Genomic DNA, 288,358 nt, shown 5'->3' with positions numbered 1-288,358 from the left:
CTGAGTAGGAGAAAAAGCCTTTAAAAATGGCAATTTTGAGTACATTGAGGCTTTAAAAAGTAGTTATTCAACATGAGGCACAATCCAAATGACATTTTGAATCATTTTTTCTACAATCCAAAAGTCCATTTTCTGATGAAAAGCGATAATCCGTGACCTCTCGAACTTTCTCCAGATGGTCAGAAATGGTAATTTTTTCATGTTACATTTTTTCACTGTAAATGACTATTGCATGTGAATTATCACTTTTGGAACTAAAATAAGTGTGTTTAGAGTCATTTTAATGCCTGAAATTGGTCGAAATAGAAGCTTCTGAGTAAGAGAAAAAGTCTGTAAAAATGGCAATTTTGGTCACATTGAGGCTATAAAAAGTAGTTATTCAACATGAGGCACAATCCAAATGACATTTTGAATCATTTTTTCTAAAGTCCAAAAAATCTATTTTCTGATGAAAAATGAGGACCCCTGACCTGCCAAATTTTTTCCAGACGGTCAGAAATGGTAACTTTTTAATGTTTAGTTTTTTGACTATAAATGACTATTGTATGTGAATTATCACTTTTGGAACTAAAATGAGTGTGTTTAGAGTCATTTTAATGACTGAAATTGGTTGGAAAAGAAGTTTCTGAGTAGGAGAAAGTCAATAAAATGGCAATTTTGATTACATTGAGGCTTTAAAAAGTAGTTATTCAACATGAGGCACAATCCAAAAGACATTTTGAATCATTTTTCTACAGTCCAAAAAATCTATTTTCTGATAAAAAGCGATAATCCGTGACCTGTCGAACTTTCTCCAGACGATCAGACATGGTAATTTTTTTAATGTTACATTTTTTGACTGTAAATGACTATTGCATGTGAATTATCACTTTTGGAACCAAAATAAGTGTGTTTAGAGTCATTTTAATGCCTGAAATTGGTCGAAATAGAAGCTTCTGTGTAGGAGAAAAAGTCTGTAAAAATGGCAATTTTGAGTACATTGAGGCTTTAAAAAGTAGTTATTCAACATGAGGCACAATCCAAATGACATTTTGAATAATTTTTTCTACAGTCCAAAAAATCCATTTTCTGATGAAAAGCGATAATCCGTGACCTCTCGAACTTTCTCCGGATGGTCAGAAATGGTAATTTTTTCATGTTACATTTTTTGACTGTAAATGACTATTGCATGTGAATGATCACTTTTGGAACTAAAATAAGTGTGTTTAGAGTCATTTTAATGACTGAAATTGGTCGAAAAAGAAGCTTCTGAGTAGGAGAAAGTCTATAAAAATGGCAATTTTGATTACATTGAGGCTTTAAAAAGTAGTTATTCAACATGAGGCACACTCCAAAAGACATTTTGAATCATTTTTCTACAGTCCAAAAAATCAATTTTCTAATGAAAATCGATGACCCGTGACCTGTCGAACTTTCTCTAGACGGTCAGAAATGGTAACTTTTAAATTTTACATTTTTTGACTGTAAATGACTATTGCATGTGAATGATCACTTTTGGAACTAAAATAAGTGTGTTTAGATACATTTTGAATCCTGAAATTGGTCGAAATAGAAGCTTCTGAGTAGGAGAAAAAGTCTGTAAAAATGGCAATTTAGAGTACATTGAGGCTTTAAAAAGTAGTTATTCAATATGAGGCACAATCCAAATGACATTTTGAATCATTTTTTCTACAGTCCAAAAAATCCATTTTCTGATGAAAAACGATGACCCGTGACCTGTCGGACTTTCTCCAGACGGTCAGAAATGGTAATTTTTTAATGTTACATTTCTTGACTATAAATGACTATTGCATGTGAGTTATCACTTTTGGAACTAAAATAAGTGTGTTTAGATTCATTTTAATGCCTGAAATTGGTCGAAATAGAAGCTTCTAAGTAGGAGAAAGTCTGTAAAAATGGCAACTTTGAGTACATTGAGGCTTTAAAAAGTAGTTATTCAACATGAGGCCCAATCCAAAAGACATTTTGAATCATTTTTCTACAGTCCAAAAAATCAATTTTCTAATGAAAAACGATGACCCGTGACCTGTCGAACTTTCTCTAGACGATCAGAAATGGTAACTTTTAATTTTACATTTTTTGACTGTAAATGACTATTGCATGTGAATCATCACTTTTGGAACTAAAATAAGTCTGTTTAGAGTCATTTTAATGCCTGAAATTGGTTGAAATAGAAGTTTCTGAGTAAGAGAAAAAGTCTGTAACAATGGCAATTTTGAGTACATTGAGGCTTTAAAAAGTAGTTATTCAACATGAGGCACAATCCAAATGACATTTTGAATCATTTTTTCTACAGTCCAAAAAATCAATTTTCTGATGAAAAGCGATAATCCGTGACCTCTCGAACTTTCTCCAGATGGTCAGAAATGGTAATTTTTTCATGTTACATTTTTTCACTGTAAATGACTATTGCATGTGAATGATCACTTATGGAACTAAAATAAGTGTGTTTAGAGTCATTTTAATGCCTAAAATTGGTCGAAATAGAAGCTTCTGAGTAGGAGAAAGTCTTTAAAAATGGCAATTTTGATTACATTGAGGCTTTAAAAAGTAGTTATTCAACATGAGGCACAATCCAAAAGATATTTTGAATAATTTTTTCTACAGTCCGAAAAATCAATTTTCTGATGAAAAGCGATGATCTGTGACCTGTCGAACTTTCTCCAGACGGTCAGACATGGTAATTTTTTTAATGTTACATTTTTTGACTGTAAATGACTATTGCATGTGAATTATCACTTTTGGAACCAAAATAAGTGTGTTTAGAGTCATTTTAATGCCTGAAATTGGTCGAAATAGAAGCTTCTGTGTAGGAGAAAAAGTCTGTAAAAATGGCAATTTTGAGTACATTGAGGCTTTAAAAAGTAGTTATTCAACATGAGGCACAATCCAAATGACATTTTGAATCATTTTTTCTACAGTCCAAAAAATCCATTTTTTGATGAAAAGCGATAATCCGTGACCTCTCGAACTTTCTCCGGATGGTCAGAAATGGTAATTTTTTCATGTTACATTTTTTGACTGTAAATGACTATTGCATGTGAATGATCACTTTTGGAACTAAAATAAGTCTGTTTAGAGTCATTTTAATGCCTGAAATTGGTCGAAATAGAAGTTTCTGAGTAAGACAAAAAGTCTGTAGAAATGGCAATTTTGGTCACATTGATGCTTTAAAAAGTAGTTATTCAACATGAGGCCCAATCCAAATGACATTTTGAATCATTTATTCTACAGTCAAAAAAATCAATTTTCTGATGAAAAACGATAATCCGTGACCTCTCGAACTTTCTCCAGATGGTCAGAAATGGTAATTTTTTCATGATACATTTTTTGACTGTAAATGACTATTGCATGTGAATTATCACTTTTGGAACTAAAAGAATTGTGTTTAGAGTCATTTTAATGCCTGAAATTGGTCGAAATAGAAGCTTCTGCGTAGGAGAAAAAGTCTGTAAAAATTGCAATTTTGGTCACATTGAGGCTTTAAAAAGTAGTTATTCAACATGAGGCACAATCCAAATGACATTTTGAATCATTTTTTCTACAGTCCAAAAAATCAATTTTCTGATGAAAATCGATGATCCGTGACCTGTCGAACTTTCTCCAGACGATCAGAAATGGTAATTTTTAAATGTTTAATTTTTTGACTGTAAATGACTATTGCATGTGAATTATCACTTTTGGAACCAAAATAAGTGTGTTTAGAGTCATTTTAATGCCTGAAATTGGTCGAAATAGAAGCTTCTGTGTAGGAGAAAAAGTCTGTAAAAATGGCAATTTTGAGTACATTGAGGCTTTAAAAAGTAGTTATTCAACATGAGGCACAATCCAAATGACATTTTGAATCATTTTTTCTACAGTCCAAAAAATCCATTTTTTGATGAAAAGCGATAATCCGTGACCTCTCGAACTTTCTCCGGATGGTCAGAAATGGTAATTTTTTCATGTTACATTTTTTGACTGTAAATGACTATTGCATGTGAATTATCACTTTTGGAACTAAAATAAGTGTGTTTAGAGTCATTTTAATGACTGAAATTGGTCGAAAAAGAAGCTTCTGAGTAGGAGAAAGTCTATAAAAATGGCAATTTTGGTCACATTGAGGCTTTAAAAAGTAGTTATTCAACATGAGGCACAATCCAAATGACATTTTGAATCATTTTTTCTACAGTCCAAAAAATCCATTTTCTGATGAAAAGCGATAATCCGTGACCTCCCGAACTTTCTCCGGATGGTCAGAAATGGTAATTTTTTCATGTTACATTTTTTGACTGTAAATGACTATTGCATGTGAATGATCACTTTTGGAACTAAAATAAGTCTGTTTAGAGTCATTTTAATGCCTGAAATTGGTCGAAATAGAAGTTTTTGAGTAGGAGGAAAAGTCTATAAAAATGGCAATTTTGAGTACATTGAGGCTTTAAAAAGTAGTTTTTCAACATGAGGCACAATCCAAATGACATTTTGAATCATATTTTCTACTGTCCAAAAAATCAATTTTCTGATGAAAAACGATGATCCGTGACCTGTCGAACTTTCTCCAGACGATCAGAAATGGTCATTTTTCAATCTTTAATTTTTTGACTGTAAATGACTATTGCATGTGAATTATTACTTTTGGAACTAAAATAAGTGTGTTTAGAGTTATTTTAATGACTGAAATTGGTTGAAAAAGAAGCATCTGAGTAGGAGAAAAAGTCTGTAAAAATGGCAATTTTGGTCGCATTGAGACTTTAAAAAAGTAGTTATTCAACATGAGGCACAATCCAAATGACATTTTGAATCATTTTTTCTAGAGTCCAAAAAATCCATTTTCTGATGAAAAACAATGACCTGTGACCTGTCGAACTTTCTCCAGACGGTCAGAAATGGTAATTTTTTCATGTTTAAGTTTTTTTACTATAAATGACTATTGCATGTGAATTATCACTTTTGGAACTAAAAGAAGTGTGTTTAGAGTCATTTTAATGCATGAAATTGGTCGAAATAGAAGGTTCTGAGTAGGAGAAAAAGTCTGTAAAAATGGCAATTTTGGTCACATTGAGGCTTTAAAAAGTAGTTATTCAACATGAGGCCCAATCCAATGGCATTTTGAATCATTTATTCTACAGTCCAAAAAATCAATATTCTGATGAAAAGCGATAATCCGTGACCTCTCGAACTTTCTCGAGATGGTCAGAAATGGTAATTTTTTCATGTTACATTTTTTGACTGTAAATGACTATTGCATGTGAATTATCACTTTTGGAACTAAAATAAGTGTGTTTAGAGCCCTTTTAATGCCTGAAATTGGTCGAAATAGAAGTTTCTGAGTAAGAGAAAAAGTCTGTAAAAATGGCAATTTTGGTTACATTGAGGCTTTAAAAAGTAGTTATTCAACATGAGGCACAATCCAAATGACATTTTGAATAATTTTTTCTACAGTCCAAAAAATCAATTATCGGGTGAAAAGCGATGATCCGTGACCTGTCGAACTTTCTCCAGACGGTCTGAAACGGTACCTTTTTTAATGTTACATTTTTTGACTGTAAGTGACTATTGCATGTGAATTATCACTTTTGGAACTAAAATAAGTGTGTTTAGAGTCATTTTAATGCCTGAAATTGGTTGAAATAGAAGCTTCTGAGTAAGAGAAAAAGTCTAAAAAATGGCAATTTTGGTCACATTGAGGCTTTAAAAAGTAGTTATTCAACATGAGGCACAATCCAAATGACATTTTGAATCATTTTTTCTAAAGTCCAAAAAATCTATTTTCTGATGAAAAACGAGGACCCGTGACCTGCCGAATTTTCTCCAGACGGTCAGAAATGGTAATTTTGTAATTTTTAATTTTTTGACTATAAATGACTATTGCGTGTGAATTATCACTTTTGGAACTAAAATAATTGTGTTTAGATTCATTTTAATGCCTGAAATTGGTCGAAATAGAAGCTTCTGAGTAGGAGAAAAAGTCTGTAAAAATGGCAATTTTGAGTACATTGAGGCATTGAAAAGTAATTATTCAACATGAGACACAATCCAAATGACACTTTGAATCATTTTTTCTACAGTCCAAAAAATCAATTTTCTGATGAAAAGCGATGATCCGTGACGTGTCGAACTTTCTCCAGACGATCAGAAATGGTAATTTTTCAATGTTTCATTTTTTGACTGTAAATGACTATTGCATGTGAATTATCACTTTTGGAACTAAAATAAGTGTGTTTAGAGTCATTTTAATGCCTGAAATTGGTCGAAATAGAAGCTTCTGAGTAGTACAAAGTATGTAAGAATGGCAATTTTGATTACATTGATGCTTTAAAAAGTAGTTATTCAACATGAGGCCCAATCCAAATGACATTTTGAATCATTTATTCTACAGTCCAAAAAATCAATTTTCTGATGAAAAGCGATAATCCGTGACCTCTCGAACTTTCTCCAGATGGTCAGAAATGGTAATTTTTTCATGTTACATTTTTTGACTGTAAATGACTATTGCATGTGAATTATCACTTTTGGAACTAAAATAAGTGTGTTTAGAGCCATTTTAATGCCTGAAATTGGTCGAAATAGAAGCTTCTGAGTAAGAGAAAAAGTCTGTAAAAATGGCAATTTTGGTCACATTGAGGCTTTAGAAAGTAGTTATTCAACATGAGGCACAATCCAAATGACATTTTGAATAATTTTTTCTACAGTCCAAAAAATCAATTTACGGGTGAAAAGCGATGATCCGTGACCTGTCGAACTTTCTCCAGACGGTCAGACATGGTACCTTTTTTAATGTTACATTTTTTGACTGTAAGTGACTATTGCATGTGAATTATCACTTTTGGAACCAAAATAAGTGTGTTTAGAGTCATTTTAATGACTGAAATTGGTTGAAAAAGAAGCTTCTGAGTAGGAGAAAAAGTCTGTAAAAATGGCAATTTTGGTCGCATTGAGACTTTAAAAAAGTAGTTATTCAACATGAGGCACAATCCAAATGACATTTTGAATCATTTTTTCTAGAGTCCAAAAAATCCATTTTCTGATGAAAAACAATGACCTGTGACCTGTCGAACTTTCTCCAGACGGTCAGTAATGGTAATTTTTTCATGTTTAAGTTTTTTGACTATAAATGACTATTGCATGTGAATTATCACTTTTGGATCTAAAAGAAGAGTAATTAGAGTCATTTTAATGCATGAAATTGGTCGAAATAGAAGGTTCTGAGAAGGAGAAAAAGTCTGTAAAAATGGCAATTTTGGTCACATTGAGGCTTTAAAAAGTAGTTATTCAACATGAGGCCCAATCCAATGGCATTTTGAATCATTTATTCTACAGTCCAAAAAATCAATATTCTGATGAAAAGCGATAATCCGTGACCTCTCAAACTTTCTCCAGATGGTCAGAAATGGTAATTTTTTCATGTTACATTTTTTGACTGTAAATGACTATTGCATGTGAGTTATCACTTTTGGAACTAAAATAAGTGTGTTTAGAGCCCTTTTAATGCCTGAAATTGGTCGAAATAGAAGTTTCTGAGTAAGAGAAAAAGTCTGTAAAAATGGCAATTTTGGTCACATTGAGGCTTTAAAAAGTTGTTATTCAACATGAGGCACAATCCAAATGACATTTTGAATAATTTTTTCTACAGTCCAAAAAATCAATTTTCTAATGAAAAACGATGACCCTTGACCTGTCGAACTTTCTCTAGACGGTCAGAAATGGTAATTTTTAAATTTTACATTTTTTGACTGTAAATGACTATTGCATGTGAATGATCACTTTTGGAACTAAAATAAATCTGTTTAGAGTCCTTTTAATGCCTGAAATTGGTTGAAAAAGAAGCTTCTGAGTAGGAGAAAAAGTCTGTAAAAATTGCAATTTTGGTCGCATTGAGACTTTAAAAAAGTAGTTATTCAACATGAGGCACAATCCAAATGACATTCTGAATCATTTTTTCTAGAGTCCAAAAAATCCATTTTCTGATGAAAAACAATGACCTGTGACCTGTCGAACTTTCTCCAGACGGTCAGAAATGGTAATTTTTTCATATTTAAGTTTTTTGACTATAAATGACTATTGCATGTGAATTATCACTTTTGGAACTAAAAGAAGTGTGTTTAGAGTCATTTTAATGCATGAAATTGGTCGAAATAGAAGTTTCTGAGTAGGAGAAAGTCTATAAAAATGGCAATTTTGATTACATTGAGGCTTTAAAAAGTAGTTATTCAACATGAGGCACAATCCAAAAGACATTTTAAATAATTTTTTCTACAGTCCGAAAAATCAATTTTCTGATGAAAAGCGATGATCCGTGACCTGTCGAACTTTCTCCAGATGGTCAGAAATGGTAATTTTTTAACATTACATTTTTTGACTATAGATGACTATTGCATGTGAGTTATCACTTTTGGAACTAAAATAAGTGTGTTTAGATACATTTTAATGCCTGAAATTGGTCGAAATAGAAGCTTCTGAGTAGGAGAAAAAGTCTGTAAAAATGGCAATTTAGAGTACATTGAGGCTTTAAAAAGTAGTTATTTAACATGAGGCACAATCCAAATGACATTTTGAATCATTTTTTCTACAGTCCAAAAAATCAATTTTCTGATGAAAAGCGATAATTCGTAACCTCTCGAACTTTCTCCAGATGGTCAGAAATGGTAATTTTTTCATGTTACATTTTTTGACTGTAAATGACTATTGCATGTGAATGATCACTTTTGGAACTACAATAAGTGTGTTTAGAGTCATTTTAATGCCTGAAATTGGTCGAAATAGAAGCTTCTGAGTAAGAGAAAAAGTCTAAAAAATGGCAATTTTGGTCACATTGAGGCTTTAAAAAGTAGTTATTCAACATGAGGCACAATCCAAAAGACATTTTGAATCATTTCGCTACAGTCCAAAAAATCAATTTTCTAATGAAAAACGATGACCCGTGACCTGTCGAACTTTCTCTAGACGGTCAGAAATGGTAAGTTTTTTAATTTGACATTTTTTGACTGTAAATGACTATTGCATGTGAATGATCACTTTTGGAACTAAAATAAGTGTGTTTAGATTCATTTTAATGCCTGAAACTGGTCGAAATAGAAGCTTCTGAGTAGGAGAAAAAGTCTGTAAAAATGGCAATTGAGAGTACATTGAGGCTTTAAAAAGTAGTTATTCAACATGAGGCACAATCCAAATGACATTTTGAATCATTTTTTCTAAAGTCCAAAAAATCTATTTTCTGATGAAAAACGAGGACTCGTGACCTGCCGAATTTTCTCCAGACGGTCAGAAATGGTAATTTTGTAATTTTTAATTTTTTGACTATAAATGACTATTGCGTGTGAATTATCACTTTTGGAACTAAAATAATTGTGTTTAGATTCATTTTAATGCCTGAAATTGGTCGAAATAGAAGCTTCTGAGTATTAGAAAAAGTCTGTAAAAATGGCAATTTTGAGTACATTGAGGCTTTGAAAAGTAATTATTCAACATGAGACACAATCCAAATGACACTTTGAATCATTTTTTCTACAGTCCAAAAAATCAATTTTCTGATGAAAAGCGATGATCCGTGACGTGTCGAACTTTCTCCAGACGATCAGAAATGGTAATTTTTCAATGTTTCATTTTTTGACTGTAAATGACTATTGCATGTGAATTATCACTTTTGGAACTAAAATAAGTGTGTTTAGAGTCATTTTAATGCCTGAAATTGGTCGAAATAGAAGCTTCTGAGTAGTACAAAGTATGTAAGAATGGCAATTTTGATTACATTGATGCTTTAAAAAGTAGTTATTCAACATGAGGCCCAATCCAAATGACATTTTGAATAATTTATTCTACAGTCCAAAAAATCAATTTTCTGATGAAAAGCGATAATCCGTGACCTCTCGAACTTTCTCCAGATGGTCAGAAATGGTAATTTTTTCATGTTACATTTTTTGACTGTAAATGACTATTGCATGTGAATTATCACTTTTGGAACTAAAATAAGTGTGTTTAGAGCCATTTTAATGCCTGAAATTGGTCGAAATAGAAGCTTCTGAGTAAGAGAAAAAGTCTGTAAAAATGGCAATTTTGGTCACATTGAGGCTTTAAAAAGTAGTTATTCAACATGAGGCCCAATCCAATGGCATTTTGAATTATTTATTCTACAGTCCAAAAAATCAATATTCTGATGAAAAGCGATAATCCGTGACCTCTCAAACTTTCTCCAGATGGTCAGAAATGGTAATTTTTTCATGTTACATTTTTTGACTGTAAATGACTATTGCATGTGAGTTATCACTTTTGGAACTAAAATAAGTGTGTTTAGAGCCCTTTTAATGACTGAAATTGGTTGAAAAAGAAGCTTCTGAGTAGGAGAAAAAGTCTGTAAAAATGGCAATTTTGGTCGCATTGAGACTTTAAAAAAGTAGTTATTCAACATGAGGCACAATCCAAATGACATTTTGAATCATTTTTTCTAGAGTCCAAAAAATCCATTTTCTGATGAAAAACAATGACCTGTGACCTGTCGAACTTTCTCCAGACGGTCAGAAATGGTAATTTTTTCATGTTTTTTGACTATAAATGACTATTGCATGTGAATTATCACTTTTGGATCTAAAAGAAGTGTGTTTAGAGTCATTTTAATGCATGAAATTGGTCGAAATAGAAGGTTCTGAGAAGGAGAAAAAGTCTGTAAAAATGGCAATTTTGGTCACATTGAGGCTTTAAAAAGTAGTTATTCAACATGAGGCCCAATCCAATGGCATTTTGAATCATTTATTCTACAGTCCAAAAAATCAATTTTCTAATGAAAAACGATGACCCTTGACCTGTCGAACTTTCTCTAGACGGTCAGAAATGGTAATTTTTAAATTTTACATTTTTTGACTGTAAATGACTATTGCATGTGAATGATCACTTTTGGAACTAAAATAAGTCTGTTTAGAGTCCTTTTAATGCCTGAAATTGGTTGAAAAAGAAGCTTCTGAGTAGGAGAAAAAGTCTGTAAAAATGGCAATTTTGAGTACATTGAGGCTTTGAAAATTAGTTATTCAACATGAGGCACAATCCAAATGACACTTTGAATCATTTTTTCTACAGTCCAAAAAATCAATTTTCTGATGAAAAGCGATGATCCGTGACGTGTCGAACTTTCTCCAGACGATCAGAAATGGTAATTTTTCGATGCTTAATTTTTTGACTGTAAATGACTATTGCATGTGAATTATCATTTTTGGAACTAAAATAAGTGTGTTTACAGTCATTTTAATGCCTGAAATTGGTCGAAATAGAAGCTTCTGTGTAGTAGAAAGTCTGTAAAAATGGCAATTTTGGTCGCATTGACACTTTAAAAAAGTAGTTATTCAACATGAGGCACAATCCAAATGACATTTTGAATCATTTTTTCTAGAATACAAAAAATCAATTTTCTGATGAAAAACAATGACCTGTGACCTATCGAACTTTCTCCAGACGGTCAGAAATGGTAATTTTTTCATGTTTAAGTTTTTTGACTATAAATGACTATTGCATGTGAATTATCACTTTTGGAACTAAAAGAAGTGTGTTTAGAGTCATTTTAATGCATGAAATTGGTCGAAATAGAAGTTTCTGAGTAGGAGAAAGTCTATAAAAATGGCAATTTTGATTACATTGATGCTTTAAAAAGTAGTTATTCAACATGAGGCACAATCCAAAAGACATTTTGAATAATTTTTTCTACAGTCCGAAAAATCAATTTTCTGATGAAAAGCGATGATCCGTGACCTGTCGAACTTTCTCCAGACGGTCAGAAATGGTAATTTTTTAACATTACATTTTTTGACTATAAATGAATATTGCATGTGAGTTATCACTTTTGGAACTAAAATAAGTGTGTTTAGATACATTTTAATGCCTGAAATTGGTCGAAATAGAAGCTTCTGAGTAGGAGAAAAAGTCTGTAAAAATGGCAATTTAGAGTACATTGAGGCTTTAAAAAGTAGTTATTCAACATGAGGCACAATCCAAATGACATTTTGAATCATTTTTTATACAGTCCAAAAAATCCATTTTCTGATGAAAAGCGATAATTCGTGACCTCTCGAACTTTCTCCAGATAGTCCGAAATGGTAATTTTTTTCATGTTACATTTTTTGACTGTAAATGACTATTGCATGTGAATGATCACTTTTGGAACTAAAATAAGTGTGTTTAGAGTCATTTTAATGCCTGAAATTGGTCGAAATAGAAGCTTCTGAGTAAGAGAAAAAGTCTAAAAAATGGCAATTTTGGTCACATTGAGGCTTTAAAAAGTAGTTATTCAACATGAGGCACAATCCAAAAGACATTTTGAATCATTTTTCTACAGTCCAAAAAATCAATTTTCTAATGAAAAACGATGACCCGTGACCTGTCGAACTTTCTCTAGACGGTCAGAAATGGTAATTTTTTAATGTTACATTTTTTGCATGTGAATGATAACTTTTGGAACTAAAATAAGTGTGTTTAGAGTCATTTTAATGCCTGAAATTGGTTGAAATAGAAGCTTCTGAGTAAGAGAAAAAGTCTAAAAAATGGCAATTTTGGTCACATTGAGGCTTTAAAAAGTAGTTATTCAACATGAGCCACAATCCAAATGACATTTTGAATCATTTTTTCTAAAGTCCAAAAAATCTATTTTCTGATGAAAAACGAGGACCCGTGACCTGCCGAATTTTCTCCAGACGGTCAGAAATGGTAATTTTGTAATTTTTAATTTTTTGACTATAAATGACTATTGCGTGTGAATTATCACTTTTGGAACTAAAATAATTGTGTTTAGATTCATTTTAATGCCTGAAATTGGTCGAAATAGAAGCTTCTGAGTAGGAGAAAAAGTCTGTAAAAATGGCAATTTTGAGTACATTGAGGTTTTGAAAAGTAGTTATTCAACATGAGACACAATCCAAATGACACTTTGAATAATTTTTTCTACAGTCCAAAAAATCAATTTTCTGATGAAAAGCGATGATCCGTGACGTGTCGAACTTTCTCCAGACGATCAGAAATGGTAATTTTTCAATGTTTCATTTTTTGACTGTAAATGACTATTGCATGTGAATTATCACTTTTGGAACTAAAATAAGTGTGTTTAGAGTCATTTTAATGCCTGAAATTGGTTGAAATAAAAGCTTCTGAGTAGTACAAAGTCTGTAAGAATGGCAATTTTGATTACATTGATGCTTCAAAAAGTAGTTATTCAACATGAGGCCCAATCCAAATGACATTTTGAATCATTTATTCTACAGTCCAAAAAATCAATTTTCTGATGAAAAGCGATAATCCGTGACCTCTCGAACTTTCTCCAGACGGTCAGACATGGTACCTTTTTTAATGTTACATTTTTTGACTGTAAGTGACTATTGCATGTGAATTATCACTTTTGGAACCAAAATAAGTGTGTTTAGAGTCATTTTAATGACTGAAATTGGATGAAAAAGAAGCTTCTGAGTAGGAGAAAAAGTCTGTAAAAATGGCAATTTTGGTCGCATTGAGACTTTAAAAAAGTAGTTATTCAACATGAGGCACAATCCAAATGACATTTTGAATCATTTTTTCTAGAGTCCAAAAAATCCATTTTCTGATGAAAAACAATGACCTGTGACCTGTCGAACTTTCTCCAGACGGTCAGAAATGGTAATTTTTTCATGTTTTTTGACTATAAATGACTATTGCATGTGAATTATCACTTTTGGATCTAAAAGAAGTGTGTTTAGAGTCATTTTAATGCATGAAATTGGTCGAAATAGAAGGTTCTGAGAAGGAGAAAAAGTCTGTTAAAATGGCAATTTTGGTCACATTGAGGCTTTAAAAAGTAGTTATTCAACATGAGGCCCAATCCAATGGCATTTTGAATCATTTATTCTACAGTCCAAAAAATCAATTTTCTAATGAAAAACGATGACCCTTGACCTGTCGAACTTTCTCTAGACGGTCAGAAATGGTAATTTTTAAATTTTACATTTTTTGACTGTAAATGACTATTGCATGTGAATGATCACTTTTGGAACTAAAATATGTCTGTTTAGAGTCCTTTTAATGCCTGAAATTGGTTGAAAAAGAAGCTTCTGAGTAGGAGAAAAAGTCTGTAAAAATGGCAATTTTGGTCGCATTGAGACTTTAAAAAAGTAGTTATTCAACATGAGGCACAATCCAAATGACATTCTGAATCATTTTTTCTAGAGTCCAAAAAATCCATTTTTTGATGAAAAACAATGACCTGTGACCTGTCGAACTTTCTCCAGACGGTCAGAAATGGTAATTTTTTCATGTTTAAGTTTTTTGACTATAAATGACTATTGCATGTGAATTATCACTTTTGGAACTAAAAGAAGTGTGTTTAGAGTCATTTTAATGAATGAAATTGGTCGAAATAGAAGTTTCTGAGTAGGAGAAAGTCTATAAAAATGGCAATTTTGATTACATTGAGGCTTTAAAAAGTAGTTATTCAACATGAGGCACAATCCAAAAGACATTTTGAATAATTTTTTCTACAGTCCGAAAAATCAATTTTCTGATGAAAAGCGATGATCCGTGACCTGTCGAACTTTCTCCAGACGGTCAGAAATGGTAATTTTTTAACATTACATTTTTTGACTATAAATGACTATTGCATGTGAGTTATCACTTTTGGAACTAAAATAAGTGTGTTTAGATACATTTTAATGCCTGAAATTGGTCGAAATAGAAGCTTCTGAGTAGGAGAAAAAGTCTGTAAAAATGGCAATTTAGAGTACATTGAGGCTTTAAAAAGTAGTTATTCAACATGAGGCACAATCCAAATGACATTTTGAATCATTTTTTCTACAGTCCAAAAAATCAATTTTCTGATGAAAAACGATGACCCGTGACCTGTCGGACTTTCTCCAGACGGTCAGACATGGTAATTTTTTTAATGTTACATTTTTTGACTGTAAATGACTATTGCATGTGAATTATCACTTTTGGTATTTTGTTCATGTTACATTTTTTGACTGTAAAGGACTATTGCATGTGAATGACCACTTTTGGAACTAAAATAAGTGTGTTTAGATTCATTTTAATGCCTGAAATTGGTCGAAATAGAAGCTTCTGAGTAGGAGAAAAAGCCTGTAAAAATGGCAATTTTGAGTACATTGAGGCTTTAAAAAGTAGTTATTCAACATGAGGCACAATCCAAATGACAGTTTGAATCATTTTTTCTACAGTCCAAAAAACCAATTTTCTGATGAAAAACGATGACCCGTGACCTGTCGAACTTGATCCAGATGGTCAGACATGGTAATTTTTTTGATGTTACATTTTTTGACTGTAAATGACTATTGCATGTGAATGATCACTTTTGGAACTAAAATAAGTGTGTTAAGAGTCATTTTAATGCCTGAAATTTGTCGATATAGAAGCTTCTGAGTAAGAGAAAAAGTCTGTAATAATGGCAATTTTGGTCACATTGAGGCTTTAAAAGGTAGTAATTCAACATGAGGCACAATCCAAATGACATTTTGAATAATTTTTTCTACAGTCCAAAAAATCCATTTTCTATTGAAAAAAGATGACCCGTGACCTGTCGAACTTTCTCCAGACGATCAGAAATGGTAATTTTTTAATGTTTAATTTTTTGACTATAAATGACTATTGCATGTAAATTATCAATTTTGGAACTAAAATAAGTGTGTTTAGATTCATTTTAATGCCTGAAATTGGTCGAAATAGAAGCTTCTGAGTAGGAGAAAAAGTCTGTAAAAATGGCAATTTTGAGTACATTGAGGCTTTGAAAAGTAGTTATTCAACATGAGGCACAATCCAAATGACACTTTGAATCATTTTTTCTACAGTCCAAAAAATCAATTTTCTGATGAAAAGCGATGATCCGTGACGTGTCGAACTTTCTCCAGACGATCAGAAATGGTAATTTTTCGATGCTTAATTTTTTGACTGTAAATGACTATTGCATGTGAATTATCACTTTTGGAACTAAAATAAGTGTGTTTAGAGTCATTTTAATGCCTGAAATTGGTCGAAATAGAAGCTTCTGTGTAGTAGAAAGTCTGTAAAAATGGCAATTTTGGTCGCATTGACATTTTAAAAAAGTAGTTATTCAACATGAGGCACAATCCAAATGACATTTTGAATCATTTTTTCTAGAATACAAAAAATCAATTTTCTGATGAAAAAAATGACCTGTGACCTGTCGAACTTTCTCCAGACGGTCAGAAATGGTAATTTTTTCATGTTTAAGTTTTTTGACTATAAATGACTATTGCATGTGAATTATCACTTTTGGAACTAAAAGAAGTGTGTTTAGAGTCATTTTAATGCATGAAATTGGTCGAAATAGAAGTTTCTGAGTAGGAGAAAGTCTATAAAAATGGCAATTTTGATTACATTGAGGCTTTAAAAAGTAGTTATTCAACATGAGGCACAATCCAAAAGACATTTTGAATAATTTTTTCTACAGTCCGAAAAATCAATTTTCTGATGAAAAGCGATGATCCGTGACCTGTCGAACTTTCTCCAGACGGTCAGAAATGGTAATTTTGTAACATTACATTTTTTGACTATAAATGAATATTGCATGTGAGTTATCACTTTTGGAACTAAAATAAGTGTGTTTAGATACATTTTAATGCCTGAAATTGGTCGAAATAGAAGCTTCTGAGTAGGAGAAAAAGTCTGTAAAAATGGCAATTTAGAGTACATTGAGGCTTTAAAAAGTAGTTATTCAACATGAGGCACAATCCAAATGACATTTTGAATCATTTTTTCTACAGTCCAAAAAATCCATTTTCTGATGAAAAACGATGACCCGTGACCTGTCGGACTTTCTGCAGACGGTCAGAAATGGTAATTTTTTTAATGTTACATTTTTTGACTGTAAATGACTATTGCATGTGAATTATCACTTTTGGAACTAAAATAAGTGTGTTTAGAGTCATTTTAATGCCTGAAATTGGTCGAAATAGAAGCTTCTGTGTAGGAGAATAAGTCTGTAAAAATGGCAATTTTGAGTACATTGAGGCTTTAAAAAGTAGTTATTCAACATGAGGCACAATCCAAATGACATTTTGAATCATTTTTTCTACAGTCCAAAAAATTAATTTTCTGATGAAAAGCGTTGATCCGTGACGTGTCGAACTTTCTCCAGACGGTCAGACATGGTACCTTTTTTAATGTTACATTTTTTGACTGTAAGTGACTATTGCATGTGAATTATCACTTTTGGAACTAAAATAAGTGTGTTTAGATTCATTTTAATGCCTGAAATTGGTCGAAATAGAAGCTTCTGAGTAGGAGGAAGTCTATAAAAATGGCAATTTTGATTACATTGAGGCTTTAAAAAGTAGTTATTCAACATGAGGCACAATCCAAATCACACTTTGAATCATTTTTTCTACAGTCCAAAAAATCAATTTTCTGATGAAAAGCGATGATCCGTGACGTGTTGAACTTTCTCCAGACGATCAGAAATGGTAATTTTTCAATGTTTAATTTTTTTACTGTAAATGACTATTGCATGTGAATTATCACTTTTGGAACTAAAATAAGTGTGCTTAGAGTCATTTTAATGCCTTAAATTGGTCGAAATAGAAACTTCTGAGTAGTAGAAACTCTGTAAAAATGGCAATTTAGATTACATTGAGGCTTTAAAAAGTAGTTATTCAACATGAGGCACAATCCAAATGACATTTTGAATCATATTTTCTACAGTCCCAAAAACCTATTTTCTGATGAAAAGCGATGATCCGTGACCTGTCGAACTTTCTCCAGACGATCAGAAATGGTAATTTTTCAATGTTTAATTTTTTCACAGTAAATGACTATTGCATGTGAATGATCACTTTTGTAAATAAAATACGTGTGTTTAGAGCCATTTTAATGCCTGAAATTGGTCGAAATAGAAGCTTCTGAGTAGGAGAAAGTCTATAAAAATGGCAATTTTGATTACATTGAGGCTTTAAAAAGTAGTTATTCAACATGAGGCACAATCCAAAAGACTTTTTGAATCATTTTTCTACAGTCCAAAAAATCAATTTTCTAATGAAAAACGATGACCCGTGAACTGTTGAACTTTCTCTAGACGGTCAGAAATGGCAATTTTTTAATTTGACATTTTTTGACTGTAAATGACTATTGCATGTGAATGATCACTTTTGGAACTAAAATAAGTGTGTTTAGATTCATTTTAATGCCTGAAATTGGTCGAAATAGAAGCTTCTGAGTAGGAGAAAAAGTCTGTAAAAATGGCAATTTTGAGTACATTGAGGCTTTGAAAAGTAGTTATTCAACATGAGGCACAATCCAAATGACACTTTGAATCATTTTTTCTACAGTCCAAAAAATCAATTTTCTGATGAAAGCGATGATCCGTGACATGTCGAACTTTCTCCAGACGATCAGAAATGGTAATTTTTCAATGTTTCATTTTTTGACTGTAAATGACTATTGCATGTGAATGATCACTTTTGGAACTAAAATAAGTGTGTTTAGAGTCATTTTAATGCCTGAAATTGGTCGAAATAGAAGCTTCTGAGTAGTACAAAGTCTGTAAGAATGGCAATTTTGATTACATTGATGCTTTAAAAAGTAGTTATTCAACATGAGGCCTAATCCAAATGACATTTTGAATCATTTATTCTACAGTCCAAAAAATCAATTTTCTGATAAAAAGCGATAATCCGTGACCTCTCGAACTTTCTCCAGATGGTCAGAAATGGTAATTTTTTCATGTTACATTTTTTGACTGTAAATGACTATTGCATGTGAATTATCACTTTTGGAACTAAAATAAGTGTGTTTAGAGCCATTTTAATGCCTGAAATTGGTCGAAATAGAAGCTTCTGAGTAAGAGAAAAAGTCTGTAAAAATGGCAATTTTGGTCACATTGAGGCTTTAAAAAGTAGTTATTCAACATGAGGCACAATCCAAATGACATTTTGAATAATTTTTTCTACAGTCCAAAAAATCAATTTTCGGGTGAAAAGCGATGATCCATGACCTGTCGAACTTTCTCCGGACGGTCAGACATGGTACCTTTTTTAATGTTACATTTTTTGACTGTAAGTGACTATTGCATGTGAATTATCACTTTTGGAACTAAAATAAGTGTGTTTAGATTCATTTTAATGCCTGAAATTGGTCGAAATAGAAGCTTCTGTGTAGGAGAAAGTCTGTAAAAATGGCAATTTTGAGTACATTGAGGCTTTAAAAAGTAGTTATTCAACATGAGGCACAATCCAAATGACATTTTGAATCATTTTTTCTACAGTCCAAAAAATCCATTTTCTGATGAAAAGCGATAATCCGTGACCTCCCGAACTTTCTCCAGATGGTCAGAAATGGTAATTTTTTCATGTTACATTTTTTGACTGTAAATGACTATTGCATGTGAATGATCAATTTTGGAACTAAAATAAGTGTGTTTAGATTCATTTTAATGCCTGAAATTGGTCGAAATTGAAGCTTCTGAGTAGCAGAAAAAGTCTGTATAAATGGCAATTTTGGTCACATTGAGGATTTAAAAAGTAGTTATTCAACATGAGGCACAATCCAAATGACACTTTGAATAATTTTTTCTACAGTCCAAAAAATCAATTTTCTGATGAAAAGCGATGATCCGTGACGTGTTGAACTTTCTCCAGACGATCAGAAATGGTAATTTTTCAATGTTTAATTTTTTTACTGTAAATGACTATTGCATGTGAATGATCACTTTTGGAACTAAAATAAGTGTGTTTAGATTCATTTTAATGCCTGAAACTGGTCGAAATAGAAGCTTCTGAGTAGGAGAAAAAGTCTGTAAAAATGGCAATTGAGAGTACATTGAGGCTTTAAAAAGTAGTTATTCAACGAGGCACACTCCAAAAGACATTTTGAATCATTTTTTCTACAGTCCGAAAAATCATTTTTCTGATGAAAAGCGATGATCCGTGACCTGTCGAACTTTCTTCAGACGGTCAGACATGGTACCTTTTTTAATGTTACATTTTTTGACTGTAAATGACTATTGCATGTGAATGATCTCTTTTGGAACTAAAATAAGTGTGTTTAGAGTCATTTTATTGCCTGAAATTGGTTGAAATAGAAGCTTCTGAGTAAGAGAAAAAGTCTAAAAAATGGCAATTTTGGTCACATTGAGGCTTTAAAAAGTAGTTATTCAACATGAGGCACAATCCAAATGACATTTTGAATCATTTTTTCTACAGTCCGAAAAATCAATTTTCTGATGAAAAGCGATGATCCGTGACCTGTCGAACTTTCTCCAGACGGTCAGAAATGGTAATTTTTTAACATTACATTTTTTGACTATAAATGACTATTGCATGTGAATTATCACTTTTGGAACTAAAATAAGTGTGTTTAGAGTCATTTTAATGACTGAAATTGGTCGAAAAAGAAGCTTCTGAGTAGGAGAAAGTCTATAAAAATGGCAATTTTGATTACATTGAGGCTTTAAAAAGTAGTTATTCAACATGAGGCACACTCCAAAAGACATTTTGAATCATTTTTCTACAGTCCAAAAAATCAATTTTCTAATGAAAATCGATGACCCGTGACCTGTCGAACTTTCTCTAGACGGTCAGAAATGGTAACTTTTAAATTTTACATTTTTTGACTGTAAATGACTATTGCATGTGAATGATCACTTTTGGAACTAAAATAAGTCTGTTTAGAGTCATTTTAATGCCTGAAATTGGTTGAAATAGAAGTTTCTGAGTAAGAGAAAAAGTCTGTAGAAATGGCAATTTTGGTCACATTGAGGCTTTAAAAAGTAGTTATTCAACATGAGGCACAATCCAAATGACATTTTGAATAATTTTTTCTACACTCCAAAAAATCAATTTTCTGGTGAAAAGCGATGATCTGTGACCTGTCGAACTTTCTCCAGACGGTCAGAAATGGTAATTTTTTAATGTTACATTTTTTGACTCTAAATGACTATTGCATGTGAGTTATCAGTTTTGGAACTAAAATAAGTGTGTTTAGATACATTTTAAATCCTGAAATTGGTCGAAATAGAAGCTTCTGAGTAGGAGAAAAAGTCTGTAAAAATGGCAATTTAGAGTACATTGAGGCTTTAAAAAGTAGTTATTCAATATGAGGCACAATCCAAATGACATTTTGAATCATTTTTTCTACAGTCCAAAAAATCCATTTTCTGATGAAAAACGATGACCCGTGACCTGTCGGACTTTCTCCAGACGGTCAGAAATGGTAATTTTTTAATGTTACATTTCTTGACTATAAATGACTATTGCATGTGAGTTATCACTTTTGGAACTAAAATAAGTGTGTTTAGATTCATTTTAATGCCTGAAATTGGTCGAAATAGAAGCTTCTAAGTAGGAGAAAGTCTGTAAAAATGGCAACTTTGAGTACATTGAGGCTTTAAAAAGTAGTTATTCAACATGAGGCCCAATCCAAAAGACATTTTGAATCATTTTTCTACAGTCCAAAAAATCAATTTTCTAATGAAAAACGATGACCCGTGACCTGTCGAACTTTCTCTAGACGATCAGAAATGGTAACTTTTAATTTTACATTTTTTGACTGTAAATGACTATTGCATGTGAATCATCACTTTTGGAACTAAAATAAGTCTGTTTAGAGTCATTTTAATGCCTGAAATTGGTTGAAATAGAAGTTTCTGAGTAAGAGAAAAAGTCTGTAACAATGGCAATTTTGAGTACATTGAGGCTTTAAAAAGTAGTTATTCAACATGAGGCACAATCCAAATGACATTTTGAATCATTTTTTCTACAGTCCAAAAAATCAATTTTCTGATGAAAAGCGATAATCCGTGACCTCTCGAACTTTCTCCAGATGGTCAGAAATGGTAATTTTTTCATGTTACATTTTTTCACTGTAAATGACTATTGCATGTGAATGATCACTTATGGAACTAAAATAAGTGTGTTTAGAGTCATTTTAATGCCTAAAATTGGTCGAAATAGAAGCTTCTGAGTAGGAGAAAGTCTTTAAAAATGGCAATTTTGATTACATTGAGGCTTTAAAAAGTAGTTATTCAACATGAGGCACAATCCAAAAGATATTTTGAATAATTTTTTCTACAGTCCAAAAAATCAATTTTCTGATGAAAAGCGATGATCCGTGACGTGTCGAACTTTCTCCAGACGATCAGAAATGGTAATTTTTCAATGTTTCATTTTTTGACTGTAAATAACTATTGCATGTGAATTATCACTTTTGGAACTAAAATAAGTGTGTTTAGAGTCATTTTAATGCCTGAAATTGGTCGAAATAGAAGCTTCTGAGTAGTACAAAGTATGTAAGAATGGCAATTTTGATTACATTGATGCTTTAAAAAGTAGTTATTCAACATGAGGCCCAATCCAAATGACATTTTGAATCATTTATTCTACAGTCCAAAAAATCAATTTTCTGATGAAAAGCGATAATCCGTGACCTCTCGAACTTTCTCCAGATGGTCAGAAATGGTAATTTTTTCATGTTACATTTTTTGACTGTAAATGACTATTGCATGTGAATTATCACTTTTGGAACTAAAATAAGTGTGTTTAGAGCCATTTTAATGCCTGAAATTGGTCGAAATAGAAGCTTCTGAGTAAGAGAAAAAGTCTGTAAAAATGGCAATTTTGGTCACATTGAGGCTTTAGAAAGTAGTTATTCAACATGAGGCACAATCCAAATGACATTTTGAATAATTTTTTCTACAGTCCAAAAAATCAATTTACGGGTGAAAAGCGATGATCCGTGACCTGTCGAACTTTCTCCAGACGGTCAGACATGGTACCTTTTTTAATGTTACATTTTTTGACTGTAAGTGACTATTGCATGTGAATTATCACTTTTGGAACCAAAATAAGTGTGTTTAGAGTCATTTTAATGACTGAAATTGGTTGAAAAAGAAGCTTCTGAGTAGGAGAAAAAGTCTGTAAAAATGGCAATTTTGGTCGCATTGAGACTTTAAAAAAGTAGTTATTCAACATGAGGCACAATCCAAATGACATTTTGAATCATTTTTTCTAGAGTCCAAAAAATCCATTTTCTGATGAAAAACAATGACCTGTGACCTGTCGAACTTTCTCCAGACGGTCAGTAATGGTAATTTTTTCATGTTTAAGTTTTTTGACTATAAATGACTATTGCATGTGAATTATCACTTTTGGATCTAAAAGAAGAGTAATTAGAGTCATTTTAATGCATGAAATTGGTCGAAATAGAAGGTTCTGAGAAGGAGAAAAAGTCTGTAAAAATGGCAATTTTGGTCACATTGAGGCTTTAAAAAGTAGTTATTCAACATGAGGCCCAATCCAATGGCATTTTGAATCATTTATTCTACAGTCCAAAAAATCAATATTCTGATAAAAAGCGATAATCCGTGACCTCTCAAACTTTCTCCAGATGGTCAGAAATGGTAATTTTTTCATGTTACATTTTTTGACTGTAAATGACTATTGCATGTGAGTTATCACTTTTGGAACTAAAATAAGTGTGTTTAGAGCCCTTTTAATGCCTGAAATTGGTCGAAATAGAAGTTTCTGAGTAAGAGAAAAAGTCTGTAAAAATGGCAATTTTGGTCACATTGAGGCTTTAAAAAGTTGTTATTCAACATGAGGCACAATCCAAATGACATTTTGAATAATTTTTTCTACAGTCCAAAAAATCAATTTTCTAATGAAAAACGATGACCCTTGACCTGTCGAACTTTCTCTAGACGGTCAGAAATGGTAATTTTTAAATTTTACATTTTTTGACTGTAAATGACTATTGCATGTGAATGATCACTTTTGGAACTAAAATAAGTCTGTTTAGAGTCCTTTTAATGCCTGAAATTGGTTGAAAAAGAAGCTTCTGAGTAGGAGAAAAAGTCTGTAAAAATGGCAATTTTGGTCGCATTGAGACTTTAAAAAAGTAGTTATTCAACATGAGGCACAATCCAAATGACATTCTGAATCATTTTTTCTAGAGTCCAAAAAATCCATTTTCTTATGAAAAACAATGACCTGTGACCTGTCGAACTTTCTCCAGACGGTCAGAAATGGTAATTTTTTCATGTTTAAGTTTTTTGACTATAAATGACTATTGCATGTGAATTATCACTTTTGGAACTAAAAGAAGTGTGTTTAGAGTCATTTTAATGCATGAAATTGGTCGAAATAGAAGTTTCTGAGTAGGAGAAAGTCTATAAAAATGGCAATTTTGATTACATTGAGGCTTTAAAAAGTAGTTATTCAACATGAGGCACAATCCAAAAGACATTTTAAATAATTTTTTCTACAGTCCGAAAAATCAATTTTCTGATGAAAAGCGATGATCCGTGACCTGTCGAACTTTCTCCAGATGGTCAGAAATGGTAATTTTTTAACATTACATTTTTTGACTATAGATGACTATTGCATGTGAGTTATCACTTTTGGAACTAAAATAAGTGTGTTTAGATACATTTTAATGCCTGAAATTGGTCGAAATAGAAGCTTCTGAGTAGGAGAAAAAGTCTGTAAAAATGGCAATTTAGAGTACATTGAGGCTTTAAAAAGTAGTTATTTAACATGAGGCACAATCCAAATGACATTTTGAATCATTTTTTCTACAGTCCAAAAAATCAATTTTCTGATGAAAAGCGATAATTCGTAACCTCTCGAACTTTCTCCAGATGGTCAGAAATGGTAATTTTTTCATGTTACATTTTTTGACTGTAAATGACTATTGCATGTGAATGATCACTTTTGGAACTAAAATAAGTGTGTTTAGAGTCATTTTAATGCCTGAAATTGGTCGAAATAGAAGCTTCTGAGTAAGAGAAAAAGTCTAAAAAATGGCAATTTTGGTCACATTGAGGCTTTAAAAAGTAGTTATTCAACATGAGGCACAATCCAAAAGACATTTTGAATCATTTCGCTACAGTCCAAAAAATCAATTTTCTAATGAAAAACGATGACCCGTGACCTGTCGAACTTTCTCTAGACGGTCAGAAATGGTAAGTTTTTTAATTTGACATTTTTTGACTGTAAATGACTATTGCATGTGAATGATCACTTTTGGAACTAAAATAAGTGTGTTTAGATTCATTTTAATGCCTGAAACTGGTCGAAATAGAAGCTTCTGAGTAGGAGAAAAAGTCTGTAAAAATGGCAATTGAGAGTACATTGAGGCTTTAAAAAGTAGTTATTCAACATGAGGCACAATCCAAATGACATTTTGAATCATTTTTTCTAAAGTCCAAAAAATCTATTTTCTGATGAAAAACGAGGACCCGTGACCTGCCGAATTTTCTCCAGACGGTCAGAAATGGTAATTTTGTAATTTTTAATTTTTTGACTGTAAATGACTATTGCATGTGAGTTATCACTTTTGGAACTGAAATAAGTCTGTTTAGAGTCATTTTAATGCCTGAAATTGGTTGAAATAGAAGTTTCTGAGTAAGAGAAATAGTCTGTAGAAATGGCAATTTTGGTCACATTGAGGCTTTAAAAAGTAGTTATTCAACATGAGGCACAATCCAAATGACATTTTGAATAATTTTTTCTACAGTCCAACAAATCCATCTTCTGATGAAAAACGATGACCCGTGACCTGTCGAACTTTCTCCAGATGGTCAGAATTGGTAAGTTTTTTAATGTTACCTTTTTTGACTGTAAATGACTATTGCATGTGAATGATCACTTTTGTAACAAAAATAGGTGTGTTTAGAGTCATTTTAATGCCTGAAATTGGTTGAAATAGAAGTTTCTGAGTAAGAGAAAAAGTCTGTAGAAATGGCAATTTTCGTCACTTTGAGGCTTTAAAAAGTAGTTATTCAACATGAGGCACAATCCAAATGACATTTTGAATAATTTTTTCTACACTCCCAAAAATCAATTTTCTAGTGAAAAGCGATGATCCGTGACCTGTCGAACTTTCTCCAGACGGTCAGAAATGGTAATTTTTTAATGTTACATTTTTTTACTCTAAATGACTATTGCATGTGAGTTATCACTTTTGGAACTAAAATAAGTGTGTTTAGATACATTTTAATGCCTGAAATTGGTCGAAATAGAAGCTTCTGAGTAGGAGAAAAAGCCTTTAAAAATGGCAATTTTGAGTACATTGAGGCTTTAAAAAGTAGTTATTCAACATGAGGCACAATCCAAATGACATTTTGAATCATTTTTTCTACAATCCAAAAGTCCATTTTCTGATGAAAAGCGATAATCCGTGACCTCTCGAACTTTCTCCAGATGGTCAGAAATGGTAATTTTTTCATGTTACATTTTTTCACTGTAAATGACTATTGCATGTGAATTATCACTTTTGGAACTAAAATAAGTGTGTTTAGAGTCATTTTAATGCCTGAAATTGGTCGAAATAGAAGCTTCTGAGTAAGAGAAAAAGTCTGTAAAAATGGCAATTTTGGTCACATTGAGGCTATAAAAAGTAGTTATTCAACATGAGGCACAATCCAAATGACATTTTGAATCATTTTTTCTAAAGTCCAAAAAATCTATTTTCTGATGAAAAATGAGGACCCCTGACCTGCCAAATTTTTTCCAGACGGTCAGAAATGGTAACTTTTTAATGTTTAGTTTTTTGACTATAAATGACTATTGTATGTGAATTATCACTTTTGGAACTAAAATGAGTGTGTTTAGAGTCATTTTAATGACTGAAATTGGTTGGAAAAGAAGTTTCTGAGTAGGAGAAAGTCAATAAAATGGCAATTTTGATTACATTGAGGCTTTAAAAAGTAGTTATTCAACATGAGGCACAATCCAAAAGACATTTTGAATCATTTTTCTACAGTCCAAAAAATCTATTTTCTGATAAAAAGCGATAATCCGTGACCTGTCGAACTTTCTCCAGACGATCAGACATGGTAATTTTTTTAATGTTACATTTTTTGACTGTAAATGACTATTGCATGTGAATTATCACTTTTGGAACCAAAATAAGTGTGTTTAGAGTCATTTTAATGCCTGAAATTGGTCGAAATAGAAGCTTCTGTGTAGGAGAAAAAGTCTGTAAAAATGGCAATTTTGAGTACATTGAGGCTTTAAAAAGTAGTTATTCAACATGAGGCACAATCCAAATGACATTTTGAATAATTTTTTCTACAGTCCAAAAAATCCATTTTCTGATGAAAAGCGATAATCCGTGACCTCTCGAACTTTCTCCGGATGGTCAGAAATGGTAATTTTTTCATGTTACATTTTTTGACTGTAAATGACTATTGCATGTGAATTATCACTTTTGGAACTAAAATAAGTGTGTTTAGAGTCATTTTAATGACTGAAATTGGTCGAAAAAGAAGCTTCTGAGTAGGAGAAAGTCTATAAAAATGGCAATTTTGATTACATTGAGGCTTTAAAAAGTAGTTATTCAACATGAGGCACACTCCAAAAGACATTTTGAATCATTTTTCTACAGTCCAAAAAATCAATTTTCTAATGAAAATCGATGACCCGTGACCTGTCGAACTTTCTCTAGACGGTCAGAAATGGTAACTTTTAAATTTTACATTTTTTGACTGTAAATGACTATTGTATGTGAATGATCACTTTTGGAACTAAAATAAGTCTGTTTAGAGTCATTTTAATGCCTGAAATTGGTCGAAATAGAAGCTTCTGAGTAGGAGAAAAAGTCTGTAAAAATGGCAATTTAGAGTACATTGAGGCTTTAAAAAGTAGTTATTCAACATGAGGCACAATCCAAATGACATTTTGAATAATTTTTTCTACAGTCCAAAAAATCCATTTTCTGATGAAAAGCGATAATCCGTGACCTCTCGAACTTTCTCCGGATGGTCAGAAATGGTAATTTTTTCATGTTACATTTTTTGACTGTAAATGACTATTGCATGTGAATTATCACTTTTGGAACTAAAATAAGTGTGTTTAGAGTCATTTTAATGACTGAAATTGGTCGAAAAAGAAGCTTCTGAGTAGGAGAAAGTCTATAAAAATGGCAATTTTGATTACATTGAGGCTTTAAAAAGTAGTTATTCAACATGAGGCACACTCCAAAAGACATTTTGAATCATTTTTCTACAGTCCAAAAAATCAATTTTCTAATGAAAATCGATGACCCGTGACCTGTCGAACTTTCTCTAGACGGTCAGAAATGGTAACTTTTAAATTTTACATTTTTTGACTGTAAATGACTATTGCATGTGAATGATCACTTTTGGAACTAAAATAAGTCTGTTTAGAGTCATTTTAATGCCTGAAATTGGTTGAAATAGAAGTTTCTGAGTAAGAGAAAAAGTCTGTAGAAATGGCAATTTTGGTCACATTGAGGCTTTAAAAAGTAGTTATTCAACATGAGGCACAATCCAAATGACATTTTGAATAATTTTTTCTACACTCCAAAAAATCAATTTTCTGGTGAAAAGCGATGATCTGTGACCTGTCGAACTTTCTCCAGACGGTCAGAAATGGTAATTTTTTAATGTTACATTTTTTGACTCTAAATGACTATTGCATGTGAGTTATCAGTTTTGGAACTAAAATAAGTGTGTTTAGATACATTTTAAATCCTGAAATTGGTCGAAATAGAAGCTTCTGAGTAGGAGAAAAAGTCTGTAAAAATGGCAATTTAGAGTACATTGAGGCTTTAAAAAGTAGTTATTCAATATGAGGCACAATCCAAATGACATTTTGAATCATTTTTTCTACAGTCCAAAAAATCCATTTTCTGATGAAAAACGATGACCCGTGACCTGTCGGACTTTCTCCAGACGGTCAGAAATGGTAATTTTTTAATGTTACATTTCTTGACTATAAATGACTATTGCATGTGAGTTATCACTTTTGGAACTAAAATAAGTGTGTTTAGATTCATTTTAATGCCTGAAATTGGTCGAAATAGAAGCTTCTAAGTAGGAGAAAGTCTGTAAAAATGGCAACTTTGAGTACATTGAGGCTTTAAAAAGTAGTTATTCAACATGAGGCCCAATCCAAAAGACATTTTGAATCATTTTTCTACAGTCCAAAAAATCAATTTTCTAATGAAAAACGATGACCCGTGACCTGTCGAACTTTCTCTAGACGATCAGAAATGGTAACTTTTAATTTTACATTTTTTGACTGTAAATGACTATTGCATGTGAATCATCACTTTTGGAACTAAAATAAGTCTGTTTAGAGTCATTTTAATGCCTGAAATTGGTTGAAATAGAAGTTTCTGAGTAAGAGAAAAAGTCTGTAACAATGGCAATTTTGAGTACATTGAGGCTTTAAAAAGTAGTTATTCAACATGAGGCACAATCCAAATGACATTTTGAATCATTTTTTCTACAGTCCAAAAAATCAATTTTCTGATGAAAAGCGATAATCCGTGACCTCTCGAACTTTCTCCAGATGGTCAGAAATGGTTATTTTTTCATGTTACATTTTTTCACTGTAAATGACTATTGCATGTGAATGATCACTTATGGAACTAAAATAAGTGTGTTTAGAGTCATTTTAATGCCTAAAATTGGTCGAAATAGAAGCTTCTGAGTAGGAGAAAGTCTTTAAAAATGGCAATTTTGATTACATTGAGGCTTTAAAAAGTAGTTATTCAACATGAGGCACAATCCAAAAGATATTTTGAATAATTTTTTCTACAGTCCAAAAAATCAATTTTCTGATGAAAAGCGATGATCCGTGACGTGTCGAACTTTCTCCAGACGATCAGAAATGGTAATTTTTCAATGTTTCATTTTTTGACTGTAAATGACTATTGCATGTGAATTATCACTTTTGGAACTAAAATAAGTGTGTTTAGAGTCATTTTAATGCCTGAAATTGGTCGAAATAGAAGCTTCTGAGTAGTACAAAGTATGTAAAAATGGCAATTTTGATTACATTGAGGCTTTAGAAAGTAGTTATTCAACATGAGGCACAATCCAAATGACATTTTGAATAATTTTTTCTACAGTCCAAAAAATCAATTTACGGGTGAAAAGCGATGATCCGTGACCTGTCGAACTTTCTCCAGACGGTCAGACATGGTACCTTTTTTAATGTTACATTTTTTGACTGTAAGTGACTATTGCATGTGAATTATCACTTTTGGAACCAAAATAAGTGTGTTTAGAGTCATTTTAATGACTGAAATTGGTTGAAAAAGAAGCTTCTTAGTAGGAGAAAAAGTCTGTAAAAATGGCAATTTTGGTCGCATTGAGACTTTAAAAAAGTAGTTATTCAACATGAGGCACAATCCAAATGACATTTTGAATCATTTTTTCTACAGTCCAAAAAATCCATTTTCTGATGAAAAACAATGACCTGTGACCTGTCGAACTTTCTCCAGACGGTCAGTAATGGTAATTTTTTCATGTTTAAGTTTTTTGACTATAAATGACTATTGCATGTGAATTATCACTTTTGGATCTAAAAGAAGAGTAATTAGAGTCATTTTAATGCATGAAATTGGTCGAAATAGAAGGTTCTGAGAAGGAGAAAAAGTCTGTAAAAATGGCAATTTTGGTCACATTGAGGCTTTAAAAAGTAGTTATTCAACATGAGGCCCAATCCAATGGCATTTTGAATCATTTATTCTACAGTCCAAAAAATCAATATTCTGATGAAAAGCGATAATCCGTGACCTCTCAAACTTTCTCCAGATGGTCAGAAATGGTAATTTTTTCATGTTACATTTTTTGACTGTAAATGACTATTGCATGTGAGTTATCACTTTTGGAACTAAAATAAGTGTGTTTAGAGCCCTTTTAATGCCTGAAATTGGTCGAAATAGAAGTTTCTGAGTAAGAGAAAAAGTCTGTAAAAATGGCAATTTTGGTCACATTGAGGCTTTAAAAAGTTGTTATTCAACATGAGGCACAATCCAAATGACATTTTGAATAATTTTTTCTACAGTCCAAAAAATCAATTTTCTAATGAAAAACGATGACCCTTGACCTGTCGAACTTTCTCCAGACGGTCAGAAATGGTAATTTTTTCATGTTTAAGTTTTTTGACTATAAATGACTATTGCATGTGAATTATCACTTTTGGAACTAAAAGAAGTGTGTTTAGAGTCATTTTAATGCATGAAATTGGTCGAAATAGAAGTTTCTGAGTAGGAGAAAGTCTATAAAAATGGCAATTTTGATTACATTGAGGCTTTAAAAAGTAGTTATTCAACATGAGGCACAATCCAAAAGACATTTTAAATAATTTTTTCTACAGTCCGAAAAATCAATTTTCTGATGAAAAGCGATGATCCATGACCTGTCGAACTTTCTCCAGATGGTCAGAAATGGTAATTTTTTAACATTACATTTTTTGACTATAGATGACTATTGCATGTGAGTTATCACTTTTGGAACTAAAATAAGTGTGTTTAGATACATTTTAATGCCTGAAATTGGTCGAAATAGAAGCTTCTGAGTAGGAGAAAAAGTCTGTAAAAATGGCAATTTAGAGTACATTGAGGCTTTAAAAAGTAGTTATTTAACATGAGGCACAATCCAAATGACATTTTGAATCATTTTTTCTACAGTCCAAAAAATCAATTTTCTGATGAAAAGCGATAATTCGTAACCTCTCGAACTTTCTCCAGATGGTCAGAAATGGTAATTTTTTCATGTTACATTTTTTGACTGTAAATGACTATTGCATGTGAATGATCACTTTTGGAACTAAAATAAGTGTGTTTAGAGTCATTTTAATGCCTGAAATTGGTCGAAATAGAAGCTTCTGAGTAAGAGAAAAAGTCTAAAAAATGGCAATTTTGGTCACATTGAGGCTTTAAAAAGTAGTTATTCAACATGAGGCACAATCCAAAAGACATTTTGAATCATTTCGCTACAGTCCAAAAAATCAATTTTCTAATGAAAAACGATGACCCGTGACCTGTCGAACTTTCTCTAGACGGTCAGAAATGGTAAGTTTTTTAATTTGACATTTTTTGACTGTAAATGACTATTGCATGTGAATGATCACTTTTGGAACTAAAATAAGTGTGTTTAGATTCATTTTAATGCCTGAAACTGGTCGAAATAGAAGCTTCTGAGTAGGAGAAAAAGTCTGTAAAAATGGCAATTGAGAGTACATTGAGGCTTTAAAAAGTAGTTATTCAACATGAGGCACAATCCAAATGACATTTTGAATCATTTTTTCTAAAGTCCAAAAAATCTATTTTCTGATGAAAAACGAGGACCCGTGACCTGCCGAATTTTCTCCAGACGGTCAGAAATGGTAATTTTGTAATTTTTAATTTTTTGACTGTAAATGACTATTGCATGTGAGTTATCACTTTTGGAACTGAAATAAGTCTGTTTAGAGTCATTTTAATGCCTGAAATTGGTTGAAATAGAAGTTTCTGAGTAAGAGAAATAGTCTGTAGAAATGGCAATTTTGGTCACATTGAGGCTTTAAAAAGTAGTTATTCAACATGAGGCACAATCCAAATGACATTTTGAATAATTTTTTCTACAGTCCAACAAATCCATCTTCTGATGAAAAACGATGACCCGTGACCTGTCGAACTTTCTCCAGATGGTCAGAATTGGTAAGTTTTTTAATGTTACCTTTTTTGACTGTAAATGACTATTGCATGTGAATGATCACTTTTGTAACAAAAATAGGTGTGTTTAGAGTCATTTTAATGCCTGAAATTGGTTGAAATAGAAGTTTCTGAGTAAGAGAAAAAGTCTGTAGAAATGGCAATTTTCGTCACATTGAGGCTTTAAAAAGTAGTTATTCAACATGAGGCACAATCCAAATGACATTTTGAATAATTTTTTCTACACTCCCAAAAATCAATTTTCTAGTGAAAAGCGATGATCCGTGACCTGTCGAACTTTCTCCAGACGGTCAGAAATGGTAATTTTTTAATGTTACATTTTTTTACTCTAAATGACTATTGCATGTGAGTTATCACTTTTGGAACTAAAATAAGTGTGTTTAGATACATTTTAATGCCTGAAATTGGTCGAAATAGAAGCTTCTGAGTAGGAGAAAAAGCCTTTAAAAATGGCAATTTTGAGTACATTGAGGCTTTAAAAAGTAGTTATTCAACATGAGGCACAATCCAAATGACATTTTGAATCATTTTTTCTACAATCCAAAAGTCCATTTTCTGATGAAAAGCGATAATCCGTGACCTCTCGAACTTTCTCCAGATGGTCAGAAATGGTAATTTTTTCATGTTACATTTTTTCACTGTAAATGACTATTGCATGTGAATTATCACTTTTGGAACTAAAATAAGTGTGTTTAGAGTCATTTTAATGCCTGAAATTGGTCGAAATAGAAGCTTCTGAGTAAGAGAAAAAGTCTGTAAAAATGGCAATTTTGGTCACTTTGAGGCTATAAAAAGTAGTTATTCAACATGAGGCACAATCCAAATGACATTTTGAATCATTTTTTCTAAAGTCCAAAAAATCTATTTTCTGATGAAAAATGAGGACCCCTGACCTGCCAAATTTTTTCCAAACGGTCAGAAATGGTAACTTTTTAATGTTTAGTTTTTTGACTATAAATGACTATTGTATGTGAATTATCACTTTTGGAACTAAAATGAGTGTGTTTAGAGTCATTTTAATGACTGAAATTGGTTGGAAAAGAAGTTTCTGAGTAGGAGAAAGTCAATAAAATGGCAATTTTGATTACATTGAGGCTTTAAAAAGTAGTTATTCAACATGAGGCACAATCCAAAAGACATTTTGAATCATTTTTCTACAGTCCAAAAAATCTATTTTCTGATAAAAAGCGATAATCCGTGACCTGTCGAACTTTCTCCAGACGATCAGACATGGTAATTTTTTTAATGTTACATTTTTTGACTGTAAATGACTATTGCATGTGAATTATCACTTTTGGAACCAAAATAAGTGTGTTTAGAGTCATTTTAATGCCTGAAATTGGTCGAAATAGAAGCTTCTGTGTAGGAGAAAAAGTCTGTAAAAATGGCAATTTTGAGTACATTGAGGCTTTAAAAAGTAGTTATTCAACATGAGGCACAATCCAAATGACATTTTGAATAATTTTTTCTACAGTCCAAAAAATCCATTTTCTGATGAAAAGCGATAATCCGTGACCTCTCGAACTTTCTCCGGATGGTCAGAAATGGTAATTTTTTCATGTTACATTTTTTGACTGTAAATGACTATTGCATGTGAATTATCACTTTTGGAACTAAAATAAGTGTGTTTAGAGTCATTTTAATGACTGAAATTGGTCGAAAAAGAAGCTTCTGAGTAGGAGAAAGTCTATAAAAATGGCAATTTTGATTACATTGAGGCTTTAAAAAGTAGTTATTCAACATGAGGCACACTCCAAAAGACATTTTGAATCATTTTTCTACAGTCCAAAAAATCAATTTTCTAATGAAAATCGATGACCCGTGACCTGTCGAACTTTCTCTAGACGGTCAGAAATGGTAACTTTTAAATTTTACATTTTTTGACTGTAAATGACTATTGCATGTGAATGATCACTTTTGGAACTAAAATAAGTCTGTTTAGAGTCATTTTAATGCCTGAAATTGGTTGAAATAGAAGTTTCTGAGTAAGAGAAAAAGTCTGTAGAAATGGCAATTTTGGTCACATTGAGGCTTTAAAAAGTAGTTATTCAACATGAGGCACAATCCAAATGACATTTTGAATAATTTTTTCTACACTCCAAAAAATCAATTTTCTGGTGAAAAGCGATGATCCGTGACCTGTCGAACTTTCTCCAGACGGTCAGAAATGGTAATTTTTTAATGTTACATTTTTTGACTCTAAATGACTATTGCATGTGAGTTATCAGTTTTGGAACTAAAATAAGTGTGTTTAGATACATTTTAAATCCTGAAATTGGTCGAAATAGAAGCTTCTGAGTAGGAGAAAAAGTCTGTAAAAATGGCAATTTAGAGTACATTGAGGCTTTAAAAAGTAGTTATTCAATATGAGGCACAATCCAAATGACATTTTGAATCATTTTTTCTACAGTCCCAAAAATCCATTTTCTGATGAAAAACGATGACCCGTGACCTGTCGGACTTTCTCCAGACGGTCAGAAATGGTAATTTTTTAATGTTACATTTCTTGACTATAAATGACTATTGCATGTGAGTTATCACTTTTGGAACTAAAATAAGTGTGTTTAGATTCATTTTAATGCCTGAAATTGGTCGAAATAGAAGCTTCTAAGTAGGAGAAAGTCTGTAAAAATGGCAACTTTGAGTACATTGAGGCTTTAAAAAGTAGTTATTCAACATGAGGCCCAATCCAAAAGACATTTTGAATCATTTTTCTACAGTCCAAAAAATCAATTTTCTAATGAAAAACGATGACCCGTGACCTGTCGAACTTTCTCTAGACGATCAGAAATGGTAACTTTTAATTTTACATTTTTTGACTGTAAATGACTATTGCATGTGAATCATCACTTTTGGAACTAAAATAAGTCTGTTTAGAGTCATTTTAATGCCTGAAATTGGTTGAAATAGAAGTTTCTGAGTAAGAGAAAAAGTCTGTAACAATGGCAATTTTGAGTACATTGAGGCTTTAAAAAGTAGTTATTCAACATGAGGCACAATCCAAATGACATTTTGAATCATTTTTTCTACAGTCCAAAAAATCAATTTTCTGATGAAAAGCGATAATCCGTGACCTCTCGAACTTTCTCCAGATGGTCAGAAATGGTAATTTTTTCATGTTACATTTTTTCACTGTAAATGACTATTGCATGTGAATGATCACTTATGGAACTAAAATAAGTGTGTTTAGAGTCATTTTAATGCCTAAAATTGGTCGAAATAGAAGCTTCTGAGTAGGAGAAAGTCTTTAAAAATGGCAATTTTGATTACATTGAGGCTTTAAAAAGTAGTTATTCAACATGAGGCACAATCCAAAAGATATTTTGAATAATTTTTTCTACAGTCCGAAAAATCAATTTTCTGATGAAAAGCGATGATCTGTGACCTGTCGAACTTTCTCCAGACGGTCAGACATGGTAATTTTTTTAATGTTACATTTTTTGACTGTAAATGACTATTGCATGTGAATTATCACTTTTGGAACCAAAATAAGTGTGTTTAGAGTCATTTTAATGCCTGAAATTGGTCGAAATAGAAGCTTCTGTGTAGGAGAAAAAGTCTGTAAAAATGGCAATTTTGAGTACATTGAGGCTTTAAAAAGTAGTTATTCAACATGAGGCACAATCCAAATGACATTTTGAATCATTTTTTCTACAGTCCAAAAAATCCATTTTTTGATGAAAAGCGATAATCCGTGACCTCTCGAACTTTCTCCGGATGGTCAGAAATGGTAATTTTTTCATGTTACATTTTTTGACTGTAAATGACTATTGCATGTGAATGATCACTTTTGGAACTAAAATAAGTCTGTTTAGAGTCATTTTAATGCCTGAAATTGGTCGAAATAGAAGTTTCTGAGTAAGACAAAAAGTCTGTAGAAATGGCAATTTTGGTCACATTGATGCTTTAAAAAGTAGTTATTCAACATGAGGCCCAATCCAAATGACATTTTGAATCATTTATTCTACAGTCAAAAAAATCAATTTTCTGATGAAAAACGATAATCCGTGACCTCTCGAACTTTCTCCAGATGGTCAGAAATGGTAATTTTTTCATGATACATTTTTTGACTGTAAATGACTATTGCATGTGAATTATCACTTTTGGAACTAAAAGAAGTGTGTTTAGAGTCATTTTAATGCCTGAAATTGGTCGAAATAGAAGCTTCTGCGTAGGAGAAAAAGTCTGTAAAAATTGCAATTTTGGTCACATTGAGGCTTTAAAAAGTAGTTATTCAACATGAGGCACAATCCAAATGACATTTTGAATCATTTTTTCTACAGTCCAAAAAATCAATTTTCTGATGAAAATCGATGATCCGTGACCTGTCGAACTTTCTCCAGACGATCAGAAATGGTAATTTTTAAATGTTTAATTTTTTGACTGTAAATGACTATTGCATGTGAATTATCACTTTTGGAACCAAAATAAGTGTGTTTAGAGTCATTTTAATGCCTGAAATTGGTCGAAATAGAAGCTTCTGTGTAGGAGAAAAAGTCTGTAAAAATGGCAATTTTGAGTACATTGAGGCTTTAAAAAGTAGTTATTCAACATGAGGCACAATCCAAATGACATTTTGAATCATTTTTTCTACAGTCCAAAAAATCCATTTTTTGATGAAAAGCGATAATCCGTGACCTCTCGAACTTTCTCCGGATGGTCAGAAATGGTAATTTTTTCATGTTACATTTTTTGACTGTAAATGACTATTGCATGTGAATTATCACTTTTGGAACTAAAATAAGTGTGTTTAGAGTCATTTTAATGACTGAAATTGGTCGAAAAAGAAGCTTCTGAGTAGGAGAAAGTCTATAAAAATGGCAATTTTGGTCACATTGAGGCTTTAAAAAGTAGTTATTCAACATGAGGCACAATCCAAATGACATTTTGAATCATTTTTTCTACAGTCCAAAAAATCCATTTTCTGATGAAAAGCGATAATCCGTGACCTCCCGAACTTTCTCCGGATGGTCAGAAATGGTAATTTTTTCATGTTACATTTTTTGACTGTAAATGACTATTGCATGTGAATGATCACTTTTGGAACTAAAATAAGTCTGTTTAGAGTCATTTTAATGCCTGAAATTGGTCGAAATAGAAGTTTTTGAGTAGGAGGAAAAGTCTATAAAAATGGCAATTTTGAGTACATTGAGGCTTTAAAAAGTAGTTTTTCAACATGAGGCACAATCCAAATGACATTTTGAATCATATTTTCTACTGTCCAAAAAATCAATTTTCTGATGAAAAACGATGATCCGTGACCTGTCGAACTTTCTCCAGACGATCAGAAATGGTCATTTTTCAATCTTTAATTTTTTGACTGTAAATGACTATTGCATGTGAATTATTACTTTTGGAACTAAAATAAGTGTGTTTAGAGTTATTTTAATGACTGAAATTGGTTGAAAAAGAAGCATCTGAGTAGGAGAAAAAGTCTGTAAAAATGGCAATTTTGGTCGCATTGAGACTTTAAAAAAGTAGTTATTCAACATGAGGCACAATCCAAATGACATTTTGAATCATTTTTTCTAGAGTCCAAAAAATCCATTTTCTGATGAAAAACAATGACCTGTGACCTGTCGAACTTTCTCCAGACGGTCAGAAATGGTAATTTTTTCATGTTTAAGTTTTTTTACTATAAATGACTATTGCATGTGAATTATCACTTTTGGAACTAAAAGAAGTGTGTTTAGAGTCATTTTAATGCATGAAATTGGTCGAAATAGAAGGTTCTGAGTAGGAGAAAAAGTCTGTAAAAATGGCAATTTTGGTCACATTGAGGCTTTAAAAAGTAGTTATTCAACATGAGGCCCAATCCAATGGCATTTTGAATCATTTATTCTACAGTCCAAAAAATCAATATTCTGATGAAAAGCGATAATCCGTGACCTCTCGAACTTTCTCGAGATGGTCAGAAATGGTAATTTTTTCATGTTACATTTTTTGACTGTAAATGACTATTGCATGTGAATTATCACTTTTGGAACTAAAATAAGTCTGTTTAGAGTCATTTTAATGCCTGAAATTGGTTGAAATAGAAGTTTCTGAGTAAGAGAAAAAGTCTGTAGAAATGGCAATTTTGGTCACATTGAGGCTTTAAAAAGTAGTTATTCAACATGAGGCACAATCCAAATGACATTTTGAATAATTTTTTCTACACTCCAAAAAATCCATTTTTTGATGAAAAGCGATAATCCGTGACCTCTCGAACTTTCTCCGGATGGTCAGAAATGGTAATTTTTTCATGTTACATTTTTTGACTGTAAATGACTATTGCATGTGAATTATCACTTTTGGAACTAAAATAAGTGTGTTTAAAGTCATTTTAATGACTGAAATTGGTCGAAAAAGAAGCTTCTGAGTAGGAGAAAGTCTATAAAAATGGCAATTTTGGTCACATTGAGGCTTTAAAAAGTAGTTATTCAACATGAGGCACAATCCAAATGACATTTTGAATCATTTTTTCTACAGTCCAAAAAATCCATTTTCTGATGAAAAGCGATAATCCGTGACCTCCCGAACTTTCTCCGGATGGTCAGAAATGGTAATTTTTTCATGTTACATTTTTTGACTGTAAATGACTATTGCATGTGAATGATCACTTTTGGAACTAAAATAAGTCTGTTTAGAGTCATTTTAATGCCTGAAATTGGTCGAAATAGAAGTTTTTGAGTAGGAGGAAAAGTCTATAAAAATGGCAATTTTGAGTACATTGAGGCTTTAAAAAGTAGTTTTTCAACATGAGGCACAATCCAAATGACATTTTGAATCATATTTTCTACTGTCCAAAAAATCAATTTTCTGATGAAAAACGATGATCCGTGACCTGTCGAACTTTCTCCAGACGATCAGAAATGGTCATTTTTCAATCTTTAATTTTTTGACTGTAAATGACTATTGCATGTGAATTATTACTTTTGGAACTAAAATAAGTGTGTTTAGAGTTATTTTAATGACTGAAATTGGTTGAAAAAGAAGCATCTGAGTAGGAGAAAAAGTCTGTAAAAATGGCAATTTTGGTCGCATTGAGACTTTAAAAAAGTAGTTATTCAACATGAGGCACAATCCAAATGACATTTTGAATCATTTTTTCTAGAGTCCAAAAAATCCATTTTCTGATGAAAAACAATGACCTGTGACCTGTCGAACTTTCTCCAGACGGTCAGAAATGGTAATTTTTTCATGTTTAAGTTTTTTTACTATAAATGACTATTGCATGTGAATTATCACTTTTGGAACTAAAAGAAGTGTGTTTAGAGTCATTTTAATGCATGAAATTGGTCGAAATAGAAGGTTCTGAGTAGGAGAAAAAGTCTGTAAAAATGGCAATTTTGGTCACATTGAGGCTTTAAAAAGTAGTTATTCAACATGAGGCCCAATCCAATGGCATTTTGAATCATTTATTCTACAGTCCAAAAAATCAATATTCTGATGAAAAGCGATAATCCGTGACCTCTCGAACTTTCTCGAGATGGTCAGAAATGGTAATTTTTTCATGTTACATTTTTTGACTGTAAATGACTATTGCATGTGAATTATCACTTTTGGAACTAAAATAAGTGTGTTTAGAGCCCTTTTAATGCCTGAAATTGGTCGAAATAGAAGTTTCTGAGTAAGAGAAAAAGTCTGTAAAAATGGCAATTTTGGTTACATTGAGGCTTTAAAAAGTAGTTATTCAACATGAGGCACAATCCAAATGACATTTTGAATAATTTTTTCTACAGTCCAAAAAATCAATTATCGGGTGAAAAGCGATGATCCGTGACCTGTCGAACTTTCTCCAGACGGTCTGAAACGGTACCTTTTTTAATGTTACATTTTTTGACTGTAAGTGACTATTGCATGTGAATTATCACTTTTGGAACCAAAATAAGTGTGTTTAGAGTCATTTTAATGACTGAAATTGGTCGAAATAGAAGCTTCTGAGTAGGAGAAAAAGTCTGTAAAAATGAAAATTTTGGTCACATTGAGGCTTTAAAAAGTAGTTATTCAACATGAGGCCCAATCCAAATGACATTTTGAATCATTTATTCTACAGTCCAAAAAATCAATTTTCTGATGAAAAGCGATGATTCGTGACCTGTCGAACTTACTCCAGACGATCAGAAATGGTAATTTTTTAATGTTTAATTTTTTGACTATAAATGACTATTGCATGTAAATTATCAATTTTGGAACTAAAATAAGTGTGTTTAGATTCATTTTAATGCCTGAAATTGGTCGAAATAGAAGCTTCTGAGTAGGAGAAAAAGTCTGTAAAAATGGCAATTTTGAGTACATTGAGGCTTTGAAAAGTAGTTATTCAACATGAGGCACAATCCAAATGACACTTTGATTTTTTGGACTGTAGAAAAAATGATTCAATTTTCTGATGAAAAGCGATGATCCGTGACGAACTTTCTCCAGACGATCAGAAATGGTAATTTTTCGATGCTTAATTTTTTGACTGTAAATGACTATTGCATGTGAATGATCACTTTTGGAACTAAAATAAGTGTGTTTAGATTCATTTTAATGCTTGAAACTGGTCGAAATAGAAGCTTCTGAGTAGGAGAAAAAGTCTGTAAAAATGGCAATTGAGAGTACATTGAGGCTTTAAAAAGTAGTTATTCAACGAGGCACACTCCAAAAGACATTTTGAATCATTTTTTCTACAGTCCGAAAAATCATTTTTCTGATGAAAAGCGATGATCCGTGACCTGTCGAACTTTCTCCAGACGGTCAGACATGGTACCTTTTTTAATGTTACATTTTTTGACTGTAAATGACTATTGCATGTGAATGATCACTTTTGGAACTAAAATAAGTGTGTTTAGAGTCATTTTAATGCCTGAAATTGGTTGAAATAGAAGCTTCTGAGTAAGAGAAAAAGTCTAAAAAATGGCAATTTTGGTCACATTGAGGCTTTAAAAAGTAGTTATTCAACATGAGGCACAATCCAAATGACATTTTGAATCATTTTTTCTAAAGTCCAAAAAATCTATTTTCTGATGAAAAACGAGGACCCGTGACCTGCCGAATTTTCTCCAGACGGTCAGAAATGGTAATTTTGTAATTTTTAATTTTTTGACTATAAATGACTATTGCGTGTGAATTATCACTTTTGGAACTAAAATAATTGTGTTTAGATTCATTTTAATGCCTGAAATTGGTCGAAATAGAAGCTTCTGAGTAGGAGAAAAAGTCTGTAAAAATGGCAATTTTGAGTACATTGAGGCTTTGAAAAGTAATTATTCAACATGAGACACAATCCAAATGACACTTTGAATCATTTTTTCTACAGTCCAAAAAATCAATTTTCTGATGAAAAGCGATGATCCGTGACGTGTCGAACTTTCTCCAGACGATCAGAAATGGTAATTTTTCAATGTTTCATTTTTTGACTGTAAATGACTATTGCATGTGAATTATCACTTTTGGAACTAAAATAAGTGTGTTTAGAGTCATTTTAATGCCTGAAATTGGTCGAAATAGAAGCTTCTGAGTAGTACAAAGTATGTAAGAATGGCAATTTTGATTACATTGATGCTTTAAAAAGTAGTTATTCAACATGAGGCCCAATCCAAATGACATTTTGAATCATTTATTCTACAGTCCAAAAAATCAATTTTCTGATGAAAAGCGATAATCCGTGACCTCTCGAACTTTCTCCAGATGGTCAGAAATGGTACCTTTTTTAATGTTACATTTTTTGACTGTAAGTGACTATTGCATGTGAATTATCACTTTTGGAACTAAAATAAGTGTGTTTAGAGCCATTTTAATGCCTGAAATTGGTCGAAATAGAAGCTTCTGAGTAAGAGAAAAAGTCTGTAAAAATGGCAATTTTGGTCGCATTGAGACTTTAAAAAAGTAGTTATTCAACATGAGGCACAATCCAAATGACATTTTGAATCATTTTTTCTAGAGTCCAAAAAATCCATTTTCTGATGAAAAACAATGACCTGTGACCTGTCGAACTTTCTCCAGACGGTCAGTAATGGTAATTTTTTCATGTTTAAGTTTTTTGACTATAAATGACTATTGCATGTGAATTATCACTTTTGGATCTAAAAGAAGAGTAATTAGAGTCATTTTAATGCATGAAATTGGTCGAAATAGAAGGTTCTGAGAAGGAGAAAAAGTCTGTAAAAATGGCAATTTTGGTCACATTGAGGCTTTAAAAAGTAGTTATTCAACATGAGGCCCAATCCAATGGCATTTTGAATCATTTATTCTACAGTCCAAAAAATCAATATTCTGATGAAAAGCGATAATCCGTGACCTCTCAAACTTTCTCCAGATGGTCAGAAATGATAATTTTTTCATGTTACATTTTTTGACTGTAAATGACTATTGCATGTGAGTTATCACTTTTGGAACTAAAATAAGTGTGTTTAGAGCCCTTTTAATGCCTGAAATTGGTCGAAATAGAAGTTTCTGAGTAAGAGAAAAAGTCTGTAAAAATGGCAATTTTGGTCACATTGAGGCTTTAAAAAGTTGTTATTCAACATGAGGCACAATCCAAATGACATTTTGAATAATTTTTTCTACAGTCCAAAAAATCAATTTTCTAATGAAAAACGATGACCCTTGACCTGTCGAACTTTCTCTAGACGGTCAGAAATGGTAATTTTTAAATTTTACATTTTTTGACTGTAAATGACTATTGCATGTGAATGATCACTTTTGGAACTAAAATAAGTCTGTTTAGAGTCCTTTTAATGCCTGAAATTGGTTGAAAAAGAAGCTTCTGAGTAGGAGAAAAAGTCTGTAAAAATGGCAATTTTGGTCGCATTGAGACTTTAAAAAAGTAGTTATTCAACATGAGGCACAATCCAAATGACATTCTGAATCATTTTTTCTAGAGTCCAAAAAATCCATTTTCTGATGAAAAACAATGACCTGTGACCTGTCGAACTTTCTCCAGACGGTCAGAAATGGTAATTTTTTTATATTTAAGTTTTTTGACTATAAATGACTATTGCATGTGAATTATCACTTTTGGAACTAAAAGAAGTGTGTTTAGAGTCATTTTAATGCATGAAATTGGTCGAAATAGAAGTTTCTGAGTAGGAGAAAGTCTATAAAAATGGCAATTTTGATTACATTGAGGCTTTAAAAAGTAGTTATTCAACATGAGGCACAATCCAAAAGACATTTTAAATAATTTTTTCTACAGTCCGAAAAATCAATTTTCTGATGAAAAGCGATGATCCGTGACCTGTCGAACTTTCTCCAGATGGTCAGAAATGGTAATTTTTTAACATTACATTTTTTGACTATAGATGACTATTGCATGTGAGTTATCACTTTTGGAACTAAAATAAGTGTGTTTAGATACATTTTAATGCCTGAAATTGGTCGAAATAGAAGCTTCTGAGTAGGAGAAAAAGTCTGTAAAAATGGCAATTTAGAGTACATTGAGGCTTTAAAAAGTAGTTATTTAACATGAGGCACAATCCAAATGACATTTTGAATCATTTTTTCTACAGTCCAAAAAATCAATTTTCTGATGAAAAGCGATAATTCGTAACCTCTCGAACTTTCTCCAGATGGTCAGAAATGGTAATTTTTTCATGTTACATTTTTTGACTGTAAATGACTATTGCATGTGAATGATCACTTTTGGAACTAAAATAAGTGTGTTTAGATTCATTTTAATGCCTGAAACTGGTCGAAATAGAAGCTTCTGAGTAGGAGAAAAAGTCTGTAAAAATGGCAATTGAGAGTACATTGAGGCTTTAAAAAGTAGTTATTCAACATGAGGCACAATCCAAATGACATTTTGAATCATTTTTTCTAAAGTCCAAAAAATCTATTTTCTGATGAAAAACGAGGACCCGTGACCTGCCGAATTTTCTCCAGACGGTCAGAAATGGTAATTTTGTAATTTTTAATTTTTTGACTATAAATGACTATTGCTTGTGAATTATCACTTTTGGAACTAAAATAATTGTGTTTAGATTCATTTTAATGCCTGAAATTGGTCGAAATAGAAGCTTCTGAGTATTAGAAAAAGTCTGTAAAAATGGCAATTTTGAGTACATTGAGGCTTTGAAAAGTAATTATTCAACATGAGACACAATCCAAATGACACTTTGAATCATTTTTTCTACAGTCCAAAAAATCAATTTTCTGATGAAAAGCGATGATCCGTGACGTGTCGAACTTTCTCCAGACGATCAGAAATGGTAATTTTTCAATGTTTCATTTTTTGACTGTAAATGACTATTGCATGTGAATTATCACTTTTGGAACTAAAATAAGTGTGTTTAGAGTCATTTTAATGCCTGAAATTGGTCGAAATAGAAGCTTCTGAGTAGTACAAAGTATGTAAGAATGGCAATTTTGATTACATTGATGCTTTAAAAAGTAGTTATTCAACATGAGGCCCAATCCAAATGACATTTTGAATAATTTATTCTACAGTCCAAAAAAATCAATTTTCTGATGAAAAGCGATAATCCGTGACCTCTCGAACTTTCTCCAGATGGTCAGAAATGGTAATTTTTTCATGTTACATTTTTTGACTGTAAATGACTATTGCATGTGAATTATCACTTTTGGAACTAAAATAAGTGTGTTTAGAGCCATTTTAATGCCTGAAATTGGTCGAAATAGAAGCTTCTGAGTAAGAGAAAAAGTCTGTAAAAATGGCAATTTTGGTCACATTGAGGCTTTAAAAAGTAGTTATTCAACATGAGGCCCAATCCAATGGCATTTTGAATTATTTATTCTACAGTCCAAAAAATCAATATTCTGATGAAAAGCGATAATCCGTGACCTCTCAAACTTTCTCCAGATGGTCAGAAATGGTAATTTTTTCATGTTACATTTTTTGACTGTAAATGACTATTGCATGTGAGTTATCACTTTTGGAACTAAAATAAGTGTGTTTAGAGCCCTTTTAATGACTGAAATTGGTTGAAAAAGAAGCTTCTGAGTAGGAGAAAAAGTCTGTAAAAATGGCAATTTTGGTCGCATTGAGACTTTAAAAAAGTAGTTATTCAACATGAGGCACAATCCAAATGACATTTTGAATCATTTTTTCTAGAGTCCAAAAAATCCATTTTCTGATGAAAAACAATGACCTGTGACCTGTCGAACTTTCTCCAGACGGTCAGAAATGGTAATTTTTTCATGTTTTTTGACTGTAAATGACTATTGCATGTGAATTATCATTTTTGGAACTAAAATAAGTGTGTTTACAGTCATTTTAATGCCTGAAATTGGTCGAAATAGAAGCTTCTGTGTAGTAGAAAGTCTGTAAAAATGGCAATTTTGGTCGCATTGACACTTTAAAAAAGTAGTTATTCAACATGAGGCACAATCCAAATGACATTTTGAATCATTTTTTCTAGAATACAAAAAATCAATTTTCTGATGAAAAACAATGACCTGTGACCTATCGAACTTTCTCCAGACGGTCAGAAATCGTAATTTTTTCATGTTTAAGTTTTTTGACTATAAATGACTATTGCATGTGAATTATCACTTTTGGAACTAAAAGAAGTGTGTTTAGAGTCATTTTAATGCATGAAATTGGTCGAAATAGAAGTTTCTGAGTAGGAGAAAGTCTATAAAAATGGCAATTTTGATTACATTGATGCTTTAAAAAGTAGTTATTCAACATGAGGCACAATCCAAAAGACATTTTGAATAATTTTTTCTACAGTCCGAAAAATCAATTTTCTGATGAAAAGCGATGATCCGTGACCTGTCGAACTTTCTCCAGACGGTCAGAAATGGTAATTTTTTAACATTACATTTTTTGACTATAAATGAATATTGCATGTGAGTTATCACTTTTGGAACTAAAATAAGTGTGTTTAGATACATTTTAATGCCTGAAATTGGTCGAAATAGAAGCTTCTGAGTAGGAGAAAAAGTCTGTAAAAATGGCAATTTAGAGTACATTGAGGCTTTAAGAAGTAGTTATTCAACATGAGGCACAATCCAAATGACATTTTGAATCATTTTTTATACAGTCCAAAAAATCCATTTTCTGATGAAAAGCGATAATTCGTGACCTCTCGAACTTTCTCCAGATAGTCCGAAATGGTAATTTTTTTCATGTTACATTTTTTGACTGTAAATGACTATTGCATGTGAATGATCACTTTTGGAACTAAAATAAGTGTGTTTAGAGTCATTTTAATGCCTGAAATTGGTCGAAATAGAAGCTTCTGAGTATGAGAAAAAGTCTAAAAAATGGCAATTTTGGTCACATTGAGGCTTTAAAAAGTAGTTATTCAACATGAGGCACAATCCAAAAGACATTTTGAATCATTTTTCTACAGTCCAAAAAATCAATTTTCTAATGAAAAACGATGACCCGTGACCTGTCGAACTTTCTCTAGACGGTCAGAAATGGTAATTTTTTAATGTTACATTTTTTGGAACTAAAATAAGTGTGTTTAGAGTCATTTTAATGCCTGAAATTGGTTGAAATAGAAGCTTCTGAGTAAGAGAAAAAGTCTAAAAAATGGCAATTTTGGTCACATTGAGGCTTTAAAAAGTAGTTATTCAACATGAGCCACAATCCAAATGACATTTTGAATCATTTTTTCTAAAGTCCAAAAAATCTATTTTCTGATGAAAAACGAGGACCCGTGACCTGCCGAATTTTCTCCAGACGGTCAGAAATGGTAATTTTGTAATTTTTAATTTTTTGACTATAAATGACTATTGCGTGTGAATTATCACTTTTGGAACTAAAATAATTGTGTTTAGATTCATTTTAATGCCTGAAATTGGTCGAAATAGAAGCTTCTGAGTAGGAGAAAAAGTCTGTAAAAATGGCAATTTTGAGTACATTGAGGTTTTGAAAAGTAGTTATTCAACATGAGACACAATCCAAATGACACTTTGAATAATTTTTTCTACAGTCCAAAAAATCAATTTTCTGATGAAAAGCGATGATCCGTGACGTGTCGAACTTTCTCCAGACGATCAGAAATGGTAATTTTTCAATGTTTCATTTTTTGACTGTAAATGACTATTGCATGTGAATTATCACTTTTGGAACTAAAATAAGTGTGTTTAGAGTCATTTTAATGCCTGAAATTGGTTGAAATAAAAGCTTCTGAGTAGTACAAAGTCTGTAAGAATGGCAATTTTGATTACATTGATGCTTCAAAAAGTAGTTATTCAACATGAGGCCCAATCCAAATGACATTTTGAATCATTTATTCTACAGTCCAAAAAATCAATTTTCTGATGAAAAGCGATAATCCGTGACCTCTCGAACTTTCTCCAGACGGTCAGACATGGTACCTTTTTTAATGTTACATTTTTTGACTGTAAGTGACTATTGCATGTGAATTATCACTTTTGGAACCAAAATAAGTGTGTTTAGAGTCATTTTAATGACTGAAATTGGATGAAAAAGAAGCTTCTGAGTAGGAGAAAAAGTCTGTAAAAATGGCAATTTTGGTCGCATTGAGACTTTAAAAAAGTAGTTATTCAACATGAGGCACAATCCAAATGACATTTTGAATCATTTTTTCTAGAGTCCAAAAAATCCATTTTCTGATGAAAAACAATGACCTGTGACCTGTCGAACTTTCTCCAGACGGTCAGAAATGGTAATTTTTTCATGTTTTTTGACTATAAATGACTATTGCATGTGAATTATCACTTTTGGATCTAAAAGAAGTGTGTTTAGAGTCATTTTAATGCATGAAATTGGTCGAAATAGAAGGTTCTGAGAAGGAGAAAAAGTCTGTTAAAATGGCAATTTTGGTCACATTGAGGCTTTAAAAAGTAGTTATTCAACATGAGGCCCAATCCAATGGCATTTTGAATCATTTATTCTACAGTCCAAAAAATCAATTTTCTAATGAAAAACGATGACCCTTGACCTGTCGAACTTTCTCTAGACGGTCAGAAATGGTAATTTTTAAATTTTACATTTTTTGACTGTAAATGACTATTGCATGTGAATGATCACTTTTGGAACTAAAATACGTCTGTTTAGAGTCCTTTTAATGCCTGAAATTGGTTGAAAAAGAAGCTTCTGAGTAGGAGAAAAAGTCTGTAAAAATGGCAATTTTGGTCGCATTGAGACTTTAAAAAAGTAGTTATTCAACATGAGGCACAATCCAAATGACATTCTGAATCATTTTTTCTAGAGTCCAAAAAATCCATTTTTTGATGAAAAACAATGACCTGTGACCTGTCGAACTTTCTCCAGAAGGTCAGAAATGGTAATTTTTTCATGTTTAAGTTTTTTGACTATAAATGACTATTGCATGTGAATTATCACTTTTGGAACTAAAAGAAGTGTGTTTAGAGTCATTTTAATGAATGAAATTGGTCGAAATAGAAGTTTCTGAGTAGGAGAAAGTCTATAAAAATGGCAATTTTGATTACATTGAGGCTTTAAAAAGTAGTTATTCAACATGAGGCACAATCCAAAAGACATTTTGAATAATTTTTTCTACAGTCCGAAAAATCAATTTTCTGATGAAAAGCGATGATCCGTGACCTGTCGAACTTTCTCCAGACGGTCAGAAATGGTAATTTTTTAACATTACATTTTTTGACTGTAAATGACTATTGCATGTGAATTATCACTTTTGGTATTTTGTTCATGTTACATTTTTTGACTGTAAAGGACTATTGCATGTGAATGATCACTTTTGGAACTAAAATAAGTGTGTTAAGAGTCATTTTAATGCCTGAAATTTGTCGATATAGAAGCTTCTGAGTAAGAGAAAAAGTCTGTAATAATGGCAATTTTGGTCACATTGAGGCTTTAAAAGGTAGTAATTCAACATGAGGCACAATCCAAATGACATTTTGAATAATTTTTTCTACAGTCCAAAAAATCCATTTTCTATTGAAAAAAGATGACCCGTGACCTGTCGAACTTTCTCCAGACGATCAGAAATGGTAATTTTTTAATGTTTAATTTTTTGACTATAAATGACTATTGCATGTAAATTATCAATTTTGGAACTAAAATAAGTGTGTTTAGATTCATTTTAATGCCTGAAATTGGTCGAAATAGAAGCTTCTGAGTAGGAGAAAAAGTCTGTAAAAATGGCAATTTTGAGTACATTGAGGCTTTGAAAAGTAGTTATTCAACATGAGGCACAATCCAAATGACACTTTGAATCATTTTTTCTACAGTCCAAAAAATCAATTTTCTGATGAAAAGCGATGATCCGTGACGTGTCGAACTTTCTCCAGACGATCAGAAATGGTAATTTTTCGATGCTTAATTTTTTGACTGTAAATGACTATTGCATGTGAATTATCACTTTTGGAACTAAAATAAGTGTGTTTAGAGTCATTTTAATGCCTGAAATTGGTCGAAATAGAAGCTTCTGTGTAGTAGAAAGTCTGTAAAAATGGCAATTTTGGTCGCATTGACATTTTAAAAAAGTAGTTATTCAACATGAGGCACAATCCAAATGACATTTTGAATCATTTTTTCTAGAATACAAAAAATCAATTTTCTGATGAAAAAAATGACCTGTGACCTGTCGAACTTTCTCCAGACGGTCAGAAATGGTAATTTTTTCATGTTTAAGTTTTTTGACTATAAATGACTATTGCATGTGAATTATCACTTTTGGAACTAAAAGAAGTGTGTTTAGAGTCATTTTAATGCATGAAATTGGTCGAAATAGAAGTTTCTGAGTAGGAGAAAGTCTATAAAAATGGCAATTTTGATTACATTGAGGCTTTAAAAAGTAGTTATTCAACATGAGGCACAATCCAAAAGACATTTTGAATAATTTTTTCTACAGTCCGAAAAATCAATTTTCTGATGAAAAGCGATGATCCGTGACCTGTCGAACTTTCTCCAGACGGTCAGAAATGGTAATTTTGTAACATTACATTTTTTGACTATAAATGAATATTGCATGTGAGTTATCACTTTTGGAACTAAAATAAGTGTGTTTAGATACATTTTAATGCCTGAAATTGGTCGAAATAGAAGCTTCTGAGTAGGAGAAAAAGTCTGTAAAAATGGCAATTTAGAGTACATTGAGGCTTTAAAAAGTAGTTATTCAACATGAGGCACAATCCAAATGACATTTTGAATCATTTTTTCTACAGTCCAAAAAATCCATTTTCTGATGAAAAACGATGACCCGTGACCTGTCGGACTTTCTGCAGACGGTCAGAAATGGTAATTTTTTTAATGTTACATTTTTTGACTGTAAATGACTATTGCATGTGAATTATCACTTTTGGAACTAAAATAAGTGTGTTTAGAGTCATTTTAATGCCTGAAATTGGTCGAAATAGAAGCTTCTGTGTAGGAGAATAAGTCTGTAAAAATGGCAATTTTGAGTACATTGAGGCTTTAAAAAGTAGTTATTCAACATGAGGCACAATCCAAATGACATTTTGAATCATTTTTTCTACAGTCCAAAAAATTAATTTTCTGATGAAAAGCGTTGATCCGTGACGTGTCGAACTTTCTCCAGACGGTCAGACATGGTACCTTTTTTAATGTTACATTTTTTGACTGTAAGTGACTATTGCATGTGAATTATCACTTTTGGAACTAAAATAAGTGTGTTTAGATTCATTTTAATGCCTGAAATTGGTCGAAATAGAAGCTTCTGAGTAGGAGGAAGTCTATAAAAATGGCAATTTTGATTACATTGAGGCTTTAAAAAGTAGTTATTCAACATGAGGCACAATCCAAATCACACTTTGAATCATTTTTTCTACAGTCCAAAAAATCAATTTTCTGATGAAAAGCGATGATCCGTGACGTGTTGAACTTTCTCCAGACGATCAGAAATGGTAATTTTTCAATGTTTAATTTTTTTACTGTAAATGACTATTGCATGTGAATTATCACTTTTGGAACTAAAATAAGTGTGCTTAGAGTCATTTTAATGCCTTAAATTGGTCGAAATAGAAACTTCTGAGTAGTAGAAACTCTGTAAAAATGGCAATTTAGATTACATTGAGGCTTTAAAAAGTAGTTATTCAACATGAGGCACAATCCAAATGACATTTTGAATCATATTTTCTACAGTCCCAAAAACCTATTTTCTGATGAAAAGCGATGATCCGTGACCTCTCGAACTTTCTCCAGACGATCAGAAATGGTAATTTTTCAATGTTTAATTTTTTCACAGTAAATGACTATTGCATGTGAATGATCACTTTTGTAAATAAAATACGTGTGTTTAGAGCCATTTTAATGCCTGAAATTGGTCGAAATAGAAGCTTCTGAGTAGGAGAAAAAGTCTGTAAAAATGGCAATTTAGAGTACATTGAGGCTTTAAAAAGTAGTTATTCAACATGAGGCACAATCCAAATGACATTTTGAATCATTTTTTCTACAGTCCAAAAAATCCATTTTCTGATGAAAAACGATGACCCGTGACCTGTCGGACTTTCTGCAGACGGTCAGAAATGGTAATTTTTTTAATGTTACATTTTTTGACTGTAAATGACTATTGCATGTGAATTATCACTTTTGGAACTAAAATAAGTGTGTTTAGAGTCATTTTAATGCCTGAAATTGGTCGAAATAGAAGCTTCTGTGTAGGAGAATAAGTCTGTAAAAATGGCAATTTTGAGTACATTGAGGCTTTAAAAAGTAGTTATTCAACATGAGGCACAATCCAAATGACATTTTGAATCATTTTTTCTACAGTCCAAAAAATTAATTTTCTGATGAAAAGCGTTGATCCGTGACGTGTCGAACTTTCTCCAGACGGTCAGACATGGTACCTTTTTTAATGTTACATTTTTTGACTGTAAGTGACTATTGCATGTGAATTATCACTTTTGGAACTAAAATAAGTGTGTTTAGATTCATTTTAATGCCTGAAATTGGTCGAAATAGAAGCTTCTGAGTAGGAGGAAGTCTATAAAAATGGCAATTTTGATTACATTGAGGCTTTAAAAAGTAGTTATTCAACATGAGGCACAATCCAAATCACACTTTGAATCATTTTTTCTACAGTCCAAAAAATCAATTTTCTGATGAAAAGCGATGATCCGTGACGTGTTGAACTTTCTCCAGACGATCAGAAATGGTAATTTTTCAATGTTTAATTTTTTTACTGTAAATGACTATTGCATGTGAATTATCACTTTTGGAACTAAAATAAGTGTGCTTAGAGTCATTTTAATGCCTTAAATTGGTCGAAATAGAAACTTCTGAGTAGTAGAAACTCTGTAAAAATGGCAATTTAGATTACATTGAGGCTTTAAAAAGTAGTTATTCAACATGAGGCACAATCCAAATGACATTTTGAATCATATTTTCTACAGTCCCAAAAACCTATTTTCTGATGAAAAGCGATGATCCGTGACCTCTCGAACTTTCTCCAGACGATCAGAAATGGTAATTTTTCAATGTTTAATTTTTTCACAGTAAATGACTATTGCATGTGAATGATCACTTTTGTAAATAAAATACGTGTGTTTAGAGCCATTTTAATGCCTGAAATTGGTCGAAATAGAAGCTTCTGAGTAGGAGAAAGTCTATAAAAATGGCAATTTTGATTACATTGAGGCTTTAAAAAGTAGTTATTCAACATGAGGCACAATCCAAAAGACTTTTTGAATCATTTTTCTACAGTCCAAAAAATCAATTTTCTAATGAAAAACGATGACCCGTGAACTGTTGAACTTTCTCTAGACGGTCAGAAATGGCAATTTTTTAATTTGACATTTTTTGACTGTAAATGACTATTGCATGTGAATGATCACTTTTGGAACTAAAATAAGTGTGTTTAGATTCATTTTAATGCCTGAAATTGGTCGAAATAGAAGCTTCTGAGTAGGAGAAAAAGTCTGTAAAAATGGCAATTTTGAGTACATTGAGGCTTTGAAAAGTAGTTATTCAACATGAGGCACAATCCAAATGACACTTTGAATCATTTTTTCTACAGTCCAAAAAATCAATTTTCTGATGAAAGCGATGATCCGTGACATGTCGAACTTTCTCCAGACGATCAGAAATGGTAATTTTTCAATGTTTCATTTTTTGACTGTAAATGACTATTGCATGTGAATGATCACTTTTGGAACTAAAATAAGTGTGTTTAGAGTCATTTTAATGCCTGAAATTGGTCGAAATAGAAGCTTCTGAGTAGTACAAAGTCTGTAAGAATGGCAATTTTGATTACATTGATGCTTTAAAAAGTAGTTATTCAACATGAGGCCTAATCCAAATGACATTTTGAATCATTTATTCTACAGTCCAAAAAATCAATTTTCTGATAAAAAGCGATAATCCGTGACCTCTCGAACTTTCTCCAGATGGTCAGAAATGGTAATTTTTTCATGTTACATTTTTTGACTGTAAATGACTATTGCATGTGAATTATCACTTTTGGAACTAAAATAAGTGTGTTTAGAGCCATTTTAATGCCTGAAATTGGTCGAAATAGAAGCTTCTGAGTAAGAGAAAAAGTCTGTAAAAATGGCAATTTTGGTCACATTGAGGCTTTAAAAAGTAGTTATTCAACATGAGGCACAATCCAAATGACATTTTGAATAATTTTTTCTACAGTCCAAAAAATCAATTTTCGGGTGAAAAGCGATGATCCGTGACCTGTCGAACTTTCTCCAGATGGTCAGAATTGGTAAGGTGTTTAATGTTACATTTTTTGACTGTAAGTGACTATTGCATGTGAATTATCACTTTTGTAACAAAAATACGTGTATTTAGAGTCATTTTAATGCCTGAAATTGGTCGAAATAGAAGCTTCTGAGTAAGAGAAAAAGTCTGAAAAAATGGCAATTTTGGTCACATGGAGGCTTTAAAAAGTAGGTATTCAACATGAGGCACAATCCAAATGACATTTTGAATCTTTTCTACAGTCCAAAAAATCAATTTTCTGGTGAAAAGCGATGATCCATGACCTGTCGAACTTTCTCCGGACGGTCAGACATGGTACCTTTTTTAATGTTACATTTTTTGACTGTAAGTGACTATTGCATGTGAATTATCACTTTTGGAACTAAAATAAGTGTGTTTAGATTCATTTTAATGCCTGAAATTGGTCGAAATAGAAGCTTCTGTGTAGGAGAAAGTCTGTAAAAATGGCAATTTTGAGTACATTGAGGCTTTAAAAAGTAGTTATTCAACATGAGGCACAATCCAAATGACATTTTGAATCATTTTTTCTACAGTCCAAAAAATCCATTTTCTGATGAAAAGCGATAATCCGTGACCTCCCGAACTTTCTCCAGATGGTCAGAAATGGTAATTTTTTCATGTTACATTTTTTGACTGTAAATGACTATTGCATGTGAATGATCACTTTTGGAACTAAAATAAGTGTGTTTAGATTCATTTTAATGCCTGAAACTGGTCGAAATAGAAGCTTCTGAGTAGGAGAAAAAGTCTGTAAAAATGGCAATTGAGAGTACATTGAGGCTTTAAAAAGTAGTTATTCAACGAGGCACACTCCAAAAGACATTTTGAATCATTTTTTCTACAGTCCGAAAAATCATTTTTCTGATGAAAAGCGATGATCCGTGACCTGTCGAACTTTCTTCAGACGGTCAGACATGGTACCTTTTTTAATGTTACATTTTTTGACTGTAAATGACTATTGCATGTGAATGATCTCTTTTGGAACTAAAATAAGTGTGTTTAGAGTCATTTTATTGCCTGAAATTGGTTGAAATAGAAGCTTCTGAGTAAGAGAAAAAGTCTAAAAAATGGCAATTTTGGTCACATTGAGGCTTTAAAAAGTAGTTATTCAACATGAGGCACAATCCAAATGACATTTTGAATCATTTTTTCTACAGTCCGAAAAATCAATTTTCTGATGAAAAGCGATGATCCGTGACCTGTCGAACTTTCTCCAGACGGTCAGAAATGGTAATTTTTTAACATTACATTTTTTGACTATAAATGACTATTGCATGTGAGTTATCACTTTTGGAACTAAAATAAGTGTGTTTAGATACATTTTAATGCCTGAAATTGGTCGAAATAGAAGCTTCTGAGTAGGAGAAAAAGTCTGTAAAAATGGCAATTTAGAGTACATTGAGGCTTTAAAAAGTAGTTATTCAACATGAGGCACAATCCAAATGACATTTTGAATCATTTTTTCTACAGTCCGAAAAATCATTATTCTGATGAAAAGCGATGATCCGTGACCTGTCGAACTTTCTCCAGACGGTCAGACATGGTACCTTTTTTAATGTTACATTTTTTGACTGTAAATGACTATTGCATGTGAATGATCACTTTTGGAACTAAAATAAGTGTGTTTAGAGTCATTTTAATGCCTGAAATTGGTTGAAATAGAAGCTTCTGAGTAAGAGAAAAAGTCTAAAAAATTGCAATTTTGGTCACATTGAGGCTTTAAAAAGTAGTTATTCAACATGAGGCACAATCCAAATGACATTTTGAATAATTTTTTCTAAAGTCCAAAAAATCTATTTTCTGATGAAAAACGAGGACCCGTGACCTGCCGAATTTTCTCCAGACGGTCAGAAATGGTAATTTTGTAATTTTAAATTTTTTGACTATAAATGACTATTGCATGTGAATTATCACTTTTGGAACTAAAATAATTGTGTTTAGATTAATTTTAATGCCTGAAATTGGTCGAAATAGAAGCTTCTGAGTAGGAGAAAAAGCCTGTAAAAATGGCAATTTTGAGTACATTGAGGCTTTAAAAAGTAGTTATTCAACATGAGGCACAATCCAAATGACAGTTTGAATCATTTTTTCTACAGTCCAAAAAACCAATTTTCTGATGAAAAATGATGACCTGTCGAACTTGATCCAGATGGTCAGACATGGTAATTTTTTTGATGTTACATTTTTTGACTGTAAATGACTATTGCATGTGAATGATCACTTTTGGAACTAAAATAAGTGTGTTAAGAGTCATTTTAATGCCTGAAATTTGTCGATATAGAAGCTTCTGAGTAAGAGAAAAAGTCTGTAATAATGGCAATTTTGGTCACATTGAGGCTTTAAAAGGTAGTAATTCAACATGAGGCACAATCCAAATGACATTTTGAATAATTTTTTCTACAGTCCAAAAAATCCATTTTCTGATGAAAAAAGATGACCCGTGACCTGTCGAACTTTCTCCAGACGATCAGAAATGGTAATTTTTTAATGTTTAATTTTTTGACTATAAATGACTATTGCATGTAAATTATCAATTTTGGAACTAAAATAAGTGTGTTTAGATTCATTTTAATGCCTGAAATTGGTCGAAATAGAAGCTTCTGAGTAGGAGAAAAAGTCTGTAAAAATGGCAATTTTGAGTACATTGAGGCTTTGAAAAGTAGTTATTCAACATGAGGCACAATCCAAATGACACTTTGAATCATTTTTTCTACAGTCCAAAAAATCAATTTTCTGATGAAAAGCGATGATCCGTGACGTGTCGAACTTTCTCCAGACGATCAGAAATGGTAATTTTTCGATGCTTAATTTTTTGACTGTAAATGACTATTGCATGTGAATTATCACTTTTGGAACTAAAATAAGTGTGTTTAGAGTCATTTTAATGCCTGAAATTGGTCGAAATAGAAGCTTCTGTGTAGTAGAAAGTCTGTAAAAATGGCAATTTTGGTCGCATTGACACTTTAAACAAGTAGTTATTCAACATGAGGCACAATCCAAATGACATTTTGAATCATTTTTTCTAGAATACAAAAAATCAATTTTCTGATGAAAAACAATGACCTGTGACCTGTCGAACTTTCTCCAGACGGTCAGAAATGGTAATTTTTTCATGTTACATTTTTTGACTATAAATGAATATTGCATGTGAGTTATCACTTTTGGAACTAAAATAAGTGTGTTTAGATACATTTTAATGCCTGAAATTGGTCGAAATAGAAGCTTCTGAGTAGGAGAAAAAGTCTGTAAAAATGGCAATTTAGAGTACATTGAGGCTTTAAAAAGTAGTTATTCAACATGAGGCACAATCCAAATGACATTTTGAATCATTTTTTCTACAGTCCCAAAAATCCATTTTCTGATGAAAAACGATGACCCGTGACCTGTCGGACTTTCTGCAGACGGTCAGAAATGGTAATTTTTTTAATGTTACATTTTTTGACTGTAAATGACTATTGCATGTGAATTATCACTTTTGGAACTAAAATAAGTGTGTTTAGAGTCATTTTAATGCCTGAAATTGGTCGAAATAGAAGCTTCTGTGTAGGAGAAAAAGTCTGTAAAAATGGCAATTTTGAGTACATTGAGGCTTTAAAAAGTAGTTATTCAACATGAGGCACAATCCAAATGACATTTTGAATCATTTTTTCTACAGTCCAAAAAATTAATTTTCTGATGAAAAGCGTTGATCCGTGACGTGTCGAACTTTCTCCAGACGGTCAGACATGGTACCTTTTTTAATGTTACATTTTTTGACTGTAAGTGACTATTGCATGTGAATTATCACTTTTGGAACTAAAATAAGTGTGTTTAGATTCATTTTAATGCCTGAAATTGGTCGAAATAGAAGCTTCTGAGTAGGAAGAAGTCTATAAAAATGGCAATTTTGATTACATTGAGGCTTTAAAAAGTAGTTATTCAACATGAGGCACAATCCAAATCACACTTTGAATCATTTTTTCTACAGTCCAAAAAATCAATTTTCTGATGAAAAGCGATGATCCGTGACGTGTTGAACTTTCTCCAGACGATCAGAAATGGTAATTTTTCAATGTTTAATTTTTTTACTGTAAATGACTATTGCATGTGAATTATCACTTTTGGAACTAAAATAAGTGTGCTTAGAGTCATTTTAATGCCTTAAATTGGTCGAAATAGAAACTTCTGAGTAGTAGAAACTCTGTAAAAATGGCAATTTAGATTACATTGAGGCTTTAAAAAGTAGTTATTCAACATGAGGCACAATCCAAATGACATTTTGAATCATATTTTCTACAGTCCCAAAAACCTATTTTCTGATGAAAAGCGATGATCCGTGACCTGTCGAACTTTCTCCAGACGATCAGAAATGGTAATTTTTCAATGTTTAATTTTTTCACAGTAAATGACTATTGCATGTGAATGATCACTTTTGTAAATAAAATACGTGTGTTTAGAGCCATTTTAATGCCTGAAATTGGTCGAAATAGAAGCTTCTGAGTAGGAGAAAGTCTATAAAAATGGCAATTTTGATTACATTGAGGCTTTAAAAAGTAGTTATTCAACATGAGGCACAATCCAAAAGACTTTTTGAATCATTTTTCTACAGTCCAAAAAATCAATTTTCTAATGAAAAACGATGACCCGTGAACTGTTGAACTTTCTCTAGACGGTCAGAAATGGTAATTTTTTAATTTGACATTTTTTGACTGTAAATGACTATTGCATGTGAATGATCACTTTTGGAACTAAAATAAGTGTGTTTAGATTCATTTTAATGCCTGAAACTGGTCGAAATAGAAGCTTCTGAGTAGGAGAAAAAGTCTGTAAAAATGGCAATTGAGAGTACATTGAGGCTTTAAAAAGTAGTTATTCAACGAGGCACACTCCAAAAGACATTTTGAATCATTTTTTCTACAGTCCGAAAAATCATTATTCTGATGAAAAGCGATGATCCGTGACCTGTCGAACTTTCTCCAGACGGTCAGACATGGTACCTTTTTTAATGTTACATTTTTTGACTGTAAATGACTATTGCATGTGAATGATCACTTTTGGAACTAAAATAAGTGTGTTTAGAGTCATTTTAATGCCTGAAATTGGTTGAAATAGAAGCTTCTGAGTAAGAGAAAAAGTCTGTAATAATGGCAATTTTGGTCACATCGAGGCTTTAAAAGGTAGTAATTCAACATGAGGCACAATCCAAATGACATTTTGAATAATTTTTTCTACAGTCCAAAAAATCCATTTTCTGATTAAAAAAGATGACCCGTGACCTGTCGAACTTTCTCCAGACGATCAGAAATGGTAATTTTTTAATGTTTAATTTTTTGACTATAAATGACTATTGCATGTAAATTATCAATTTTGGAACTAAAATAAGTGTGTTTAGATTCATTTTAATGCCTGAAATTGGTCGAAATAGAAGCTTCTGAGTAGGAGAAAGTCTGTAAAAATGGCAATTTTGGTCGCATTGACACTTTAAAAAAGTAGTTATTCAACATGAGGCACAATCCAAATGACATTTTGAATCATTTTTTCTAGAATACAAAAAATCAATTTTCTGATGAAAAACAATGACCTGTGACCTGTCGAACTTTCTCCAGACGGTCAGAAATGGTAATTTTTTCATGTTTAAGTTTTTTGACTATAAATGACTATTGCATGTGAATTATCACTTTTGGAACTAAAAGAAGTGTGTTTAGAGTCATTTTAATGCATGAAATTGGTCGAAATAGAAGTTTCTGAGTAGGAGAAAGTCTATAAAAATGGCAATTTTGATTACATTGAGGCTTTAAAAAGTAGTTATTCAACATGAGGCACAATCCAAAAGACATTTTGAATAATTTTTTCTACAGTCCGAAAAATCAATTTTCTGATGAAAAGCGATGATCCGTGACCTGTCGAACTTTCTCCAGACGGTCAGAAATGGTAATTTTGTAACATTACATTTTTTGACTATAAATGAATATTGCATGTGAGTTATCACTTTTGGAACTAAAATAAGTGTGTTTAGATACATTTTAATGCCTGAAATTGGTCGAAATAGAAGCTTCTGAGTAGGAGAAAAAGTCTGTAAAAATGGCAATTTAGAGTACATTGAGGCTTTAAAAAGTAGTTATTCAACATGAGGCACAATCCAAATGACATTTTGAATCATTTTTTCTACAGTCCAAAAAATCAATTTTCTGATGAAAAACGATGACCCGTGACCTGTCGGACTTTCTGCAGACGGTCAGAAATGGTAATTTTTTTAATGTTACATTTTTTGACTGTAAATGACTATTGCATGTGAATTATCACTTTTGGAACCAAAATAAGTGTGTTTAGGGTCATTTTAATGCCTGAAATTGGTCGAAATAGAAGCTTCTGTGTAGGAGAAAAAGTCTGTAAAAATGGCAATTTTGAGTACATTGAGGCTTTAAAAAGTAGTTATTCAACATGAGGCACAATCCAAATGACATTTTGAATCATTTTTTCTACAGTCCAAAAAATCCATTTTCTGATGAAAAGCGATAATTCGTGACCTCTCGAACTTTCTCCAGATAGTCCGAAATGGTAATTTTTTCATGTTACATTTTTTGACTGTAAATGACTATTGCATGTGAATGATACCTTTTGGAACTAAAATAAGTGTGTTTAGAGTCATTTTAATGCCTGAAATTGGTCGAAATAGAAGCTTCTGAGTAAGAGAAAAAGTCTAAAAAATGGCAATTTTGGTCACATTGAGGCTTTAAAAAGTACTTATTCAACATGAGGCACAATCCAAAAGACATTTTGAATCATTTTTCTACAGTCCAAAAAATCAATTTTCTAATGAAAAACGATGACCCGTGACCTGTCGAACTTTCTCTAGACGGTCAGAAATGGTAATTTTTTAATGTTATATTTTTTGCATGTGAATGATCACTTTTGGAACTAAAATAAGTGTGTTTAGAGTCATTTTAATGCCTGAAATTGGTTGAAATAGAAGCTTCTGAGTAAGAGAAAAAGTCTAAAAAATGGCAATTTTGGTCACATTGAGGCTTTAAAAAGTAGTTATTCAACATGAGGCACAATCCAAATGACATTTTGAATCATTTTTTCTAAAGTCCAAAAAATCTATTTTCTGATGAAAAACGAGGACCCGTGACCTGCCGAATTTTCTCCAGACGGTCAGAAATGGTAATTTTGTAATTTTTAATTTTTTGACTATAAATGACTATTGCGTGTGAATTATCACTTTTGGAACTAAAATAATTGTGTTTAGATTCATTTTAATGCCTGAAATTGGTCGAAATAGAAGCTTCTGAGTAGGAGAAAAAGTCTGTAAAAATGGCAATTTTGAGTACATTGAGGTTTTGAAAAGTAGTTATTCAACATGAGACACAATCCAAATGACACTTTGAATCATTTTTTCTACAGTCCAAAAAATCAATTTTCTGATGAAAAGCGATGATCCGTGACGTGTCGAACTTTCTCCAGACGATCAGAAATGGTAATTTTTCAATGTTTCATTTTTTGACTGTAAATGACTATTGCATGTGAATTATCACTTTTGGAACTAAAATAAGTGTGTTTAGAGTCATTTTAATGCCTGAAATTGGTCGAAAAAGAAGCTTCTGAGTAGGAAAAAAAGTCTGTAAAAATGGCAATTTTGGTCGCATTGAGACTTTAAAAAAGTAGTTATTCAACATGAGGCACAATCCAAATGACATTTTGAATCATTTTTTCTAGAGTCCAAAAAATCCATTTTCTGATGAAAAACAATGACCTGTGACCTGTCGAACTTTCTCCAGACGGTCAGAAATGGTAATTTTTTCATGTTTTTTAACTATAAATGACTATTGCATGTGAATTATCACTTTTGGATCTAAAAGAAGTGTGTTTAGAGTCATTTTAATGCATGAAATTGGTCGAAATAGAAGGTTCTGAGAAGGAGAAAAAGTCTGTAAAAATGGCAATTTTGGTCACATTGAGGCTTTAAAAAGTAGTTATTCAACATGAGGCCCAATCCAATGGCATTTTGAATCATTTATTCTACAGTCCAAAAAATCAATTTTCTAATGAAAAACGATGACCCTTGACCTGTCGAACTTTCTCTAGACGGTCAGAAATGGTAATTTTTAAATTTTACATTTTTTGACTGTAAAGACTATTGCATGTGAATGATCACTTTTGAAACTAAAATACGTCTGTTTAGAGTCCTTTTAATGCCTGAAATTGGTTGAAAAAGAAGCTTCTGAGTAGGAGAAAAAGTCTGTAAAAACGGCAATTGAGAGTACATTGAGGCTTTAAAAAGTAGTTATTCAACGAGGCACACTCCAAAAGACATTTTGAATCATTTTTTCTACAGTCCGAAAAATCATTATTCTGATGAAAAGCGATGATCCGTGACCTGTCGAACTTTCTCCAGACGGTCAGACATGGTACCTTTTTTAATGTTACATTTTTTGACTGTAAATGACTATTGCATGTGAATGATCACTTTTGGAACTAAAATAAGTGTGTTTAGAGTCATTTTAATGCCTGAAATTGGTTGAAATAGAAGCTTCTGAGTAAGAGAAAAAGTCTAAAAAATGGCAATTTTGGTCACATTGAGGCTTTAAAAAGTAGTTATTCAACATGAGGCACAATCCAAATGACATTTTGAATAATTTTTTCTGAAGTCCAAAAAATCTATTTTCTGATGAAAAACGAGGACCCGTGACCTGCCGAATCTTCTCCAGACGGTCAGAAATGGTAATTTTGTAATTTTTAATTTTTTGACTATAAATGACTATTGCATGTGAATTATCACTTTTGGAACTAAAATAATTGTGTTTAGATTCATTTTAATGCCTGAAATTGGTCGAAATAGAAGCTTCTGAGTAGTACAAAGTCTGTAAGATTGGCAATTTTGATTACATTGATGCTTTAAAAAGTAGTTATTCAACATGAGGCCCAATCCAAATGACATTTTGAATCATTTATTCTACAGTCCAAAAAATCAATTTTCTGATAAAAAGCGATAATCCGTGACCTCTCGAACTTTCTCCAGATGGTCAGAAATGGTAATTTTTTCATGTTACATTTTTTGACTGTAAATGACTATTGCATGTGAATTATCACTTTTGGAACTAAAATAAGTGTGTTTAGAGCCATTTTAATGCCTGAAATTGGTCGAAATAGAAGCTTCTGAGTAAGAGAAAAAGTCTGTAAAAATGGCAATTTTGGTCACATTGAGGCTTTAAAAAGTAGTTATTCAACATGAGGCACAATCCAAATGACATTTTGAATAATTTTTTCTACAGTCCAAAAAATCAATTTTCTGGTGAAAAGCGATGATCCGTGACCTGTCGAACTTTCTCCAGATGGTCAGAATTGGTAAGGTGTTTAATGTTACATTTTTTGACTGTAAGTGACTATTGCATGTGAATTATCACTTTTGTAACAAAAATACGTGTATTTAGAGTCATTTTAATGCCTGAAATTGGTCGAAATAGAAGCTTCTGTGTAGGAGAAAGTCTGTAAAAATGGCAATTTTGAGTACATTGAGGCTTTAAAAAGTAGTTATTCAACATGAGGCACAATCCAAATGACATTTTGAATCATTTTTTCTACAGTCCAAAAAATCCATTTTCTGATGAAAAGCGATAATCCGTGACCTCCCGAACTTTCTCCAGATGGTCAGAAATGGTAATTTTTTCATGTTACATTTTTTGACTGTAAATGACTATTGCATGTGAATGATCAATTTTGGAACTAAAATAAGTGTGTTTAGATTCATTTTAATGCCTGAAATTGGTCGAAATAGAAGCTTCTGAGTAGGAGGAAGTCTATAAAAATGGCAATTTTGATTACATTGAGGCTTTAAAAAGTAGTTATTCAACATGAGGCACAATCCAAATCACACTTTGAATCATTTTTTCTACAGTCCAAAAAATCAATTTTCTGATGAAAAGCGATGATCCGTGACGTGTTGAACTTTCTCCAGATGATCAGAAATGGTAATTTTTCAATGTTTAATTTTTTTACTGTAAATGACTATTGCATGTGAATTATCACTTTTGGAACTAAAATAAGTGTGCTTAGAGTCATTTTAATGCCTTAAATTGGTCGAAATAGAAACTTCTGAGTAGTAGAAACTCTGTAAAAATGGCAATTTTGATTACATTGAGGCTTTAAAAAGTAGTTATTCAACATGAGGCACAATCCAAATGACATTTTGAATCATTTTTCTACAGTCCAAAAAATCAATTTTCTAATGAAAAACGATGACCCGTGAACTGTTGAACTTTCTCTAGACGGTCAGAAATGGTAATTTTTTAATTTGACATTTTTTGACTGTAAATGACTATTGCATGTGAATGATCACTTTTGGAACTAAAATAAGTGTGTTTAGATTCATTTTAATGCCTGAAACTGGTCGAAATAGAAGCTTCTGAGTAGGAGAAAAAGTCTGTAAAAATGGCAATTGAGAGTACATTGAGGCTTTAAAAAGTAGTTATTCAACGAGGCACACTCCAAAAGACATTTTGAATCATTTTTTCTACAGTCCGAAAAATCATTATTCTGATGAAAAGCGATGATCCGTGACCTGTCGAACTTTCTCCAGACGGTCAGACATGGTACCTTTTTTAATGTTACATTTTTTGACTGTAAATGACTATTGCATGTGAATGATCACTTTTGGAACTAAAATAAGTGTGTTTAGAGTCATTTTAATGCCTGAAATTGGTTGAAATAGAAGCTTCTGAGTAAGAGAAAAAGTCTGTAATAATGGCAATTTTGGTCACATCGAGGCTTTAAAAGGTAGTAATTCAACATGAGGCACAATCCAAATGACATTTTGAATAATTTTTTCTACAGTCCAAAAAATCTATTTTCTGATGAAAAACGAGGACCCGTGACCTGCCGAATTTTCTCCAGACGGTCAGAAATGGTAATTTTGTAATTTTTAATTTTTTGACTATAAATGACTATTGCATGTGAATTATCACTTTTGGAACTAAAATAATTGTGTTTAGATTCATTTTAATGCCTGAAATTGGTCGAAATAGAAGCTTCTGAGTAGGAGAAAAAGTCTGTAAAAATGGCAATTTTGAGTACATTGAGGCTTTGAAAAGTAGTTATTCAACATGAGGCACAATCCAAATGACACTTTGAATCATTTTTTCTACAGTCCAAAAAATCAATTTTCTGATGAAAGCGATGATCCGTGACATGTCGAACTTTCTCCAGACGATCAGAAATGGTAATTTTTCAATGTTTCATTTTTTGACTGTAAATGACTATTGCATGTGAATGATCACTTTTGGAACTAAAATAAGTGTGTTTAGAGTCATTTTAATGCCTGAAATTGGTCGAAATAGAAGCTTCTGAGTAGTACAAAGTCTGTAAGATTGGCAATTTTGATTACATTGATGCTTTAAAAAGTAGTTATTCAACATGAGGCCCAATCCAAATGACATTTTGAATCATTTATTCTACAGTCCAAAAAATCAATTTTCTGATAAAAAGCGATAATCCGTGACCTCTCGAACTTTCTCCAGATGGTCAGAAATGGTAATTTTTTCATGTTACATTTTTTGACTGTAAATGACTATTGCATGTGAATTATCACTTTTGGAACTAAAATAAGTGTGTTTAGAGCCATTTTAATGCCTGAAATTGGTCGAAATAGAAGCTTCTGAGTAAGAGAAAAAGTCTGTAAAAATGGCAATTTTGGTCACATTGAGGCTTTAAAAAGTAGTTATTCAACATGAAGCACAATCCAAATGACATTTTGAATAATTTTTTCTACAGTCCAAAAAATCAATTTTCGGGTGAAAAGCGATGATCCGTGACCTGTCGAATTTTCTCCAGATGGTCAGAATTGGTAAGGTGTTTAATGTTACATTTTTTGACTGTAAGTGACTATTGCATGTGAATTATCACTTTTGTAACAAAAATACGTGTATTTAGAGTCATTTTAATGCCTGACATTGGTCGAAATAGAAGCTTCTGTGTAGGAGAAAGTCTGTAAAAATGGCAATTTTGAGTACATTGAGGCTTTAAAAAGTAGTTATTCAACATGAGGCACAATCCAAATGACATTTTGAATCATTTTTTCTACAGTCCAAAAAATCCATTTTCTGATGAAAAGCGATAATCCGTGACCTCCCGAACTTTCTCCAGATGGTCAGAAATGGTAATTTTTTCATGTTACATTTTTTGACTGTAAATGACTATTGCATGTGAATGATCAATTTTGGAACTAAAATAAGTGTGTTTAGATTCATTTGAATGCCTGAAATTGGTCGAAATAGAAGCTTCTGAGTAGGAGGAAGTCTATAAAAATGGCAATTTTGATTACATTGAGGCTTTAAAAAGTAGTTATTCAACATGAGGCACAATCCAAATCACACTTTGAATCATTTTTTCTACAGTCCAAAAAATCAATTTTCTGATGAAAAGCGATGATCCGTGACGTGTTGAACTTTCTCCAGACGATCAGAAATGGTAATTTTTCAATGTTTAATTTTTTTACTGTAAATGACTATTGCATGTGAATTATCACTTTTGGAACTAAAATAAGTGTGCTTAGAGTCATTTTAATGCCTTAAATTGGTCGAAATAGAAACTTCTGAGTAGTAGAAACTCTGTAAAAATGGCAATTTTGATTACATTGAGGCTTTAAAAAGTAGTTATTCAACATGAGGCACAATCCAAATGACATTTTGAATCATTTTTCTACAGTCCAAAAAATCAATTTTCTAATGAAAAACGATGACCCGTGAACTGTTGAACTTTCTCTAGACGGTCAGAAATGGTAATTTTTTAATTTGACATTTTTTGACTGTAAATGACTATTGCATGTGAATGATCACTTTTGGAACTAAAATAAGTGTGTTTAGATTCATTTTAATGCCTGAAACTGGTCGAAATAGAAGCTTCTGAGTAGGAGAAAAAGTCTGTAAAAATGGCAATTGAGAGTACATTGAGGCTTTAAAAAGTAGTTATTCAACGAGGCACACTCCAAAAGACATTTTGAATCATTTTTTCTACAGTCCGAAAAATCATTATTCTGATGAAAAGCGATGATCCGTGACCTGTCGAACTTTCTCCAGACGGTCAGACATGGTACCTTTTTTAATGTTACATTTTTTGACTGTAAATGACTATTGCATGTGAATGATCACTTTTGGAACTAAAATAAGTGTGTTTAGAGTCATTTTAATGCCTGAAATTGGTTGAAATAGAAGCTTCTGAGTAAGAGAAAAAGTCTGTAATAATGGCAATTTTGGTCACATCGAGGCTTTAAAAGGTAGTAATTCAACATGAGGCACAATCCAAATGACATTTTGAATAATTTTTTCTACAGTCCAAAAAATCTATTTTCTGATGAAAAACGAGGACCCGTGACCTGCCGAATTTTCTCCAGACGGTCAGAAATGGTAATTTTGTAATTTTTAATTTTTTGACTATAAATGACTATTGCGTGTGAATTATCACTTTTGGAACTAAAATAATTGTGTTTAGATTCATTTTAATGCCTGAAATTGGTCGAAATAGAAGCTTCTGAGTAGGAGAAAAAGTCTGTAAAAATGGCAATTTTGAGTACATTGAGGTTTTGAAAAGTAGTTATTCAACATGAGACACAATCCAAATGACACTTTGAATCATTTTTTCTACAGTCCAAAAAATCAATTTTCTGATGAAAAGCGATGATCCGTGACGTGTCGAACTTTCTCCAGACGATCAGAAATGGTAATTTTTCAATGTTTCATTTTTTGACTGTAAATGACTATTGCATGTGAATTATCACTTTTGGAACTAAAATAAGTGTGTTTAGAGTCATTTTAATGCCTGAAATTGGTCGAAATAGAAGCTTCTGAGTAGTACAAAGTCTGTAAGAATGGCAATTTTGATTACATTGATGCTTTAAAAAGTAGTTATTCAACATGAGGCCCAATCCAAATGACATTTTGAATCATTTATTCTACAGTCCAAAAAATCAATTTTCTGATGAAAAGCGATAATCCGTGACCTCTCGAACTTTCTCCAGACGGTCAGACATGGTACCTTTTTTAATGTTACATTTTTTGACTGTAAGTGACTATTGCATGTGAATTATCACTTTTGGAACCAAAATAAGTGTGTTTAGAGTCATTTTAATGACTGAAATTGGTTGAAAAAGAAGCTTCTGAGTAGGAGAAAAAGTCTGTAAAAATGGCAATTTTGGTCGCATTGAGACTTTAAAAAAGTAGTTATTCAACATGAGGCACAATCCAAATGACATTTTGAATCATTTTTTCTAGAGTCCAAAAAATCCATTTTCTGATGAAAAACAATGACCTGTGACCTGTCGAACTTTCTCCAGACGGTCAGAAATGGTAATTTTTTCATGTTTTTTGACTATAAATGACTATTGCATGTGAATTATCACTTTTGGATCTAAAAGAAGTGTGTTTAGAGTCATTTTAATGCATGAAATTGGTCGAAATAGAAGGTTCTGAGAAGGAGAAAAAGTCTGTAAAAATGGCAATTTTGGTCACATTGAGGCTTTAAAAAGTAGTTATTCAACATGAGGCCCAATCCAATGGCATTTTGAATCATTTATTCTACAGTCCAAAAAATCAATTTTCTAATGAAAAACGATGACCCTTGACCTGTCGAACTTTCTCTAGACGGTCAGAAATGGTAATTTTTAAATTTTACATTTTTTGACTGTAAATGACTATTGCATGTGAATGATCACTTTTGAAACTAAAATACGTCTGTTTAGAGTCCTTTTAATGCCTGAAATTGGTTGAAAAAGAAGCTTCTGAGTAGGAGAAAAAGTCTGTAAAAACGGCAATTGAGAGTACATTGAGGCTTTAAAAAGTAGTTATTCAACGAGGCACACTCCAAAAGACATTTTGAATCATTTTTTCTACAGTCCGAAAAATCATTATTCTGATGAAAAGCGATGATCCGTGACCTGTCGAACTTTCTCCAGACGGTCAGACATGGTACCTTTTTTAATGTTACATTTTTTGACTGTAAATGACTATTGCATGTGAATGATCACTTTTGGAACTAAAATAAGTGTGTTTAGAGTCATTTTAATGCCTGAAATTGGTTGAAATAGAAGCTTCTGAGTAAGAGAAAAAGTCTAAAAAATGGCAATTTTGGTCACATTGAGGCTTTAAAAAGTAGTTATTCAACATGAGGCACAATCCAAATGACATTTTGAATAATTTTTTCTAAAGTCCAAAAAATCTATTTTCTGATGAAAAACGAGGACCCGTGACCTGCCGAATTTTCTCCAGACGGTCAGAAATGGTAATTTTGTAATTTTTAATTTTTTGACTATAAATGACTATTGCATGTGAATTATCACTTTTGGAACTAAAATAATTGTGTTTAGATTCATTTTAATGCCTGAAATTGGTCGAAATAGAAGCTTCTGAGTAGGAGAAAAAGTCTGTAAAAATGGCAATTTTGAGTACATTGAGGCTTTGAAAAGTAGTTATTCAACATGAGGCACAATCCAAATGACACTTTGAATCATTTTTTCTACAGTCCAAAAAATCAATTTTCTGATGAAAGCGATGATCCGTGACATGTCGAACTTTCTCCAGACGATCAGAAATGGTAATTTTTCAATGTTTCATTTTTTGACTGTAAATGACTATTGCATGTGAATGATCACTTTTGGAACTAAAATAAGTGTGTTTAGAGTCATTTTAATGCCTGAAATTGGTCGAAATAGAAGCTTCTGAGTAGTACAAAGTCTGTAAGATTGGCAATTTTGATTACATTGATGCTTTAAAAAGTAGTTATTCAACATGAGGCCCAATCCAAATGACATTTTGAATCATTTATTCTACAGTCCAAAAAATCAATTTTCTGATAAAAAGCGATAATCCGTGACCTCTCGAACTTTCTCCAGATGGTCAGAAATGGTAATTTTTTCATGTTACATTTTTTGACTGTAAATGACTATTGCATGTGAATTATCACTTTTGGAACTAAAATAAGTGTGTTTAGAGCCATTTTAATGCCTGAAATTGGTCGAAATAGAAGCTTCTGAGTAAGAGAAAAAGTCTGTAAAAATGGCAATTTTGGTCACATTGAGGCTTTAAAAAGTAGTTATTCAACATGAGGCACAATCGAAATGACATTTTGAATAATTTTTTCTACAGTCCAAAAAATCAATTTTCGGGTGAAAAGCGATGATCCGTGACCTGTCGAACTTTCTCCAGATGGTCAGAATTGGTAAGGTGTTTAATGTTACATTTTTTGACTGTAAGTGACTATTGCATGTGAATTATCACTTTTGTATCAAAAATACGTGTATTTAGAGTCATTTTAATGCCTGAAATTGGTCGAAATAGAAGCTTCTGTGTAGGAGAAAGTCTGTAAAAATGGCAATTTTGAGTACATTGAGGCTTTAAAAAGTAGTTATTCAACATGAGGCACAATCCAAATGACATTTTGAATCATTTTTTCTACAGTCCAAAAAATCCATTTTCTGATGAAAAGCGATAATCCGTGACCTCCCGAACTTTCTCCAGATGGTCAGAAATGGTAATTTTTTCATGTTACATTTTTTGACTGTAAATGACTATTGCATGTGAATGATCAATTTTGGAACTAAAATAAGTGTGTTTAGATTCATTTTAATGCCTGAAATTGGTCGAAATAGAAGCTTCTGAGTAGGAGGAAGTCTATAAAAATGGCAATTTTGATTACATTGAGGCTTTAAAAAGTAGTTATTCAACATGAGGCACAATCCAAATCACACTTTGAATCATTTTTTCTACAGTCCAAAAAATCAATTTTCTGATGAAAAGCGATGATCCGTGACGTGTTGAACTTTCTCCAGACGATCAGAAATGGTAATTTTTCAATGTTTAATTTTTTCACAGTAAATGACTATTGCATGTGAATTATCACTTTTGGAACTAAAATACGTGTGTTTAGAGCCATTTTAATGCCTGAAATTGGTCGAAATAGAAGCTTCTGAGTAGGAGAAAGTCTATAAAAATGGCAATTTTGATTACATTGAGGCTTTAAAAAGTAGTTATTCAACATGAGGCACAATCCAAAAGACTTTTTGAATCATTTTTCCTACAGTCCAAAAAATCCATTTTCTGATGAAAAAAGATGACCCGTGACCTGTCGAACTTTCTCCAGACGATCAGAAATGGTAATTTTTTAATGTTTAATTTTTTGACTATAAATGACTATTGCATGTAAATTATCAATTTTGGAACTAAAATAAGTGTGTTTAGATTCATTTTAATGCCTGAAATTGGTTGAAATAGAAGCTTCTGAGTAGGAGAAAAAGTCTGTAAAAATGGCAATTTTGAGTACATTGAGGCTTTGAAAAGTAGTTATTCAACATGAGGCACAATCCAAATGACACTTTGAATCATTTTTTCTACAGTCCAAAAAATCAATTTTCTGATGAAAAGCGATGATCCGTGACGTGTCGAACTTTCTCCAGACGATCAGAAATGGTAATTTTTCGATGCTTAATTTTTTGACTGTAAATGACTATTGCATGTGAATTATCACTTTTGGAACTAAAATAAGTGTGTTTAGAGTCATTTTAATGCCTGAAATTGGTCGAAATAGAAGCTTCTGTGTAGTAGAAAGTCTGTAAAAATGGCAATTTTGGTCGCATTGACACTTTAAAAAAGTAGTTATTCAACATGAGGCACAATCCAAATGACATTTTGAATCATTTTTTCTAGAATACAAAAAATCAATTTTCTGATGAAAAACAATGACCTGTGACCTGTCGAACTTTCTCCAGACGGTCAGAAATGGTAATTTTTTCATGTTTAAGTTTTTTGACTATAAATGACTATTGCATGTGAATTATCACTTTTGGAACTAAAAGAAGTGTGTTTAGAGTCATTTTAATGCATGAAATTGGTCGAAATAGAAGTTTCTGAGTAGGAGAAAGTCTATAAAAATGGCAATTTTGATTACATTGAGGCTTTAAAAAGTAGTTATTCAACATGAGGCACAATCCAAAAGACATTTTGAATAATTTTTTCTACAGTCCGAAAAATCAATTTTCTGATGAAAAGCGATGATCCGTGACCTGTCGAACTTTCTCCAGACGGTCAGAAATGGTAATTTTGTAACATTACATTTTTTGACTATAAATGAATATTGCATGTGAGTTATCACTTTTGGAACTAAAATAAGTGTGTTTAGATACATTTTAATGCCTGAAATTGTTCGAAATAGAAGCTTCTGAGTAGGAGAAAAAGTCTGTAAAAATGGCAATTTAGAGTACATTGAGGCTTTAAAAAGTAGTTATTCAACATGAGGCACAATCCAAATGACATTTTGAATCATTTTTTCTACAGTCCAAAAAATCCATTTTCTGATGAAAAACGATGACCCGTGACCTGTCGGACTTTCTGCAGACGGTCAGAAATGGTAATTTTTTTAATGTTACATTTTTTGACTGTAAATGACTATTGCATGTGAATTATCACTTTTGGAACCAAAATAAGTGTGTTTAGGGTCATTTTAATGCCTGAAATTGGTCGAAATAGAAGCTTCTGTGTAGGAGAAAAAGTCTGTAAAAATGGCAATTTTGAGTACATTGAGGCTTTAAAAAGTAGTTATTCAACATGAGGCACAATCCAAAAGACATTTTGAATCATTTTTCTACAGTCCAAAAAATCAATTTTCTAATGAAAAACGATGACCCGTGACCTGTCGAACTTTCTCTAGATGGTCAGAAATGGTAATTTTTTAATGTTACATTTTTTGCATGTGAATGATCACATTTGGAACTAAAATAAGTGTGTTTAGAGTCATTTTAATGCCTGAAATTGGTTGAAATAGAAGCTTCTGAGTAAGAGAAAAAGTCTAAAAAATGGCAATTTTGGTCACATTGAGGCTTTAAAAAGTAGTTATTCAACATGAGGCACAATCCAAATGACATTTTGAATCATTTTTTCTAAAGTCCAAAAAATCTATTTTCTGATGAAAAACGAGGACCCGTGACCTGCCGAATTTTCTCCAGACGGTCAGAAATGGTAATTTTGTAATTTTTAATTTTTTGACTATAAATGACTATTGCGTGTGAATTATCACTTTTGGAACTAAAATAATTGTGTTTAGATTCATTTTAATGCCTGAAATTGGTCGAAATAGAAGCTTCTGAGTAGGAGAAAAAGTCTGTAAAAATGGCAATTTTGAGTACATTGAGGTTTTGAAAAGTAGTTATTCAACATGAGACACAATCCAAATGACACTTTGAATCATTTTTTCTACAGTCCAAAAAATCAATTTTCTGATGAAAAGCGATGATCCGTGACGTGTCGAACTTTCTCCAGACGATCAGAAATGGTAATTTTTCAATGTTTCATTTTTTGACTGTAAATGACTATTGCATGTGAATTATCACTTTTGGAACTAAAATAAGTGTGTTTAGAGTCATTTTAATGCCTGAAATTGGTCGAAATAGAAGCTTCTGAGTAGTACAAAGTCTGTAAGAATGGCAATTTTGATTACATTGATGCTTTAAAAAGTAGTTATTCAACATGAGGCCCAATCCAAATGACATTTTGAATCATTTATTCTACAGTCCAAAAAATCAATTTTCTGATGAAAAGCGATAATCCGTGACCTCTCGAACTTTCTCCAGACGGTCAGACATGGTACCTTTTTTAATGTTACATTTTTTGACTGTAAGTGACTATTGCATGTGAATTATCACTTTTGGAACCAAAATAAGTGTGTTTAGAGTCATTTTAATGACTGAAATTGGTTGAAAAAGAAGCTTCTGAGTAGGAGAAAAAGTCTGTAAAAATGGCAATTTTGGTCGCATTGAGACTTTAAAAAAGTAGTTATTCAACATGAGGCACAATCCAAATGACATCTTGAATCATTTTTTCTAGAGTCCAAAAAATCCATTTTCTGATGAAAAACAATGACCTGTGACCTGTCGAACTTTCTCCAGACGGTCAGAAATGGTAATTTTTTCATGTTTTTTGACTATAAATGACTATTGCATGTGAATTATCACTTTTGGATCTAAAAGAAGTGTGTTTAGAGTCATTTTAATGCATGAAATTGGTCGAAATAGAAGGTTCTGAGAAGGAGAAAAAGTCTGTAAAAATGGCAATTTTGGTCACATTGAGGCTTTAAAAAGTAGTTATTCAACATGAGGCCCAATCCAATGGCATTTTGAATCATTTATTCTACAGTCCAAAAAATCAATTTTCTGATGAAAAGCGATGATCCGTGACGTGTCGAACTTTCTCCAGACGATCAGAAATGGTAATTTTTCGATGCTTAATTTTTTGACTGTAAATGACTATTGCATGTGAATTATCACTTTTGGAACTAAAATAAGTGTGTTTAGAGTCATTTTAATGCCTGAAATTGGTCGAAATAGAAGCTTCTGTGTAGTAGAAAGTCTGTAAAAATGGCAATTTTGGTCGCATTGACACTTTAAAAAAGTAGTTATTCAACATGAGGCACAATCCAAATGACATTTTGAATCATTTTTTCTAGAATACAAAAAATCAATTTTCTGATGAAAAACAATGACCTGTGACCTGTCGAACTTTCTCCAGACGGTCAGAAATGGTAATTTTTTCATGTTTAAGTTTTTTGACTATAAATGACTATTGCATGTGAATTATCACTTTTGGAACTAAAAGAAGTGTGTTTAGAGTCATTTTAATGCATGAAATTGGTCGAAATAGAAGTTTCTGAGTAGGAGAAAGTCTATAAAAATGGCAATTTTGATTACATTGAGGCTTTAAAAAGTAGTTATTCAACATGAGGCACAATCCAAAAGACATTTTGAATAATTTTTTCTACAGTCCGAAAAATCAATTTTCTGATGAAAAGCGATGATCCGTGACCTGTCGAACTTTCTCCAGACGGTCAGAAATGGTAATTTTGTAACATTACATTTTTTGACTATAAATGAATATTGCATGTGAGTTATCACTTTTGGAACTAAAATAAGTGTGTTTAGATACATTTTAATGCCTGAAATTGTTCGAAATAGAAGCTTCTGAGTAGGAGAAAAAGTCTGTAAAAATGGCAATTTAGAGTACATTGAGGCTTTAAAAAGTAGTTATTCAACATGAGGCACAATCCAAATGACATTTTGAATCATTTTTTCTACAGTCCAAAAAATCCATTTTCTGATGAAAAACGATGACCCGTGACCTGTCGGACTTTCTGCAGACGGTCAGAAATGGTAATTTTTTTAATGTTACATTTTTTGACTGTAAATGACTATTGCATGTGAATTATCACTTTTGGAACCAAAATAAGTGTGTTTAGGGTCATTTTAATGCCTGAAATTGGTCGAAATAGAAGCTTCTGTGTAGGAGAAAAAGTCTGTAAAAATGGCAATTTTGAGTACATTGAGGCTTTAAAAAGTAGTTATTCAACATGAGGCACAATCCAAAAGACATTTTGAATCATTTTTCTACAGTCCAAAAAATCAATTTTCTAATGAAAAACGATGACCCGTGACCTGTCGAACTTTCTCTAGATGGTCAGAAATGGTAATTTTTTAATGTTACATTTTTTGCATGTGAATGATCACATTTGGAACTAAAATAAGTGTGTTTAGAGTCATTTTAATGCCTGAAATTGGTTGAAATAGAAGCTTCTGAGTAAGAGAAAAAGTCTAAAAAATGGCAATTTTGGTCACATTGAGGCTTTAAAAAGTAGTTATTCAACATGAGGCACAATCCAAATGACATTTTGAATCATTTTTTCTAAAGTCCAAAAAATCTATTTTCTGATGAAAAACGAGGACCCGTGACCTGCCGAATTTTCTCCAGACGGTCAGAAATGGTAATTTTGTAATTTTTAATTTTTTGACTATAAATGACTATTGCGTGTGAATTATCACTTTTGGAACTAAAATAATTGTGTTTAGATTCATTTTAATGCCTGAAATTGGTCGAAATAGAAGCTTCTGAGTAGGAGAAAAAGTCTGTAAAAATGGCAATTTTGAGTACATTGAGGTTTTGAAAAGTAGTTATTCAACATGAGACACAATCCAAATGACACTTTGAATCATTTTTTCTACAGTCCAAAAAATCAATTTTCTGATGAAAAGCGATGATCCGTGACGTGTCGAACTTTCTCCAGACGATCAGAAATGGTAATTTTTCAATGTTTCATTTTTTGACTGTAAATGACTATTGCATGTGAATTATCACTTTTGGAACTAAAATAAGTGTGTTTAGAGTCATTTTAATGCCTGAAATTGGTCGAAATAGAAGCTTCTGAGTAGTACAAAGTCTGTAAGAATGGCAATTTTGATTACATTGATGCTTTAAAAAGTAGTTATTCAACATGAGGCCCAATCCAAATGACATTTTGAATCATTTATTCTACAGTCCAAAAAAATCAATTTTCTGATGAAAAGCGATAATCCGTGACCTCTCGAACTTTCTCCAGACGGTCAGACATGGTACCTTTTTTAATGTTACATTTTTTGACTGTAAGTGACTATTGCATGTGAATTATCACTTTTGGAACCAAAATAAGTGTGTTTAGAGTCATTTTAATGACTGAAATTGGTTGAAAAAGAAGCTTCTGAGTAGGAGAAAAAGTCTGTAAAAATGGCAATTTTGGTCGCATTGAGACTTTAAAAAAGTAGTTATTCAACATGAGGCACAATCCAAATGACATCTTGAATCATTTTTTCTAGAGTCCAAAAAATCAATTTTCTGATGAAAAACAATGACCTGTGACCTGTCGAACTTTCTCCAGACGGTCAGAAATGGTAATTTTTTCATGTTTTTTGACTATAAATGACTATTGCATGTGAATTATCACTTTTGGATCTAAAAGAAGTGTGTTTAGAGTCATTTTAATGCATGAAATTGGTCGAAATAGAAGGTTCTGAGAAGGAGAAAAAGTCTGTAAAAATGGCAATTTTGGTCACATTGAGGCTTTAAAAAGTAGTTATTCAACATGAGGCCCAATCCAATGGCATTTTGAATCATTTATTCTACAGTCCAAAAAATCAATTTTCTAATGAAAAACGATGACCCTTGACCTGTCGAACTTTCTCTAGACGGTCAGAAATGGTAATTTTTAAATTTTACATTTTTTGACTGTAAATGACTATTGCATGTGAATGATCACTTTTGAAACTAAAATACGTCTGTTTAGAGTCCTTTTAATGCCTGAAATTGGTTGAAAAAGAAGCTTCTGAGTAGGAGAAAAAGTCTGTAAAAACGGCAATTGAGAGTACATTGAGGCTTTAAAAAGTAGTTATTCAACGAGGCACACTCCAAAAGACATTTTGAATCATTTTTTCTACAGTCCGAAAAATCATTATTCTGATGAAAAGCGATGATCCGTGACCTGTCGAACTTTCTCCAGACGGTCAGACATGGTACCTTTTTTAATGTTACATTTTTTGACTGTAAATGACTATTGCATGTGAATGATCACTTTTGGAACTAAAATAAGTGTGTTTAGAGTCATTTTAATGCCTGAAATTGGTTGAAATAGAAGCTTCTGAGTAAGAGAAAAAGTCTAAAAAATGGCAATTTTGGTCACATTGAGGCTTTAAAAAGTAGTTATTCAACATGAGGCACAATCCAAATGACATTTTGAATAATTTTTTCTAAAGTCCAAAAAATCTATTTTCTGATGAAAAACGAGGACCCGTGACCTGCCGAATTTTCTCCAGACGGTCAGAAATGGTAATTTTGTAATTTTTAATTTTTTGACTATAAATGACTATTGCATGTGAATTATCACTTTTGGAACTAAAATAATTGTGTTTAGATTCATTTTAATGCCTGAAATTGGTCGAAATAGAAGCTTCAGAGTAGGAGAAAAAGTCTGTAAAAATGGCAATTTTGAGTACATTGAGGCTTTGAAAAGTAGTTATTCAACATGAGGCACAATCCAAATGACACTTTGAATCATTTATTCTACAGTCCAAAAAATCAATTTTCTGATGAAAAGCGATAATCCGTGACCTCTCGAACTTTCTCCAGATGGTCAGAAATGGTAATTTTTTCATGTTACATTTTTTTAATGTAAATGACTATTGCATGTGAATAATCACTTTTGGAACTAAAATAAGTGTGTTTAGAGTGATTTTAATGCCTGAAATTGGTCGAAATAGAAGCTTCTGAGTAAGAGAAAAAGTCTGAAAAAATGGCAATTTTGGTCACATTGAGGCTTTAAAAAGTAGTTATTCAACATGAGGCACAATCCAAATGACATTTTGAATAATCTTTTCTACAGTCCAAAAAATCAATTTTCTGGTGAAAAGCGATGATCCATGACCTGTCGAACTTTCTCCAGACGGTCAGACATGGTACCTTTTTTAATGTTACATTTTTTGACTGTAAGTGACTATTGCATGTGAATTATCACTTTTGGAACTAAAATAAGTGTGTTTAGATTCATTTTAATGCCTGAAATTGGTCGAAATAGAAGCTTCTGAGTAGGAGAAAGTCTATAAAAATGGCAATTTTGATTACATTGAGGCTTTAAAAAGTAGTTATTCAACATGAGGCACAATCCAAAAGATATTTTGAATCATTTTTTCTACAGTCCGAAAAATCAATTTTCTGATGAAAAGCGATGATCCGTGACCTGTCGAACTTTCTCCAGACGGTCAGACATGGTAATTTTTTTAATGTTACATTTTTTGACTGTAAATGACTATTGCATGTGAATTATCACTTTTGGAACTAAAATAAGTGTGTTTAGAGTCATTTTAATGTCTGAAATTGTTCGAAATAGAAGCTTCTGAGCAGGAGAAAAGGTCTGTAAAAATGGCAATTTTGGTCACATTAAGGCTTTAAAAAGTAGTTAATCAACATGAGGCACAATCCAAATGACAATTTGAATCATTTTTACTACAGTCCAAAAAATCAATTTTCTCATGAAAAGCGATGATCCGTGACCTGTCGAACTTTCTCCAGACTGTCAGAAATGGTAATTTGTTCATGTTACATTTTTTGACTGTAAAGGACTATTGCATGTGAATGACCACTTTTGGAACTAAAATAAGTGTGTTTAGATTCATTTTAATGCCTGAAATTGGTCGAAATAGAAGCTTCTGAGAAGGAGAAAAAGCCTGTAAAAATGGCAATTTTGAGTACATTGAGGCTTTAAAAAGTCATTATTCAACATGAGGCACAATCCAAATGACAGGGTGAATCATTTTTTCTACAGTCCAAAAAATCAATTTTCTGATGAAAAACGATGACCCGTGACCTGTCAAAATTTCTCCAGACGGTCAGACATGGTAATTTTTTTAATGTTACATTTTTTGTTTGTAAATGACTATTGCTTGTGAGTTATCACTTTTAGAACTAAAATAAGTTTGTTTAGATTCATTTTAATGCCTGAAATTGGTCGAAATAGAAGCTTCTGAGTAGGAGAAAAAGCCTGTAAAAATGGCAATTTTGAGTACATTGAGGCTTTAAAAAGTAGTTATTCAAAATGAGGCACAATCCAAATGACATTTTGAATCATTTTTTCTACAGTCCAAAAAATCCATTTTCTGATGAAAAACGATGACCCGTGACCTGTCGAACTTGATCCAGATGGTCAGACATGGTAATTTTTTTGATGTTACATTTTTTGACTGTAAATGACTATTGCATGTGAATGATCACTTTTGGAACTAAAATAAGTGTGTTTAGATTCATTTTAATGCCTGAAACTGGTCGAAATAGAAGCTTCTGAGTAGGAGAAAAAGTCTGTAAAAATGGCAATTGAGAGTACATTGAGGCTTTAAAAAGTAGTTATTCAACGAGGCACACTCCAAAAGACATTTTGAATCATTTTTTCTACAGTCCGAAAAATCATTTTTCTGATGAAAAGCGATGATCCGTGACCTGTCGAACTTTCTCCAGACGGTCAGACATGGTACCTTTTTTAATGTTACATTTTTTGACTGTAAATGACGATTGCAGGTGAATTATCACTTTTGGAACTAAAATAATTGTGTTTAGATTCATTTTAATGCCTGAAATTGGTCGAAATAGAAGCTTCAGAGTAGGAGAAAAAGTCTGTAAAAATGGCAATTTTGAGTACATTGAGGCTTTGAAAAGTAGTTATTCAACACGAGGCACAATCCAAATGACACTTTGAATCATTTTTTCTATAGTCCAAAAAATCAATTTTCTGATGAAAGCGATGATCCGTGACGTGTCGAACTTTCTCCAGATGATCAGAAATGGTAAATTTTCAATGTTTCATTTTTTGACTGTAAATGACTATTGCATGTGAATTATCACTTTTGGAACTAAAATAAGTGTGTTTAGAGTGATTTTAATGCCTGAAATTGGTCGAAATAGAAGCTTCTGAGTAAAAGAAAAAGTCTGAAAAAATGGCAATTTTGGTCACATTGAGGCTTCAAAAAGTAGTTATTCAACATGAGGCACAATCCAAATGACATTTTGAATAATCTTTTCTACAGTCCAAAAAATCAATTTTCTGGTGAAAAGCGATGATCCATGACCTGTCGAACTTTCTCCAGACGGTCAGACATGGTACCTTTTTTAATGTTACATTTTTTGACTGTAAGTGACTATTGCATGTGAATTATCACTTTTGGAACTAAAATAAGTGTGTTTAGATTCATTTTAATGCCTGAAATTGGTCGAAATAGAAGCTTCTGAGTAGGAGAAAGTCTATAAAAATGGCAATTTTGATTACATTGAGGCTTTAAAAAGTAGTTATTCAACATGAGGCACAATCCAAAAGATATTTTGAATCATTTTTTCTACAGTCCGAAAAATCAATTTTCTGATGAAAAGCGATGATCCGTGACCTGTCGAACTTTCTCCAGACGGTCAGACATGGTAATTTTTTTAATGTTACATTTTTTGACTGTAAATGACTATTGCATGTGAATTATCACTTTTGGAACTAAAATAAGTGTGTTTAGAGTCATTTTAATGTCTGAAATTGTTCGAAATAGAAGCTTCTGAGTAGGAGAAAAGGTCTGTAAAAATGGCAATTTTGGTCACATTAAGGCTTTAAAAAGTAGTTATTCAACATGAGGCACAATCCAAATGACAATTTGAATCATTTTTACTACAGTCCAAAAAATCAATTTTCTCATGAAAAACGATGACCCGTGACATGTCGAACTTTCTCCAGACTGTCAGAAATGGTAATTTGTTCATGTTACATTTTTTGACTGTAAAGGACTATTGCATGTGAATGACCACTTTTGGAACTAAAATAAGTGTGTTTAGATTCATTTTAATGCCTGAAATTGGTCGAAATAGAAGCTTCTGAGTAGGAGAAAAAGCCTGTAAAAATGGCAATTTTGAGTACATTGAGGCTTTAAAAAGTAATTATTCAACATTAGGCACAATCCAAATGACAGTTTGAATCATTTTTTCTACAGTCCAAAAAATCAATTTTCTGATGAAAAACGATGACCCGTGACCTGTCAAACTTTCTCCAGACGGTCAGACATGGTAATTTTTTTAATGTTACATTTTTTGACTGTAAATGACTATTGCTTGTGAGTTATCACTTTTAGAACTAAAATAAGTTTGTTTAGATTCATTTTAATGCCTGAAATTGGTCGAAATAGAAGCTTCTGAGTAGGAGAAAAAGCCTGTAAAAATGGCAATTTTGAGTACATTGAGGCTTTAAAAAGTAGTTATTCAAAATGAGGCACAATCCAAATGACATTTTGAATCATTTTTTCTACAGTCCAAAAAATCCATTTTCTGATGAAAAACGATGACCCGTGACCTGTCGAACTTGATCCAGATGGTCAGACATGGTAATTTTTTTGATGTTACATTTTTTGACTGTAAATGACTATTGCATGTGAATGATCACTTTTGGAACTAAAATAAGTGTGTTTAGATTCATTTTAATGCCTGAAACTGGTCGAAATAGAAGCTTCTGAGTAGGAGAAAAAGTCTGTAAAAATGGCAATTGAGAGTACATTGAGGCTTTAAAAAGTAGTTATTCAACGAGGCACACTCCAAAAGACATTTTGAATCATTTTTTCTACAGTCCGAAAAATCATTTTTCTGATGAAAAGCGATGATCCGTTGTTAGAACCGGCGGTCTCTATTTGGCAGAGGTATACACTTCTGACAAATAGGGACCAACCAACTCTAGTCAGGGAAAGGGGATTACACACTCAGATAACCCCTGCTACCCCCTTGGTAGCTTGGCAGAGCAGACAGGCTTATCTCAGAGGCAGTGTGTTAAGCATTTATGACCACATGCAGTAATAAAGTGAATACACTACAGATGGACACGACACAGAAGTTATTATAAAAATAGGATTTTTATATAAGGCTTAGCACAAGACCAAATAACGACAAAAATATACCACAGTCTTAATAAATACTCTTTGGAAGGAAAAATACTAGTTCAAGTAAGGTTTCTTCTTGGCAAATAGTTCTTTAGCAAAGTATTCTTCTGAGCACAGTTCTTTGGCAACAATGTAACCCCCACAGGAGTCACACGACGTCGAGTCTACAAGATTCCCAAGGTTCGGCGTCGACCGCGAGGAGCGCTACGTCGAGCCTGGAGTTGCAACAGACCCCACAAGTACAGTACCTTGAGAAATGAAGAAAACGATGATCCACGGCGTCGAGATGTCGGCGTCGATCGTGCCTCGGATTCGGGTCGATCTGCAGCGGCGTCGAGGGATGTCGGGCCGGAGCAGCGCTCACGGCGTCGAGAAGGGCGTCGAGTCGATGCGATCAGCAGCGGCGTCGGGACGGGGTCGCTTGGAGGTGGAGCCGATACTCACTCCTCACTGGCGTCGATACCGGCGTCGAGACAGGGTCACTTGGAGCCGGGGCCGATACCCACTGCTCACTGGCGTTGCTGCTGGCGTCGAGACTGCAGATTTTCCCTTGTGTACTGGAAACAACACTTTCCAGCAATTCAGCAAATGGTGAAGTCCTTTGGCCCTGTGACTTCAGCAGGAGACTGGCACTCTTCCAGCCCTTGGAGATTTCCTAGCAAGTGTTCAGAGAGTACACACCAAGTTCCTCTCTCCTGGTTCCTTGGCAAAAATAAAGAAGCAGCTTTCAGGTTCCTCCACAGCAAAACAGCACTCTGGCAGAAAGGGGAGGCAAGTCCTTAGATCAGCAGGCTTCTTGTCCTTGGTACAGGTTTCCTTGTCAGAAGTGATCTGAGTTCTTGGTTCAGGGGTCCTTCTCTTATACCCCTTTTCTCCTTTGTTCCCTTTGTCCAAGCAGGGAAATTCCCCCCATCTCAGGTTCGTTGTGGGTGTTGCCAGGCAGAGGCACCTGGCCTATTCACTGAGCAGGGCAGAGTCCTCAGCCGCCCAGCAGGAGGCGGGGCCAGTATTGTCACTGGCAGGAGCAGGGCTATCAGTCGCCCAGCAGGAGGTGGAGCCAGAATTGTGTCAGGCAGGGCAGGCTACTCTTCCCTCACTCTATGTGTAAATGCCTCATTCACCCCACACTGACTCATTCAGACCTCTGGAGCCACCCAGCCCCTGACACACACACCAAACCAGCAGAGACCGGTGGATAGTTGGACAAGAAAATAGACACTTTCTAAAAGGGCTATTTTCAAACATAGAATTTAAAAACCATCCATCCTAAAGGGTGTGTTATTAAATTCTGAGTTCAGGGATACTAAACTCGACCTGCTACCATGCTCCCTGAGTCAGATAGATTATAATGGAGTTAATAATCCGTCTGCCCATTCTGGCCTATGGGAGGCAGGTAGCCCTTCAATAGTGAAAAACGAAAATGGCTGTAATTCACTATTAGGTCATGCCACACACATCAGGGCATGACCTACCTTTTACCCACAATGCACCCTGCCCTAGGGCCTACCATAGAGGTGTCTGAAATGTGGCAAAGTGAAGGTTTAGAGACTGGCAAGTAGGTTTCCTTGCCAAGTCGACATGGCAGTCGGGGACTGCACGCAGGCGCCGCGGTGGCAGGCCTGAGACATATTTTACACGCTGCTTCCGTGGGTGGCACAACCAGTGCTGCAAGCCCACCAGCAGCAGTTAACTTACACGCCCTTGGCACCCGCAGTGCACTAGACTAGGGTCTGAACAGTAAGTCAACCAAGCCAATCATGGTAACACCAATCAATGTAATAATTTAACATAGGGAGCACTTGCACTGTGGCACTGATCAGCAGTGGCACAGTGCCCAAAGCAATAAACCAGCAAAAACATCGTAAACAGTGGAGGCAAACAGAAAAAAATGGAGGAGAGACTCATGCCAATGATGCCAGGTCTAACACGTGTCCCCTCCAGCTGAAATGTGGGGAGAACTACCCTTCACCCAGGGAGTCCTAATCACTAAGGCGGAAAAATCTGGACAGACCATCAGCATTGGCGTGATCTGTACCAGGGCGGTGTTCCACCGTAAAGTCCATCCCCTGTAGGGAAATGGACCACCTCAACAGCTTTGGGTTCTCACCCCTCATCTGCATTAGCCATCTGAGGGGCCTGTGGTCTGTCTGAACCCGGAAGTGAGTCCCAAACAGGTAGGGTCTTAGCTTCTTCAGCGCCCAGACCACAGCAAATGCCTCACGCTCTATCGCACTCCACCTTTGTTCCCTGGGAAGTAACCTCCGGCTGATGAAGGCTACAGGTAAGTCTCGGCCCTCCTCATTCATCTGTGCTAGAACAGCCCCCACACCATGCTCTGAAGCGTCTGTCTGGACAATGAATTCTTTTGAAAAGTCGGGTGCCTGGAGGACCGGTGCCGTACACATTGCAGTTTTCAGGGTGTCAAAGGCGTTCTGACAGGCGTCAGTCCAGATCACAAGTCTCGGCTGCTTCCTGGAAGTCAGCGAGGTCAAGGGGTGCACAATGTTGCCATACCCCTTGACAAACCTCCTGTAGTAACCCGTGAGACCCAAGAAGGCTCTCACCTGAGTCTGGGTTTTGGGCGGTTCCCAAGCCAGGATGGTATCTATCTTGGGTTGCAGGGGGGCCACCTTGCCGCTCCCTACTTGGTGCCCCAAGTACACCACTGAACCCTGCCCAATCTGGCACTTACTAGCCTTGATTGTGAGGCCTGCTCTGCGCAGGGCCAACAACACTTCCTGGAGGTGGCGCAAGTGTTCCTCCCAGCTGGCGCTGAACACTGCTATATCGTCCAGGTAGGCGGCGCTGAAATTTTCCAGCCCGGCCAATACCTGGTTAACCAACCTCTGGAATGTGGCAGGGGCATTCTTCATCCCAAAGGGCATCACACGGAACTGGTAGTGCCCATCTGGTGTGGAGAATGCAGACCTCTCTTTTGCCCCATCAGTCAAGGCGATCTGCCAGTACCCAGACGTTAGATCAAACGTACTAAGGTACCGGGCAGCCCCCAACCGATCGATGAGCTCATCAGCTCTGGGGATGGGGTGCGCGTCAGTCTTGGTGACCGAATTGAGTCCTCGGTAATCCACACAGAACCGAAGTTCTGGTGAAGCACCAGGCGCTGCAGCCTTTGGGACCAAGACCACTGGGCTGGCCCAAGGACTGCTAGAGGACTCAACCACCCCTAAGGCAAACATCTTGGAGACCTCCTCCTTGATGTATGCTCTGACCTTGTCAGTCACCCTGTAGGCCTTGTGCCTCACAGGAGTGCTGTCCCCAGTGTCCACATCATGGACACACCACTGAGTGACACCAGGGATTAAGGAGAACAGATCAGGGAATTGTACCAACAGATGGCGACAATCTTGCTGCTGCTCAGGGGTCAGTGTGTCAGAGAGGACAACACCATCCACTGACCCATCTTTTTCTTTTGCACACAGGAGGTCAGGAAGCGGCTCACTCTCCTCCTCCATCCCAGCATCTGTGGCAAGGAGCATGCCCACTTCGGACCTTTCTAAGTGGGGCTTTAACCGGTTGACATGCAGGACCCTTAAGGGGTTCCTGGGAGACTTCAAGTCCACCAAGTAGGTGACATCGCTCTTTTTCTCCACAACCTCGAATGGTCCAGTCCACCTGTCCTTGAGCGCACAAGGTTCCACAGGGGCCATGACCCAAACTTTCTGACCAGGTTGAAGCTCAACCAGAGTGGCATTCTGATCGTACCACCGCTTCATCTCTTCCTGGCTGGCCTCCAGATTTGCCTGAGCAAGATCTCTGAAGCGCCGAGTCTGGTTCCTAAAGGCCAGCATGTAACTATATACATCCTGGGGAGGTTTCCTGGGAGATTGCTCCCAGCCTTCTTTAACCAGACTCAAAGGTCCTCTTACCGGGTGACCATACAAAAGCTCAAATGGGCTGAACCCTAGAGACTTCTGTGGCACCTCACGGTAAGCAAACAGCAGGCATGGCAAGAGGACGTCCCATTTACGCCTCATTGGTTCTTCAAGACCCATGATCATGCCTTTTAGGGTCCGGTTGAATCTCTCAACCAGCCCATTACCTTGAGGGTGGTAAGGAGTGGTAAACTTGTAGGTTACCCCACACTCCTTCCACAGAGACTTCATATAATTCGAAATGAAGTTGGTGCCCCGGTCTGACACCACCTCTCTGGGGAACCCCATGCGGGAGAAAACACCCATCAGTGCCCGTCCCACCACGGGGGCCGTCACTGTTCGGAGAGGGATGGCTTCCGGGTACCGGGTGGCATGGTCCACCAAGACCAGGATAAACCTGTTGCCCATGGCTGTCTTGGGGTCCAGTGGCCCCACAATGTCAATTCCCACTCGCTCAAAGGGGGTACTGACGACGGGAAAAGGTTGGAGGGGAGCCTTCTGCTTCCGCCCACTTTTCCCACTTGCCTGGCAAGTTTGACAGGTCCTACAATGGATATCTGAATCCCTTCTCATCTGGGGCCAATAAAAATGGGTGACAAGCCTGTCATAGGTCTTGTCCTGCCCCAGATGTCCAGCTAACGGAACGTCATGAGCCAACCCCAGTAGGAAGGCTCTGAAGCGCTGGGGTACCACCAGCACACGGGCTGACCCAGGCTCAGCAGCCTTAGGCTCGCTATACAGGAGGTCGTTCTCCCAGTAGACCCAATGTGACCCTGACTGATCACCTGTCGTTTGGGCTGAGGCCTGCTGCCTCATACCCACAAGAGAAGGGCACACTTTCTGCTCAGCACAAAATTCCTCCCTGGAGGGACCACCATCCTGCTGCCAATGGGTCAGCTCGGGCAGGTCTCCCAGTTCGGCCACTTGTTCTCCTGTCGGTTCCAGGGCATCCCCCTCAGGGTCTGCTCCCTCCTGGGCCGCGGGAACGATGGGGGACGGTTTCCCGCGCCCCCTGCCTCTTCTCTTCACGGTTGGGACCTGGGCCGTACTTTCAGGCTCCAGGGCCCCATCAACACCCTTACTGACTGACATGGACCGGGTGGTCGCACACACCCACTCAGGCAGACCCAACATTTCCAGATGCGCTTTTCTCTCCACCTTAGCCCAAGGGGAGTCCTCCAAATCATTGCCCAGGAGACAATCAACAGGCATGGCGGGCCTCACAGCAACCTGAAGAGTACCTGAGACCCCCCCCCACTCAAAAGGAACTTGAGCTACCTCACACTTACTCTGTGAGTTGTCAGCAGCTACAACGGGGTAGAATGCATGAGGGACCACCTGCTCTCTGGACACCAAGTGACACTTGACAGCTGTCACACTCGCTCCGGTGTCTCTGAGAGCTTCCACCCTATGGCCATTAATGGTCACCCACTGCCTATATTTCTTAGTGTTACTAGGCAGAGGGGTTGGAGGGACCATTTCCACGTCTCCTAAAGAGACCAGGGACATTTCTGCGGGACCCCACCCACCGGGGGCACCCATCTCATCCCCTCCCAGGGCTACACTCGCTACCTGACGAGGGGGTGCACGCGGCGGTGCATTCGAATCCTTCATGGGACACTGGGGATCATAATAACGGTGTCCCACCTGCTTACAAGCGTAGCAGGTCATGGGGCCCCTGTGAACAGGTTTACCTGTCGGGGCCTCTGGCTTCTTTACAGGGGGAGGCTGGGAACCCTTCCCTTGGTTCCCTTGGGGACTACTTTGGGGCCCTTTCTGAAACTCCCTCTGTTTACCCCTGTCCCCCCCACTCTTCTGCTGGGGACCCTGCCCACCTTTGGCTGAGTCTCCCACTGGACCCTTGTGGACCCTGGTACTGACCCAGCGGTCCGCCTCCTCAGCAAGTTTTCTAGGGTTAGATATCTTGCTATCAACAAGGTGCTGGCGTAGCTCTGGAAAACAGTTATTAGACAAGTGCTCCCAAGCAAATAAATCATAAAGAGCATCATAACTATCAACCTTGCTACCCTTTATCCAACCATCCATGGTTCTGCAGAAAAAAGACACATATTCAACCCATGTAGTACCAGGCAACTTCTTACATTCTCTAAAGGTTTGTCTGTACTTTTCTGGAGTTAAGCCATATCTCAGCATTAAAGCATCTTTCATATGAGTATAAGACATCCTATCCTCCGCAGGAAGGCTCAACAAGGTATCTCTCCCTTCATTTGTAAAGCGGCTCCACAACCCCGTTCCCCAATCTTTCTCAGGGACCCGGTGGGCCAACAATGCTAACTCATACGCTTTAAACCATTGGCTAATATCTTCATTCTTACTGTAATCTTTGATCACATCCTTAGGAAAATAAAACCTACTTTCTGCAGGCACAGATGGAGTGCTGCCACCAGAGGGATTCAATTCTAAACTCTTAGTTTTAAGCTCCATCTCCCTCACCATCTTCTCACGTTCAAACGCTAATTTCTCTCTCTCAAAATCTAATCTTTTGCTCTCCATTTCAGCTTCTCTCTTGCTTCTTGCATTCTCTAATTCCAACTGCCCTCCTAATTTAAGTTTTGCCATTTCTAACTTGTGCCCCCTCTCCCTCTCCCTGTCTTCTAATTCTTCAGGGGAAAGGCTCCTAGAGGAAGCACTACTGCCGGGAGATGACACTGGCCCATCTGCGGGCTCTTCCTCCTCTTCTTCCTCTTCCGGTACCACCACCGGATCAGAGGGGTTTCTGGCCTCTAACCAGGCCTTCAGCGCTTTGAGGAAGTCGTCTTTCCTTGTGAGACCTGTGGTGGGAACTTTAAACTGCTTGCAAAATCCTTTTAGATCCTTTAGCACGTAGGAATCTATCTTCTCCTTATCAAATTCCCCCACAACAATCTCCACAGGTGTAGCAGCTCTGGCGTTCTCCATGGTCAAAACTGGCAGTGTTTAAAAAAATAAGCTCCAGGAAAGCGGAGAACAAAAATAGAATATCCTACCAAAACAGATTGTGGCTGCGTTATGGTCTGCTTTCACTACGTAGCGTACACTAATCACTGCACATGAGTCATAAATGCAAAGTTCAATCCTCACCGCTGACCACCAATGTTAGAACCGGCGGTCTCTAGTTGGCAGAGGTATACACTTCTGACAAATAGGGACCAACCAACTCTAGTCAGGGAAAGGGGATTACACACTCAGATAACCCCTGCTACCCCCTTGGTAGCTTGGCAGAGCAGACAGGCTTATCTCAGAGGCAGTGTGTTAAGCATTTATGACCACATGCAGTAATAAAGTGAATACACTACAGATGGACACGACACAGAAGTTATTATAAAAATAGGATTTTTATATAAGGCTTAGCACAAGACCAAATAACGACAAAAATATACCACAGTCTTAATAAATACTCTTTGGAAGGAAAAATACTAGTTCAAGTAAGGTTTCTTCTTGGCAAATAGTTCTTTAGCAAAGTATTCTTCTGAGCACAGTTCTTTGGCAACAATGTAACCCCCACAGGAGTCACACGACGTCGAGTCTACAAGATTCCCAAGGTTCGGCGTCGACCGCGAGGAGCGCTACGTCGAGCCTGGAGTTGCAACAGACCCCACAAGTACAGTACCTTGAGAAATGAAGAAAACGATGATCCACGGCGTCGAGATGTCGGCGTCGATCGTGCCTCGGATTCGGGTCGATCTGCAGCGGCGTCGAGGGATGTCGGGCCGGAGCAGCGCTCACGGCGTCGAGAAGGGCGTCGAGTCGATGCGATCAGCAGCGGCGTCGGGACGGGGTCGCTTGGAGGTGGAGCCGATACTCACTCCTCACTGGCGTCGATACCGGCGTCGAGACGGGGTCACTTGGAGCCGGGGCCGATACCCACTGCTCACTGGCGTTGCTGCTGGCGTCGAGACTGCAGATTTTCCCTTGTGTACTGGAAACAACACTTTCCAGCAATTCAGCAAATGGTGAAGTCCTTTGGCCCTGTGACTTCAGCAGGAGACTGGCACTCTTCCAGCCCTTGGAGATTTCCTAGCAAGTGTTCAGAGAGTACACACCAAGTTCCTCTCTCCTGGTTCCTTGGCAAAAATAAAGAAGCAGCTTTCAGGTTCCTCCACAGCAAAACAGCACTCTGGCAGAAAGGGGAGGCAAGTCCTTAGATCAGCAGGCTTCTTGTCCTTGGTACAGGTTTCCTTGTCAGAAGTGATCTGAGTTCTTGGTTCAGGGGTCCTTCTCTTATACCCCTTTTCTCCTTTGTTCCCTTTGTCCAAGCAGGGAAATTCCCCCCATCTCAGGTTCGTTGTGGGTGTTGCCAGGCAGAGGCACCTGGCCTATTCACTGAGCAGGGCAGAGTCCTCAGCCGCCCAGCAGGAGGCGGGGCCAGTATTGTCACTGGCAGGAGCAGGGCTATCAGTCGCCCAGCAGGAGGTGGAGCCAGAATTGTGTCAGGCAGGGCAGGCTACTCTTCCCTCACTCTATGTGTAAATGGCTCATTCACCCCACACTGACTCATTCAGACCTCTGGAGCCACCCAGCCCCTGACACACACACCAAACCAGCAGAGACCGGTGGATAGTTGGACAAGAAAATAGACACTTTCTAAAAGGGCTATTTTCAAACATAGAATTTAAAAACCATCCATCCTAAAGGGTGTGTTATTAAATTCTGAGTTCAGGGATACTAAACTCGACCTGCTACCATGCTCCCTGAGTCAGATAGATTATAATGGAGTTAATAATCCGTCTGCCCATTCTGGCCTATGGGAGGCAGGTAGCCCTTCAATAGTGAAAAACGAAAATGGCTGTAATTCACTATTAGGTCATGCCACACACATCAGGGCATGACCTACCTTTTACCCACAATGCACCCTGCCCTAGGGCCTACCATAGAGGTGTCTGAAATGTGGCAAAGTGAAGGTTTAGAGACTGGCAAGTAGGTTTCCTTGCCAAGTCGACATGGCAGTCGGGGACTGCACGCAGGCGCCGCGGTGGCAGGCCTGAGACATATTTTACACGCTGCTTCCGTGGGTGGCACAACCAGTGCTGCAAGCCCACCAGCAGCAGTTAACTTACACGCCCTTGGCACCCGCAGTGCACTAGACTAGGGTCTGAACAGTAAGTCAACCAAGCCAATCATGGTAACACCAATCAATGTAATAATTTAACATAGGGAGCACTTGCACTGTGGCACTGATCAGCAGTGGCACAGTGCCCAAAGCAATAAACCAGCAAAAACATCGTAAACAGTGGAGGCAAACAGAAAAAAATGGAGGAGAGACTCATGCCAATGATGCCAGGTCTAACATCCGTGACCTGTCGAACTTTCTCCAGACGGTCAGACATGGTACCTTTTTTAATGTTACATTTTTTGACTGTAAATGACGATTGCAGGTGAATTATCACTTTTGGAACTAAAATAATTGTGTTTAGATTCATTTTAATGCCTGAAATTGGTCGAAATAGAAGCTTCAGAGTAGGAGAAAAAGTCTGTAAAAATGGCAATTTTGAGTACATTGAGGCTTTGAAAAGTAGTTATTCAACATGAGGCACAATCCAAATGACACTTTGAATCATTTTTTCTATAGTCCAAAAAATCAATTTTCTGATGAAAGCGATGATCCGTGACGTGTCGAACTTTCTCCAGATGATCAGAAATGGTAAATTTTCAATGTTTCATTTTTTGACTGTAAATGACTATTGCATGTGAATTATCACTTTTGGAACTAAAATAAGTGTGTTTAGAGTGATTTTAATGCCTGAAATTGGTCGAAATAGAAGCTTCTGAGTAAAAGAAAAAGTCTGAAAAAATGGCAATTTTGGTCACATTGAGGCTTCAAAAAGTAGTTATTCAACATGAGGCACAATCCAAATGACATTTTGAATAATCTTTTCTACAGTCCAAAAAATCAATTTTCTGGTGAAAAGCGATGATCCATGACCTGTCGAACTTTCTCCAGACGGTCAGACATGGTACCTTTTTTAATGTTACATTTTTTGACTGTAAGTGACTATTGCATGTGAATTATCACTTTTGGAACTAAAATAAGTGTGTTTAGATTCATTTTAATGCCTGAAATTGGTCGAAATAGAAGCTTCTGAGTAGGAGAAAGTCTATAAAAATGGCAATTTTGATTACATTGAGGCTTTAAAAAGTAGTTATTCAACATGAGGCACAATCCAAAAGATATTTTGAATCATTTTTTCTACAGTCCGAAAAATCAATTTTCTGATGAAAAGCGATGATCCGTGACCTGTCGAACTTTCTCCAGACGGTCAGACATGGTAATTTTTTTAATGTTACATTTTTTGACTGTAAATGACTATTGCATGTGAATTATCACTTTTGGAACTAAAATAAGTGTGTTTAGAGTCATTTTAATGTCTGAAATTGTTCGAAATAGAAGCTTCTGAGTAGGAGAAAAGGTCTGTAAAAATGGCAATTTTGGTCACATTAAGGCTTTAAAAAGTAGTTATTCAACATGAGGCACAATCCAAATGACAATTTGAATCATTTTTACTACAGTCCAAAAAATCAATTTTCTCATGAAAAACGATGACCCGTGACATGTCGAACTTTCTCCAGACTGTCAGAAATGGTAATTTGTTCATGTTACATTTTTTGACTGTAAAGGACTATTGCATGTGAATGACCACTTTTGGAACTAAAATAAGTGTGTTTAGATTCATTTTAATGCCTGAAATTGGTCGAAATAGAAGCTTCTGAGTAGGAGAAAAAGCCTGTAAAAATGGCAATTTTGAGTACATTGAGGCTTTAAAAAGTAATTATTCAACATTAGGCACAATCCAAATGACAGTTTGAATCATTTTTTCTACAGTCCAAAAAATCAATTTTCTGATGAAAAACGATGACCCGTGACCTGTCAAACTTTCTCCAGACGGTCAGACATGGTAATTTTTTTAATGTTACATTTTTTGACTGTAAATGACTATTGCTTGTGAGTTATCACTTTTAGAACTAAAATAAGTTTGTTTAGATTCATTTTAATGCCTGAAATTGGTCGAAATAGAAGCTTCTGAGTAGGAGAAAAAGCCTGTAAAAATGGCAATTTTGAGTACATTGAGGCTTTAAAAAGTAGTTATTCAAAATGAGGCACAATCCAAATGACATTTTGAATCATTTTTTCTACAGTCCAAAAAATCCATTTTCTGATGAAAAACGATGACCCGTGACCTGTCGAACTTGATCCAGATGGTCAGACATGGTAATTTTTTTGATGTTACATTTTTTGACTGTAAATGACTATTGCATGTGAATGATCACTTTTGGAACTAAAATAAGTGTGTTTAGATTCATTTTAATGCCTGAAACTGGTCGAAATAGAAGCTTCTGAGTAGGAGAAAAAGTCTGTAAAAATGGCAATTGAGAGTACATTGAGGCTTTAAAAAGTAGTTATTCAACGAGGCACACTCCAAAAGACATTTTGAATCATTTTTTCTACAGTCCGAAAAATCATTTTTCTGATGAAAAGCGATGATCCGTGACCTGTCGAACTTTCTCCAGACGGTCAGACATGGTACCTTTTTTAATGTTACATTTTTTGACTGTAAATGACGATTGCAGGTGAATTATCACTTTTGGAACTAAAATAATTGTGTTTAGATTCATTTTAATGCCTGAAATTGGTCGAAATAGAAGCTTCAGAGTAGGAGAAAAAGTCTGTAAAAATGGCAATTTTGAGTACATTGAGGCTTTGAAAAGTAGTTATTCAACATGAGGCACAATCCAAATGACACTTTGAATCATTTTTTCTATAGTCCAAAAAATCAATTTTCTGATGAAAGCGATGATCCGTGACGTGTCGAACTTTCTCCAGATGATCAGAAATGGTAAATTTTCAATGTTTCATTTTTTGACTGTAAATGACTATTGCATGTGAATTATCACTTTTGGAACTAAAATAAGTGTGTTTAGAGTGATTTTAATGCCTGAAATTGGTCGAAATAGAAGCTTCTGAGTAAAAGAAAAAGTCTGAAAAAATGGCAATTTTGGTCACATTGAGGCTTCAAAAAGTAGTTATTCAACATGAGGCACAATCCAAATGACATTTTGAATAATCTTTTCTACAGTCCAAAAAATCAATTTTCTGGTGAAAAGCGATGATCCATGACCTGTCGAACTTTCTCCAGACGGTCAGACATGGTACCTTTTTTAATGTTACATTTTTTGACTGTAAGTGACTATTGCATGTGAATTATCACTTTTGGAACTAAAATAAGTGTGTTTAGATTCATTTTAATGCCTGAAATTGGTCGAAATAGAAGCTTCTGAGTAGGAGAAAGTCTATAAAAATGGCAATTTTGATTACATTGAGGCTTTAAAAAGTAGTTATTCAACATGAGGCACAATCCAAAAGATATTTTGAATCATTTTTTCTACAGTCCGAAAAATCAATTTTCTGATGAAAAGCGATGATCCGTGACCTGTCGAACTTTCTCCAGACGGTCAGACATGGTAATTTTTTTAATGTTACATTTTTTGACTGTAAATGACTATTGCATGTGAATTATCACTTTTGGAACTAAAATAAGTGTGTTTAGAGTCATTTTAATGTCTGAAATTGTTCAAAATAGAAGCTTCTGAGTAGGAGAAAAGGTCTGTAAAAATGGCAATTTTGGTCACATTAAGGCTTTAAAAAGTAGTTATTCAACATGAGGCACAATCCAAATGACAATTTGAATCATTTTTACTACAGTCCAAAAAATCAATTTTCTCATGAAAAACGATGACCCGTGACATGTCGAACTTTCTCCAGACTGTCAGAAATGGTAATTTGTTCATGTTACATTTTTTGACTGTAAAGGACTATTGCATGTGAATGACCACTTTTGGAACTAAAATAAGTGTGTTTAGATTCATTTTAATGCCTGAAATTGGTCGAAATAGAAGCTTCTGAGTAGGAGAAAAAGCCTGTAAAAATGGCAATTTTGAGTACATTGAGGCTTTAAAAAGTAATTATTCAACATTAGGCACAATCCAAATGACAGTTTGAATCATTTTTTCTACAGTCCAAAAAATCAATTTTCTGATGAAAAACGATGACCCGTGACCTGTCAAACTTTCTCCAGACGGTCAGACATGGTAATTTTTTTAATGTTACATTTTTTGACTGTAAATGACTATTGCTTGTGAGTTATCACTTTTAGAACTAAAATAAGTTTGTTTAGATTCATTTTAATGCCTGAAATTGGTCGAAATAGAAGCTTCTGAGTAGGAGAAAAAGCCTGTAAAAATGGCAATTTTGAGTACATTGAGGCTTTAAAAAGTAGTTATTCAAAATGAGGCACAATCCAAATGACATTTTGAATCATTTTTTCTACAGTCCAAAAAATCCATTTTCTGATGAAAAACGATGACCCGTGACCTGTCGAACTTGATCCAGATGGTCAGACATGGTAATTTTTTGGATGTTACATTTTTTGACTGTAAATGACTATTGCATGTGAATGATCACTTTTGGAACTAAAATAAGTATGTTAAGAGTCATTTTAATGCCTGAAATTGGTCGAAATAGAAGCTTCTGAGTAAGAGAAAAAGTCTGTAAAAATGGCAATTTTGGTCACATTGAGGGTTTAAAAAGTAGTTATTCAACATGAGGCACAATCCAAATGACATTTTGAATAATTTTTTCTACAGTCCAAAAAATAAATTTTCGGGTGAAAAGCGATGATCCGTGACCTGTCGAACTTTCTCCAGACGGTCAGACATGGTACCTTTTTTAATGTTACATTTTTTGACTGTAAGTGACTATTGCATGTGAATTATCACTTTTGGAACCAAAATAAGTGTGTTTAGAGTCATTTTAATGCCTGAAATTGGTCGAAATAGAAGCTTCTGAGTAGGAGAAAAAGTCTGTAAAAATGGCAATTGAGAGTACATTGAGGCTTTAAAAAGTAGTTATTCAACGAGGCACACTCCAAAAGACATTTTGAATCATTTTTTCTACAGTCCGAAAAATCATTTTTCTGATGAAAAGCGATGATCCGTGACCTGTCGAACTTTCTCCAGACGGTCAGACATGGTACCTTTTTTAATGTTACATTTTTTGACTGTAAATGACTATTGCATGTGAATGATCACTTTTGGAACTAAAATAAGTGTGTTTAGAGTCATTTTATTGCCTGAAATTGGTTGAAATAGAAGCTTCTGAGTAAGAGAAAAAGTCTAAAAAATGGCAATTTTGGTCACATTGAGGCTTTAAAAAGTAGTTATTCAACATGAGGCACAATCCAAATGACATTTTGAATCATTTTTTCTAAAGTCCAAAAAATCTATTTTCTGATGAAAAACGAGGACCCGTGACCTGCCGAATTTTCTCCAGACGGTCAGAAATGGTAATTTTGTAATTTTTAATTTTTTGACTATAAATGACTATTGCATGTGAATTATCACTTTTGGAACTAAAATAATTGTGTTTAGATTCATTTTAATGCCTGAAATTGGTCGAAATAGAAGCTTCAGAGTAGGAGAAAAAGTCTGTAAAAATGGCAATTTTGAGTACATTGAGTCTTTGAAAAGTAGTTATTTAACATGAGGCACAATCCAAATGACACTTTGAATCATTTTTTCTACAGTCCAAAAAATCTATTTTCTGATGAAAGCGATGATCCGTGACGTGTCAAACTTTCTCCAGATGATCAGAAATGGTAATTTTTTAATGTTTCATTTTTTGACTGTAACTGACTATTGCATGTGAATTATCACTTTTGGAACTAAAATAAGTGTGTTTAGAGTCATTTTAATGCCTGAAATTGGTCGAAATAGAAGCCTCTGAGTAGTACAAAGTCTGTAAGAATGGCAATTTTGATTACATTGATGCTTTAAAAAGTAGTTATTCAACATGAGGCCCAATCCAAATGACATTTTGAATCATTTATTCTACAGTCCAAAAAATCAATTTTCTGATGAAAAGCGATAATCCGTGACCTCTCGAACTTTCTCCAGATGGTCAGAAATGGTAATTTTTTCATGTTACATTTTTTGAATGTAAATGATTATTGCATGTGAATAATCACTTTTGGAACTAAAATAAGTGTGTTTAGAGTGATTTTAATGCCTGAAATTGGTCGAAATAGAAGCTTCTGTGTAGGAGAAAGTCTATAAAAATGGCAATTTTGATTACATTGAGGCTTTAAAAAGTAGTTATTCAACATGAGGCACAATCCAAAAGATATTTTGAATCATTTTTTCTACAGTCCGAAAAATCAATTTTCTGATGAAAAGCGATGATCCGTGACCTGTCGAACTTTCTCCAGATGGTCAGACATGGGAATTTTTTTAATGTTACATTTTTTGACTGTAAATGACTATTGCATGTGAATTATCACATTTGGAACTAAAATAAGTGTGTTTAGAGTCATTTTAATGTCTGAAATTGTTCGAAATAGAAGCTTCTGAGCAGGAGAAAAGGTCTGTAAAAATGGCAATTTTGGTCACATTAAGGCTTTAAAAAGTAGTTATTCAACATGAGGCACAATCCAAATGACAATTTGAATCATTTTTACTACAGTCCAAAAAATCAATTTTCTCATGAAAAGCGATGATCTGTGACCTGTCGAACTTTCTCCAGACTGTCAGAAATGGTAATTTGTTCATGTTACATTTTTTGACTGTAAAGGACTATTGCATGTGAATGACCACTTTTGGAACTAAAATAAGTGTGTTTAGATTCATTTTAATGCCTGAAATTGGTCGAAATAGAAGCTTCTGAGAAGGAGATAAAGCCTGTAAAAATGGCAATTTTGAGTACATTGAGGCTTTAAAAAGTAATTATTCAACATGAGGCACAATCCAAATGACAGTTTGAATCATTTTTTCTACAGTCCAAAAAATCCATTTTCTGATGAAAAACGATGACCCGTGACCTGTCGAACTTGATCCAGATGGTCAGACATGGTAATTTTTTTGATGTTACATTTTTTGACTGTAAATGACTATTGCATGTGAATGATCACTTTTGGAACTAAAATAAAGTGTGTTAAGAGTCATTTTAATGCCTGAAATTGGTCGAAATAGAAGCTTCTGAGTAAGAGAAAAAGTCTGTAAAAATGGCAATTTTGGTCACATTGAGGCTTTAAAAAGTAGTTATTCAACATGAGGCACAATCCAAATGACATTTTGAATAATTTTTTCTACAGTCCAAAAAATCAATTTTCGGGTGAAAAGCGATGATCCGTGACCTGTCGAACTTTCTCCAGACGGTCAGACATGGTACCTTTTTTAATGTTACATTTTTTGACTGTAAGTGACTATTGCATGTGAATTATCACTTTTGGAACCAAAATAAGTGTGTTTAGAGTCATTTTAATGACTGAAATTGGTTGAAAAAGAAGCTTCTGAGTAGGAGAAAAAGTCTGTAAAAATGGCAATTTTGGTCGCATTGAGACTTTAAAAAAGTAGTTATTCAACATGAGGCACAATCCAAATGACATTTTGAATCATTTTTTCTAGAGTCCAAAAAATCCATTTACTGATGAAAAACAATGACCTGTGACCTGTCGAACTTTCTCCAGACGGTCAGAAATGGTAATTTTTTCATGTTTAAGTTTTTTGACTATAAATGACTATTGCATGTGAATTATCACTTTTGGATCTAAAAGAAGTGTGTTCAGAGTCATTTTAATGCATGAAATTGGTCGAAATAGAAGGTTCTGAGTAGGAGAAAAAGTCTGTAAAAATGGCAATTTTGGTCACATTGAGGCTTTAAAAAGTAGTTATTCAACATGAGGCCCAATCCAATGGCATTTTGAATCATTTATTCTACAGTCCAAAAAATCAATATTCTGATGAAAAGCGATAATCCGTGACCTCTCGAACTTTCTCCAGATGGTCAGAAATGGTAATTTTTTCATGTTACATTTTTTGACTGTAAATGACTATTGCATGTGAATTATCACTTTTGGAACTAAAATAAGTGTGTTTAGAGCCCTTTTAATGCCTGAAATTGGTCGAAATAGAAGTTTCTGAGTAAGAGAAAAAGTCTGTAAAAATGGCAATTTTGGTCACATTGAGGCTTTAAAAAGTAGTTATTCAACATGAGGCACAATCCAAATGACATTTTGAATAATTTTTTCTACAGTCCAAAAAATCAATTATCGGGTGAAAAGCGATGATTCGTGACCTGTCGAACTTACTCCCGACGATCAGAAATGGTAATTTTTTAATGTTTAATTTTTTGACTATAAATGACTATTGCATGTAAATTATCAATTTTGGAACTAAAATAAGTGTGTTTAGATTCATTTTAATGCCTGAAATTGGTCGAAATAGAAGCTTCTGAGTAGGAGAAAAAGTCTGTAAAAATGGCAATTTTGAGTACATTGAGGCTTTGAAAAGTAGTTATTCAACATGAGGCACAATCCAAATGACACTTTGAATCATTTTTTCTACAGTCCAAAAAATCAATTTTCTGATGAAAAGCGATGATCCGTGACGTGTCGAACTTTCTCCAGACGATCAGAAATGGTCATTTTTCGATGCTTAATTTTTTGACTGTAAATGACTATTGCATGTGAATTATCACTTTTGGAACTAAAATAAGTGTGTTTAGAGTCATTTTAATGCCTGAAATTGGTCGAAATAGAAGCTTCTGTGTAGTAGAAAGTCTGTAAAAATGGCAATTTTGGTCGCATTGACACTTTAAAAAAGTAGTTATTCAACATGAGGCACAATCCAAATGACATTTTGAATCATTTTTTCTAGAATACAAAAAATCAATGTTCTGATGAAAAACAATGACCTGTGACCTGTCGAACTTTCTCCAGACGGTCAGAAATGGTAATTTTTTCATGTTTAAGTTTTTTGACTATAAATGACTATTGCATGTGAATTATCACTTTTGGAACTAAAAGAAGTGTGTTTAGAGTCATTTTAATTCATGAAATTGGTCGAAATAGAAGTTTCTGAGTAGGAGAAAGTCTATAAAAATGGCAATTTTGATTACATTGAGGCTTTAAAAAGTAGTTATTCAACATGAGGCACAATCCAAAAGACATTTTGAATAAGTTTTTCTACAGTCCGAAAAATCAATTTTCTGATGAAAAGCGATGATCCGTGACCTGTCGAACTTTCTCCAGACGGTCAGAAATGGTAATTTTTTAACATTACATTTTTTGACTATAAATGACTATTGCATGTGAGTTATCACTTTTGGAACTAAAATAAGTGTGTTTAGATACATTTTAATGCCTGAAATTGGTCGAAATAGAAGCTTCTGAGTAGGAGAAAAAGTCTGTAAAAATGGCAATTTAGAGTACATTGAGGCTTTAAAAAGTAGTTATTCAACAAGAGGCACAATCCAAATGACATTTTGAATCATTTTTTCTACAGTCCAAAAAATCCATTTTCTGATGAAAAACGATGACCCGTGACCTGTCGGACTTTCTCCAGACGGTCAGACATGGTAAGTTTTTTTAATGTTACATTTTTTGACTGTAAATGACTATTGCATGTGAATTATCACTTTTGGATCCAAAATAAGTGTGTTTAGAGTCATTTTAATGCCTGAAATTGGTCGCAATAGAAGCTTCTGTGTAGGAGAAAAAGTCTGTAAAAATGGCAATTTTGAGTACATTGAGGCTTTAAAAAGTAGTTATTCAACATGAGGCACAATCCAAATGATATTTTGAATCATTTTTTCTACAGTCCAAAAAATCAATTTTCTGATGAAAAGCGATAATTCGTGACCTCTCGAACTTTCTCCAGATGGTCAGAAATGGTAATTTTTTCATGTTACATTTTTTGACTGTAAATGACTATTGCATGTGAATGATCACTTTTGGAACTAAAATAAGTGTGTTTAGAGTCATTTTAATGCCTGAAATTGGTCGAAATAGAGACTTCTGAGTAGTAGAAACTCTGTAAAAATGGCAATTTAGATTACATTGAGGCTTTAAAAAGTAGTTATTCAACATGAGTCACAATCCAAATGACATTTTGAATCATATTTTCTACAGTCACAAAAATCAATTTTCTGATGAAAAGCGATGATCCCTGACCTGTCGAACTTTCTCCAGACGATCAGAAATGGTAATTTGGCAATGTTTAATTTTTTGACTGTAAATGACTATTGCATGTGAATGATCACTTTTGGAACTAAAATAAGTGTGTTTAGAGTCATTTTAATGCCTGAAATTGGTCGAAATAGAAGCTTCTGAGTAGGAGAAAGTCTATAAAAATATCAATTTTGATTACATTGAGGCTTTAAAAAGTAGTTATTCAACATGAGGCACAATCCAAAAGACATTTTGAATCATTTTTCTACAGTTCAAAAAGTCAATTTTCTAATGAAAAACGATGACCCGTGACCTGTCGAACTTTCTCTAGACGGTCAGAAATGGTAATTTTTTTATTTGACATTTTTTGACTGTAAATGACTATTGCATGTGAATGATCACTTTTGGAACTAAAATAAGTGTGTTTAGATTCATTTAAATGCCTGAAACTGGTTGAAATAGAAGCTTCTGAGTAGGAGAAAAAGTCTGTAAAAATGGCAATTGAGAGTACATTGAGGCTTTAAAAAGTAGTTATTCAACGAGGCACACTCCAAAAGACATTTTGAATCATTTTTTCTACAGTCCGAAAAATCATTTTTCTGATGAAAAGCGATGATCCGTGACCTGTCGAACTTTCTCCAGACGGTCAGACATGGTACCTTTTTTATTGTTACATTTTTTGACTGTAAATGACTATTGCATGTGAATTATCACTTTTGGAACTAAAATAAGTGTGTTTAGAGTCATTTTAATGCCTGAAATTGGTCGAAATAGAAGCTTCTGAGTAGTACAAAGTCTGTAAGAATGGCAATTATGATTACATTGATGCTTTAAAAAGTAGTTATTCAACATGAGGCCCAATCCAAATGACATTTTGAATCATTTAGTCTACAGTCCAAAAAAATCAATTTTCTGATGAAAAGCGATAATCCGTGACCTCTCGAACTTTCTCCAGATGGTCAGAAATGGTAATTTTTTCATGTTACATTTTTTGAATGTAAATGACTATTGCATGTGAATAATCACTTTTGGAACTAAAATAAGTGTGTTTAGAGTGATTTTAATGCCTGAAATTGGTCGAAATAGAAGCTTCTGAGTAAGAGAAAAAGTCTGAAAAAATGGCAATTTTGGTCACATTGAGGCTTTAAAAAGTAGGTATTCAACATGAGGCACAATCCAAATGACATTTTGAATAATCTTTTCTACAGTCCAAAAAATCAATTTTCTGGTGAAAAGCGATGATCCATGACCTATCGAACTTTCTCCAGACGGTCAGACATGGTACCTTTTTTAATGTTACATTTTTTGACTGTAAGTGACTATTGCATGTGAATTATCACTTTTGGAACTAAAATAAGTGTGTTTAGAGCCCTTTTAATGCCTGAAATTGGTCGAAATAGAAGTTTCTGAGTAAGAGAAAAAGTCTGTAAAAATGGCAATTTTGGTCACATTGAGGCTTTAAAAAGTAGTTATTCAACATGAGGCACAATCCAAATGACATTTTGAATAATTTTTTCTACAGTCCAAAAAATCAATTATCGGGTGAAAAGCGATGATCCGTGACCTGTCGAACTTTCTCCAGACGGTCAGACACGGTACCTTTTTTAATGTTACATTTTTTGACTGTAAGTGACTATTGCATGTGAATTATCACTTTTGGAACCAAAATAAGTGTGTTTAGAGTCATTTTAATGACTGAAATTGGTTAAAAAAGAAGCTTCTGAGTAGGAGAAAAAGTCTGTAAAAATGGCAATTTTGGTCGCATTGAGACTTTAAAAAAGTAGTTATTCAACATGAGGCACAATCCAAATGACATTTTGAATCATTTTTTCTAGAGTCCAAAAAATCCATTTTCTGATGAAAAACAATGACCAGTGACCTGTCGAACTTTCTCCAGACGGTCAGAAATGGTAATTTTTTCATGTTTAAGTTTTTTGACTATAAATGACTATTGCATGTGAATTATCACTTTTGGAACTAAAAGAAGTGTGTTTAGAGTCATTTTAATGCATGAAATTGGTCGAAATAGAAGGTTCTGAGTAGGAGAAAAAGTCTGTAAAAATGGCAATTTTGAGTACATTGAGGCTTTGAAAAGTAGTTATTCAACATGAGGCCCAATCCAAATGACATTTTGAATCATTTATTCTACAGTCCAAAAAATCAATTTTCTGATGAAAAGCGATGATTCGTGACCTGTCGAACTTACTCCCGACGATCAGAAATGGTAATTTTTTAATGTTTAATTTTTTGACTATAAATGACTATTGCATGTAAATTATCAATTTTGGAACTAAAATAAGTGTGTTTAGATTCATTTTAATGCCTGAAATTGGTCGAAATAGAAGCTTCTGAGTAGGAGAAAAAGTCTGTAAAAATGGCAATTTTGAGTACATTGAGGCTTTGAAAAGTAGTTATTCAACATGAGGCACAATCCAAATGACACTTTGAATCATTTTTTCTTCAGTCCAAAAAATCAATTTTCTGATGAAAAGCGATGATCCGTGACGTGTCGAACTTTCTCCAGACGATCAGAAATGGTCATTTTTCGATGCTTAATTTTTTGACTGTAAATGACTATTGCATGTGAATTATCACTTTTGGAACTAAAATAAGTGTGTTTAGAGTCATTTTAATGCCTGAAATTGGTCGAAATAGAAGCTTCTGTGTAGTAGAAAGTCTGTAAAAATGGCAATTTTGGTCGCATTGACACTTTAAAAAAGTAGTTATTCAACATGAGGCACAATCCAAATGACATTTTGAATCATTTTTTCTAGAATACAAAAAATCAATGTTCTGATGAAAAACAATGACCTGTGACCTGTCGAACTTTCTCCAGACGGTCAGAAATGGTAATTTTTTCATGTTTAAGTTTTTTGACTATAAATGACTATTGCATGTGAATTATCACTTTTGGAACTAAAAGAAGTGTGTTTAGAGTCATTTTAATTCATGAAATTGGTCGAAATAGAAGTTTCTGAGTAGGAGAAAGTCTATAAAAATGGCAATTTTGATTACATTGAGGCTTTAAAAAGTAGTTATTCAACATGAGGCACAATCCAAAAGACATTTTGAATAATTTTTTCTACAGTCCGAAAAATCAATTTTCTGATGAAAAGCGATGATCCGTGACCTGTCGAACTTTCTCCAGACGGTCAGAAATGGTAATTTTTTAACATTACATTTTTTGACTATAAATGACTATTGCATGTGAGTTATCACTTTTGGAACTAAAATAAGTGTGTTTAGATACATTTTAATGCCTGAAATTGGTCGAAATAGAAGCTTCTGAGCAGGAGAAAAAGTCTGTAAAAATGGCAATTTAGAGTACATTGAGGCTTTAAAAAGTAGTTATTCAACAAGAGGCACAATCCAAATGATATTTTGAATCATTTTTTCTACAGTCCAAAAAATCCATTTTCTGATGAAAAACGATGACCCGTGACCTGTCGGACTTTCTCCAGACGGTCAGACATGGTAAGTTTTTTTAATGTTTCATTTTTTGACTGTAAATGACTATTGCATGTGAATTATCACTTTTGGATCCAAAATAAGTGTGTTTAGAGTCATTTTAATGCCTGAAATTGGTCGCAATAGAAGCTTCTGTGTAGGAGAAAAAGTCTGTAAAAATGGCAATTTTGAGTACATTGAGGCTTTAAAAAGTAGTTATTCAACATGAGGCACAATCCAAATGATATTTTGAATCATTTTTTCTACAGTCCAAAAAATCCATTTTCTGATGAAAAGCGATAATTCGTGACCTCTCGAACTTTCTCCAGATGGTCAGAAATGGTAATTTTTTCATGTTACATTTTTTGACTGTAAATGACTATTGCATGTGAATGATCACTTTTGGAACTAAAATAAGTGTGTTTAGAGTCATTTTAATGCCTGAAATTGGTCGAAATAGAGACTTCTGAGTAGTAGAAACTCTGTAAAAATGGCAATTTAGATTACATTGAGGCTTTAAAAAGTAGTTATTCAACATGAGTCACAATCCAAATGACATTTTGAATCATATTTTCTACAGTCACAAAAATCAATTTTCTGATGAAAAGCGATGATCCCTGACCTGTCGAACTTTCTCCAGACGATCAGAAATGGTAATTTGTCAATGTTGAATTTTTTGACTGTAAATGACTATTGCATGTGAATGATCACTTTTGGAACTAAAATAAGTGTGTTTAGAGTCATTTTAATGCCTGAAATTGGTCGAAATAGAAGCTTCTGAGTAGGAGAAAGTCTATAAAAATGTCAATTTTGATTACATTGAGGCTTTAAAAAGTAGTTATTCAACATGAGGCACAATCCAAAAGACATTTTGAATCATTTTTCTACAGTTCAAAAAGTCAATTTTCTAATGAAAAACGATGACCCGTGACCTGTCGAACTTTCTCTAGACGGTCAGAAATGGTAATTTTTTTATTTGACATTTTTTGACTGTAAATGACTATTGCATGTGAATGATCACTTTTGGAACTAAAATAAGTGTGTTTAGATTCATTTAAATGCCTGAAACTGGTCGAAATAGAAGCTTCTGAGTAGGAGAAAAAGTCTGTAAAAATGGCAATTGAGAGTACATTGAGGCTTTAAAAAGTAGTTATTCAACGAGGCACACTCCAAAAGACATTTTGAATCATTTTTTCTACAGTCCGAAAAATCATTTTTCTGATGAAAAGTGATGATCCGTGACCTGTCGAACTTTCTCCAGACGGTCAGACATGGTACCTTTTTTAATGTTACATTTTTTGACTGTAAATGACTATTGCATGTGAATGATCACTTTTGGAACTAAAATAAGTGTGTTTAGAGTCATTTTAATGTCTGAAATTGTTCGAAATAGAAGCTTCTGAGTAGGAGAAAAGGTCTGTAAAAATGGCAATTTTGGTCACATTAAGGCTTTAAAAAGTAGTTATTCAACATGAGGCACAATCCAAATGACAATTTGAATCATTTTTACTACAGTCCAAAAAATCAATTTTCTCATGAAAAACGATGACCCGTGACATGTCGAACTTTCTCCAGACTGTCAGAAATGGTAATTTGTTCATGTTACATTTTTTGACTGTAAAGGACTATTGCATGTGAATGACCACTTTTGGAACTAAAATAAGTGTGTTTAGATTCATTTTAATGCCTGAAATTGGTCGAAATAGAAGCTTCTGAGTAGGAGAAAAAGCCTGTAAAAATGGCAATTTTGAGTACATTGAGGCTTTAAAAAGTAGTTATTCAAAATGAGGCACAATCCAAATGACATTTTGAATCATTTTTTCTACAGTCCAAAAAATCAATATTCTGATGAAAAGCGATAATCCGTGACCTCTCGAACTTTCTCCAGATGGTCAGAAATGGTAATTTTTTCATGTTACATTTTTTGACTGTAAATGACTATTGCATGTGAATTATCACTTTTGGAACTAAAATAAGTGTGTTTAGAGCCCTTTTAATGCCTGAAATTTGTCGAAATAGAAGTTTCTGAGTAAGAGAAAAAGTCTGTAAAAATGGCAATTTTGGTCACATTGAGGCTTTAAAAAGTAGTTATTCAACATGAGGCACAATCCAAATGACATTTTGAATAATTTTTTCTACAGTCCAAAAAATCAATTATCGGGTGAAAAGCGATGATTCGTGACCTGTCGAACTTACTCCCGACGATCAGAAATGGTAATTTTTTAATGTTTAATTTTTTGACTATAAATGACTATTGCATGTAAATTATCAATTTTGGAACTAAAATAAGTGTGTTTAGATTCATTTTAATGCCTGAAATTGGTCGAAATAGAAGCTTCTGAGTAGGAGAAAAAGTCTGTAAAAATGGCAATTTTGAGTACATTGAGGCTTTGAAAAGTAGTTATTCAACATGAGGCACAATCCAAATGACACTTTGAATCATTTTTTCTACAGTCCAAAAAATCAATTTTCTGATGAAAAGCGATGATCCGTGACGTGTCGAACTTTCTCCAGACGATCAGAAATGGTCATTTTTCGATGCTTAATTTTTTGACTGTAAATGACTATTGCATGTGAATTATCACTTTTGGAACTAAAATAAGTGTGTTTAGAGTCATTTTAATGCCTGAAATTGGTCGAAATAGAAGCTTCTGTGTAGTAGAAAGTCTGTAAAAATGGCAATTTTGGTCGCATTGACACTTTAAAAAAGTAGTTATTCAACATGAGGCACAATCCAAATGACATTTTGAATCATTTTTTCTAGAATACAAAAAATCAATGTTCTGATGAAAAACAATGACCTGTGACCTGTCGAACTTTCTCCAGACGGTCAGAAATGGTAATTTTTTCATGTTTAAGTTTTTTGACTATAAATGACTATTGCATGTGAATTATCACTTTTGGAACTAAAAGAAGTGTGTTTAGAGTCATTTTAATTCATGAAATTGGTCGAAATAGAAGTTTCTGAGTAGGAGAAAGTCTATAAAAATGGCAATTTTGATTACATTGAGGCTTTAAAAAGTAGTTATTCAACATGAGGCACAATCCAAAAGACATTTTGAATAAGTTTTTCTACAGTCCGAAAAATCAATTTTCTGATGAAAAGCGATGATCCGTGACCTGTCGAACTTTCTCCAGACGGTCAGAAATGGTAATTTTTTAACATTACATTTTTTGACTATAAATGACTATTGCATGTGAGTTATCACTTTTGGAACTAAAATAAGTGTGTTTAGATACATTTTAATGCCTGAAATTGGTCGAAATAGAAGCTTCTGAGTAGGAGAAAAAGTCTGTAAAAATGGCAATTTAGAGTACATTGAGGCTTTAAAAAGTAGTTATTCAACAAGAGGCACAATCCAAATGACATTTTGAATCATTTTTTCTACAGTCCAAAAAATCCATTTTCTGATGAAAAACGATGACCCGTGACCTGTCGGACTTTCTCCAGACGGTCAGACATGGTAAGTTTTTTTAATGTTACATTTTTTGACTGTAAATGACTATTGCATGTGAATTATCACTTTTGGATCCAAAATAAGTGTGTTTAGAGTCATTTTAATGCCTGAAATTGGTCGCAATAGAAGCTTCTGTGTAGGAGAAAAAGTCTGTAAAAATGGCAATTTTGAGTACATTGAGGCTTTAAAAAGTAGTTATTCAACATGAGGCACAATCCAAATGATATTTTGAATCATTTTTTCTACAGTCCAAAAAATCAATTTTCTGATGAAAAGCGATAATTCGTGACCTCTCGAACTTTCTCCAGATGGTCAAAAATGGTAATTTTTTCATGTTACATTTTTTGACTGTAAATGACTATTGCATGTGAATGATCACTTTTGGAACTAAAATAAGTGTGTTTAGAGTCATTTTAATGCCTGAAATTGGTCGAAATAGAGACTTCTGAGTAGTAGAAACTCTGTAAAAATGGCAATTTAGATTACATTGAGGCTTTAAAAAGTAGTTATTCAACATGAGTCACAATCCAAATGACATTTTGAATCATATTTTCTACAGTCACAAAAATCAATTTTCTGATGAAAAGCGATGATCCCTGACCTGTCGAACTTTCTCCAGACGATCAGAAATGGTAATTTGGCAATGTTTAATTTTTTGACTGTAAATGACTATTGCATGTGAATGATCACTTTTGGAACTAAAATAAGTGTGTTTAGAGTCATTTTAATGCCTGAAATTGGTCGAAATAGAAGCTTCTGAGTAGGAGAAAGTCTATAAAAATGTCAATTTTGATTACATTGAGGCTTTAAAAAGTAGTTATTCAACATGAGGCACAATCCAAAAGACATTTTGAATCATTTTTCTACAGTTCAAAAAGTCAATTTTCTAATGAAAAACGATGACCCGTGACCTGTCGAACTTTCTCTAGACGGTCAGAAATGGTAATTTTTTTATTTGACATTTTTTGACTGTAAATGACTATTGCATGTGAATGATCACTTTTGGAACTAAAATAAGTGTGTTTAGATTCATTTAAATGCCTGAAACTGGTCGAAATAGAAGCTTCTGAGTAGGAGAAAAAGTCTGTAAAAATGGCAATTGAGAGTACATTGAGGCTTTAAAAAGTAGTTATTCAACATGAGGCACAATCCAAATGACATTTTGAATCATTTTTTCTACAGTCCAAAAAATCATTTTTCTGATGAAAAACGAGGACCCGTGACCTGCCAAATTTTCTCCAGACGGTCAGAAATGGTAATTTTGTAAATTTTAAATTTTTTGACTATAAATGACTATTGCATGTGAATTATCACTTTTGGAACTAAAATAATTGTGTTTAGATTCATTTTAATGCCTGATATTGGTCGAAATAGAAGCTTCTGAGTAGGAGAAAAAGTCTGTAAAAATGGCAATTTTGAGTACATTGAGGCTTTAAAAAGTAGGTATTCAACATGAGACACAATCCAAATGACACTTTGAATCATTTTTTCTACAGTCCAAAAAATCAATTTTCTGATGAAAAGCGATGATCCGTGACGTGTCGAACTTTCTCCAGAAGGTCAGACATGGTTCCTTTTTTAATGTTACATTTTTTGACTGTAAGTGACTATTGCATGTGAATTATCACTTTTGGAACTAAAATAAGTATGTTTAGATTCATTTCAATGCCTGAAATTGGTCGAAATAGAAGCTTCTGAGTAGGAGAAAGTCTATAAAAATGGCAATTTTGATTACATTGAGGCTTTAAAAAGTAGTTATTCAACATGAGGCACAATCCAAGTGACATTTTGAATCATTTTTTCTACAGTCCAAAAAATCCATTTTCTGATGAAAAGCGATAATCCGTGACCTCTCGAACTTTCTCCGGATGGTCAGACATGGTAAGTTTTTTAATGTTACATTTTTTGACTGTAAATGACTATTGCATGTGAATTATCACATTTGGAACCAAAATAAGTGTGTTTAGAGTCATTTTAATGCCTGAAATTGGTCGAAATAGAAGCTTCTGTGTAGGAGAAAGTCTCTAAAAATGGCAATTTTGAGTTTATTGAGGCTTTAAAAAGTAGTTATTCAACATGAGGCACAATCCAAATGACACTTTGAATCATTTTTTCTACAGTCCAAAAAATCTATTTTCTGATGAAAAGCGATGATCCGTGACGTGTTGAACTTTCTCCAGACGAACAGAAATGGTAATTTTTCAATGTTTAATTTTTTTACTGTAAATGACTACTGCATGTGAATTATCACTTTTGGAACTAAAATAAGTGTGCTTAGAGTCATTTTAATGCCTTAAATTGGTCGAAATAGAAACTTCTGAGTAGTAGAAACTCTGTAAAAATGGCAATTTAGATTACATTGAGGCTTTAAAAAGTAGTTATTCAACATGAGGCACAATCCAAATGACATTTTGAATCATATTTTCTACAATCCCAAAAATCAATTTTCTGATGAAAAGCGATGATCCGTGACCTGTCAAACTTTCTCCAGACGATCAGAAATGGTAATTTTTCAATGTTTAATTTTTTGACTGTAAATGACTATTGCATGTGAATGATCACTTTTGGAACTAAAATAAGTGTGTTTAGAGTCATTTTAATGCCTGAAATTGGTTGAAATAGAAGCTTCTGAGTAAGAGAAAAAGTCTAAAAAATGGCAATTTTGGTCACATTGAGGCTTTAAAAAGTAGTTATTCAACATGAGGCACAATCCAAATGACATTTTGAATCATTTTTTCTACAGTCCAAAAAATCTATTTTCTGATGAAAAACGAGGACCCGTGACCTGCCGAATTTTCTCCAGACGGTCAGAAATGGTAATTTTGTAATTTTTAATTTTTTGACTATAAATGACTATTGCATGTGAATTATCACTTTTGGAACTAAAATAAGTGTGTTTAGAGTCATTTTAATGCCTGAAATTGGTCGAAATAGAAGCTTCTGAGTAGTACAAAGTCTGTAAGAATGGCAATTTTGATTACATTGATGCTTTAAAAAGTAGTTATTCAACATGAGGCCCAATCCAAATGACATTTTGAATCATTTATTCTACAGTCCAAAAAATCAATTTTCTGATGAAAAGCGATAATCCGTGACCTCTCGAACTTTCTCCAGATGGTCAGAAATGGTAATTTTTTCATGTTACATTTTTTGACTGTAAATGACTATTGCATGTGAATTATCACTTTTGGAACTAAAATAAGTGTGTTTAGAGCCATTTTAATGCCTGAAATTGGTCGAAATAGAAGCTTCTGAGTAAGAGAAAAAGTCTGTAAAAATGGCAATTTTGGTCACATTGAGGCTTTAAAAAGTAGTTATTCAACATGAGGCACAATCCAAATGACATTTTGAATAATTTTTTCTACAGTCCAAAAAATCAATTTTCGGGTGAAAAGCGATGATCTGTGACCTGTCGAACTTTCTCCAGATGGTCAGAATTGGTAAGTTGTTTAATGTTACATTTTTTGACTGTAAGTGACTATTGCATGTAAATTATCACTTTTGTAACAAAAATATGTGTATTTAGAGTCATTTTAATGCCTGAAATTGGTCGAAAATAGAAGCTTCTGAGTAAGAGAAAAAGTCTGAAAAAATGGCAATTTTGGTCACATTGAGGCTTTAAAAAGTAGGTATTCAACATGAGGCACAATCCAAATGACATTTTGAATAATCTTTTCTACAGTCCAAAAAATCAATTTTCTGGTGAAAAGCGATGATCCATGACCTGTCGAACTTTCTCCAGACGGTCAGACATGGTACCTTTTTTAATGTTACATTTTTTGACTGTAAGTGACTATTGCATGTGAATTATCACTTTTGGAACTAAAATAAGTGTGTTTAGATTCATTTTAATGCCTGAAATTGGTCAAAATAGAAGCTTCTGAGTAGGAGAAAGTCTATAAAAATGGCAATTTTGATTACATTGAGGCTTTAAAAAGTAGTTATTCAACATGAGGCACAATCCAAAAGCTATTTTGAATCATTTTTTCTACAGTCCGAAAAATCAATTTTCTGATGAAAAGCGATGATCCGTAACCTGTCGAACTTTCTCCAGACGGTCAAACATGGTAATTTTTTTAATGTTACATTTTTTGACTGTAAATGACTATTGCATGTGAATGATCACTTTTGGAACTAAAATAAGTGTGTTTAGATTCATTTTATTGCCTGAAATTGGTCGAAATTGAAGCTTCTGAGTAGGAGAAAAAGTCTGTATAAATGGCAATTTTGGTCACATTGAGGCTTTAAAAAGTAGTTATTCAACATGAGGCACAATCCAAATGACACTTTGAATCATTTTTTTTACAGTCCAAAAAATCAATTTTCTTATGAAAAGCGATGATCGGTGACGTGTTGAACTTTCTCCAGACGATCAGAAATGGTAATTTTTCAATGTTTAATTTTTTTACTGTAAATGACTATTGCATGTGAATTATCACTTTTGGAACTAAAATAAGTGTGTTTAGAGTCATTTTAATGCCTTAAATTGGTCGAAATAGAAACTTCTGAGTAGTAGAAACTCTGTAAAAATGGCACTTTAGATTACATTGAGGCTTTAAAAAGTAGTTATTCAACATGAGGCACAATCCAAATGACATTTTGAATCATATTTTCTACATTCCCAAAAAATTTTCTGATGAAAAGCAATGATCCATGACCTGTCGAACTTTCTCCAGACGATCAGAAATGGTAATTTTTCAATGTTTAATTTTTTGACTGTAAATGACTATTGCATGTGAATGATCACTTTTGTAAATAAAATACGTGTGTTTAGAGTCATTTTAATGCCTGAAATTGGTCGAAATAGAAGCTTCTGAGTAGGAGAAAGTCTATAAAAATGGCAATTTTGATTACGTTGAGGCTTTAAAAAGTAGTTATTCAACATGAGGCACAATCCAAAAGACATTTTGAATCATTTTTCTACAGTCCAAAAAATCAATTTTCTAATGAAAAACCATGACCTGTGACCTGTTGAACTTTCTCTAGACGGTCAGAAATGGTAATTTTTTAATTTGACATTTTTTGACTGTAAATGACTATTGCATGTGAATGATCACTTTTGGAACTAAAATAAGTGTGTTTAGATTCATTTTAATGCCTGAAACTTGTCGAAATAGAAGCTTCTGAGTAGGAGAAAAAGTCTGTAAAAATGGCAATTGAGAGTACATTGAGGCTTTAAAAAGTAGTTATTCAACGAGGCACACTCCAAAAGACATTTTGAATCATTTTTTCTACAGTCCGAAAAATCATTTTTCTGATGAAAAGCGATGATCCGTGACCTGTCGAACTTTCTCCAGACGGTCAGACATGGTACCTTTTTTAATGTTACATTTTTTGACTGTAGATGACTATTGCATGTGAATGATCACTTTTGGAACTAAAATAAGTGTGTTTAGAGTCATTTTATTGCCTGAAATTGGTTGAAATAGAAGCTTCTGAGTAAGAGAAAAAGTCTAAAAAATGGCAATTTTGGTCACATTGAGGCTTTAAAAAGTAGTTATTGAACATGAGGCACAATCCAAATGACATTTTGAATCATTTTTTCTAAAGTCCAAAAAATCTATTTTCTGATGAAAAACGAGGACCCGTGACCTGCCGAATTTTCTACAGACGGTCAGAAATGGTAATTTTGTAATTTTTAAATTTTTGACTATAAATGACTATTGCATGTGAATTATCACTTTTGGAACTAAAATAAGTGTGTTTAGAGTCATTTTAATGTCTGAATTTGTTCAAAATACAAGCTTCTGAGTAGGAGAAAAAGTCTCTAAAAATGGCAATTGTGGTCACATTAAGGCTTTAAAAAGTAGTTATTCAACATGAGGCACAATCCAAATGACAATTTGAATCATTTTTACTACAGTCCAAAAAATCCATTTTCTGATGAAAAACGATGACCCGTGACATGTCGAACTTTCTCCAGACTGTCAGAAATGGTAATTTTTTCATGTTACATTTTTTGACTGTAAAGGACTATTGCATGTGAATGACCACTTTTGGAACTAAAATAAGTGTGTTTAGATTCATTTTAATGCCTGAAATTAGTCGAAATAGAAGCTTCTGAGTAGGAGAAAAAGTCTGTAAAAATGGCAATTTTGAGTACATTGAGGATTTCAAAAGTAGTTATTCAACATGAGGCACAATCCAAATGACATTTTGAATCATTTATTCTACAGTCCAAAAAATCAATTTTCTGATGAAAAGCGATAATCCGTGACCTCTCGAACTTTCTCCAGATGCTCAGAAATAGTAATTTTTTCATGTTTAATTTCTTGACTATAAATGACTATTGCATGTGAATTATCACTTTTGGAACTAAAATAAGTGTGTTTAGAGTCATTTGAATGACTGAAATTGGTTGAAAAAGAAGCTTCTGAGTAGGAGAAAAAGTCCGTAAAAATGGGAATTTTGGTCACATTGAGGCTTTAAAAAGTAGTTCTTCAACATGAGGCACAATCCAAATGACAATTTAAATCACTATTATTCTACAGTCCAAAAAATCAATTTTCTGATTAAAAGCGATAATCCGTGACCTCTCGAACTTTCTCTAGATGCTCAGAAATAGTAAGTTTTTTTATGTTTAATTTCTTGACTATAAATGACTATTGCATGGGAATTATCACTTTTGGAACTAAATTAAGTGTGTTTAGAGTCATTTTAATGCCTGAAATTGGTCGAAATAGAAGCTTGTGAGTAAGAGAAAAAGTCTGTAATAATGGAAATTTTGGTCACATTGAGGCTTTAAAAAGCAGTTATTCAACATGAGGCACAATCCAAATGACAATTTAAATCACTATTTTTCTACAGTCCAAAAAATCAATTTTCCGATGAAAAGCGTTGATCCGTGATCTGTCGAACTTTCTCTAGACTGTCAGAAATGGTAATTTTTTAATGTTACATTTTTTGACTGTAAATGACTATTGCATGTGAATGATCACTTTTGGAACTAAAATAAGTGTGTTTAGAGTCATTTTAATGTCTGAAATTGTTCAAAATACAAGCTTCTGAGTAGGAGAAAAAGTCTGTAAAAATGGCAATTTTGGTCACATTAAGGCTTTAAAAAGTAGTTATTCAACATGAGGCACAATCCAAATGACATTTTGAATCATTTTTTCTACAGTCCAAAAAATCAATTTTCTGATGAAAAACGATGACCCGTGACCTGTCGAACTTTCTCCAGAGGGTCAGACATGGTAATTTTTGTAATGTTACATTTTTTGACTGTAGATGACTATTGCATGTGAATTATCACTTTTAGAACTAAAATAAGTGTGTTTAGATTCATTTTAATGCCTGCAATTGGTCGAAATAGAAGCTTCTGAGTAGGAGAAAAAGTCTGTAATAATGGCAATTTTGGTCACATTGAGGCTTTAAAAGGTAGTAATTCAACATGAGGCACAATCCAAATGACATTTTGAATAATTTTTTCTACAGTCCAAAAAATCCATTTTCTGATGAAAAAAGATGACCCGTGACCTGTCGAACTTTCTCCAGACGGTCAGACATGGTAATTTTTTTAATCTTACATTCTTTGACTGTAAATGACTATTGCATGTCAATTATCACTTTTCGAACTAAAATAAGTGTGTTTAGATTCATTTTAATGCCTGCAATTGGTCGAAATAGAAGCTTCTGAGTAGGAGAGAAAGTCTGTAAAAATGGCAATTTTGAGTACATTGAGGCTTTAAAAAGTAGTTATTCAACACGAGGCACAATCCAAATGACATTTTGAATCATTCATTCTACAGTCCAAAAAATAAATTTTCTGATGAAAAGCGATAATCCGTGACCTCTCGAACTTTCTCCAGATGCTCAGAAATAGTAAGTTTTTTTATGTTTAATTTCTTGACTATAAATGACTATTGCATGTGAATTATCACTTTTGGAACTAAATTAAGTGTGTTTAGAGTCATTTTAATGCCTGAAATTGGTGGAAATAGAAGCTTGTGAGTAAGAGAAAAAGTCTGTAATAATGGCAATTTTGGTCACATTGAGGCTTTAAAAAGCAGTTATTCAACATGAGGCACAATCCAAATGACAATTTAAATCACTATTTTTCTACAGTCCAAAAAATCAATTTTCTGATGAAAAGCATTGATCCGTGACCTGTCGAACTTTCTCTAGACTGTCAGAAATGGTAATTTTTTAATGTTACATTTTTTGACTGTAAATGACTATTGCATGTGAATGATCACTTTTGGAACTAAAATAAGTGTGTTTAGAGTCATTTTAATGTCTGAAATTGTTCAAAATACAAGCTTCTGAGTAGGAGAAAAAGTCTGTAAAAATGGCAATTTTGAGTACATAGAGGCTTTAAAAAGTAGTTATTCAACATGAGGCACAATCCAAATGACATTTTGAATCATTTTTTCTACAGTCCAAAAAATCCATTTTCTGATGAAAAACGATGACCCGTGACCTGTCGAACTTTCTCCAGAGGGTCAGACATGGTAATTTTTGTAATGTTACATTTTTTTACTGTAAATGACTATTGCATGTGAATTATCACTTTTAGAACTAAAATAAGTGTGTTTAGATTCATTTTAATGCCTGCAATTGGTCGAAATTGAAGCTTCTGAGTAGGAGAAAAAGCCTGTAAAAATGGCAATTTTGAGTACATTGAGGATTTCAAAAGTAGTTATTCAACATGAGGCACAATCCAAATGACATTTTATATCATTTATTCTACAGTCCAAAAAATCAATTTTCTGATGAAAAGCGATAATCCGTGACCTCTCGAACTTTCTCCAGATGCTCAGAAATAGTAATTTCTTCATGTTTAATTTCTTGACTATAAATGACTATTGCATGTGAATTATCACTTTTGGAACTACATTAAGTGTGTTTAGAGTCATTTTAATGCCTGAAATTGGTCGAAATAGAAGCTTGTGAGTAAGAGAAAAAGTCTGTAATAATTGCAATTTTGGTCACATTGAGGCTTTAAAAAGTAGTTATTCAACATGAGGCACAATCCAAATGAGATTTTGAATAATTTTTTCTACAGTCCAAAAAATCAATTTTCTGATGAAAAAAGATGACCCGTGACCTGTCGAACTTTCTCCAGACGGTCAGAAATGGTTATTTTTTAATGTTACATTTGTTTACTGTAAATGACTATTGCGTGTGAATTATCACTTTTGGAACTAAAATAAGTGTGTTTAGAGTCATTTGAATGACTGAAATTGGTTGAAAAAGAAGCTTCTGAGTAGGAGAAAAAGTCTGTAAAAATGGGAATTTTGGTCACATTGAGGCTTTAAAAAGTAGTTATTCAACATGAGGCACAATCCAAATGACAATTTAAATCACTATTTTTCTACAGTCCAAAAAATCAATTTTCTGATGAAAAGCGATGATCCGTGACCTGTCGAACTTTCTCTAGACTGTCAGAAATGGTAATTTTTTATTGTTACATTTTTTGACTGTAAATGACTATTGCATGTGAATGATCACTTTTGGAACTAAAATAAGTGTGTTTAGAGTCATTTTAATGTCTGAATTTGTTCAAAATACAAGCTTCTGAGTAGGAGAAAAAGTCTGTAAAAATGGCAATTGTGGTCACATTAAGGCTTTAAAAAGTAGTTATTCAACATGAGGCACAATCCAAATGACAATTTGAATCATTTTTACTACAGTCCAAAAAATCCATTTTCTGATGAAAAACGATGACCCGTGACATGTCGAACTTTCTCCAGACTGTCAGAAATGGTAATTTTTTCATGTTACATTTTTTGACTGTAAAGGACTATTGCATGTGAATGACCACTTTTGGAACTAAAATAAGTGTGTTTAGATTCATTTTAATGCCTGAAATTAGTCGAAATAGAAGCTTCTGAGTAGGAGAAAAAGTCTGTAAAAATGGCAATTTTGAGTACATTGAGGATTTCAAAAGTAGTTATTCAACATGAGGCACAATCCAAATGACATTTTGAATCATTTATTCTACAGTCCAAAAAATCAATTTTCTGATGAAAAGCGATAATCCGTGACCTCTCGAACTTTCTCCAGATGCTCAGAAATAGTAATTTTTTCATGTTTAATTTCTTGACTATAAATGACTATTGCATGTGAATGATCACTTTTGGAACTAAAATAAGTGTGTTTAGAGTCATTTTAATGTCTGAAATTGGTCGAAATAGAAGCTTCTGAGTAGGAGAAAAAGCCTGTAAAAATGGCAATTTTGAGTACATTGAGGCTTTAAAAAGTAGTTATTCAACACGAGGCACAATCCAAATGACATTTAGAATCATTCATTCTACAGTCCAAAAAATAAATTTTCTGATGAAAAGCGACAATCCGTGACCTCTCGAACTTTCTCCAGATGCTCAGAAATAGTAATTTTTTCATGTTTAATTTCTTGACTATAAATGACTATTGCATGTGAATTATCACTTTTGGAACTAAAATAAGTGTGTTTAGAGTCATTTGAATGACTGAAATTGGTTGAAAAAGAAGCTTCTGAGTAGGAGAAAAAGTCTGTAAAAATGGGAATTTTGGTCACATTGAGGCTTTAAAAAGTAGTTCTTCAACATGAGGCACAATCCAAATGACAATTTAAATCACTATTATTCTACAGTCCAAAAATCAATTTTCTGATTAAAAGCGATAATCCGTGACCTCTCGAACTTTCTCTAGATGCTCAGAAATAGTAAGTTTTTTTATGTTTAATTTCTTGACTATAAATGACTATTGCATGTGAATTATCACTTTTGGAACTAAATTAAGTGTGTTTAGAGTCATTTTAATGCCTGAAATTGGTCGAAATAGAAGCTTGTGAGTAAGAGAAAAAGTCTGTAATAATGGAAATTTTGGTCACATTGAGGCTTTAAAAAGCAGTTATTCAACATGAGGCACAATCCAAATGACAATTTAAATCACTATTTTTCTACAGTCCAAAAAATCAATTTTCCGATGAAAAGCGTTGATCCGTGACCTGTCGAACTTTCTCTAGACTGTCAGAAATGGTAATTTTTTAATGTTACATTTTTTGACTGTAAATGACTATTGCATGTGAATGATCACTTTTGGAACTAAAATAAGTGTGTTTAGAGTCATTTTAATGTCTGAAATTGTTCAAAATACAAGCTTCTGAGTAGGAGAAAAAGTCTGTAAAAATGGCAATTTAGAGTACATAGAGGCTTTAAAAAGTAGTTATACAACATGAGGCACAATCCAAATGACATTTTGAATCATTTTTTCTACAGTCCAAAAAATCCATTTTCTGATGAAAAACGATGACCCGTGACCTGTCGAACTTTCTCCAGAGGGTCAGACATGGTAATTTTTGTAATGTTACATTTTTTGACTGTAAATGACTATTGCATGTGAATTATCACTTTTAGAACTAAAATAAGTGTGTTTAGATTCATTTTAATGCCTGCAATTGGTCGAAATTGAAGCTTCTGAGTAGGAGAAAAAGCCTGTAAAAATGGCAATTTTGAGTACATTGAGGATTTGAAAAGTAGTTATTCAACATGAGGCACAATCCAAATGACATTTTGAATCATTTATTCTACAGTCCAAAAAATCAATTTTCTGATGAAAAGCGATAATCCGTGACCTCTCGAACTTTCTCCAGATGCTCAGAAATAGTAATTTTTTCATGTTTAATTTCTTGACTATAAATGACTATTGCATGTGAATTATCACTTTTGGAACTAAATTAAGTGTGTTTAGAGTCATTTTAATGCCTGAAATTGGTCGAAATAGAAGCTTGTGAGTAAGAGAAAAAGTCTGTAATAATTGCAATTTTGGTCACATTGAGGCTTTAAAAAGTAGTTATTCAACATGAGGCACAATCCAAATGAGATTTTGAATAATTTTTTCTACAGTCCAAAAAATCCATTTTCTGATGAAAAAAGATGACCCGTGACCTGTCGAACTTTCTCCAGACGGTCAGAAATGGTTATTTTTTAATGTTACATTTTTTTACTGTAAATGACTATTGCGTGTGAATTATCACTTTTGGAACTAAAATAAGTGTGTTTAGAGTCATTTGAATGACTGAAATTGGTTGAAAAAGAAGCTTCTGAGTAGGAGAAAAAGTCTGTAAAAATGGCAATTGTGGTCACATTAAGGCTTTAAAAAGTAGTTATTCAACATGAGGCACAATCCAAATGACCATTTGAATCATTTTTACTACAGTCCAAAAAATCCATTTTCTGATGAAAAACGATGACCCGTGACATGTCGAACTTTCTCCAGACTTTCAGAAATGGTAATTTTTTCATGTTACATTTTTTGACTGGAAAGGACTATTGCATGTGAATGACCACTTTTGGAACTAAAATAGGTGTGTTTAGATTCATTTTAATGCCTGAAATTAGTCGAAATAGAAGCTTCTGAGTAGGAGAAAAAGTCTGTAAAAATGGCAATTTTGAGTACTTGAGGCTTTAAAAAGTAGTTATTCAACATGAGGCACAATCCAAATGACATTTTGAATCATTTATTCTACAGTCCAAAAAATCCATTTTCTGATGAAAAGCTATAATCCGTGACCTCTCGAAATTTCTCCAGATGCTCAGAAATAGTAATTTTTTCATGTTTAATTTCTTGACTATAATGACTATTGCATGTGAATTATCACTTTTGGAACTAAATTAAGTGTGTTTAGAGTCATTTTAATGCCTGAAATTGGTCGAAATAGAAGCTTGTGAGTAAGAGAAAAAGTCTGTAATAATGGCAATTTTGGTCACATTGAGGCTTTAAAAAGTAGTTATTCAACATGAGGCACAATCCAAATGACAATTTGAATCATTTTTACTACAGTCCAAAAAATCAATTTTCTGATGAAAAATGATGACCCGTGACATGTCGAACTTTCTCCAGACTGTCAGAAATGGTAATTTTTTCATGTTACATTTTTTGACTTGTAAAGGACTATTGCATGTGAATGACCACTTTTGGAACTAAAATAAGTGTGTTTAGATTCATTTTAACCCCTTCGGTGCTCATGACGGAACGGTTCCGTCATGAGCCACGGTTGAGCTGTGCTCATGACGGAACCGTTCCGTCATGACCACGCCCGCGCAAGATTCCGTCAGCACAGCGGAAGAATCTGCGCAGCATGGAAGGGGTTAATGCCTGAAATTAGTCGAAATAGAAGATTGTGAGTAGGAGAAAAAGTCTGTAAAAATGGCAATTTTGAGTACATTGAGGCTTTAAAAAGTAGTTATTCAACATGAGGCACAATCCAAATGACATTTTGAATCATTTTTTCTACAGTCCAAAAAATCCATTTTCTGATGAAAAACGATGACCCGTGACCTGTCGAACTTTCTCAAAAGGGTCAGACATGGTAATTTTTGTAATGTTACATCTTTTGACTGTAAATGACTATTGCATGTGAATTATCACTTTTAGAACTAAAATAAGTGTGTTTAGATTCATTTTAATGCCTGCAATTGGTCGAAATAGAAGCTTCTGAGTAGGAGAAAAAGCCTGTAAAAATGGCAATTTTGAGTACATTGAGGATTTCAAAAGTAGTTATTCAACATGAGGCACAATCCAAATGACATTTTGAATCATTTATTCTACAGTCCAAAAAATCAATTTTCTGATGAAAAGCGATAATCCGTGACCTCTCGAACTTTCTCCAGATGCTCAGAAATAGTAATTTTTTCATGTTTAATTTCTTGACTATAAATGACTATTGCATGTGAATGATCACTTTTGGAACTAAAATAAGTGTGTTTAGAGTCATTTTAATGTCTGAAATTGGTTGAAATAGAAGCTTCTGAGTAGGAGAAAAAGCCTGTAAAAATGGCAATTTTGAGTACATTGAGGCTTTAAAAAGTAGTTATTCAACACGAGGCACAATCCAAATGACATTTTGAATCATTCATTCTACAGTCCAAAAAATCAATTTTCTGATGAAAAGCGACAATCCGTGACCTCTCGAACTTTCTCCAGATGCTCAGAAATAGTAATTTTTTCATGTTTAATTTCTTGACTATAAATGACTATTGCATGTGAATTATCACTTTTGGAACTAAAATAAGTGTGTTTAGAGTCATTTGAATGACTGAAATTGGTTGAAAAAGAAGCTTCTGAGTAGGAGAAAAAGTCTGTAAAAATGGGAATTTTGGTCACATTGAGGCTTTAAAAAGTAGTTCTTCAACATGAGGCACAATCCAAATGACAATTTAAATCACTATTATTCTACAGTCCAAAAAATCAATTTTCTGCTTAAAAGCGATAATCCGTGACCTCTCGAACTTTCTCTAGATGCTCAGAAATAGTAAGTTTTTTTATGTTTAATTTCTTGACTATAAATGACTATTGCATGTGAATTATCACTTTTGGAACTACATTAAGTGTGTTTAGAGTCATTTTAATGCCTGAAATTGGTCGAAATAGAAGCTTGTGAGTAAGAGAAAAAGTCTGTAATAATGGAAATTTTGGTCACATTGAGGCTTTAAAAAGCAGTTATTCAACATGAGGCACAATCCAAATGACAATTTAAATCACTATTTTTCTACAGTCCAAAAAATCAATTTTCCGATGAAAAGCGTTGATCCGTGACCTGTCGAACTTTCTCTAGACTGTCAGAAATGGTAATTTTTTAATGTTACATTTTTTGACTGTAAATGACTATTGCATGTGAATGATCACTTTTGGAACTAAAATAAGTGTGTTTAGAGTCATTTTAATGTCTGAAATTGTTCAAAATACAAGCTTCTGAGTAGGAGAAAAAGTCTGTAAAAATGGCAATTTAGAGTACATAGAGGCTTTAAAAAGTAGTTATTCAACATGAGGCACAATCCAAATGACATTTTGAATCATTTTTTCTACAGTCCAAAAAATCCATTTTCTGATGAAAAACGATGACCCGTGACCTGTCGAACTTTCTCCAGAGGGTCAGACATGGTAATTTTTGTAATGTTACATTTTTTGACTGTAAATGACTATTGCATGTGAATTATCACTTTTAGAACTAAAATAAGTGTGTTTAGATTCATTTTAATGCCTGCAATTGGTCGAAATTGAAGCTTCTGAGTAGGAGAAAAAGCCTGTAAAAATGGCAATTTTGAGTACATTGAGGATTTAAAAAGTAGTTATTCAACATGAGGCACAATCCAAATGACATTTTGAATCATTTATTCTACAGTCCAAAAAATCAATTTTCTGATGAAAAGCGATAATCCGTGACCTCTCGAACTTTCTCCAGATGCTCAGAAATAGTAATTTTTTCATGTTTAATTTCTTGACTATAAATGACTATTGCATCTGAATTATCACTTTTGGAACTAAATTAAGTGTGTTTAGAGTCATTTTAATGCCTGAAATTGGTCGAAATAGAAGCTTGTGAGTAAGAGAAAAAGTCTGTAATAATGGCAATTTTGGTCACATTGAGGCTTTAAAAAGTAGTTATTCAACATGAGGCACAATCCAAATGAGATTTTGAATAATTTTTTCTACAGTCCAAAAAATCCATTTTCTGATGAAAAAAGATGACCCCGTGACCTGTCGAACTTTCTCCAGACGGTCAGAAATGGTTATTTTTTAATGTTACATTTTTTTACTGTAAATGACTATTGCGTGTGAATTATCACTTTTGGAACTAAAATAAGTGTGTTTAGAGTCATTTGAATGACTGAAATTGGTTGAAAAAGAAGCTTCTGAGTAGGAGAAAAAGTCTGTAAAAATGGGAATTTTGGTCACATTGAGGCTTTAAAAAGTAGTTATTCAACATGAGGCACAATCCAAATGACAATTTAAATCACTATTTTTCTACAGTCCAAAAAATCAATTTTCTGATGAAAAGCGATTATCCGTGACCTGTCGAACTTTCTCTAGACTGTCAGAAATGGTAATTTTTTATTGTTACATTTTTTGACTGTAAATGACTATTGCATGTGAATGATCACTTTTGGAACTAAAATAAGTGTGTTTAGAGTCATTTTAATGTCTGAATTTGTTCAAAATACAGGCTTCTGAGTAGGAGAAAAAGTCTGTAAAAATGGCAATTGTGGTCACATTAAGGCTTTAAAAAGTAGTTATTCAACATGAGGCACAATCCAAATGACAATTTGAATCATTTTTACTACAGTCCAAAAAATCCATTTTCTGATGAAAAACGATGACCCGTGACATGTCGAACTTTCTCCAGACTGTCAGAAATGGTAATTTTTTCATGTTACATTTTTTGACTGTAAAGGACTACTGCATGTGAATGACCACTTTTGGAACTAAAATAAGTGTGTTTAGATTCATTTTAATGCCTGAAATTAGTCGAAATAGAAGCTTCTGAGTAGGAGAAAAAGTCTGTAAAAATGGCAATTTTGAGTACATTGAGGATTTAACCCCTTGAGTGCCCGCCCCTTTCCCCGCCCTGTGCCGGGCGTTTCATTAGCGGGCGGGGTTTATGACGAGCTGGTCTCGTCATGGGCACAGCGCAACCGCGGCCCATGACGAGACCAGCTCGTCAGGGGCACTCAAGAGGTTAAAAAGTAGTTATTCAACATGAGGCACAATCCAAATGACATTTTGAATCATTTTTTCTACAGTCCAAAAAATCCATTTTCTGATGAAAAACGATGACCCGTGACCTGTCGAACTTTCTCAAAAGGGTCAGACATGGTAATTTTTGTAATGTTACATTTTTTGACTGTAAATGACTATTGCATGTGAATTATCACTTTTAGAACTAAAATAAGTGTGTTTAGATTCATTTTAATGCCTGCAATTGGTCGAAATAGAAGCTTCTGAGTAGGAGAAAAAGCCTGTAAAAATGGCAATTTTGAGTACATTGAGGATTTCAAAAGTAGTTATTCAACATGAGGCACAATCCAAATGACATTTTGAATCATTTATTCTACAGTCCAAAAAATCAATTTTCTGATGAAAAGCGATAATCCGTGACCTCTCGAACTTTCTCCAGATGCTCAGAAATAGTAATTTTTTCATGTTTAATTTCTTGACTATAAATGACTATTGCATGTGAATGATCACTTTTGGAACTAAAATAAGTGTGTTTAGAGTCATTTTAATGTCTGAAATTGGTTGAAATAGAAGCTTCTGAGTAGGAGAAAAAGCCTGTAAAAATGGCAATTTTGAGTACATTGAGGCTTTAAAAAGTAGTTATTCAACACGAGGCACAATCCAAATGACATTTTGAATCATTCATTCTACAGTCCAAAAAATCAATTTTCTGATGAAAAGCGACAATCCGTGACCTCTCGAACTTTCTCCAGATGCTCAGAAATAGTAATTTTTTCATGTTTATTTCTTGACTATAAATGACTATTGCATGTGAATTATCACTTTTGGAACTAAAATAAGTGTGTTTAGAGTCATTTGAATGACTGAAATTGGTTGAAAAAGAAGCTTCTGAGTAGGAGAAAAAGTCTGTAAAAATGGGAATTTTGGTCACATTGAGGCTTTAAAAAGTAGTTCTTCAACATGAGGCACAATCCAAATGACAATTTAAATCACTATTATTCTACAGTCCAAAAAATCAATTTTCTGCTTAAAAGCGATAATCCGTGACCTCTCGAACTTTCTCTAGATGCTCAGAAATAGTAAGTTTTTTTATGTTTAATTTCTTGACTATAAATGACTATTGCATGTGAATTATCACTTTTGGAACTAAATTAAGTGTGTTTAGAGTCATTTTAATGCCTGAAATTGGTCGAAATAGAAGCTTGTGAGTAAGAGAAAAAGTCTGTAATAATGGAAATTTTGGTCACATTGAGGCTTTAAAAAGCAGTTATTCAACATGAGGCACAATCCAAATGACAATTTAAATCACTATTTTTCTACAGTCCAAAAAATCAATTTTCCGATGAAAAGCGTTGATCCGTGACCTGTCGAACTTTCTCTAGACTGTCAGAAATGGTAATTTTTTAATGTTACATTTTTTGACTGTAAATGACTATTGCATGTGAATGATCACTTTTGGAACTAAAATAAGTGTGTTTAGAGTCATTTTAATGTCTGAAATTGTTCAAAATACAAGCTTCTGAGTAGGAGAAAAAGTCTGTAAAAATGGCAATTTAGAGTACATAGAGGCTTTAAAAAGTAGTTATTCAACATGAGGCACAATCCAAATGACATTTTGAATCATTTTTTCTACAGTCCAAAAAATCCATTTTCTGATGAAAAACGTGACCTGTCGAACTTTCTCCAGAGGGTCAGACATGGTAATTTTTGTAATGTTACATTTTTTGACTGTAAATGACTATTGCATGTGAATTATCACTTTTAGAACTAAAATAAGTGTGTTTAGATTCATTTTAATGCCTGCAATTGGTCGAAATTGAAGCTTCTGAGTAGGAGAAAAAGCCTGTAAAAATGGCAATTTTGAGTACATTGAGGATTTAAAAAGTAGTTATTCAACATGAGGCACAATCCAAATGACATTTTGAATCATTTATTCTACAGTCCAAAAAATCAATTTTCTGATGAAAAGCGATAATCCGTGACCTCTCGAACTTTCTCCAGATGCTCAGAAATAGTAATTTTTTCATGTTTAATTTCTTGACTATAAATGACTATTGCATGTGAATTATCACTTTTGGAACTAAATTAAGTGTGTTTAGAGTCATTTTAATGCCTGAAATTGGTCGAAATAGAAGCTTGTGAGTAAGAGAAAAAGTCTGTAATAATTGCAATTTTGGTCACATTGAGGCTTTAAAAAGTAGTTATTCAACATGAGGCACAATCCAAATGAGATTTTGAATAATTTTTTCTACAGTCCAAAAAATCCATTTTCTGATGAAAAAAGATGACCCGTGACCTGTCGAACTTTCTCCAGACGGTCAGAAATGGTTATTTTTTAATGTTACATTTTTTTACTGTAAATGACTATTGCGTGTGAATTATCACTTTTGGAACTAAAATAAGTGTGTTTAGAGTCATTTGAATGACTGAAATTGGTTGAAAAAGAAGCTTCTGAGTAGGAGAAAAAGTCTGTAAAAATGGGAATTTTGGTCACATTGAGGCTTTAAAAAGTAGTTATTCAACATGAGGCACAATCCAAATGACAATTTAAATCACTATTTTTCTACAGTCCAAAAAATCAATTTTCTGATGAAAAGCGATGATCCGTGACCTGTCGAACTTTCTCTAGACTGTCAGAAATGGTAATTTTTTATTGTTACATTTTTTGACTGTAAATGACTATTGCATGTGAATGATCACTTTTGGAACTAAAATAAGTGTGTTTAGAGTCATTTTAATGTCTGAAATTGTTCAAAATACAAGCTTCTGAGTAGGAGAAAAAGTCTGTAAAAATGGCAATTGTGGTCACATTAAGGCTTTAAAAAGTAGTTATTCAACATGAGGCACAATCCAAATGACAATTTGAATCATTTTTACTACAGTCCAAAAAATCTATTTTCTGATGAAAAACGATGACCCGTGACATGTCGAACTTTCTCCAGACTGTCAGAAATGGTAATTTTTTCATGTTACATTTTTTGACTGGAAAGGACTATTGCATGTGAATGACCACTTTTGGAACTAAAATAGGTGTGTTTAGATTCATTTTAATGCCTGAAATTAGTCGAAATAGAAGCTTCTGAGTAGGAGAAAAAGTCTGTAAAAATGGCAATTTTGAGTACTTGAGGCTTTAAAAAGTAGTTATTCAACATGAGGCACAATCCAAATGACATTTTGAATCATTTATTCTACAGTCCAAAAAATCCATTTTCTGATGAAAAGCGATAATCCGTGACCTCTCGAAATTTCTCCAGATGCTCAGAAATAGTAATTTTTTCATGTTTAATTTCTTGACTATAATGACTATTGCATGTGAATTATCACTTTTGGAACTAAATTAAGTGTGTTTAGAGTCATTTTAATGCCTGAAATTGGTCGAAATAGAAGCTTGTGAGTAAGAGAAAAAGTCTGTAATAATGGCAATTTTGGTCACATTGAGGCTTTAAAAAGTAGTTATTCAACATGAGGCACAATCCAAATGAGATTTTGAATAATTTTTTCTACAGTCCAAAAAATCCATTTTCTGATGAAAAGCGATAATCCGTGACCTCTCGAACTTTCTCTAGATGCTCAGAAATAGTAAGTTTTTTTATGTTTAATTTCTTGACTATAAATGACTATTGCATGTGAATTATCACTTTTGGAACTAAATTAAGTGTGTTTAGAGTCATTTTAATGCCTGAAATTGGTCGAAATAGAAGCTTGTGAGTAAGAGAAAAAGTCTGTAATAATGGAAATTTTGGTCACATTGAGGCTTTAAAAAGCAGTTATTCAACATGAGGCACAATCCAAATGACAATTTAAATCACTATTTTTCTACAGTCCAAAAAATCAATTTTCCGATGAAAAGCGTTGATCCGTGACCTGTCGAACTTTCTCTAGACTGTCAGAAATGGTAATTTTTTAATGTTACATTTTTTGACTGTAAATGACTATTGCATGTGAATGATCACTTTTGGAACTAAAATAAGTGTGTTTAGAGTCATTTTAATGTCTGAAATTGTTCAAAATACAAGCTTCTGAGTAGGAGAAAAAGTCTGTAAAAATGGCAATTTAGAGTACATAGAGGCTTTAAAAAGTAGTTATTCAACATGAGGCACAATCCAAATGACATTTTGAATCATTTTTTCTACAGTCCAAAAAATCAATTTTCTGATGAAAAACGATGACCCGTGACCTGTCGAACTTTCTCCAGAGGGTCAGACATGGTAATTTTTGTAATGTTACATTTTTTGACTGTAAATGACTATTGCATGTGAATTATCACTTTTAGAACTAAAATAAGTGTGTTTAGATTCATTTTAATGCCTGCAATTGGTCGAAATAGAAGCTTCTGAGTAGGAGAAAAAGCCTGTAAAAATGGCAATTTTGAGTACATTGAGGATTTCAAAAGTAGTTATTCAACATGAGGCACAATCCAAATGACATTTTGAATCATTTATTCTACAGTCCAAAAAATCAATTTTCTGATGAAAAGCGATAATCCGTGACCTCTCGAACTTTCTCCAGATGCTCAGAAATAGTAATTTTTTCATGTTTAATTTCTTGACTATAAATGACTATTGCATGTGAATGATCACTTTTGGAACTAAAATAAGTGTGTTTAGAGTCATTTTAATGTCTGAAATTGGTCGAAATAGAAGCTTCTGAGTAGGAGAAAAAGCCTGTAAAAATGGCAATTTTGAGTACATTGAGGCTTTAAAAAGTAGTTATTCAACACGAGGCACAATCCAAATGACATTTTGAATCATTCATTCTACAGTCCAAAAAATCAATTTTCTGATGAAAAGCGACAATCCGTGACCTCTCGAACTTTCTCCAGATGCTCAGAAATAGTAATTTTTTCATGTTTAATTTCTTGACTATAAATGACTATTGCATGTGAATTATCACTTTTGGAACTAAAATAAGTGTGTTTAGAGTCATTTGAATGACTGAAATTGGTTGAAAAAGAAGCTTCTGAGTAGGAGAAAAAGTCTGTAAAAATGGGAATTTTGGTCACATTGAGGCTTTAAAAAGTAGTTCTTCAACATGAGGCACAATCCAAATGACAATTTAAATCACTATTATTCTACAGTCCAAAAAATCAATTTTCTGATTAAAAGCGTTGATCCGTGACCTGTCGAACTTTCTCTAGACTGTCAGAAATGGTAATTTTTTAATGTTACATTTTTTGACTGTAAATGACTATTGCATGTGAATGATCACTTTTGGAACTAAAATAAGTGTGTTTAGAGTCATTTTAATGTCTGAAATTGTTCAAAATACAAGCTTCTGAGTAGGAGAAAAAGTCTGTAAAAATGGCAATTTAGAGTACATAGAGGCTTTAAAAAGTAGTTATTCAACATGAGGCACAATCCAAATGACATTTTGAATCATTTTTTCTACAGTCCAAAAAATCCATTTTCTGATGAAAAACGATGACCCGTGACCTGTCGAACTTTCTCCAGAGGGTCAGACATGGTAATTTTTGTAATGTTACATTTTTTGACTGTAAATGACTATTGCATGTGAATTATCACTTTTAGAACTAAAATAAGTGTGTTTAGATTCATTTTAATGCCTGCAATTGGTCGAAATTGAAGCTTCTGAGTAGGAGAAAAAGCCTGTAAAAATGGCAATTTTGAGTACATTGAGGATTTAAAAAGTAGTTATTCAACATGAGGCACAATCCAAATGACATTTTGAATCATTTATTCTACAGTCCAAAAAATCAATTTTCTGATGAAAAGCGATAATCCGTGACCTCTCGAACTTTCTCCAGATGCTCAGAAATAGTAATTTTTTCATGTTTAATTTCTTGACTATAAATGACTATTGCATGTGAATTATCACTTTTGGAACTAAATTAAGTGTGTTTAGAGTCATTTTAATGCCTGAAATTGGTCGAAATAGAAGCTTGTGAGTAAGAGAAAAAGTCTGTAATAATTGCAATTTTGGTCACATTGAGGCTTTAAAAAGTAGTTATTCAACATGAGGCACAATCCAAATGAGATTTTGAATAATTTTTTCTACAGTCCAAAAAATCCATTTTCTGATGAAAAAAGATGACCCGTGACCTGTCGAACTTTCTCCAGACGGTCAGAAATGGTTATTTTTTAATGTTACATTTTTTTACTGTAAATGACTATTGCGTGTGAATTATCACTTTTGGAACTAAAATAAGTGTGTTTAGAGTCATTTGAATGACTGAAATTGGTTGAAAAAGAAGCTTCTGAGTAGGAGAAAAAGTCTGTAAAAATGGGAATTTTGGTCACATTGAGGCTTTAAAAAGTAGTTATTCAACATGAGGCACAATCCAAATGACAATTTAAATCACTATTTTTCTACAGTCCAAAAAATCAATTTTCTGATGAAAAGCGATGATCCGTGACCTGTCGAACTTTCTCTAGACTGTCAGAAATGGTAATTTTTTAATGTTACATTTTTTGACTGTAAATGACTATTGCATGTGAATGATCACTTTTGGAACTAAAATAAGTGTGTTTAGAGTCATTTTAATGTCTGAAATTGTTCAAAATACAAGCTTCTGAGTAGGAGAAAAAGTCTGTAAAAATGGCAATTGTGGTCACATTAAGGCTTTAAAAAGTAGTTATTCAACATGAGGCACAATCCAAATGACAATTTGAATCATTTTTACTACAGTCCAAAAAATCCATTTTCTGATGAAAAACGATGACCCGTGACATGTCGAACTTTCTCCAGACTGTCAGAAATGGTAATTTTTTCATGTTACATTTTTTGACTGGAAAGGACTATTGCATGTGAATGACCACTTTTGGAACTAAAATAGGTGTGTTTAGATTCATTTTAATGCCTGAAATTAGTCGAAATAGAAGCTTCTGAGTAGGAGAAAAAGTCTGTAAAAATGGCAATTTTGAGTACTTGAGGCTTTAAAAAGTAGTTATTCAACATGAGGCACAATCCAAATGACATTTTGAATCATTTATTCTACAGTCCAAAAAATCCATTTTCTGATGAAAAGCGATAATCCGTGACCTCTCGAAATTTCTCCAGATGCTCAGAAATAGTAATTTTTTCATGTTTAATTTCTTGACTATAATGACTATTGCATGTGAATTATCACTTTTGGAACTAAATTAAGTGTGATTAGAGTCATTTTAATGCCTGAAATTGGTCGAAATAGAAGCTTGTGAGTAAGAGAAAAAGTCTGTAATAATGGCCATTTTGGTCACATTGAGGCTTTAAAAAGTAGTTATTCAACATGAGGCACAATCCAAATGAGATTTTGAATAATTTTTTCTACAGTCCAAAAAATCCATTTTCTGATGAAAAACGATGACCCGTGACCTGTCGAACTTTCTCCAGACGGTCAGAAATGGTTATTTTTTAATGTTACATTTTTTTACTGTAAATGACTATTGCGTGTGAATTATCACTTTTGGAACTAAAATAAGTGTGTTTAGAGTCATTTGAATGACTGAAATTGGTTGAAAAAGAAGCTTCTGAGTAGGAGAAAAAGTCTGTAAAAATGGGAATTTTGGTCACATTGAGGCTTTAAAAAGTAGTTATTCATTATGAGGCACAATCCAAATGACAATTTAAATCACTATTTTTCTACAGTCCAAAAAATCAATTTTCTGATGAAAAGCGATGATCCGTGACCTGTCGAACTTTCTCTAGACTGTCAGAAATGGTAATTTTTTAATGTTACATTTTTTGACTGTAAATGACTATTGCATGTGAATGATCACTTTTGGAACTAAAATAAGTGTGTTTAGAGTCATTTTAATGTCTGAAATTGTTCAAAATACAAGCTTCTGAGTAGGAGAAAAAGTCTGTAAAAATGGCAATTGTGGTCACATTAAGGCTTTAAAAAGTAGTTATTCAACATGAGGCACAATCCAAATGACAATTTGAATCATTTTTACTACAGTCCAAAAAATCCATTTTCTGATGAAAAACGATGACCCGTGACATGTCGAACTTTCTCCAGACTGTCAGAAATGGTAATTTTTTCATGTTACATTTTTTGACTGTAAAGGACTATTGCATGTGAATGACCACTTTTGGAACTAAAATAAGTGTGTTTAGATTCATTTTAATGCCTGAAATTAGTCGAAATAGAAGCTTCTGAGTAGGAGAAAAAGTCTGTAAAAATGGCAATTTTGAGTACATTGAGGATTTCAAAAGTAGTTATTCAACATGAGGCACAATCCAAATGACATTTTGAATCATTTATTCTACAGTCCAAAAAATCAATTTTCTGATGAAAAGCGATAATCCGTGACCTCTCGAACTTTCTCCAGATGCTCAGAAATAGTAATTTTTTCATGTTTAATTTCTTGACTATAAATGACTATTGCATGTGAATGATCACTTTTGGAACTAAAATAAGTGTGTTTAGAGTCATTTTAATGTCTGAAATTGGTCGAAATAGAAGCTTCTGAGTAGGAGAAAAAGCCTGTAAAAATGGCAATTTTGAGTACATTGAGGCTTTAAAAAGTAGTTATTCAACACGAGGCACAATCCAAATGACATTTTGAATCATTCATTCTACAGTCCAAAAAATAAATTTTCTGATGAAAAGCGACAATCCGTGACCTCTCGAACTTTCTCCAGATGCTCAGAAATAGTAATTTTTTCATGTTTAATTTCTTGACTATAAATGACTATTGCATGTGAATTATCACTTTTGGAACTAAAATAAGTGTGTTTAGAGTCATTTGAATGACTGAAATTGGTTGAAAAAGAAGCTTCTGAGTAGGAGAAAAAGTCTGTAAAAATGGGAATTTTGGTCACATTGAGGCTTTAAAAAGTAGTTATTCAACATGAGGCACAATCCAAATGACAATTTAAATCACTATTTTTCTACAGTCCAAAAAATCAATTTTCTGATGAAAAGCGATGATCCGTGACCTGTCGAACTTTCTCTAGACTGTCAGAAATGGTAATTTTGTATTGTTACATTTTTTGACTGTAAATGACTATTGCATGTGAATGATCACTTTTGGAACTAAAATAAGTGTGTTTAGAGTCATTTTAATGTCTGAAATTGTTCAAAATACAAGCTTCTGAATAGGAGAAAAAGTCTGTAAAAATGGCAATTGTGGTCACATTAAGGCTTTAAAAAATAGTTATTCAACATGAGGCACAATCCAAATGACAATTTGAATCATTTTTACTACAGTCCAAAAAATCCATTTTCTGATGAAAAACGATGACCCGTGACATGTCGAACTTTCTCCAGACTGTCAGAAATGGTAATTTTTTCATGTTACATTTTTTGACTGGAAAGGACTATTGCATGTGAATGACCACTTTTGGAACTAAAATAGGTGTGTTTAGATTCATTTTAATGCCTGAAATTAGTCGAAATAGAAGATTCTGAGTAGGAGAAAAAGTCTGTAAAAATGGCAATTTTGAGTACATTGAGGCTTTAAAAAGTAGTTATTCAACATGAGGCACAATCCAAATGACATTTTGAATCATTTTTTCTACAGTCCAAAAAATCCATTTTCTGATGAAAAACGATGACCCGTGACCTGTCGAACTTTCTCCAGAGGGTCAGACATGGTAATTTTTGTAATGTTACATTTTTTGACTGTAAATGACTATTGCATGTGAATTATCACCTTTAGAACTAAAAAAAGTGTGTTTAGATTCATTTTAATGCCTGCAATTGGTCGAAATTGAAGCTTCTGAGTAGGAGAAAAAGCCTGTAAAAATGGCAATTTTGAGTACATTGAGGATTTAAAAAGTAGTTATTCAACATGAGGCACAATCCAAATGACATTTTGAATCATTTATTCTACAGTCCAAAAAATCAACTTTCTGATGAAAAGCGATAATCCGTGACCTCTCGAACTTTCTCCAGATGCTCAGAAATAGTAATTTTTTCATGTTTAATTTCTTGACTATAAATGACTATTGCATGTGAATTATCACTTTTGGAACTAAATTAAGTGTGTTTAGAGTCATTTTAATGCCTGAAATTGGTCGAAATAGAAGCTTGTGAGTAAGAGAAAAAGTCTGTAATAATGGCAATTTTGGTCACATTGAGGCTTTAAAAAGTAGTTATTCAAGATGAGGCACAATCCAAATGAGATTTTGAATAATTTTTTCTACAGTCCAAAAAATCCATTTTCTGATGAAAAAAGATGACCCGTGACCTGTCGAACTTTCTCCAGACGGTCAGAAATGGTTATTTTTTTAATGTTACATTTTTTACTGTAAATGACTATTGCGTGTGAATTATCACTTTTGGAACTAAAATAAGTGTGTTTAGAGTCATTTGAATGACTGAAATTGGTTGAAAAAGAAGCTTCTGAGTAGGAGAAAAAGTCTGTAAAAATGGGAATTTTGGTCACATTGAGGCTTTAAAAAGTAGTTATTCAACATGAGGCACAATCCAAATGACAATTTAAATCACTATTTTTCTACAGTCCAAAAAATCAATTTTCTGATGAAAAGCGATGATCCGTGACCTGTCGAACTTTCTCTAGACTGTCAGAAATGGTAATTTTTTATTGTTACATTTTTTGACTGTAAATGACTATTGCATGTGAATGATCACTTTTGGAACTAAAATAAGTGTGTTTAGAGTCATTTTAATGTCTGAATTTGTTCAAAATACAAGCTTCTGAGTAGGAGAAAAAGTCTGTAAAAATGGCAATTGTGGTCACATTAAGGCTTTAAAAAGTAGTTATTCAACATGAGGCACAATCCAAATGACAATTTGAATCATTTTTACTACAGTCCAAAAAATCCATTTTCTGATGAAAAACGATGACCCGTGACATGTCGAACTTTCTCCAGACTGTCAGAAATGGTAATTTTTTCATGTTACATTTTTTGACTGTAAAGGACTATTGCATGTGAATGACCACTTTTGGAACTAAAATAAGTGTGTTTAGATTCATTTTAATGCCTGAAATTAGTCGAAATAGAAGCTTCTGAGTAGGAGAAAAAGTCTGTAAAAATGGCAATTTTGAGTACATTGAGGATTTAACCCCTTGAGTGCCCGCCCCTTTCCCCGCCCTGTGCCGGGCGTTTCATTAGCGGGCGGGGTTTATGACGAGCTGGTCTCGTCATGGGCACAGCGCAACCGCGGCCCATGACGAGACCAGCTCGTCATGGGCACTCAAGAGGTTAAAAAGTAGTTATTCAACATGAGGCACAATCCAAATGACATTTTGAATCATTTTTTCTACAGTCCAAAAAATCCATTTTCTGATGAAAAACGATGACCCGTGACCTGTCGAACTTTCTCCAGAGGGTCAGACATGGTAATTTTTGTAATGTTACATTTTTTGACTGTAAATGACTATTGCATGGGAATTATCACTTTTAGAACTAAAATAAGTGTGTTTAGATTCATTTTAATGCCTGCAATTGGTCGAAATTGAAGCTTCTGAGTAGGAGAAAAAGCCTGTAAAAATGGCAATTTTGAGTACATTGAGGATTTAAAAAGTAGTTATTCAACATGAGGCACAATCCAAATGACATTTTGAATCATTTATTCTACAGTCCAAAAAATCAATTTTCTGATGAAAAGCGATAATCCGTGACCTCTCGAACTTTCTCCAGATGCTCAGAAATAGTAATTTTTTCATGTTTAATTTCTTGACTATAAATGACTATTGCATGTGAATTATCACTTTTGGAACTAAATTAAGTGTGTTTAGAGTCATTTTAATGCCTGAAATTGGTCGAAATAGAAGCTTGTGAGTAAGAGAAAAAGTCTGTAATAATTGCAATTTTGGTCACATTGAGGCTTTAAAAAGTAGTTATTCAACATGAGGCACAATCCAAATGAGATTTTGAATAATTTTTTCTACAGTCCAAAAAATCCATTTTCTGATGAAAAAAGATGACCCGTGACCTGTCGAACTTTCTCCAGACGGTCAGAAATGGTTATTTTTTAATGTTACATTTTTTTACTGTAAAGGACTATTGCGTGTGAATTATCACTTTTGGAACTAAAATAAGTGTGTTTAGAGTCATTTGAATGACTGAAATTGGTTGAAAAAGAAGCTTCTGAGTAGGAGAAAAAGTCTGTAAAAATGGGAATTTTGGTCACATTGAGGCTTTAAAAAGTAGTTATTCAACATGAGGCCCAATCCAAATGACAATTTAAATCACTATTTTTCTACAGTCCAAAAAATCAATTTTCTGATGAAAAGCGATGATCCGTGACCTGTCGAACTTTCTCTAGACTGTCAGAAATGGTAATTTTGTATTGTTACATTTTTTGACTGTAAATGACTATTGCATGTGAATGATCACTTTTGGAACTAAAATAAGTGTGTTTAGAGTCATTTTAATGTCTGAAATTGTTCAAAATACAAGCTTCTGAGTAGGAGAAAAAGTCTGTAAAAATGGCAATTGTGGTCACATTAAGGCTTTAAAAAGTAGTTATTCAACATGAGGCACAATCCAAATGACAATTTGAATCATTTTTACTACAGTCCAAAAAATCCATTTTCTGATGAAAAACGATGACCCGTGACATGTCGAACTTTCTCCAGACTGTCAGAAATGGTAATTTTTTCATGTTACATTTTTTGACTGGAAAGGACTATTGCATGTGAATGACCACTTTTGGAACTAAAATAGGTGTGTTTAGATTCATTTTAATGCCTGAAATTAGTCGAAATAGAAGCTTCTGAGTAGGAGAAAAAGTCTGTAAAAATGGCAATTTTGAGTACTTGAGGCTTTAAAAAGTAGTTATTCAACATGAGGCACAATCCAAATGACATTTTGAATCATTTATTCTACAGTCCAAAAAATCCATTTTCTGATGAAAAGCGATAATCCGTGACCTCTCGAAATTTCTCCAGATGCTCAGAAATAGTAATTTTTTCATGTTTAATTTCTTGACTATAATGACTATTGCATGTGAATTATCACTTTTGGAACTAAATTAAGTGTGATTAGAGTCATTTTAATGCCTGAAATTGGTCGAAATAGAAGCTTGTGAGTAAGAGAAAAAGTCTGTAATAATGGCCATTTTGGTCACATTGAGGCTTTAAAAAGTAGTTATTCAACATGAGGCACAATCCAAATGAGATTTTGAATAATTTTTTCTACAGTCCAAAAAATCCATTTTCTGATGAAAAACGATGACCCGTGACCTGTCGAACTTTCTCCAGACGGTCAGAAATGGTTATTTTTTAATGTTACATTTTTTTACTGTAAATGACTATTGCGTGTGAATTATCACTTTTGGAACTAAAATAAGTGTGTTTAGAGTCATTTGAATGACTGAAATTGGTTGAAAAAGAAGCTTCTGAGTAGGAGAAAAAGTCTGTAAAAATGGGAATTTTGGTCACATTGAGGCTTTAAAAAGTAGTTATTCATTATGAGGCACAATCCAAATGACAATTTAAATCACTATTTTTCTACAGTCCAAAAAATCAATTTTCTGATGAAAAGCGATGATCCGTGACCTGTCGAACTTTCTCTAGACTGTCAGAAATGGTAATTTTTTAATGTTACATTTTTTGACTGTAAATGACTATTGCATGTGAATGATCACTTTTGGAACTAAAATAAGTGTGTTTAGAGTCATTTTAATGTCTGAAATTGTTCAAAATACAAGCTTCTGAGTAGGAGAAAAAGTCTGTAAAAATGGCAATTGTGGTCACATTAAGGCTTTAAAAAGTAGTTATTCAACATGAGGCACAATCCAAATGACAATTTGAATCATTTTTACTACAGTCCAAAAAATCCATTTTCTGATGAAAAACGATGACCCGTGACATGTCGAACTTTCTCCAGACTGTCAGAAATGGTAATTTTTTCATGTTACATTTTTTGACTGTAAAGGACTATTGCATGTGAATGACCACTTTTGGAACTAAAATAAGTGTGTTTAGATTCATTTTAATGCCTGAAATTAGTCGAAATAGAAGCTTCTGAGTAGGAGAAAAAGTCTGTAAAAATGGCAATTTTGAGTACATTGAGGATTTCAAAAGTAGTTATTCAACATGAGGCACAATCCAAATGACATTTTGAATCATTTATTCTACAGTCCAAAAAATCAATTTTCTGATGAAAAGCGATAATCCGTGACCTCTCGAACTTTCTCCAGATGCTCAGAAATAGTAATTTTTTCATGTTTAATTTCTTGACTATAAATGACTATTGCATGTGAATGATCACTTTTGGAACTAAAATAAGTGTGTTTAGAGTCATTTTAATGTCTGAAATTGGTCGAAATAGAAGCTTCTGAGTAGGAGAAAAAGCCTGTAAAAATGGCAATTTTGAGTACATTGAGGCTTTAAAAAGTAGTTCTTCAACAAGAGGCACAATCCAAATGACAATTTAAATCACTATTATTCTACAGTCCAAAAAATCAATTTTCTGATTAAAAGCGATAATCCGTGACCTCTCGAACTTTCTCTAGATGCTCAGAAATAGTAAGTTTTTTTATGTTTAATTTCTTGACTATAAATGACTATTGCATGTGAATTATCACTTTTGGAACTAAATTAAGTGTGTTTAGAGTCATTTTAATGCCTGAAATTGGTCGAAATAGAAGCTTGTGAGTAAGAGAAAAAGTCTGTAATAATGGAAATTTTGGTCACATTGAGGCTTTAAAAAGCAGTTATTCAACATGAGGCACAATCCAAATGACAATTTAAATCACTATTTTTCTACAGTCCAAAAAATCAATTTTCCGATGAAAAGCGTTGATCCGTGACCTGTCGAAATTTCTCTAGACTGTCAGAAATGGTAATTTTTTAATGTTACATTTTTTGACTGTAAATGACTATTGCATGTGAATGATCACTTTTGGAACTAAAATAAGTGTGTTTAGAGTCATTTTAATGTCTGAAATTGTTCAAAATACAAGCTTCTGAGTAGGAGAAAAAGTCTGTAAAAATGGCAATTTAGAGTACATAGAGGCTTTAAAAAGTAGTTATTCAACATGAGGCACAATCCAAATGACATTTTGAATCATTTTTTCTACAGTCCAAAAAATCCATTTTCTGATGAAAAACGATGACCCGTGACCTGTCGAACTTTCTCCAGAGGGTCAGACATGGTAATTTTTGTAATGTTACATTTTTTGACTGTAAATGACTATTGCATGTGAATTATCACTTTTAGAACTAAAATAAGTGTGTTTAGATTCATTTTAATGCCTGCAATTGGTCGAAATTGAAGCTTCTGAGTAGGAGAAAAAGCCTGTAAAAATGGCAATTTTGAGTACATTGAGGATTTAAAAAGTAGTTATTCAACATGAGGCACAATCCAAATGACATTTTGAATCATTTATTCTACAGTCCAAAAAATCAATTTTCTGATGAAAAGCGATAATCCGTGACCTCTCGAACTTTCTCCAGATGCTCAGAAATAGTAATTTTTTCATGTTTAATTTCTTGACTATAAATGACTATTGCATGTGAATTATCACTTTTGGAACTAAATTAAGTGTGTTTAGAGTCATTTTAATGCCTGAAATTGGTCGAAATAGAAGCTTGTGAGTAAGAGAAAAAGTCTGTAATAATTGCAATTTTGGTCACATTGAGGCTTTAAAAAGTAGTTATTCAACATGAGGCACAATCCAAATGAGATTTTGAATAATTTTTTCTACAGTCCAAAAAATCCATTTTCTGATGAAAAAAGATGACCCGTGACCTGTCGAACTTTCTCCAGACGGTCAGAAATGGTTATTTTTTAATGTTACATTTTTTTACTGTAAATGACTATTGCGTGTGAATTATCACTTTTGGAACTAAAATAAGTGTGTTTAGAGTCATTTGAATGACTGAAATTGGTTGAAAAAGAAGCTTCTGAGTAGGAGAAAAAGTCTGTAAAAATAGGAATTTTGGTCACATTGAGGCTTTAAAAAGTAGTTATTCAACATGAGGCACAATCCAAATGACAATTTAAATCACTATTTTTCTACAGTCCAAAAAATCAATTTTCTGATGAAAAGCGATGATCCGTGACCTGTCGAACTTTCTCTAGACTGTCAGAAATGGTAATTTTGTATTGTTACATTTTTTGACTGTAAATGACTATTGCATGTGAATGATCACTTTTGGAACTAAAATAAGTGTGTTTAGAGTCATTTTAATGTCTGAAATTGTTCAAAATACAAGCTTCTGAATAGGAGAAAAAGTCTGTAAAAATGGCAATTGTGGTCACATTAAGGCTTTAAAAAGTAGTTATTCAACATGAGGCACAATCCAAATGACAATTTGAATCATTTTTACTACAGTCCAAAAAATCCATTTTCTGATGAAAAACGATGACCCGTGACATGTCGAACTTTCTCCAGACTGTCAGAAATGGTAATTTTTTCATGTTACATTTTTTGACTGGAAAGGACTATTGCATGTGAATGACCACTTTTGGAACTAAAATAGGTGTGTTTAGATTCATTTTAATGCCTGAAATTAGTCGAAATAGAAGATTCTGAGTAGGAGAAAAAGTCTGTAAAAATGGCAATTTTGAGTACATTGAGGCTTTAAAAAGTAGTTATTCAACATGAGGCACAATCCAAATGACATTTTGAATCATTTTTTCTACAGTCCAAAAAACCCATTTTCTGATGAAAAACGATGACCCGTGACCTGTCGAACTTTCTCCAGAGGGTCAGACATGGTAATTTTTGTAATGTTACATTTTTTGACTGTAAATGACTATTGCATGTGAATTATCACCTTTAGAACTAAAATAAGTGTGTTTAGATTCATTTTAATGCCTGCAATTGGTCGAAATTGAAGCTTCTGAGTAGGAGAAAAAGCCTGTAAAAATGGCAATTTTGAGTACATTGAGGATTTAAAAAGTAGTTATTCAACATGAGGCACAATCCAAATGACATTTTGAATCATTTATTCTACAGTCCAAAAAATCAACTTTCTGATGAAAAGCGATAATCCGTGACCTCTCGAACTTTCTCCAGATGCTCAGAAATAGTAATTTTTTCATGTTTAATTTCTTGACTATAAATGACTATTGCATGTGAATTATCACTTTTGGAACTAAATTAAGTGTGTTTAGAGTCATTTTAATGCCTGAAATTGGTCGAAATAGAAGCTTGTGAGTAAGAGAAAAAGTCTGTAATAATGGCAATTTTGGTCACATTGAGGCTTTAAAAAGTAGTTATTCAACATGAGGCACAATCCAAATGAGATTTTGAATAATTTTTTCTACAGTCCAAAAAATCCATTTTCTGATGAAAAAAGATGACCCGTGACCTGTCGAACTTTCTCCAGACGGTCAGAAATGGTTATTTTTTTAATGTTACATTTTTTTACTGTAAATGACTATTGCGTGTGAATTATCACTTTTGGAACTAAAATAAGTGTGTTTAGAGTCATTTGAATGACTGAAATTGGTTGAAAAAGAAGCTTCTGAGTAGGAGAAAAAGTCTGTAAAAATGGGAATTTTGGTCACATTGAGGCTTTAAAAAGTAGTTATTCAACATGAGGCACAATCCAAATGACAATTTAAATCACTATTTTTCTACAGTCCAAAAAATCAATTTTCTGATGAAAAGCGATGATCCGTGACCTGTCGAACTTTCTCTAGACTGTCAGAAATGGTAATTTTTTCATGTTACATTTTTTGACTGTAAAGGACTATTGCATGTGAATGACCACTTTTGGAACTAAAATAAGTGTGTTTAGATTCATTTTAATGCCTGAAATTAGTCGAAATAGAAGCTTCTGAGTAGGAGAAAAAGTCTGTAAAAATGGCAATTTTGAGTACATTGAGGATTTAACCCCTTGAGTGCCCGCCCCTTTCCCCGCCCTGTGCCGGGCGTTTCATTAGCGGGCGGGGTTTATGACGAGCTGGTCTCGTCATGGGCACAGCGCAACCGCGGCCCATGACGAGACCAGCTCGTCATGGGCACTCAAGAGGTTAAAAAGTAGTTATTCAACATGAGGCACAATCCAAATGACATTTTGAATCATTTTTTCTACAGTCCAAAAAATCCATTTTCTGATGAAAAACGATGACCCGTGACCTGTCGAACTTTCTCCAGAGGGTCAGACATGGTAATTTTTGTAATGTTACATTTTTTGACTGTAAATGACTATTGCATGGGAATTATCACTTTTAGAACTAAAATAAGTGTGTTTAGATTCATTTTAATGCCTGCAATTGGTCGAAATAGAAGCTTCTGAGTAGAAGAAAAAGCCTGTAAAAATGGCAATTTTGAGTACATTGAGGATTTCAAAAGTAGTTATTCAACATGAGGCACAATCCAAATGACATTTTGAATCATTTATTCTACAGTCCAAAAAATCAATTTTCTGATGAAAAGCGATAATCCGTGACCTCTCGAACTTTCTCCAGATGCTCAGAAATAGTAATTTTTTCATGTTTAATTTCTTGACTATAAATTACTATTGCATGTGAATTATCACTTTTGGAACTAAAATAAGTGTGTTTAGAGTCATTTGAATGACTGAAATTGGTTGAAAAAGAAGCTTCTGAGTAGGAGAAAAAGTCTGTAAAAATGGGAATTTTGGTCACATTGAGGCTTTAAAAAGTAGTTCTTCAACATGAGGCACAATCCAAATGACAATTTAAATCACTATTATTCTACAGTCCAAAAAATCAATTTTCTGATGAAAAGCGATAATCCGTGACCTCTCGAACTTTCTCCAGATGCTCAGAAATAGTAAGTTTTTTTATGTTTAATTTCTTAACTATAAATGACTATTGCATGTGAATTATCACTTTTGGAACTAAATTAAGTGTGTTTAGAGTCATTTTAATGCCTGAAATTGGTCGAAATAGAAGCTTGTGAGTAAGAGAAAAAGTCTGTAATAATGGCAATTTTGGTCACATTGAGGCTTTAAAAAGCAGTTATTCAACATGAGGCACAATCCAAATGACAATTTAAATCACTATTTTTCTACAGTCCAAAAAATCAATTTTCTGATGAAAAGCGTTGATCCGTGACCTGTCGAACTTTCTCTAGACTGTCAGAAATAGTAAGTTTTTAATGTTACATTTTTTGACTTTAAATGACTATTGCATGTGAATGATCACTTTTGGAACTAAAATAAGTGTGTTTAGAGTCATTTTATTGTCTGAAATTGTTCAAAATACAAGCTTCTGAGTAGGAGAAAAAGTCTGTAAAAATGGCAATTTTGGTCACCTTAAGGGTTTAAAAAGTAGTTATTCAACATGAGGCACAATCCAAATGACAATTTGAATCATTTTTACTACAGTCCAAAAAATCAATTTTCTGATGAAAAACGATGACCCGTGACATGTCGAACTTTCTCCAGACTGTCAGAAATGGTAATTTTTTCATGTTACATTTTTTGACTGTAAAGGACTATTGCATGTGAATGACCACTTTTGGAACTAAAATAAGTGTGTTTAGATTCATTTTAATGCCTGAAATTAGTCGAAATAGAAGCTTCTGAGTAGGAGAAAAAGTCTGTAAAAATGGCAATTTTGAGTACATCGATGCTTTAAAAAGTAGTTATTCAACATGAGGCACAATCCAAATGACATTTTGAATCATTTTTTCTACAGTCCAAAAAATCCATTTTCTGATGAAAAACGATGACCCGTGACCTGTCGAACTTTCTCCAGAGGGTCAGACATGGTAATTTTTGTAATGTTACATTTTTTGACTGTAAATGACTATTGCATGTGAATTATCACTTTTAGAACTAAAATAAGTGTGTTTAGATTCATTTTAATGCCTGCAATTGGTCGAAATGGAAGCTTCTGAGTAGGAGAAAAAGCCTGTAAAAATGGCAATTTTGAGTACATTGAGGATTTAAAAAGTAGTTATTCAACATGAGGCACAATCCAAATGACATTTTGAATCATTTATTCTACAGTCCAAAAAATCAATTTTCTGATGAAAAGCGATAATCCGTTACCTCTCGAACTTTCTCCAGATGCTCAGAAATAGTAATTTTTTCATGTTTAATTTCTTGACTATAAATGACTATTGCATGTGAATTATCACTTTTGGAACTAAATTAAGTGTGTTTAGAGTCATTTTAATGCCTGAAATTGGTCAAAATAGAAGCTTGTGAGTAAGAGAAAAAGTCTGTAATAATGGCAATTTTGGTCACATTGAGGCTTTAAAAAGAAGTTATTCAACATGAGTGTTGGAAACGGCCCTTTTTGCAGGGTTATCCCCAAACTTTTTGCTTCTTCCTCCTTTATTTTTTCTGACCCGTGGTTGTTGGCAATAGGACTCTGGGCACTTTACCACTGCTGATCAGTGCTAAAGTGCATATGCTCTCCGTATAAATTGTTATATTGATTGGTTATCCATGATTGGTATATTTGTTTCACCTGTTAGCCCCTAGTAAAGTGCACTGCATGTGCCAGGGCTGGTGATTCAAATGCTACTAGTGGGCTGCAGCACTGATTGTGCCACCCACAGGAGTAGCGCTAAAATGATGTCTTAGGCCTGCTTGCAGTGCCTATGTGCAGTCCAGGACTGCCATGTCGACCTGGCCAGTGCACCCACTGACCAGGCCTTATCCTTCCCTTTCTGTACATGTCAGGCATCCCTATGGTGGCCCTAGGTACCCCCCTGGGCTGGGTGCAGTGTATCTGAAAGGTAGGGCATGTACTGAGGTGTGTAACATGCCCTGGTAGTGAATTACAGCCATTTTCGTTTTTCACTGCTGAGAGGCTATCTTGCCCATAGGATAGAATGGGGAAGGCTGTTTACATGCCTATCTTCCCATAGGGGCAAGATAGAAAATCCAAGTTTGGTATCTCTGTGTTCAGAATTTAATTATACATCTTTTTAGCAAGATGGTTTTTAAATTCACTGTGTGGGAATGGCACTTTTTAGAAAGTAGCTATTCTCCTGTTTAACCTTCCTGTGTGCCTGTGTGCTGGTTGGCTGACTGGTGTCAGGTGATGTGCTAGGTGGCTCCAGGAGCCTGGATGAGTCAGCAGCAGGGTGAATAGGCAGATCTGCTTTAGATGGGTGGGAGGAGTAGTCCCTGGGTCTGAATAGGGCTGCCCCTGACAAACACAAAGCTGGCTCCACCCCCTGCTGGCCAGGCTGAGGACTCTGCCTCTGCTGGCACAAAGAAGGCTCCACCTCCTGCTGAGCGTCTAACGACCCTGCCCCTCACTCTGAAAGGAACCAGGTGCTCCAGAGCAGAGCACACCCAGGAACCGGTTTGAGCAGGGGAATCCCCCCACTGGAACAAAGAGAGACAAAGACTTGGAGGGGTATAAGAAGAGGACCCCAGACACCTAAAACTTTAGATCACTTTGGAACTAAGAAGAAACCTCTGCCAAGGAGAAAGCTGGAAGAAACTGAAGAGGAGAAGACTGCCTGCTTGCTGTTTTGCTTTGCTGCCAAGGAGAGGGGAAGGACTTTGCTGTGTCCCCTTCTTTTGATTCTGATCTCCAAGGGCCTGAGAAGAGCTGGCTCCCTGTTAAGAAGTCCCAGGAACAAAAGGACTTCACCACCAGCTCCCCTGGAACTCTGCTGAGAGAGTTCTGACCTGCCTTGGAGTGCTTGCCCAGTCTTGGGGCTTCAGGAGGTCGTTTTGCTGTGTTGAGGGAGCTGGGAAGCAGAAGCGTGAACAAGAGTGACTGGTACCCAACGCATCATCCGATTGCGTGTCGCAAGACGAGAGTGCGTGGAAAATTTCATCGCGGCACCATTGCAACACGCAGGGTCTCCGCATCGCCGAGTGCGTCGAGCATCGTCCCGAAGCGTGAAGCTTCCTGCCATTGCGAGGGTTGTCGCAGAACCAGTTTGCGGGCCGCACCACTGCCGGTGCGTGAAAAGTCTCCAATCGCTGCGTGCGTCGACGCAGAGTCCCGTTCCGTGGCGCATCGAGAGTTGCGGCGCCGGAGGGCAACACTGCGCCACGCATCGCACCACATCGAAGAGTGTCGCATCGAACCTGTGCGTGAAGCTTCCCCCTAAGAAACCTACGCAACGAAAGCCAAAGGTATCGCATCCTCCCCCTACAGATCGGAGCCGGCGCATCCACCTCTGCTGCGTGAAGCAGGGCTGCTGCAAAGCCTCCCCAGGATCTCAGGAGCATCGCATCGCCTTTGCCATCTTCCTTGTTATAGCTTTTGGGAACCTTATCGCAACTACAGGTACTGTTGGGCACGAGAGTGTCGCATTTTGTGCATTGAGAGTCGCATTGTGCAGGACACTGACTTTGACATCCTGGAGTACTTTCTGCAAACTCTTGAACTATCTTTAAAGTAACCTTTTTGAATTATATGTTGGTTTGTCTGTAATATTTGGTCTTGGGAAGTTTTTAGTAAAGATTCCTTATTTTTCTAAAACTGGTGTGGAGTAAATCTGTGGTGTTTTCACTGTGTTACTGTGAGTGTTGGTACAAATACTTTACACATTGCCTTTGATAGCCTAGACTGCTCAGGCCAAGCTACCTAGAGGGTGAGCAGGGGTTATCTTAACAGTGTATCCCCCTTTCCCTGACTAGAAGCAAGGGTCCCTACTTGGACAGTGGTACCTACCCTGCCAACTAGAGACCCCCAGATCTAACATTGGTGGGCAGCGGTGAGGATTGAACTTGTATTTGTACTTGACCCACAGTAATTGGTGTACATCACTAGTTTAAGTGCAGACCAATAGACAACCACATACTATATATTTTTGATTCTATTTTTGAGTAACTCTTCAAGAGCATCATGTCTCAGGTGGCAACAAGTGAGAGGGCAGAATTGGAGTTTTCCATGGAGGATCTGTATTCGTACAAGGTTGAGGAGCTCAAGCAATTCTGCAAAGACCTTGGTTGCCCTGTGAAAAGCGGATCTAGAAGGGATGTGCTACAAAGAGTCTTGAAGGCCTGGTGGGAGGCCCAAGAAGAGGATGATGCAGATGAAGAGGATGGTTTTGCTTCCCAAGCTCTGCCCGTGGTCGGACCAGTCTCAAGGGCTGGCAGCTCCCATTCCAGTAGGAGTCTCACTCCAGAGGAGTTGGAGGAGAATCAAAGGGCTAGAGATCATGAGTTAGAAGTCATGAGGCTTGAGTTGAAGCTGATGGAAATGGAAACCCAAAACAAAATAGAAGAGAGCAAGAAGATGTATGCCTTGGAAGAATTGAAATTGACCTTGGCACATGAATTAAGAATGAGGGAGCTTGATATGGAGCTCGAGAGGCTTGAGGCCATGAGTGGCTCAGCTGAAGAAGAAAGGTTAGCTCAGGAAGTGAGCTTTGCTGAGTTGGAGGTGGAGTCCAGCTCAGATGGTGGCAGCAAGATTGTAGTTTCTAGTGCTGAGAGAAAGGTACAAACACCCAGAGATGTGGCGCCTAACTTGAGGGAGGGGGTTGACATACACCAGGGAGTTCAGGTTTATGATGTAGTTCCAGTGGAGTGCAGTATCCCTGAAGTGGATTGGGGAACTGGCACAGGGGACCATATTCCTAGTGGTGGGAGGGACACTCTACTGACCCTAGATGAGAGGTACAGGGAGAGGGGTTCCCCCATGGTAGAAACCTTGGTGTGTGAGTGTGGAGACCGCCCAGAAGAGTGTGAGTTGTGTGACAGAGACAGTCAGATACTGTCTTGCCAATCTCAGGAGAGTGGTGTGGGGTACGTGTGTGAGGCACTGGAGGGTGAGGCAAACGGTAGCTTGGTTAACAACTGTGGGGGGCTGTGTGATTCATTTGTTGGAGAGCATATTTTAAGTCCCTGTTTTCCAGAGCTATGCCAACACCCGGTGGAGTGTGAGTTCTCTGGTTCCAGAGAGCTTGCGTTGGAGGCAGACCTTTGGTTGGATGTCAAAAGGTCTGGAGAGGCATTGGGGAGTGATCCCAAAAGGAGTGGCCCGGATATCTTCCAGACCTGTGAGGTGGAAGAGGTTCAGTGTAGCCCGGTTAGGTCCCAGTGTAGTGGGAGGGGTGTAGGGGCTCACGTCCTGTCTCAGTGGAGAAGGGGTGAGTGTGGGACTGTGGGTCCCAAGGTGCCCGAAACCCCGTCTCAGGGCCTGGAGGGTTCCTTAAGAGAACGCCAGGTTAGGGGCCTAGACAGTGCTAGTAGGCCATTTGAGGAGGATCTCCTAGTGTCAGGAGAACCTGGAGCCTCTGTAAACAGAGCTCCAGTGGTTCTGGTGTCTGGCGGTACCGCTCCAGTTGGGAGGGTGCAGAAGTCCAGACTGAGGGGTGAGAGGGGGATGTGTTCCCCAGTGGGTGAACCAGTGGGTCAGGGACCAGCCAGAAGGGCTGAGTCCCCTAGGAGTGACCATGGTGACACCACTTCTGTCCTGGGGGATCTTCGCGCACTGTCAGGTGGACAGGGGCCGGGAGATCTGCGCCAGGCAGACTGTCACGAGACACATGAGTCATGTGTCACCCTCGGGGAGATACTGTGTGAGTCCCCAGAAGTCCTGGCATGCCAGGCAGGTGTGCAACCGCAGGGTTTAGTCCCTGGGATGGGAGGCCAGGTTCAGGATCTGCCTGACCTGGGGGGAAGGACATCTGTAAGCTGTGTCCTGACCGGTTTGGCTTCCAGGGGTACCCCTCCAGTGGGGAGGGTGCAGCTCTCTGGAAGGGGGTGCAGAGGGAGGGAGTCCTCGCCTCTGACCCCGGTGCAACCTGAGGGTTTAGACCCTAGGTTGGGAGACCAGTTGCTGGAGAGAGGTCCTGAACTGGAGGGAGGGACATCTGTAAGCAGTGTCTCTACCAGTTTGTCTTTGAGGTGTACCGCTCCGAGTAGGAGGGTGCAGAATTCTGGAAGAGGGTGCAGAGGGAGGGAGTCCTCGCCTCTGACCCCGGTTTACCTGGAGGGTTTAGACCCTAGGTGGGAGGGCCAGGTCCGGGGTGTCCCCCCTGACCTGGAATCCCAGTTGCAGGATAGAACCCCTGAACTGGTGGGTGAATGGTGCAGGACACCTGCCACAGGTGCCCTGACTATTCTAGAAGGGGGTACCGCTCCAGGTGGGAGGGTACAAAGCCCCAAGGAAGAGGAGGACTGGGTATGGAAAAGCCCACCCCAGCCTCCTGTCCAGCCACCGGATACAGGCCCGGGGCTGGTCGGTCAGTGCCAGGTTGTCAGACCCGACCTGACAGGGAAGGGAGTGGACAAAGGGTGCCAAGCACCTGGGGCTACCGCCCCCCACCCTCTGACGCCACAGGGGTTTGAGGGCACTGAGAGGAATAAGTCCTGGGTCTCATCCCTGACCACTGTCAGTGGTCACTGTGGCCTGCGGTATGTCTGTTGGGACACACCTGTGAGCAAGTTAAGGCTAGGTGCTGCACAGGTGGTGTCCACAGGTGAAGAGAAGGGTTCCACCTGGGTTGGCGAGGTGGACCCTGAGAGTATGGATGGAGAGATCCAACCGGGTTCAGGAAGGCATAGAACAGGAATAGTGCCCTGCTGTTTGGGCCAGTTTCCGTGTTCTATCGCCCTAAGCAGGGAATCCCATCGAGGTATCGTTTGGTCTACCCTGGCTTTAGGCTGGAAGGGGGTTGTGTTGGAAACGGCCCTTTTTGCAGGGTTATCCCCAAACTTTTTGCTTCTTCCTCCTTTATTTTTTCTGACCCGTGGTTGTTGGCAATAGGACTCTGGGCACTTTACCACTGCTGATCAGTGCTAAAGTGCATATGCTCTCCGTATAAATTGTTATATTGATTGGTTATCCATGATTGGTATATTTGTTTCACCTGTTAGCCCCTAGTAAAGTGCACTGCATGTGCCAGGGCTGGTGATTCAAATGCTACTAGTGGGCTGCAGCACTGATTGTGCCACCCACAGGAGTAGCGCTAAAATGATGTCTTAGGCCTGCTTGCAGTGCCTATGTGCAGTCCAGGACTGCCATGTCGACCTGGCCAGTGCACCCACTGACCAGGCCTTATCCTTCCCTTTCTGTACATGTCAGGCATCCCTATGGTGGCCCTAGGTACCCCCCTGGGCTGGGTGCAGTGTATCTGAAAGGTAGGGCATGTACTGAGGTGTGTAACATGCCCTGGTAGTGAATTACAGCCATTTTCGTTTTTCACTGCTGAGAGGCTATCTTGCCCATAGGATAGAATGGGGAAGGCTGTTTACATGCCTATCTTCCCATAGGGGCAAGATAGAAAATCCAAGTTTGGTATCTCTGTGTTCAGAATTTAATTATACATCTTTTTAGCAAGATGGTTTTAAAATTCACTGTGTGGGAATGGCACTTTTTAGAAAGTAGCTATTCTCCTGTTTAACCTTCCTGTGTGCCTGTGTGCTGGTTGGCTGACTGGTGTCAGGTGATGTGCTAGGTGGCTCCAGGAGCCTGGATGAGTCAGCAGCAGGGTGAATAGGGAGATCTGCTTTAGATGGGTGGGAGGAGTAGTCCCTGGGTCTGAATAGGGCTGCCCCTGACAAACACAAAGCTGGCTCCACCCCCTGCTGGCCAGGCTGAGGACTCTGCCTCTGCTGGCACAAAGAAGGCTCCACCTCCTGCTGAGCGTCTAACGACCCTGCCCCTCACTCTGAAAGGAACCAGGTGCTCCAGAGCAGAGCACACCCAGGAACCGGTTTGAGCAGGGGAATCCCCCCACTGGAACAAAGAGAGACAAAGACTTGGAGGGGTATAAGAAGAGGACCCCAGACACCTAAAACTTTACATCACTTTGGAACTAAGAAGAAACCTCTGCCAAGGAGAAAGCTGGAAGAAACTGAAGAGGAGAAGACTGCCTGCTTGCTGTTTTGCTTTGCTGCCAAGGAGAGGGGAAGGACTTTGCTGTGTCCCCTTCTTTTGATTCTGATCTCCAAGGGCCTGAGAAGAGCTGGCTCCCTGTTAAGAAGTCCCAGGAACAAAAGGACTTCACCACCAGCTCCCCTGGAACTCTGCTGAGAGAGTTCTGACCTGCCTTGGAGTGCTTGCCCAGTCTTGGGGCTTCAGGAGGTCGTTTTGCTGTGTTGAGGGAGCTGGGAAGCAGAAGCGTGAACAAGAGTGACTGGTACCCAACGCATCATCCGATTGCGTGTCGCAAGACGAGAGTGCGTGGAAAATTTCATCGCGGCACCATCGCAACACGCAGGGTCTCCGCATCGCCGAGTGCGTCGAGCATCGTCCCGAAGCGTGAAGCTTCCTGCCATTGCGAGGGTTGTCGCAGAACCAGTTTGCGGGCCGCACCACTGCCGGTGCGTGAAAAGTCTCCAATCGCTGCGTGCGTCGACGCAGAGTCCCGTTCCGTGGCGCATCGAGAGTTGCGGCGCCGGAGGGCAACGCTGCGCCACGCATCGCACCACATCGAAGAGTGTCGCATCGAACCTGTGCGTGAAGCTTCCCCCTAAGAAACCTACGCAACGAAAGCCAAAGGTATCGCATCCTCCCCCTACAGATCGGAGCCGGCGCATCCACCTCTGCTGCGTGAAGCAGGGCTGCTGCAAAGCCTCCCCAGGATCTCAGGAGCATCGCATCGCCTTTGCCATCTTCCTTGTTATAGCTTTTGGGAACCTTATCGCAACTACAGGTACTGTTGGGCACGAGAGTGTCGCATTTTGTGCATTGAGAGTCGCATTGTGCAGGACACTGACTTTGACATCCTGGAGTACTTTCTGCAAACTCTTGAACTATCTTTAAAGTAACCTTTTTGAATTATATGTTGGTTTGTCTGTAATATTTGGTCTTGGGAAGTTTTTAGTAAAGATTCCTTATTTTTCTAAAACTGGTGTGGAGTAAATCTGTGGTGTTTTCACTGTGTTACTGTGAGTGTTGGTACAAATACTTTACACATTGCCTTTGATAGCCTAGACTGCTCAGGCCAAGCTACCTAGAGGGTGAGCAGGGGTTATCTTAACAGTGTACCCCCCTTTCCCTGACTAGAAGCAAGGGTCCCTACTTGGACAGTGGTACCTACCCTGCCAACTAGAGACCCCCAGATCTAACAATGAGGCACAATCCAAATGAGATTTTGAATAATTTTTTCTACAGTCCAAAAAATCCATTTTCTGATGAAAAAAGATGACCCGTGACCTGTCGAACTTTCTCCAGACGGTCAGAAATGGTTATTTTTTAATGTTACATTTTTTTACTGTAAATGACTATTGCGTGTGAATTATCACTTTTGGAACTAAAATAAGTGTGTTTAGAGTCATTTGAATGACTGAAATTGGTTGAAAAAGAAGCTTCTGAGTAGGAGAAAAAGTCTGTAAAAATGGGAATTTTGGTCACATTGAGGCTTTAAAAAGTAGTTATTCAACCTGAGGCACAATCCAAATGACAATTTAAATCACTATTTTTCTACAGTCCAAAAAATCAATTTTCTGATGAAAAGCGTTGATCCGTGACCTGTCGAACTTTCTCTAGACTGTCAGAAATGGTAATTTTTTATTGTTACATTTTTTGACTGTAAATGACTATTGCATGTGAATGATCACTTTTGGAACTGAAATAAGTGTGTTTAGAGTCATTTTAATGTCTGAATTTGTTCAAAATACAAGCTTCTGAGTAGGAGAAAAAGTCTGTAAAAATGGCAATTGTGGTCACATTAAGGCTTTAAAAAGTAGTTATTCAACATGAGGCACAATCCAAATGACAATTTGAATCATTTTTACTACAGTCCAAAAAATCCATTTTCTGATGAAAAACGATGACCCGTGACATGTCGAACTTTCTCCAGACTGTCAGAAATGGTAATTTTTTCATGTTACATTTTTTGACTGTAAAGGACTGTTGCATGTGAATGACCACTTTTGGAACTAAAATAAGTGTGTTTAGATTCATTTTAATGCCTGAAATTAGTCGAAATGGAAGCTTCTGAGTAGGAGAAAAAGTCTGTAAAAATAGCAATTTTGAGTACATTGAGAATTTAACCCCTTGAGTGCCCGCCCCTTTCCCCGCCCTGTGCCGGGCGTTTCATTAGCGGGCGGGGTTTATGACGAGCTGGTCTCGTCATGGGCACAGCGCAACCGCGGCCCATGATGAGACCAGCTCGTCATGGGCACTCAAGAGGTTAAAAAGTAGTTATTCAACATGAGGCACAATCCAAATGACATTTTGAATCATTTTTTCTACAGTCCAAAAAATCCATTTTCTGATGAAAAACTATGACCCGTGACCTGTCGAACTTTCTCCAGAGGGTCAGACATGGTAATTTTTGTAATGTTACATTTTTTGACTGTAAATGACTATTGCATGTGAATTATCACTTTTAGAACTAAAATAAGTGTGTTTAGATTCATTTTAATGCCTGCAATTGGTCGATATAGAAGCTTCTGAGTAGGAGAAAAAGCCTGTAAAAATGGCAATTTTGAGTACATTGAGGATTTCAAAAGTAGTTATTCAACATGAGGCACAATCCAAATGACATTTTGAATCATTTATTCTACAGTCCAAAAAATCAATTTTCTGATGAAAAGCGATAATCCGTGACCTCTCGAACTTTCTCCAGATGCTCAGAAATAGTAATTTTTTCATGTTTAATTTCTTGACTATAAATGACTATTGCATATGAATTATCACTTTTGGAACTAAAATAAGTGTGTTTAGATTCATTTTAATGCCTGAAATTGGTCGAAAAAGAAGCTTCTGAGTAGGAGAAAAAGTCTGTAAAAATGGCAATTTTGAGTACATTGAGGCTTTAAAAAGTAGTTATTCAACACGAGGCACAATCCAAATGACATTTTGAATCATTCATTCTACAGCCCAAAAAATAAATTTTCTGATGAAAAGCGACAATCCGTGACCTCTCGAACTTTCTCCAGATGCTCAGAAATAGTAATTTTTTCATGTTTAATTTCTTGACTATAAATGACTATTGCATGTGAATTATCACTTTTGGAACTAAAATAAGTGTGTTTAGAGTCATTTTAATGCCTGAAATTGGTCGAAATAGAAGCTTGTGAGTAAGAGAAAAAGTCTGTAATAATGGCAATTTTGGTCACATTGAGGCTTTAAAAAGCAGTTATTCAACATGAGGCACAATCCAAATGACAATTTAAATCACTATTTTTCTACAGTCCAAAAAATCAATTTTCTGATGAAAAGCGTTGATCCGTGACCTGTCGAACTTTCTCTAGACTGTCAGAAATGGTAATTTTTTAATGTTACATTTTTTGACTGTAAATGACTATTGCATGTGAATGATCACTTTTGGAACTAAAATAAGTGTGTTTAGAGTCATTTTAATGTCTGAATTTGTTCAAAATACAAGCTTCTGAGTAGGAGAAAAAGTCTGTAAAAATGGCAATTGTGGTCACATTAAGGCTTTAAAAAGTAGTTATTCAACATGAGGCACAATCCAAATGACAATTTGAATCATTTTTACTACAGTCCAAAAAATCCATTTTCTGATGAAAAACAATGACCCGTGACATGTCGAACTTTCTCCAGACTGTCAGAAATGGTAATTTTTTCATGTTACATTTTTTGACTGTAAAGGACTATTGCATGTGAATGACCACTTTTGGAACTAAAATAAGTGTGTTTAGATTCATTTTAATGCCTGAAATTAGTCGAAATAGAAGCTTCTGAGTAGGAGAAAAAGTCTGTAAAAATGGCAATTTTGAGTACATTGAGAATTTAACCCCTTGAGTGCCCGCCCCTTCCCCCGCCCTGTGCCGGGCGTTTCATTAGCGGGCGGGGTTTATGACGAGCTGGTCTCATCATGGGCACAGCGCAACCGCGGCCCATGACGAGACCAGCTCGTCATGGGCACTCAAAAGGTTAAAAAGTAGTCATTCAACATGAGGCACAATCCAAATGACATTTTGAATCATTTTTTCTACAGTCCAAAAATCCATTTTCTGATGAAAAACGATGACCCATGACCTGTCGAACTTTCTCCAGAGGGTCAGACATGGTAATTTTTGTAATGTTACATTTTTTGACTGTAAATGACTATTGCATGCGAATTATCACTTTTAGAACTAAAATAAGTGTGTTTAGATTAATTTTAATGCCTGCATTTGGTCGAAATAGAAGCTTCTGAGTAGGAGAAAAAGCCTGTAAAAATGGCAATTTTGAGTACATTGAGGATTTAAAAAGTAGTTATTCAACATGAGGCACAATCCAAATGACATTTTGAATCATTTATTCTACAGTCCAAAAAATCAATTTTCTGATGACAAGCGATAATCCGTGACCTCTCGAACTTTCTCCAGATGCTCAGAAATAGTAATTTTTTCATGTTTAATTTCTTGACTATAAATGACTTTTGCATGTGAATTATCACTTTTGGAACTAAATTAAGTGTGTTTAGAGTCACTTTAATGCCTGAAATTGGTTGAAATAGAAGCTTGTGAGTAAGAGTAAAAGTCTGTAATAATGGCAATTTTGGTCACATTGAGGCTTTAAAAAGTAGTTATTCAACATGAGGCACAATCCAAATGACATTTTGAATAATTTTTTCTACAGTCCAAAAAATCCATTTTCTGATGAAAAACGATGACTCGTGACCTGTCAAACTTTCTCCAGATGGTCAGAAATGGTAATTTTTTAATGTTAAATTTTTTGACTGTAAATGACTATTGCATGTGAATGATCACTTTTGGAACTAAAATAGGTGTGTTTAGATTCATTTTAATGCCTGAAATTAGTCGAAATAGAAGCTTCTGAGTAGGAGAAAAAGTCTGTAAAAATGGCAATTTTGAGTACATTGAGGCTTTAAAAAGTAGTTATTCAACATGAGGCACAATCCAAATGACATTTTGAATCATTTATTCTACAGTCCAAAAAATCCATTTTCTGATGAAAAGCGATAATCCGTGACCTCTCGAACTTTCTCCAGATGCTCAGAAATAGTAATTTTTTCATGTTTAATTTCTTGACTATAAATGACTATTGCATGTGAATTATCACTTTTGGAACTAAATTAAGTGTGTTTAGAGTCATTTTAATGCCTGAAATTGGTCGAAATAGAAGCTTGTGAGTAAGAGAAAAAGTCTGTAATAATGGCAATTTTGGTCACATTGAGGCTTTAAAAAGTAGTTATTCAACATGAGGCACAATCCAAATGAGATTTTGAATAATTTTTTCTACAGTCCAAAAAATCCATTTTCTGATGAAAAACGATGACCCGTGACCTGTCAAACTTTCTCCAGACGGTCAGAAATGGTTATTTTTTAATGTTACATTTTTTTACTGTAAATGACTATTGCGTGTGAATTATCACTTTTGGAACTAAAATAAGTGTGTTTAGATTCATTTTAATGCCTGAAATTAGTCGAAATAGAAGCTTCTGAGTAGGAGAAAAAGTCTGTAAAAATGGCAATTTTGAGTACATCGAGGCTTTAACCCCTTGAGTGCCCGCCCCTTTCCCCGCCCTGTGCCGGGCGTTTCATTAGCGGGCGGGGTTTATGACGAGCTGGTCTCATCATGGGCACAGCGCAACCGCGGCCCATGAGGAGACCAGCTCGTCATGGGCACTCAAGAGGTTAAAAAGTAGTTATTCAACATGAGGCACAATCCAATGGACATTTTGAATCATTTTTTCTACAGTCCAAAAAATCAATTTTCTGATGAAAAACGATGACCCGTGACCTGTCGAACTTTCTCCAGAGGGTCAGACATGGTAATTTTTGTAATGTTACATTTTTTGACTGTAGATGACTATTGCATGTGAATTATCACTTTTAGAACTAAAATAAGTGTGTTTAGATTCATTTTAATGCCTGAAATTGGTCGAAATAGAAGCTTCTGAGTAGGAGAAAAAGTCTGTATAAATGGCAATTTTGAGTACATTGAGGCTTTAAAAAGTAGTTATTCAACATGAGGCACAATCCAAATGACATTTTGAATCATTTTTTCTACAGTGCAAAAAATCCATTTTCTGATGAAAAACGATGACCCGTGACCTGTCAAACTTTCTCCAGACGGTCAGACATGGGAATTTTTTTAATGTTACATTTTTTGACTGTAAATGACTATTGCTTGTGAGTTATCACTTTTAGAACTAAAATAAGTTTGTTTAGATTCATTTTAATGCCTGAAATTGGTCGAAATAGAAGCTTCTGAGTAAGAGAAAAAGTCTGTAATAATGGCAATTTTGGTCACATTGAGGCTTTAAAAGGTAGTAATTCAACATGAGGCACAATCCAAATGACATTTTGAATAATTTTTTCTACAGTCCAAAAAATCAATTTTCTGATGAAAAACGATGATCCGTGACCTGTCGAACTTTCTTCAGATGGTCAGAAATGGTTATTTTTTAATGTTACATTTTTTGACTGTAAATGACTATTGCATGTGAATTATCACTTTTGGAACTAAAATAAGTGTGTTTAGAGTCATTTGAATGACTGAAATTGACTGAAAAAGAAGCTTCTGAGTAGGAGAAAAAGTCTGTAAAAATGGGAATTTTGGTCACATTGAAGCTTTAAAAAGTAGTTATTCAACATGAGGCACAATCTAAATGACAATTTGAATCACTATTTATCTACAGTCCAAAAAATCAATTTTCTGATGAAAAGCGATGATCCGTGACCTGTCGAACTTTCTCTAGACTGTCAGAAATGGTAATTTTTTAATGTTACATTTTTTGACTGTAAAGGGCTATTGCATGTGAATGACCACTTTTGGAACTAAAATAAGTGTGTTTAGATTCATTTTAATGCCTGAAATTGGTCGAAATAGAAGCTTCTGAGTAGGAGAAAAGGTCTGTAAAAATGGCAATTTTGAGTACATTGAGGCTTTAAAAAGTAGTTATTCAACATGAGGCACAATCCAAATGACAATTTAAATCACTATTATTCTACAGTCCAAAAAAACAATTTTCTGATGAAAAGCGATAATCCGTGACCTCTCGAACTTTCTCCAGATGCTCAGAAATAGTAATTTTTTCATGTTTAATTTCTTGACTATAAATGACTATTGCATATGAATTATCACTTTTGGAACTAAAATAAGTGTGTTTAGATTCATTTTAATGCCTGAAATTGGTCGAAAAAGAAGCTTCTGAGTAGGAGAAAAAGTCTGTAAAAATGGCAATTTTGAGTACATTGAGGCTTTAAAAAGTAGTTATTCAACATGAGGCACAATCCAAATGACATTTTGAATCATTTATTCTACAGTCCAAAAAATCAATTTTCTGATGAAAAGCGATAATCCGTGACCTCTCAAACTTTCTCCAGATGATCAGAAATAGTAAGTTTTTTCATGTTTAATTTCTTGACTATAAATGACTATTGCATGTGAATGATCACTTTTGGAACTAAATTAGGTGTGTTTAGAGTCATTTTAGTGCCTGAAATTGGTCGAAATAGAAGCTTGTGAGTAAGAGAAAAAGTCTGTAGAAATGGCAATTTTGGTCACATTGAGGCTTTAAGAAGTAGTTATTCAACATGAGGCACAATCCAAATGACATTTTGAATAATTTTTTCTACAGTCCAAAAAATCAATTTTCTGATGAAAAACGATGACCCGTGACCTGTCGAACTTTCTCCAGACGGTCAGAAATGGTTATTTTTTAATGTTACATTTTTTTACTGTAAATGACTATTGCGTGTGAATTATCACTTTTGGAACTAAAATAAGTGTGTTTAGAGTCATTTGAATGACTGAAATTGGTTGAAAAAGAAGCTTCTGAGTAGGAGAAAAAGTCTGTAAAAATGGGAATTTTGGTCACATTGAGGCTTTAAAAAGTAGTTATTCAACATGAGGCACAATCCAAATGACAATTTAAATCACTATTATTCTACTTCCAAAAAAACAATTTTCTGATGAAAAGCGATAATCCGTGACCTCTCGAACTTTCTCCAGATGCTCAGAAATAGTAATTTTTTCATGTTTAATTTCTTGACTATAAATGACTATTGCATATGAATTATCACTTTTGGAACTAAACTAAGTGTGTTTAGATTCATTTTAATGCCTGCAATTGGTCAAAATAGAAGCTTCTGAGTAGGAGAAAAAGCCTGTAAAAATGGCAATTTTGAGTACATTGAGGCTTTAAAAAGTAGTTATTCAACACGAGGCACAATCCAAATGACATTTTGAATCATTCATTCTACAGTCCAAAAAATAAATTTTCTGATGAAAAGCGATAATCCGTGACCTCTCGAACTTTCTCCAGATGCTCAGAAATAGTAATTTTTTCATGTTTAATTTCTTGACTATAAATGACTATTGCATGTGAATTATCACTTTTGGAACTAAAATAAGTGTGTTTAGAGTCATTTGAATGACTGAAATTGGTTGAAAAAGAAGCTTCTGAGTAGGAAAAAAAGTCTGTAAAAATGGGAATTTTGGTCACATTGAGGCTTTAAAAAGTAGTTATTCAACATGAGGCACAATCCAAATGACAATTTAAATCACTATTATTCTACAGTCCAAAAAATCAATTTTCTGATGAAAAGCGATAATCCGTGACCTCTCGAACTTTCTCCAGATGCTCAGAAATAGTACGTTTTTTTATGTTTAATTTCTTGACTATAAATGACTATTGCATGTGAATTATCACTTTTGGAACTAAATTAAGTGTGTTTAGAGTCATTTTAATGCCTGAAATTGGTGGAAATAGAAGCTTGTGAGTAAGAGAAAAAGTCTGTAATAATGGCAATTTTGGTCACATTGAGGCTTTAAAAAGCATTTATTCAACATGAGGCACAATCCAAATGACAATTTAAATCACTATTTTTCTACAGTCCAAAAAATCAATTTTCTGATGAAAAGCGTTGATCCGTGACCTGTCGAACTTTCTCTAGACTGTCAGAAATGGTAATTTTTTAATGTTACATTTTTTGACTGTAAATGACTATTGCATGTGAATGATCACTTTTGGAACTAAAATAAGTGTGTTTAGAGTCATTTTAATGTCTGAAATTGTTCAAAATACAAGCTTCTGAGTAGGAGAAAAAGTCTGTAAAAATGGCAATTTTGGTCACATTAAGGCTATAAAAAGAAGTTATTCAACATGAGGCACAATCCAAATGACAATTTGAATCATTTTTACTACAGTCCAAAAAATCCATTTTCTGATGAAAAACGATGACCCGTGACATGTCGAACTTTCTCCAGACTGTCAGAAATGGTAATTTTTTCATGTTACATGTTTTGACTGTAAATGACTATTGCATGTGAATGATCACTTTTGGAACTAAAATAAGTTTGTTTAGAGTCATTTTAATGTCTGAAATTGTTCAAAATACAAGCTTCTGAGTAGGAGAAAAAGTCTGTAAAAATGGCAATTTTGGTCACATTGAGGCTTTAAAAAGCAGTTATTCAACATGAGGCACAATCCAAATGACAATTTAAATCACTATTTTTCTACAGTCCAAAAAATCAAGTTTCCGATGAAAAGCGATGATACGTGACCTGTCGAACTTTCTCTAGACTGTCAGAATAGGTAATGATCAGAAATAGTAAGTTTTTTCATGTTTAATTTCTTGACTATAAATGACTATTGCATGTGAATGATCACTTTTGGAACTAAATTAGGTGTGTTTAGAGTCATTTTAGTGCCTGAAATTGGTCGAAATAGAAGCTTGTGAGTAAGAGAAAAAGTCTGTAGAAATGGCAATTTTGGTCACATTGAGGCTTTAAGAAGTAGTTATTCAACATGAGGCACAATCCAAATGACATTTTGAATAATTTTTTCTACAGTCCAAAAAATCAATTTTCTGATGAAAAACGATGACCCGTGACCTGTCGAACTTTCTCCAGACGGTCAGAAATGGTTATTTTTTAATGTTACATTTTTTTACTGTAAATGACTATTGCGTGTGAATTATCACTTTTGGAACTAAAATAAGTGTGTTTAGAGTCATTTGAATGACTGAAATTGGTTGAAAAAGAAGCTTCTGAGTAGGAGAAAAAGTCTGTAAAAATGGGAATTTTGGTCACATTGAGGCTTTAAAAAGTAGTTATTCAACATGAGGCACAATCCAAATGACAATTTAAATCACTATTATTCTACAGTCCAAAAAATCCATTTTCTGATGAAAAGCGATAATCCGTGACCTCTCGAACTTTCTCCAGATGCTCAGAAATAGTAATTTTTTCATGTTTAATTTCTTGACTATAAATGACTATTGCATGTGAATTATCACTTTTGGAACTAAATTAAGTGTGTTTAGAGTCATTTTAATGCCTGAAATTGGTCGAAATAGAAGCTTGTGAGTAAGAGAAAAAGTCTGTAATAATGGCAATTTTGGTCACATTGAGGCTTTAAAAAGTAGTTATTCAACATGAGGCACAATCCAAATGAGATTTTGAATAATTTTTTCTACAGTCCAAAAAATCCATTTTCTGATGAAAAACGATGACCCGTGACCTGTCAAACTTTCTCCAGACGGTCAGAAATGGTTATTTTTTAATGTTACATTTTTTTACTGTAAATGACTATTGCGTGTGAATTATCACTTTTGGAACTAAAATAAGTGTGTTTAGATTCATTTTAATGCCTGAAATTAGTCGAAATAGAAGCTTCTGAGTAGGAGAAAAAGTCTGTAAAAATGGCAATTTTGAGTACATCGAGGCTTTAACCCCTTGAGTGCCCGCCCCTTTCCCTGCCCTGTGCCGGGCGTTTCATTAGCGGGCGGGGTTTATGACGAGCTGGTCTCATCATGGGCACAGCGCAACCGCGGCCCATGAGGAGACCAGCTCGTCATGGGCACTCAAGAGGTTAAAAAGTAGTTATTCAACATGAGGCACAATCCAATGGACATTTTGAATCATTTTTTCTACAGTCCAAAAAATCAATTTTCTGATGAAAAACAATGACCCGTGACCTGTCGAACTTTCTCCAGAGGGTCAGACATGGTAATTTTTGTAATGTTACATTTTTTGACTGTAGATGACTATTGCATGTGAATTATCACTTTTAGAACTAAAATAAGTGTGTTTAGATTCATTTTAATGCCTGAAATTGGTCGAAATAGAAGCTTCTGAGTAGGAGAAAAAGTCTGTATAAATGGCAATTTTGAGTACATTGAGGCTTTAAAAAGTAGTTATTCAACATGAGGCACAATCCAAATGACATTTTGAATCATTTTTTCTACAGTGCAAAAAATCCATTTTCTGATGAAAAACGATGACCCGTGACCTGTCAAACTTTCTCCAGACGGTCAGACATGGGAATTTTTTTAATGTTACATTTTTTGACTGTAAATGACTATTGCTTGTGAGTTATCACTTTTAGAACTAAAATAAGTTTGTTTAGATTCATTTTAATGCCTGAAATTGGTCGAAATAGAAGCTTCTGAGTAAGAGAAAAAGTCTGTAATAATGGCAATTTTGGTCACATTGAGGCTTTAAAAGGTAGTAATTCAACATGAGGCACAATCCAAATGACATTTTGAATAATTTTTTCTACAGTCCAAAAAATCAATTTTCTGATGAAAAACGATGATCCGTGACCTGTCGAACTTTCTTCAGATGGTCAGAAATGGTTATTTTTTAATGTTACATTTTTTGACTGTAAATGACTATTGCATGTGAATTATCACTTTTGGAACTAAAATAAGTGTGTTTAGAGTCATTTGAATGACTGAAATTGACTGAAAAAGAAGCTTCTGAGTAGGAGAAAAAGTCTGTAAAAATGGGAATTTTGGTCACATTGAAGCTTTAAAAAGTAGTTATTCAACATGAGGCACAATCTAAATGACAATTTGAATCACTATTTATCTACAGTCCAAAAAATCAATTTTCTGATGAAAAGCGATGATCCGTGACCTGTCGAACTTTCTCTAGACTGTCAGAAATGGTAATTTTTTAATGTTACATTTTTTGACTGTAAAGGGCTATTGCATGTGAATGACCACTTTTGGAACTAAAATAAGTGTGTTTAGATTCATTTTAATGCCTGAAATTGGTCGAAATAGAAGCTTCTGAGTAGGAGAAAAGGTCTGTAAAAATGGCAATTTTGAGTACATTGAGGCTTTAAAAAGTAGTTATTCAACATGAGGCACAATCCAAATGACAATTTAAATCACTATTATTCTACAGTCCAAAAAAACAATTTTCTGATGAAAAGCGATAATCCGTGACCTCTCGAACTTTCTCCAGATGCTCAGAAATAGTAATTTTTTCATGTTTAATTTCTTGACTATAAATGACTATTGCATATGAATTATCACTTTTGGAACTAAAATAAGTGTGTTTAGATTCATTTTAATGCCTGAAATTGGTCGAAAAAGAAGCTTCTGAGTAGGAGAAAAAGTCTGTAAAAATGGCAATTTTGAGTACATTGAGGCTTTAAAAAGTAGTTATTCAACATGAGGCACAATCCAAATGACATTTTGAATCATTTATTCTACAGTCCAAAAAATCAATTTTCTGATGAAAAGCGATAATCCGTGACCTCTCAAACTTTCTCCAGATGATCAGAAATAGTAAGTTTTTTCATGTTTAATTTCTTGACTATAAATGACTATTGCATGTGAATGATCACTTTTGGAACTAAATTAGGTGTGTTTAGAGTCATTTTAGTGCCTGAAATTGGTCGAAATAGAAGCTTGTGAGTAAGAGAAAAAGTCTGTAGAAATGGCAATTTTGGTCACATTGAGGCTTTAAGAAGTAGTTATTCAACATGAGGCACAATCCAAATGACATTTTGAATAATTTTTTCTACAGTCCAAAAAATCAATTTTCTGATGAAAAACGATGACCCGTGACCTGTCGAACTTTCTCCAGACGGTCAGAAATGGTTATTTTTTAATGTTACATTTTTTTACTGTAAATGACTATTGCGTGTGAATTATCACTTTTGGAACTAAAATAAGTGTGTTTATAGTCATTTGAATGACTGAAATTGGTTGAAAAAGAAGCTTCTGAGTAGGAGAAAAAGTCTGTAAAAATGGGAATTTTGGTCACATTGAGGCTTTAAAAAGTAGTTATTCAACATGAGGCACAATCCAAATGACAATTTAAATCACTATTATTCTACTTCCAAAAAAACAATTTTCTGATGAAAAGCGATAATCCGTGACCTCTCGAACTTTCTCCAGATGCTCAGAAATAGTAATTTTTTCATGTTTAATTTCTTGACTATAAATGACTATTGCATATGAATTATCACTTTTGGAACTAAAATAAGTGTGTTTAGATTCATTTTAATGCCTGCAATTGGTCAAAATAGAAGCTTCTGAGTAGGAGAAAAAGCCTGTAAAAATGGCAATTTTGAGTACATTGAGGCTTTAAAAAGTAGTTATTCAACACGAGGCACAATCCAAATGACATTTTGAATCATTCATTCTACAGTCCAAAAAATAAATTTTCTGATGAAAAGCGATAATCCGTGACCTCTCGAACTTTCTCCAGATGCTCAGAAATAGTAATTTTTTCATGTTTAATTTCTTGACTATAAATGACTATTGCATGTGAATTATCACTTTTGGAACTAAAATAAGTGTGTTTAGAGTCATTTGAATGACTGAAATTGGTTGAAAAAGAAGCTTCTGAGTAGGAAAAAAAGTCTGTAAAAATGGGAATTTTGGTCACATTGAGGCTTTAAAAAGTAGTTATTCAACATGAGGCACAATCCAAATGACAATTTAAATCACTATTATTCTACAGTCCAAAAAATCAATTTTCTGATGAAAAGCGATAATCCGTGACCTCTCGAACTTTCTCCAGATGCTCAGAAATAGTACGTTTTTTTATGTTTAATTTCTTGACTATAAATGACTATTGCATGTGAATTATCACTTTTGGAACTAAATTAAGTGTGTTTAGAGTCATTTTAATGCCTGAAATTGGTGGAAATAGAAGCTTGTGAGTAAGAGAAAAAGTCTGTAATAATGGCAATTTTGGTCACATTGAGGCTTTAAAAAGCATTTATTCAACATGAGGCACAATCCAAATGACAATTTAAATCACTATTTTTCTACAGTCCAAAAAATCAATTTTCTGATGAAAAGCGTTGATCCGTGACCTGTCGAACTTTCTCTAGACTGTCAGAAATGGTAATTTTTTAATGTTACATTTTTTGACTGTAAATGACTATTGCATGTGAATGATCACTTTTGGAACTAAAATAAGTGTGTTTAGAGTCATTTTAATGTCTGAAATTGTTCAAAATACAAGCTTCTGAGTAGGAGAAAAAGTCTGTAAAAATGGCAATTTTGGTCACATTAAGGCTATAAAAAGAAGTTATTCAACATGAGGCACAATCCAAATGACAATTTGAATCATTTTTACTACAGTCCAAAAAATCCATTTTCTGATGAAAAACGATGACCCGTGACATGTCGAACTTTCTCCAGACTGTCAGAAATGGTAATTTTTTCATGTTACATGTTTTGACTGTAAATGACTATTGCATGTGAATGATCACTTTTGGAACTAAAATAAGTTTGTTTAGAGTCATTTTAATGTCTGAAATTGTTCAAAATACAAGCTTCTGAGTAGGAGAAAAAGTCTGTAAAAATGGCAATTTTGGTCACATTGAGGCTTTAAGAAGTAGTTATTCAACATGAGGCACAATCCAAATGACATTTTGAATAATTTTTTCTACAGTCCAAAAAATCAATTTTCTGATGAAAAACGATGACCCGTGACCTGTCGAACTTTCTCCAGACGGTCAGAAATGGTTATTTTTTAATGTTACATTTTTTTACTGTAAATGACTATTGCGTGTGAATTATCACTTTTGGAACTAAAATAAGTGTGTTTAGAGTCATTTGAATGACTGAAATTGGTTGAAAAAGAAGCTTCTGAGTAGGAGAAAAAGTCTGTAAAAATGGGAATTTTGGTCACATTGAGGCTTTAAAAAGTAGTTATTCAACATGAGGCACAATCCAAATGACAATTTAAATCACTATTATTCTACAGTCCAAAAAAACAATTTTCTGATGAAAAGCGATAATCCGTGACCTCTCGAACTTTCTCCAGATGCTCAGAAATAGTAATTTTTTCATGTTTAATTTCTTGACTATAAATGACTATTGCATATGAATTATCACTTTTGGAACTAAAATAAGTGTGTTTAGATTCATTTTAATGCCTGCAATTGGTCAAAATAGAAGCTTCTGAGTAGGAGAAAAAGCCTGTAAAAATGGCAATTTTGAGTACATTGAGGCTTTAAAAAGTAGTTATTCAACATGAGGCACAATCCAAATGACATTTTGAATAATTTTTTCTACAGTCCAAAAAATCAATTTTCTGATGAAAAACGATGACCCGTGACCTGTCGAACTTTCTCCAGACGGTCAGAAATGGTTATTTTTTAATGTTACATTTTTTTACTGTAAATGACTATTGCGTGTGAATTATCACTTTTGGAACTAAAATAAGTGTGTTTAGAGTCATTTGAATGACTGAAATTGGTTGAAAAAGAAGCTTCTGAGTAGGAGAAAAAGTCTGTAAAAATGGGAATTTTGGTCACATTGAGGCTTTAAAAAGTAGTTATTCAACATGAGGCACAATCCAAATGACAATTTAAATCACTATTATTCTACAGTCCAAAAAAACAATTTTCTGATGAAAAGCGATAATCCGTGACCTCTCGAACTTTCTCCAGATGCTCAGAAATAGTAATTTTTTCATGTTTAATTTCTTGACTATAAATGACTATTGCATATGAATTATCACTTTTGGAACTAAAATAAGTGTGTTTAGATTCATTTTAATGCCTGCAATTGGTCAAAATAGAAGCTTCTGAGTAGGAGAAAAAGCCTGTAAAAATGGCAATTTTGAGTACATTGAGGCTTTAAAAAGTAGTTATTCAACACGAGGCACAATCCAAATGACATTTTGAATCATTCATTCTACAGTCCAAAAAATAAATTTTCTGATGAAAAGCGATAATCCGTGACCTCTCGAACTTTCTCCAGATGCTCAGAAATAGTAATTTTTTCATGTTTAATTTCTTGACTATAAATGACTATTGCATGTGAATTATCACTTTTGGAACTAAAATAAGTGTGTTTAGAGTCATTTGAATGACTGAAATTGGTTGAAAAAGAAGCTTCTGAGTAGGAGAAAAAGTCTGTAAAAATGGGAATTTTGGTCACATTGAGGCTTTAAAAAGTAGTTATTCAACATGAGGCACAATCCAAATGACAATTTAAATCACTATTATTCTACAGTCCAAAAAATCAATTTTCTGATGAAAAGCGATAATCCGTGACCTCTCGAACTTTCTCCAGATGCTCAGAAATAGTACGTTTTTTTATGTTTAATTTCTTGACTATAAATGACTATTGCATGTGAATTATCACTTTTGGAACTAAATTAAGTGTGTTTAGAGTCATTTTAATGCCTGAAATCGGTGGAAATAGAAGCTTGTGAGTAAGAGAAAAAGTCTGTAATAATGGCAATTTTGGTCACATTGAGGCTTTAAAAAGCATTTATTCAACATGAGGCACAATCCAAATGACAATTTAAATCACTATTTTTCTACAGTCCAAAAAATCAATTTTCTGATGAAAAGCGTTGATCCGTGACCTGTCGAACTTTCTCTAGACTGTCAGAAATGGTAATTTTTTAATGTTACATTTTTTGACTGTAAATGACTATTGCATGTGAATGATCACTTTTGGAACTAAAATAAGTGTGTTTAGAGTCATTTTAATGTCTGAAATTGTTCAAAATACAAGCTTCTGAGTAGGAGAAAAAGTCTGTAAAAATGGCAATTTTGGTCACATTGAGGCTTTAAAAAGCAGTTATTCAACATGAGGCACAATCCAAATGACAATTTAAATCACTATTTTTCTACAGTCCAAAAAATCAAGTTTCCGATGAAAAGCGATGATACGTGACCTGTCGAACTTTCTCTAGACTGTCAGAAATGGTAATTTTTTAATGTTACAGTTTTTTGACTGTAAATGACTATTGCATGTGAATGATCACTTTTGGAACTAAAATAAGTGTGTTTAGAGTCATTTTAATGTCTGAAATTGTTCAAAATACAAGCTTCTGAGTAGGAGAAAAAGTCTGTAAAAATGGCAATTTTGGTCACATTAAGCCTTTAAAAAGTAGTTATTCAACATGAGGCACAATCCAAATGACAATTTGAATCATTTTTACTACAGTCCAAAAAATCCATTTTCTGATGAAAAACGATGACCCGTGACATGTCGAACTTTCTCCAGACTGTCAGAAATGGTAATTTTTTCATGTTACATTTTTTGACTGTAAAGGACTATTGCATGTGAATGACCACTTTTGGAACTAAAAAAAGTGTGCTTAGATTCATTTTAATGCCTGAAATTAGTCGAAATAGAAGCTTCTGAGTAGGAGAAAAAGTCTGTAAAAATGGCAATTTTGAGTACATTGAGGCTTTAAAAAGTAGTTATTCAACATGAGGCACAATCCAAATGACATTTTGAATCATTTTTTCTACAGTCCAAAAAATCCATTTTCTGATGAAAAACGATGACCCATGACCTGTCGAACTTTCTCCAGAGGGTCAGACATGGTAATTTTTGTAATGTTACATTTTTTGACTGTAAATGACTATTGCATGCGAATTATCACTTTTAGAACTAAAATAAGTGTGTTTAGATTCATTTTAATGCCTGCATTTGGTCGAAATAGAAGCTTCTGAGTAGGAGAAAAAGCCTGTAAAAATGGCAATTTTGAGTACATTGAGGATTTAAAAAGTAGTTATTCAACATGAGGCACAATCCAAATGACATTTTGAATAATTTATTCTACAGTCCAAAAAATCAATTTTCTGATGACAAGCGATAATCCGTGACCTCTCGAACTTTCTCCAGATGCTCAGAAATAGTAATTTTTTCATGTTTAATTTCTTGACTATAAATGACTTTTGCATGTGAATTATCACTTTTGGAACTAAATTAAGTGTGTTTAGAGTCACTTTAATGCCTGAAATTGGTTGAAATAGAAGCTTGTGAGTAAGAGTAAAAGTCTGTAATAATGGCAATTTTGGTCACATTGAGGCTTTAAAAAGTAGTTATTCAACATGAGGCACAATCCAAATGACATTTTGAATAATTTTTTCTACAGTCCAAAAAATCCATTTTCTGATGAAAAACGATGACTCGTGACCTGTCAAACTTTCTCCAGATGGTCAGAAATGGTAATTTTTTAATGTTAAATTTTTTGACTGTAAATGACTATTGCATGTGAATGATCACTTTTGGAACTAAAATAATTGTGTTTAGAGTCATTTTAATGTCTGAAATTGTTCGAAATACAAGCTTCTGAGTAGCAGAAAAAGTCTGTAAAAATGGCAATTTTGGTCACATTAAGGCTTTAAAAAGTAGTTATTCAACATGAGGCACAATCCAAATGACAATTTGAATCATTTTTACTACAGTCCAAAAAATCCATTTTCTGATGAAAAACGATGACCCATGACATGTCGAACTTTCTCCAGACTGTCAGAAATGGTAATTTTTTCATGTTACATTTTTTGACTGTAAAGGACTATTGCATGTGAATGACCACTTTTGGAACTAAAATAGGTGTGTTTAGATTCATTTTAATGCCTGAAATTAGTCGAAATAGAAGCTTCTGAGTAGGAGAAAAAGTCTGTAAAAATGGCAATTTTGAGTACATTGAGGCTTTAAAAAGTAGTTATTCAACATGAGGCACAATCCAAATGACATTTTGAATCATTTATTCTACAGTCCAAAAAATCCATTTTCTGATGAAAAGCGATAATCCGTGACCTCTCGAACTTTCTCCAGATGCTCAGAAATAGTAATTTTTTCATGTTTAATTTCTTGACTATAAATGACTATTGCATGTGAATTATCACTTTTGGAACTAAATTAAGTGTGTTTAGAGTCATTTTAATGCCTGAAATTGGTCGAAATAGAAGCTTGTGAGTAAGAGAAAAAGTCTGTAATAATGGCAATTTTGGTCACATTGAGGCTTTAAAAAGTAGTTATTCAACATGAGGCACAATCCAAATGAGATTTTGAATAATTTTTTCTACAGTCCAAAAAATCAATTTTCTGATGAAAAACGATGACCCATGACCTGTCGAACTTTCTCCAGACGGTCAGAAATGGTTATTTTTTAATGTTACATTTTTTTACTGTAAATGACTATTGCGTGTGAATTATCACTTTTGGAACTAAAATAAGTGTGTTTAGAGTCATTTGAATGACTGAAATTGGTTGAAAAAGAAGCTTCTGAGTAGGAGAAAAAGTCTGTAAAAATGGGAATTTTGGTCACATTGAGGCTTTAAAAAGTAGTTATTCAACATGAGGCACAATCCAAATGACATTTTGAATCATTTATTCTACAGTCCAAAAAATCAATTTTCTGATGAAAAGCGATAATCTGTGACCTCTCAAACTTTCTCCAGATGATCAGAAATAGTAAGTTTTTTCATGTTTAATTTCTTGACTATAAATGACTATTGCATGTGAATGATCACTTTTGGAACTAAATTAGGTGTGTTTAGAGTCATTTTAGTGCCTGAAATTGGTCGAAATAGAAGCTTGTGAGTAAGAGAAAAAGTCTGTAGAAATGGCAATTTTGGTCACATTGAGGCTTTAAGAAGTAGTTATTCAACATGAGGCACAATCCAAATGACATTTTGAATAATTTTTTCTACAGTCCAAAAAATCAATTTTCTGATGAAAAACGATGACCCGTGACCTGTCGAACTTTCTCCAGACGGTCAGAAATGGTTATTTTTTAATGTTACATTTTTTTACTGTAAATGACTATTGCGTGTGAATTATCACTTTTGGAACTAAAATAAGTGTGTTTAGAGTCATTTGAATGACTGAAATTGGTTGAAAAAGAAGCTTCTGAGTAGGAGAAAATGTCTGTAAAAATGGGAATTTTGGTCACTTTGAGGCTTTAATATGAGGCACAATCCAAATGACAATTTAAATCACTATTATTCTACAGTCCAAAAAAACAATTTTCTGATGAAAAGCGATAATCCGTGACCTCTCGAACTTTCTCCAGATGCTCAGAAATAGTAATTTTTTCATGTTTAATTTCTTGACTATCAATGACTATTGCATATGAATTATCACTTTTGGAACTAAAATAAGTGTGTTTAGATTCATTTTAATGCCTGAAATTGGTCGAAAAAGAAGCTTCTGAGTAGGAGAAAAAGTCTGTAAAAATGGCAATTTTGAGTACATTGAGGCTTTAAAAAGTAGTTATTCAACATGAGGCACAATCCAAATGACATTTTAAATCATTTATTCTACAGTCCAAAAAATCAATTTTCTGATGAAAAGCGATAATCCGTGACCTCTCAAACTTTCTCCAGATGATCAGAAATAGTAAGTTTTTTCATGTTTAATTTCTTGACTATAAATGACTATTGCATGTGAATGATCACTTTGGGAACTAAATTAGGTGTGTTTAGAGTCATTTTAGTGCCTGAAATTGGTCGAAATAGAAGCTTGTGAGTAAGAGAAAAAGTCTGTAGAAATGGCAATTTTGGTCACATTGAGGCTTTAAGAAGTAGTTATTCAACATGAGGCACAATCCAAATGACATTTTGAATAATTTTTTCTACAGTCCAAAAAATCAATTTTCTGATAAAAACGATGACCCGTGACCTGTTGAACTTTCTCCAGACGGTCAGAAATGGTTATTTTTTAATGTTACATTTTTTTACTGTAAATGACTATTGCGTGTGAATTATCACTTTTGGAACTAAAATAAGTGTGTTTAGAGTCATTTGAATGACTGAAATTGGTTGAAAAAGAAGCTTCTGAGTAGGAGAAAAAGTCTGTAAAAATGGGAATTTTGGTCACATTGAGGCTTTAAAAAGTAGTTATTCAACATGAGGCACAATCCAAATGACATTTTGAATCATTTATTCTACAGTCCAAAAAATCCATTTTCTGATGAAAAGCGATAATCCGTGACCTCTCGAACTTTCTCCAGATGCTCAGAAATAGTAATTTTTTCATGTTTAATTTCTTGACTATAAATGACTATTGCATGTGAATTATCACTTTTGGAACTAAATTAAGTGTGTTTAGAGTCATTTTAATGCCTGAAATTGGTCGAAATAGAAGCTTGTGAGTAAGAGAAAAAGTCTGTAATAATGGCAATTTTGGTCACATTGAGGCTTTAAAAAGTAGTTATTCCACATGAGGCACAATCCAAATGAGATTTTGAATAATTTTTTCTACAGTCCAAAAAATCCATTTTCTGATGAAAAACGATGACCCGTGACCTGTCGAACTTTCTCCAGACGGTCAGAAATGGTTATTTTTTAATGTTACATTTTTTTACTGTAAATGACTATTGCGTGTGAATTATCACTTTTGGAACTAAAATAAGTGTGTTTAGATTCATTTTAGTGCCTGAAATTAGTCGAAATAGAAGCTTCTGAGTAGGAGAAAAAGTCTGTAAAAATGGCAATTTTGAGTACATCGAGGCTTTAACCCCTTGAGTGCCCGCCCCTTTCCCCGCCCTGTGCCGGGCGTTTCATTAGCGGGCGGGGTTTATGACGAGCTGGTCTCATCATGGGCACAGCGCAACCGCGGCCCATGAGGAGACCAGCTCGTCATGGGCACTCAAGAGGTTAAAAAGTAGTTATTCAACATGAGGCACAATCCAAAGGACATTTTGAATCATTTTTTCTACAGTCCAAAAAATCCATTTTCTGATGAAAAACGATGACCCGTGACCTGTCGAACTTTCTCCAGAGGGTCAGACATGGTAATTTTTGTAATGTTACATTTTTTGACTGTAGATGACTATTGCATGTGAATTATCACTTTTAGAACTAAAATAAGTGTGTTTAGAGTCATTTGAATGACTGAAATTGGTTGAAAAAGAAGCTTCTGAGTAGGAGAAAAAGTCTGTAAAAATGGGAATTTTGGTCACATTGAGGCTTTAAAAAGTAGTTATTCAACATGAGGCACAATCCAAATGACAATTTAAATCACTATTATTCTACAGTCCAAAAAAACAATTTTCTGATGGAAAGCGATAATCCGTGACCTCTCGAACTTTCTCCAGATGCTCAGAAATAGTAATTTTTTCATGTTTAATTTCTTGACTATAAATGACTATTGCATATGAATTATCACTTTTGGAACTAAAATAAGTGTGTTTAGATTCATTTTAATGCCTGAAATTGGTCGAAAAAGAAGCTTCTGAGTAGGAGAAAAAGTCTGTAAAAATGGCAATTTTGAGTACATTGAGGCTTTAAAAAGTAGTTATTCAACATGAGGCACAATCCAAATGACATTTTGAATCATTTATTCTACAGTCCAAAAAATCAATTTTCTGATGAAAAGCGATAATCCGTGACCTCTCAAACTTTCTCCAGATGATCAGAAATATTACGTTTTTTCATGTTTAATTTCTTGACTATAAATGACTATTGCATGTGAATGATCACTTTTGGAACTAAATTAGGTGTGTTTAGAGTCATTTTAGTGCCTGAAATTGGTCGAAATAGAAGCTTGTGAGTAAGAGAAAAAGTCTGTAGAAATGGCAATTTTGGTCACATTGAGGCTTTAAGAAGTAGTTATTCAACATGAGGCACAATCCAAATGACATTTTGAATAATTTTTTCTACAGTCCAAAAAATCAATTTTCTGATGAAAAACGATGACCCGTGACCTGTCGAACTTTCTCCAGACGGTCAGAAATGGTTATTTTTTAATGTTACATTTTTTTTACTGTAAATGACTATTGCGTGTGAATTATCACTTTTGGAACTAAAATAAGTGTGTTTAGAGTCATTTGAATGACTGAAATTGGTTGAAAAAGAAGCTTCTGAGTAGGAGAAAAAGTCTGTAAAAATGGGAATTTTGGTCACATTGAGGCTTTAAAAAGTAGTTATTCAACATGAGGCACAATCCAAATGACATTTTGAATCATTTATTCTACAGTCCAAAAAATCCATTTTCTGATGAAAAGCGATAATCCGTGACCTCTCGAACTTTCTCCAGATGCTCAGAAATAGTAATTTTTTCATGTTTAATTTCTTGACTATAAATGACTATTGCATGTGAATTATCACTTTTGGAACTAAATTAAGTGTGTTTAGAGTCATTTTAATGCCTGAAATTGGTCGAAGTAGAAGCTTGTGAGTAAGAGAAAAAGTCTGTAATAATGGCAATTTTGGTCACATTGAGGCTTTAAAAAGTAGTTATTCAACATGAGGCAGAATCCAAATGAGATTTTGAATAATTTTTTCTACAGTCCAAAAAATCCATTTTCTGATGAAAATCGATGACCCGTGACCTGTCGAACTTTCTCCAGACGGTCAGAAATGGTTATTTTTTAATGTTACATTTTTTTACTGTAAATCACTATTGCGTGTGAATTATCACTTTTGGAACTAAAATAAGTGTGTTTAGATTCATTTTAATGCCTGAAATTAGTCGAAATAGAAGCTTCTGAGTAGGAGAAAAAGTCTGTAAAAATGGCAATTTTGAGTACATCGAGGCTTTAACCCCTTGAGTGCCCGCCCCTTTCCCCGCCCTGTGCCGGGCGTTTCATTAGCGGGCGGGGTTTATGACGAGCTGGTCTCATCATGGGCACAGCGCAACCGCGGCCCATGAGGAGACCAGCTCGTCATGGGCACTCAAGAGGTTAAAAAGTAGTTATTCAACATGAGGCACAATCCAAAGGACATTTTGAATCATTTTTTCTACAGTCCAAAAAATCCATTTTCTGATGAAAAACGATGACCCGTGACCTGTCGAACTTTCTCCAGAGGGTCAGACATGGTAATTTTTGTAATGTTACATTTTTTGACTGTAGATGACTATTGCATGTGAATTATCACTTTTAGAACTAAAATAAGTGTGTTTAGAGTCATTTGAATGACTGAAATTGGTTGAAAAAGAAGCTTCTGAGTAGGAGAAAAAGTCTGTAAAAATGGGAATTTTGGTCACATTGAGGCTTTAAAAAGTAGTTATTCAACATGAGGCACAATCCAAATGACAATTTAAATCACTATTATTCTACAGTCCAAAAAAACAATTTTCTGATGAAAAGCGATAATCCGTGACCTCTCGAACTTTCTCCAGATGCTCAGAAATAGTAATTTTTTCATGTTTAATTTCTTGACTATAAATGACTATTGCATATGAATTATCACTTTTGGAACTAAAATAAGTGTGTTTAGATTCATTTTAATGCCTGAAATTGGTCGAAAAAGAAGCTTCTGTTTTGAGTACATTGAGGCTTTAAAAAGTAGTTATTCAACATGAGGCACAATCCAAATGACATTTTGAATCATTTATTCTACAGTCCAAAAAATCAATTTTCTGATGAAAAGCGATAATCCGTGACCTCTCAAACTTTCTCCAGATGATCAGAAATATTAAGTTTTTTCATGTTTAATTTCTTGACTATAAATGACTATTGCATGTGAATGATCACTTTTGGAACTAAATTAGGTGTGTTTAGAGTCATTTTAGTGCCTGAAATTGGTCGAAATAGAAGCTTGTGAGTAAGAGAAAAAGTCTGTAGAAATGGCAATTTTGGTCACATTGAGGCTTTAAGAAGTAGTTATTCAACATGAGGCACAATCCAAATGACATTTTGAATAATTTTTTCTACAGTCCAAAAAATCAATTTTCTGATGAAAAACGATGACCCGTGACCTGTCGAACTTTCTCCAGACGGTCAGAAATGGTTATTTTTTAATGGTACATTTTTTTTACTGTAAATGAATATTGCGTGTGAATTATCACTTTTGGAACTAAAATAAGTGTGTTTAGAGTCATTTGAATGACTGAAATTGGTTGAAAAAGAAGCTTCTGAGTAGGAGAAAAAGTCTGTAAAAATGGGAATTTTGGTCACATTGAGGCTTTAAAAAGTAGTTATTCAACATGAGGCACAATCCAAATGACATTTTGAATCATTTATTCTACAGTCCAAAAAATCCATTTTCTGATGAAAAGCGATAATCCGTGACCTCTCGAACTTTCTCCAGATGCTCAGAAATAGTAATTTTTTCATGTTTAATTTCTTGACTATAAATGACTATTGCATGTGAATTATCACTTTTGGAACTAAATTAAGTGTGTTTAGAGTCATTTTAATGCCTGAAATTGGTCGAAATAGAAGCTTGTGAGTAAGAGAAAAAGTCTGTAATAATGGCAATTTTGGTCACATTGAGGCTTTAAAAAGTAGTTATTCAACATGAGGCACAATCCAAATGAGATTTTGAATAATTTTTTCTACAGTCCAAAAAATCAATTTTCTGATGAAAAACGATGACCCGTGACCTGTCGAACTTTCTCCAGACGGTCAGAAATGGTTATTTTTTAATGTTACATTTTTTTACTGTAAATGACTATTGCGTGTGAATTATCACTTTTGGAACTAAAATAAGTGTGTTTAGAGTCATTTGAATGACTGAAATTGGTTGAAAAAGAAGCTTCTGAGTAGGAGAAAAAGTCTGTAAAAATGGGAATTTTGGTCACATTGAGGCTTTAAAAAGTAGTTATTCAACATGAGGCACAATCCAAATGACATTTTGAATCATTTATTCTACAGTCCAAAAAATCCATTTTCTGATGAAAAGCGATAATCCGTGACCTCTCGAACTTTCTCCAGATGCTCAGAAATAGTAATTTTTTCATGTTTAATTTCTTGACTATAAATGACTATTGCATGTGAATTATCACTTTTGGAACTAAAATAAGTGTGTTTAGAGTCATTTGAATTGACTGAAATTGGTTGAAAAAGAAGCTTCTGAGTAGGAGAAAAAGTCTGTAAAAATGGCAATTTTGGTCACATTGAGGCTTTAAAAAGCAGTTATTCAACATGAAGCACAATTCAAATGACAATTTAAATCACTATTTTTCTACAGTCCAAAAAATCAAGTTTCCGATGAAAAGCGATGATCCGTGACCTGTCGAACTTTCTCTAGACGGTCAGAAATGGTTATTTTTTAATGTTACATTTTTTTACTGTAAATGACTATTGCGTGTGAATTATCACTTTTGGAACTAAAATAAGTGTGTTTAGAGTCATTTGAATGACTGAAATTGGTTGAAAAAGAAGCTTCTGAGTAGGAGAAAAAGTCTGTAAAAATGGGAATTTTGGTCACATTGAGGCTTTAAAAAGTAGTTATTCAACATGAGGCACAATCCAAATGACAATTTAAATCACTATTATTCTACAGTCCAAAAAAAAAATTTCTGATGAAAAGCGATAATCCGTGACCTCTCGAACTTTCTCCAGATGCTCAGAAATAGTAATTTTTTCATGTTTAATTTCTTGACTATCAATGACTATTGCATATGAATTATCACTTTTGGAACTAAAATAAGTGTGTTTAGATTCATTTTAATGCCTGAAATTGGTCGAAAAAGAAGCTTCTGAGTAGGAGAAAAAGTCTGTAAAAATGGCAATTTTGAGTACATTGAGGCTTTAAAAAGTAGTTATTCAACATGAGGCACAATCCAAATGACATTTTAAATCATTTATTCTACAGTCCAAAAAATCAATTTTCTGATGAAAAGCGATAATCCGTGACCTCTCAAACTTTCTCCAGATGATCAGAAATAGTAAGTTTTTTCATGTTTAATTTCTTGACTATAAATGACTATTGCATGTGAATGATCACTTTTGGAACTAAATTAGGTGTGTTTAGAGTCATTTTAGTGCCTGAAATTGGTCGAAATAGAAGCTTGTGAGTAAGAGAAAAAGTCTGTAGAAATGGCAATTTTGGTCACATTGATGCTTTAAGAAGTAGTTATTCAACATGAGGCACAATCCAAATGACATTTTGAATAATTTTTTCTACAGTCCAAAAAATCAATTTTCTGATGAAAAACGATGACCCGTGACCTGTCGAACTTTCTCCAGACGTTCAGAAATGGTTATTTTTTAAATGTTACATTTTTTTTTACTGTAAATGACTATTGCGTGTGAATTATCACTTTTGGAACTAAAATAAGTGTGTTTAGAGTCATTTGAATGACTGAAATTGGTTGGAAAAGAAGCTTCTGAGTAGGAGAAAAAGTCTGTAAAAATGGGAATTTTGGTCACATTGAGGCTTTAAAAAGTAGTTATTCAACATGAGGCACAATCCAAATGACATTTTGAATCATTTATTCTACAGTCCAAAAAATCCATTTTCTGATGAAAAGCGATAATCCGTGACCTCTCGAACTTTCTCCAGATGCTCAGAAATAGTAATTTTTTCATGTTTAATTTCTTGACTATAAATGACTATTGCATGTGAATTATCACTTTTGGAACTAAATTAAGTGTGTTTAGAGTCATTTTAATGCCTGAAATTGGTCGAAATAGAAGCTTGTGAGTAAGAGAAAAAGTCTGTAATAATGGCAATTTTGGTCACATTGAGGCTTTAAAAAGTAGTTATTCAACATGAGGCAGAATCCAAATGAGATTTTGAATAATTTTTTCTACAGTCCAAAAAATCCATTTTCTGATGAAAATCGATGATCCGTGACCTGTCGAACTTTCTCCAGACGGTCAGAAATGGTTATTTTTTAATGTTACATTTTTTTACTGTAAATCACTATTGCGTGTGAATTATCACTTTTGGAACTAAAATAAGTGTGTTTAGATTCATTTTAATGCCTGAAATTAGTCGAAATAGAAGCTTCTGAGTAGGAGAAAAAGTCTGTAAAAATGGCAATTTTGAGTACATCGAGGCTTTAACCCCTTGAGTGCCCGCCCCTTTCCCCGCCCTGTGCCGGGCGTTTCATTAGCGGGCGGGGTTTATGACGAGCTGGTCTCATCATGGGCACAGCGCAACCGCGGCCCATGAGGAGACCAGCTCGTCATGGGCACTCAAGAGGTTAAAAAGTAGTTATTCAACATGAGGCACAATCCAAAGGACATTTTGAATCATTTTTTCTACAGTCCAAAAAATCCATTTTCTGATGAAAAACGATGACCCGTGACCTGTCGAACTTTCTCCAGAGGGTCAGACATGGTAATTTTTGTAATGTTACATTTTTTGACTGTAGATGACTATTGCATGTGAATTATCACTTTTAGAACTAAAATAAGTGTGTTTAGAGTCATTTGAATGACTGAAATTGGTTGAAAAAGAAGCTTCTGAGTAGGAGAAAAAGTCTGTAAAAATGGGAATTTTGGTCACATTGAGGCTTTAAAAAGTAGTTATTCAACATGAGGCACAATCCAAATGACAATTTAAATCACTATTATTCTACAGTCCAAAAAAACAATTTTCTGATGAAAAGCGATAATCCGTGACCTCTCGAACTTTCTCCAGATGCTCAGAAATAGTAATTTTTTCATGTTTAATTTCTTGACTATAAATGACTATTGCATATGAATTATCACTTTTGGAACTAAAATAAGTGTGTTTAGATTCATTTTAATGCCTGAAATTGGTCGAAAAAGAAGCTTCTGAGTAGGAGAAAAAGTCTGTAAAAATTGCAATTTTGAGTACATTGAGGCTTTAAAAAGTAGTTATTCAACATGAGGCACAATCCAAATGACATTTTGAATCATTTATTCTACAGTCCAAAAAATCAATTTTCTGATGAAAAGCGATAATCCGTGACCTCTCAAACTTTCTCCAGATGATCAGAAATATTAAGTTTTTTCATGTTTAATTTCTTGACTATAAATGACTATTGCATGTGAATGATCACTTTTGGAACTAAATTATGTGTGTTTAGAGTCATTTTAGTGCCTGAAATTGGTCGAAATAGAAGCTTGTGAGTAAGAGAAAAAGTCTGTAGAAATGGCAATTTTGGTCACATTGAGGCTTTAAGAAGTAGTTATTCAACATGAGGCACAATCCAAATGACATTTTGAATAATTTTTTCTACAGTCCAAAAAATCAATTTTCTGATGAAAAACGATGACCCGTGACCTGTCGAACTTTCTCCAGACGGTCAGAAATGGTTATTTTTTAATGTTACATTTTTTTTACTGTAAATGACTATTGCGTGTGAATTATCACTTTTGGAACTAAAATAAGTGTGTTTAGAGTCATTTGAATGACTGAAATTGGTTGAAAAAGAAGCTTCTGAGTAGGAGAAAAAGTCTGTAAAAATGGGAATTTTGGTCACATTGAGGCTTTAAAAAGTAGTTATTCAACATGAGGCACAATCCAAATGACATTTTGAATCATTTATTCTACAGTCCAAAAAATCCATTTTCTGATGAAAAGCGATAATCCGTGACCTCTCGAACTTTCTCCAGATGCTCAGAAATAGTAATTTTTTCATGTTTAATTTCTTGACTATAAATGACTATTGCATGTGAATTATCACTTTTGGAACTAAATTAAGTGTGTTTAGAGTCATTTTAATGCCTGAAATTGGTCGAAATAGAAGCTTGTGAGTAAGAGAAAAAGTCTGTAATAATGGCAATTTTGGTCACATTGAGGCTTTAAAAAGTAGTTATTCAACATGAGGCACAATCCAAATGAGATTTTGAATAATTTTTTCTACAGTCCAAAAAATCATTTTCTGATGAAAAACGATGACCCGTGACCTGTCGAACTTTCTCCAGACGGTCAGAAATGGTTATTTTTTAATGTTACATTTTTTTACTGTAAATGACTATTGCGTGTGAATTATCACTTTTGGAACTAAAATAAGTGTGTTTAGAGTCATTCGAATGACTGAAATTGGTTGAAAAAGAAGCTTCTGAGTAGGAGAAAAAGTCTGTAAAAATGGGAATTTTGGTCACATTGAGGCTTTAAAAAGTAGTTATTCAACATGAGGCACAATCCAAATGACATTTTGAATCATTTATTCTACAGTCCAAAAAATCCATTTTCTGATGAAAAGCGATAATCCGTGACCTCTCGAACTTTCTCCAGATGCTCAGAAATAGTAATTTTTTCATGTTTAATTTCTTGACTATAAATGACTATTGCATGTGAATTATCACTTTTGGAACTAAAATAAGTGTGTTTAGAGTCATTTGAATGACTGAAATTGGTTGAAAAAGAAGCTTCTGAGTAGGAGAAAAAGTCTGTAAAAATGGCAATTTTGGTCACATTGAGGCTTTAAAAAGCAGTTATTCAACATGAAGCACAATTCAAATGACAATTTAAATCACTATTTTTCTACAGTCCAAAAAATCAAGTTTCCGATGAAAAGCGATGATCCGTGACCTGTCGAACTTTCTCTAGACGGTCAGAAATGGTTATTTTTTAATGTTACATTTTTTTACTGTAAATGACTATTGCGTGTGAATTATCACTTTTGGAACTAAAATAAGTGTGTTTAGAGTCATTTGAATGACTGAAATTGGTTGAAAAAGAAGCTTCTGAGTAGGAGAAAAAGTCTGTAAAAATGGGAATTTTGGTCACATTGAGGCTTTAAAAAGTAGTTATTCAACATGAGGCACAATCCAAATGACATTTTGAATCATTTATTCTACAGTCCAAAAAATCAATTTTCTGATGAAAAACGATAATCTGTGACCTCTCAAACTTTCTCCAGATGATCAGAAATAGTAAGTTTTTTCATGTTTAATTTCTTGACTATAAATGACTATTGCATGTGAATGATCACTTTTGGAACTAAAATAAGTGTGTTTAGAGTCATTTGAATGACTGAAATTGACTGAAAAAGAAGCTTCTGAGTAGGAGAAAAAGTCTGTAAAAATGGCAATTTTGAGTACATTGAGGCTTTAAAAAGTAGTTATTCAACATGAGGCACAATCCAAATGACATTTTGAATCATTTTTTCTACAGTGCAAAAAATCCATTTTCTGATGAAAAACGATGACCCGTGACCTGTCAAACTTTCTCCAGACGGTCAGACATGGGAATTTTTTTAATGTTACATTTTTTGACTGTAGATGACTATTGCATGTGAATTATCACTTTTAGAACTAAAATAAGTGTGTTTAGAGTCATTTGAATGACTGAAATTGGTTGAAAAAGAAGCTTCTGAGTAGGAGAAAAAGTCTGTAAAAATGGGAATTTTGGTCACATTGAGGCTTTAAAAAGTAGTTATTCAACATGAGGCACAATCCAAATGACAATTTAAATCACTATTATTCTACAGTCCAAAAAAACAATTTTCTGATGAAAAGCGATAATCCGTGACCTCTCGAACTTTCTCCAGATGCTCAGAAATAGTAATTTTTTCATGTTTAATTTCTTGACTATAAATGACTATTGCATATGAATTATCACTTTTGGAACTAAAATAAGTGTGTTTAGATTCATTTTAATGCCTGAAATTGGTCGAAAAAGAAGCTTCTGAGTAGGAGAAAAAGTCTGTAAAAATGGCAATTTTGAGTACATTGAGGCTTTAAAAAGTAGTTATTCAACATGAGGCACAATCCAAATGACATTTTGAATCATTTATTCTACAGTCCAAAAAATCAATTTTCTGATGAAAAGCGATAATCCGTGACCTCTCAAACTTTCTCCAGATGATCAGAAATAGTAAGTTTTTTCATGTTTAATTTCTTGACTATAAATGACTATTGCATGTGAATGATCACTTTTGGAACTAAATTAGGTGTGTTTAGAGTCATTTTAGTGCCTGAAATTGGTCGAAATAGAAGCTTGTGAGTAAGAGAAAAAGTCTGTAGAAATGGCAATTTTGGTCACATTGAGGCTTTAAGAAGTAGTTATTCAACATGAGGCACAATCCAAATGACATTTTGAATAATTTTTTCTACAGTCCAAAAAATCAATTTTCTGATGAAAAACGATGACCCGTGACCTGTCGAACTTTCTCCAGACGGTCAGAAATGGTTATTTTTGAATGTTACATTTTTTTACTGTAAATGACTATTGCGTGTGAATTATCACTTTTGGAACTAAAATAAGTGTGTTTAGAGTCATTTGAATGACTGAAATTGGTTGAAAAAGAAGCTTCTGAGTAGGAGAAAAAGTCTGTAAAAATGGGAATTTTGGTCACATTGAGGCTTTAAAAAGTAGTTATTCAACATGAGGCACAATCCAAATGACAATTTAAATCACTATTATTCTACAGTCCAAAAAAACAATTTTCTGATGAAAAGCGATAATCCGTGACCTCTCGAACTTTCTCCAGATGCTCAGAAATAGTAATTTTTTCATGTTTAATTTCTTGACTATAAATGACTATTGCATATGAATTATCACTTTTGGAACTAAAATAAGTGTGTTTAGATTCATTTTAATGCCTGCAATTGGTCGAAATAGAAGCTTCTGAGTAGGAGAAAAAGCCTGTAAAAATGGCAATTTTGAGTACATTGAGGCTTTAAAAAGTAGTTATTCAACACGAGGCACAATCCAAATGACATTTTGAATCATTCATTCTACAGTCCAAAAAATCCATTTTCTGATGAAAAGCGATAATCCGTGACCTCTCGAACTTTCTCCAGATGCTCAGAAATAGTAATTTTTTCATGTTTAATTTCTTGACTATAAATGACTATTGCATGTGAATTATCACTTTTGGAACTAAATTAAGTGTGTTTAGAGTCATTTTAATGCCTGAAATTGGTCGAAATAGAAGCTTGTGAGTAAGAGAAAAAGTCTGTAATAATGGCAATTTTGGTCACATTGAGGCTTTAAAAAGTAGTTATTCAACATGAGGCAGAATCCAAATGAGATTTTGAATAATTTTTTCTACAGTCCAAAAAATCCATTTTCTGATGAAAATCGATGACCCGTGACCTGTCGAACTTTCTCCAGACGGTCAGAATGGTTATTTTTTAATGTTACATTTTTTTACTGTAAATCACTATTGCGTGTGAATTATCACTTTTGGAACTAAAATAAGTGTGTTTAGATTCATTTTAATGCCTGAAATTAGTCGAAATAGAAGCTTCTGAGTAGGAGAAAAAGTCTGTAAAAATGGCAATTTTGAGTACATCGAGGCTTTAACCCCTTGAGTGCCCGCCCCTTTCCCCGCCCTGTGCCGGGCGTTTCATTAGCGGGCGGGGTTTATGACGAGCTGGTCTCATCATGGGCACAGCGCAACCGCGGCCCATGAGGAGACCAGCTCGTCATGGGCACTCAAGAGGTTAAAAAGTAGTTATTCAACATGAGGCACAATCCAAAGGACATTTTGAATCATTTTTTCTACAGTCCAAAAAATCCATTTTCTGATGAAAAACGATGACCCGTGACCTGTCGAACTTTCTCCAGAGGGTCAGACATGGTAATTTTTGTAATGTTACATTTTTTGACTGTAGATGACTATTGCATGTGAATTATCACTTTTAGAACTAAAATAAGTGTGTTTAGAGTCATTTGAATGACTGAAATTGGTTGAAAAAGAAGCTTCTGAGTAGGAGAAAAAGTCTGTAAAAATGGGAATTTTGGTCACATTGAGGCTTTAAAAAGTAGTTATTCAACATGAGGCACAATCCAAATGACAATTTAAATCACTATTATTCTACAGTCCAAAAAAACAATTTTCTGATGAAAAGCGATAATCCGTGACCTCTCGAACTTTCTCCAGATGCTCAGAAATAGTAATTTTTTCATGTTTAATTTCTTGACTATAAATGACTATTGCATATGAATTATCACTTTTGGAACTAAAATAAGTGTGTTTAGATTCATTTTAATGCCTGAAATTGGTTGAAAAAGAAGCTTCTGAGTAGGAGAAAAAGTCTGTAAAAATGGGAATTTTGGTCACATTGAGGCTTTAAAAAGTAGTTATTCAACATGAGGCACAATCCAAATGACATTTTGAATCATTTATTCTACAGTCCAAAAAATCCATTTTCTGATGAAAAGCAATAATCCGTGACCTCTCGAACTTTCTCCAGATGCTCAGAAATAGTAATTTTTTCATGTTTAATTTCTTGACTATAAATGACTATTGCATGTGAATTATCACTTTTGGAACTAAAATAAGTGTGTTTAGAGTCATTTGAATTGACTGAAATTGGTTGAAAAAGAAGCTTCTGAGTAGGAGAAAAAGTCTGTAAAAATGGCAATTTTGGTCACATTGAGGCTTTAAAAAGCAGTTATTCAACATGAAGCACAATTCAAATGACAATTTAAATCACTATTTTTCTACAGTCCAAAAAATCAAGTTTCCGATGAAAAGCGATGATCCGTGACCTGTCGAACTTTCTCTAGACGGTCAGAAATGGTTATTTTTTAATGTTACATTTTTTTACTGTAAATGACTATTGCGTGTGAATTATCACTTTTGGAACTAAAATAAGTGTGTTTAGAGTCATTTGAATGACTGAAATTGGTTGAAAAAGAAGCTTCTGAGTAGGAGAAAAAGTCTGTAAAAATGGGAATTTTGGTCACATTGAGGCTTTAAAAAGTAGTTATTCAACATGAGGCACAATCCAAATGACATTTTGAATCATTTATTCTACAGTCCAAAAAATCAATTTTCTGATGAAAAACGATAATCTGTGACCTCTCAAACTTTCTCCAGATGATCAGAAATAGTAAGTTTTTTCATGTTTAATTTCTTGACTATAAATGACTATTGCATGTGAATGATCACTTTTGGAACTAAATTAGGTGTGTTTAGAGTCATTTTAGTGCCTGAAATTGGTCGAAATAGAAGCTTGTGAGTAAGAGAAAAAGTCTGTAGAAATGGCAATTTTGGTCACATTGAGGCTTTAAGAAGTAGTTATTCAACATGAGGCACAATCCAAATGACATTTTGAATAATTTTTTCTACAGTCCAAAAAATCAATTTTCTGATGAAAAACGATGACCCGTGACCTGTCGAACTTTCTCCAGACGGTCAGAAATGGTTATTTTTTAATGTTACATTTTTTTACTGTAAATGACTATTGCGTGTGAATTATCACTTTTGGAACTAAAATAAGTGTGTTTAGAGTCATTTGAATGACTGAAATTTGTTGAAAAAGAAGCTTCTGAGTAGGAGAAAAAGTCTGTAAAAATGGGAATTTTGGTCACATTGAGGCTTTAAAAAGTAGTTATTCAACATGAGGCACAATCCAAATGACAATTTAAATCACTATTATTCTACAGTCCAAAAAAAAATTTTCTGATGAAAAGCGATAATCCGTGACCTCTCGAACTTTCTCCAGATGCTCAGAAATAGTAATTTTTTCATGTTTAATTTCTTGACTATAAATGACTATTGCATATGAATTATCACTTTTGGAACTAAAATAAGTGTGTTTAGATTCATTTTAATGCCTGAAATTGGTCGAAAAAGAAGCTTCTGAGTAGGAGAAAAAGTCTGTAAAAATGGCAATTTTGAGTACATTGAGGCTTTAAAAAGTAGTTATTCAACATGAGGCACAATCCAAATGACATTTTGAATCATTTATTCTACAGTCCAAAAAATCAATTTTCTGATGAAAAGCGATAATCCGTGACCTCTCAAACTTTCTCCAGATGATCAGAAATAGTAAGTTTTTTCATGTTTAATTTCTTGACTATAAATGACTATTGCATGTGAATGATCACTTTTGGAACTAAATTAGGTGTGTTTAGAGTCATTTTAGTGCCTGAAATTGGTTGAAATAGAAGCTTGTGAGTAAGAGAAAAAGTCTGTAGAAATGGCAATTTTGGTCACATTGAGGCTTTAAGAAGTAGTTATTCAACATGAGGCACAATCCAAATGACATTTTGAATAATTTTTTCTACAGTCCAAAAAATCAATTTTCTGATGAAAAACGATGACCCGTGACCTGTCGAACTTTCTCCAGATGCTCAGAAATAGTAATTTTTTCATGTTTAATTTCTTGACTATAAATGACTATTGCATGTGAATTATCACTTTTGGAACTAAATTAAGTGTGTTTAGAGTCATTTTAATGCCTGAAATTGGTCGAAATAGAAGCTTGTGAGTAAGAGAAAAAGTCTGTAATAATGGCAATTTTGGTCACATTGAGGCTTTAAAAAGTAGTTATTCAACATGAGGCAGAATCCAAATGAGATTTTGAATAATTTTTTCTACAGTCCAAAAAATCCATTTTCTGATGAAAATCGATGACCCGTGACCTGTCGAACTTTCTCCAGACGGTCAGAAATGGTTATTTTTTAATGTTACATTTTTTTACTGTAAATGACTATTGCGTGTGAATTATCACTTTTGGAACTAAAATAAGTGTGTTTAGATTCATTTTAATGCCTGAAATTAGTCGAAATAGAAGCTTCTGAGTAGGAGAAAAAGTCTGTAAAAATGGCAATTTTGAGTACATCGAGGCTTTAACCCCTTGAGTGCCCGCCCCTTTCCCCGCCCTGTGCCGGGCGTTTCATTAGCGGGCGGGGTTTATGACGAGCTGGTCTCATCATGGGCACAGCGCAACCGCGGCCCATGAGGAGACCAGCTCGTCATGGGCACTCAAGAGGTTAAAAAGTAGTTATTCAACATGAGGCACAATCCAAAGGACATTTTGAATCATTTTTTCTACAATCCAAAAAATCCATTTTCTGATGAAAAACGATGACCCGTGACCTGTCGAACTTTCTCCAGAGGGTCAGACATGGTAATTTTTGTAATGTTACATTTTTTGACTGTAGATGACTATTGCATGTGAATTATCACTTTTAGAACTAAAATAAGTGTGTTTAGAGTCATTTGAATGACTGAAATTGGTTGAAAAAGAAGCTTCTGAGTAGGAGAAAAAGTCTGTAAAAATGGGAATTTTGGTCACATTGAGGCTTTAAAAAGTAGTTATTCAACATGAGGCACAATCCAAATGACATTTTGAATCATTTATTCTACAGTCCAAAAAATCAATTTTCTGATGAAAAACGATAATCCGTGACCTCTCGAACTTTCTCCAGATGCTCAGAAATAGTAATTTTTTCATGTTTAATTTCTTGACTATAAATGACTATTGCATGTGAATTATCACTTTTGGAACTAAATTAAGTGTGTTTAGAGTCATTTTAATGCCTGAAATTGGTCGAAATAGAAGCTTGTGAGTAAGAGAAAAAGTCTGTAATAATGGCAATTTTGGTCACATTGAGGCTTTAAAAAGTAGTTATTCAACATGAGGCAGAATCCAAATGAGATTTTGAATAATTTTTTCTACAGTCCAAAAAATCCATTTTCTGATGAAAATCGATGATCCGTGACCTGTCGAACTTTCTCCAGACGGTCAGAAATGGTTATTTTTTAATGTTACATTTTTTTACTGTAAATCACTATTGCGTGTGAATTATCACTTTTGGAACTAAAATAAGTGTGTTTAGATTCATATTAATGCCTGAAATTAGTCGAAATAGAAGCTTCTGAGTAGGAGAAAAAGTCTGTAAAAATGGCAATTTTGAGTACATCGAGGCTTTAACCCCTTGAGTGCCCGCCCCTTTCCCCGCCCTGTGCCGGGCGTTTCATTAGCGGGCGGGGTTTATGACGAGCTGGTCTCATCATGGGCACAGCGCAACCGCGGCCCATGAGGAGACCAGCTCGTCATGGGCACTCAAGAGGTTAAAAAGTAGTTATTCAACATGAGGCACAATCCAAAGGACATTTTGAATCATTTTTTCTACAGTCCAAAAAATCCATTTTCTGATGAAAAACGATGACCCGTGACCTGTCGAACTTTCTCCAGAGGGTCAGACATGGTAATTTTTGTAATGTTACATTTTTTGACTGTAGATGACTATTGCATGTGAATTATCACTTTTAGAACTAAAATAAGTGTGTTTAGAGTCATTTGAATGACTGAAATTGGTTGAAAAAGAAGCTTCTGAGTAGGAGAAAAAGTCTGTAAAAATGGGAATTTTGGTCACATTGAGGCTTTAAAAAGTAGTTATTCAACATGAGGCACAATCCAAATGACAATTTAAATCACTATTATTCTACAGTCCAAAAAAACAATTTTCTGATGAAAAGCGATAATCCGTGACCTCTCGAACTTTCTCCAGATGCTCAGAAATAGTAATTTTTTCATGTTTAATTTCTTGACTATTAATGACTATTGCATATGAATTATCACTTTTGGAACTAAAATAAGTGTGTTTAGATTCATTTTAATGCCTGAAATTGGTCGAAAAAGAAGCTTCTGAGTAGGAGAAAAAGTCTGTAAAAATTGCAATTTTGAGTACATTGAGGCTTTAAAAAGTAGTTATTCAACATGAGGCACAATCCAAATGACATTTTGAATCATTTATTCTACAGTCCAAAAAATCAATTTTCTGATGAAAAGCGATAATCCGTGACCTCTCAAACTTTCTCCAGATGATCAGAAATATTAAGTTTTTTCATGTTTAATTTCTTGACTATAAATGACTATTGCATGTGAATGATCACTTTTGGAACTAAATTAGGTGTGTTTAGAGTCATTTTAGTGCCTGAAATTGGTCGAAATAGAAGCTTGTGAGTAAGAGAAAAAGTCTGTAGAAATGGCAATTTTGGTCACATTGAGGCTTTAAGAAGTAGTTATTCAACATGAGGCACAATCCAAATGACATTTTGAATAATTTTTTCTACAGTCCAAAAAATCAATTTTCTGATGAAAAACGATGACCCGTGACCTGTCGAACTTTCTCCAGACGGTCAGAAATGGTTATTTTTTAATGTTACATTTTTTTTACTGTAAATGACTATTGCGTGTGAATTATCACTTTTGGAACTAAAATAAGTGTGTTTAGAGTCATTTGAATGACTGAAATTGGTTGAAAAAGAAGCTTCTGAGTAGGAGAAAAAGTCTGTAAAAATGGGAATTTTGGTCACATTGAGGCTTTAAAAAGTAGTTATTCAACATGAGGCACAATCCAAATGACATTTTGAATCATTTATTCTACAGTCCAAAAAATCCATTTTCTGATGAAAAGCGATAATCCGTGACCTCTCGAACTTTCTCCAGATGCTCAGAAATAGTAATTTTTTCATGTTTAATTTCTTGACTATAAATGACTATTGCATGTGAATTATCACTTTTGGAACTAAATTAAGTGTGTTTAGAGTCATTTTAATGCCTGAAATTGGTCGAAATAGAAGCTTGTGAGTAAGAGAAAAAGTCTGTAATAATGGCAATTTTGGTCACATTGAGGCTTTAAAAAGTAGTTATTCAACATGAGGCACAATCCAAATGAGATTTTGAATAATTTTTTCTACAGTCCAAAAAATCAATTTTCTGATGAAAAACGATGACCCGTGACCTGTCGAACTTTCTCCAGACGGTCAGAAATGGTTATTTTTTAATGTTACATTTTTTTACTGTAAATGACTATTGCGTGTGAATTATCACTTTTGGAACTAAAATAAGTGTGTTTAGAGTCATTTGAATGACTGAAATTGGTTGAAAAAGAAGCTTCTGAGTAGGAGAAAAAGTCTGTAAAAATGGGAATTTTGGTCACATTGAGGCTTTAAAAAGTAGTTATTCAACATGAGGCACAATCCAAATGACATTTTGAATCATTTATTCTACAGTCCAAAAAATCCATTTTCTGATGAAAAGCGATAATCCGTGACCTCTCGAACTTTCTCCAGATGCTCAGAAATAGTAATTTTTTCATGTTTAATTTCTTGACTATAAATGACTATTGCATGTGAATTATCACTTTTGGAACTAAAATAAGTGTGTTTAGAGTCATTTGAATGACTGAAATTGGTTGAAAAAGAAGCTTCTGAGTAGGAGAAAAAGTCTGTAAAAATGGCAATTTTGGTCACATTGAGGCTTTAAAAAGCAGTTATTCAACATGAAGCACAATTCAAATGACAATTTAAATCACTATTTTTCTACAGTCCAAAAAATCAAGTTTCCGATGAAAAGCGATGATCCGTGACCTGTCGAACTTTCTCTAGACGGTCAGAAATGGTTATTTTTTAATGTTACATTTTTTTACTGTAAATGACTATTGCGTGTGAATTATCACTTTTGGAACTAAAATAAGTGTGTTTAGAGTCATTTGAATGACTGAAATTGGTTGAAAAAGAAGCTTCTGAGTAGGAGAAAAAGTCTGTAAAAATGGGAATTTTGGTCACATTGAGGCTTTAAAAAGTAGTTATTCAACATGAGGCACAATCCAAATGACATTTTGAATCATTTATTCTACAGTCCAAAAAATCAATTTTCTGATGAAAAACGATAATCTGTGACCTCTCAAACTTTCTCCAGATGATCAGAAATAGTAAGTTTTTTCATGTTTAATTTCTTGACTATAAATGACTATTGCATGTGAATGATCACTTTTGGAACTAAATTAGGTGTGTTTAGAGTCATTTTAGTGCCTGAAATTGGTCGAAATAGAAGCTTGTGAGTAAGAGAAAAAGTCTGTAGAAATGGCAATTTTGGTCACATTGAGGCTTTAAGAAGTAGTTATTCAACATGAGGCACAATCCAAATGACATTTTGAATAATTTTTTCTACAGTCCAAAAAATCAATTTTCTGATGAAAAACGATGACCCGTGACCTGTCGAACTTTCTCCAGACGGTCAGAAATGGTTATTTTTTAATGTTACATTTTTTTACTGTAAATGACTATTGCGTGTGAATTATCACTTTTGGAACTAAAATAAGTGTGTTTAGAGTCATTTGAATGACTGAAATTTGTTGAAAAAGAAGCTTCTGAGTAGGAGAAAAAGTCTGTAAAAATGGGAATTTTGGTCACATTGAGGCTTTAAAAAGTAGTTATTCAACATGAGGCACAATCCAAATGAAATTTTGAATCATTTATTCTACAGTCCAAAAAATCAATTTTCTGATGAAAAGCGATAATCCGTGACCTCTCAAACTTTCTTCAGATGATCAGAAATATTAAGTTTTTTCATGTTTAATTTCTTGACTATAAATGACTATTGCATGTGAATGATCACTTTTGGAACTAAATTAGGTGTGTTTAGAGTCATTTTAGTGCCTGAAATTGGTCGAAATAGAAGCTTGTGAGTAAGAGAAAAAGTCTGTAGAAATGGCAATTTTGGTCACATTGAGGCTTTAAGAAGTAGTTATTCAACATGAGGCACAATCCAAATGACATTTTGAATAATTTTTTCTACAGTCCAAAAAATCAATTTTCTGATGAAAAACGATGACCCGTGACCTGTCGAACTTTCTCCAGACGGTCAGAAATGGTTATTTTTTAATGTTACATTTTTTTTACTGTAAATGACTATTGCGTGTGAATTATCACTTTTGGAACTAAAATAAGTGTGTTTAGAGTCATTTGAATGACTGAAATTGGTTGAAAAAGAAGCTTCTGAGTAGGAGAAAAAGTCTGTAAAAATGGGAATTTTGGTCACATTGAGGCTTTAAAAAGTAGTTATTCAACATGAGGCACAATCCAAATGACATTTTGAATCATTTATTCTACAGTCCAAAAAATCCATTTTCTGATGAAAAGCGATAATCCGTGACCTCTCGAACTTTCTCCAGATGCTCAGAAATAGTAATTTTTTCATGTTTAATTTCTTGACTATAAATGACTATTGCATGTGAATTATCACTTTTGGAACTAAAATAAGTGTGTTTAGAGTCATTTGAATGACTGAAATTGGTTGAAAAAGAAGCTTCTGAGTAGGAGAAAAAGTCTGTAAAAATGGCAATTTTGGTCACATTGAGGCTTTAAAAAGCAGTTATTCAACATGAAGCACAATTCAAATGACAATTTAAATCACTATTTTTCTACAGTCCAAAAAATCAAGTTTCCGATGAAAAGCGATGATCCGTGACCTGTCGAACTTTCTCTAGACGGTCAGAAATGGTTATTTTTTAATGTTACATTTTTTTACTGTAAATGACTATTGCGTGTGAATTATCACTTTTGGAACTAAAATAAGTGTGTTTAGAGTCATTTGAATGACTGAAATTGGTTGAAAAAGAAGCTTCTGAGTAGGAGAAAAAGTCTGTAAAAATGGGAATTTTGGTCACATTGAGGCTTTAAAAAGTAGTTATTCAACATGAGGCACAATCCAAATGACATTTTGAATCATTTATTCTACAGTCCAAAAAATCAATTTTCTGATGAAAAACGATAATCTGTGACCTCTCAAACTTTCTCCAGATGATCAGAAATAGTAAGTTTTTTCATGTTTAATTTCTTGACTATAAATGACTATTGCATGTGAATGATCACTTTTGGAACTAAATTAGGTGTGTTTAGAGTCATTTTAGTGCCTGAAATTGGTCGAAATAGAAGCTTGTGAGTAAGAGAAAAAGTCTGTAGAAATGGCAATTTTGGTCACATTGAGGCTTTAAGAAGTAGTTATTCAACATGAGGCACAATCCAAATGACATTTTGAATAATTTTTTCTACAGTCCAAAAAATCAATTTTCTGATGAAAAACGATGACCCGTGACCTGTCGAACTTTCTCCAGACGGTCAGAAATGGTTATTTTTTAATGTTACATTTTTTTACTGTAAATGACTATTGCGTGTGAATTATCACTTTTGGAACTAAAATAAGTGTGTTTAGAGTCATTTGAATGACTGAAATTTGTTGAAAAAGAAGCTTCTGAGTAGGAGAAAAAGTCTGTAAAAATGGGAATTTTGGTCACATTGAGGCTTTAAAAAGTAGTTATTCAACATGAGGCACAATCCAAATGACAATTTAAATCACTATTATTCTACAGTCCAAAAAAACAATTTTCTGATGAAAAGCGATAATCCGTGACCTCTCGAACTTTCTCCAGATGCTCAGAAATAGTAATTTTTTCATGTTTAATTTCTTGACTATAAATGACTATTGCATATGAATTATCACTTTTGGAACTAAAATAAGTGTGTTTAGATTCATTTTAATGCCTGAAATTGGTCGAAAAAGAAGCTTCTGAGTAGGAGAAAAAGTCTGTAAAAATGGCAATTTTGAGTACATTGAGGCTTTAAAAAGTAGTTATTCAACATGAGGCACAATCCAAATGACATTTTGAATCATTTATTCTACAGTCCAAAAAATCAATTTTCTGATGAAAAGCGATAATCCGTGACCTCTCAAACTTTCTCCAGATGATCAGAAATAGTAAGTTTTTTCATGTTTAATTTCTTGACTATAAATGACTATTGCATGTGAATGATCACTTTTGGAACTAAATTAGGTGTGTTTAGAGTCATTTTAGTGCCTGAAATTGGTCGAAATAGAAGCTTGTGAGTAAGAGAAAAAGTCTGTAGAAATGGCAATTTTGGTCACATTGAGGCTTTAAGAAGTAGTTATTCAACATGAGGCACAATCCAAATGACATTTTGAATAATTTTTTCTACAGTCCAAAAAATCAATTTTCTGATGAAAAACGATGACCCGTGACCTGTCGAACTTTCTCCAGACGGTCAGAAATGGTTATTTTTGAATGTTACATTTTTTTACTGTAAATGACTATTGCGTGTGAATTATCACTTTTGGAACTAAAATAAGTGTGTTTAGAGTCATTTGAATGACTGAAATTGGTTGAAAAAGAAGCTTCTGAGTAGGAGAAAAAGTCTGTAAAAATGGGAATTTTGGTCACATTGAGGCTTTAAAAAGTAGTTATTCAACATGAGGCACAATCCAAATGACAATTTAAATCACTATTATTCTACAGTCCAAAAAAACAATTTTCTGATGAAAAGCGATAATCCGTGACCTCTCGAACTTTCTCCAGATGCTCAGAAATAGTAATTTTTTCATGTTTAATTTCTTGACTATAAATGACTATTGCATATGAATTATCACTTTTGGAACTAAAATAAGTGTGTTTAGATTCATTTTAATGCCTGCAATTGGTCGAAATAGAAGCTTCTGAGTAGGAGAAAAAGCCTGTAAAAATGGCAATTTTGAGTACATTGAGGCTTTAAAAAGTAGTTATTCAACACGAGGCACAATCCAAATGACATTTTGAATCATTCATTCTACAGTCCAAAAAATCCATTTTCTGATGAAAAGCGATAATCCGTGACCTCTCGAACTTTCTCCAGATGCTCAGAAATAGTCATTTTTTCATGTTTAATTTCTTGACTATAAATGACTATTGCATGTGAATTATCACTTTTGGAACTAAATTAAGTGTGTTTAGAGTCATTTTAATGCCTGAAATTGGTCGAAATAGAAGCTTGTGAGTAAGAGAAAAAGTCTGTAATAATGGCAATTTTGGTCACATTGAGGCTTTAAAAAGTAGTTATTCAACATGAGGCAGAATCCAAATGAGATTTTGAATAATTTTTTCTACAGTCCAAAAAATCCATTTTCTGATGAAAATCGATGACCCGTGACCTGTCGAACTTTCTCCAGACGGTCAGAAATGGTTATTTTTTAATGTTACATTTTTTTACTGTAAATCACTATTGCGTGTGAATTATCACTTTTGGAACTAAAATAAGTGTGTTTAGATTCATTTTAATGCCTGAAATTAGTCGAAATAGAAGCTTCTGAGTAGGAGAAAAAGTCTGTAAAAATGGCAATTTTGAGTACATCGAGGCTTTAACCCCTTGAGTGCCCGCCCCTTTCCCCGCCCTGTGCCGGGCGTTTCATTAGCGGGCGGGGTTTATGACGAGCTGGTCTCATCATGGGCACAGCGCAACCGCGGCCCATGAGGAGACCAGCTCGTCATGGGCACTCAAGAGGTTAAAAAGTAGTTATTCAACATGAGGCACAATCCAAAGGACATTTTGAATCATTTTTTCTACAGTCCAAAAAATCCATTTTCTGATGAAAAACGATGACCCGTGACCTGTCGAACTTTCTCCAGAGGGTCAGACATGGTAATTTTTGTAATGTTACATTTTTTGACTGTAGATGACTATTGCATGTGAATTATCACTTTTAGAACTAAAATAAGTGTGTTTAGAGTCATTTGAATGACTGAAATTGGTTGAAAAAGAAGCTTCTGAGTAGGAGAAAAAGTCTGTAAAAATGGGAATTTTGGTCACATTGAGGCTTTAAAAAGTAGTTATTCAACATGAGGCACAATCCAAATGACAATTTAAATCACTATTATTCTACAGTCCAAAAAAACAATTTTCTGATGAAAAGCGATAATCCGTGACCTCTCGAACTTTCTCCAGATGCTCAGAAATAGTAATTTTTTCATGTTTAATTTCTTGACTATAAATGACTATTGCATATGAATTATCACTTTTGGAACTAAAATAAGTGTGTTTAGATTCATTTTAATGCCTGAAATTGGTCGAAAAAGAAGCTTCTGAGTAGGAGAAAAAGTCTGTAAAAATGGCAATTTTGAGTACATTGAGGCTTTAAAAAGTAGTTATTCAACATGAGGCACAATCCAAATGACATTTTGAATCATTTATTCTACAGTCCAAAAAATCAATTTTCTGATGAAAAGCGATAATCCGTGACCTCTCAAACTTTCTCCAGATGATCAGAAATAGTAAGTTTTTTCATGTTTAATTTCTTGACTATAAATGACTATTGCATGTGAATGATCACTTTTGGAACTAAATTAGGTGTGTTTAGAGTCATTTTAGTGCCTGAAATTGGTCGAAATAGAAGCTTGTGAGTAAGAGAAAAAGTCTGTAGAAATAGCAATTTTGGTCACATTGAGGCTTTAAGAAGTAGTTATTCAACATGAGGCACAATCCAAATGACATTTTGAATAATTTTTTCTACAGTCCAAAAAATCAATTTTCTGATGAAAAACGATGACCCGTGACCTGTCGAACTTTCTCCAGACGGTCAGAAATGGTTATTTTTTAATGTTACATTTTTTTACTGTAAATGACTATTGCGTGTGAATTATCACTTTTGGAACTAAAATAAGTGTGTTTAGAGTCATTTGAATGACTGAAATTGGTTGAAAAAGAAGCTTCTGAGTAGGAGAAAAAGTCTGTAAAAATGGGAATTTTGGTCACATTGAGGCTTTAAAAAGTAGTTATTCAACATGAGGCACAATCCAAATGACATTTTGAATCATTTATTCTACAGTCCAAAAAATCCATTTTCTGATGAAAAGCGATAATCCGTGACCTCTCGAACTTTCTCCAGATGCTCAGAAATAGTAATTTTTTCATGTTTAATTTCTTGACTATAAATGACTATTGCATGTGAATTATCACTTTTGGAACTAAATTAAGTGTGTTTAGAGTCATTTTAATGCCTGAAATTGGTCGAAATAGAAGCTTGTGAGTAAGAGAAAAAGTCTGTAATAATGGCAATTTTGGTCACATTGAGGCTTTAAAAAGTAGTTATTCAACATGAGGCACAATCCAAATGAGATTTTGAATAATTTTTTCTACAGTCCAAAAAATCAATTTTCTGATGAAAAACGATGACCCGTGACCTGTCGAACTTTCTCCAGACGGTCAGAAATGGTTATTTTTTAATGTTACATATTTTTACTGTAAATGACTATTGCGTGTGAATTATCACTTTTGGAACTAAAATAAGTGTGTTTAGAGTCATTTGAATGACTGAAATTGGTTGAAAAAGAAGCTTCTGAGTAGGAGAAAAATTCTGTAAAAATGGGAATTTTGGTCACATTGAGGCTTTAAAAAGTAGTTATTCAACATGAGGCACAATCCAAATGACATTTTGAATCATTTATTCTACAGTCCAAAAAATCAATTTTCTGATGAAAAGCGATAATCTGTGACCTCTCAAACTTTCTCCAGATGATCAGAAATAGTAAGTTTTTTCATGTTTAATTTCTTGACTATAAATGACTATTGTATGTGAATGATCACTTTTGGAACTAAATTAGGTGTGTTTAGAGTCATTTTAGTGCCTGAAATTGGTCGAAATAGAAGCTTGTGAGTAAGAGAAAAAGTCTGTAGAAATGGCAATTTTGGTCACATTGAGGCTTTAAGAAGTAGTTATTCAACATGAGGCACAATCCAAATGACATTTTGAATAATTTTTTCTACAGTCCAAAAAATCAATTTTCTGATGAAAAACGATGACCCGTGACCTGTCGAACTTTCTCCAGACGGTCAGAAATGGTTATTTTTTAATGTTACATTTTTTTACTGTAAATGACTATTGCGTGTGAATTATCACTTTTGGAACTAAAATAAGTGTGTTTAGAGTCATTTGAATGACTGAAATTTGTTGAAAAAGAAGCTTCTGAGTAGGAGAAAAAGTCTGTAAAAATGGGAATTTTGGTCACATTGAGGCTTTAAAAAGTAGTTATTCAACATGAGGCACAATCCAAATGACAATTTAAATCACTATTATTCTACAGTCCAAAAAAACAATTTTCTGATGAAAAGCGATAATCCGTGACCTCTCGAACTTTCTCCAGATGCTCAGAAATAGTAATTTTTTCATGTTTAATTTCTTGACTATAAATGACTATTGCATATGAATTATCACTTTTGGAACTAAAATAAGTGTGTTTAGATTCATTTTAATGCCTGAAATTGGTCGAAAAAGAAGCTTCTGAGTAGGAGAAAAAGTCTGTAAAAATGGCAATTTTGAGTACATTGAGGCTTTAAAAAGTAGTTATTCAACATGAGGCACAATCCAAATGACATTTTGAATCATTTATTCTACAGTCCAAAAAATCAATTTTCTGATGAAAAGCGATAATCCGTGACCTCTCAAACTTTCTCCAGATGATCAGAAATAGTAAGTTTTTTCATGTTTAATTTCTTGACTATAAATGACTATTGCATGTGAATGATCACTTTTGGAACTAAATTAGTTGTGTTTAGAGTCATTTTAGTGCCTGAAATTGGTCGAAATAGAAGCTTGTGAGTAAGAGAAAAAGTCTGTAGAAATAGCAATTTTGGTCACATTGAGGCTTTAAGAAGTAGTTATTCAACATGAGGCACAATCCAAATGACATTTTGAATAATTTTTTCTACAGTCCAAAAAATCAATTTTCTGATGAAAAACGATGACCCGTGACCTGTCGAACTTTCTCCAGACGGTCAGAAATGGTTATTTTTTAATGTTACATTTTTTTACTGTAAATGACTATTGCGTGTGAATTATCACTTTTGGAACTAAAATAAGTGTGTTTAGAGTCATTTGAATGACTGAAATTGGTTGAAAAAGAAGCTTCTGAGTAGGAGAAAAAGTCTGTAAAAATGGGAATTTTGGTCACATTGAGGCTTTAAAAAGTAGTTATTCAACATGAGGCACAATCCAAATGACATTTTGAATCATTAATTCTACAGTCCAAAAAATCAATTTTCTGATGAAAAGCGATAATCTGTGACCTCTCAAACTTTCTCCAGATGATCAGAAATAGTAAGTTTTTTCATGTTTAATTTCTTGACTATAAATGACTATTGTATGTGAATGATCACTTTTGGAACTAAATTAGGTGTGTTTAGAGTCATTTTAGTGCCTGAAATTGGTCGAAATAGAAGCTTGTGAGTAAGAGAAAAAGTCTGTAGAAATGGCAATTTTGGTCACATTGAGGCTTTAAGAAGTAGTTATTCAACATGAGGCACAATCCAAATGACATTTTGAATAATTTTTTCTACAGTCCAAAAAATCAATTTTCTGATGAAAAACGATGACCCGTGACCTGTCGAACTTTCTCCAGACGGTCAGAAATGGTTATTTTTTAATGTTACATTTTTTTACTGTAAATGACTATTGCGTGTGAATTATCACTTTTGGAACTAAAATAAGTGTGTTTAGAGTCATTTGAATGACTGAAATTTGTTGAAAAAGAAGCTTCTGAGTAGGAGAAAAAGTCTGTAAAAATGGGAATTTTGGTCACATTGAGGCTTTAAAAAGTAGTTATTCAACATGAGGCACAATCCAAATGACAATTTAAATCACTATTATTCTACAGTCCAAAAAAACAATTTTCTGATGAAAAGCGATAATCCGTGACTTCTCGAACTTTCTCCAGATGCTCAGAAATAGTAATTTTTTCATGTTTAATTTCTTGACTATAAATGACTATTGCATATGAATTATCACTTTTGGAACTAAAATAAGTGTGTTTAGATTCATATTAATGCCTGAAATTGGTCGAAAAAGAAGCTTCTGAGTAGGAGAAAAAGTCTGTAAAAATGGCAATTTTGAGTACATTGAGGCTTTAAAAAGTAGTTATTCAACATGAGGCACAATCCAAATGACATTTTGAATCATTTATTCTACAGTCCAAAAAATCAATTTTCTGATGAAAAGCGATAATCCGTGACCTCTCAAACTTTCTCCAGATGATCAGAAATAGTAAGTTTTTTCATGTTTAATTTCTTGACTATAAATGACTATTGCATGTGAATGATCACTTTTGGAACTAAATTAGGTGTGTTTAGAGTCATTTTAGTGCCTGAAATTGGTCGAAATAGAAGCTTGTGAGTAAGAGAAAAAGTCTGTAGAAATGGCAATTTTGGTCACATTGAGGCTTTAAGAAGTAGTTATTCAACATGAGGCACAATCCAAATGACATTTTGAATAATTTTTTCTACAGTCCAAAAAATCAATTTTCTGATGAAAAACGATGACCCGTGACCTGTCGAACTTTCTCCAGACGGTCAGAAATGGTTATTTTTGAATGTTACATTTTTTTACTGTAAATGACTATTGCGTGTGAATTATCACTTTTGGAACTAAAATAAGTGTGTTTAGAGTCATTTGAATGACTGAAATTGGTTGAAAAAGAAGCTTCTGAGTAGGAGAAAAAGTCTGTAAAAATGGGAATTTTGGTCACATTGAGGCTTTAAAAAGTAGTTATTCAACATGAGGCACAATCCAAATGACAATTTAAATCACTATTATTCTACAGTCCAAAAAAACAATTTTCTGATGAAAAGCGATAATCCGTGACCTCTCGAACTTTCTCCAGATGCTCAGAAATAGTAATTTTTTCAAGTTTAATTTCTTGACTATAAATGACTATTGCATATGAATTATCACTTTTGGAACTAAAATAAGTGTGTTTAGATTCATTTTAATGCCTGCAATTGGTCGAAATAGAAGCTTCTGAGTAGGAGAAAAAGCCTGTAAAAATGGCAATTTTGAGTACATTGAGGCTTTAAAAAGTAGTTATTCAACACGAGGCACAATCCAAATGACATTTTGAATCATTCATTCTACAGTCCAAAAAATAAATTTTCTGATGAAAAGCGATAATCCGTGACCTCTCGAACTTTCTCCAGATGCTCAGAAATAGTAATTTTTTCATGTTTAATTTCTTGACTATAAATGACTATTGCATGTGAATTATCACTTTTGGAACTAAAATAAGTGTGTTTAGAGTCATTTGAATGACTGAAATTGGTTGAAAAAGAAGCTTCTGAGTAGGAGAAAAAGTCTGTAAAAATGGCAATTTTGGTCACATTGAGGCTTTAAAAAGCAGTTATTCAACATGAAGCACAATTCAAATGACAATTTAAATCACTATTTTTCTACAGTCCAAAAAATCAAGTTTCCGATGAAAAGCGATGATCCGTGACCTGTCGAACTTTCTCTAGACTGTCAGAAATGGTAATTTTTTAATGTTACATTTTTTGACTGTAAATGACTATTGCATGTGAATGATCACTTTTGGAACTAAAATAAGTGTGTTTAGAGTCATTTTAATGTCTGAAATTGTTCAAAATACAAGCTTCTGAGTAGGAGAAAAAGTCTGTAAAAATGGCAATTTTGGTCACATTGAGGCTTTAAGAAGTAGTTATTCAACATGAGGCACAATCCAAATTACATTTTGAATAATTTTTTCTACAGTCCAAAAAATCAATTTTCTGCTGAAAAACGATGACCCGTGACCTGTCGAACTTTCTCCAGAAGGTCAGAAATGGTTATTTTTTAATGTTACATTTTTTTACTGTAAATGACTATTGCGTGTGAAATATCACTTTTGGAACTAAAATAAGTGTGTTTAGAGTCATTTGAATGACTGAAATTGGTTGAAAAAGAAGCTTCTGAGTAGGAGAAAAAGTCTGTAAAAATAGGAATTTTGGTCACATTGAGGCTTTAAAAAGTATTTATTCAACATGAGGCACAATCCAAATGACATTTTGAATCATTTATTCTACAGTCCAAAAAATCAATTTTCTGATGAAAAGCGATAATCCGTGACCTCTCAAACTTTCTCCAGATGATCAGAAATAGTAAGTTTTTTCATGTTTAATTTCTTGACTATAAATGACTATTGCATGTGAATGATCACTTTTGGAACTAAATTAGGTGTGTTTAGAGTCATTTTAGTGCCTGAAATTGGTCGAAATAGAAGCTTGTGAGTAAGAGAAAAAGTCTGTAGAAATGGCAATTTTGGTCACATTGAGGCTTTAAGAAGTAGTTATTCAACATGAGGCACAATCCAAATGACATTTTGAATAATTTTTTCTACAGTCCAAAAAATCAATTTTCTGATGAAAAACGATGACCCGTGACCTGTCGAACTTTCTCTAGACGGTCAGAAATGGTAATTTTTTAATGTTACATTTTTTGACTGTAAATGACTATTGCATGTGAATGATCACTTTTGGAACTAAAATAAGTGTGTTTAGAGTCATTTTAATGTCTGAAATTGTTCAAAATACAAGCTTCTGAGTAGGAGAAAAAGTCTGTAAAAATGGCTATTTTGGTCACATTGAGGCTTTAAGAAGTAGTTATTCAACATGAGGCACAATCCAAATGACATTTTGAATAATTTTTTCTACAGTCCAAAAAATCAATTTTCTGATGAAAAGCGATAATCCGTGACCTCTCGAACTTTCTCCAGATGCTCAGAAATAGTAATTTTTTCATGTTTAATTTCTTGACTATAAATGACTATTGCATATGAATTATCACTTTTGGAACTAAAATAAGTGTGTTTAGATTCATTTTAATGCCTGAAATTGGTCGAAAAAGAAGCTTCTGAGTAGGAGAAAAAGTCTGTAAAAATGGCAATTTTGAGTACATTGAGGCTTTAAAAAGTAGTTATTCAACATGAGGCACAATCCAAATGACATTTTGAATCATTTATTCTACAGTCCAAAAAATCAATTTTCTGATGGAAAGCGATAATCCGTGACCTCTCAAACTTTCTCCAGATGATCAGAAATATTAAGTTTTTTCATGTTTAATTTCTTGACTATAAATGACTATTGCATGTGAATGATCACTTTTGGAACTAAATTAGGTGTGTTTAGAGTCATTTTAGTGCCTGAAATTGGTCGAAATAGAAGCTTGTGAGTAAGAGAAAAAGTCTGTAGAAATGGCAATTTTGGTCACATTGAGGCTTTAAGAAGTAGTTATTCAACATGAGGCACAATCCAAATGACATTTTGAATAATTTTTTCTACAGTCCAAAAAATCAATTTTCTGATGAAAAACGATGACCCGTGACCTGTCGAACTTTCTCCAGACGGTCAGAAATGGTTATTTTTGAATGTTAATTTTTTTTACTGTAAATGACTATTGCGTGTGAATGATCACTTTTGGAACTAAATTAGGTGTGTTTAGAGTCATTTGAATGACTGAAATTGGTTGAAAAAGAAGCTTCTGAGTAGGAGAAAAAGTCTGTAAAAATGGGAATTTTGGTCACATTGAGGCTTTAAAAAGTAGTTATTCAACATGAGGCACAATCCAAATGACAATTTAAATCACTATTATTCTACAGTCCAAAAAAACAATTTTCTGATGAAAAGCGATAATCCGTGACCTCTCGAACTTTCTCCAGATGCTCAGAAATAGTAATTTTTTCATGTTTAATTTCTTGACTATAAATGACTATTGCATATGAATTATCACTTTTGGAACTAAAATAAGTGTGTTTAGATTCATTTTAATGCCTGCAATTGGTCGAAATAGAAGCTTCTGAGTAGGAGAAAAAGCCTGTAAAAATGGCAATTTTGAGTACATTGAGGCTTTAAAAAGTAGTTATTCAACACGAGGCACAATCCAAATGACATTTTGAATCATTCATTCTACAGTCCAAAAAATCCATTTTCTGATGAAAAGCGATAATCCGTGACCTCTCGAACTTTCTCCAGATGCTCAGAAATAGTAATTTTTTCATGTTTAATTTCTTGACTATAAATGACTATTGCATGTGAATTATCACTTTTGGAACTAAATTAAGTGTGTTTAGAGTCATTTTAATGCCTGAAATTGGTCGAAATAGAAGCTTGTGAGTAAGAGAAAAAGTCTGTAATAATGGCAATTTTGGTCACATTGAGGCTTTAAAAAGTAGTTATTCAACATGAGGCAGAATCCAAATGAGATTTTGAATAATTTTTTCTACAGTCCAAAAAATCCATTTTCTGATGAAAATCGATGACCCGTGACCTGTCGAACTTTCTCCAGACGGTCAGAAATGGTTATTTTTTAATGTTACATTTTTTTACTGTAAATCACTATTGCGTGTGAATTATCACTTTTGGAACTAAAATAAGTGTGTTTAGATTCATTTTAATGCCTGAAATTAGTCGAAATAGAAGCTTCTGAGTAGGAGAAAAAGTCTGTAAAAATGGCAATTTTGAGTACATCGAGGCTTTAACCCCTTGAGTGCCCGCCCCTTTCCCCGCCCTGTGCCGGGCGTTTCATTAGCGGGCGGGGTTTATGACGAGCTGGTCTCATCATGGGCACAGCGCAACCGCGGCCCATGAGGAGACCAGCTCGTCATGGGCACTCAAGAGGTTAAAAAGTAGTTATTCAACATGAGGCACAATCCAAAGGACATTTTGAATCATTTTTTCTACAGTCCAAAAAATCCATTTTCTGATGAAAAACGATGACCCGTGACCTGTCGAACTTTCTCCAGAGGGTCAGACATGGTAATTTTTGTAATGTTACATTTTTTGACTGTAGATGACTATTGCATGTGAATTATCACTTTTAGAACTAAAATAAGTGTGTTTAGAGTCATTTGAATGACTGAAATTGGTTGAAAAAGAAGCTTCTGAGTAGGAGAAAAAGTCTGTAAAAATGGGAATTTTGGTCACATTGAGGCTTTAAAAAGTAGTTATTCAACATGAGGCACAATCCAAATGACAATTTAAATCACTATTATTCTACAGTCCAAAAAAACAATTTTCTGATGAAAAGCGATAATCCGTGACCTCTCGAACTTTCTCCAGATGCTCAGAAATAGTAATTTTTTCATGTTTAATTTCTTGACTATAAATGACTATTGCATATGAATTATCACTTTTGGAACTAAAATAAGTGTGTTTAGATTCATTTTAATGCCTGAAATTGGTCGAAAAAGAAGCTTCTGAGTAGGAGAAAAAGTCTGTAAAAATGGCAATTTTGAGTACATTGAGGCTTTAAAAAGTAGTTATTCAACATGAGGCACAATCCAAATGACATTTTGAATCATTTATTCTACAGTCCAAAAAATCAATTTTCTGATGAAAAGCGATAATCCGTGACCTCTCAAACTTTCTCCAGATGATCAGAAATAGTAAGTTTTTTCATGTTTAATTTCTTGACTATAAATGACTATTGCATGTGAATGATCACTTTTGGAACTAAATTAGGTGTGTTTAGAGTCATTTTAGTGCCTGAAATTGGTCGAAATAGAAGCTTGTGAGTAAGAGAAAAAGTCTGTAGAAATAGCAATTTTGGTCACATTGAGGCTTTAAGAAGTAGTTATTCAACATGAGGCACAATCCAAATGACATTTTGAATAATTTTTTCTACAGTCCAAAAAATCAATTTTCTGATGAAAAACGATGACCCGTGACCTGTCGAACTTTCTCCAGACGGTCAGAAATGGTTATTTTTTAATGTTACATTTTTTTACTGTAAATGACTATTGCGTGTGAATTATCACTTTTGGAACTAAAATAAGTGTGTTTAGAGTCATTTGAATGACTGAAATTGGTTGAAAAAGAAGCTTCTGAGTAGGAGAAAAAGTCTGTAAAAATAGGAATTTTGGTCACATTGAGGCTTTAAAAAGTAGTTATTCAACATGAGGCACAATCCAAATGACAATTTAAATCACTATTATTCTACAGTCCAAAAAAACAATTTTCTGATGAAAAGCGATAATCCGTGACCTCTCGAACTTTCTCCAGATGCTCAGAAATAGTAATTTTTTCATGTTTAATTTCTTGACTATAAATGACTATTGCATATGAATTATCACTTTTGGAACTAAAATAAGTGTGTTTAGATTCATTTTAATGCCTGCAATTGGTCGAAATAGAAGCTTCTGAGTAGGAGAAAAAGCCTGTAAAAATGGCAATTTTGAGTACATTGAGGCTTTAAAAAGTAGTTATTCAACACGAGGCACAATCCAAATGACATTTTGAATCATTCATTCTACAGTCCAAAAAATCCATTTTCTGATGAAAAGCGATAATCCGTGACCTCTCGAACTTTCTCCAGATGCTCAGAAATAGTAATTTTTTCATGTTTAATTTCTTGACTATAAATGACTATTGCATGTGAATTATCACTTTTGGAACTAAATTAAGTGTGTTTAGAGTCATTTTAATGCCTGAAATTGGTCGAAATAGAAGCTTGTGAGTAAGAGAAAAAGTCTGTAATAATGGCAATTTTGGTCACATTGAGGCTTTAAAAAGTAGTTATTCAACATGAGGCAGAATCCAAATGAGATTTTGAATAATTTTTTCTACAGTCCAAAAAATCCATTTTCTGATGAAAATCGATGACCCGTGACCTGTCGAACTTTCTCCAGACGGTCAGAAATGGTTATTTTTTAATGTTACATTTTTTTACTGTAAATGACTATTGCGTGTGAAATATCACTTTTGGAACTAAAATAAGTGTGTTTAGAGTCATTTGAATGACTGAAATTGGTTGAAAAAGAAGCTTCTGAGTAGGAGAAAAAGTCTGTAAAAATAGGAATTTTGGTCACATTGAGGCTTTAAAAAGTAGTTATTCAACATGAGGCACAATCCAAATGACATTTTGAATCATTTATTCTACAGTCCAAAAAATCAATTTTCTGATGAAAAGCGATAATCCGTGACCTCTCAAACTTTCTCCAGATGATCAGAAATAGTAAGTTTTTTCATGTTTAATTTCTTGACTATAAATGACTATTGCATGTGAATGATCACTTTTGGAACTAAATTAGGTGTGTTTAGAGTCATTTTAGTGCCTGAAATTGGTCGAAATAGAAGCTTGTGAGTAAGAGAAAAAGTCTGTAGAAATGGCAATTTTGGTCACATTGAGGCTTTAAGAAGTAGTTATTCAACATGAGGCACAATCCAAATGACATTTTGAATAATTTTTTCTACAGTCCAAAAAATCAATTTTCTGATGAAAAACGATGACCCGTGACCTGTCGAACTTTCTCTAGACGGTCAGAAATGGTAATTTTTTAATGTTACATTTTTTGACTGTAAATGACTATTGCATGTGAATGATCACTTTTGGAACTAAAATAAGTGTGTTTAGAGTCATTTTAATGTCTGAAATTGTTCAAAATACAAGCTTCTGAGTAGGAGAAAAAGTCTGTAAAAATGGCTATTTTGGTCACATTGAGGCTTTAAGAAGTAGTTATTCAACATGAGGCACAATCCAAATGACATTTTGAATAATTTTTTCTACAGTCCAAAAAATCAATTTTCTGATGAAAAGCGATAATCCGTGACCTCTCGAACTTTCTCCAGATGCTCAGAAATAGTAATTTTTTCATGTTTAATTTCTTGACTATAAATGACTATTGCATATGAATTATCACTTTTGGAACTAAAATAAGTGTGTTTAGATTCATTTTAATGCCTGAAATTGGTCGAAAAAGAAGCTTCTGAGTAGGAGAAAAAGTCTGTAAAAATGGCAATTTTGAGTACATTGAGGCTTTAAAAAGTAGTTATTCAACATGAGGCACAATCCAAATGACATTTTGAATCATTTATTCTACAGTCCAAAAAATCAATTTTCTGATGAAAAGCGATAATCCGTGACCTCTCAAACTTTCTCCAGATGATCAGAAATATTAAGTTTTTTCATGTTTAATTTCTTGACTATAAATGACTATTGCATGTGAATGATCACTTTTGGAACTAAATTAGGTGTGTTTAGAGTCATTTTAGTGCCTGAAATTGGTCGAAATAGAAGCTTGTGAGTAAGAGAAAAAGTCTGTAGAAATGGCAATTTTGGTCACATTGAGGCTTTAAGAAGTAGTTATTCAACATGAGGCACAATCCAAATGACATTTTGAATAATTTTTTCTACAGTCCAAAAAATCAATTTTCTGATGAAAAACGATGACCCGTGACCTGTCGAACTTTCTCCAGACGGTCAGAAATTGTTATTTTTGAATGTTACATTTTTTTACTGTAAATGACTATTGCGTGTGAATTATCACTTTTGGAACTAAAATAAGTGTGTTTAGAGTCATTTGAATGACTGAAATTGGTTGAAAAAGAAGCTTCTGAGTAGGAGAAAAAGTCTGTAAAAATGGGAATTTTGGTCACATTGAGGCTTTAAAAAGTAGTTATTCAACATGAGGCACAATCCAAATGACAATTTAAATCACTATTATTCTACAGTCCAAAAAAACAATTTTCTGATGAAAAGCGATAATCCGTGACCTCTCGAACTTTCTCCAGATGCTCAGAAATAGTAATTTTTTCATGTTTAATTTCTTGACTATAAATGACTATTGCATATGAATTATCACTTTTGGAACTAAAATAAGTGTGTTTAGATTCATTTTAATGCCTGCAATTGGTCGAAATAGAAGCTTCTGAGTAGGAGAAAAAGCCTGTAAAAATGGCAATTTTGAGTACATTGAGGCTTTAAAAAGTAGTTATTCAACACGAGGCACAATCCAAATGACATTTTGAATCATTCATTCTACAGTCCAAAAAATCCATTTTCTGATGAAAAGCGATAATCCGTGACCTCTCGAACTTTCTCCAGATGCTCAGAAATAGTAATTTTTTCATGTTTAATTTCTTGACTATAAATGACTATTGCATGTGAATTATCACTTTTGGAACTAAATTAAGTGTGTTTAGAGTCATTTTAATGCCTGAAATTGGTCGAAATAGAAGCTTGTGAGTAAGAGAAAAAGTCTGTAAAAATGGCAATTTTGGTCACATTGAGGCTTTAAAAAGCAGTTATTCAACATGAAGCACAATTCAAATGACAATTTAAATCACTATTTTTCTACAGTCCAAAAAATCAAGTTTCCGATGAAAAGCGATGATCCGTGACCTGTCGAACTTTCTCTAGACTGTCAGAAATGGTAATTTTTTAATGTTACATTTTTTGACTGTAAATGACTATTGCATGTGAATGATCACTTTTGGAACTAAATTAGGTGTGTTTAGAGTCATTTTAATGTCTGAAATTGTTCAAAATACAAGCTTCTGAGTAGGAGAAAAAGTCTGTAAAAATGGCAATTTTGGTCACATTGAGGCTTTAAGAAGTAGTTATTCAACATGAGGCACAATCCAAATGACATTTTGAATAATTTTTTCTACAGTCCAAAAAATCAATTTTCTGATGAAAAACGATGACCCGTGACCTGTCGAACTTTCTCCAGACGGTCAGAAATGGTTATTTTTTAATGTTACATTTTTTTACTGTAAATGACTGTTGCGTGTGAATTATCACTTTTGGAACTAAAATAAGTGTGTTTAGAGTCATTTGAATGACTGAAATTGGTTGAAAAAGAAGCTTCTGAGTAGGAGAAAAAGTCTGTAAAAATAGGAATTTTGGTCACATTGAGGCTTTAAAAAGTAGTTATTCAACATGAGGCACAATCCAAATGACATTTTGAATCATTTATTCTACAGTCCAAAAAATCAATTTTCTGATGAAAAGCGATAATCCGTGACCTCTCAAACTTTCTCCAGATGATCAGAAATAGTAAGTTTTTTCATGTTTAATTTCTTGACTATAAATGACTATTGCATGTGAATGATCACTTTTGGAACTAAATTAGGTGTGTTTAGAGTCATTTTAGTGCCTGAAATTGGTCGAAATAGAAGCTTGTGAGTAAGAGAAAAAGTCTGTAGAAATGGCAATTTTGGTCACATTGAGGCTTTAAGAAGTAGTTATTCAACATGAGGCACAATCCAAATGACATTTTGAATAATTTTTTCTACAGTCCAAAAAATCAATTTTCTGATGAAAAACGATGACCCGTGACCTGTCGAACTTTCTCTAGACGGTCAGAAATGGTAATTTTTTAATGTTACATTTTTTGACTGTAAATGACTATTGCATGTGAATGATCACTTTTGGAACTAAAATAAGTGTGTTTAGAGTCATTTTAATGTCTGAAATTGTTCAAAATACAAGCTTCTGAGTAGGAGAAAAAGTCTGTAAAAATGGCAATTTTGGTCACATTGAGGCTTTAAGAAGTAGTTATTCAACATGAGGCACAATCCAAATGACATTTTGAATAATTTTTTCTACAGTCCAAAAAATCAATTTTCTGATGAAAAACGATGACCCGTGACCTGTCGAACTTTCTCCAGACGGTCAGAAATGGTTATTTTTTAATGTTACATTTTTTTACTGTAAATGACTATTGCGTGTGAATTATCACTTTTGGAACTAAAATAAGTGTGTTTAGAGTCATTTGAATGACTGAAATTGGTTGAAAAAGAAGCTTCTGAGTAGGAGAAAAAGTCTGTAAAAATGGGAATTTTGGTCACATTGAGGCTTTAAAAAGTAGTTATTCAACATGAGGCACAATCCAAATGACATTTTGAATCATTTATTCTACAGTCCAAAAAATCCATTTTCTGATGAAAAGCGATAATCCGTGACCTCTCGAACTTTCTCCAGATGCTCAGAAATAGTAATTTTTTCATGTTTAATTTCTTGACTATAAATGACTATTGCATGTGAATTATCACTTTTGGAACTAAATTAAGTGTGTTTAGAGTCATTTTAATGCCTGAAATTGGTCGAAATAGAAGCTTGTGAGTAAGAGAAAAAGTCTGTAATAATGGCAATTTTGGTCACATTGAGGCTTTAAAAAGTAGTTATTCCACATGAGGCACAATCCAAATGAGATTTTGAATAATTTTTTCTACAGTCCAAAAAATCCATTTTCTGATGAAAAACGATGACCCGTGACCTGTCGAACTTTCTCCAGACGGTCAGAAATGGTTATTTTTTAATGTTACATTTTTTTACTGTAAATGACTATTGCGTGTGAATTATCACTTTTGGAACTAAAATAAGTGTGTTTAGATTCATTTTAATGCCTGAAATTAGTCGAAATAGAAGCTTCTGAGTAGGAGAAAAAGTCTGTAAAAATGGCAATTTTGAGTACATCGAGGCTTTAACCCCTTGAGTGCCCGCCCCTTTCCCCGCCCTGTGCCGGGCATTTCATTAGCGGGCGGGGTTTATGACGAGCTGGTCTCATCATGGGCACAGCGCAACCGCGGCCCATGAGGAGACCAGCTCGTCATGGGCACTCAAGAGGTTAAAAAGTAGTTATTCAACATGAGGCACAATCCAAAGGACATTTTGAATCATTTTTTCTACAGTCCAAAAAATCCATTTTCTGATGAAAAACGATGACCCGTGACCTGTCGAACTTTCTCCAGAGGGTCAGACATGGTAATTTTTGTAATGTTACATTTATTGACTGTAGATGACTATTGCATGTGAATTATCACTTTTAGAACTAAAATAAGTGTGTTTAGAGTCATTTGAATGACTGAAATTGGTTGAAAAAGAAGCTTCTGAGTAGGAGAAAAAGTCTGTAAAAATGGGAATTTTGGTCACATTGAGGCTTTAAAAAGTAGTTATTCAACATGAGGCACAATCCAAATGACAATTTAAATCACTATTATTCTACAGTCCAAAAATCAATTTTCTGATGAAAAGCGATAATCCGTGACCTCTCGAACTTTCTCCAGATGCTCAGAAATAGTAATTTTTTCATGTTTAATTTCTTGACTATAAATGACTATTGCATATGAATTATCACTTTTGGAACTAAAATAAGTGTGTTTAGATTCATTTTAATGCCTGAAATTGGTCGAAAAAGAAGCTTCTGAGTAGGAGAAAAAGTCTGTAAAAATGGCAATTTTGAGTACATTGAGGCTTTAAAAAGTAGTTATTCAACATGAGGCACAATCCAAATGACATTTTGAATCATTTATTCTACAGTCCAAAAAATCAATTTTCTGATGAAAAGCGATAATCCGTGACCTCTCAAACTTTCTCCAGATGATCAGAAATATTAAGTTTTTTCATGTTTAATTTCTTGACTATAAATGACTATTGCATGTGAATGATCACTTTTGGAACTAAATTAGGTGTGTTTAGAGTCATTTTAGTGCCTGAAATTGGTCGAAATAGAAGCTTGTGAGTAAGAGAAAAAGTCTGTAGAAATGGCAATTTTGGTCACATTGAGGCTTTAAAAAGTAGTTATTCAACATGAGGCACAATCCAAATGACATTTTGAATCATTTATTCTACAGTCCAAAAAATCAATTTTCTGATGAAAAGCGATAATCCGTGACCTCTCAAACTTTCTCCAGATGATCAGAAATAGTAAGTTTTTTCATGTTTAATTTCTTGACTATAAATGACTATTGCATGTGAATGATCACTTTTGGAACTAAATTAGGTGTGTTTAGAGTCATTTTAGTGCCTGAAATTGGTCGAAATAGAAGCTTGTGAGTAAGAGAAAAAGTCTGTAGAAATGGCAATTTTGGTCACATTGAGGCTTTAAGAAGTAGTTATTCAACATGAGGCACAATCCAAATGACATTTTGAATAATTTTTTCTACAGTCCAAAAAATCAATTTTCTGATGAAAAACGATGACCCGTGACCTGTCGAACTTTCTCCAGACGGTCAGAAATGGTTATTTTTGAATGTTATATTTTTTTACTGTAAATGACTATTGCGTGTGAATTATCACTTTTGGAACTAAAATAAGTGTGTTTAGAGTCATTTGAATGACTGAAATTGGTTGAAAAAGAAGCTTCTGAGTAGGAGAAAAAGTCTGTAAAAATGGGAATTTTGGTCACATTGAGGCTTTAAAAAGTAGTTATTCAACATGAGGCACAATCCAAATGACAATTTAAATCACTATTATTCTACAGTCCAAAAAAACAATTTTCTGATGAAAAGCGATAATCCGTGACCTCTCGAACTTTCTCCAGATGCTCAGAAATAGTAATTTTTTCATGTTTAATTTCTTGACTATAAATGACTATTGCATATGAATTATCACTTTTGGAACTAAAATAAGTGTGTTTAGATTCATTTTAATGCCTGCAATTGGTCGAAAAGAAGCTTCTGAGTAGGAGAAAAAGCCTGTAAAAATGGCAATTTTGAGTACATTGAGGCTTTAAAAAGTAGTTATTCAACACGAGGCACAATCCAAATGACATTTTGAATCATTCATTCTACAGTCCAAAAAATAAATTTTCTGATGAAAAGCGATAATCCGTGACCTCTCGAACTTTCTCCAGATGCTCAGAAATAGTAATTTTTTCATGTTTAATTTCTTGACTATAAATGACTATTGCATGTGAATTATCACTTTTGGAACTAAAATAAGTGTGTTTAGAGTCATTTGCATGACTGAAATTGGTTGAAAAAGAAGCTTCTGAGTAGGAGAAAAAGTCTGTAAAAATGGGAATTTTGGTCACATTGAGGCTTTAAAAAGTAGTTATTCAACATGAGGCACAATCCAAATGACAATTTAAATCACTATTATTCTACAGTCCAAAAATCAATTTTCTGATGAAAAGCGATAATCCGTGACCTCTCGAACTTTCTCCAGATGCTCAGAAATAGTAATTTTTTCATGTTTAATTTCTTGACTATAAATGACTATTGCATATGAATTATCACTTTTGGAACTAAAATAAGTGTGTTTAGATTCATTTTAATGCCTGAAATTGGTCGAAAAAGAAGCTTCTGAGTAGGAGAAAAAGTCTGTAAAAATGGCAATTTTGAGTACATTGAGGCTTTAAAAAGTAGTTATTCAACATGAGGCACAATCCAAATGACATTTTGAATCATTTATTCTACAGTCCAAAAAATCAATTTTCTGATGAAAAGCGATAATCCGTGACCTCTCAAACTTTCTCCAGATGATCAGAAATATTAAGTTTTTTCATGTTTAATTTCTTGACTATAAATGACTATTGCATGTGAATGATCACTTTTGGAACTAAATTAGGTGTGTTTAGAGTCATTTTAGTGCCTGAAATTGGTCGAAATAGAAGCTTGTGAGTAAGAGAAAAAGTCTGTAGAAATGGCAATTTTGGTCACATTGAGGCTTTAAAAAGTAGTTATTCAACATGAGGCACAATCCAAATGACATTTTGAATCATTTATTCTACAGTCCAAAAAATCAATTTTCTGATGAAAAGCGATAATCCGTGACCTCTCAAACTTTCTCCAGATGATCAGAAATAGTAAGTTTTTTCATGTTTAATTTCTTGACTATAAATGACTATTGCATGTGAATGATCACTTTTGGAACTAAATTAGGTGTGTTTAGAGTCATTTTAGTGCCTGAAATTGGTCGAAATAGAAGCTTGTGAGTAAGAGAAAAAGTCTGTAGAAATGGCAATTTTGGTCACATTGAGGCTTTAAGAAGTAGTTATTCAACATGAGGCACAATCCAAATGACATTTTGAATAATTTTTTCTACAGTCCAAAAAATCAATTTTCTGATGAAAAACGATGACCCGTGACCTGTCGAACTTTCTCCAGACGGTCAGAAATGGTTATTTTTGAATGTTACATTTTTTTACTGTAAATGACTATTGCGTGTGAATTATCACTTTTGGAACTAAAATAAGTGTGTTTAGAGTCATTTGAATGACTGAAATTGGTTGAAAAAGAAGCTTCTGAGTAGGAGAAAAAGTCTGTAAAAATGGGAATTTTGGTCACATTGAGGCTTTAAAAAGTAGTTATTCAACATGAGGCACAATCCAAATGACAATTTAAATCACTATTATTCTACAGTCCAAAAAAACAATTTTCTGATGAAAAGCGATAATCCGTGACCTCTCGAACTTTCTCCAGATGCTCAGAAATAGTAATTTTTTCATGTTTAATTTCTTGACTATAAATGACTATTGCATATGAATTATCACTTTTGGAACTAAAATAAGTGTGTTTAGATTCATTTTAATGCCTGCAATTGGTCGAAAAGAAGCTTCTGAGTAGGAGAAAAAGCCTGTAAAAATGGCAATTTTGAGTACATTGAGGCTTTAAAAAGTAGTTATTCAACACGAGGCACAATCCAAATGACATTTTGAATCATTCATTCTACAGTCCAAAAAATAAATTTTCTGATGAAAAGCGATAATCCGTGACCTCTCGAACTTTCTCCAGATGCTCAGAAATAGTAATTTTTTCATGTTTAATTTCTTGACTATAAATGACTATTGCATGTGAATTATCACTTTTGGAACTAAAATAAGTGTGTTTAGAGTCATTTGCATGACTGAAATTGGTTGAAAAAGAAGCTTCTGAGTAGGAGAAAAAGTCTGTAAAAATGGCAATTTTGGTCACATTGAGGCTTTAAGAAGTAGTTATTCAACATGAGGCACAATCCAAATGACATTTTGAATAATTTTTTCTACAGTCCAAAAAATCAATTTTCTGATGAAAAACGATGACCCGTGACCTGTCGAACTTTCTCCAGACGGTCAGAAATGGTTATTTTTTAATGTTACATTTTTTTACTGTAAATGACTGTTGCGTGTGAATTATCACTTTTGGAACTAAAATAAGTGTGTTTAGAGTCATTTGAATGACTGAAATTGGTTGAAAAAGAAGCTTCTGAGTAGGAGAAAAAGTCTGTAAAAATAGGAATTTTGGTCACATTGAGGCTTTAAAAAGTAGTTATTCAACATGAGGCACAATCCAAATGACATTTTGAATCATTTATTCTACAGTCCAAAAAATCAATTTTCTGATGAAAAGCGATAATCCGTGACCTCTCAAACTTTCTCCAGATGATCAGAAATAGTAAGTTTTTTCATGTTTAATTTCTTGACTATAAATGACTATTGCATGTGAATGATCACTTTTGGAACTAAATTAGGTGTGTTTAGAGTCATTTTAGTGCCTGAAATTGGTCGAAATAGAAGCTTGTGAGTAAGAGAAAAAGTCTGTAGAAATGGCAATTTTGGTCACATTGAGGCTTTAAGAAGTAGTTATTCAACATGAGGCACAATCCAAATGACATTTTGAATAATTTTTTCTACAGTCCAAAAAATCAATTTTCTGATGAAAAACGATGACCCGTGACCTGTCGAACTTTCTCTAGACGGTCAGAAATGGTAATTTTTTAATGTTACATTTTTTGACTGTAAATGACTATTGCATGTGAATGATCACTTTTGGAACTAAAATAAGTGTGTTTAGAGTCATTTTAATGTCTGAAATTGTTCAAAATACAAGCTTCTGAGTAGGAGAAAAAGTCTGTAAAAATGGCAATTTTGGTCACATTGAGGCTTTAAGAAGTAGTTATTCAACATGAGGCACAATCCAAATGACATTTTGAATAATTTTTTCTACAGTCCAAAAAATCAATTTTCTGATGAAAAACGATGACCCGTGACCTGTCGAACTTTCTCCAGACGGTCAGAAATGGTTATTTTTTAATGTTACATTTTTTTACTGTAAATGACTATTGCGTGTGAATTATCACTTTTGGAACTAAAATAAGTGTGTTTAGAGTCATTTGAATGACTGAAATTGGTTGAAAAAGAAGCTTCTGAGTAGGAGAAAAAGTCTGTAAAAATGGGAATTTTGGTCACATTGAGGCTTTAAAAAGTAGTTATTCAACATGAGGCACAATCCAAATGACATTTTGAATCATTTATTCTACAGTCCAAAAAATCCATTTTCTGATGAAAAGCGATAATCCGTGACCTCTCGAACTTTCTCCAGATGCTCAGAAATAGTAATTTTTTCATGTTTAATTTCTTGACTATAAATGACTATTGCATGTGAATTATCACTTTTGGAACTAAATTAAGTGTGTTTAGAGTCATTTTAATGCCTGAAATTGGTCGAAATAGAAGCTTGTGAGTAAGAGAAAAAGTCTGTAATAATGGCAATTTTGGTCACATTGAGGCTTTAAAAAGTAGTTATTCCACATGAGGCACAATCCAAATGAGATTTTGAATAATTTTTTCTACAGTCCAAAAAATCCATTTTCTGATGAAAAACGATGACCCGTGACCTGTCGAACTTTCTCCAGACGGTCAGAAATGGTTATTTTTTAATGTTACATTTTTTTACTGTAAATGACTATTGCGTGTGAATTATCACTTTTGGAACTAAAATAAGTGTGTTTAGATTCATTTTAATGCCTGAAATTAGTCGAAATAGAAGCTTCTGAGTAGGAGAAAAAGTCTGTAAAAATGGCAATTTTGAGTACATCGAGGCTTTAACCCCTTGAGTGCCCGCCCCTTTCCCCGCCCTGTGCCGGGCATTTCATTAGCGGGCGGGGTTTATGACGAGCTGGTCTCATCATGGGCACAGCGCAACCGCGGCCCATGAGGAGACCAGCTCGTCATGGGCACTCAAGAGGTTAAAAAGTAGTTATTCAACATGAGGCACAATCCAAAGGACATTTTGAATCATTTTTTCTACAGTCCAAAAAATCCATTTTCTGATGAAAAACGATGACCCGTGACCTGTCGAACTTTCTCCAGAGGGTCAGACATGGTAATTTTTGTAATGTTACATTTATTGACTGTAGATGACTATTGCATGTGAATTATCACTTTTAGAACTAAAATAAGTGTGTTTAGAGTCATTTGAATGACTGAAATTGGTTGAAAAAGAAGCTTCTGAGTAGGAGAAAAAGTCTGTAAAAATGGGAATTTTGGTCACATTGAGGCTTTAAAAAGTAGTTATTCAACATGAGGCACAATCCAAATGACAATTTAAATCACTATTATTCTACAGTCCAAAAATCAATTTTCTGATGAAAAGCGATAATCCGTGACCTCTCGAACTTTCTCCAGATGCTCAGAAATAGTAATTTTTTCATGTTTAATTTCTTGACTATAAATGACTATTGCATATGAATTATCACTTTTGGAACTAAAATAAGTGTGTTTAGATTCATTTTAATGCCTGAAATTGGTCGAAAAAGAAGCTTCTGAGTAGGAGAAAAAGTCTGTAAAAATGGCAATTTTGAGTACATTGAGGCTTTAAAAAGTAGTTATTCAACATGAGGCACAATCCAAATGACATTTTGAATCATTTATTCTACAGTCCAAAAAATCAATTTTCTGATGAAAAGCGATAATCCGTGACCTCTCAAACTTTCTCCAGATGATCAGAAATATTAAGTTTTTTCATGTTTAATTTCTTGACTATAAATGACTATTGCATGTGAATGATCACTTTTGGAACTAAATTAGGTGTGTTTAGAGTCATTTTAGTGCCTGAAATTGGTCGAAATAGAAGCTTGTGAGTAAGAGAAAAAGTCTGTAGAAATGGCAATTTTGGTCACATTGAGGCTTTAAAAAGTAGTTATTCAACATGAGGCACAATCCAAATGACATTTTGAATCATTTATTCTACAGTCCAAAAAATCAATTTTCTGATGAAAAGCGATAATCCGTGACCTCTCAAACTTTCTCCAGATGATCAGAAATAGTAAGTTTTTTCATGTTTAATTTCTTGACTATAAATGACTATTGCATGTGAATGATCACTTTTGGAACTAAATTAGGTGTGTTTAGAGTCATTTTAGTGCCTGAAATTGGTCGAAATAGAAGCTTGTGAGTAAGAGAAAAAGTCTGTAGAAATGGCAATTTTGGTCACATTGAGGCTTTAAGAAGTAGTTATTCAACATGAGGCACAATCCAAATGACATTTTGAATAATTTTTTCTACAGTCCAAAAAATCAATTTTCTGATGAAAAACGATGACCCGTGACCTGTCGAACTTTCTCTAGACGGTCAGAAATGGTAATTTTTTAATGTTACATTTTTTGACTGTAAATGACTATTGCATGTGAATGATCACTTTTGGAACTAAAATAAGTGTGTTTAGAGTCATTTTAATGTCTGAAATTGTTCAAAATACAAGCTTCTGAGTAGGAGAAAAAGTCTGTAAAAATGGCTATTTTGGTCACATTGAGGCTTTAAGAAGTAGTTATTCAACATGAGGCACAATCCAAATGACATTTTGAATAATTTTTTCTACAGTCCAAAAAATCAATTTTCTGATGAAAAACGATGACCCGTGACCTGTCGAACTTTCTCCAGACGGTCAGAAATGGTTATTTTTTAATGTTACATTTTTTTACTGTAAATGACTATTGCGTGTGAATTATCACTTTTGGAACTAAAATAAGTGTGTTTAGAGTCATTTGAATGACTGAAATTGGTTGAAAAAGAAGCTTCTGAGTAGGAGAAAAAGTCTGTAAAAATGGGAATTTTGGTCACATTGAGGCTTTAAAAAGTAGTTATTCAACATGAGGCACAATCCAAATGACATTTTGAATCATTTATTCTACAGTCCAAAAAATCCATTTTCTGATGAAAAGCGATAATCCGTGACCTCTCGAACTTTCTCCAGATGCTCAGAAATAGTAATTTTTTCATGTTTAATTTCTTGACTATAAATGACTATTGCATGTGAATTATCACTTTTGGAACTAAATTAAGTGTGTTTAGAGTCATTTTAATGCCTGAAATTGGTCGAAATAGAAGCTTGTGAGTAAGAGAAAAAGTCTGTAATAATGGCAATTTTGGTCACATTGAGGCTTTAAAAAGTAGTTATTCCACATGAGGCACAATCCAAATGAGATTTTGAATAATTTTTTCTACAGTCCAAAAAATCCATTTTCTGATGAAAAACGATGACCCGTGACCTGTCGAACTTTCTCCAGACGGTCAGAAATGGTTATTTTTTAATGTTACATTTTTTTACTGTAAATGACTATTGCGTGTGAATTATCACTTTTGGAACTAAAAGAAGTGTGTTTAGATTCATTTTAATGCCTGAAATTAGTCGAAATAGAAGCTTCTGAGTAGGAGAAAAAGTCTGTAAAAATGGCAATTTTGAGTACATCGAGGCTTTAACCCCTTGAGTGCCCGCCCCTTTCCCCGCCCTGTGCCGGGCATTTCATTAGCGGGCGGGGTTTATGACGAGCTGGTCTCATCATGGGCACAGCGCAACCGCGGCCCATGAGGAGACCAGCTCGTCATGGGCACTCAAGAGGTTAAAAAGTAGTTATTCAACATGAGGCACAATCCAAAGGACATTTTGAATCATTTTTTCTACAGTCCAAAAAATCCATTTTCTGATGAAAAACGATGACCCGTGACCTGTCGAACTTTCTCCAGAGGGTCAGACATGGTAATTTTTGTAATGTTACATTTTTTGACTGTAGATGACTATTGCATGTGAATTATCACTTTTAGAACTAAAATAAGTGTGTTTAGAGTCATTTGAATGACTGAAATTGGTTGAAAAAGAAGCTTCTGAGTAGGAGAAAAAGTCTGTAAAAATGGGAATTTTGGTCACATTGAGGCTTTAAAAAGTAGTTATTCAACATGAGGCACAATCCAAATGACAATTTAAATCACTATTATTCTACAGTCCAAAAAAACAATTTTCTGATGAAAAGCGATAATCCGTGACCTCTCGAACTTTCTCCAGATGCTCAGAAATAGTAATTTTTTCATGTTTAATTTCTTGACTATAAATGACTATTGCATATGAATTATCACTTTTGGAACTAAAATAAGTGTGTTTAGATTCATTTTAATGCCTGAAATTGGTCGAAAAAGAAGCTTCTGAGTAGGAGAAAAAGTCTGTAAAAATGGCAATTTTGAGTACATTGAGGCTTTAAAAAGTAGTTATTCAACATGAGGCACAATCCAAATGACATTTTGAATCATTTATTCTACAGTCCAAAAAATCAATTTTCTGATGAAAAGCGATAATCCGTGACCTCTCAAACTTTCTCCAGATGATCAGAAATATTAAGTTTTTTCATGTTTAATTTCTTGACTATAAATGACTATTGCATGTGAATGATCACTTTTGGAACTAAATTAGGTGTGTTTAGAGTCATTTTAGTGCCTGAAATTGGTCGAAATAGAAGCTTGTGAGTAAGAGAAAAAGTCTGTAGAAATGGCAATTTTGGTCACATTGAGGCTTTAAGAAGTCGTTATTCAACATGAGGCACAATCCAAATGACATTTTGAATAATTTTTTCTACAGTCCAAAAAATCAATTTTCTGATGAAAAACGATGACCCGTGACCTGTCGAACTTTCTCCAGACGGTCAGAAATGGTTATTTTTTAATGTTACATTTTTTTTACTGTAAATGACTATTGTGTGTGAATTATCACTTTTGGAACTAAAATAAGTGTGTTTAGAGTCATTTGAATGACTGAAATTGGTTGAAAAAGAAGCTTCTGAGTAGGAGAAAAAGTCTGTAAAAATGGGAATTTTGGTCACATTGAGGCTTTAAAATGTAGTTATTCAACATGAGGCACAATCCAAATGACATTTTGAATCATTTATTCTACAGTCCAAAAAATCCATTTTCTGATGAAAAGCGATAATCTGTGACCTCTCGAACTTTCTCCAGATGCTCAGAAATAGTAATTTTTTCATGTTTAATTTCTTGACTATAAATGACTATTGCATGTGAATTATCACTTTTGGAACTAAAATAAGTGTGTTTAGAGTCATTTGAATGACTGAAATTGGTTGAAAAAGAAGCTTCTGAGTAGGAGAAAAAGTCTGTAAAAATGGCAATTTTGGTCACATTGAGGCTTTAAAAAGCAGTTATTCAACATGAAGCACAATTCAAATGACAATTTAAATCACTATTTTTCTACAGTCCAAAAAATCAAGTTTCCGATGAAAAGCGATGATCCGTGACCTGTCGAACTTTCTCTAGACTGTCAGAAATGGTAATTTTTTAATGTTACATTTTTTGACTGTAAATGACTATTGCATGTGAATGATCACTTTTGGAACTAAAATAAGTGTGTTTAGAGTCATTTTAATGTCTGAAATTGTTCAAAATACAAGCTTCTGAGTAGGAGAAAAAGTCTGTAAAAATGGCAATTTTGGTCATTTTGAGGCTTTAAAATGTAGTTATTCAACATGAGGCACAATCCAAATGACATTTTGAATCATTTATTCTACAGTCCAAAAAATCAATTTTCTGATGAAAAGCGATAATCCGTGACCTCTCAAACTTTCTCCAGATGATCAGAAATAGTAAGTTTTTTCATGTTTAATTTCTTGACTATAAATGACTATTGCATGTGAATGATCACTTTTGGAACTAAATTAGGTGTGTTTAGAGTCATTTTAGTGCCTGAAATTGGTCGAAATAGAAGCTTGTGAGTAAGAGAAAAAGTCTGTAGAAATGGAAATTTTGGTCACATTGAGGCTTTAAGAAGTAGTTATTCAACATGAGGCACAATCCAATTGACATTTTGAATAATTTTTTCTACAGTCCAAAAAATCAATTTTCTGATGAAAAACGATGACCCGTGACCTGTCGAACTTTCTCCAGACGGTCAGAAATGGTTATTTTTTAATGTTACATTTTTTTACTGTAAATGACTATTGCGTGTGAATTATCACTTTTGGAACTAAAATAAGTGTGTTTAGAGTCATTTGAATGACTGAAATTTGTTGAAAAAGAAGCTTCTGAGTAGGAGAAAAAGTCTGTAAAAATGGGAATTTTGGTCACATTGAGGCTTTAAAAAGTAGTTATTCAACATGAGGCACAATCCAAATGACAATTTAAATCACTATTATTCTACAGTCCAAAAAAACAATTTTCTGATGAAAAGCGATAATCCGTGACCTCTCGAACTTTCTCCAGATGCTCAGAAATAGTAATTTTTTCATGTTTAATTTCTTGACTATCAATGACTATTGCATATGAATTATCACTTTTGGAACTAAAATAAGTGTGTTTAGATTCATTTTAATGCCTGAAATTGGTCGAAAAAGAAGCTTCTGAGTAGGAGAAAAAGTCTGTAAAAATGGCAATTTTGAGTACATTGAGGCTTTAAAAAGTAGTTATTCAACATGAGGCACAATCCAAATGACATTTTGAATAATTTATTCTACAGTCCAAAAAATCAATTTTCTGATGAAAAGCGATAATCCGTGACCTCTCAAACTTTCTCCAGATGATCAGAAATAGTAAGTTTTTTCATGTTTAATTTCTTGACTATAAATGACTATTGCATGTGAATGATCACTTTTGGAACTAAATTAGGTGTGTTTAGACTCATTTTAGTGCCTGAAATTGGTCGAAATAGAAGCTTGTGAGTAAGAGAAAAAGTCTGTAGAAATGGCAATTTTGGTCACATTGAGGCTTTAAGAAGTAGTTATTCAACATGAGGCACAATCCAAATGACATTTTGAATAATTTTTTCTACAGTCCAAAAAATCAATTTTCTGATGAAAAACGATGACCCGTGACCTGTCGAACTTTCTCCAGACGGTCAGAAATGGTTATTTTTTAATGTTACATTTTTTTACTGTAAATGACTATTGCGTGTGAATTATCACTTTTGGAACTAAAATAAGTGTGTTTAGAGTCATTTTAATGTCTGAAATTGTTCAAAATACAAGCTTCTGAGTAGGAGAAAAAGTCTGTAAAAATGGCAATTTTGGTCACATTGAGGCTTTAAGAAGTAGTTATTCAACATGAGGCACAATCCAAATGACATTTTGAATAATTTTTTCTACAGTCCAAAAAATCAATTTTCTGATGAAAAACGATGACCCGTGACCTGTCGAACTTTCTCCAGACGGTCAGAAATGGTTATTTTTTAATGTTACATTTTTTTACTGTAAATGACTATTGCGTGTGAATTATCACTTTTGGAACTAAAATAAGTGTGTTTAGAGTCATTTGAATGACTGAAATTGGTTGAAAAAGAAGCTTCTGAGTAGGAGAAAAAGTCTGTAAAAATGGGAATTTTGGTCACATTGAGGCTTTAAAAAGTAGTTATTCAACATGAGGCACAATCCAAATGACATTTTGAATCATTTATTCTACAGTCCAAAAAATCCATTTTCTGATGAAAAGCGATAATCCGTGACCTCTCGAACTTTCTCCAGATGCTCAGAAATAGTAATTTTTTCATGTTTAATTTCTTGACTATAAATGACTATTGCATGTGAATTATCACTTTTGGAACTAAATTAAGTGTGTTTAGAGTCATTTTAATGCCTGAAATTGGTCGAAATAGAAGCTTGTGAGTAAGAGAAAAAGTTTGTAATAATGGCAATTTTGGTCACATTGAGGCTTTAAAAAGTAGTTATTCCACATGAGGCACAATCCAAATGAGATTTTGAATAATTTTTTCTACAGTCCAAAAAATCCATTTTCTGATGAAAAACGATGACCCGTGACCTGTCGAACTTTCTCCAGACGGTCAGAAATGGTTATTTTTTAATGTTACATTTTTTTACTGTAAATGACTATTGCGTGTGAATTATCACTTTTGGAACTAAAATAAGTGTGTTTAGATTCATTTTAATGCCTGAAATTAGTCGAAATAGAAGCTTCTGAGTAGGAGAAAAAGTCTGTAAAAATGGCAATTTTGAGTACATCGAGGCTTTAACCCCTTGAGTGCCCGCCCCTTTCCCCGCCCTGTGCCGGGCATTTCATTAGCGGGCGGGGTTTATGACGAGCTGGTCTCATCATGGGCACAGCGCAACCGCGGCCCATGAGGAGACCAGCTCGTCATGGGCACTCAAGAGGTTAAAAAGTAGTTATTCAACATGAGGCACAATCCAAAGGACATTTTGAATCATTTTTTCTACAGTCCAAAAAATCCATTTTCTGATGAAAAACGATGACCCGTGACCTGTCGAACTTTCTCCAGAGGGTCAGACATGGTAATTTTTGTAATGTTACATTTTTTGACTGTAGATGACTATTGCATGTGAATTATCACTTTTAGAACTAAAATAAGTGTGTTTAGAGTCATTTGAATGACTGAAATTGGTTGAAAAAGAAGCTTCTGAGTAGGAGAAAAAGTCTGTAAAAATGGGAATTTTGGTCACATTGAGGCTTTAAAAAGTAGTTATTCAACATGAGGCACAATCCAAATGACAATTTAAATCACTATTATTCTACAGTCCAAAAAAACAATTTTCTGATGAAAAGCGATAATCCGTGACCTCTCGAACTTTCTCCAGATGCTCAGAAATAGTAATTTTTTCATGTTTAATTTCTTGACTATAAATGACTATTGCATATGAATTATCACTTTTGGAACTAAAATAAGTGTGTTTAGATTCATTTTAATGCCTGAAATTGGTCGAAAAAGAAGCTTCTGAGTAGGAGAAAAAGTCTGTAAAAATGGCAATTTTGAGTACATTGAGGCTTTAAAAAGTAGTTATTCAACATGAGGCACAATCCAAATGACATTTTGAATCATTTATTCTACAGTCCAAAAAATCAATTTTCTGATGAAAAGCGATAATCCGTGACCTCTCAAACTTTCTCCAGATGATCAGAAATATTAAGTTTTTTCATGTTTAATTTCTTGACTATAAATGACTATTGCATGTGAATGATCACTTTTGGAACTAAATTAGGTGTGTTTAGAGTCATTTTAGTGCCTGAAATTGGTCGAAATAGAAGCTTGTGAGTAAGAGAAAAAGTCTGTAGAAATGGCAATTTTGGTCACATTGAGGCTTTAAGAAGTAGTTATTCAACATGAGGCACAATCCAAATGACATTTTGAATAATTTTTTCTACAGTCCAAAAAATCAATTTTCTGATGAAAAACGATGACCCGTGACCTGTCGAACTTTCTCCAGACGGTCAGAAATGGTTATTTTTTAATGTTACATTTTTTTTACTGTAAATGACTATTGTGTGTGAATTATCACTTTTGGAACTAAAATAAGTGTGTTTAGAGTCATTTGAATGACTGAAATTGGTTGAAAAAGAAGCTTCTGAGTAGGAGAAAAAGTCTGTAAAAATGGGAATTTTGGTCACATTGAGGCTTTAAAATGTAGTTATTCAACATGAGGCACAATCCAAATGACATTTTGAATCATTTATTCTACAGTCCAAAAAATCCATTTTCTGATGAAAAGCGATAATCTGTGACCTCTCGAACTTTCTCCAGATGCTCAGAAATAGTAATTTTTTCATGTTTAATTTCTTGACTATAAATGACTATTGCATGTGAATTATCACTTTTGGAACTAAAATAAGTGTGTTTAGAGTCATTTGAATGACTGAAATTGGTTGAAAAAGAAGCTTCTGAGTAGGAGAAAAAGTCTGTAAAAATGGCAATTTTGGTCACATTGAGGCTTTAAAAAGCAGTTATTCAACATGAAGCACAATTCAAATGACAATTTAAATCACTATTTTTCTACAGTCCAAAAAATCAAGTTTCCGATGAAAAGCGATGATCCGTGACCTGTCGAACTTTCTCTAGACTGTCAGAAATGGTAATTTTTTAATGTTACATTTTTTGACTGTAAATGACTATTGCATGTGAATGATCACTTTTGGAACTAAAATAAGTGTGTTTAGAGTCATTTTAATGTCTGAAATTGTTCAAAATACAAGCTTCTGAGTAGGAGAAAAAGTCTGTAAAAATGGCAATTTTGGTCATTTTGAGGCTTTAAAATGTAGTTATTCAACATGAGGCACAATCCAAATGACATTTTGAATCATTTATTCTACAGTCCAAAAAATCAATTTTCTGATGAAAAGCGATAATCCGTGACCTCTCAAACTTTCTCCAGATGATCAGAAATAGTAAGTTTTTTCATGTTTAATTTCTTGACTATAAATGACTATTGCATGTGAATGATCACTTTTGGAACTAAATTAGGTGTGTTTAGAGTCATTTTAGTGCCTGAAATTGGTCGAAATAGAAGCTTGTGAGTAAGAGAAAAAGTCTGTAGAAATGGAAATTTTGGTCACATTGAGGCTTTAAGAAGTAGTTATTCAACATGAGGCACAATCCAAATGACATTTTGAATAATTTTTTCTACAGTCCAAAAAATCAATTTTCTGATGAAAAACGATGACCCGTGACCTGTCGAACTTTCTCCAGACGGTCAGAAATGGTTATTTTTTAATGTTACATTTTTTTACTGTAAATGACTATTGCGTGTGAATTATCACTTTTGGAACTAAAATAAGTGTGTTTAGAGTCATTTGAATGACTGAAATTTGTTGAAAAAGAAGCTTCTGAGTAGGAGAAAAAGTCTGTAAAAATGGGAATTTTGGTCACATTGAGGCTTTAAAAAGTAGTTATTCAACATGAGGCACAATCCAAATGACAATTTAAATCACTATTATTCTACAGTCCAAAAAAACAATTTTCTGATGAAAAGCGATAATCCGTGACCTCTCGAACTTTCTCCAGATGCTCAGAAATAGTAATTTTTTCATGTTTAATTTCTTGACTATCAATGACTATTGCATATGAATTATCACTTTTGGAACTAAAATAAGTGTGTTTAGATTCATTTTAATGCCTGAAATTGGTCGAAAAAGAAGCTTCTGAGTAGGAGAAAAAGTCTGTAAAAATGGCAATTTTGAGTACATTGAGGCTTTAAAAAGTAGTTATTCAACATGAGGCACAATCCAAATGACATTTTGAATCATTTATTCTACAGTCCAAAAAATCAATTTTCTGATGAAAAGCGATAATCCGTGACCTCTCAAACTTTCTCCAGATGATCAGAAATAGTAAGTTTTTTCATGTTTAATTTCTTGACTATAAATGACTATTGCATGTGAATGATCACTTTTGGAACTAAATTAGGTGTGTTTAGACTCATTTTAGTGCCTGAAATTGGTCGAAATAGAAGCTTGTGAGTAAGAGAAAAAGTCTGTAGAAATGGCAATTTTGGTCACATTGAGGCTTTAAGAAGTAGTTATTCAACATGAGGCACAATCCAAATGACATTTTGAATAATTTTTTCTACAGTCCAAAAAATCAATTTTCTGATGAAAAACGATGACCCGTGACCTGTCGAACTTTCTCCAGACGGTCAGAAATGGTTATTTTTTAATGTTACATTTTTTTACTGTAAATGACTATTGCGTGTGAATTATCACTTTTGGAACTAAAATAAGTGTGTTTAGAGTCATTTGAATGACTGAAATTGGTTGAAAAAGAAGCTTCTGAGTAGGAGAAAAAGTCTGTAAAAATAGGAATTTTGGTCACATTGAGGCTTTAAAAAGTAGTTATTCAACATGAGGCACAATCCAAATGACATTTTGAATCATTTTTTCTACAGTCCAAAAAATCAATTTTCTGATGAAAAACGATGACCCGTGACCTGTCGAACTTTCTCCAGACGGTCAGAAATGGTTATTTTTTAATGTTACATTTTTTTACTGTAAATGACTATTGCGTGTGAATTATCACTTTTGGAACTAAATTAGGTGTGTTTAGAGTCATTTTAGTGCCTGAAATTGGTCGAAATAGAAGCTTGTGAGTAAGAGAAAAAGTCTGTAGAAATGGCAATTTTGGTCACATTGAGGCTTTAAGAAGTAGTTATTCAACATGAGGCACAATCCAAATGACATTTTGAATAATTTTTTCTACAGTCCAAAAAATCAATTTTCTGATGAAAAACGATGACCCGTGACCTGTCGAACTTTCTCTAGACGGTCAGAAATGGTAATTTTTTAATGTTACATTTTTTGACTGTAAATGACTATTGCATGTGAATGATCACTTTTGGAACTAAAATAAGTGTGTTTAGAGTCATTTTAATGTCTGAAATTGTTCAAAATACAAGCTTCTGAGTAGGAGAAAAAGTCTGTAAAAATGGCAATTTTGGTCACATTGAGGCTTTAAGAAGTAGTTATTCAACATGATGCACAATCCAAATGACATTTTGAATAATTTTTTCTACAGTCCAAAAAATCAATTTTCTGATGAAAAACGATGACCCGTGACCTGTCGAACTTTCTCCAGACGGTCAGAAATGGTTATTTTTTAATGTTACATTTTTTTACTGTAAATGACTATTGCGTGTGAATTATCACTTTTGGAACTAAAATAAGTGTGTTTAGAGTCATTTGAATGACTGAAATTGGTTGAAAAAGAAGCTTCTGAGTAGGAGAAAAAGTCTGTAAAAATGGGAATTTTGGTCACATTGAGGCTTTAAAAAGTAGTTATTCAACATGAGGCACAATCCAAATGACAATTTAAATCACTATTATTCTACAGTCCAAAAAAACAATTTTCTGATGAAAAGCGATAATCCGTGACCTCTCGAACTTTTTCCAGATGCTCAGAAATAGTAATTTTTTCATGTTTAATTTCTTGACTATCAATGACTATTGCATATGAATTATCACTTTTGGAACTAAAATAAGTGTGTTTAGATTCATTTTAATGCCTGAAATTGGTCGAAAAAGAAGCTTCTGAGTAGGAGAAAAAGTCTGTAAAAATGGCGATTTTGAGTACATTGAGGCTTTAAAAAGTAGTTATTCAACATGAGGCACAATCCAAATGACATTTTGAATAATTTTTTCTACAGTCCAAAAAATCAATTTTCTGATGAAAAACGATGACCCGTGACCTGTCGAACTTTCTCCAGACGGTCAGAAATGGTTATTTTTTAATGTTACATTTTTTTACTGTAAATGACTATTGCGTGTGAATTATCACTTTTGGAACTAAAATAAGTGTGTTTAGAGTCATTTGAATGACTGAAATTGGTTGAAAAAGAAGCTTCTGAGTAGGAGAAAAAGTCTGTAAAAATAGGAATTTTGGTCACATTGAGGCTTTAAAAAGTAGTTATTCAACATGAGGCACAATCCAAATGACATTTTGAATCATTTATTCTACAGTCCAAAAAATCCATTTTCTGATGAAAAGCGATAATCCGTGACCTCTCGAACTTTCTCCAGATGCTCAGAAATAGTAATTTTTTCATGTTTAATTTCTTGACTATAAATGACTATTGCATGTGAATTATCACTTTTGGAACTAAATTAAGTGTGTTTAGAGTCATTTTAATGCCTGAAATTGGTCGAAATAGAAGCTTGTGAGTAAGAGAAAAAGTCTGTAATAATGGCAATTTTGGTCACATTGAGGCTTTAAAAAGTAGTTATTCCACATGAGGCACAATCCAAATGAGATTTTGAATAATTTTTTCCACAGTCCAAAAAATCCATTTTCTGATGAAAAACGATGACCCGTGACCTGTCGAACTTTCTCCAGACGGTCAGAAATGGTTATTTTTTAATGTTACATTTTTTTACTGTAAATGACTATTGCGTGTGAATTATCACTTTTGGAACTAAAATAAGTGTGTTTAGATTCATTTTAATGCCTGAAATTAGTCGAAATAGAAGCTTCTGAGTAGGAGAAAAAGTCTGTAAAAATGGCAATTTTGAGTACATCGAGGCTTTAACCCCTTGAGTGCCCGCCCCTTTCCCCGCCCTGTGCCGGGCGTTTCATTAGCGGGCGGGGTTTATGACGAGCTGGTCTCATCATGGGCACAGCGCAACCGCGGCCCATGAGGAGACCAGCTCGTCATGGGCACTCAAGAGGTTAAAAAGTAGTTATTCAACATGAGGCACAATCCAAAGGACATTTTGAATCATTTTTTCTACAGTCCAAAAAATCCATTTTCTGATGAAAAACGATGACCCGTGACCTGTCGAACTTTCTCCAGAGGGTCAGACATGGTAATTTTTGTAATGTTACATTTTTTGACTGTAGATGACTATTGCATGTGAATTATCACTTTTAGAACTAAAATAAGTGTGTTTAGAGTCATTTGAATGACTGAAATTGGTTGAAAAAGAAGCTTCTGAGTAGGAGAAAAAGTCTGTAAAAATGGGAATTTTGGTCACATTGAGGCTTTAAAAAGTAGTTATTCAACATGAGGCACAATCCAAATGACAATTTAAATCACTATTATTCTACAGTCCAAAAAAACAATTTTCTGATGAAAAGCGATAATCCGTGACCTCTCGAACTTTCTCCAGATGCTCAGAAATAGTAATTTTTTCATGTTTAATTTCTTGACTATAAATGACTATTGCATGTGAATTATCACTTTTGGAACTAAATTAAGTGTGTTTAGAGTCATTTTAATGCCTGAAATTGGTCGAAAAAGAAGCTTGTGAGTAAGAGAAAAAGTCTGTAATAATGGCAATTTTGGTCACATTGAGGCTTTAAAAAGTAGTTATTCAACATGAGGCAGAATCCAAATGAGATTTTGAATAATTTTTTCTACAGTCCAAAAAATCCATTTTCTGATGAAAATCGATGACCCGTGACCTGTCGAACTTTCTCCAGACGGTCAGAAATGGTTATTTTTTAATGTTACATTCTTTTACTGTAAATGACTATTGCGTGTGAATTATCACTTTTGGAACTAAAATAAGTGTGTTTAGAGTCATTTGAATGACTGAAATTGGTTGAAAAAGAAGCTTCTGAGTAGGAGAAAAAGTCTGTAAAAATGGGAATTTTGGTCACATTGAGGCTTTAAAAAGTAGTTATTCAACATGAGGCACAATCCAAATGACATTTTGAATCATTTATTCTACAGTCCAAAAAATCCATTTTCTGATGAAAAGCGATAATCTGTGACCTCTCGAACTTTCTCCAGATGCTCAGAAATAGTAATTTTTTCATGTTTAATTTCTTGACTATAAATGACTATTGCATGTGAATTATCACTTTTGGAACTAAAATAAGTGTGTTTAGAGTCATTTGAATGACTGAAATTGGTTGAAAAAGAAGCTTCTGAGTAGGAGAAAAAGTCTGTAAAAATGGCAATTTTGGTCACATTGAGGCTTTAAAAAGCAGTTATTCAACATGAAGCACAATTCAAATGACAATTTAAATCACTATTTTTCTACAGTCCAAAAAATCAAGTTTCCGATGAAAAGCGATGATCCGTGACCTGTCGAACTTTCTCTAGACTGTCAGAAATGGTAATTTTTTAATGTTACATTTTTTGACTGTAAATGACTATTGCATGTGAATGATCACTTTTGGAACTAAAATAAGTGTGTTTAGAGTCATTTTAATGTCTGAAATTGTTCAAAATACAAGCTTCTGAGTAGGAGAAAAAGTCTGTAAAAATGGCAATTTTGGTCATTTTGAGGCATTAAAAAGTAGTTATTCAACATGAGGCACAATCCAAATGACATTTTGAATCATTTATTCTACAGTCCAAAAAATCAATTTTCTGATGAAAAGCGATAATCCGTGACCTCTCAAACTTTCTCCAGATGATCAGAAATAGTAAGTTTTTTCATGTTTAATTTCTTGACTATAAATGACTATTGCATGTGAATGATCACTTTTGGAACTAAATTAGGTGTGTTTAGAGTCATTTTAGTGCCTGAAATTGGTCGAAATAGAAGCTTGTGAGTAAGAGAAAAAGTCTGTAGAAATGGAAATTTTGGTCACATTGAGGCTTTAAGAAGTAGTTATTCAACATGAGGCACAATCCAAATGACATTTTGAATAATTTTTTCTACAGTCCAAAAAATCAATTTTCTGATGAAAAACGATGACCCGTGACCTGTCGAACTTTCTCCAGACGGTCAGAAATGGTTATTTTTTAATGTTACATTTTTTTACTGTAAATGACTATTGCGTGTGAATTATCACTTTTGGAACTAAAATAAGTGTGTTTAGAGTCATTTGAATGACTGAAATTTGTTGAAAAAGAAGCTTCTGAGTAGGAGAAAAAGTCTGTAAAAATGGGAATTTTGGTCACATTGAGGCTTTAAAAAGTAGTTATTCAACATGAGGCACAATCCAAATGACAATTTAAATCACTATTATTCTACAGTCCAAAAAAACAATTTTCTGATGAAAAGCGATAATCCGTGACCTCTCGAACTTTCTCCAGATGCTCAGAAATAGTAATTTTTTCATGTTTAATTTCTTGACTATAAATGACTATTGCATATGAATTATCACTTTTGGAACTAAAATAAGTGTGTTTAGATTCATTTTAATGCCTGAAATTGGTCGAAAAAGAAGCTTCTGAGTAGGAGAAAAAGTCTGTAAAAATGGCAATTTTGAGTACATTGAGGCTTTAAAAAGTAGTTATTCAACATGAGGCACAATCCAAATGACATTTTGAATCATTTATTCTACAGTCCAAAAAATCAATTTTCTGATGAAAAGCGATAATCCGTGACCTCTCAAACTTTCTCCAGATGATCAGAAATAGTAAGTTTTTTCATGTTTAATTTCTTGACTATAAATGACTATTGCATGTGAATGATCACTTTTGGAACTAAATTAGGTGTGTTTAGAGTCATTTTAGTGCCTGAAATTGGTCGAAATAGAAGCTTGTGAGTAAGAGAAAAAGTCTGTAGAAATGGCAATTTTGGTCACATTGAGGCTTTAAGAAGTAGTTATTCAACATGAGTCACAATCCAAATGACATTTTGAATAATTTTTTCTACAGTCCAAAAAATCAATTTTCTGATGAAAAACGATGACCCGTGACCTGTCGAACTTTCTCCAGACGGTCAGAAATGGTTATTTTTTAATGTTACATTTTTTTACTGTAAATGACTATTGCGTGTGAATTATCACTTTTGGAACTAAAATAAGTGTGTTTAGAGTCATTTGAATGACTGAAATTGGTTGAAAAAGAAGCTTCTGAGTAGGAGAAAAAGTCTGTAAAAATGGGAATTTTGGTCACATTGAGGCTTTAAAAAGTAGTTATTCAACATGAGGCACAATCCAAATGACAATTTAAATCACTATTATTCTACAGTCCAAAAAAACAATTTTCTGATGAAAAGCGATAATCCGTGACCTCTCGAACTTTCTCCAGATGCTCAGAAATAGTAATTTTTTCATGTTTAATTTCTTGACTATAAATGACTATTGCATATGAATTATCACTTTTGGAACTAAAATAAGTGTGTTTAGATTCATTTTAATGCCTGCAATTGGTCGAAATAGAAGCTTCTGAGTAGGAGAAAAAGCCTGTAAAAATGGCAATTTTGAGTACATTGAGGCTTTAAAAAGTAGTTATTCAACACGAGGCACAATCCAAATGACATTTTGAATCATTCATTCTACAGTCCAAAAAATAAATTTTCTGATGAAAAGCGATAATCCGTGACCTCTCGAACTTTCTCCAGATGCTCAGAAATAGTAATTTTTTCATGTTTAATTTCTTGACTATAAATGACTATTGCGTGTGAATTATCACTTTTGGAACTAAAATAAGTGTGTTTAGATTCATTTTAATGCCTGAAATTAGTCGAAATAGAAGCTTCTGAGTAGGAGAAAAAGTCTGTAAAAATGGCAATTTTGAGTACATCGAGGCTTTAACCCCTTGAGTGCCCGCCCCTTTCCCCGCCCTGTGCCGGGCGTTTCATTAGCGGGCGGGGTTTATGACGAGCTGGTCTCATCATGGGCACAGCGCAACCGCGGCCCATGAGGAGACCAGCTCGTCATGGGCACTCAAGAGGTTAAAAAGTAGTTATTCAACATGAGGCACAATCCAAAGGACATTTTGAATCATTTTTTCTACAGTCCAAAAAATCCATTTTCTGATGAAAAACGATGACCCGTGACCTGTCGAACTTTCTCCAGAGGGTCAGACATGGTAATTTTTGTAATGTTACATTTTTTGACTGTAGATGACTATTGCATGTGAATTATCACTTTTAGAACTAAAATAAGTGTGTTTAGAGTCATTTGAATGACTGAAATTGGTTGAAAAAGAAGCTTCTGAGTAGGAGAAAAAGTCTGTAAAAATGGGAATTTTGGTCACATTGAGGCTTTAAAAAGTAGTTATTCAACATGAGGCACAATCCAAATGACAATTTAAATCACTATTATTCTACAGTCCAAAAAAACAATTTTCTGATGAAAAGCGATAATCCGTGACCTCTCGAACTTTCTCCAGATGCTCAGAAATAGTAATTTTTTCATGTTTAATTTCTTGACTATAAATGACTATTGCATGTGAATTATCACTTTTGGAACTAAATTAAGTGTGTTTAGAGTCATTTTAATGCCTGAAATTGGTCGAAAAAGAAGCTTGTGAGTAAGAGAAAAAGTCTGTAATAATGGCAATTTTGGTCACATTGAGGCTTTAAAAAGTAGTTATTCAACATGAGGCAGAATCCAAATGAGATTTTGAATAATTTTTTCTACAGTCCAAAAAATCCATTTTCTGATGAAAATCGATGACCCGTGACCTGTCGAACTTTCTCCAGACGGTCAGAAATGGTTATTTTTTAATGTTACATTCTTTTACTGTAAATGACTATTGCGTGTGAATTATCACTTTTGGAACTAAAATAAGTGTGTTTAGAGTCATTTGAATGACTGAAATTGGTTGAAAAAGAAGCTTCTGAGTAGGAGAAAAAGTCTGTAAAAATGGGAATTTTGGTCACATTGAGGCTTTAAAAAGTAGTTATTCAACATGAGGCACAATCCAAATGACATTTTGAATCATTTATTCTACAGTCCAAAAAATCCATTTTCTGATGAAAAGCGATAATCTGTGACCTCTCGAACTTTCTCCAGATGCTCAGAAATAGTAATTTTTTCATGTTTAATTTCTTGACTATAAATGACTATTGCATGTGAATTATCACTTTTGGAACTAAAATAAGTGTGTTTAGAGTCATTTGAATGACTGAAATTGGTTGAAAAAGAAGCTTCTGAGTAGGAGAAAAAGTCTGTAAAAATGGCAATTTTGGTCACATTGAGGCTTTAAAAAGCAGTTATTCAACATGAAGCACAATTCAAATGACAATTTAAATCACTATTTTTCTACAGTCCAAAAAATCAAGTTTCCGATGAAAAGCGATGATCCGTGACCTGTCGAACTTTCTCTAGACTGTCAGAAATGGTAATTTTTTAATGTTACATTTTTTGACTGTAAATGACTATTGCATGTGAATGATCACTTTTGGAACTAAAATAAGTGTGTTTAGAGTCATTTTAATGTCTGAAATTGTTCAAAATACAAGCTTCTGAGTAGGAGAAAAAGTCTGTAAAAATGGCAATTTTGGTCATTTTGAGGCATTAAAAAGTAGTTATTCAACATGAGGCACAATCCAAATGACATTTTGAATCATTTATTCTACAGTCCAAAAAATCAATTTTCTGATGAAAAGCGATAATCCGTGACCTCTCAAACTTTCTCCAGATGATCAGAAATAGTAAGTTTTTTCATGTTTAATTTCTTGACTATAAATGACTATTGCATGTGAATGATCACTTTTGGAACTAAATTAGGTGTGTTTAGAGTCATTTTAGTGCCTGAAATTGGTCGAAATAGAAGCTTGTGAGTAAGAGAAAAAGTCTGTAGAAATGGAAATTTTGGTCACATTGAGGCTTTAAGAAGTAGTTATTCAACATGAGGCACAATCCAAATGACATTTTGAATAATTTTTTCTACAGTCCAAAAAATCAATTTTCTGATGAAAAACGATGACCCGTGACCTGTCGAACTTTCTCCAGACGGTCAGAAATGGTTATTTTTTAATGTTACATTTTTTTACTGTAAATGACTATTGCGTGTGAATTATCACTTTTGGAACTAAAATAAGTGTGTTTAGAGTCATTTGAATGACTGAAATTTGTTGAAAAAGAAGCTTCTGAGTAGGAGAAAAAGTCTGTAAAAATGGGAATTTTGGTCACATTGAGGCTTTAAAAAGTAGTTATTCAACATGAGGCACAATCCAAATGACAATTTAAATCACTATTATTCTACAGTCCAAAAAAACAATTTTCTGATGAAAAGCGATAATCCGTGACCTCTCGAACTTTCTCCAGATGCTCAGAAATAGTAATTTTTTCATGTTTAATTTCTTGACTATAAATGACTATTGCATATGAATTATCACTTTTGGAACTAAAATAAGTGTGTTTAGATTCATTTTAATGCCTGAAATTGGTCGAAAAAGAAGCTTCTGAGTAGGAGAAAAAGTCTGTAAAAATGGCAATTTTGAGTACATTGAGGCTTTAAAAAGTAGTTATTCAACATGAGGCACAATCCAAATGACATTTTGAATCATTTATTCTACAGTCCAAAAAATCAATTTTCTGATGAAAAGCGATAATCCGTGACCTCTCAAACTTTCTCCAGATGATCAGAAATAGTAAGTTTTTTCATGTTTAATTTCTTGACTATAAATGACTATTGCATGTGAATGATCACTTTTGGAACTAAATTAGGTGTGTTTAGAGTCATTTTAGTGCCTGAAATTGGTCGAAATAGAAGCTTGTGAGTAAGAGAAAAAGTCTGTAGAAATGGCAATTTTGGTCACATTGAGGCTTTAAGAAGTAGTTATTCAACATGAGTCACAATCCAAATGACATTTTGAATAATTTTTTCTACAGTCCAAAAATCAATTTTCTGATGAAAAACGATGACCCGTGACCTGTCGAACTTTCTCCAGACGGTCAGAAATGGTTATTTTTTAATGTTACATTTTTTTACTGTAAATGACTATTGCGTGTGAATTATCACTTTTGGAACTAAAATAAGTGTGTTTAGAGTCATTTGAATGACTGAAATTGGTTGAAAAAGAAGCTTCTGAGTAGGAGAAAAAGTCTGTAAAAATGGGAATTTTGGTCACATTGAGGCTTTAAAAAGTAGTTATTCAACATGAGGCACAATCCAAATGACAATTTAAATCACTATTATTCTACAGTCCAAAAAAACAATTTTCTGATGAAAAGCGATAATCCGTGACCTCTCGAACTTTCTCCAGATGCTCAGAAATAGTAATTTTTTCATGTTTAATTTCTTGACTATAAATGACTATTGCATATGAATTATCACTTTTGGAACTAAAATAAGTGTGTTTAGATTCATTTTAATGCCTGCAATTGGTCGAAATAGAAGCTTCTGAGTAGGAGAAAAAGCCTGTAAAAATGGCAATTTTGAGTACATTGAGGCTTTAAAAAGTAGTTATTCAACACGAGGCACAATCCAAATGACATTTTGAATCATTCATTCTACAGTCCAAAAAATAAATTTTCTGATGAAAAGCGATAATCCGTGACCTCTCGAACTTTCTCCAGATGCTCAGAAATAGTAATTTTTTCATGTTTAATTTCTTGACTATAAATGACTATTGCATGTGAATTATCACTTTTGGAACTAAAATAAGTGTGTTTAGAGTCATTTGAATGACTGAAATTGGTTGAAAAAGAAGCTTCTGAGTAGGAGAAAAAGTCTGTAAAAATGGCAATTTTGGTCACATTGAGGCTTTAAAAGCAGCTATTCAACATGAAGCACAATTCAAATGACAATTTAAATCACTATTTTTCTACAGTCCAAAAAATCAAGTTTCCGATGAAAAGCGATGATCCGTGACCTGTCGAACTTTCTCTAGACTGTCAGAAATGGTAATTTTTTAATGTTACATTTTTTGACTGTAAATGACTATTGCATGTGAATGATCACTTTTGGAACTAAAATAAGTGTGTTTAGAGTCATTTTAATGTCTGAAATTGTTCAAAATACAAGCTTCTGAGTAGGAGAAAAAGTGTATAAAAATGGCAATTTTGGTCACATTGAGGCTTTAAGAAGTAGTTATTCAACATGAGGCACAATCCAAATGACATTTTGAATAATTTTTTCTACAGTCCAAAAAATCAATTTTCTGATGAAAAACGATGACCCGTGACCTGTCGAACTTTCTCCAGACGGTCAGAAATGGTTATTTTTTAATGTTACATTTTTTTACTGTAAATGACTATTGCGTGTGAATTATCACTTTTGGAACTAAAATAAGTGTGTTTAGAGTCATTTGAATGACTGAAATTGGTTGAAAAAGAAGCTTCTGAGTAGGAGAAAAAGTCTGTAAAAATAGGAATTTTGGTCACATTGAGGCTTTAAAAAGTAGTTATTCAACATGAGGCACAATCCAAATGACATTTTGAATCATTTATTCTACAGTCCAAAAAATCAATTTTCTGATGAAAAGCGATAATCCGTGACCTCTCAAACTTTCTCCAGATGATCAGAAATAGTAAGTTTTTTCATGTTTAATTTCTTGACTATAAATGACTATTGCATGTGAATGATCACTTTTGGAACTAAATTAGGTGTGTTTAGAGTCATTTTAGTGCCTGAAATTGGTCGAAATAGAAGCTTGTGAGTAAGAGAAAGAGTCTGTAGAAATGGCAATTTTGGTCACATTGAGGCTTTAAGAAGTAGTTATTCATCATGAGGCACAATCCAAATGACATTTTGAATAATTTTTTCTACAGTCCAAAAAATCCATTTTCTGATGAAAAACGATGACCCGTGACCTGTCGAACTTTCTCCAGACGGTCAGAAATGGTTATTTTTTAATGTTACATTTTTTTACTGTAAATGACTATTGCGTGTGAATTATCACTTTTGGAACTAAAATAAGTGTGTTTAGATTCATTTTAATGCCTGAAATTAGTCGAAATAGAAGCTTCTGAGTAGGAGAAAAAGTCTGTAAAAATGGCAATTTTGAGTACATCGAGGCTTTAACCCCTTGAGTGCCCGCCCCTTTCCCCGCCCTGTGCCGGGCGTTTCATTAGCGGGCGGGGTTTATGACGAGCTGGTCTCATCATGGGCACAGCGCAACCGCGGCCCATGAGGAGACCAGCTCGTCATGGGCACTCAAGAGGTTAAAAAGTAGTTATTCAACATGAGGCACAATCCAAAGGACATTTTGAATCATTTTTTCTACAGTCCAAAAAATCCATTTTCTGATGAAAAACGATGACCCGTGACCTGTCGAACTTTCTCCAGAGGGTCAGACATGGTAATTTTTGTAATGTTACATTTTTTGACTGTAGATGACTATTGCATGTGAATTATCACTTTTAGAACTAAAATAAGTGTGTTTAGAGTCATTTGAATGACTGAAATTGGTTGAAAAAGAAGCTTCTGAGTAGGAGAAAAAGTCTGTAAAAATGGGAATTTTGGTCACATTGAGGCTTTAAAAAGTAGTTATTTAACATGAGGCACAATCCAAATGACAATTTAAATCACTATTATTCTACAGTCCAAAAAAACAATTTTCTGATGAAAAGCGATAATCCGTGACCTCTCGAACTTTCTCCAGATGATCAGAAATATTAAGTTTTTTCATGTTTAATTTCAAGACTATAAATGACTATTGCATGTGAATTATCACTTTTGGAACTAAAATAAGTGTGTTTAGAGTCATTTGAATGACTGAAATTGACTGAAAAAGAAGCTTCTGAGTAGGAGAAAAAGTCTGTAAAAATGGCAATTTTGAGTACATTGAGGCTTTAAAAAGTAGTTATTCAACATGAGGCACAATCCAAATGACATTTTGAATCATTTTTTCTACAGTGCAAAAATCCATTTTCTGATGAAAAACGATGACCCGTGACCTGTCAAACTTTCTCCAGACGGTCAGACATGGGAATTTTTTTAATGTTACATTTTTTGACTGTAGATGACTATTGCATGTGAATTATCACTTTTAGAACTAAAATAAGTGTGTTTAGAGTCATTTTGAATGACTGAAATTGGTTGAAAAAGAAGCTTCTGAGTAGGAGAAAAAGTCTGTAAAAATGGGAATTTTGGTCACATTGAGGCTTTAAAAAGTAGTTATTCAACATGAGGCACAATCCAAATGACAATTTAAATCACTATTATTCTACAGTCCAAAAAAAACAATTTTCTGATGAAAAGCGATAATCCGTGACCTCTCGAACTTTCTCCAGATGCTCAGAAATAGTAATTTTTTCATGTTTAATTTCTTGACTATAAATGACTATTGCATATGAATTATCACTTTTGGAACTAAAATAAGTGTGTTTAGATTCATTTGAATGACTGAAATTGGTCGAAAAAGAAGCTTCTGAGTAGGAGAAAAAGTCTGTAAAAATGGCAATTTTGAGTACATTGAGGCTTTAAAAAGTAGTTATTCAACATGAGGCACAATCCAAATGACATTTTGAATCATTTATTCTACAGTCCAAAAAATCCATTTTCTGATGAAAAGCGATAATCCGTGACCTCTCGAACTTTCTCCAGATGCTCAGAAATAGTAATTTTTTCATGTTTAATTTCTTGACTATAAATGACTATTGCATGTGAATTATCACTTTTGGAACTAAATTAAGTGTGTTTAGAGTCATTTTAATGCCTGAAATTGGTCGAAATAGAAGCTTGTGAGTAAGAGAAAAAGTCTGTAATAATGGCAATTTTGGTCACATTGAGGCTTTAAAAAGTGGTTATTCAACATGAGGCACAATCCAAATGAGATTTTGAATAATTTTTTCTACAGTCCAAAAAATCCATTTTCTGATGAAAAACGATGACCCGTGACCTGTCGAACTTTCTCCAGACGGTCAGAAATGGTTATTTTTTAATGTTACATTTTTTTACTGTAAATGACTATTGCGTGTGAATTATCACTTTTGGAACTAAAATAAGTGTGTTTAGATTCATTTTAATGCCTGAAATTAGTCGAAATAGAAGCTTCTGAGTAGGAGAAAAAGTCTGTAAAAATGGCAATTTTGAGTACATCGAGGCTTTAACCCCTTGAGTGCCCGCCCCTTTCCCCGCCCTGTGCCGGGCGTTTCATTAGCGGGCGGGGTTTATGATGAGCTGGTCTCATCATGGGCACAGCGCAACCGCGGCCCATGAGGAGACCAGCTCGTCATGGGCACTCAAGAGGTTAAAAAGTAGTTATTCAACATGAGGCACAATCCAAAGGACATTTTGAATCATTTTTTCTACAGTCCAAAAAATCCATTTTCTGATGAAAAAAGATGACCCGTGACCTGTCGAACTTTCTCCAGAGGGTCAGACATGGTAATTTTTGTAATGTTACATTTTTTGACTGTAGATGACTATTGCATGTGAATTATCACTTTTAGAACTAAAATAAGTGTGTTTAGATTCATTTTAATGCCTGCAATTGGTCGAAATAGAAGTTTCTGAGTAGGAGAAAAAGCCTGTAAAAATGGCAATTTTGAGTACATTGAGGATTTAAAAAGTAGTTATTCAACATGAGGCACAATCCAAATGACATTTTGAATCATTTATTCTACAGTCCAAAAAATCAATTTTCTGATGAAAAGCAATAATCCGTGACCTCTCGAACTTTCTCCAGATGCTCAGAAATAGTAATTTTTTCATGTTTAATTTCTTGACTATAAATGACTATTGCATGTGAATTATCACTTTTGGAACTAAAATAAGTGTGTTTAGAGTCATTTGAATGACTGAAATTGACTGAAAAAGAAGCTTCTGAGTAGGAGAAAAAGTCTGTAAAAATGGCAATTTTGAGTACATTGAGGCTTTAAAAAGTAGTTATTCAACATGAGGCACAATCCAAATGACATTTTGAATCATTTTTTCTACAGTGCAAAAAATCCATTTTCTGATGAAAAACGATGACCCGTGACCTGTCAAACTTTCTCCAGACGGTCAGACATGGGAATTTTTTTAATGTTACATTTTTTGACTGTAAATGACTATTGCTTGTGAGTTATCACTTTTAGAACTAAAATAAGTTTGTTTAGATTCATTTTAATGCCTGAAATTGGTCGAAATAGAAGCTTCTGAGTAGGAGAAAAAGCCTGTAAAAATGGCAATTTTGAGTACATTGAGGCTTTAAAAAGTAGTTATTCAAAATGAGGCACAATCCAAATGACATTTTGAATCATTTTTTCTACAGTCCAAAAAATCCATTTTCTGATGAAAAACGATGACCGAACTTTCTCCAGACGGTCAGACATGGTAATTTTTTTAATGTTACATTTTTTTACTGTAAATGACTATTGCATGTGAATGATCACTTTTGCAACTAAAATAAGTGTGTTTAGAGTCATTTTAATGCCTGAAATTGGTCGAAATAGAAGCTTCTGAGTAAGAGAAAAAGTCTGTAATAATGGCAATTTTGGTCACATTGAGGCTTTAAAAGGTAGTAATTCAACATTAGGCACAATCCAAATGACATTTTGAATAATTTTTTCTACAGTCCAAAAAATCAATTTTCTGATGAAAAACGATGATCCGTGACCTGTCGAACTTTCTTCAGATGGTCAGAAATGGTTATTTTTTAATGTTACATTTTTTGACTGTAAATGACTATTGCATGTGAATTATCACTTTTGGAACTAAAATAAGTGTGTTTAGAGTCATTTGAATGACTGAAATTGACTGAAAAAGAAGCTTCTGAGTAGGAGAAAAAGTCTGTAAAAATGGGAATTTTGGTCACATTGAAGCTTTAAAAAGTAGTTATTCAACATGAGGCACAATCTAAATGACAATTTGAATCACTATTTATCTACAGTCCAAAAAATCAATTTTCTGATGAAAAGCGATGATCCGTGACCTGTCGAACTTTCTCTAGACTGTCAGAAATGGTAATTTTTTAATGTTACATTTTTTGACTGTAAAGGGCTATTGCATGTGAATGACCACTTTTGGAACTAAAATAAGTGTGTTTAGATTCATTTTAATGCCTGAAATTGGTCGAAATAGAAGCTTCTGAGTAGGAGAAAAGGTCTGTAAAAATTGCAATTTTGAGTACATTGAGGCTTTAAAAAGTAGTTATTCAACATGTGGCACAATCGAAATGACATTTTGAATCATTTTTTCTACAGTCCAAAAAATCTATTTTCTGATGAAAAACGATAATCCGTGACCTGTCGAACTTTCTCCAGATGGTCAGACATGGTAATTTTTTTAATGTTACATGTTTTTGACTGTAAATGACTATTGCATGCGAGTTATCACTTTTGGAACTAAAATAAGTGTGTTTAGATTCATTTTAATGCCTGAAATTGGTCGAAAAAGAAGCTTCTGAGTAGGAGAAAAAGTCTGTAAAAATGGCAATTTTGAGTACATTGAGGCTTTAAAAAGTAGTTATTCAACATGAGGCACAATCCAAATGACATTTTGAATCATTTATTCTACAGTCCAAAAAATCAATGTTCTGATGAAAAGCGATAATCCGTGACCTCTCAAACTTTCTCCAGATGATCAGAAATAGTAAGTTTTTTCATGTTTAATTTCTTGACTATAAATGACTATTGCATGTGAATGATCACTTTTGGAACTAAATTAGGTGTGTTTAGAGTCATTTTAGTGCCTGAAATTGGTCGAAATAGAAGCTTCTGAGTAGGAGAAAAGGTCTGTAAAAATGGCAATTTTGAGTACATTGAGGCTTTAAAAAGTAGTTATTCAACATGTGGCACAATCGAAATGACATTTTGAATAATTTTTTCTACAGTCCAAAAAATCTATTTTCTGATGAAAAACGATAATCCGTGACCTCTCGAACTTTCTCCAGATGCTCAGAAATAGTAATTTTTTCATGTTTAATTTCTTGACTATAAATGACTATTGCATGTGAATGATCACTTTTGGAACTAAATTAGGTGTGTTTAGAGTCATTTTAGTGCCTGAAATTGGTCGAAATAGAAGCTTGTGAGTAAGAGAAAAAGTCTGTAGAAATGGCAATTTTGGTCACATTGAGGCTTTAAGAAGTAGTTATTCAACATGAGGCACAATCCAAATGACATTTTGAATAATTTTTTCTACAGCCCAAAAAATCCATTTTCTGATGAAAAACGATGACCCGTGACCTGTCAAACTTTCTCCAGACGGTCAGACATGGGAATTTTTTTAATGTTACATTTTTTGACTGTAAATGACTATTGCTTGTGAGTTATCACTTTTAGAACTAAAATAAGTTTGTTTAGATTCATTTTAATGCCTGAAATTGGTCGAAATAGAAGCTTCTGAGTAGGAGAAAAAGCCTGTAAAAATGGCAATTTTGAGTACATTGAGGCTTTAAAAAGTAGTTATTCAAAATGAGGCACAATCCAAATGACATTTTGAATCATTTTTTCTACAGTGCAAAAAATCCATTTTCTGATGAAAAACGATGACCCGTGACCTGTCAAACTTTCTCCAGACGGTCAGACATGGGAATTTTTTTAATGTTACATTTTTTGACTGTAAATGACTATTGCTTGTGAGTTATCACTTTTAGAACTAAAATAAGTTTGTTTAGATTCATTTTAATGCCTGAAATTGGTCGAAATAGAAGCTTCTGAGTAAGAGAAAAAGTCTGTAATAATGGCAATTTTGGTCACATTGAGGCTTTAAAAGGTAGTAATTCAACATTAGGCACAATCCAAATGACATTTTGAATAATTTTTTCTACAGTCCAAAAAATCAATTTTCTGATGAAAAACGATGATCCGTGACCTGTCGAACTTTCTTCAGATGGTCAGAAATGGTTATTTTTTAATGTTACATTTTTTGACTGTAAATGACTATTGCATGTGAATTATCACTTTTGGAACTAAAATAAGTGTGTTTAGAGTCATTTGAATGACTGAAATTGACTGAAAAAGAAGCTTCTGAGTAGGAGAAAAAGTCTGTAAAAATGGGAATTTTGGTCACATTGAAGCTTTAAAAAGTAGTTATTCAACATGAGGCACAATCTAAATGACAATTTGAATCACTATTTATCTACAGTCCAAAAAATCAATTTTCTGATGAAAAGCGATGATCCGTGACCTGTCGAACTTTCTCTAGACTGTCAGAAATGGTAATTTTTTAATGTTACATTTTTTGACTGTAAAGGGCTATTGCATGTGAATGACCACTTTTGGAACTAAAATAAGTGTGTTTAGATTCATTTTAATGCCTGAAATTGGTCGAAATAGAAGCTTCTGAGTAGGAGAAAAGGTCTGTAAAAATTGCAATTTTGAGTACATTGAGGCTTTAAAAAGTAGTTATTCAACATGTGGCACAATCGAAATGACATTTTGAATCATTTTTTCTACAGTCCAAAAAATCTATTTTCTGATGAAAAACGATAATCCGTGACCTGTCGAACTTTCTCCAGATGGTCAGACATGGTAATTTTTTTAATGTTACATGTTTTTGACTGTAAATGACTATTGCATGCGAGTTATCACTTTTGGAACTAAAATAAGTGTGTTTAGATTCATTTTAATGCCTGAAATTGGTCGAAAAAGAAGCTTCTGAGTAGGAGAAAAAGTCTGTAAAAATGGCAATTTTGAGTACATTGAGGCTTTAAAAAGTAGTTATTCAACATGAGGCACAATCCAAATGACATTTTGAATCATTTATTCTACAGTCCAAAAAATCAATTTTCTGATGAAAAGCGATAATCCGTGACCTCTCAAACTTTCTCCAGATGATCAGAAATAGTAAGTTTTTTCATGTTTAATTTCTTGACTATAAATGACTATTGCATGTGAATGATCACTTTTGGAACTAAATTAGGTGTGTTTAGAGTCATTTTAGTGCCTGAAATTGGTCGAAATAGAAGCTTCTGAGTAGGAGAAAAGGTCTGTAAAAATGGCAATTTTGAGTACATTGAGGCTTTAAAAAGTAGTTATTCAACATGTGGCACAATCGAAATGACATTTTGAATCATTTTTTCTACAGTCCAAAAAATCTATTTTCTGATGAAAAACGATAATCCGTGACCTCTCGAACTTTCTCCAGATGCTCAGAAATAGTAATTTTTTCATGTTTAATTTCTTGACTATAAATGACTATTGCATGTGAATGATCACTTTTGGAACTAAATTAGGTGTGTTTAGAGTCATTTTAGTGCCTGAAATTGGTCGAAATAGAAGCTTGTGAGTAAGAGAAAAAGTCTGTAGAAATGGCAATTTTGGTCACATTGAGGCTTTAAGAAGTAGTTATTCAACATGAGGCACAATCCAAATGACATTTTGAATAATTTTTTCTACAGTCCAAAAAATCAATTTTCTGATGAAAAACGATGACCCGTGACCTGTCGAACTTTCTCCAGACGGTCAGAAATGGTTATTTTTTAATGTTACATTTTTTTACTGTAAATGACTATTGCGTGTGAATTATCACTTTTGGAACTAAAATAAGTGTGTTTAGAGTCATTTGAATGACTGAAATTGGTTGAAAAAGAAGCTTCTGAGTAGGAGAAAAAGTCTGTAAAAATGGGAATTTTGGTCACATTGAGGCTTTAAAAAGTAGTTATTCAACATGAGGCACAATCCAAATGACAATTTAAATCACTATTATTCTACAGTCCAAAAAAACAATTTTCTGATGAAAAGCGATAATCCGTGACCTCTCGAACTTTCTCCAGATGCTCAGAAATAGTAATTTTTTCATGTTTAATTTCTTGACTATAAATGACTATTGCATATGAATTATCACTTTTGGAACTAAAATAAGTGTGTTTAGATTCATTTTAATGCCTGCAATTGGTCGAAATAGAAGCTTCTGAGTAGGAGAAAAAGCCTGTAAAAATGGCAATTTTGAGTACATTGAGGCTTTAAAAAGTAGTTATTCAACACGAGGCACAATCCAAATGACATTTTGAATCATTCATTCTACAGTCCAAAAAATACATTTTCTGATGAAAAGCGATAATCCGTGACCTCTCGAACTTTCTCCAGATGCTCAGAAATAGTAATTTTTTCATGTTTAATTTCTTGACTATAAATGACTATTGCATGTGAATTATCACTTTTGGAACTAAAATAAGTGTGTTTAGAGTCATTTGAATGACTGAAATTGGTTGAAAAAGAAGCTTCTGAGTAGGAGAAAAAGTCTGTAAAAATGGCAATTTTGGTCACATTGAGGCTTTAAAAAGCAGTTATTCAACATGAGGCACAATTCAAATGACAATTTAAATCACTATTTTTCTACAGTCCAAAAAATCAAGTTTCCGATGAAAAGCGATGATCCGTGACCTGTCGAACTTTCTCTAGACTGTCAGAAATGGTAATTTTTTAATGTTACATTTTTTGACTGTAAATGACTATTGCATGTGAATGATCACTTTTGGAACTAAAATAAGTGTGTTTAGAGTCATTTTAATGTCTGAAATTGTTCAAAATACAAGCTTCTGAGTAGGAGAAAAAGTCTGTAAAAATGGCAATTTTGGTCACATTGAGGCTTTAAGAAGTAGTTATTCAACATGAGGCACAATCCAAATGACATTTTGAATAATTTTTTCTACAGTCCAAAAAATCAATTTTCTGATGAAAAACGATGACCCGTGACCTGTAGAACTTTCTCCAGACGGTCAGAAATGGTTATTTTTTAATGTTACATTTTTTTACTGTAAATGACTATTGCGTGTGAATTATCACTTTTGGAACTAAAATAAGTGTGTTTAGAGTCATTTGAATGACTGAAATTGGTTGAAAAAGAAGCTTCTGAGTAGGAGAAAAAGTCTGTAAAAATGGGAATTTTGGTCACATTGAGGCTTTAAAAAGTAGTTATTCAACATGAGGCACAATCCAAATGACAATTTAAATCACTATTATTCTACAGTCCAAAAAAACAATTTTCTGATGAAAAGCGATAATCCGTGACCTCTCGAACTTTCTCCAGATGCTCAGAAATAGTAATTTTTTCATGTTTAATTTCTTGACTATAAATGACTATTGCATATGAATTATCACTTTTGGAACTAAAATAAGTGTGTTTAGATTCATTTTAATGTCTGAAATTGGTCGAAAAAGAAGCTTCTGAGTAGGAGAAAAAGTCTGTAAAAATGGCAATTTTGAGTACATTGAGGCTTTAAAAAGTAGTTATTCAACATGAGGCACAATCCAAATGACATTTTGAATCATTTATTCTACAGTCCAAAAAATCAATTTTCTGATGAAAAGCGATAATCCGTGACCTCTCAAACTTTCTCCAGATGATCAGAAATAGTAAGTTTTTTCATGTTTAATTTCTTGACTATAAATGACTATTGCATGTGAATGATCACTTTTGGAACTAAATTAGGTGTGTTTAGAGTCATTTTAGTGCCTGAAATTGGTCGAAATAGAAGCTTGTGAGTAAGAGAAAAAGTCTGTAGAAATGGCAATTTTGGTCACATTGAGGCTTTAAGAAGTAGTTATTCAACATGAGGCACAATCCAAATGACATTTTGAATAATTCTTTCTACAGTCCAAAAAATCAATTTTCTGATGAAAAACGATGACCCGTGACCTGTCGAGCTTTCTCCAGACGGTCAGAAATGGTTATTTTTTAATGTTACATTTTTTTACTGTAAATGACTATTGCGTGTGAATTATCACTTTTGGAACTAAAATAAGTGTGTTTAGAGTCATTTGAATGACTGAAATTGGTTGAAAAAGAAGCTTCTGAAGAGGAGAAAAAGTCTGTAAAAATGGCAATTTTGGTCACATTGAGGCTTTAAAAAGCAGTTATTCAACATGAGGCACAATTCAAATGACAATTTAAATCACTATTTTTCTACAGTCCAAAAAATCAAGTTTCCGATGAAAAGCGATCCGTGACCTGTCGAACTTTCTCTAGACTGTCAGAAATGGTAATTTTTTAATGTTACATTTTTTGACTGTAAATGACTATTGCATGTGAATGATCACTTTTGGAACTAAAATAAGTGTGTTTAGAGTCATTTTAATGTCTGAAATTGTTCAAAATACAAGCTTCTGAGTAGGAGAAAAAGTCTGTAAAAATGGCAATTTTGGTCACATTGAGGCTTTAAGAAGTAGTTATTCAACATGAGGCACAATCCAAATGACATTTTGAATAATTTTTTCTACAGTCCAAAAAATCAATTTTCTGATGAAAAACGATGACCCGTGACCTGTAGAACTTTCTCCAGACGGTCAGAAATGGTTATTTTTTAATGTTACATTTTTTTACTGTAAATGACTATTGCGTGTGAATTATCACTTTTGGAACTAAAATAAGTGTGTTTAGAGTCATTTGAATGACTGAAATTGGTTGAAAAAGAAGCTTCTGAGTAGGAGAAAAAGTCTGTAAAAATGGGAATTTTGGTCACATTGAGGCTTTAAAAAGTAGTTATTCAACATGAGGCACAATCCAAATGACAATTTAAATCACTATTATTCTACAGTCCAAAAAAACAATTTTCTGATGAAAAGCGATAATCCGTGACCTCTCGAACTTTCTCCAGATGCTCAGAAATAGTAATTTTTTCATGTTTAATTTCTTGACTATAAATGACTATTGCATATGAATGATCACTTTTGGAACTAAATTAGGTGTGTTTAGAGTCATTTTAGTGCCTGAAATTGGTCGAAATAGAAGCTTGTGAGTAAGAGAAAAAGTCTGTAGAAATGGCAATTTTGGTCACATTGAGGCTTTAAGAAGTAGTTATTCAACATGAGGCACAATCCAAATGACATTTTGAATAATTCTTTCTACAGTCCAAAAAATCAATTTTCTGATGAAAAACGATGACCCGTGACCTGTCGAGCTTTCTCCAGACGGTCAGAAATGGTTATTTTTTAATGTTACATTTTTTTACTGTAAATGACTATTGCGTGTGAATTATCACTTTTGGAACTAAAATAAGTGTGTTTAGAGTCATTTGAATGACTGAAATTGGTTGAAAAAGAAGCTTCTGAGTAGGAGAAAAAGTCTGTAAAAATGGCAATTTTGGTCACATTGAGGCTTTAAAAAGCAGTTATTCAACATGAGGCACAATTCAAATGACAATTTAAATCACTATTTTTCTACAGTCCAAAAAATCAAGTTTCCAATGAAAAGCGATGATCCGTGACCTGTAGAACTTTCTCTAGACTGTCAGCAATGGTAATTTTTTAATGTTACATTTTTTGACTGTAAATGACTATTGCATGTGAATGATCACTTTTGGAACTAAAATAAGTGTGTTTAGAGTCATTTTAATGTCTGAAATTGTTCAAAATACAAGCTTCTGAGTAGGAGAAAAAGTCTGTAAAAATGGCAATTTTGGTCACATTGAGGCTTTAAGAAGTAGTTATTCAACATGAGGCACAATCCAAATGACATTTTGAATAATTTTTTCTACAGTCCAAAAAATCAATTTTCTGATGAAAAACGATGACCCGTGACCTGTAGAACTTTCTCCAGACGGTCAGAAATGGTTATTTTTTAATGTTACATTTTTTTACTGTAAATGACTATTGCGTGTGAATTATCACTTTTGGAACTAAAATAAGTGTGTTTAGAGTCATTTGAATGACTGAAATTGGTTGAAAAAGAAGCTTCTGAGTAGGAGAAAAAGTCTGTAAAAATGGGAATTTTGGTCACATTGAGGCTTTAAAAAGTAGTTATTCAACATGAGGCACAATCCAAATGACAATTTAAATCACTATTATTCTACAGTCCAAAAAAACAATTTTCTGATGAAAAGCGATAATCCGTGACCTCTCGAACTTTCTCCAGATGCTCAGAAATAGTAATTTTTTCATGTTTAATTTCTTGACTATAAATGACTATTGCATATGAATTATCACTTTTGGAACTAAAATAAGTGTGTTTAGATTCATTTTAATGCCTGAAATTGGTCGAAAAAGAAGCTTCTGAGTAGGAGAAAAAGTCTGTAAAAATGGCAATTTTGAGTACATTGAGGCTTTAAAAAGTAGTTATTCAACATGAGGCACAATCCAAATGACATTTTGAATCATTTATTCTACAGTCCAAAAAATCAATTTTCTGATGAAAAGCGATAATCCGTGACCTCTCAAACTTTCTCCAGATGATCAGAAATAGTAAGTTTTTTCATGTTTAATTTCTTGACTATAAATGACTATTGCATGTGAATGATCACTTTTGGAACTAAATTAGGTGTGTTTAGAGTCATTTTAGTGCCTGAAATTGGTCGAAATAGAAGCTTGTGAGTAAGAGAAAAAGTCTGTAGAAATGGCAATTTTGGTCACATTGAGGCTTTAAGAAGTAGTTATTCAACATGAGGCACAATCCAAATGACATTTTGAATAATTCTTTCTACAGTCCAAAAAATCAATTTTCTGATGAAAAACGATGACCCGTGACCTGTCGAGCTTTCTCCAGACGGTCAGAAATGGTTATTTTTTAATGTTACATTTTTTTACTGTAAATGACTATTGCGTGTGAATTATCACTTTTGGAACTAAAATAAGTGTGTTTAGAGTCATTTGAATGACTGAAATTGGTTGAAAAAGAAGCTTCTGAGTAGGAGAAAAAGTCTGTAAAAATGGCAATTTTGGTCACATTGAGGCTTTAAAAAGCAGTTATTCAACATGAGGCACAATTCAAATGACAATTTAAATCACTATTTTTCTACAGTCCAAAAAATCAAGTTTCCAATGAAAAGCGATGATCCGTGACCTGTAGAACTTTCTCTAGACTGTCAGCAATGGTAATTTTTTAATGTTACATTTTTTGACTGTAAATGACTATTGCATGTGAATGATCACTTTTGGAACTAAAATAAGTGTGTTTAGAGTCATTTTAATGTCTGAAATTGTTCAAAATAGAAGCTTCTGAGTAGGAGAAAAAGTCTGTAAAAATGGCAATTTTGGTCACATTAAGCCTTTAAAAAGTAGTTATTCAACATGAGGCACAATCCAAATGACGATTTGAATCATTTTTACTACAGTCCAAAAAATCCATTTTCTGATGAAAAACGATGACCCGTGACATGTCGAACTTTCTCCAGACTGTCAGAAATGGTAATTTTTTCATGTTACATTTTTTGACTGTAAAGGACTATTGCATGTGAATGACCACTTTTGGAACTAAAATAAGTGTGTTTAGATTCATTTTAATGCCTGAAATTAGTCGAAATAGAAGCTTCTGAGTAGGAGAAAAAGTCTGTAAAAATGGCAATTTTGAGTACATTGAGGCTTTAAAAAGTAGTTATTCAACATGAGGCACAATCCAAATGACATTTTGAATCATTTTTTCTACAGTCCAAAAAATCCATTTTCTGATGAAAAACGATGACCCATGACCTGTCGAACTTTCTCCAGAGGGTCAGACATGGTAATTTTTGTAATGTTACATTTTTTGACTGTAAATGACTATTGCATGTGAATTATCACTTTTAGAACTCAAATAAGTGTGTTTAGATTCATTTTAATGCCTGCAATTGGTCGAAATAGAAGCTTCTGAGTAGGAGAAAAAGCCTGTAAAAATGGCAATTTTGAGTACATTGAGGATTTAAAAAGTAGTTATTCAACATGAGGCACAATCCAAATGACATTTTGAATCATTTATTCTACAGTCCAAAAAATCAATTTTCTGATGAAAAGCGATAATCCTTGACCTCTCGAACTTTCTCCAGATGCTCAGAAATAGTAATTTTTTCATGTTTAATTTCTTGACTATAAATGACTATTGCATGTGAATTATCACTTTTGGAATTAAAATAAGTGTGTTTAGATTCATTTTAATGCCTGCAATTGGTCGAAATAGAAGCTTCTGAGTAGGAGAAAAAGCCTGTAAAAATGGCAATTTTGAGTACATTGAGGCTTTAAAAAGTAGTTATTCAACACGAGGCACAATCCAAATGACATTTTGAATCATTCATTCTACAGTCCAAAAAATAAATTTTCTGATGAAAAGCGATAATCCGTGACCTCTCGAACTTTCTCCAGATGCTCAGAAATAGTACGTTTTTTTATGTTTAATTTCTTGACTATAAATGACTATTGCATGTGAATTATCACTTTTGGAACTAAATTAAGTGTGTTTAGAGTCATTTTAATGCCTGAAATTGGTCGAAATAGAAGCTTGTGAGTAAGAGAAAAAGTCTGTAATAATGGCAATTTTGGTCACATTGAGGCTTTAAAAAGCAGTTATTCAACATGAGGCACAATCCAAATGACAATTTAAATCACTATTGTTCTACAGTCCAAAAAATCAATTTTCTGATGAAATGCGATGATCCGTGACCTGTTGAACTTTCTCTAGACTGTCAGAAATGGTAATTTTTTAATGTTACATTTTTTGACTGTAAATGACTATTGCATGTGAATGATCACTTTTGCAACTAAAATAAGTGTGTTTAGAGTCATTTTAATGCCTGAAATTGGTCGAAATAGAAGCTTCTGAGTAAGAGAAAAAGTCTGTAATAATGGCAATTTTGGTCACATTGAGGCTTTAAAAGGTAGTAATTCAACATGAGGCACAATCCAAATGACATTTTGAATAATTTTTTCTACAGTCCAAAAAATCAATTTTCTGATGAAAAACGATGACCCGTGACCTGTCGAACTTTCTCCAGACGGTCAGAAATGGTTATTTTTTAATGTTACATTTTTTTACTGTAAATGACTATTGCGTGTGAATTATCACTTTTGGAACTACAATAAGTGTGTTTAGAGTCATTTGAATGACTGAAATTGGTTGAAAAAGAAGCTTCTTAGTAGGAGAAAAAGTCTGTAAAAATGGGAATTTTGGTCACATTGAGGCTTTAAAAAGTAGTTATTCAACATGAGGCACAATCCAAATGACATTTTGAATCATTTATTCTACAGTCCAAAAAATCCATTTTCTGATGAAAAGCGATAATCCGTGACCTCTCGAACTTTCTCCAGATGCTCAGAAATAGTAATTTTTTCATGTTTAATTTCTTGACTATAAATGACTATTGCATGTGAATTATCACTTTTGGAACTAAATTAAGTGTGTTTAGAGTCATTTTAATGCCTGAAATTGGTCGAAATAGAAGCTTGTGAGTAAGAGAAAAAGTCTGTAATAATGGCAATTTTGGTCACATTGAGGCTTTAAAAAGTAGTTATTCCACATGAGGCACAATCCAAATGAGATTTTGAATAATTTTTTCTACAGTCCAAAAAATCCATTTTCTGATGAAAAACGATGACCCGTGACCTGTCGAACTTTCTCCAGACGGTCAGAAATGGTTATTTTTTAATGTTACATTTTTTTACTGTAAATGACTATTGCGTGTGAATTATCACTTTTGGAACTAAAATAAGTGTGTTTAGATTCATTTTAATGCCTGAAATTAGTCGAAATAGAAGCTTCTGAGTAGGAGAAAAAGTCTGTAAAAATGGCAATTTTGAGTACATCGAGGCTTTAACCCCTTGAGTGCCCGCCCCTTTCCCCGCCCTGTGCCGGGCGTTTCATTAGCGGGCGGGGTTTATGACGAGCTGGTCTCATCATGGGCACAGCGCAACCGCGGCCCATGAGGAGACCAGCTCGTCATGGGCACTCAAGAGGTTAAAAAGTAGTTATTCAACATGAGGCACAATCCAAATGACATTTTGAATCATTTTTTCTACAGTCCAAAAAATCCATTTTCTGATGAAAAACGATGACCCGTGACCTGTCAAACTTTCTCCAGACAGTCAGACATGGGAATTTTTTTAATGTTACATTTTTTGACTGTAGATGACTATTGCATGTGAATTATCACTTTTAGAACTAAAATAAGTGTGTTTAGAGTCATTTGAATGACTGAAATTGGTTGAAAAAGAAGCTTCTGAGTAGGAGAAAAAGTCTGTAAAAATGGGAATTTTGGTCACATTGAGGCTTTAAAAAGTAGTTATTCAACATGAGGCACAATCCAAATGACAATTTAAATCACTATTATTCTACAGTCCAAAAAAACAATTTTCTGATGAAAAGCGATAATCCGTGACCTCTCGAACTTTCTCCAGATGCTCAGAAATAGTAATTTTTTCATGTTTAATTTCTTGACTATAAATGACTATTGCATATGAATTATCACTTTTGGAACTAAAATAAGTGTGTTTAGATTCATTTGAATGACTGAAATTGGTCGAAAAAGAAGCTTCTGAGTAGGAGAAAAAGTCTGTAAAAATGGCAATTTTGAGTACATTGAGGCTTTAAAAAGTAGTTATTCAACATGAGGCACAATCCAAATGACATTTTGAATCATTTATTCTACAGTCCAAAAAATCAATTTTCTGATGAAAAGCGATAACCCGTGACCTGTCGAACTTTCTCCAGACGGTCAGAAATGGTTATTTTTTAATGTTACATTTTTTTACTGTAAATGACTATTGCGTGTGAATTATCACTTTTGGAACTAAAATAAGTGTGTTTAGATTCATTTTAATGCCTGAAATTAGTCGAAATAGAAGCTTCTGAGTAGGAGAAAAAGTCTGTAAAAATGGCAATTTTGAGTACATCGAGGCTTTAACCCCTTGAGTGCCCGCCCCTTTCCCCGCCCTGTGCCGGGCGTTTCATTAGCGGGCGGGGTTTATGACGAGCTGGTCTCATCATGGGCACAGCGCAACCGCGGCCCATGAGGAGACCAGCTCGTCATGGGCACTCAAGAGGTTAAAAAGTAGTTATTCAACATGAGGCACAATCCAAAGGACATTTTGAATCATTTTTTCTACAGTCCAAAAAATCCATTTTCTGATGAAAAAAGATGACCCGTGACCTGTCGAACTTTCTCCAGAGGGTCAGACATGGTAATTTTTGTAATGTTACATTTTTTGACTGTAGATGACTATTGCATGTGAATTATCACTTTTAGAACTAAAATAAGTGTGTTTAGATTCATTTTAATGCCTGCAATTGGTCGAAATAGAAGTTTCTGAGTAGGAGAAAAAGCCTGTAAAAATGGCAATTTTGAGTACATTGAGGATTTAAAAAGTAGTTATTCAACATGAGGCACAATCCAAATGACATTTTGAATCATTTATTCTACAGTCCAAAAAATCAATTTTCTGATGAAAAGCAATAATCCGTGACCTCTCGAACTTTCTCCAGATGCTCAGAAATAGTAATTTTTTCATGTTTAATTTCTTGACTATAAATGACTATTGCATGTGAATTATCACTTTTGGAACTAAAATAAGTGTGTTTAGAGTCATTTGAATGACTGAAATTGACTGAAAAAGAAGCTTCTGAGTAGGAGAAAAAGTCTGTAAAAATGGCAATTTTGAGTACATTGAGGCTTTAAAAAGTAGTTATTCAACATGAGGCACAATCCAAATGACATTTTGAATCATTTTTTCTACAGTGCAAAAAATCCATTTTCTGATGAAAAACGATGACCCGTGACCTGTCAAACTTTCTCCAGACGGTCAGACATGGGAATTTTTTTAATGTTACATTTTTTGACTGTAAATGACTATTGCTTGTGAGTTATCACTTTTAGAACTAAAATAAGTTTGTTTAGATTCATTTTAATGCCTGAAATTGGTCGAAATAGAAGCTTCTGAGTAGGAGAAAAAGCCTGTAAAAATGGCAATTTTGAGTACATTGAGACTTTAAAAAGTAGTTATTCAAAATGAGGCACAATCCAAATGACATTTTGAATCATTTTTTCTACAGTCCAAAAAATCCATTTTCTGATGAAAAACGATGACCCGTGACCTGTCGAACTTTCTCCAGACGGTCAGACATGGTAATTTTTTTAATGTTACATTTTTTTACTGTAAATGACTATTGCATGTGAATGATCACTTTTGCAACTAAAATAAGTGTGTTTAGAGTCATTTTAATGCCTGAAATTGGTCGAAATAGAAGCTTCTGAGTAAGAGAAAAAGTCTGTAATAATGGCAATTTTGGTCACATTGAGGCTTTAAAAGGTAGTAATTCAACATTAGGCACAATCCAAATGACATTTTGAATAATTTTTTCTACAGTCCAAAAAATCAATTTTCTGATGAAAAACGATGATCCGTGACCTGTCGAACTTTCTTCAGATGGTCAGAAATGGTTATTTTTTAATGTTACATTTTTTGACTGTAAATGACTATTGCATGTGAATTATCACTTTTGGAACTAAAATAAGTGTGTTTAGAGTCATTTGAATGACTGAAATTGACTGAAAAAGAAGCTTCTGAGTAGGAGAAAAAGTCTGTAAAAATGGGAATTTTGGTCACATTGAGGCTTTAAAAAGTAGTTATTCAACATGAGGCACAATCCAAATGACAATTTAAATCACTATTATTCTACAGTCCAAAAAAACAATTTTCTGATGAAAAGCGATAATCCGTGACCTCTCGAACTTTCTCCAGATGCTCAGAAATAGTAATTTTTTCATGTTTAATTTCTTGACTATAAATGACTATTGCATATGAATTATCACTTTTGGAACTAAAATAAGTGTGTTTAGATTCATTTTAATGCCTGAAATTGGTCGAAAAAGAAGCTTCTGAGTAGGAGAAAAAGTCTGTAAAAATGGCAATTTTGAGTACATTGAGGCTTTAAAAAGTAGTTATTCAACATGAGGCACAATCTAAATGACAATTTGAATCACTATTTATCTACAGTCCAAAAAATCAATTTTCTGATGAAAAGCGATAATCCGTGACCTGTCGAACTTTCTCTAGACTGTCAGAAATGGTAATTTTTTAATGTTACATTTTTTGACTGTAAAGGGCTATTGCATGTGAATGACCACTTTTGGAACTAAAATAAGTGTGTTTAGATTCATTTTAATGCCTGAAATTGGTCGAAATAGAAGCTTCTGAGTAGGAGAAAAGGTCTGTAAAAATTGCAATTTTGAGTACATTGAGGCTTTAAAAAGTAGTTATTCAACATGTGGCACAATCGAAATGACATTTTGAATCATTTTTTCTACAGTCCAAAAAATCTATTTTCTGATGAAAAACGATAATCCGTGACCTGTCGAACTTTCTCCAGATGGTCAGACATGGTAATTTTTTTAATGTTACATGTTTTTGACTGTAAATGACTATTGCATGCGAGTTATCACTTTTGGAACTAAAATAAGTGTGTTTAGATTCATTTTAATGCCTGAAATTGGTCGAAAAAGAAGCTTCTGAGTAGGAGAAAAAGTCTGTAAAAATGGCAATTTTGAGTACATTGAGGCTTTAAAAAGTAGTTATTCAACATGAGGCACAATCCAAATGACATTTTGAATCATTTATTCTACAGTCCAAAAAATCAATTTTCTGATGAAAAGCGATAATCCGTGACCTCTCAAACTTTCTCCAGATGATCAGAAATAGTAAGTTTTTTCATGTTTAATTTCTTGACTATAAATGACTATTGCATGTGAATGATCACTTTTGGAACTAAATTAGGTGTGTTTAGAGTCATTTTAGTGCCTGAAATTGGTCGAAATAGAAGCTTGTGAGTAAGAGAAAAAGTCTGTAGAAATGGCAATTTTGGTCACATTGAGGCTTTAAGAAGTAGTTATTCAACATGAGGCACAATCCAAATGACATTTTGAATAATTTTTTCTACAGTCCAAAAAATCAATTTTCTGATGAAAAACGATGACCCGTGACCTGTCGAACTTTCTCCAGACGGTCAGAAATGGTTATTTTTTAATGTTACATTTTTTTTACTGTAAATGACTATTGCGTGTGAATTATCACTTTTGGAACTAAAATAAGTGTGTTTAGAGTCATTTGAATGACTGAAATTGGTTGAAAAAGAAGCTTCTGAGTAGGAGAAAAAGTCTGTAAAAATGGGAATTTTGGTCACATTGAGGCTTTAAAAAGTAGTTATTCAACATGAGGCACAATCCAAATGACAATTTAAATCACTATTATTCTACAGTCCAAAAAAACAATTTTCTGATGAAAAGCGATAATCCGTGACCTCTCGAACTTTCTCCAGATGCTCAGAAATAGTAATTTTTTCATGTTTAATTTCTTGACTATAAATGACTATTGCATATGAATTATCACTTTTGGAACTAAAATAAGTGTGTTTAGATTTATTTATTTATTTTTGACATTTGTTAAGCGCGAACGAATACCCGTAGGCGTCTCGGCGCTAGACCTTAGCAGGTGTCTCTTAACGAGGCATGGGAAACAAGAGGAGAAAGGTATACTATCACTGATTAAACAGCCAGGTTTTCAGCTTCCTACGGAACTGTAAAAGTGAGGGGCAAGTTCTAATGTGATGAGGCAGAGTGTTCCATATCTTTGGGGCGGCGACTAGAAACCGGCGGTCTCCCCAGGACACTGTTTTAGAGCGTGGAACCACTAGTTGGTTCAGATTGGAAGAGCGAAGCTGTCTGGATGGTATGTAAGGAATAAGCTTGTCCTTGAGGAGGCGAGGCCCCTGATCATGAAGTGCTTTGTAAATTATACAAAGTGACTTGAACTTAATCCTGTTTTGGATGGTCAGCCAGTGAAAAGTTCTTATGGTGTCAGTGATAGGAGCAAACTTTGGTGATCTGGACAGAAGACGCGCTGAAGCATTTTGTATTGTCTGTAGTTTTTTTATAACCCTAACTTGGGCATTAAGAAAAAGAGAGTTACAATAGTCTAGTGATGAAAGCACTAAAGAACTGACCAAAGTTTTAGCAGCAGTATCTGGCAGGAAAGGAATGATTTTCCTTATCATTCGGAGTTTGTAATGAGCAGTGGCTGCGACCTTATTTGCATGAGCCATGAAGTTGAGCTGGTTGTCAAAGGTAACTCCCAAATTCCTGACTTTGAGGGTCGGAGTAGGGGGAGTACCAAAGGCCGACGGCCACCAGGAAGTGGGCCATCTCGGGGAGAGAGAACCAAAGATGAGCACCTCCGTCTTATCGGAATTAAGTTTCAGACAGTTATCTGTCATCCACTCTCCGACTGCTACCATACCGTTTTTAAAACGTTCTGCTACCTCATGCCCGTCACCTTTGATGGCCAACACTAGTTGCGTATCATCCGCATATGAGGTTAGGCTCATCCCGAATGCTTTGATCACACCCGCAAGGTCCGACACATAGATGTTAAAAAGTGTCGGACTAAGGGAGGAGCCTTGAGGAACCCCACAAGGAAGTGAACGCTTGGCCGATTGATATGGCCCCAGAGTGACCACTTGTGATCTGTTGGACAGGAAGGAGGAGAGCAGATCTCTCGCTGTATGGAAAATTCCCATCCGTCCGACACGGTCTACTAAGATCTTATGGTCGACCGTGTCGAAGGCCGCCGAGAGGTCAAGCAGAACAAGAAGTGCTGTCCCTCCTTGGTCACGGACAATTCTAATGTCGTCCGCTGCGTTAAGAAGGGCGGTTTCGGTTCCGTGATATTTTCGGAAGCCAAACTGTGTGTCATCCAGCAGCTGATGTTTCTCGACGTATTCTGAGAGCTGCTGGTTCATGGCTTTCTCCGTCACCTTAGCTAAGAAGGGGAGGCTTGCTATAGGTCTGTAATTCTTTAGTTCCTCCTTATCTAGGTTGGATTTCTTAAGCAAGGGCTTAATGAGTGTATTTTTTAAGGAGTCTGGATAGATCCCGGAACTGAAGATGGTATTACAGACCAGAGAGATAATAGGCGCGGTAACGTCTATTACGTTGGAAAGCACTGACGAAGGGCATGGGTCCAAGGCCGATCCGGATTTGATGGATCTGATAATGGTTTTTATGTGTTCCGTGGTAAGAGGCAGAAAACTAGACAGGATGTTTCCTGAGGTGGTGTGAGCGGTGGGAGATCTCGGAGTGATGGTGGTGGAAATGAACGTTTGATAAATGTTGTTAACTTTGGAGAAAAAGAATTCAGACAATGCGTCGCAAAGAGATTGAGAGGGCACAGGATATAAATCAGGTGCGTTGCCGGACAAGGTTTGGGTGATATCAAAGAGTTGTTTACTCGAATTTTTGGCTATTTCAATTTGATCTGCAAAAAAGGTCTTTTTGGCAGCAGTGATCATAATTTTGTAAGTGGATAAGGATTGTTTATAGGTGATCTTGCTTTCGTTATTGTAATTTCTGCGCCAAAGCCTTTCCCTGTTCCGACACAGTTGTTTTTGGATACGCAGTTCCTCTGTGTACCACGGAGCAGTAGGTGAGCTTCTGTTTCTAGAGTGGAATTTCGTGGGTACTAATTGATTAGTGGCGGCACCTATCCATTCGTGAAATTGCCTAGTGGCAGTAATGGGGTCATTGGATATCTCTGGACAAGTATTGTCCAGTAGTGATTTTAATTCGGTATGGTTAAGACTCTTCCATACTTTAAAGGGACCTGGAGCTATGGCCGTGGGCTTCTTCCTCTTTTGTTCCTTTATGGACAGGCTACTGAAAATAACGAAGTGATCAGTCCATGGCATGGGAAGAATGCTGGTTATGTGTAGGTCCTCTGCGTTTGAGAATATACCGTCCAATGTATGACCTGCCTGATGGGTGGGGGAGGTGACCAGTTGTCTAAGGCCCATCGTTTTTAGGTCCGATATCAGGGCGGCAGTATCGTTATCGTTTTCTAGATCCAAATGGAAATTCATGTCGCCCAGTATAGTTGCGGAGACTTCAGTGGCTATTTCTTCAGTTATTACATGTAAATTAGTCAAGAAGGCTGCTCTCGACCCAGGAGGGCGGTAAAGGAGAACTCCCTTAAAATTAAACAGAGCGGAAAACTTAATGTCAAAGTGCATAGCTTCACAAGAAGCACCTGGAATTAGGGATGTGCGGGCTTCGAAGTGGTCTCTCGTGATAAGAGCTAAACCTCCTCCCTTTTTCCCGACTCTATCCTGTCGATAGGCTTTATAGCCAGGAGGCAATGCTACCACTAGATCAGGTGCTGAAGCGTCATCAGTCCACGTTTCGGTAATGATGAGATTCATTTTAATGCCTGAAATTGGTCGAAAAAGAAGCTTCTGAGTAGGAGAAAAAGTCTGTAAAAATGGCAATTTTGAGTACATTGAGGCTTTAAAAAGTAGTTATTCAACATGAGGCACAATCCAAATGACATTTTGAATCATTTATTTTACAGTCCAAAAAATCAATTTTCTGATGAAAAGCGATAATCCGTGACCTCTCAAACTTTCTCCAGATGATCAGAAATAGTAAGTTTTTTCATGTTTAATTTCTTGACTATAAATGACTATTGCATGTGAATGATCACTTTTGGAACTAAATTAGGTGTGTTTAGAGTCATTTTAGTGCCTGAAATTGGTCGAAATAAAAGCTTGTGAGTAAGAGAAAAAGTCTGTAGAAATGGCAATTTTGGTCACATTGAGGCTTTAAGAAGTAGTTATTCAACATGAGGCACAATCCAAATGACATTTTGAATAATTTTTTCTACAGTCCAAAAAATCAATTTTCTGATGAAAAACGATGACCTGTGACCTGTCGAACTTTCTCCAGACGGTCAGAAATGGTTATTTTTTAATGTTACATTTTTTTACTGTAAATGACTATTGCGTGTGAATTATCACTTTTGGAACTAAAATAAGTGTGTTTAGAGTCATTTGAATGACTGAAATTGGTTGAAAAAGAAGCTTCTGAGTAGGAGAAAAAGTCTGTAAAAATGGGAATTTTGGTCACATTGAGGCTTTAAAAAGTAGTTATTCAACATGAGGCACAATCCAAATGACAATTTAAATCACTATTATTCTACAGTCCAAAAAAACAATTTTCTGATGAAAAGCGATAATCCGTGACCTCTCGAACTTTCTCCAGATGCTCAGAAATAGTAATTTTTTCATGTTTAATTTCTTGACTATAAATGACTATTGCATATGAATTATCACTTTTGGAACTAAAATAAGTGTGTTTAGATTCATTTTAATGCCTGAAATTGGTCGAAAAAGAAGCTTCTGAGTAGGAGAAAAAGTCTGTAAAAATGGCAATTTTGAGTACATTGAGGCTTTAAAAAGTAGTTATTCAACATGAGGCACAATCCAAATGACATTTTGAATCATTTATTTTACAGTCCAAAAAATCAATTTTCTGATGAAAAGCGATAATCCGTGACCTCTCAAACTTTCTCCAGATGATCAGAAATAGTAAGTTTTTTCATGTTTAATTTCTTGACTATAAATGACTATTGCATGTGAATGATCACTTTTGGAACTAAATTAGGTGTGTTTAGAGTCATTTTAGTGCCTGAAATTGGTCGAAATAAAAGCTTGTGAGTAAGAGAAAAAGTCTGTAGAAATGGCAATTTTGGTCACATTGAGGCTTTAAGAAGTAGTTATTCAACATGAGGCACAATCCAAATGACATTTTGAATAATTTTTTCTACAGTCCAAAAAATCAATTTTCTGATGAAAAACGATGACCTGTGACCTGTCGAACTTTCTCCAGACGGTCAGAAATGGTTATTTTTTAATGTTACATTTTTTTACTGTAAATGACTATTGCGTGTGAATTATCACTTTTGGAACTAAAATAAGTGTGTTTAGAGTCATTTGAATGACTGAAATTGGTTGAAAAAGAAGCTTCTGAGTAGGAGAAAAAGTCTGTAAAAATGGGAATTTTGGTCACATTGAGGCTTTAAAAAGTAGTTATTCAACATGAGGCACAATCCAAATGACAATTTAAATCACTATTATTTTACAGTCCAAAAAAACAATTTTCTGATGAAAAGCGATAATCCGTGACCTCTCGAACTTTCTCCAGATGCTCAGAAATAGTAATTTTTTCATGTTTAATTTCTTGACTATAAATGACTATTGCATATGAATTATCACTTTTGGAACTAAAATAAGTGTGTTTAGATTCATTTTAATGCCTGCAATTGGTCGAAATAGAAGCTTCTGAGTAGGAGAAAAAGCCTGTAAAAATGGCAATTTTGAGTACATTGAGGCTTTAAAAAGTAGTTATTCAACACGAGGCACAATCCAAATGACATTTTGAATCATTCATTCTACAGTCCAAAAAATACATTTTCTGATGAAAAGCGATAATCCGTGACCTCTCGAACTTTCTCCAGATGCTCAGAAATAGTAATTTTTTCATGTTTAATTTCTTGACTATAAATGACTATTGCATGTGAATTATCACTTTTGGAACTAAAATAAGTGTGTTTAGAGTCATTTGAATGACTGAAATTGGTTGAAAAAGAAGCTTCTGAGTAGGAGAAAAAGTCTGTAAAAATGGCAATTTTGGTCACATTGAGGCTTTAAAAAGCAGTTATTCAACATGAGGCACAATTCAAATGACAATTTAAATCACTATTTTTCTACAGTCCAAAAAATCAAGTTTCCGATGAAAAGCGATGATCCGTGACCTGTCGAACTTTCTCTAGACTGTCAGAAATGGTAATTTTTTAATGTTACATTTTTTGACTGTAAATGACTATTGCATGTGAATGATCACTTTTGGAACTAAAATAAGTGTGTTTAGAGTCATTTTAATGTCTGAAATTGTTCAAAATACAAGCTTCTGAGTAGGAGAAAAAGTCTGTAAAAATGGCAATTTTGGTCACATTGAGGCTTTAAGAAGTAGTTATTCAACATGAGGCACAATCCAAATGACATTTTGAATAATTTTTTCTACAGTCCAAAAAATCAATTTTCTGATGAAAAACGATGACCCGTGACCTGTCGAACTTTCTCCAGACGGTCAGAAATGGTTATTTTTTAATGTTACATTTTTTTACTGTAAATGACTATTGCGTGTGAATTATCACTTTTGGAACTAAAATAAGTGTGTTTAGAGTCATTTGAATGACTGAAATTGGTTGAAAAAGAAGCTTCTGAGTAGGAGAAAAAGTCTGTAAAAATGGGAATTTTGGTCACATTGAGGCTTTAAAAAGTAGTTATTCAACATGAGGCACAATCCAAATGACATTTTGAATCATTTATTCTACAGTCCAAAAAATCAATTTTCTGATGAAAAGCGATAATCTGTGACCTCTCAAACTTTCTCCAGATGATCAGAAATAGTAAGTTTTTTCATGTTTAATTTCTTGACTATAAATGACTATTGCATGTGAATGATCACTTTTGGAACTAAATTAGGTGTGTTTAGAGTCATTTTAGTGCCTGAAATTGGTCGAAATAGAAGCTTGTGAGTAAGAGAAAAAGTCTGTAGAAATGGCAATTTTGGTCACATTGAGGCTTTAAGAAGTAGTTATTCAACATGAGGCACAATCCAAATGACATTTTGAATAATTCTTTCTACAGTCCAAAAAATCAATTTTCTGATGAAAAACGATGACCCGTGACCTGTCGAGCTTTCTCCAGACGGTCAGAAATGGTTATTTTTTAATGTTACATTTTTTTACTGTAAATGACTATTGCGTGTGAATTATCACTTTTGGAACTAAAATAAGTGTGTTTAGAGTCATTTGAATGACTGAAATTGGTTGAAAAAGAAGCTTCTGAGTAGGAGAAAAAGTCTGTAAAAATGGCAATTTTGGTCACATTGAGGCTTTAAAAAGCAGTTATTCAACATGAGGCACAATTCAAATGACAATTTAAATCACTATTTTTCTACAGTCCAAAAAATCAAGTTTCCAATGAAAAGCGATGATCCGTGACCTGTAGAACTTTCTCTAGACTGTCAGCAATGGTAATTTTTTAATGTTACATTTTTTGACTGTAAATGACTATTGCATGTGAATGATCACTTTTGGAACTAAAATAAGTGTGTTTAGAGTCATTTTAATGTCTGAAATTGTTCAAAATAGAAGCTTCTGAGTAGGAGAAAAAGTCTGTAAAAATGGCAATTTTGGTCACATTAAGCCTTTAAAAAGTAGTTATTCAACATGAGGCACAATCCAAATGACGATTTGAATCATTTTTACTACAGTCCAAAAAATCCATTTTCTGATGAAAAACGATGACCCGTGACATGTCGAACTTTCTCCAGACTGTCAGAAATGGTAATTTTTTCATGTTACATTTTTTGACAGTAAAGGACTATTGCATGTGAATGACCACTTTTGGAACTAAAATAAGTGTGTTTAGATTCATTTTAATGCCTGAAATTGGTCGAAATAGAAGCTTCTGAGTAGGAGAAAAAGTCTGTATAAATGGCAATTTTGAGTACATTGAGGCTTTAAAAAGTAGTTATTCAACATGAGGCACAATCCAAATGACATTTTGAATCATTTTTTCTACAGTCCAAAAAATCCATTTTCTGATGAAAAACGATGACCCATGACCTGTCGAACTTTCTCCAGAGGGTCAGACATGGTAAGTTTTGTAATGTTACATTTTTTGACTGTAAATGACTATTGCATGTGAATTATCACTTTTAGAACTCAAATAAGTGTGTTTAGATTCATTTTAATGCCTGCAATTGGTCGAAATAGAAGCTTCTGAGTAGGAGAAAAAGCCTGTAAAAATGGCAATTTTGAGTACATTGAGGATTTAAAAAGTAGTTATTCAACATGAGGCACAATCCAAATGACATTTTGAATCATTTATTCTACAGTCCAAAAAATCAATTTTCTGATGAAAAGCGATAATCCTTGACCTCTCGAACTTTCTCCAGATGCTCAGAAATAGTAATTTTTTCATGTTTAATTTCTTGACTATAAATGACTATTGCATGTGAATTATCACTTTTGGAATTAAAATAAGTGTGTTTAGATTCATTTTAATGCCTGCAATTGGTCGAAATAGAAGCTTCTGAGTAGGAGAAAAAGCCTGTAAAAATGGCAATTTTGAGTACATTGAGGCTTTAAAAAGTAGTTATTCAACACGAGGCACAATCCAAATGACATTTTGAATCATTCATTCTACAGTCCAAAAAATAAATTTTCTGATGAAAAGCGATAATCCGTGACCTCTCGAACTTTCTCCAGATGCTCAGAAATAGTACGTTTTTTTATGTTTAATTTCTTGACTATAAATGACTATTGCATGTGAATTATCACTTTTGGAACTAAATTAAGTGTGTTTAGAGTCATTTTAATGCCTGAAATTGGTCGAAATAGAAGCTTGTGAGTAAGAGAAAAAGTCTGTAATAATGGCAATTTTGGTCACATTGAGGCTTTAAAAAGCAGTTATTCAACATGAGGCACAATCCAAATGACAATTTAAATCACTATTGTTCTACAGTCCAAAAAATCAATTTTCTGATGAAAAGCGATGATCCGTGACCTGTTGAACTTTCTCTAGACTGTCAGAAATGGTAATTTTTTAATGTTACATTTTTTGACTGTAAATGACTATTGCATGTGAATGATCACTTTTGCAACTAAAATAAGTGTGTTTAGAGTCATTTTAATGCCTGAAATTGGTCGAAATAGAAGCTTCTGAGTAAGAGAAAAAGTCTGTAATAATGGCAATTTTGGTCACATTGAGGCTTTAAAAGGTAGTAATTCAACATGAGGCACAATCCAAATGACATTTTGAATAATTTTTTCTACAGTCCAAAAAATCAATTTTCTGATGAAAAACGATGATCCGTGACCTGTCGAACTTTCTTCAGATGGTCAGAAATGGTTATTTTTTAATGTTACATTTTTTGACTGTAAATGACTATTGCATGTGAATTATCACTTTTGGAACTAAAATAAGTGTGTTTAGAGTCATTTGAATGACTGAAATTGACTGAAAAAGAAGCTTCTGAGTAGGAGAAAAAGTCTGTAAAAATGGGAATTTTGGTCACATTGAAGCTTTAAAAAGTAGTTATTCAACATGAGGCACAATCTAAATGACAATTTGAATCACTATTTATCTACAGTCCAAAAAATCAATTTTCTGATGAAAAGCGATGATCCGTGACCTGTCGAACTTTCTCTAGACTGTCAGAAATGGTAATTTTTTAATGTTACATTTTTTGACTGTAAAGGGCTATTGCATGTGAATGACCACTTTTGGAACTAAAATAAGTGTGTTTAGATTCATTTTAATGCCTGAAATTGGTCGAAATAGAAGCTTCTGAGTAGGAGAAAAGGTCTGTAAAAATTGCAATTTTGAGTACATTGAGGCTTTAAAAAGTAGTTATTCAACATGTGGCACAATCGAAATGACATTTTGAATCATTTTTTCTACAGTCCAAAAAATCTATTTTCTGATGAAAAACGATAATCCGTGACCTGTCGAACTTTCTCCAGATGGTCAGACATGGTAATTTTTTTAATGTTACATGTTTTTGACTGTAAATGACTATTGCATGCGAGTTATCACTTTTGGAACTAAAATAAGTGTGTTTAGATTCATTTTAATGCCTGAAATTGGTCGAAAAAGAAGCTTCTGAGTAGGAGAAAAAGTCTGTAAAAATGGCAATTTTGAGTACATTTAGGCTTTAAAAAGTAGTTATTCAACATGAGGCACAATCCAAATGACATTTTGAATCATTTATTCTACAGTCCAAAAAATCAATTTTCTGATGAAAAGCGATAATCCGTGACCTCTCAAACTTTCTCCAGATGATCAGAAATAGTAAGTTTTTTCATGTTTAATTTCTTGACTATAAATGACTATTGAATGTGAATGATCACTTTTGGAACTAAATTAGGTGTGTTTAGACTCATTTTAGTGCCTGAAATTGGTCGAAATAGAAGCTTGTGAGTAAGAGAAAAAGTCTGTAGAAATGGCAATTTTGGTCTCATTGAGGCTTTAAGAAGTAGTTATTCAACATGAGGCACAATCCAAATGACATTTTGAATAATTTTTTCGACAGTCCAAAAAATCAATTTTCTGATGAAAAACGATGACCCGTGACCTGTCGAACTTTCTCCAGACGGTCAGAAATGGTTATTTTTTAATGTTACATTTTTTTTACTGTAAATGACTATTGCGTGTGAATTATCACTTTTGGAACTAAAATAAGTGTGTTTAGAGTCATTTGAATGACTGAAATTGGTTGAAAAAGAAGCTTCTGAGTAGGAGAAAAAGTCTGTAAAAATGGGAATTTTGGTCACATTGAGGCTTTAAAAAGTAGTTATTCAACATGAGGCACAATCCAAATGACAATTTAAATCACTATTATTCTACAGTCCAAAAAAACAATTTTCTGATGAAAAGCGATAATCCGTGACCTCTCGAACTTTCTCCAGATGCTCAGAAATAGTAATTTTTTCATGTTTAATTTCTTGACTATAAATGACTATTGCATATGAATTATCACTTTTGGAACTAAAATAAGTGTGTTTAGATTCATTTTAATGCCTGAAATTGGTCGAAAAAGAAGCTTCTGAGTAGGAGAAAAAGTCTGTAAAAATGGCAATTTTGAGTACATTGAGGCTTTAAAAAGTAGTTATTCAACATGAGGCACAATCCAAATGACATTTTGAATCATTTATTTTACAGTCCAAAAAATCAATTTTCTGATGAAAAGCGATAATCCGTGACCTCTCAAACTTTCTCCAGATGATCAGAAATAGTAAGTTTTTTCATGTTTAATTTCTTGACTATAAATGACTATTGCATGTGAATGATCACTTTTGGAACTAAATTAGGTGTGTTTAGAGTCATTTTAGTGCCTGAAATTGGTCGAAATAGAAGCTTGTGAGTAAGAGAAAAAGTCTGTAGAAATGGCAATTTTGGTCACATTGAGGCTTTAAGAAGTAGTTATTCAACATGAGGCACAATCCAAATGACATTTTGAATAATTTTTTCTACAGTCCAAAAAATCAATTTTCTGATGAAAAACGATGACCCGTGACCTGTCGAACTTTCTCCAGACGGTCAGAAATGGTTATTTTTTAATGTTACATTTTTTTACTGTAAATGACTATTGCGTGTGAATTATCACTTTTGGAACTAAAATAAGTGTGTTTAGAGTCATTTGAATGACTGAAATTGGTTGAAAAAGAAGCTTCTGAGTAGGAGAAAAAGTCTGTAAAAATGGGAATTTTGGTCACATTGAGGCTTTAAAAAGTAGTTATTCAACATGAGGCACAATCCAAATGACAATTTAAATCACTATTATTCTACAGTCCAAAAAAACAATTTTCTGATGAAAAGCGATAATCCGTGACCTCTCAAACTTTCTCCAGATGCTCAGAAATAGTAATTTTTTCATGTTTAATTTCTTGACTATAAATGACTATTGCATATGAATTATCACTTTTGGAACTAAAATAAGTGTGTTTAGATTCATTTTAATGCCTGAAATTGGTCGAAAAAGAAGCTTCTGAGTAGGAGAAAAAGTCTGTAAAAATGGCAATTTTGAGTACATTGAGGCTTTAAAAAGTAGTTATTCAACATGAGGCACAATCCAAATGACATTTTGAATCATTTATTCTACAGTCCAAAAAATCAATTTTCTGATTAAAAGCGATAATCCGTGACCTCTCAAACTTTCTCCAGATGATCAGAAATAGTAAGTTTTTTCATGTTTAATTTCTTGACTATAAATGACTATTGCATGTGAATGACCACTTTTGGAACTAAATTAGGTGTGTTTAGAGTCATTTTAGTGCCTGAAATTGGTCGAAATAGAAGCTTGTGAGTAAGAGAAAAAGTCTGTAGAAATGGCAATTTTGGTCACATTGAGGCTTTAAGAAGTAGTTATTCAACATGAGGCACAATCCAAATGACATTTTGAATAATTCTTTCTACAGTCCAAAAAATCAATTTTCTGATGAAAAACGATGACCCGTGACCTGTCGAGCTTTCTCCAGACAGTCAGAAATGGTTATTTTTTAATGTTACTTTTTTTACTGTAAATGACTATTGCGTGTGAATTATCACTTTTGGAACTAAAATAAGTGTGTTTAGAGTCATTTGAATGACTGAAATTGGTTGAAAAAGAAGCTTCTGAGTAGGAGAAAAAGTCTGTAAAAATGGCAGTTTTGGTCACATTGAGGCTTTAAAAAGCAGTTATTCAACATGAGGCACAATTCAAATGACAATTTAAATCACTATTTTTCTACAGTCCAAAAAATCAAGTTTCCAATGAAAAGCGATGATCCGTGACCTGTCGAACTTTCTCTAGACTGTCAGCAATGGTAATTTTTTAATGTTACATTTTTTGACTGTAAATGACTATTGCATGTGAATGATCACTTTTGGAACTAAAATAAGTGTGTTTAGAGTCATTTTAATGTCTGAAATTGTTCAAAATACAAGCTTCTGAGTAGGAGAAAAAGTCTGTAAAAATGGCAATTTTGGTCACACTAAGCCTTTAAAAAGTAGTTATTCAACATGAGGCACAATCCAAATGACGATTTGAATCATTTTTACTACAGTCCAAAAAATCCATTTTCTGATGAAAAACGATGACCCGTGACATGTCGAACTTTCTCCAGACTGTCAGAAATGGTAATTTTTTCATGTTACATTTTTTGACTGTAAAGGACTATTGCATGTGAATGACCACTTTTGGAACTAAAATAAGTGTGTTTAGATTCATTTTAATGCCTGAAATTAGTCGAAATAGAAGCTTCTGAGTAGGAGAAAAAGTCTGTAAAAATGGCAATTTTGAGTACATTGAGGCTTTAAAAAGTAGTTATTCAACATGAGGCACAATCCAAATGACATTTTGAATCATTTTTTCTACAGTCCAAAAAATCAATTTTCTGATGAAAAACGATGACCCGTGACCTGTCGAACTTTCTCCAGACGGTCAGAAATGGTTATTTTTTAATGTTACATTTTTTTACTGTAAATGACTATTGCGTGTGAATTATCACTTTTGGAACTAAAATAAGTGTGTTTAGAGTCATTTGAATGACTGAAATTGGTTGAAAAAGAAGGTTCTGAGTAGGAGAAAAAGTCTGTAAAAATGGGAATTTTGGTCACATTGAGGCTTTAAAAAGTAGTTATTCAACATGAGGCACAATCCAAATGACAATTTAAATCACTATTATTCTACAGTCCAAAAAAACAATTTTCTGATGAAAAGCGATAATCCGTGACCTCTCGAACTTTCTCCAGATGCTCAGAAATAGTAATTTTTTCATGTTTAATTTCTTGACTATAAATGACTATTGCATATGAATTATCACTTTTGGAACTAAAATAAGTGTGTTTAGATTCATTTTAATGCCTGAAATTGGTCGAAAAAGAAGCTTCTGAGTAGGAGAAAAAGTCTGTAAAAATGGCAATTTTGAGTACATTGAGGCTTTAAAAAGTAGTTATTCAACATGAGGCACAATCCAAATGACATTTTGAATCATTTATTTTACAGTCCAAAAAATCAATTTTCTGATGAAAAGCGATAATCCGTGACCTCTCAAACTTTCTCCAGATGATCAGAAATAGTAAGTTTTTTCATGTTTAATTTCTTGACTATAAATGACTATTGCATGTGAATGATCACTTTTGGAACTAAATTAGGTGTGTTTAGAGTCATTTTAGTGCCTGAAATTGGTCGAAATAGAAGCTTGTGAGTAAGAGAAAAAGTCTGTAGAAATGGCAATTTTGGTCACATTGAGGCTTTAAGAAGTAGTTATTCAACATGAGGCACAATCCAAATGACATTTTGAATAATTTTTTCTACAGTCCAAAAAATCAATTTTCTGATGAAAAACGATGACCCGTGACCTGTCGAACTTTCTCCAGACGGTCAGAAATGGTTATTTTTTAATGTTACATTTTTTTACTGTAAATGACTATTGCGTGTGAATTATCACTTTTGGAACTAAAATAAGTGTGTTTAGAGTCATTTGAATGACTGAAATTGGTTGAAAAAGAAGCTTCTGAGTAGGAGAAAAAGTCTGTAAAAATGGGAATTTTGGTCACATTGAGGCTTTAAAAAGTAGTTATTCAACATGAGGCACAATCCAAATGACAATTTAAATCACTATTATTCTACAGTCCAAAAAAACAATTTTCTGATGAAAAGCGATAATCCGTGACCTCTCAAACTTTCTCCAGATGATCAGAAATAGTAAGTTTTTTCATGTTTAATTTCTTGACTATAAATGACTATTGAATGTGAATGATCACTTTTGGAACTAAATTAGGTGTGTTTAGACTCATTTTAGTGCCTGAAATTGGTCGAAATAGAAGCTTGTGAGTAAGAGAAAAAGTCTGTAGAAATGGCAATTTTGGTCTCATTGAGGCTTTAAGAAGTAGTTATTCAACATGAGGCACAATCCAAATGACATTTTGAATAATTTTTTCGACAGTCCAAAAAATCAATTTTCTGATGAAAAACGATGACCCGTGACCTGTCGAACTTTCTCCAGACGGTCAGAAATGGTTATTTTTTAATGTTACATTTTTTTACTGTAAATGACTATTGCGTGTGAATTATCACTTTTGGAACTAAAATAAGTGTGTTTAGAGTCATTTGAATGACTGAAATTGGTTGAAAAAGAAGCTTCTGAGTAGGAGAAAAAGTCTGTAAAAATGGGAATTTTGGTCACATTGAGGCTTGAAAAAGTAGTTATTCAACATGAGGCACAATCCAAATGACAATTTAAATCACTATTATTTTACAGTCCAAAAAAACAATTTTCTGATGAAAAGCGATAATCCGTGACCTCTCGAACTTTCTCCAGATGCTCAGAAATAGTAATTTTTTCATGTTTAATTTCTTGACTATAAATGACTATTGCATATGAATTATCACTTTTGGAACTAAAATAAGTGTGTTTAGATTCATTTTAATGCCTGCAATTGGTCGAAATAGAAGCTTCTGAGTAGGAGAAAAAGCCTGTAAAAATGGCAATTTAGAGTACATTGAGGCTTTAAAAAGTAGTTATTCAACATGAGGCACAATCCAAAAGACATTTTGAATAATTTTTTCTACAGTCCGAAAAATCATTTTTCTGATGAAAAGCGATGATCCGTGACCTGTCGAACTTTCTCCAGATGGTCAGAAATGGTAATTTTTTCATGTTAAATTTTTTGACTGTAAATGACTATTGCATGTGAATTATCACTTTTGGAACTAAAATAAGTGTGTTTAGAGTCATTTTAATGCCTGAAATTGGTCGAAATAGAAGCTTCTGAGTAAGAGAAAAAGTCTGTAAAAATGGCAATTTTGGTCACATTGAGGCTCTAAAAATTAGTTATTCAACACGAGGCACAATCCAAATGACATTTTGAATCATTCATTCTACAGTCCAAAAAATACATTTTCTGATGAAAAGCGATAATCCGTGACCTCTCGAACTTTCTCCAGATGCTCAGAAATAGTAATTTTTTCATGTTTAATTTCTTGACTATAAATGACTATTGCATGTGAATTATCACTTTTGGAACTAAAATAAGTGTGTTTAGAGTCATTTGAATGACTGAAATTGGTTGAAAAAGAAGCTTCTGAGTAGGAGAAAAAGTCTGTAAAAATGGCAATTTTGGTCACATTGAGGCTTTAAAAAGCAGTTATTCAACATGAGGCACAATTCAAATGACAATTTAAATCACTATTTTTCTACAGTCCAAAAAATCAAGTTTCCGATGAAAAGCGATGATCCGTGACCTGTCGAACTTTCTCTAGACTGTCAGAAATGGTAATTTTTTAATGTTACATTTTTTGACTGTAAATGACTATTGCATGTGAATGATCACTTTTGGAACTAAAATAAGTGTGTTTAGAGTCATTTTAATGTCTGAAATTGTTCAAAATACAAGCTTCTGAGTAGGAGAAAAAGTCTGTAAAAATGGCAATTTTGGTCACATTGAGGCTTTAAGAAGTAGTTATTCAACATGAGGCACAATCCAAATGACATTTTGAATAATTTTTTCTACAGTCCAAAAAATCAATTTTCTGATGAAAAACGATGACCCGTGACCTGTCGAACTTTCTCCAGACGGTCAGAAATGGTTATTTTTTAATGTTACATTTTTTTACTGTAAATGACTATTGCGTGTGAATTATCACTTTTGGAACTAAAATAAGTGTGTTTAGAGTCATTTGAATGACTGAAATTGGTTGAAAAAGAAGCTTCTGAGTAGGAGAAAAAGTCTGTAAAAATGGGAATTTTGGTCACATTGAGGCTTTAAAAAGTAGTTATTCAACATGAGGCACAATCCAAATGACATTTTGAATCATTTATTCTACAGTCCAAAAAATCAATTTTCTGATGAAAAGCGATAATCTGTGACCTCTCAAACTTTCTCCAGATGATCAGAAATAGTAAGTTTTTTCATGTTTAATTTCTTGACTATAAATGACTATTGCATGTGAATGATCACTTTTGGAACTAAATTAGGTGTGTTTAGAGTCATTTTAGTGCCTGAAATTGGTCGAAAAAGAAGCTTCTGAGTAGGAGAAAAAGTCTGTAAAAATGGCAATTTTGGTCACATTGAGGCTTTAAAAAGCAGTTATTCAACATGAGGCACAATTCAAATGACAATTTAAATCACTATTTTTCTACAGTCCAAAAAATCAAGTTTCCAATGAAAAGCGATGATCCGTGACCTGTAGAACTTTCTCTAGACTGTCAGCAATGGTAATTTTTTAATGTTACATTTTTTGACTGTAAATGACTATTGCATGTGAATGATCACTTTTGGAACTAAAATAAGTGTGTTTAGAGTCATTTTAATGTCTGAAATTGTTCAAAATAGAAGCTTCTGAGTAGGAGAAAAAGTCTGTATAAATGGCAATTTTGAGTACATTGAGGCTTTAAAAAGTAGTTATTCAACATGAGGCACAATCCAAATGACATTTTGAATCATTTTTTCTACAGTCCAAAAAATCCATTTTCTGATGAAAAACGATGACCCATGACCTGTCGAACTTTCTCCAGAGGGTCAGACATGGTAAGTTTTGTAATGTTACATTTTTTGACTGTAAATGACTATTGCATGTGAATTATCACTTTTAGAACTCAAATAAGTGTGTTTAGATTCATTTTAATGCCTGCAATTGGTCGAAATAGAAGCTTCTGAGTAGGAGAAAAAGCCTGTAAAAATGGCAATTTTGAGTACATTGAGGATTTAAAAAGTAGTTATTCAACATGAGGCACAATCCAAATGACATTTTGAATCATTTATTCTACAGTCCAAAAAATCAATTTTCTGATGAAAAGCGATAATCCTTGACCTCTCGAACTTTCTCCAGATGCTCAGAAATAGTAATTTTTTCATGTTTAATTTCTTGACTATAAATGACTATTGCATGTGAATTATCACTTTTGGAATTAAAATAAGTGTGTTTAGATTCATTTTAATGCCTGCAATTGGTCGAAATAGAAGCTTCTGAGTAGGAGAAAAAGCCTGTAAAAATGGCAATTTTGAGTACATTGAGGCTTTAAAAAGTAGTTATTCAACACGAGGCACAATCCAAATGACATTTTGAATCATTCATTCTACAGTCCAAAAAATAAATTTTCTGATGAAAAGCGATAATCCGTGACCTCTCGAACTTTCTCCAGATGCTCAGAAATAGTACGTTTTTTTATGTTTAATTTCTTGACTATAAATGACTATTGCATGTGAATTATCACTTTTGGAACTAAATTAAGTGTGTTTAGAGTAATTTTAATGCCTGAAATTGGTCGAAATAGAAGCTTGTGAGTAAGAGAAAAAGTCTGTAATAATGGCAATTTTGGTCACATTGAGGCTTTAAAAAGCAGTTATTCAACATGAGGCACAATCCAAATGACAATTTAAATCACTATTGTTCTACAGTCCAAAAAATCAATTTTCTGATGAAAAGCGATGATCCGTGACCTGTTGAACTTTCTCTAGACTGTCAGAAATGGTAATTTTTTAATGTTACATTTTTTGACTGTAAATGACTATTGCATGTGAATGATCACTTTTGCAACTAAAATAAGTGTGTTTAGAGTCATTTTAATGCCTGAAATTGGTCGAAATAGAAGCTTCTGAGTAAGAGAAAAAGTCTGTAATAATGGCAATTTTGGTCACATTGAGGCTTTAAAAGGTAGTAATTCAACATGAGGCACAATCCAAATGACATTTTGAATAATTTTTTCTACAGTCCAAAAAATCAATTTTCTGATGAAAAACGATGATCCGTGACCTGTCGAACTTTCTTCAGATGGTCAGAAATGGTTATTTTTTAATGTTACATTTTTTGACTGTAAATGACTATTGCATGTGAATTATCACTTTTGGAACTAAAATAAGTGTGTTTAGAGTCATTTGAATGACTGAAATTGACTGAAAAAGAAGCTTCTGAGTAGGAGAAAAAGTCTGTAAAAATGGGAATTTTGGTCACATTGAAGCTTTAAAAAGTAGTTATTCAACATGAGGCACAATCTAAATGACAATTTGAATCACTATTTATCTACAGTCCAAAAAATCAATTTTCTGATGAAAAGCGATGATCCGTGACCTGTCGAACTTTCTCTAGACTGTCAGAAATGGTAATTTTTTAATGTTACATTTTTTGACTGTAAAGGGCTATTGCATGTGAATGACCACTTTTGGAACTAAAATAAGTGTGTTTAGATTCATTTTAATGCCTGAAATTGGTCGAAATAGAAGCTTCTGAGTAGGAGAAAAGGTCTGTAAAAATTGCAATTTTGAGTACATTGAGGCTTTAAAAAGTAGTTATTCAACATGTGGCACAATCGAAATGACATTTTGAATCATTTTTTCTACAGTCCAAAAAATCTATTTTCTGATGAAAAACGATAATCCGTGACCTGTCGAACTTTCTCCAGATGGTCAGACATGGTAATTTTTTTAATGTTACATGTTTTTGACTGTAAATGACTATTGCATGCGAGTTATCACTTTTGGAACTAAAATAAGTGTGTTTAGATTCATTTTAATGCCTGAAATTGGTCGAAAAAGAAGCTTCTGAGTAGGAGAAAAAGTCTGTAAAAATGGCAATTTTGAGTACATTGAGGCTTTAAAAAGTAGTTATTCAACATGAGGCACAATCCAAATGACATTTTGAATCATTTATTCTACAGTCCAAAAAATCAATTTTCTGATGAAAAGCGATAATCCGTGACCTCTCAAACTTTCTCCAGATGATCAGAAATAGTAAGTTTTTTCATGTTTAATTTCTTGACTATAAATGACTATTGAATGTGAATGATCACTTTTGGAACTAAATTAGGTGTGTTTAGACTCATTTTAGTGCCTGAAATTGGTCGAAATAGAAGCTTGTGAGTAAGAGAAAAAGTCTGTAGAAATGGCAATTTTGGTCTCATTGAGGCTTTAAGAAGTAGTTATTCAACATGAGGCACAATCCAAATGACATTTTGAATAATTTTTTCGACAGTCCAAAAAATCAATTTTCTGATGAAAAACGATGACCCGTGACCTGTCGAACTTTCTCCAGACGGTCAGAAATGGTTATTTTTTAATGTTACATTTTTTTTACTGTAAATGACTATTGCGTGTGAATTATCACTTTTGGAACTAAAATAAGTGTGTTTAGAGTCATTTGAATGACTGAAATTGGTTGAAAAAGAAGCTTCTGAGTAGGAGAAAAAGTCTGTAAAAATGGGAATTTTGGTCACATTGAGGCTTTAAAAAGTAGTTATTCAACATGAGGCACAATCCAAATGACAATTTAAATCACTATTATTCTACAGTCCAAAAAAACAATTTTCTGATGAAAAGCGATAATCCGTGACCTCTCGAACTTTCTCCAGATGCTCAGAAATAGTAATTTTTTCATGTTTAATTTCTTGACTATAAATGACTATTGCATATGAATTATCACTTTTGGAACTAAAATAAGTGTGTTTAGATTCATTTTAATGCCTGAAATTGGTCGAAAAAGAAGCTTCTGAGTAGGAGAAAAAGTCTGTAAAAATGGCAATTTTGAGTACATTGAGGCTTTAAAAAGTAGTTATTCAACATGAGGCACAATCCAAATGACATTTTGAATCATTTATTTTACAGTCCAAAAAATCAATTTTCTGATGAAAAGCGATAATCCGTGACCTCTCAAACTTTCTCCAGATGATCAGAAATAGTAAGTTTTTTCATGTTTAATTTCTTGACTATAAATGACTATTGCATGTGAATGATCACTTTTGGAACTAAATTAGGTGTGTTTAGAGTCATTTTAGTGCCTGAAATTGGTCGAAATAGAAGCTTGTGAGTAAGAGAAAAAGTCTGTAGAAATGGCAATTTTGGTCACATTGAGGCTTTAAGAAGTAGTTATTCAACATGAGGCACAATCCAAATGACATTTTGAATAATTTTTTCTACAGTCCAAAAAATCAATTTTCTGATGAAAAACGATGACCCGTGACCTGTCGAACTTTCTCCAGACGGTCAGAAATGGTTATTTTTTAATGTTACATTTTTTTACTGTAAATGACTATTGCGTGTGAATTATCACTTTTGGAACTAAAATAAGTGTGTTTAGAGTCATTTGAATGACTGAAATTGGTTGAAAAAGAAGCTTCTGAGTAGGAGAAAAAGTCTGTAAAAATGGGAATTTTGGTCACATTGAGGCTTTAAAAAGTAGTTATTCAACATGAGGCACAATCCAAATGACAATTTAAATCACTATTATTCTACAGTCCAAAAAAACAATTTTCTGATGAAAAGCGATAATCCGTGACCTCTCAAACTTTCTCCAGATGCTCAGAAATAGTAATTTTTTCATGTTTAATTTCTTGACTATAAATGACTATTGCATATGAATTATCACTTTTGGAACTAAAATAAGTGTGTTTAGATTCATTTTAATGCCTGAAATTGGTCGAAAAAGAAGCTTCTGAGTAGGAGAAAAAGTCTGTAAAAATGGCAATTTTGAGTACATTGAGGCTTTAAAAAGTAGTTATTCAACATGAGGCACAATCCAAATGACATTTTGAATCATTTATTCTACAGTCCAAAAAATCAATTTTCTGATGAAAAGCGATAATCCGTGACCTCTCAAACTTTCTCCAGATGATCAGAAATAGTAAGTTTTTTCATGTTTAATTTCTTGACTATAAATGACTATTGCATGTGAATGACCACTTTTGGAACTAAATTAGGTGTGTTTAGAGTCATTTTAGTGCCTGAAATTGGTCGAAATAGAAGCTTGTGAGTAAGAGAAAAAGTCTGTAGAAATGGCAATTTTGGTCACATTGAGGCTTTAAGAAGTAGTTATTCAACATGAGGCACAATCCAAATGACATTTTGAATAATTCTTTCTACAGTCCAAAAAATCAATTTTCTGATGAAAAACGATGACCCGTGACCTGTCGAGCTTTCTCCAGACAGTCAGAAATGGTTATTTTTTAATGTTACTTTTTTTACTGTAAATGACTATTGCGTGTGAATTATCACTTTTGGAACTAAAATAAGTGTGTTTAGAGTCATTTGAATGACTGAAATTGGTTGAAAAAGAAGCTTCTGAGTAGGAGAAAAAGTCTGTAAAAATGGCAGTTTTGGTCACATTGAGGCTTTAAAAAGCAGTTATTCAACATGAGGCACAATTCAAATGACAATTTAAATCACTATTTTTCTACAGTCCAAAAAATCAAGTTTCCAATGAAAAGCGATGATCCGTGACCTGTCGAACTTTCTCTAGACTGTCAGCAATGGTAATTTTTTAATGTTACATTTTTTGACTGTAAATGACTATTGCATGTGAATGATCACTTTTGGAACTAAAATAAGTGTGTTTAGAGTCATTTTAATGTCTGAAATTGTTCAAAATACAAGCTTCTGAGTAGGAGAAAAAGTCTGTAAAAATGGCAATTTTGGTCACACTAAGCCTTTAAAAAGTAGTTATTCAACATGAGGCACAATCCAAATGACGATTTGAATCATTTTTACTACAGTCCAAAAAATCCATTTTCTGATGAAAAACGATGACCCGTGACATGTCGAACTTTCTCCAGACTGTCAGAAATGGTAATTTTTTCATGTTACATTTTTTGACTGTAAAGGACTATTGCATGTGAATGACCACTTTTGGAACTAAAATAAGTGTGTTTAGATTCATTTTAATGCCTGAAATTAGTCGAAATAGAAGCTTCTGAGTAGGAGAAAAAGTCTGTAAAAATGGCAATTTTGAGTACATTGAGGCTTTAAAAAGTAGTTATTCAACATGAGGCACAATCCAAATGACATTTTGAATCATTTTTTCTACAGTCCAAAAAATCAATTTTCTGATGAAAAACGATGACCCGTGACCTGTCGAACTTTCTCCAGACGGTCAGAAATGGTTATTTTTTAATGTTACATTTTTTTACTGTAAATGACTATTGCGTGTGAATTATCACTTTTGGAACTAAAATAAGTGTGTTTAGAGTCATTTGAATGACTGAAATTGGTTGAAAAAGAAGGTTCTGAGTAGGAGAAAAAGTCTGTAAAAATGGCAATTTTGGTCACATTGAGGCTTTAAAAAGTAGTTATTCAACATGAGGCACAATCCAAATGACAATTTAAATCACTATTATTCTACAGTCTAAAAAAACAATTTTCTGATGAAAAGCGATAATCCGTGACCTCTCGAACTTTCTCCAGATGCTCAGAAATAGTAATTTTTTCATGTTTAATTTCTTGACTATAAATGACTATTGCATATGAATTATCACTTTTGGAACTAAAATAAGTGTGTTTAGATTCATTTTAATGCCTGAAATTGGTCGAAAAAGAAGCTTCTGAGTAGGAGAAAAAGTCTGTAAAAATGGCAATTTTGAGTACATTGAGGCTTTAAAAAGTAGTTATTCAACATGAGGCACAATCCAAATGACATTTTGAATCATTTATTCTACAGTCCAAAAAATCAATTTTCTGATGAAAAGCGATAATCCTTGACCTCTCGAACTTTCTCCAGATGCTCAGAAATAGTAATTTTTTCATGTTTAATTTCTTGACTATAAATGACTATTGCATGTGAATTATCACTTTTGGAATTAAAATAAGTGTGTTTAGATTCATTTTAATGCCTGCAATTGGTCGAAATAGAAGCTTCTGAGTAGGAGAAAAAGCCTGTAAAAATGGCAATTTTGAGTACATTGAGGCTTTAAAAAGTAGTTATTCAACACGAGGCACAATCCAAATGACATTTTGAATCATTCATTCTACAGTCCAAAAAATAAATTTTCTGATGAAAAGCGATAATCCGTGACCTCTCGAACTTTCTCCAGATGCTCAGAAATAGTACGTTTTTTTATGTTTAATTTCTTGACTATAAATGACTATTGCATGTGAATTATCACTTTTGGAACTAAATTAAGTGTGTTTAGAGTCATTTTAATGCCTGAAATTGGTCGAAATAGAAGCTTGTGAGTAAGAGAAAAAGTCTGTAATAATGGCAATTTTGGTCACATTGAGGCTTTAAAAAGCAGTTATTCAACATGAGGCACAATCCAAATGACAATTTAAATCACTATTGTTCTACAGTCCAAAAAATCAATTTTCTGATGAAAAGCGATGATCCGTGACCTGTTGAACTTTCTCTAGACTGTCAGAAATGGTAATTTTTTAATGTTACATTTTTTGACTGTAAATGACTATTGCATGTGAATGATCACTTTTGCAACTAAAATAAGTGTGTTTAGAGTCATTTTAATGCCTGAAATTGGTCGAAATAGAAGCTTCTGAGTAAGAGAAAAAGTCTGTAATAATGGCAATTTTGGTCACATTGAGGCTTTAAAAGGTAGTAATTCAACATGAGGCACAATCCAAATGACATTTTGAATAATTTTTTCTACAGTCCAAAAAATCAATTTTCTGATGAAAAACGATGATCCGTGACCTGTCGAACTTTCTTCAGATGGTCAGAAATGGTTATTTTTTAATGTTACATTTTTTGACTGTAAATGACTATTGCATGTGAATTATCACTTTTGGAACTAAAATAAGTGTGTTTAGAGTCATTTGAATGACTGAAATTGACTGAAAAAGAAGCTTCTGAGTAGGAGAAAAAGTCTGTAAAAATGGGAATTTTGGTCACATTGAAGCTTTAAAAAGTAGTTATTCAACATGAGGCACAATCTAAATGACAATTTGAATCACTATTTATCTACAGTCCAAAAAATCAATTTTCTGATGAAAAGCGATGATCCGTGACCTGTCGAACTTTCTCTAGACTGTCAGAAATGGTAATTTTTTAATGTTACATTTTTTGACTGTAAAGGGCTATTGCATGTGAATGACCACTTTTGGAACTAAAATAAGTGTGTTTAGATTCATTTTAATGCCTGAAATTGGTCGAAATAGAAGCTTCTGAGTAGGAGAAAAGGTCTGTAAAAATTGCAATTTTGAGTACATTGAGGCTTTAAAAAGTAGTTATTCAACATGTGGCACAATCGAAATGACATTTTGAATCATTTTTTCTACAGTCCAAAAAATCTATTTTCTGATGAAAAACGATAATCCGTGACCTGTCGAACTTTCTCCAGATGGTCAGACATGGTAATTTTTTTAATGTTACATGTTTTTGACTGTAAATGACTATTGCATGCGAGTTATCACTTTTGGAACTAAAATAAGTGTGTTTAGATTCATTTTAATGCCTGAAATTGGTCGAAAAAGAAGCTTCTGAGTAGGAGAAAAAGTCTGTAAAAATGGCAATTTTGAGTACATTGAGGCTTTAAAAAGTAGTTATTCAACATGAGGCACAATCCAAATGACATTTTGAATCATTTATTCTACAGTCCAAAAAATCAATTTTCTGATGAAAAGCGATAATCCGTGACCTCTCAAACTTTCTCCAGATGATCAGAAATAGTAAGTTTTTTCATGTTTAATTTCTTGACTATAAATGACTATTGAATGTGAATGATCACTTTTGGAACTAAATTAGGTGTGTTTAGACTCATTTTAGTGCCTGAAATTGGTCGAAATAGAAGCTTGTGAGTAAGAGAAAAAGTCTGTAGAAATGGCAATTTTGGTCTCATTGAGGCTTTAAGAAGTAGTTATTCAACATGAGGCACAATCCAAATGACATTTTGAATAATTTTTTCGACAGTCCAAAAAATCAATTTTCTGATGAAAAACGATGACCCGTGACCTGTCGAACTTTCTCCAGACGGTCAGAAATGGTTATTTTTTAATGTTACATTTTTTTTACTGTAAATGACTATTGCGTGTGAATTATCACTTTTGGAACTAAAATAAGTGTGTTTAGAGTCATTTGAATGACTGAAATTGGTTGAAAAAGAAGCTTCTGAGTAGGAGAAAAAGTCTGTAAAAATGGGAATTTTGGTCACATTGAGGCTTTAAAAAGTAGTTATTCAACATGAGGCACAATCCAAATGACAATTTAAATCACTATTATTCTACAGTCCAAAAAAACAATTTTCTGATGAAAAGCGATAATCCGTGACCTCTCGAACTTTCTCCAGATGCTCAGAAATAGTAATTTTTTCATGTTTAATTTCTTGACTATAAATGACTATTGCATATGAATTATCACTTTTGGAACTAAAATAAGTGTGTTTAGATTCATTTTAATGCCTGAAATTGGTCGAAAAAGAAGCTTCTGAGTAGGAGAAAAAGTCTGTAAAAATGGCAATTTTGAGTACATTGAGGCTTTAAAAAGTAGTTATTCAACATGAGGCACAATCCAAATGACATTTTGAATCATTTATTTTACAGTCCAAAAAATCAATTTTCTGATGAAAAGCGATAATCCGTGACCTCTCAAACTTTCTCCAGATGATCAGAAATAGTAAGTTTTTTCATGTTTAATTTCTTGACTATAAATGACTATTGCATGTGAATGATCACTTTTGGAACTAAATTAGGTGTGTTTAGAGTCATTTTAGTGCCTGAAATTGGTCGAAATAGAAGCTTGTGAGTAAGAGAAAAAGTCTGTAGAAATGGCAATTTTGGTCACATTGAGGCTTTAAGAAGTAGTTATTCAACATGAGGCACAATCCAAATGACATTTTGAATAATTTTTTCTACAGTCCAAAAAATCAATTTTCTGATGAAAAACGATGACCCGTGACCTGTCGAACTTTCTCCAGACGGTCAGAAATGGTTATTTTTTAATGTTACATTTTTTTACTGTAAATGACTATTGCGTGTGAATTATCACTTTTGGAACTAAAATAAGTGTGTTTAGAGTCATTTGAATGACTGAAATTGGTTGAAAAAGAAGCTTCTGAGTAGGAGAAAAAGTCTGTAAAAATGGGAATTTTGGTCACATTGAGGCTTTAAAAAGTAGTTATTCAACATGAGGCACAATCCAAATGACAATTTAAATCACTATTATTCTACAGTCCAAAAAAACAATTTTCTGATGAAAAGCGATAATCCGTGACCTCTCAAACTTTCTCCAGATGATCAGAAATAGTAAGTTTTTTCATGTTTAATTTCTTGACTATAAATGACTATTGCATGTGAATGACCACTTTTGGAACTAAATTAGGTGTGTTTAGAGTCATTTTAGTGCCTGAAATTGGTCGAAATAGAAGCTTGTGAGTAAGAGAAAAAGTCTGTAGAAATGGCAATTTTGGTCACATTGAGGCTTTAAGAAGTAGTTATTCAACATGAGGCACAATCCAAATGACATTTTGAATAATTCTTTCTACAGTCCAAAAAATCAATTTTCTGATGAAAAACGATGACCCGTGACCTGTCGAGCTTTCTCCAGACAGTCAGAAATGGTTATTTTTTAATGTTACTTTTTTTACTGTAAATGACTATTGCGTGTGAATTATCACTTTTGGAACTAAAATAAGTGTGTTTAGAGTCATTTGAATGACTGAAATTGGTTGAAAAAGAAGCTTCTGAGTAGGAGAAAAAGTCTGTAAAAATGGCAGTTTTGGTCACATTGAGGCTTTAAAAAGCAGTTATTCAACATGAGGCACAATTCAAATGACAATTTAAATCACTATTTTTCTACAGTCCAAAAAATCAAGTTTCCAATGAAAAGCGATGATCCGTGACCTGTCGAACTTTCTCTAGACTGTCAGCAATGGTAATTTTTTAATGTTACATTTTTTGACTGTAAATGACTATTGCATGTGAATGATCACTTTTGGAACTAAAATAAGTGTGTTTAGAGTCATTTTAATGTCTGAAATTGTTCAAAATACAAGCTTCTGAGTAGGAGAAAAAGTCTGTAAAAATGGCAATTTTGGTCACACTAAGCCTTTAAAAAGTAGTTATTCAACATGAGGCACAATCCAAATGACGATTTGAATCATTTTTACTACAGTCCAAAAAATCCATTTTCTGATGAAAAACGATGACCCGTGACATGTCGAACTTTCTCCAGACTGTCAGAAATGGTAATTTTTTCATGTTACATTTTTTGACTGTAAAGGACTATTGCATGTGAATGACCACTTTTGGAACTAAAATAAGTGTGTTTAGATTCATTTTAATGCCTGAAATTAGTCGAAATAGAAGCTTCTGAGTAGGAGAAAAGGTCTGTAAAAATTGCAATTTTGAGTACATTGAGGCTTTAAAAAGTAGTTATTCAACATGTGGCACAATCGAAATGACATTTTGAATCATTTTTTCTACAGTCCAAAAAATCTATTTTCTGATGAAAAACGATAATCCGTGACCTGTCGAACTTTCTCCAGATGGTCAGACATGGTAATTTTTTTAATGTTACATGTTTTTGACTGTAAATGACTATTGCATGCGAGTTATCACTTTTGGAACTAAAATAAGTGTGTTTAGATTCATTTTAATGCCTGAAATTGGTCGAAAAAGAAGCTTCTGAGTAGGAGAAAAAGTCTGTAAAAATGGCAATTTTGAGTACATTGAGGCTTTAAAAAGTAGTTATTTAACATGAGGCACAATCCAAATGACATTTTGAATCATTTATTCTACAGTCCAAAAAATCAATTTTCTGATGAAAAGCGATAATCCGTGACCTCTCAAACTTTCTCCAGATGATCAGAAATAGTAAGTTTTTTCATGTTTAATTTCTTGACTATAAATGACTATTGAATGTGAATGATCACTTTTGGAACTAAATTAGGTGTGTTTAGACTCATTTTAGTGCCTGAAATTGGTCGAAATAGAAGCTTGTGAGTAAGAGAAAAAGTCTGTAGAAATGGCAATTTTGGTCTCATTGAGGCTTTAAGAAGTAGTTATTCAACATGAGGCACAATCCAAATGACATTTTGAATAATTTTTTCGACAGTCCAAAAAATCAATTTTCTGATGAAAAACGATGACCCGTGACCTGTCGAACTTTCTCCAGACGGTCAGAAATGGTTATTTTTTAATGTTACATTTTTTTTACTGTAAATGACTATTGCGTGTGAATTATCACTTTTGGAACTAAAATAAGTGTGTTTAGAGTCATTTGAATGACTGAAATTGGTTGAAAAAGAAGCTTCTGAGTAGGAGAAAAAGTCTGTAAAAATGGGAATTTTGGTCACATTGAGGCTTTAAAAAGTAGTTATTCAACATGAGGCACAATCCAAATGACAATTTAAATCACTATTATTCTACAGTCCAAAAAAACAATTTTCTGATGAAAAGCGATAATCCGTGACCTCTCGAACTTTCTCCAGATGCTCAGAAATAGTAATTTTTTCACGTTTAATTTCTTGACTATAAATGACTATTGCATATGAATTATCACTTTTGGAACTAAAATAAGTGTGTTTAGATTCATTTTAATGCCTGAAATTGGTCGAAAAAGAAGCTTCTGAGTAGGAGAAAAAGTCTGTAAAAATGGCAATTTTGAGTACATTGAGGCTTTAAAAAGTAGTTATTCAACATGAGGCACAATCCAAATGACATTTTGAATCATTTATTTTACAGTCCAAAAAATCAATTTTCTGATGAAAAGCGATAATCCGTGACCTCTCAAACTTTCTCCAGATGATCAGAAATAGTAAGTTTTTTCATGTTTAATTTCTTGACTATAAATGACTATTGCATGTGAATGATCACTTTTGGAACTAAATTAGGTGTGTTTAGAGTCATTTTAGTGCCTGAAATTGGTCGAAATAGAAGCTTGTGAGTAAGAGAAAAAGTCTGTAGAAATGGCAATTTTGGTCACATTGAGGCTTTAAGAAGTAGTTATTCAACATGAGGCACAATCCAAATGACATTTTGAATAATTTTTTCTACAGTCCAAAAAATCAATTTTCTGATGAAAAACGATGACCCGTGACCTGTCGAACTTTCTCCAGACGGTCAGAAATGGTTATTTTTTAATGTTACATTTTTTTACTGTAAATGACTATTGCGTGTGAATTATCACTTTTGGAACTAAAATAAGTGTGTTTAGAGTCATTTGAATGACTGAAATTGGTTGAAAAAGAAGCTTCTGAGTAGGAGAAAAAGTCTGTAAAAATGGGAATTTTGGTCACATTGAGGCTTTAAAAAGTAGTTATTCAACATGAGGCACAATCCAAATGACAATTTAAATCACTATTATTCTACAGTCCAAAAAAACAATTTTCTGATGAAAAGCGATAATCCGTGACCTCTCAAACTTTCTCCAGATGCTCAGAAATAGTAATTTTTTCATGTTTAATTTCTTGACTATAAATGACTATTGCATATGAATTATCACTTTTGGAACTAAAATAAGTGTGTTTAGA

The sequence above is a fragment of the Triturus cristatus genome, chromosome 3_1, assembly GCF_964204655.1.
Source record: "Triturus cristatus chromosome 3_1, aTriCri1.1, whole genome shotgun sequence".
Lineage (NCBI taxonomy): Eukaryota > Metazoa > Chordata > Amphibia > Caudata > Salamandridae > Triturus > Triturus cristatus.
The sequence above is the reverse complement of the archived record's forward strand: the minus strand, read 5'-3'. Positions refer to the sequence as shown.